Source organism: Prinia subflava, chromosome Z (genome assembly GCF_021018805.1).
Source record: "Prinia subflava isolate CZ2003 ecotype Zambia chromosome Z, Cam_Psub_1.2, whole genome shotgun sequence".
Taxonomy (NCBI): Eukaryota; Metazoa; Chordata; class Aves; order Passeriformes; family Cisticolidae; genus Prinia; species Prinia subflava.
Window position 1 is genome coordinate 98,690,598 of NC_086283.1, and position 288,358 is coordinate 98,978,955.

General features: G+C 42.0%; 5 protein-coding genes across 13 annotated transcripts; 2 read left to right on the top strand and 3 right to left on the bottom strand.

The window, feature by feature from the left end:
* Window positions 1-31,351: 31,351 nt before the first annotated feature.
* On the bottom strand, window positions 31,352-154,595 carry ARHGEF28 (Rho guanine nucleotide exchange factor 28). Of its 4 annotated transcripts, none has more exons than XM_063421465.1 (32): window positions 154,492-154,595; window positions 149,047-149,259; window positions 147,928-147,971; window positions 105,591-105,653; window positions 104,305-104,389; window positions 88,754-88,884; window positions 86,025-86,326; window positions 83,396-83,540; window positions 81,471-81,582; window positions 79,640-79,679; window positions 77,615-77,738; window positions 76,204-76,336; window positions 75,794-75,849; window positions 74,203-74,254; window positions 73,509-73,656; window positions 73,282-73,403; window positions 72,249-72,389; window positions 71,489-71,739; window positions 70,454-70,576; window positions 69,945-70,062; window positions 68,815-69,069; window positions 67,839-67,915; window positions 66,996-67,174; window positions 66,239-66,333; window positions 65,181-65,363; window positions 61,716-61,847; window positions 61,003-61,088; window positions 57,524-57,562; window positions 57,387-57,434; window positions 54,748-55,227; window positions 50,097-50,385; window positions 31,352-32,429 (listed from the first exon to the last, which is right to left on the bottom strand). In XM_063421465.1, exons 3-32 carry the CDS (start codon window positions 147,958-147,960, stop codon window positions 32,269-32,271), a joined length of 4,203 nt encoding a protein of 1,400 aa, XP_063277535.1. In that variant the 5' UTR covers window positions 147,961-147,971; window positions 149,047-149,259; window positions 154,492-154,595; the 3' UTR covers window positions 31,352-32,268. The 4 variants fall into 4 exon arrangements, with proteins under 4 accessions (XP_063277535.1, XP_063277538.1, XP_063277537.1 ...); XM_063421468.1 differs by lacking the exons at window positions 104,305-104,389; window positions 105,591-105,653 and adding exons at window positions 117,830-118,006; window positions 119,279-119,387; XM_063421467.1 differs by lacking the exons at window positions 104,305-104,389; window positions 105,591-105,653.
* Window positions 154,596-156,644: 2,049 nt separating this feature from the next.
* Window positions 156,645-168,040, bottom strand: UTP15 (UTP15 small subunit processome component). Of its 2 annotated transcripts, XM_063422205.1 has the most exons (12): window positions 167,790-168,037; window positions 167,358-167,450; window positions 167,086-167,270; window positions 165,863-166,041; window positions 165,018-165,143; window positions 164,225-164,360; window positions 162,905-162,989; window positions 160,777-160,926; window positions 160,499-160,600; window positions 160,156-160,289; window positions 159,603-159,661; window positions 157,366-159,114 (listed from the first exon to the last, which is right to left on the bottom strand). In XM_063422205.1, the coding sequence occupies exons 1-12, from the start codon at window positions 167,877-167,879 to the stop codon at window positions 158,891-158,893; spliced, it is 1,563 nt and encodes a 520-aa protein (XP_063278275.1). In that variant the 5' UTR covers window positions 167,880-168,037; the 3' UTR covers window positions 157,366-158,890. The 2 variants fall into 2 exon arrangements, with proteins under 2 accessions (XP_063278274.1, XP_063278275.1); XM_063422204.1 differs by having other exon boundaries at window positions 156,645-159,114; window positions 167,086-167,450; window positions 167,790-168,040.
* Window positions 168,041-168,105: 65 nt separating this feature from the next.
* ANKRA2 (ankyrin repeat family A member 2) lies at window positions 168,106-177,821 on the top strand. Of its 4 annotated transcripts, none has more exons than XM_063422207.1 (10): window positions 168,106-168,270; window positions 168,954-169,071; window positions 169,191-169,576; window positions 171,453-171,611; window positions 172,974-173,039; window positions 174,387-174,484; window positions 174,650-174,775; window positions 175,159-175,225; window positions 175,317-175,397; window positions 177,029-177,821. In XM_063422207.1, exons 3-10 carry the CDS (start codon window positions 169,288-169,290, stop codon window positions 177,082-177,084), a joined length of 942 nt encoding a protein of 313 aa, XP_063278277.1. In that variant the 5' UTR covers window positions 168,106-168,270; window positions 168,954-169,071; window positions 169,191-169,287; the 3' UTR covers window positions 177,085-177,821. The 4 variants fall into 4 exon arrangements, with proteins under 4 accessions (XP_063278277.1, XP_063278276.1, XP_063278279.1 ...); XM_063422209.1 differs by having other exon boundaries at window positions 168,114-168,262; XM_063422206.1 differs by lacking the exon at window positions 168,954-169,071 and having other exon boundaries at window positions 168,107-168,270.
* Window positions 177,822-193,427: 15,606 nt separating this feature from the next.
* On the bottom strand, window positions 193,428-200,575 carry BTF3 (basic transcription factor 3). The gene is made up of 6 exons (XM_063423273.1): window positions 200,419-200,575; window positions 200,084-200,152; window positions 196,798-196,911; window positions 196,392-196,593; window positions 194,307-194,363; window positions 193,428-193,784 (listed from the first exon to the last, which is right to left on the bottom strand). Exons 2-6 carry the CDS (start codon window positions 200,150-200,152, stop codon window positions 193,738-193,740), a joined length of 489 nt encoding a protein of 162 aa, XP_063279343.1. The 5' UTR covers window positions 200,419-200,575; the 3' UTR covers window positions 193,428-193,737.
* A 10,429-nt stretch (window positions 200,576-211,004) lies between these two features.
* Window positions 211,005-217,125, top strand: FOXD1 (forkhead box D1). Of its 2 annotated transcripts, XR_010083490.1 has the most exons (3): window positions 216,352-216,468; window positions 216,586-216,960; window positions 217,016-217,125. XR_010083490.1 is itself a non-coding variant. In XM_063422951.1 (2 exons), the coding sequence occupies exon 1, from the start codon at window positions 211,147-211,149 to the stop codon at window positions 212,410-212,412; it is 1,266 nt and encodes a 421-aa protein (XP_063279021.1). In that variant the 5' UTR covers window positions 211,005-211,146; the 3' UTR covers window positions 212,413-212,435; window positions 216,586-216,718. The 2 variants fall into 2 exon arrangements, 1 of the variants encoding a protein (XP_063279021.1); XM_063422951.1 differs by lacking the exons at window positions 216,352-216,468; window positions 217,016-217,125 and adding an exon at window positions 211,005-212,435 and having other exon boundaries at window positions 216,586-216,718.
* The last annotated feature ends 71,233 nt before the right edge of the window (window positions 217,126-288,358 follow it).

Genomic DNA, 288,358 nt, shown 5'->3' on the forward strand with positions numbered 1-288,358 from the left:
AGGGTCAGTGCCTTTTAGCACAGAAAGCCTGAAATTCTCAGCCTGCAGGGTTGCAGCAGGGCACTGCAAAGAAACTGCCTTGAGCAGCAAGGGGCATGTATTTACTGGGAGTGGAACAGCAGGGTGAAACCCTCTGCCCTGAAACCCATTGCCAGATGCCAAGACACAGTCATAGCTCTGGAATTAAATCAGTCACGGGGTAAGTATCACCAGCATCCTTGCACACCTGCCCACATCTGTGTGCATGTACACACACATGTATTTCCTTCTGTACACATGGAACTATGATCCAGTACACAGCTGGAGAACCCCCCTGGATGAATTACACCCCAAAAATGAAATACAGTGTGTATCTTTATATGGGTGTCTTGATCGTGTAGAGAATGAGGGATCTTCTGTGTAACAACACAACAAGACACAGCAAGGACACAGAGCACTTGCAGCCTTTGAAGCAGTGAAATTTAATATTACAGATATTACAGATATGGGTGGCAGATCCCTCCATTGTTAAGATTACCAGACTCTTTACATTGTAAGACCCTCTTTTCAATTCCTTGTACACTAAACATTGACTATCTGGATTGACATTTATGTATGCCAGATGTTTGCATCAGGTTTCTGCATTAATGGTTTCTGCAGTAATGGTTTTTGCAGTTGCATAAATTGCAGAAAGCTGTAGTATGGGCACTTAAAATTACATGACTAGGTGTGCACATTTCAGCTGGGGTAGAGTTAATTTTCTTCACAGTTGCTAGTGCAGGGCTGTGTTTTGGATTTATGCTGAACTCAGGGTTGATAATACAGAGATGTTTTTGTTGCTGCTGAGCAGGGCTTGCACAGAGCCAAGGCCTTTTCTGCTTTTGGTGCTGCCACACTGGGGAGGGGACTGGGGGTGCCTGGGAGGAGACACAGCCAGGACAGGAGACCCCAATGACCAAAGGGATGTTCCAGACCATGGGGCACCAGGCTCAGTGTGTAAAGTGGGGAGAAGAAGGAGTAAGGCAGGGACATTTGGAGCAATGGTGTTTGCCTTCCCAAGTCACCATCATATGTGATGGGGCCCTGCTGTCTTGGCTGAACACCTGCCTGCTCATGGGAAGGAGTGAATTAGTTTTTTGTTTTGCTCTGTGTGTGTGGCCTTTGCTTTCCCTATTAAACTGTCTCTTTCTGAATCCATGAGTTTCCCAGCTTTTACCCTTTCAATTCTCTACCCAGTCCTACTGGTGGGGGAGTGAGCGAGGGACAGTGGGTGCTTGAGCTGAGCTAGCTGGGGTTAAACAATGACACTAGGGAAGATATCTTACTTTGCATTTGTTCAAAAGGTCTTTCTGAGCCTTTTGCTCTGAGCAACCGAGGTGCTGCAAACTTTAGGCAAGATTTGGCAAGTTGAATAAGGTTGCTTTCTTCCTATACATCTACTTTCTTGGGAAATTGTTCCCAAAATTGTCCAGTTTGTAACCTGACAAAAAACTACCCCTACCAAAAGAAGGGCTTAATTTTAATTATTTATTGTGAAATTCTGAAGACTGCTCAGGCAAAAACTGTCCTGCACACACCATGGTGTGTTCACACTTGCAGAGCTCTTGGGTCCCGTGTTCATCCCTCTTCTGTGGCTGACTGACAAAATCCAGTGAGGGAACAAAGCTCTCCTTTTCCCTGCCAAGACCACAGACTCAGAACCCTGAACACTAGATAGAAGAAAAAAAAAAAAATATATATATATATATATATCTACCCAGATGCACATACTTTAGCACCTGCCCTAACCTTACTTGGGATGGAAGGGACATGATGAGACCAAGGAACCCATTCTATGGGTAAAAGAATACTGCATATTTTTCTGATCCTTAACCATCTTTCTTTATAGCCTAAATGTATTAATGCAAAGCTGGTAAATACTTCTTCTCACACCAATGCTGACTTTAAACAGTGCTTTTCTTGCTTAGGTAAGAAGCTACATTTCTTGTAGGCTGCGGAGATATTGGCAGACTGGTGAAAGACAGAGTCACCATGAGGACCTCAAAAAGAGAGACTGGACTTTTAATGTGGGGGAAAAGTGGAGATGAGGTGAGTGGCTCATGATCTAAGCCCTAAGCCCTGGAATTGTTCACTGTTCATCTTCTACTGGCTACAAAAAAAAAATTAAAAATTCATCTTTTGTGTAAGGGGACCAAATAAAAAAAACCTAATGCAAAAAGCAGTGGATTGTAAGAAACACTGTTTTGTCCATCTGGGCAGAAACTACAACACAGTACAAACCTCAGGTACATCGTAACAACACATTTTTTTCCAACAGTATCTAACTCACACATTTCACCCTCAAGGGTAAAACATACATTGTTCCAATAACAACATAGAAAGTCTGTAGTAGATAGTCTAGTAGCCCATATACTCAAAACTAAGTCTTTAAACTTAGGGCATAGTTCTGATTCTACTAATTCTGTACTTCAACATACCCACTCTAAGATGGAGGTAACTCTTACTATTACTCTACAGAGCCAGTGAGAGAATATATTCATTATTGTTTGCAAAACATTCAGTCTTCATAATGGTATGTACCACAGGAAAGCCTATAAAGAAGTTAATAACTTCATTCTCGCAGCAGGATTTATAGGGATGAGTAATAAATAAGGTGCAAAACCTCATAATAAATAGCAAGGCTGGAATAAAACACTGAATAATTGCTCACTACGGGGACTCACCTACCCTGTGCACTTAATGAGGCATAGGCATATGGGAAAATTAATAGGAGGTATTCTTAAAATTGTGCATGCCTCATAAGGTAAAAGAGCAACAGAAATAAGAGCACACAGGCAAATTCATTCTGGCATTTCATACATTTGGGTATACATTGATAGAACAATTTTAATAATGTGCTTTAGCCTGGTTTCTTGTCTGTGTGTGTATTGTGATACAAACATAGAGGAAAAAAGGATAAATTTGTCATATTATTTGTACAGCCTCACCATTGCTGGCCCTGTATTCCTCTGGAAAGCTTTACACAGGGTTGTTCTAGAAGGCAACTCAGGTTTCCAATGCACTGCATAAGTGTTTAGGAGCTTATTGTACAGAAACAAACATGTGACAAACTGGGTCTCAGCTTGATCAGCAAACAATAAGGAAGAGCTGTAAAGCTGTAGGTTTCATTAAAACTGTCTCACAAAAAAAAAAAAAAAAAAAAAAAAAAAAAAAAAAAAAAAAAAAACACAACCAAAAAAACATTTGACCACAATGTATTTTTCAAATGCTTAAAAAAGTATGATCCGTTAAAATTAGCATTTTGTGAGCCAGTAACCTTCCCAACACCAGCCCCTGTCTTTGCTGGCAGTGACATTGGCAGGTGCCTGCCCAGCTTGAAATGACCAATCATTTTCTTTTCTCCTCTCTGATTATGGAACTGACATTGGAAATGGGATTTCTTACCTAGGAAAGAGGTTTTCAACTGCTATCTCTGGGTGAAAAACCCGTGAAGGAGTAAGTGATGGAATTAATTGATCTCTCTGTTCCCAGCTTTGCCCAGGTGTGGAGGCACAGATGGGCATCAGGGATTGATATCTCCTCCAGCCAGCACTAGAACAGACAGGAGAATGGATCAGAACTGCAGGAGAGTATGATCTGATGGCTGCTGAAATTCACAATACCCAGGAAATGTCCTATACCTGTGTGGTGTCTCCTGAGTTTCACTGATTTTAAAAGAGCTATTAAGTCAAAAACTACAGTGGATGATGCAATTTGGTTTTCCATTCATGCAAGCAATGTGCATTAAGCATCAAAAAGCCAAAAAATATAACACTTCATGAATTCATATATGTGAATATATATGCATCCACACAAACACATTTATATATGTCCCTGTATTTCACACATAGCACAAGCATAGCATATATCCTGCTAAGAAGATGGCAAAATGTACCTTTAATCCCACAACAAGCCAAGGATATGCCTGGGAGGGGCAGGCAGCTTCCCTGCTTCCTAGTTCAGCCTTGTCCTCAGGACTACACTTGATAGTATCATGGGAAAACAGCTTGTTAACAATAATGGCAATGCTGTAATTAAATGAAGGCTGTTTCCTCTGCTGCAAAGAAGGGCTGAGGACTTTGGCAGTGCACAGAGAGGAGGATACTGTCCCTCTGCACTGCACAGCCTGGACTGCAGGACCTCAGGAGCAGTGATGTGGACACAATTGCCAGAGCATACAACCCTAGCTCAGGTTTCCAAGGCAATATCCGGAGCTTAATGTGCAAAATAAAGGTTCTGAGCAAACTAGTGTGGTGATATAGATTCAACATTATGTTTAAGGTAATTTGTAGTAGATCTCCTGTATTGTTGTTCTTTCCATTATTCTTTCTCCTTCTGTTCTGGAATAAATATTTCATGTTGCTTCTTTGCTTTCATTCTGGATTTTACAGTCCTGGTTATTTTTTCCCCCCTCTTGTTGTTGATGTCATTGAACTTCCTGCTCTGTTGAAACTTATTAAATTTTCTTTTGTTTTCCTCTCTTTTACAGGGCTGCTTGCATGATTTCCTCTCTCTCTGGAGATCAGGGTTTCAAGTAATACATTTCATGTGGCTCTCACATTGTTTCTCCTTTTTTATTTTATACCCAGGAGATAAAGAAAACTAGATCTGGAAAACAAAGAAAACATCTGAAGTGATAAATAAATGTGGGGAAGGGCCTCATTCCCTCTGGAGCAACAGCATCACTTCCCAGGAACTCCTGGGCAGGTCCTTCAGGACCAACACAGGAGATGAGGCATTTATAGCTAGCATCACTCTCTACTTATTTTATGAGTTGATGGTTGTGGGCTTTTAGTTTATTTCTGAGCTGGTTCTTTCAGCCTTCTCAGTAATTTATGTTGCAGCAATGAAAATTTCCTTTCACGGTATACCCCATAAATTTACTAATGACACTTCAGCTTTTGAAAGCTGAGACCACAAAATCCTCCCAGCGATATAATTTAATGCCAAACTCCTAACTTCCTGACAGTTTTCTGAGACTTACATGGACAATTTTAATTGTTTAGCCTGGCTGACCAAGCCCTGGATGAAGGAAGAAAACTCCCTTTTAGAGATGCTCCAAACTTCAGCTGAGGGGTGCTGGTTGTACCAAGATGCACGACAAAGCTCTGCGCTTTTGTGGGCCTCTACTCAGTCCTTTTTTATCTCTCCATCTTAAGAAGAGCAGGTTATTGTCTATACAACAAAGCCTCCTTGACACAATACATCATCTCTGCAGCACAGAAGATGTGGGGGAAATAAATCTTTGCCCTTACTGACTCAATCAGAGGTGTGAGAGATACATAAAGACATGGCAGGCTTTGTATGAGATCTCCATATTGCATGCAGTGTCTAATAAAATATGAAACATTTAATTATGATGAGTAATTATACTCATTTCTTCAGGACTCCTAAAGCTGTGGTAATTTGATGAGGGAAGATTTGACAAATGGTGCATAAGAGCAGAAATGATGAAACACACTGCATGAAATAAAATCTCTTACCTAAACAAGGGCACTGCAGTACTTTTAAAAGAAACCTCAACGTTTTCATCCCAAAATTAAAGGCATTTTCTTTAAATAGAGTGACATGTCTTTGGACCAAGGTACAACAAATGCCACTGGTTACACTAACAGGCTTCTTAATGGATCTATTATTTTTCAGTATTAAAAATGTGCCAAAACTGCGGGACGTGAACTCTGTGTTTAATCAAAATTATTATTCACTCCAAAATCTTTTACAGACAGCCTCCCTGCATTGTCTCTCCTCAGCCCTGCTCATGCCTTTAAACCATCAGGGTTACAACAAATGTGAGTTGCTGTTCTATCACCCAACACCATATTTTAAAAGGGGCTGAAGGGAATAGGAACTAAACTAACCAGCCTGTCTGGCTCTTTTGCAGAAAAGCTGTCTCCCTTGTCAGGGCTCTGAGAATGATATGGGGGATGTGTAAGACCACCTTACAGTCCTTTTTGAGGATCCACACTGATGTGGCAGCTCTGAGGACATGGCACCAAGGAGAAGGCAGGGAAGGGAGTCATGGAGGATGTTTGCACTGCTTTCACCTCTCCTCTTTGATGAGCTTTGCTTTTTGGCCTCATCTCTTGCAAAAAAATTACTAACTGAGGGCAGCTGCTGCAGTTCCAGGGGCAGCACAGTCTGTTTCTTCATGACTGACTACTAGACTCATGCATATTAGTCTAACATTAGGCACACAGTGGTGTGGCAGGGCAAAAACATAAGCAGCTACAAATTCTTTCAAGTGCCAATTTGTTTATTCAAATGGAGAGCTTTAAATGGGGAGTTGTGCATGCTCCTGAAGCAGGCACTTTTATAAATAAGACCAGTAATAACTCAGTTTGGCAAGTAATGATTCACCTGATGGCATCTGTCCAAATGTCCTTACTGCTCATCACCTAAGTACTGGGAGACCCAATCCCTGTTTCCCTGGTTATCTGATATTATCTGAATCCAGCCATGTCTAGGTACCTTCCTTTTAACCCTGGGGTCTCTGGCATAAAACCTCTGCCCAATACTCAGGTTCCTATTCTCTGTTTCTCAGATGCAGTCCTTGCTCTGGAGCATAAGCTCATCCTCTCACAGTAGGCTGAATCTTCTGTCCTAAAAAGTACCTCTGTGAGGCCTTGGACAGGGAGAAGGAAGCAGACATGCAGATATAAACAGCCCTTCCAGAGACTGTGCAAATATCCTGTTACATTTCCTTATGAAATAAAACACTGGAGGTCAGACACCATTACAAAAACCAGGATACAGATCTCTTAAGAGAAAAATCCCTCAAACCAGCTACCCTCTCCTCTGAGATCCCTGGGACTCCATAAAGGTCTGTATTCTCCAGCTTAGAAGGACAGCCAAAGCCAAGCTGTATTGTCACCAAGCCCATACCTGCTTGTGTCCCTAGCTGTGTCCTTAGCTTCCCCTGTGCTCCTCACAGTTTTATTTGTATTTTTAGTTGTCTCTTGAGGTTGATAATTTTGTATTTTCTCCATTCCTTCAAACAACATGAAGGCCACCTTACCCCAGTTTTTGTAAAACACCATCCCCAAGCCCCTCATCTCCTGTAGGTGACAATTCTCACCTTCACCACCTTTGTCCTGGTGAAGACCTGGTCCAGCTTCTGTGTCTGTGCAGGTTGTTCAAAATGCAGTAAGTGCAAAATACAGCAATTCTGGGTGTAAAAATCTCATTGCACCTGTCAGGATCCAGCAGCTGTACAAAGGGGGTCCCCCAGGTGCCCACAGCAGTGTTGGCATATTAATTTTTTCATAAAAAATCATTGACTCAAGACATGGGTGGGATTTTTCAGCCTGTCTTTTTCATTTGCCTCCAGCATGGGACTTACACAATCCACCTGATACAAATAAAAGGTAAATAAATAACAAAAATTAACCACAGGGAGTTCTATATTCCAGAGACTTGAATTTGTAATCTATTGAAAAACAGTGGATGCCACTGCGATGTTTTCATCAGCTATCTCAATGGAATTTTTTTTTAATTTTTTTTTTTTTTTAACCAGGAACATTCTGAAAGTGTGATTTGTCAGATCATATTGAGTGAATTTTTGATTTGTGAATATATGTTTCATTTTTATGAATGAGAATAAAAAGACATGGAAAAGCAAGAATAAAAATAACTAAAGGGAAAGCTTTTAACTTTTCCTTGGATTAAGGTGAGATATTTTTAACCATATGCCTGTGGGCACAATGTAAGCCTTTCCACAGGCTAGGCTTTTTGGGAATAAGTGTCAGTGAAAAGTGCCTTGCATTTTACCTGAATGTAGATCAACAAACTTTCTCACTATGAGTTTGGCTGACAGATTAGATGCACACACTTCAACTGCAAACTTAATATTACTCTGTGGTCATTTGTCATCTGTGAATATTGCAATCCTCAAATAAGTGCCATGTCGTGGACACAGCTAGCACACACAAGCTTTATGACAAAAACCTGACAATCCAAATACAAAAACAAGAGACAAAAGACATGGAAATAAGTGCTGTCTGCAGAGAAGCAAGAATACACTGTGGATCAGCATCATGTTCAGTTTCAAAGAGCTCTAGACAAAATTTTAGCTTGGACTGAAGGAGGTGATTCTGCAGCACAGACATAGCTCAAACATTGCGGAGCTGACAGGGTTAAATTTTTGATCCTGGCCAGGCATGCTCAGAGATAAGAGGTGCAGAGAAACAAGAAGGCAGCCAACAGCAGAGCTGTACAGATTGCTGCAGAGAGTTGATGAAGCAGCAGGATGTACCTCACTGGGTAATTAGAGAATGACAAATTGCAAGGTAGTCAGAGGAGTATGTTCTAGTTCCATCATTAATGCAGAGATATTTTCTTAAAATTAAAAAGCTTTAGTTTAATGGTTTATGAAGTACCTTGTTTTGAGAGTGACCTACTCCCACAGCTCCATGCCAGAAGGTGGTACCATCAAATTCTCTCACATGAGTTTCACAGCAATTACAAAACAGAGACTAACCTGCAGAGAGTGGCTGTTTTTAACATTACTTCTTAAACCAGTTACAATTGCAGCACAAACTCTCTCAAATGGGTTTTGCTGTGGCTTAATTCTGAAACAGAACATCTGAGGCACACACACCTATTTGCCACCATGAAATTCTTATTCTGAGTCCTATAATGCTCTGCATTCATCCAAACATTCCAAGCTTTGTGCAAGCTTATCAACAGGTTTCAGGGTGTTGTGATTCTGTAATTTGAAAAGTTGGATGCTTGGTATTTGTTAGTCATGGGCTTCACTGAGCTAAATTTGCCTCACCACAAAGAATCCATGTAGCTAGACAATTTCCTTCCTTCTTTCCATCACATGCCTAGGCAGGCACCCAGTTTTGGAAGATGCTGAATTAGTCATGTGACAATGCCTGTGGCTATTAGGAAATAACTCTCACATCTGTTTTCTTGGCATCAGACAAAAAAATGCACTTACACATCAGAAACTTGGCTCTTAGGTGTGCACAGTGTTTAAATCTAACCACTGCTGTTGAGGCAGTTTTTTAATGCTACTCTTCCTTCAGCTTTGTGTTCCAGATGTGTTTTTCTCTAGTGGAAGGAAGCCTCACTCCCAACACCAGTGCCTGCTCTTATTGAAGTCAGAAATGAAGATGCCATTACCTTGGGCTAGAATCTCAAAGGGCATAAATCAGCATAACCTCTGTCTCCACTACATGGGAGAAATGCCAGTGCCCACTGGTTGTAGATCTGCCCATGCAGGTTCACACACCATCTGCTCTGCAGTTTGTAGATGTCCTGGATTCAGAATGGGAAAACCCAAAGGTTCTTTCTGAGGTGATGAGCACCATGTGGCATGGCCATATTTACCTTGCAGTGCTAGACAAGCTGCAAGTTGCTGGAGAGAAAGTGATGTCACCTGGGAGTAAAAATCTGTAGGAACTTGCCAGCTCTCTACTATATCAGAAGGGCTTAGATTTCTCTTTCAAGTTCATTCACTCCATGACAAGCCAACGTTGGAAGACTTCAAAGTCTTCCCTCTTTTTCTTTTTTTGTGGGGATCAGCAGTTTCTCAGCTTGGGGTGGGATGAGTAATCAAAGCTCTTTAAGTATGTCATAGCATTTACAGGGGATATAACTAATACAGAAATAATACATATATATTTATAGTTATATATATATATATATATATATATATCTCCATGGATGTGATTCCTGAGCTTTCTGCAGTCCATATGTAATGAAACAAAAGAATTAATGTAAAATTTCTCCATTTTTTACAGCCAGAGTTTACTCTTCCCAAAAGCATAAATAACTCTGTATGATACAACTAGAGGAATGAATCATATATTAATAACTCAGAATTACTGCATGCCTAAGTCCTAATGAGTGTCCCATGAATGAAGCAAACTACATTTGGCTCCAAAAATCTTCCTGCCTGCTCCAGTAGCATACTTTCAATATCATTTCTAATTTTAAAATACACACAATAGACACTAGGGTGAGTTGATCCAGCACCACAGAGATAAACAGGGTGTTAGAAACACCTTTCCCTCACACCCACTGTTTGGAGTTTTTTCATCCTGCTTACTTCATGCCTGATGTCAGCCTTTGCATTTCCCCCAGAGCAGTTCTTGCTTTTCCATGTCAGTAAGTGCCAGCAGGGGTAAGAGAGAAAATGTTACCCTTTCAAAGCTCTTTTTCCAACATTTCCCCAATCCAAACTGGTCAACCACCATTTTAAGAACCATATTATGTTGTGCATGCAGTAATTAAATGCGAAAAACAGTGAATATTTGCAGACTTGTTTCTTTTTTTTTTTAATTTTCCCTCAAGCATAATACATGTGGTGGAAAGTAATAAATTACTTAAGACTGTCCCTAAGAAAACTAAAGAGAGTTGTGAGAGGTAAGGACTCATGTGCTGGTCCATTATGATGATTAAAAATTGTGCAGAAAACAAGAGACTTTTCCCCCTAATTGTGTCTCTCTCAAATTTTTCAAGAAGGAATTACCATTTTCTCAATCTATATGTGTCCTTTAGGAGTTTTTGTTTGGAAAGAAATGCTGTGATTCAGTCCCAGCTCCAAAGCTGCACAGAGAAGGACACTTCCTCAGGTGGAAAAAAATCTGGCCTGGTTTGAGGGGCTGGAAACCAGCTTGCAAAACCAAGACCTTGAAGACCCAGCTCAAAGCTTGATCACTTCCTTTCAGGCAATGGCAATGGCAGAGGCTTGGTCCCCGTGGAAATGAGTGGCAATTTTTCTGCTGACAATCTGTTTTAGGCCAGAAGAATCACAACTGGCCCTCCATTTTCTAGGCCATCAATCAAATACAAACACTACGCCATTTTGCCATGCTGTCACAAGAGAGGGAAAACATAAATTAATTTTAAAAGTGCTCAGGCATGTGGAAAGAAAGTGCTGAGATGCGGGGCATACATCCCTGCTCTAAGCAGATGGGTCAGAAAATCTTCAAACCCTGCCAAACACCCCAGAACTTTTGACTCAGCTTCTGTGTGTGGAAAACCTTTGTATGGACAGAGGGGAGTTGATTCCTGCAGGAAACCTCTGAAATATCAAGGATCCTTTCTAAGGGTCTCCTCCATCTCAGGAGTACCAGGAATATCATGTATCAGGAAAGCAAGAGCACCAGAAGTGATGCCCTGAAGCTCCCAAGGTCATCAAATTACTGTTAGTATTTTCCAGGATTTTTTAGTCTCTAAAGAGACCTGGTGATGGGGGCAAGCTGGTGCTAGCCTTCCTTCTTTCCATGGCACTTGTTTGTAGGGGTGTGCCAGGCCCTGTTTTAGGAAACTGAGATGATCCCACAGCCAGGTGGTCTCAGCCCCAAGCAGAACCACAGCCTCACATCCTGCTGATCCTGGACCATGAGCTTACTCAGTTTATCCCTGACACTGTGCAGATTTACAGCCCTTGATCTGGGCCTGCCCTGCTGCATTTCAGCAGGGCTGGGAGAGACAAGGACCCATCCACTCGCCCTGAGGACAGGATTTTTAAGCTGCTGTTCACTTTCCTGTGGCAAGGCTGCTGCAACACCCCTGGCACTCCCTCCCCTGGACATTCAGTATGCAGGCACAGCTCTGAGTCTGCAAGGCACAGAAATATCCAGGCTGCAAATCTGCACGAGAAAGGTGTGGGGATGGGACCCAAACAGGGCAGTAATTACCCGTTTGCAGCATCCCATTTTGGAGCTTGGGGATGTGTAGGAGGGGATGTGTGGGCTTATTTTGCACCAAGGAATAGATACACTGATGAAAAGGCACACTCCTGTCCCTCACTCCTGCTCTTCTTGGTATTAGATGGAGGCATGCTGCAACTCTAAAATTAAGCAATTAATCACATTTCTTAAACACTGTCAGCAGGGGCTTGTTTCTCATTAAACCACCTGAAAGCAGATCTCCTGACAGTCTCCAGAGGAAAATAAAGAAGAGAGGTATTTGTTTCCAGAGAGTTCAAAGGCAACAAAAGTAAAAGTTAACAAAAGTTGCTGAAACAGGAGCAATTACATTTTTCTTTCTTTTTCTGAAGCCTGAGATAAATTCACGAAAGGATACCCTATGAAGGGAAAGCACTAGAGCAGAGACACTAGTTGCTATTTCATGTCCTCCACATGAGGTGACAGGAGGCAGCTTGAGAAGTGCCAAATTATTGGAACAAATGTGTCACTCTCCAGAGATGTAGACAGGCAGGAACTCGTGGAGGTCAAAGATAAAGCTACAGGTTTACACCAGCATAAATCAAGACTGGTGCCATATCTGCTCAGTGAAATCTCATGGTCAGACAAGCAAATAAAGAGGTGGAGAGGGAAAGAGAGGGGAGGAGAGAGAGAGAGAGAGAGAAATGAGAAAGGGATAGATGACAGAGACAGAGAGACAGAGAGAGACAGAGAGAGACAGAGAGAGACAGAGAGAGACAGAAAGAAGCACACCTGAATTTTCATACCTCCTCTGTCAGCAGGTCCAGCTGACCAGTACAATGCTGATCTGAATCAGCAGAAGGGAGAACGCTTATAGTCAGAATTATCATCTTTCTTGTGCAAACAGCAAGTTAAAACCCTTGCAGCTAGTGTAAGTACAAGTTCTTTATTGTTGGCTTCGTTTTTTTCTGAGTTTTTGTCTGGTTTTTGTATGTATTCCCTCTCTATTAGTAAAATGCACCTGTTTGTGTGAAAGGACACACCTGCAGGACTTTGAATTAATTGTTTTCCTGAGTGTACCTTATCTCTGTACTTCCCAAAAAACTCCTAGACTGGCATTCTAAAGAGCTAGGTTGTGATCAGGCAGACAGGAGAGTAATGGGAAATCCATGTATAGGATTTCCTGTCTGTTAGCCCTTTGATGGCCTCAAGAACTCCATTACAACTTTCCCAGGCCATTGCTTCTGCAGCTTTCGTGGCCTCCCTGTGGCTCTGTGCTAGGAAGTGTTAGCTGCACTGCTCTGTGATGAGTGGGACCAGACCTTTGATATCAGCCGTGGGTGCTGAAAACCTTGTCACTACTTGCCTTAGTAAATCAGCTCTTCTTGAACTCTCCAGCATACAGTGAAGAGGAGTTTCCCTTGCTCCTGCAGTTCCAGGCAGATTGGTTTTGCAGCAGGACATCCAGGCCTGCAACCTGCAACCCAAGGGAATACTGATCATACACCCCATTTCCCACAGAGACCTGGACTGGTGAGAGAAGGGTCAAACAAGGAATGGCCAGAATGAGGCAGACCCCACCCTCCTGCCTCTCTACAACCACAGAAAGACAGGAAGCAAGATGTCCCATATTTCCCTCTAGCACAAGGGCAGTTGAATGATAGACCATCACTAAAACAGTCCCTATTTTCTCTCTTTCTCATACCCTATTTTCTCTTTCTCACACCTTAGCCCACTTGGGCTTCAAGAGGAGCGGCGTGTAGTTACGTTGGTCAGACTCCCAAGAATTTTTTAAGTTTGTAATTGTTTTTGTTTTCCAAGTAATTTTTCCTGGCTATCAAAAGAGAAAGTCACCCAAATACTGATACTAGAATATCAAAAGAAGTGGGAATATTTAAGAAACTGAACAAATGGCTGAACAAATCACCCTCAGATGTGGCAGAGGCCAGATGTATTCCTGAAGCCTTTGTTCTTTCCTTTAGCAAGGTTGAAGAAACCTCAACTTTCATGATTAATGAGAAAAAGCCATATTGAAAATGCCAAATAATACATCATCTCAGGGCAGTGCAATCTTGACATCCTACTCCTCATACAGAAGAGTAATAGAGGTGACTTGATCTTTAAAAAATGGTTACCAATTGCTCACTGTCTGTCAAAGAGCTCACCATCTCCTCTTTGCTATGATCTGCCAATCTGTTGCATCCATTCCTAAAGCCTATCCTTAAGCCATCAGCTAAGAACAGTGTAGTACCCAAATGTGGGGTCTTTGCTCACAAGCCCTGAGCCTCAGCAGCTATGTGCTAAACCCCAGTGTAGAAGGTGCACAGTGTGGCAGGAGGAGTCTGAAAATTTTCTCCCCACACACAACATGCAGGATCAGACATTCCTTTTGCTAGGTGCTAGGTCCAGCTGTCAAGACCTGTCTTTCTGAGCTGGCTCCAGCAGAACTGGCGAAATTATTTAACCTCCTTGAGGAACTAATTCCTCGTGCACTGGTCAGCTGGTCATTAAATAACACAACTTCGTCCCCTTCTGGCAGCTAGGGATCTCTGTCCTGCTCCTGGGAGGCAGAAACTCATCCCTGAGCTGTGGCTGCAGCCAGCAGTCCCAAGCAGCCCCACTGAGGTCAGTGGAAGAAGAACCACATCCCCCTACTGTCTTGGTTTGGAAAGACAGATATCTGTCAAGGAAAACTGGAGTTTCCCTTGGAATGGAGAATGTAAAAAACGCTCCCTCCAGATTATTATAATTTTGCAACTTGGAGCTTTCAGGCAAAAGATATGGGAATAGGAATAACAGTTTGCATTAAAAATGCAAATGCAGTAATACAAAAAAACAACAAGCGAGCAAATAAACAAAAGTCCTAGAAAACCATGACTGAGTTAGGAATATGACCTGACACCTTATTGGCCAGAGTGTTGGAAGCAGCCCAAATAAATCCTCCTGGAGTGACAGATGTGGTTCTGTTGGAGTAGAGATGATCCTCTAGACAGGTTCAGTGGCAGTGAAATGAATCCAGTCTTCCTCTGAGAATCCAGTGGAAAAGAGGCTGCTTGGTGTTCCTACAGCTCAGTTTTTGTCTTGGTAGGAATGGTTGGCTCCTCCCCACTGGGTGGAGCATCTCACAATGGGATGATGTCATGTGTCACTGGTGAGCCTCAATGGCCCATGAACAGAAGATATCCCCGAGGGTGGGCAGTGGTGACAGAGATCACAAACACTGCCCCACCTGGTTTAACAGCTGGTCTATTGTCAGAAGCCATGCACCCTCCTCCTCCCTGGAGTTAAAAGAGATAAAAGAGAAAAAAAAAACCCATCTCCCTGACCGTTTCAACAGATAAAATAGAATACACTTTTTTTTTTTTTTGTTACATAACCCAGGACACCCTACTGTCTTTGCCACCCCTATGTCACCACTTTATCACATGTATAGTCTGGCAATGGCTTTTGCACCACTAGTGCTCCTGTCCCTGGCAGATAAAGGGACAACTGTGTGTCTGGCTGACACATCCCAAAAGCTCACAAGGGTATTTGTACTGGGCTCGTCAAAGCCAGTGTGACTCTTCCCCTTTGCTTCATTAGATTTCTTAAACATCTTAAAGAAAACCCTGCATAACCTCAAACTACATGTTGATGCAAGTGAACAAACTTGAAATTCAACACTCTGTTTTGAAAATAATTAGTAGGATTTAAATGATAAAAAAGAGACACAAATTACTTTGAGTATATACCACAGCTGGCATGCAAAAATACCTGTTTAGATCACAGGTTTTCAGCAACAAAGTCTATGTTAGCTAAGATTTTATTCTGTGAAACAATGTGGACTGATGTTATCATGTCACAGAAGCTTGGTTGCCTTAGGTATTATTCCTAGATTATTTCTATTATTTCTAGATCATTTCTTAGATATTATTTCTAGATTTCTAGATATTTCTTGATAGCATGTGAAGCCAAAGCTTGAGTTCTTGAGTCCAAAAAGGAGATCTTAAGAGAAAATATTCCAGTCCATCTCCTGAATCTACTGCTCTCAAAAGATTAGCAAAACTGTAGGTGAAACAAAATAAATCATCCAGAGAAGACAATCTCCATTTTGGCATTATATTTAAAGTAACACAATTACATGTGTTCCTCTTTAGAGAACAGTGAGTGCATGAGAAAATCCAGGGTAAAGAATGGTGACCACTAGAATTGCATTGATAGAAAATAATTCTAATTGCAAAGGACGTAATTTGAAATAAGAGTAAAGACTTACCTGTTCTTGGTAGTAAATGTACGTTAAATGCCTTCTAAATCATAATCAGAGTTAGGGAGATGCTAAAACCCCAAAATGGAACCTTAAGGCTGTAATGAAACAATACAGATAATAAACTTTTGATATGATCATACATGGGACAGACTAAATTTAATTCCAATTCCCACAAAATCAGAGAGCAATCTGAGTGGAAGGAGTTCTCTAGAAGCAGTTGATCCAATCTCCTTCTCAAAGTATGGCTCACTCCAGGTTAAGTCCTGGATCTTGGCAACAGACATTTTGAAAATATCTGGTGGTAGAGATGGCACTGCCTCTCTGTACAAGCTGTTCCAGCATGTGCTCCCCACCTTGGTGAAGTTCTTTTAAACGCAGTAGGAATTCCCCTTCCTGCTGTTCCCATCTGCTGCCTCCTGTCCTTCCACTGGGCAGCTCTGAAAGAAGCTTAGCCCCGCCTTGCCGTGGTCAAGTGGGCATGGTGGGCATGGTGGGCATGGTGGGCATGGTGGGCATGGTGGGCATGGTGGGCATGGTGGGCCTTCAGGTGCTGCAGCAGTCCCTGGCAGAAGCACCTTTATCAAGGCACCTGTTGGGGGTTAGATTTGTTTTGGTTTTTTTTCACTTACAGAATTTTTTTCCCGTAAGTTTCCAAGAGGCCTTGATGACTACTAAGTCAGAACAAAAGGGAGTACTTGAGGGATATGGCAGCACAAGGCTACACCTATTGTTTTTGAGTCCTTGGGAGTGTCCCTCAGAAAGGAGAGATGATGAGCTTTGTGAAAGGCAAAAAGACAGATCTGGGGGAGGGGAAGGCACTCTTGCTCTCAGCATCAAGGAGGGCGGTCAGGCTGCCCCCTGCTACAGGAAGAGTTCACGGCCCTCACTCTGCCTCTGTCTCGTCCTGGGAAATCTACCCTCATCTGCTCCTGTACCCAGGAATCCTGAGCTCGCTTTCTCCAGCCTCCCCCCACCGCCGCTGCTTCTTCAGAGCTTTGAGGTTCCCCTGCTGCTCTGTAGCCCTGCACTGCCCAGCCCTGCCGGGACACCCCTGCTGCTCCAGCTGCCAGCGCAGAGCTCCTCATCTCATCCACCAGCCCGGGACTTTCCTCCCTTCCAGCTCAGCCTCTCAGAGTCCTGCAGGGGCACCGAGATCAAACTGCTCTGGGCTTTTTGTGAAAGCCCTCAAGGTTCCTGGTTCTGTTTATTATTGATGCTATAGTTGTTGTTTGTTTGTTGTTTTGTCATATATACTAGTAAAGAACTGTTATTCCTATCCCCATACCTCTGTCTGAAAGCTCCTTTAATTGTTTAAATTAGAATAATTTGGAGGGAGGGGATCTGAATTCTCCGTCTCTAGGGAGGTCCTGTCCCCTTCCTGTCTTTCAAACCAAGACAGCACCCTATGCACCAGGCACACAGGCACTCTCGGGTTGGGGCAGAGTGATTTCAGCTCCTTGTGAGCATCTGCCAAGGCAGCTGTGTCCATTTCGAAAGTACCACACGAGGACACAATGATGATCAAAGCAGGAAAAGGGCCGAGTTTACTTACAAAACTCAATTTCATGCATTTCTAAAGGTGCCTGTGGATTGGAGGATGGAATCCCACCCCTCAAACGATATTGGTCAAGCCAACTGTTAATCAAATTTCTCCTCCTACCTAAAAACAGGTAAACAATGAAGGACAGTTAGCAAAACAAGGCTATTGATTATAGTAGAAAGTGTGAGAAAGTAAGAATTCTGACTCCAATATGAAGGAGAAATCAGAAGGCTTAGAAAAGTCTTCAAAAACAGCGTGACACAGCTGTACTCCAGGGGGAGTCAAGTGGTGCAAGAAGAAACAGCACACAAGGTGGGTTCTTCTTCTTCTCACGGTCTTCTGTATGTGAAGGCTCCCAGGGTCCAAGGAACTCCAAATGCCCCGGGAGAGCTAAATTTATACAGAACTCGGAGGGTGGTTATAGAACTGGGACCAATGCAATTGGGGATTAGGCTAACAGACAGAGGAAAGAACCAACCAGGGGACAAAAATTTGCATGGGCTCGCAAAACCTCATGGGGGTGCTCACATTTCTCACCCTAACTGCTGGGGAGTCTCTCAAAGAGACTGGAACCCTAGGGGTTCTCATTTCAGAGATTAAAACTGTTCTTAAGCTTCAGATCCTCCCTGGGAGAACCAGGTCATCTGTGGTACCTGTAGGGGAACCACACCTCCTCCTCTTTATATCCCATTAGGGAGGGGAGGACAACAGTGAGATCCCAGCCCAGTTCTGCCATCCATGAAACAAGACATTGGGGTTACCTGAGACTCTTCTTCAATGCCACCCTTTCCATCCTCGTCCTGAACTCCAGTTTCCAATAACTGTCTTGTGCTGTTTCCCCTAGCTGAACACAGCCTTAAAACAGCCTCACAAGTATCAAATGGAGCAAAATAATTGCTTTCTTAGACCTACCAGCTCCTCCACATGGGCCCACCACTCGTTTTCTGGGTTTCCAGGTCCCTTGGGTCTAGATCTCTGATTTCTGCTTCTATTCCAGCACAGAAGCAAGGTTTTGAATTTTTCTTTATTGACAAATACTCCATCCATTTTGATTTTAGGAGTAACATGAGAAGTCATGGCAAAAGCCTTGATAAATAACTCCAGTCACAAATTTAGTAGAAAGTGCCAGGGGAAGAAATTAAGGCATAAATACAGAATGTGAATGCCTTCCCCTGCCCTATTTAACAGTTTTAGCACCAAAATTTCCTGAGACACCCCTGGGCTTTTTTTACATGTAAGATGCAAAATGCCTTGCCAATATTCAAGCTCTATTTAAGCCAGTTAGTTTGGATACCACAAACACTGCAGACAGAGCTGTGTCTCACTCACTGCAGCTCATTCTCCCTGCCAAGGCACATAGGGCTCTTGAGGTCCTCACAGTTACAATTTGTGTGACAGCTGGTTCCCAGCTATCTGAGTTATACCCAGCTGAAGGCTTCTAATAATTTTAAAGGTGTTGGTTGGTATAGGTACAGTCCAAGGATCTTCAGATACAGATAATTTCAAGAGTTGTCATTCAATTACTGTTTCATTATGGAAGACAGACAAATAAGGACCTCAGGGAAAATACAGACTAATCTGGAGGCCAGGAAGGAAGAATAGTATGTTAGGGTGATCTAATAATGAACTCCAGGAAGGCTTTCCTGAAAATATTATAAAAATATAACAACATCCCACTGTGTGTTACTAATGGAAGGGAAAAATAATTTTTACAGAAAAGATGGCAAATATCTGTAAGATCAGCCAACAACATACAAAACCCCAGAGACAAGGAGCAGGGACTAGGGCAAAATTTTATTTGGACATTTACCTAAAACTGAGAAAACATCTAAACTGTCATTGAAATCAAGTAGGTGGTAACTAAATACATGTATTTATAAACTAGTCACATAAGGAAAGCCTGGAGCAGGAAAGTACTCTGGACGAAACTGTTCTATGTGTCTACAGAGAAAAGTCTACATGTACTTAAAGAGAGGGTACAGATTTTGTTTTCTCCAAGGTTCAGAGCTGGGTCAGAGACAAGTGTAAATTTACTTGAACTAAATTCACTTGGATTTCATCACAAATCTGGGGATTTTCTTCCTAGATGGTTCATTTATCTTCTTACTTTCCTAATGACACGGTAACTGAATCAATATCACCAGTCTATTCCAGTCCTTTGTATTTAAAAGGATGTCTATGTTTAATTTAAGCATGTTCATTTGATCAAATGCATCCAACCATTTCTGTGGATTTTTCCACTTTCTCTCCAGTATTTTTTTTCACATTGTAGCTTACACTTTATTTTTTGTTTTGGAAAAAAAAAAAAAGTTTTCTAAATCAAAGCAAGAACAAGCAAGCCTCTCATTAGCAAAAAGAAAAACAGAAATAAATCCAGACTCATTCAAAAAGCAGGCTGCAATTTTTTCTAATTACTTCCATAACCCTAAGCAAGCCACATTTCCCAAGAGAGCATATGAGATAATCCTTAAACATTAACAAACGTGAGGAAAATGCAGCAGATTTAGCAGGCAAATTAGAGAGTGAGAGGATTGAGCACCTGGGAAAGAAACATGCTTCAGCATTCATTATACTGACTATTCTTTGTCACAATCTGGAAAAAAACACCCATCACTTTTCATTCCACAGTCACACAAGCAGTTCAGAGAGTTTTACACTACAAATAATTTTATTAAAAAAAAAAAAAAAAAAAAAAAAAAAAAAAAAAAAAAAAAGACAAGAGAGAGAAAGGAAAAAAAAGGATTTCAAGACCCTGACTACTATATAAGCAGAAGCTCAGGTATGAAAGTTTGCCAAGAGTGCCTAGAAAATGATTTTTTAAAGTAGGACCCAGGATGGTAACTGTCCCACAGAAATATTTCATTTAAAAGCACTCAGCAAGTTCATATCCTTGCTTTTGCCCTCTATGTGTTTAGGTGAAAATGCCTAATTTTGTCATATTACTAGGAATGGTAGGAACCCATCTTCTAATCACAAAAGGCTTGTCCTCCTAAAATAGGGAGCTGTTGAGCTTCTGGAAAGTTTCACTAGGAAGCTCTGTAATGACTTTTCTTCCACTGTAAAAATATGTGCAGTTTTGGGAGGTTGATTTCTTTTCAATTGAATACTCATAGAAAACACTGTGAGCACTTTTGCATTTCTTTTTCTAGGAGCTGTGATTCCAGTGCCACCAGGCACACACAACAACTGTGGATCCTCTGAGGTAATGTCTTCCCACTTCTAAAAGCTCAAAAGAAAAAGTTCATATAATACTTTTTCATGGGATGAGTTATGATTTTTTTTTCCTCTCTCATGTTTTTGGATGAAGCTTTGAAAAGCTGGAGATCTCCATGACCCTGTGCAAAGGTGGAGAGGGAATAGGAGTGGCTGTGGAAGGGGAGGTGCCCAGCACCATATTCACCACTCCTTTTGGAAGGTGTTGCTCCTGTGTGAATCCCAAAAACATTCCCTGTGAAGCTCAGGGCATGTCCTGAAGCACTTGTAAAACACTGGGCATTACTCCGTTGTCATCAGGCAAAGCAGAAAATATTTAACATTGTCTTAAAGGTTTCAAGCCCTGCTACAGCAACAGCAAGCGCTTATTGAGCATAGGGAAAGTGATTTGAAATTTTATTTCACCGCTTCCTTTGAGTTCAGCAGCTCAAACAGACTTCTGAAAAACAGAAAGGAGGCCTAACTTTACATATAGATTCCTAAATTAAACTATCCCCTCTCTTAGCGTGCATAAAATTGTGGATGCATAAAGATACCCCTCAAAGCTATGATATGTTTAATCTTTATAGAATAATATTAAAAGATAGTCTTTAATCTTAATCTATTTCAGAGATGAAGTGGCTCTTTTGAATTCCTAAATCTTATACTAACAAGGAGAAAAGTTTGTATCATTGATCCTGGCATTCTCATACTAAACATAGTGACTCAGATAGATGCTGATCTTGATTATCCCTTTTTTCCTTTCTTTTTTAATCTGCATTTTTAGTACACGTAGACTAGCACTGCTTTTCATATACCAATAATTCATTTTACCTGAAAAGCTGTCACACACAAATTAAGGTGGGTATATCTCTCTTCCCTCGTTTCTCACCCTGCACACATGTACATTAATTACAAGCAGAAAGCCCAAATGACACCACACACTCCAGAACATCTGCTCAGGCCTTAATTAATCCAACCTTTACGCAGTCCCCATGGCAACAATGCTCAACAGACTACCCTGATTTGGAATATTCAATAGAGCATTTTGCATTCCATATTTTATTCAAATTGTGGCTGCAGAACTACTCCTGTGCCACGAAAGCAGTGTCAGTGCTGATGTGAACAGAATGAGGCCTTGCTCCACTTGACCCCTCCTCATACATTTCCTCATTAAAATGCATAAAAGCCTTCGAGCTAAGTCCCATGAAAGCAGACACGCTCTTTCAAAGCCTAGAAAGAGCTCCATTACCACTCTTTTTTACATTAGTCCTCGTATCTTATCAGCTTAGGCTCCAAACTCATGTTTTGGCAAGGTGTGATCCCCATCATTTAGATGTTAATAGAGGCATTTAGATGTAAGAGAGGTTGTTTCAGCCAGTGGAAGAGCTGCTTATTTCAGCTATTCTGTGAGCAAGGGGTCCTGTTCTTGGTTTTCTTTTGTACCCAGCTATGTTGAAGGAGGCACTGGATTGGATTTCTCCACTGTGATGGTGCCAGGACTCCCTGACAGGAATTAAAATTTTGTCTCAGCCCCAGCTAGGGAAGGTAGCTCTGATGGGCAGAGGTCAGCTGCAAACCATGGCCCACAAGCCATCTTTTCCCACAGCCAGCACAGCACTGGGAGGCTGTTTAGACAAACCCTCTCAGGCCAGCCCCAAAGCAGGAAGCACTGCTATCTCAGCTGTTTTCCACTTCACACATGCCCCTTCCTCAGGGACAGCTGTGGGAAGGGGCCAGCACACCACCCCTGTGCCTGTAGGCCAGGCTCCCTTGATGGAGCTAGAGGACATTTTAAAAAGCCCCCCAAAAACACTAAAAAATGCTTAGCCAAAACTAAAAACAACAACTAACCAACCAGCAAAAACCTCCAAAAAACCCCATGACAATTGACTCAGGTAGGGATTTTGATAGAACTGTGGATGGAAAAGAGGCAGAAGCAGGGAACTTTGGTGTGTGACTGTGCATGAGTGACAAGTGGATGGATGGAATGTTGGCTTGGAAAACCTCTGAGTGTTTGCATCTCTTACACTGCTGTATCTTTCCTCTGGGTATTAAATTACAACTTTAAACACTGACAGCATACAGAGTTAAAAAGAATTATTTTGCTATTGTATGCAGACAACCATGCTGGTCTGAAACTATGCACAAATTAAATGTTAATCTGAGTCCAGGCATAATCTAATTATTGCTTCCCTTTGAAGTAAGAGGAACAATATTTACTGAGTAAATTATGGACGTCTAAAGGTAAAGCTTGCTTTGAAGATTAAACAACACACATGTTGTTAATTATTATAACCATACTTGACCCTTGTTACTTTGCAAAAATTTGAACACATTTTGAATTTTCACAGAGATGTTGTGTTTTAGAAGGCAGTACAACATATCCTTGGCAATTGCCTTTTATTACACGGCAGCATGAAAGAGAGCACCAATTATATTGAGAGTGTGTGGTATGTGTATATTTTCTCTGAAATACAGGGTGAAATCCCTCTTTTGGCATAGAGGGGCTGCTGGCAGCGTGGGGAAGCCATCCTCACCAGCATGGGGTACATCTGTGGGCTCCCCACACCCCAACATCTCTGCCTCTGTGGAGACAGATGCCTGCTACAAAGAGCCCAGAGCATCCCAGTTGTGTGCTGGAGAGGCAATTGTGACAAAGCCTTAGACTGAGAAAGGTAAGGCTATCTCCAGGAGATTAGACAATGTAATGGCATTAATCTTCTCTGCCCTCTGTGGGTTCTCAATCCATGGAAATAATTCCTGCTACCTGGCTGTAAGATTTTATATCCCAGTCCATCTTATTCAGCTTTGCTTTCATCACTAGAGCTACCCAGTAGTTTAATTATACACTAAACATACATTAACAAAACCCCTAATCAAATAATAAGATGTTATTGTTAATTTAATGAAATTTCACAGAATACCTATACAGGTGTTTTTGTCAGTGACTCCCTGAATGCTGTACAAAAGAAGCAGTTTCCACTGTTGCTTCTGCTGATTAATTACACAGTAACTTATTTGTGAGACACTATCACTTTGTCTGACAGTTCATAATCTAACTTTGTGTGGAAGTGAAGCATTTTGTCTGAATCTGTCAAGCTTGGATCCAGGTCTGCATGTTCCAAATACCTGACATCTCTTTTATGTTCAGGCTCATCTCTATAATTACCCCAGAACTGCTGATGGCACTGGCAGAAATAATAGGTTGGAAACATCTGACTGATGTTTAAAGAAATTTTTCTGCTTATCAGAAGGCAATTGTGAAATGAAGTGGTGAGCACAATTGATGTCCATTTAATTGAAATTATTGACTGAAGAACTGCATCCTGGTGAATTTCAATAGTCCAGGTGTTCTGAACTTCAAATTTCCCAGAAAGAGGAACCAGTTTTGAGTTTAGTGTCTGCAAACCATGCTGTTACACATGATCAGTGTCCTTGAGGATGTTGGAAGTATGCCATTTCATGGGGTTTTTAGAGACTCCAACACAGTGCTGTCTGAAGGACAAGGAGAAGTAACCAACCATTTACCAATGAACTAAACTTCTTCCTCACCTTTCAGTGGTTCCATATCTTGTCCTTGAAAGTTGTTGTCTCAATCCCTTTGAAGAATTAGGCTGTAAATTAAATGAGAACAGCTGGAGTCAGGATTAGAAATCGAACTTCTGCTGTGCAAATTGTGATTTCCAGTAGAACAGCTGATGCACCCTACCTTCTGTCAACAATTACTTTGTGTGAAATATCCTTCAGTGCTCGGAGTTTATTCTAAATGCCAAGAGAGGTTTTCTAAGGCTGCAAGCCATCTCTCACAGCCTGCACACAACCATCCAGCTACAAGATAGGCACTGAATGGATGGGAGCCAGGCGGGGGAGGATCTGAGTGATGCACAGGTTATCCCAGGGCCCCACCACACTCTGCTTTGTGGCAAAGCAGGATGGAACTTGCAGCCATCTCCCAGGCATCAGCTTCAGTGACACCAAATGGGTTGGTCCCACAGCCAGGCTTGGTTTTCCAAGCTGCCAGCACCACAGAACTGATGATACCCACGTACAAACCCCAGAGCTGGAACCCTTCCCTCAGTGCCCAGCACTCCTCTTAGGGGCCATCCAGAGGAATGTCCTTGTAGCTTACCTGGAACATTAACAGGCATCTGTAGTGTCTGAGAGAATCATCCACACACCATCTACAGATCAGCCACCAGCACGCTTTGCCTCCTATACCCTGGGGTTTCACTTCATGGTAACAAGTTTTGCACTGCCAGACTGTCTTGGTTTGGAAAGACAGGTCTTTCCAGACTTTGGAAAGTCAGGGAAAACTGGAGTTTCCCTTGGAATGAAGAATGTAAAAACCCCCTCCCTCCAAATTATTAAAATTTTGTAATTAGGAGCTTTTTTTGCAACTAGGTAAAAATATGGGAATAGGAATAACAGTTCTTTACTAGGAATATTTAAAAAAATACAAATGCAGTAGTATTAAAAAAAAAAAAACATGCAAACAAACAAAAGTCCTAGAAAACCAACAGAGTCAGAGATACCACCTGACACCCTGTTGTCAGGGGCTGGAAGTTCAAATGAGTCTTCCTGGAGTAACAGATGTTGTTCTGTGGAGTAGAGATGATCCTGTAGAAAAAAAGGGCACAGTGCTGGTGAGATGGGTCCGGTCTTCCTCTGAGGATTCATGGAAAACCAGCTGCATTCGTGCTTGGGATTGCAAGTTTTATCCTGGTGGAAAGGCTTTGGCTCCTCCCGCTGTGTGGAGCATCTCCCAATGGAATGAGGTGATGTTATCAGTCCTGTGAGAGCCTTCAATGGCCCATTCACAGGGGATGTCCCTCGGAGGAGGATGGGTGCAGGAAGAGATAAGGAGGCCCTGCCTTATCTGGTGTTATCAGGTGTCCCATTAACAGAAGGTGTCCGCCCTCTTTCCACCCCTAGAGTTACAAGAGATAAACACAATATCTCCCAACCGATTTCAACAGATGAAAATAGGATACACATTTTTGGTTACATTTTTTCAATCCAAGACACAGACACAGAAAAACACCAACCACACCCTCTGGTGTGGAGATACAGATGTTTACTGAGAACTTTAAGGAAAATGGTCTTAATAAATCTTCCTACAGAAAGCCTTGGCATCAACTGGAAGGTAGTCTGATGTATTTAGGACATCTTCCACAGAAATAGAATTTCCTGCAGGTTTCTGACTTACAGACCAGACATTTTGCAAAACTGTACTCTAAACATCAAATGAAGGTCAGCTGAGGCAAGTACCTGATTTCCATGGTAGGAGAGAATTTTCAAGCCATTTGGAAGAAGGAAGGGAACCTTACAGCTCTGTGCCAGCTTTCTCTCTTCATGGGACTGCCAGATCTCAGAGCAAATCATTAATTTGATGTGTGCTTCAAAGGAGATCACACCTTAGCTTAGTATCCTCCAAGTCCTTCCTTTACCTGCAGCATTGTCACTGTCCAGCCTAGACTCAGATACAAACTGTTTTGACACACCACAAAAATATCAGGCAATTATTGGAGATAATTTTATGAGGTCTGTGCCACCTTGTCAGTTTAACCTGGAGTCTGAACTTGAGTCTAAAATCAGATCAAATCTGGTCATGTGGGACTTCGTGAAGCAAAGCAACCTCAGCAGCGAGGCAATTTCACTCTTAATGTTTTCATTTTCACTGACAATTTGAGTATATCGCTGTGGAAACTTGCTCCCTAATTAAAAGCTGGAAAGAAATCCCAGAGGATAAGGATAGTTACCCTCCACCAACTGAAAGCAGAAGAGGCTCAGTCAGTGCTATTAAACCTATTTTTGTCCACTTGGCTGCTTTGTATCTGGAACTGACCTATAATGGCTTGTTTTAGCCTTCATTCAGCAAGGCTAGGGCAGCTGTGTGCATGCAGGAAGTGGGAACAGATTTCACATTACTTACTTTAACCAGGAACAACACCAATTTCTCACCTTTCTTGCACTACTCAAAAGGAGCACAAGTGGGTTCCCAGCTTGGCCTGAGCATCTTCAGTGAGCTGGGCACAGAGAATGCAGACATCCTGTTTGTTCACTCCCACAGGAAGGCCAGGGCTCACATTGACCTTTGCAGGCTGTCTTCAGTTCATGCAACTGTTTATCTGTGTCAGTCTGTGTTATCAGCAGTGGTAACCTGGGTGGGTGGAAGGTTCATGCCTCTGCATAGCTCTGGTAGTATGGTTTGGCAGTTTTACAGGAATCTGATAAGAATTTTCCCTTGGGTCTCTTAAGCCTCCACAGGAGAAATCTTTGTTTGAACTTAGATGCTTCACTGTCCCTGCCATATATACTTGGGCACTTGCTATTTCTGGCACTGGAATTAAAAAATGTGGCATCTAACTGTTCTCAATTTATCAGTCAATCAAGAAGTAGTATGATAAATAGACTTTTTTCTCTGAATAACGAAGTTTGTTCTATGAAGGAGCTTAGAAACACCTACTTAAGAGTGGACACTCTTCCTGCCTTTTCTACACCCAGAGCAGCTTTTTAATGTTTGTTTTCTTTTCTCCTGGTCTTCACCCAGGATATTTCTAGACCCAAACTCAGAATCTGGTGGGTGCTGCAGCCCGCCCTGTGGCAGAACCTTTCCATGTAAGAGGCAGCAACATCCTGATTTGGGCCTGAGATGGAGTGAGGAGAAGAGGAAGAAACTTCAGCACAGATGATCCGTGGAATAAGAAACACAGCTCTCTGGGAATTTGGGAGCCAGCTACTGACCTGAATAAAGCTGCTTCTAACACTGAGGAAATGTCAGGGGAAAACATTGACATTCCCAGGTGAGATACCTGGATCACTTCACTCCCACAGCCTGCAAAAGCCTTGCAAGTGCTTCTACAATCCTTGTGTAGCCTTTGATGAGCTCCTCATAGAAGGCTAGGAGATTATTGTCTGATGCACTTTTTCAGAGCTAAGGGCTGGATTGATGACAACACTTCAGATTAATGCCAGCCTCACTTTAGAATAATGCCTCAAAGGTTATCCTTTGAGGATTTTCCTTTATACTGAAGAAATGAAAAACTTTTTGACATCAGCCTGCCAAAGGGAGCCTTTTTGCAAAATTCAAGCCATTGAATTCAGGCCATCGTCACAGACTTATCTCACTGTTTTCAGCAAGACAGGAAAATCTTTTTGGAGTTTAACATGTAGCTGTCCTTATGACTAAGATTATCAAGAACACTCATGGCTGCCTCTGCAGTGCTTCTACATACAAATCTTTACTAGGGATGAGAAAACAACAAATGCATCCATTTGCCTTGGAAAAATGGCAGAAATCAATGCCATGTTCAGAAGTTCCACAATTCTGTAAAACCAGACAACCAACCTGTTTCAATAGGCTGATGCTCTAGAACCTGTGCTGTTTCTAATCTTGTAACATAAACTGGGCACAGTGAAGGTTTTGGATGGGAAGGATTTGAGGTTGGAACTCTTGTCAAACAGAATATTCATTAGAAGAGGTCTAAAGAGTCACACTATTTCCCCATTTTGTCATCAAATGCACAAGGAAAACTGCCTTATCTGCAACTCTCCATTGCCTTCAAAACAGCCTGAGCAAGTTGCACATTGCTTACCACAACACAATCTCTTTCTTTGAATGAACACCATCACACTGCAGAAATGTTTTCAGCAGCAATATGGCACGTTACAGAATTGGCACCTACTTGATTACGATGCAGAAAAAAAATCTTACTGACTGTTTTGAACTAAGTGGGTGGCATATAAATTAATGCAGCTAACAGGGCTCTCTAAAATTATTTGTATTCCTTACATGGAACATTGACCTACATTTTTTTTTTCAATCATTTCAGTAAACAAACTTTGGGGAGTTTTGCTGATAGCCTAATCTGCATTTTATTTAGTAATTTGAAAATAACATGGATGACCTTTGTGAAAAATCTCTTAGAAATGCAGCTGTGTTGTTTACCTTAACACTCAAACAGCATCCAAATGAAGAATTTGCTCCCTTTTGGCCTCATTCTACAAATGATTGAATGCACAAATCCAGGATCCACGCTGTAAGCTCAAGCTCTTCATGAATTTCATCTCTACCATTACTATAGACTTGATGAAGAAAAGATGTGTTGCAAGTTTCCCTTAAAAGTCTTTTGAAGGTGCTTGATATGCTGACTTTGGTAGCATACAACATTAAGGAGAAAATGTTGGAAAAGTCGAGGCATTACAACAAAGAAATCCCTTCTTTGTTAAAAGGTGAAGAAAAAAATTGAAAAGAAGAAGAAACAAGCAGAAAGCTCATCCTGATGCCATGGATATTTGCAGTTCAGCAACTTCTCCTTTAATTTAAACACTGAAATTAATGACTAAATTAGATTTTGAGCTTTCAGAGGCAAGATACTTGAAGAAGTACAGCAAAAAGAAAACACAATATAGAGGATGAGTGAAAAATAACAGGCTTTGCAAATAAGCTAGCTTCAAAATAACATAAAAAAGGCAAAGAGAATTTCTGAATATATTTTTCTAATTAAAAAAAGAAGATGCAGCATTAATATATACCTTATGATAACTGAAAACACAGACTGCTGAAAGAGCTGAGTCTCACTGGGGCTGTGTTTAAATTCTGCTAAGTATTAAGAAATCCCTAAGTAATGGACAGAGTACAGGGGTGCATAATACATCTTGTTATAAAGAGCACCTGCTGAGACCATACTGGCCTATACTTAAAACACTTTCTACAATTAAAATACCTAAACCTAGGGGCCACCTGTTTCCTGCCTTTGCCTTTCTGAAATGCCAGAAGTTTTACTGTAAACACAGGTGAGCAAAATAAGACGCTGGCTGATTTTAAGGGACTTAAAGGGACTTAAAGAATTTGCACAACGTCTGAAGTCTGGGCCAGCCACTTTTCAGCTCCCAGCCCCCCAATTAAAATTGGTGAGAGAAGCAGTACTGTCTCTTCCTCTCCCAGTGGCAAGACACAATGGGAATTCCTGTGGGAATTCCCACACAATGTGGGAATTCCCACACCAAACTGGGACAGCAGCTATCCATCTAGCAGCTTGGATTTGACAGCAACCAATACCAGATGTTTCAGCCAAGGCAAAATAAAATGCAGAGAGAGTAACTGTGGAGAAAACTGCTCATTTTTTCCCAATTTCACATGGGTCTCTGGGCACATATCCTGGGATGTACAGCATCCCAAGAAATTTGTCTGGCTGCTTAGAAATTTGCCAAGAAGCTGTTCAGGTGGCAACGCTGAACCAATTGCTGACTCTCTGTCCTTACTGCAGGGCCCTTGAGAAAAGTTGGGTCCACATTTTAATGTAGGTCTAATTGCGAAAAGTAAAGAAGCTCTAGAAATTCTAAAAGAGGGGTTTTTTTCTCTTATAAAAAGACATGTTTTAAAGTGCTGTCGTGTTAGCAGGAGTCTTGAAGGCTGGATCTAGACACTGGAAATCACATCTGCAGGCCCAGTCTTTCCCTGATGGCATTTGCACAGCAGTTAATACAGCTGATGTTGACACATCCTGCTCACCACGCCAGGTGCTCTGTTGTTTGCCCAAGACACCAATTGAACAACCACTCTGGAGTCCAGTAAGATGCAGCTCAGAAAGCTCTGCTTTAAGGAATGCTCCATAGCACCCAAGTCCATGGAAGAAAATCCTTCTCAGTCAGGAAATCCTTGTTAGCAAATTGCCATGGGTTGTGTAACAAAAAAATGTTTGGTTTGTTTTTCCATCTGTTGAAACCGGCTGAGGAGGTGTTCTCTTTATCTCTTGTATAACCCATCCCTCGTAACTCCAGGGAGAGGGGGCAGGTGTCTTTGTTAATGGGCCAGCTGTTAAAACCAGGTGGGGCAGTTTATCTCTTTATCTTTATCTCCTCCACCCCCCATCCTCCCTCCAGGGGATATCTTCTGTCCATGGGCCATCGAGGCTCACTGCAGGGCTGATACAATTCCATCATCCATTGGGAGATGCTCTACCCAGGGGAGGAGCCCAGCATTCCCACCTGGATAAAACCTGAGATTCAGAACAGCAGGACAGCCTGTGTGCACTGCATTCCCAGAGGAAGAATGGATTCTTCTCCCCGCCACTGGAACCTTCTGCAGGATCACCTCTACTCCAACAGAACCACATCTGTCACTCCAGGAGGATTTATTTGGACTGCTCCCAACACCCTGACCAACAGGGTGTCAGGTTGTGTTCTGACTCTGTCAGTGCTTCTAGGATTTGTTTGATTGTTTGCTTACAAATTTATAATAAATTTGGAAGGAGAGGAGTTTACATTCTCCATTCCAAGGGAAGCTTCAGCTTTCCCTGGCAGACACCTGTCTTTCCAAACCGAGACACAAATGCACATATCTAAAACTCTGTGCCCTGCAAAAGGTGTTGCACAACACAAGGCTCAGGGTGAAATGGAAACCACTGGCACCCGGGGCTCACCCAGACAAATGGGTGGGAGCAATCCTGCCCTCCTTTGCTCCTTGAGGTGGGCAGGTGTGAGGCAGCCCTGATTCAGGAGCTGTGCAGCTGCATTCCTGCTGCAGCCCTGCCCATGCCATCAGCCATGCCAGGTGGTGATAGGCACATCCTTGGTTTTGCCAGCTGAAATACACAACTTTGGCTACACTGGACCAGAAACACTCATCTGCAGCAGTGCTCTGTGCAAACAAGGCCTGGACACTTTTAAATTTTTTTCCTCCTGTTTTCTGTTTTCTTTGATGGATCTCACAATGAATCAAAGTTACAGTTTTGCAGAAATGCACAGAACATTTATTCAGTTTTACAGAAGTGTACAAATTTTTCAGAAAGACAAAAAGGCACAAAACAGGTCTCTTACTGCCTAACACACAGAGAATCCCATGAATCTGAAAACAGAAAGCTATCTGACTTCTGTACAGGAAAGTAGGGAGTTTCAGAAGAGTTCAGTTAACTGAAGCCTACTATTTATCCCCTTTCTTTTGTTTTGACAAGTGAGGTGGTTTCGTCTGATAAATTTTAATGTGTAAGGACACTTACTGAAATGAGGAACAGTTATAATACAATAACTGATTTAGTGCATTTCTGTACAGAAACTGGCAGTAGTATCAAAATGATAATAGGCTTTGGGACATGGAAAAAAACAATTATGCAATTATGCTCAGACCATTTAAAAAATCCCCTTCTGAGCAGTTCCTGAGCTAGATAAGGAAAATGACCCAACAACTAAGAGTGTATTTAGCACATTTCAGTGAAGACTAGAGCCACCCTTTTTACATTGCTGTCTTCTTGTGTTATATCACAACTATTAGAAGGTTACTGATACACACTCTGAAATCTCAAGTAGCAGACCCATCTCTCTTAGCTCGTCCTTGTAAAAAGAGGACTGGAGAAAATCAACACTGGCTTTCACAGTCCTTGGTGGCATCTTTACAATTTCAAAATGTTAGGTCTCCCCTGCTACTCATTGCTTCTTGCAAAGCATTTGAAATCATGTCATAAATTAAAGACTGCGCAACAAAGGCTTCAAAATAACTTACTTGCTATATTTATCATGGGGAAAATTTTTCATTTACCATTAAATTCTACCCTAAAAGCCAGATGGTCACATAGAGAATGACTACAGAAATTTAGAAAAGCAAACACAGTTACTCTTCCAAAGTGCTACTGAGATTAAAAAACAAGTTATCAGAGGTAAACAATCTTCTCCTCTACTCTGGCTCCACCTTCTGCATCCTGCAGGCTCCCAGGCTGGTGGTTCAGCAGCAGTTCATCTGTCTGTGGTGACTGGATGGATCCCTGGTTTGGAATGCTTGTCTGGGGACCCTGGGTCTGTGGTGCATTCAGATCTGTAACACACAACAGAAGAATGTGTGACAATGCATTTTCTGCCATGCCCATGCCATCAGAAAGAGCAAATTCTGGCTTTTTCATTAGCACCATTTTCTAGTTTGCTGCATCTGTCTAGAAAAGAAAACACTACTCTAGAACAAATTATACTACAGCCTGCTGAGAGGTACCTTACCCAAAGTTAGTGAAATCTATTCAAGTAATAATAATAATAAACGTGTAACTGTACTTTACTAAACAGACACACAATAATTGAAAGACATAAACAAGGTCAGAATTGAGCTGGAGGGAAACTCACAGTATATAATCAGAGCCTTTGTTAGTAATAATAAAGTTGTGACATTAATACAGTTTTCATCATTACAGAGAATTTTATTTGTAAGCTTTCCTTTTAGGGAGGCAAAAGAATTACGTGAACAAAGTTAAAAGTCTACATGGCTGGCACTTGCAAGCAGCTTTTTCTACTAAGTTTACCTGTGTTTATTTGCACAAACTACCTGCTCTATTTTGGTGTGACATGGATAGAAACACTTGCATCCAAACACCAGAGCATTATTTCACAATGATCTTGTTATCTTTCCACAAATGCAGAGAATCTGGTAACTGTTTTTTAGCATTGCACAATGAGCATTTCTATGATGATCCACATACAGTTTGAAAAACCAGAACAATACGACTACAGTTGGGTTTTATCCCTCGTCAGCATTCTGTAGCACTTTGGGCCCTCAAGAGCTGCATCTCAGTAGCTGGTTTTTCTACATCTGTATTTCTTCAAAGCAACTTTGCCATAAAAATGAGCTGCACAACAAAGAATGTGTATCCTTACGCACAGCGATGGAAAAGATGTGTAATGGATATGCTGCAATATTTTTCACTGTAATCTTACCCTGACCAGCTCTTCTATTACATATGTTCCTCCTCCTCAAAAAAGGACTCTGAGGGAAGAAAGGGTCCTTGGAACTCCTTATAGAGCATGGTAATGCTAGAAGCATGCAAACCAAGAACTGGGTTTCTTTGAGCCCTGATCATTCATGCAGAGCTGAAGAGACATTTCATGCTTGCTCTGGTCCCTATTTCTCACATCTGTGTGCAGTGGAAATTTATTCTGAAGGATCTGTTTGGGTTTTTTACACACCATGTCACTTAACTGGTGGCAATTCATAATGACACCTGCCCACATTTAGCATTCCCCAAATATACGTGACTTTCATCAGTGCTGTTCACTGAGACAAGAGTTCAAGGCAAAACAAGGTTTCTGGCACCTTGAAATGGCTTTCTGGCTGCTCCCTGGCATGGGGTGTGTGGAGCAGTGTGGGGTGATTATGCAAAGGGCATGTGGGAACACATTAAATCAAAGCCTTTGCCTTCAGCATCTTCTCCTCTTTGATACTCACACAGCTGGGGGGAACAAACAGGCTGTGGAGCTGCAGCATAAGCCACATGCAACTTATTCCTGCTGCCAAAACTGCAGGGTCAATGGCAGGAGCAAGGTATTTATCAACGAGCTTAGTCATAGTGGGATGACACAGAATGTTACAAAAATCAGTCAGGTGTCTTTCTTTTACTGTTTTATAGTGGATTAAGTTTCAGTCTTGATGGGAATCCAGAGTGAGACTTGATTGCAAGTGATTTATTTGCAGTATGTAACACAGCAGGACTTGACTCCCTAACTTAGTCAGACAGTCCTGATTTTTTGAACGTGATGTCTGCATTTATTCCTTTTTGATGATCATGTTAGAAAAAGATTGCAATTTGCAGTCCACAGAAGAAAGCAAAAATATGTCTGTCTGTCGTTATGAAAACTGGATACATTTGGTTTGTTTATTTGTTAAAAAGAGCCCTACTAGCAGAAGTTCCTCAGCTTCTAAACACTTACATTTTAGGGTAATTTTACCCACATTAATATTCCTTTTAAGTCCTTTGAGTCTATTCACATTACACGAGTCATGTGCATAAGAATACCAGGGAGTAAACACTTATTTGAAAGATCTGTTTCCAAAGTTTATGAAGTACATAATTTGAGAAGCCTAATTACAAATTTGAAAATACACAGAAAAGAAAGAGAAACCCCTTACATGCATTTATTTTCCAGCATCAAAACTAAACAGTAATTGCTTCACCAATTAAACCAGTAGCTGTTTCCAAACCATTTCTCATTAACTGTTATAACTATAAGCACCAGAGCTGAGTAGTGGAAACTGCCAGCGTTCTGAAAAATAAATCAGATCCTGTCACTATCAAAATAAATGATTTATCAGTAGTTTAGCTGCTTTTTTTTTTTATTTTTTTTTTTCCATAAATGCATTGAATCTGGAAAACCTGAACAGCAGGAGAGCACCCAGGAGGTGAGAGCACAGCTGCTGCTGGGGTGGTGAGTGGCTTCAGGATGGAAAGGTTGTGCTTCATCAGACTGAGGAGGGACGGGGCTGGTTTTGGATTCACTTCAGGTGGCACTCAGCACAGACTCTGCCTAATGAAGGCACCATGTGTCCCCAAGGCCAGCACACTCAGCCTGCCACCGGGGAGGGTGGCTTGCTGTCTCTCAGCCCAGTGCTGTGCTGGAAGCAGCTGAGCCAGGAGAGCAGCTGGCATCACAGGCAGCAGCGTGGTGTGCCCTGGGAGCAGATGCACGTCCAGTGTGGAAGAAGGGCTAGAAATGGTAACAACAGTTTCAGGTGAAGGGAGAGTGAGAAAAGTGGACTGAACTGCCCATCAGTCCTGGTTCTTGGAATGCAAAACAGTGACAGCAGCCAAGAAGCCTCCCCTGAGCTCTCTGCTACAGCAGAGAAAACTGAGTTGCCCTTGTCACCAAGCAGGAGAAAGGTGAGAGAAATCTTCCTCTTGAAATGCTCTCCCAAAACCAGGAGGAAACTTCTGAAACCAGGCTTGAGAACATCAGCTGCTGTCTGCTAAAGAACTCTCAGAGCTGAGGGTGCTCAATAAAAATAAAAAAGGAAAACAAACTAATTGTTTATGCAGACAGCAAGGCCAAGGGGCTGCCACCAGAAAGTGACACCTAAGAAGATCTCCCATGCTCCCTGGCCCCTGGGGCACCCAGGGGAGCTCCCCAGCCCATCTGCAGGCCCATTCTCTGCTGCACTGAGGAAAACATCAGAATTCACTGTGGATCAAGAGTCAGGTGAGTACAGACCACTGGCCTTTTATGAGCTTCCTTCAATGCGACTGTAGCTCATCCATCAACATCAGCCGTAGAATGAGTTCTGTGTTACCCCCTTTGTTTAAATTCAGCATTTACTTATCCTTTTTTTCTGCTCCCCTCCGAGCTACTGACAGATGCTCTCTCTGGCAGGCTGTGTCTGGCTCAACAGCACAACCACCAGAGCAGCACCCCCTGCCCATGCCCCTCCTGCCCTGGCTGGGCTCTGCCTGCTGCCTTGCTCCCACATCCTCACAGAGAGGACAAACAAAGGGACCCTACCTGGTCATAGCCACCCACTTGCTCATTTACACTGTTTTTATTTATTCTATGGTTAGATAAATGCAGGGAAAACTCCCTATTTCCAAAGCTTTAGCAAAACTGAGCTGTAGCTCAGGTTCTTCCATAGTCTACTCTTGACAAGGCTTTCTGCTTCCTCCCATTTTTGCACCAGCCAAGAGCTGTCAGCATCCCTCTGTATGCTGTATCCCAAGATTTATGGGCAAACTGAAATCCCCTTTACCCATTTCTCACTTACATGAAATATTTCCCCTACAATACTCCAGGTAATCTTTTCCTTAAGAACAAGATCCACAGCTGCATCATGGATACCCTAGGTAAAAGTGAATAGTAGACCAGAGGAATCCATTCTTTCAAAGCTGGGCTGGTGAAACACCAAGGCAAATAAGGGTATGCAGGGACAGCACTTCAGCCTTTTGGGGACCTGTGCCACACCTCAGGATTAAACACTCCTGAAGTACAGCTTTTTCTCCTTTTAATCTCAGCTGAGACCATTTCATTAAATAAACCCCAGGTATTCCCAGCAGTCTTCCCCACCAATTTTTTTTGCAAAAGAAGTTACGAGGCTGTTTATAACAAATTCTGGATCCGATCACAAATTATCTCGTTCACACAGACACTGAAAAATTCAACACTAAAAACAAATTTGATTTTTTTCCCATTTTCCTTGAGTTTAGTTTACCTTAAGGACGAGGATCAGGAAACTGCAGAGAGGCACTCCACTCTTTCCATACTTTTTTAGAGCACCTTAATATAACAAAAACAGCAGATGGCAGGCCTATCGTGTGTGGAATCAGTTCTCAAGGGAATTCATAATGGGACCTAATTTTTCCAAACAGGGTCTGGTTCCAAACTCTGAAAAACGACAGCTTCTGCCTAAAAACACGGTGCTGTTGTACAGGAAAAGAAAGAAAAAGAAAAAGAAAGAGAGAAAGAGAGAGAAAGAGAGAGAGAAAGAGAGAGAGAAAGAGAGAGAGAAAGAAAGAGAGAAAGAAAGGAAGGAAGGAAGAGAGAAAGAGAGAGAAAGAAAGGAAGGGAGGAAGAGAGAAAGAGAGAAAGAGAGAAAGAGAGAAAGAGAAAGAGAGAAAGAAAGGAAGAGAGAGAGAGAGAAAGAGAGAAAGAGAGAAAGAGAGAAAGAGAGAAAGAAAGAAAGGAAGAAAGGAAGAAAGAGAGAAAGAGAGAAAGAAACAGAAAGAGAGAAAGAGATAAAGAAAGAGATAAAGAAAGAGATAAAGAAAGAGATAAAGGAGATAAAGAAAGAGAGAAAGAAAGAGAGAAAAGAGAGAAAAGAGAGAAAAGAGAGAAAAGAAAGAAAAGAAAGAAAAGAAAGAAAAGAAAGAAAAGAAAGAAAAGAAAGGTAGCATTGTGCATCCTAACTACCTTTTCCACAGCACTAAGAGACAGGATTAGTAGTATCTCTCAAACTGCTGACAAGGTGAAGGACAAATCTGAAATCAATATATATAAAAACAAACACAGCCCATGTACCTGGGGGGGTGGGGGATACAAAAGCCAAGTAAACAACACATTAGTCACACTGATTCTCACCTCCTGTCTGTTGTCATGGGTTGTAAGCACTTCCACATCAAATAAATGCCACAGATTTTCTCCTGCACCCCTTTACCCCTCCTCTCTCTCCCCCAGGATCAGAGCTCTTGATGTTAAGGCTAGAGTGACCACTGTGAAGATTATGGGAAGGACAGGAGAATCAAGGCACTAAGAAACACTCCAAGCAAAAAACCTCTCAGGTCTCTGTGTTTTGAACAGAAAGCCCTTACTGTTCCTCCTTCAGCTCTGACCCTGGTTTCACAGCATCATAGCATAATTCAAGCTGGAAGGAATCTCAGAAGGCCTTGGATTCAAACTCCTCTGCAAAGCTGGGTTAGCTCTGAGGTCAGGCCAGGCTGGACACTTTTTACTTCTTGGTTCTTTCAAAAAAGAAAAAGAAAAAGAAAAAGAAAAAGAAAAAGAAAAAGAAAAAGAAAAAGAAAAAGAAAAAGAAAAAGAAAAAGAAAAAGAAAAAGAAAAAGAAAAAGAAAAAGAAAAAGAAAAAGAAAAAGAAAAAGAAAAAGAAAAAGAAAAAGAAAAAGAAAAAGAAAAAGAAAAAGAAAAAGAAAAAGGAAAAAGAAAAAAAGAAAAAGAAAAAAAGAAAAAGAAAAAGAAAAAGAAAAAGAAAAAGGAAAAAGAAAAAAAGAAAAAGAAAAAGAAAAAGAAAAAGAAAAAGAAAAAGAAAAAGAAAAAGAAAAAGAAAAAGAAAAAGAAAAAGAAAAAGAAAAAGAAAAAGAAAAAGAAAAAGAAAAAGAAAAAGAGAAAAAGAAAAAGAGGGGGGGAGGGTGGAAGGAACACATCGCCTGGATTTTGCAGACAATTTCCTTGCTGTGACTTTCCGAGATCTGTCACATTGACCCTCTTTACAAAATAAAACTGAATTAAATGAAGAGTGATTTATGCCACTTTTAGCAACAAATATGTTGAAGAGTCACAAAAGCACTAACCTTCTGAAATAACAGAGTTAGGTTTCGGTTTTACATGTACTTATAACAACTGGTACCAAGTTCATTTGGACTGACAGCTGACACATCAGCTTCAGGCCACAGCTATTTGAAATGGCAGAGCTGCTCTATTTAATCCCCACGCTGGCACTCATGCATAATGCAAAGCACAGGCAGACACCTAAAAACCAGTGCTAAGTCTGCCGGGTCTGGGATATTCAAAGGAATTCGAGGGTAACAGGCTCTCATTTGCCATCACGGCCTAACTCCCGTGGGCTCCGCTGAAAAACCCACCGGCAAATCCCACGGCACCTCTTTGTCTCTAATGATGCTCCCGGTGGTTTCCATGCAGATTCATTAGCAGCAGAAAGAAAATTCCCCAGGGAATTCCGAGCACCTCAGCCCCTCTCCCTCTCCTCACCATGAAAGGCACCATGACCAGTTTTGATTGCTTTTTTTTTTTTTTAAACGCCTACTAAGACTTTCCCAAACTGCAGTGGGTTTTCCACACTGCAGGTTCAGTTGTTTAAAGTTGGTGGGAGAAAGGGAGCACCATGCAATGGTACTGGACACCTGGAACCCCAGGGCATCACCCTGGAACAACCAAAACACTGCTGCTACCAACTCAGAACAGAACACTTGCTACAGAAAAGTCACTGGTAAACCTTGAAGATTTGAGGACAATTCCCAGCAGTTTCTCTGAGATCCCACACACCATCAACCAAACCAGGCCCTTCACACCTCTATAAAGCTTATTTCACAGCAGGAGCTGAATTTGGTACTGGGTTTCAAAAAAAGCCACTGGAAAAAATATTTTGACCCTGAAGCTACCAAGGAAAGAGGAGCCTAATCCATTTCCCAGCTGACTGAATAAGGCACAAAAAATCAGTCTAGGAACTGTAATGCTATAATTTACTGGTGACCAGCCCAACCCTGTGGAAAACAGCCGCTGCATTTCTTAGGAAAATGAGCACCCTCACGAATAAGAGATCTTTACACAAAAAACAAATGAAGAACTATTTCAGAAGAGATCCTACATTAATTAGTCTTAGCAGCTTTTGGTGCATTTTTTGTTACAAAACAGAGAATAGAAAGAATTCGAAGTCTGTGATGAATAAGGTCTGCAACATAACTCTTCTCTACATCTGTACACTGGATTTTTGATCATGGTAAAATTACTGCAATTGCCATTATTTTGCTTGTTTCTGTTCTTTATGTAGTTACAGGCTTAGGTGAAACCATGCAGTTCTGTTTTCAGGTTTTCTCATAAGTCTTCAGAGAAGTTTGATCTAGACAATTTGGATCTATTTCTTGGCACAAGAAACACACAAGACACATTAATTCCACTGAAAAGGCATTTATCACAAAGTTTCAACTCATACTCCAGGTTTTAGAGTAATATGATGATGCAGTAATTTTTCTTTTATTAAAGAAAACATAGTAAAAGCCCAGTAAACTATTTCTAACACTGGTGTTTACCAAAGACAATATTTTCAGACTAACTGAAGCTCGGATACTGACAGTGTCACTGACATCAAATTCATAGCATGCTGATTAAAATTGATTTGCTTGATTAAAATTGTAACCTAGTTACATGCCTATGTCATCAGTTGTATTGGTTTTTAAAGTACACGGGTTCTAAGCTATTTTTGGCATGCTGTTTTTCTAATGCATACCAATAAGAGAGACTTAAAAATAGGCCTGACTTGAAGTCATAATTTGTCTGTGCATTAAATACCCACAGTCTCACCTTGGCAGGGCAGACTGCCTGACAGCTGTCTGCCTCTGCTTAATATTAATTTATTTAAGCACGAATTCCCCATTAAATTGTCTTTGTGCTACGCTTTGAAGCTCTAGATGGTCAATTGCAGACAAACAGGTATTCTGCTAACAATGAACACGTGTTTTATTGACCTACTTCTTTCCCAGCTCATTAAACACAGCTGCACTCAAACGATCAAGAGGAAAAAGAGCCATAAAACCCCAAGAACGCTCTTCCTACACAGGATCACAAGGAACGTGACCAGCTGCCACCACAGGCACCCACCCAGGGCAGCAGCACACCCACACAGAGCATCTCCCCAGGGGTAGGACAACTGCACTGCCTGCAGTAGTGGGGAAGCACGGGAGATGCCCACAGCCTCCTCTTTCAGGTGTCCAAGGTGGTGTGAGCAAAGTGGGCTCCAAACATTTCCTCCTGGCCCACCATCTGCTGGAGTCATTTGGCCAGCAGGCTGAAGTCACTGCCACCAGCAGGGAACGCTCCTGCTTGGATGTTTGGTGGGGAAACAGAAAGCCCATAAAGTTACAGACCCAAACAGCACTTCCAAGGACTCGGGGGGGAATGAACCAGCTCCCATTTCTGCTGCCAGCCAGCACATCCCCACACTTCCCTCTCCCACTGTCCCAATCCGCACCCTGAAGATAAAACACTGCAGTGAGGCTTTATCTGCTTCCCTCCCGGAAAAAGAGAAACAGCTAGCATTAACCCTGAAAAAACAGCCTCTGGAACATGAAGTCATTCCCTTTGAAACAAAAGGGGACATTTACACATCAAAACTCTTGTTTTGAGCTGTTACCACAGACAGATGTTACTGTGTTGATTAACTCCGCCTCATATTTTATGGATGCTCTTTGGTTGTGGGTTTTTTGTTGGGGTTTTTTTTGGGTTTTTTTTTTTTTCACTTTGAAATAAACATGAAATCAAAGAACTTGGCAAAAAATCAATTTAGTCCCCAGTGTTTGCCCAGTCTTTCAGGTGCAACATAAAGAAGTGTGCTCTGGACTTTGGCAAACATTTTCTTGAAGGGCACAGCTCTGCTACAAAAGCCAAAGGGGGGAGGTAATTTATAAAACACTCAAGTCTCCTCCTAAGCACTTTGGTTTTATGGGGTAATTTCCCAACAACAGACCAGATCCACCACTTCTTACTCATAAAAGCTGACGAGATTAAAACTCAAAGAGACCAGCAAAGGAACACTAAGTCAGTACGTAGAATTGCTGCAGGAAAAAAAATCGGGCAAAGCACCTGTTTCAAATCAATTACATGCTAATCTTAGCCTTTAATAGAAGCTGCTGTTGTTGATTAATACAGGAAAAAATATGGGCATTACTACAAGAGTGAGCATCTGAGAGAAGCCTCTTATCTCACAGTCACAGAGATACTCGTTCTCTCCTGAGCTCAAAACTGAGGGAAATAGTCACTAATTTTTGATTGCATATTGAGTATTATAACAGCCACTTTTATTCATTTTTGGCAGGAAGTATATGCACTCATGTTCTCTTCTTGGAGTCCTTGAAAATAATCAAGAATAAACTGGAAAGTTGCACATTCTCCAAATTTTGCACTGTAAGCATAGGAATTTTCAGTGTGATTGAATATTTTGAAATGAATGCCTTTTTAAACTGTTTGCTAAAAGCTCTGTGAACATGTAACTGCTGTGAAAACAGTTTGCATAAAAGGTAAAGGGAAAACTGTGCATCACAATTATCAATTATCAAATGAGCATGTGTGTCCATCCCTTCAGCCAAGTGCCTTCCATGAGAGCATGGAGAGCACTTGGATCCACTCTCCTCACTTCTGCTCCCACTTCTCCCTTGTATGAGCAACACTGGTCCTACCCTTAAGGCCAAATTTGTTTTCTCCTCCTACCTCACCTTTACCACAAGTTTTAAAACACCTGCCTGTATTCATTTTCACTTTCAGCCCTAAATTGTCTGTGTTTAATGCAGGAGCCTTCCTCAGACCTTCATCTCCTCCCCAGTGGCACTGTGCTTCAATGTCAAGATGCTCTGCACAGAAGACAGCTTCCCTGCAGTCTTTCTGTCAGCCACAATTATCCTTCAATTTTCAAGTTCAATTAATAAAGAAAAAGAAAAAATAAATGTCTTTTCATCCTTGCCAAATACCCCACTTCCCCTGTCTGTCATACATTCTTTATCATGAAATATATTCATGACTTTTAAAGTACACAGGTTCAATTTTCCCACAACAGACCCTAAACAAATACAGAAAAATCCTATCTGGGTTTTTTTTTGTCATTTATGTTTCAGTTCCAGATCAGACTTCCAAGAAACACTCAAGGAATTTCAGCAGGTGACTGTTGGAACTCTTCCTATTTGATTAAACTACAACCAAGGTCCATATCAGCACCAAGGCTCCTTCTCTCTACTGCCCCACTAAAAATTTACACCCCAAATAAAGTTTTCTACAGCATCTGGCAAGTGAGAACAAGATACTCCATGAAATCTCCTCTAGCAGTTTGGGGACAGCCAATTAAATTTATTGGAAGGCAGTTGGGTGCTCCTGTTATGAATACCACACAATCTTCCCCAGTGTCTTAATAAATATTTAACAGCAGATGATGCTGAGGAGGTTTCACACTACTAACACTTCATTATTTTTGCACAACATGCTACAGGCCATTTCTTGGAATATGTGAATTATTATTTTAAATAATTAAAATAAGGTTGTACTTTTCAAAATAAGCCAGACAGATACACTTTGTGATTCAGCTACACAGTTTTACAGTGTGTGTTGACATACTCAGTATCTTGCAAAATTTGATCATCCATAAACAGCTTCTGTCAGCTATTAGGATGAATTATTTATTTACACTGGTGCATCTATTCCAGGCTTTAACTTCATTACAAAATATATACAAAATATTTTAATATTTTATTATTTTTTTTATTTATGCCATAAAGCAGGGCACTGCAGCCAGGTCTCCACCACAGAGAGCATTTCCCAAGGAAAACAAAGACCTCCCAAGGAAACTTTGTGACATCAAACAACCAGCAAGACTGTTGTTTTGTGACCCTTTTCCTGAGAGATCACCTCTTTCCCTGCACACTTGCTATCCAAGTCACATCTCTGCACATCCCTGGGCTGGATTTCAGGATCCCACTCACTACAAACCAGTTGCCAGTAATTCCACAGACTCCACAAACCACTCACTGAAGCTGGTGGAATGACAAGTGTGAGAAAAATGGGAAAGGTTCAGCCATCACCCTGTTGCTGTTTAATAAGTCTGCAGTCAATGAAAGCCTGAATGTGGTCTGCAGATTCACACCACCATCAGTGGTACCTCCAAAGACAGGGGCATCTTTTACTCCATTCACAACCTCAGTGGTGTGCACAATTTTAAACTTCATTCTGCAAATGAATGAACTCTAAGGGAGAAGATAATAGAAGGAATAAAATCAGACAGGCATTACTTACAGTAATGTACAAAATAAAACCAGAATATCATTAGCTTCCTTAATTAAAGGGTTATTTTAGAGTGCTGCTTCTACTGTGGGTATTTTCAGAAATGAGACAAGTGTTTTGAGATGATAAAATCAGCAACAGAACAGCAAAATCTGACTGCTAGAGAGGTGAAAAGCAAGTGTTACTTGAAATATACTAATTGCATATGACACATAATGACATATTTTTCACTTTGGTATCACACAGCCATGTGATTTAATCCCTTTTGCCATTTGCTTTAAACTAACGGCAGCATCATTCCTAAGAGAAAAAACAACCTTCCTCTCTGATTCTCTTCCACCAAGTTTCTCAGAGACACAAAAGTCTTCCAGCAGAGCATGAAAATCAGTGGTTTGTGGTATGGAGCAGAGGCAAATTTGCTGTTTTGTGTTGTAGAGTCGAAAGTAAGACCTTAATTGTTCTAAGAAATTAATGAGATTTTCAACATGGAAGATGCTGGTGATGATGTTGCTCAACTTCACTTTCTTATATATTTCCACTTATTTTTATTCTCATTATAACTTACACTGAGTACTGAATTGGCTCTGTGCTCACCTGTGCAGCCATCCACTCTTAGAGTAGTAGGGATAGGTTGAACACAGAAAAATCAATTTGGAATTGTTCTCAGTGTGGCATCTACCCAATTAAAAATGACAAAAAAATTTAATGTAGCTCAAAATATCACACCTGCTCAGGGGGCTCCCTGACAAACTGGGAGCTCCATGGGTCGTATGATCCTTTGTTTTTTAAAAATTTCCCTCTTTCCCTCTTCCCAAGTGAAGGAAAAACAGAAAGAATTTGCTCACTGTATGGTACAGTGAAAAAAACAGCACTTAAAAAAATATTATTAGACATATCAGAAAAAAAATTAGGTTGAAACATATCTTCACCTGTAATTCTGCAGGTGGTAAGGGGCTGGCCTGTCACTGATTCCAAAGGGTGCTGTTATAAAGTGTGTGCTGTATGGGACACAGTTTTATGTTCCAGCTCAGAAAAATCAGATGTACTCGGAAGGAGTTATTTCAGTAATATAAAAATTAGAATAGAATAGAATAGAATAGACATAATATACTGTATGTAATAGATTTTAAATATTTTATATGGTATAATATATAATGGTATTTATTATTTTTAATGGTATTTATTATACCATATTTTATATGGTATAATATATAATACACATATTATATGTATTATTTTATATAATATGATATAACATAAAAATTAACTCACAACAATCATATACTATAATGTAATGTATTGTATACTATATACTATATACTATATACTATATACTATATAATATATAATATATAATATATAATATATAATATATAATATATAATATATAATATATAATACATAATACATAATGTATTATATCATATATCATATATCATATATCATATATCATATATTATATATCATATATCATATATAATATATTATATATTATATGAGTAGTATATATGCATATTAATTTTTAAATATGATATTATATAATATAAAAATTAACTCACAACAATTACACATGCAGAACAGTGATGGCTTTTTGGGGGGTGCTGCTAATCATTATTTACCAGGTTCCAGGTGATGGAAGCAATCCTGCTCAACAGAGTCCTCAACAGGGGATCCCATCAGCCACCTCCAGCACTGGCAGCAGTAGCTATCCTATCTGAGTAAGGCCCTGAATTACTGAGGTTTACTCCTTGCCAAAATCCAGTCTCGAGTTGAAAGCATAGACAAACAGCCTGCACCACCTCAGATGGGTTTTTAACATTTGCTGTTTGTAGTGCAAAGCACATTTCACCTGTTTTGTATCACACTTGCATCAGTTTTGCATTGTGTATTATATCTCTCCTGGCTGCAGCAAATTCACCTTAACGCAAGTATGAGAAAAGAGCCAGGCCTGTTGTTATCAACCCAGAGATGCAAACACAGATCAGGCACTTTCATGCACTGTCATTATGCCACAATTTATGTTACTTAAGGTAACTTAAGCCTTAGTGGTGGTTTAACCCCAGCCAGAAGCCAAACCCCACACAGCCCCTGCTCATCCCCTACCCAAACAATCAGGGAGAGAATCAGAAGGATGAAAGCTGGAGAGCTCATGGGCTGAGGAAAAGTTTTATATGGGAAGCAAAGGCTGTGCACACAAGCAAAGCAAAACAAGGAATTATTTCAGGGCTTCCCATGAGCAGGCAGGTGCTCAGCTCTTTCCAGGAGAGCTGGGCCCCATCATGCCCAGCCTACCTGGTTACTTGGCTAATGGTTACTTGGGAAGACAAATGTCTTCACCATAAATGTCCCTCCCTTTTCTGTTTCTCTCCCCCACTTTACACACTGAGCCTGGTGCCCCATGGTCTGGAACATCCCTTTGGTCACTTGGGGTCTCCTGTCCTGGCTGTGTCTCCTCCCAGGCACCCCCAGTCCCCTCCCCAGTGTGGCAGCACCAAAAGCAGAAAAGGCCTTGGCTCTGTGCAAGCCCTGCTCAGCAGCAACAAAAACATCTCTGTATTATCAACCCTGGGTTCAGCACAAATCCAAAACACAGCCCCATGGCAGCCACTGAGGAGAAAATTAACCCTACTCCAGCTGAAACCAGCTCATAGACAAAAAATGTACTAAATTACTAAATGTATTAATGTTCTAAATTAACAATGGGAAACCAAAGCAAATGAATCTGATATACAGTTTTAAGAACAGGTTCAACAGAGTAATCACCATTAGCATAACCTGCCTTAAGGAATAGGAAGGAAATTTCATATAAACTATATAGAGTTATAGGATGCTACATCTTGCTTCTGAATTTTTTGCTTTTTCTGTAGCAAATGAAATGTTATACATCTCTAGGAACTATTTACTTTGATGAAAGCCACTATAAATTAATTTTTTCCAAAATCAAACTCTCCAAAATCAAAATCAAACTCTCTTAGGCATCACCATTTTCTTATATGCATATATGTACAAATTCCTGTCCTTTAAAAAAAGATTGGATTTACATTAGTCAAATAGAGTCCTATTTTTGCTCCATAGGTTTGCATTTGGCTGTTTATGAAGATCAGAGGTTTTACTATGCTCCCCACAAGGATTTAAACTATGTTTTCCACTGTGTCACATATGTATGTAGATCCTTCATACTAAATGTCTGAGGTAAAACCTTCCCACTTTCAAGTTTCAGCGGTTTTCCAGATCAATCACTTTTCAATTCTATTTCTGTAGCTACAACGTCTGAATAAATGAAGTTAAGGTAGCAGCAGCAAACAATGCTGTTCACTTCAAAGCTTAGAAGAATTAAAATTGCACTGATTCCTGAAATCAAAGACTTGAATCCATACGTAAATCCTTAGGCATCACTTTGCCTAGTTAACCTGACATGTCAATTACATGCAAGACTAATTTATTCAATTCTCAGTCTAGTCTGACACAAAACCTGTACTTCCCCTCCTTCCTAATTAGCCAAAGCGCTTGCTTCTTTCATGCAGATAATTTCATAACCATTACTGTAGAGCATTAACACATTTTTCTTTCCATCATATTTTCCTCCTGTTGACTGACACACCTTTTCTAGAGAGGTTACTTATGCCAGTTTCAGCTTTGTGGGAACTTGCCTGAAGGTCTTTATTAAAGTTCCCTCCCATACACATAAAACTGATACATAATCATGATGTTAGCTATGTGAAGAGACCTATGTCTTACCTTAGGAAATATGAATGGAAAATTATGCACTGGAGTAATGCAGCCATTTCCATTTCTGTGTACTTATGAAGCTTAACTGAATAGTATTTAACATATGGTAGAATGCAGTGTGATTAACTCCTTGGAAACAAGTTTAGATGGTGCTTCTCTTTAAATAATTTAAGAAGGGTTTTTTTGACAGAGCCGACTTCTTACAAAATGCCCAATAATTCTGGGAAAGCTAATCAAACCCAAGAAATTCCTTTTTGTGTATATATAAGTTTATATATACTTTAAATATATTTAAGTATATATTTCGTGTGGCCATGTATGTATGCATATAGCCATGTATGTGGCTATATGCAATAACCACACTCAGTATTTGTTTCGTAGTTCTATGTTGACTATTTAAGAATGTTTCTTCAAGGATGATTATGAGACTTTATACAAAAAGCTAGTTGGAAAATGCATGAAAATGCCATGAAACATTCATCCACATGAAAATATTGAAGATTTCAGCTAACTATTAAGTTCTTTCCCTTATTGCATTTAAGTTGGTCTTCCTTCAAAGTGATTGGAACTGACTATATCCTGCAGAGGTGTCAGAAAGTGGAAGCACAAAGCTGGAGATTTTCTGACACTCTGCTAAACTCTCTAGGGAAGATGATATGACCAAAAATACTCAAGAAAAAGGAAATCAGTTTCCTTCTATGAAGTGTTTGTATTGTTCGATTTGATTGGCATTGCTTAGGAACAAGAGATTTGCAAAATTCCCATGTGCGGAGTCCCCTGGGGAAGTTCAGCACCCTTCTCATTCCCCAGCCCCTCCCTGTGCAGTGGTCCTGAGGCAAGACAGAAGCAAGTCTGAGTCGTTCAGACTCGTGCACTGCATGATCAGATCATGAAATCCTTGTCACCCCCTGAACAGCACATGCAGCCATGGGATGTGGTGTCACCTCTCTCTGTGGGGCAGGCTTCCAGCCCTGCCTGCTCCAGCAGTGCTTCACAGCACCCCCTGAACCACCAGAATGCTGCAAGGATTTGCTTCTCTCCTTTGCATGAGATGTCCTGTGGCACCACCCAGGCAGTAATTTGCATATTTGGCCCAGCACAGCTTGGTCAGAGGGATTTACACTGGCTCTTGGGCAGGCTCTGTAGCCAGGGCTTGTCCCCAAGAGTGCTGGCACTGTCCTGGTGCCCTGTTACCAGGGCAAGATGAGGACGTCTACACACTTTGACACATTGGCAACAGCTGAACACAAAGCTAGTCCGTTGTGTCTTGAGACACAAAAGCTCCACCAGCTTATCTTAGGATCAGTGCAATTAAACTGGTACCAGCCAGTTTAACAAAAAAGGTGCTCTCATGTGGGCTCAACAGAAAGTATCCTGGTTAGCTTCTATCTGTATGTTTGCCAGTGCAAGCTAAGCCACTTTTGAGAGATTTCAACCCTCATATGTGTTCCTTTTCAAATCTGCACTAGCTTAGCTAACCCATAACTAAAATGACCGCAGTCAAACTAGAATGAGTTTCACCAGGCTACTCATTTAGCCATTTTTAGAAATATTAATCTCTTTTACTGATCAGCTGGGTTTGCTGATTGTGGTGATGTGACCAGCATGCCCTACCTTTGATTATAACATGCTATTTGACAATCCACACACCAATGACTAGTAAGGCTGTACTGGATGTCTGTTTAATATATTATAAGGAGCACTAAGGAGCAAGTTCCTTAATCATGGATGTAAGACAATTCACCATTGTATCTGTCTATGTTTTCAACTCCTAATTCTGCTATCCACTGGTCTTTGCTGTGACTTGACCTGCATGAAGCTGGTGTGAGAAGTTATTCTGCACTGACAGCTGCAGAAAAATGGGAGCTTGGGCACTGCTGCAGCGTTGGCATGCCACATCTCCCAAATTTCACAACTGTGCAGAAAACCCCATCAGATTATTTAATCTGTTACACCAAAAGTGCACAGTTGGCCCCCAAGACATTTAGCTGTCGTGTTTTCACAACCTGCTCTACAGCTCACACTAATGAAAAAAGTTAGATCAAAATTAATGTTGTGCAACTTGAGAAATAAACCCCACACAGTTTGGAGTTTCTTGTAAGTTTTTAAGACCTTCAAGGAATTCTCAGTGCATGTAGTGCTCAGGCAGGCAGCCTCTTCCACTCATTTTGGTAGCCACAATCAGTAACTGCCATGCAGCCTACATATCTTTGGACAATAAAATGCAAGAATAAAGAAAGGGAATGCAGTAAGAGTTACTAATTTAACTTATTTCAAGGATTACATTAGTCCTTAGAAGTGACACAGTTGTCTGTCCACAGATCTTTCAAGATATTTTCATTCTTCAGTGAAGCAAGAAAAGGGTGCTTGAACACTGATTATCTTTCTAACACATTAAATCAAAGCTATTCTAAGCAGAGATCATCAAGTAATGCATATATGTTCTCAAACAATCAATAAAATGCACTTGAAAAAGAGTGATTTCTGCTCATAAAAAAAAAGGTTGAAAAGCAGTGGGAAAAGACTAAGAGAAAAACACATTCTGAGTACTATCATGCAGACAAAAAAAGGAGTTTTGTAGGGGATTTGGTAGATTTCTGTATTTCTGTTCTGCTTGTTTTCTCACCTATCATCAAAAATCTTGCAAAGAAGTATGCAATTGTTTTATCAAAATCTCTTGCTTCCACCACTATCAAGCTGTCTTTGTTCCTAGGACTGTTCAGCCAGAGAGGGGCCAAACTGCCTGTACCACTTCTTAATCAAATAAAGCATTCATTACCATTATCCTTGTTGCTTTTGCAGGAAAAAGACATCTGCTGGTAAGGACTAGTGGATTTCCACAGTGCACTAGTTAATGCTGGCTGACAAGAAGTGTCCATTTTGAGGTCCTGATTTTCACTAGTCTCTGCTACATCAGAATTTGAGATATTCATCCCATACACACCATCCTCATAAACGAGAGAAGAATCTGATCTGTTGATTCTGCTTAGGGACACACACACTACAGCTTCATTGAAGTAGAATGCATTTCCACCATGTAAGCTGTCCAACTGATTATGTCCCATTATCTGCAGAAGGGGAAAAAAACAACAAAAAACAAAACAGAGAATTGTATTTTCACCTTTGTCAAGTAACAGAACCAGACAATCACAGAGTATGCCAGGTTGGAAGGTACTCATAAGAGTCAGAGTCCAACTGCTGCTTCTCTATGTAAAAACAAAGTGTATGACTATGAGCATCATCCTGAAGAATCCTTATACCAAGATGTAGAAAATTATCTGCCAGACAGAATGGGAATTCATAGCAAACAGTCCTCTAATCTGCCAGAAGTTAACCTCACAACACATTCAATTTGATCTGCATTCAGGAACAAACAGCAATAACCTAGCAGATCTGGTCTCAGCTCACCTCAACAGAAGTAATAACTGCAAAGTAACAGATCAAAAAGGATCACTAACTGGGATGCACTGAGATCTGCTGACTACTTCCAGAGGATTGATATTTTGCCTCATGGCTCAAGGTATCACTTCCCATATGTAAATCTGTGTACTCTGCAATGTAAAAATAACCCTGTACCTCACATAGACAGGCAATCACAGAGAACAGGGCTGCAGCAGTCAAACTGGGGATGGCAAACAGCTTTAGCAAGCAAGCCATGGCTCCCAAAGGCAGAAAATGCAACTCCTGCAGACTCTTTGTCTGTAGGTGTTCATTAAGGCCAATCTCACCCCCCAAAAAAAACCAAAAACCAAAACAAAACCAAAAACAAAACAAGAACCAAAAAAAACCCCAAAAACCAAAAAAAAAAACCCACCAAACAAAAGCAGGAGTATTAGAGTGCATTGTTTGGTCACACAGAACTATCTAGGCTGAGTGTAACACAAAAACACTGGGATGGAAATACTAGCTGACTGACAATCACTCAACCTGTCCTGCTGCTACAAGGGGCATGGTAATGGAAACATGGGAGAAAGACAGTCCTAAGGTCTGGATGGATTCAAAGCCATGAAGTCTCCTTGAAAAAAAATACAAGTAGCCTTAGAAATTAAATTTTAGATTACAGAAATTACTGCTATCTGACACTCAGCATTTAATTGTTTTGCCTCTCTATGCAATCTTGATATCCCTGTATCAGACTATTATCCTTCAACTTCCCCTCCTCAAAAGATTACAGAAGTCACACCCATTAAAGCTGATGGGCAACTTCAGTTTTGGTTTTATCATCCGCTTCTCAAGCACTATCAAACAAGTCAGAACTGCAGCACATGCTATGCTAGTAAACAGTGTCTTTGTTGTTTGGGCTAGCAAGCAGATATGGGTAAGTCATGTTCACGTGGTGTTCACAAAGTCATGTTCACGTGGTGTTCACAGAAGCTGGGTGTAAAGGGGGAGGTCAGAGGCCAATCCTTTACCCCCTCACATAGGCACAATCTTAGATGCCAAATGGTCTCTGCCTGTTATGGATGAGTTGCCAAATGAAAAACTATGGAGGTGATGGCTTGAAGAAAGGCTCTGCAGATTTTCTTGTGAAAACCAAAACCTGAGAGGAAAAAAAAAATCTGTTTGGGTCAGTGAGCTTTCCACATGTGGAAAAGCCAGACAGAATGTGTTGATTTTCAGGCGCTTTAGAGAAAGAACAGTTATGGAAATCAAAACCACACCCATCAAGCAGGTATTAGAGATGAGGACAGGTGAGGCAGGTGAGCACCAAGAATCTGAGCTCAGAGACAGACTGCATCCTTCACCCTCAACAAAACTTAATTATTTTTAGTATTAAACACTTAAGCAGCTTTGGGGCTACCTTAAATTGCACGCACAAACAATAAGCATCTCCAAGGATTTCTACTGCCAGGGACTGAGCCACACATCAACCTCTTCCCCTGGTTGTTTCAGGGAAACATGAAAATGAAAGCAGGGCCTGATATGTGGGGTTCACAAGAGCCTGGTGTTTGTTACTCCTGGAGGTGCACCTTTTCCTCCCTGGAGACAGTGGTCCAGGAAAAAGAACAGCAACGAAAAACTTCACTGAGTTCTTTATATGCTTAAACATCACAATAATTTGATTTTCCTACAAGATGCAGAGACACAATGTATTTTACTAACACAGGAGCAAAGCAGAATAAAACACAGATTCTCATATTTATAATTTCTGTCTTCTCGATTTAATGAACACCTGCCAAAGTTCGCATTTTGCAGAGTATCCAGCTTAAAATCACAGAATGGTTGAGGTTGGGAAGGACCTCTAAAAGACATCTGGTCTAAACCCCTGCTTAAGCAGGGCCATATACAGACATTTGCCAAGGACCATGTCCAGGTGGCATTTGAATATCCCCAATGACGGAGACTCAACAACTACCCTGGGCAACCTCTGCCAGGGCTCCATCACCCTCACAAGAAAAAAGTTTCCTGATGTTCAAAACAAATCTTCTGTGTTTCCGTTTGTGCCCATTGCCTCTGGTTCTGTCACTGGGTGCCACTGGAAAGAACTTGGCTCCTTTAGAGTATTGGGCTCCATCTCATTTAGGTATTTTTATACATTAAAAGGAACCCCCATTAATAAGAACCATTTCTGCTCCAGGTGAACAGTCTCTCTCTTTCCTTACTGGAGAGATGTATTTACAGCCTCTCAAACAGGCACCTCACCAGACATTCATCCTCCTGTCTCTACCTCCTCTCCACCCCACAGCTCTGTGCCTTTTTGTACTGGGGGAGCCAGACTGCAGGTGTGTCCAGAGCAGAGAGGAAGGATGCCCTCATTTGGCACTCTCACTGCCAGGCACTCAGGTTTGAACTCCCACACTTCCTCTAAAACACCAAACCTCTACCAAAAAGGCAGCTCTCCATCTTCTACTTAATACTGTTCCTGAGAGGATCTTTTAATTGCTACTGGGAGCATGAGCCCTGTGTTCTACCTGTACAAAACCAGGAAGGGGAACACAACAGAACTGCCAGAACAGAGCTTAAGGACCAAATTCTCCCACTTTCCTACTTGCTCTGTAGGAGCCATGCTACTGCTAGCAAAACCCTGCCCAGTGCAGCCCTGGAGAGTGTGTGCCACCTTCCCAGCAGGGCACGCTGTTTGCTCAAGTTCTATACCAGAATTCCAGGTCCTTTTCACAGAATCATAAAGGCTGGAAAAGCTCTCCAAAAATCATTGAGTTCAACCTTTGATCCAACATACCACCACCACGTCAACTAAATCATACCACTAACCACCATGTCCAGTGGCTTTTTGAACACTTCCAGGGATGGTGACTCCACCATCTCCATAGGCAGCCTGTTTTAATGCCTGACCATCCTTTCAGCAAAGAAATTCTTTCCAAGGTCCAAACCAAACCTTCCCTGTCACAGCTTGAGGCCATTTCTTCTTGTCCTCTCAGTAGCTGCCTGGGAAAAGAGGCTGACTCCCATCTTGCTACAACCTCTTTTCAGGTAGCCGTAGAGCTGATTTCTAGTTGGTGATGCTCAGCATCTACCCATGTGTCTTGGGTTATGTAACCAAAAAAAATGTGTATGCTATTTCATCTGTTAAAAGCTGTTGGGGAGATGTTTTTTCTTTACCTCTTGTAACTCCAGTGGAGAGGAGGGTGGATGCCTTTTGATAACAGCCCAGCTGTTAAATCAGGTGGGGCAGGGTTTGTGATCTCTGTCCCCACTGCCCACCCTCGGGGATATCTTCTGTTCATGGGCCATTGAGGCTCACCAGTGACTGACACATTCCATCATCCACTGGGAGATGCTCCACCCAGTGGGGAGGAGCCAACCATTCCCTATCCAAATAAAAACTGAGCTGTAGGAACACCAGGACAGCCTGTTTTCTACTGGATTCCCAGAGGAAGACAAGACCCATCTCACCACCACTGGACCCCTTCTACAGGATCATCTCTACTCCAACAGAACCACATCTTTTTCACCAGGAGGATTTATTTGGACTGCTTCCAACACTCTGAACAGGGTCCCATATTCTGATTCTGTCAGGGTTTCTAGGGGTTTTTTGTTAGTTTGTTTGTCTGTTTGTTTGTTTTCATACTACTACATTTGTATTTTTAATATTTCTAGTAAAGAGCTGTTATTCTATCTCCCAAAACTTCGCCTGAACTGAACTGAACCCCTTAACTGCAAAATTACAATAATCTGGAGGGAGGGGAGTTTACATTCTCCATTCCAAGGGAAACCCCAGTTTTCCCTGGCAGACACCTGTCTTCTCAAACCAAGACACCATGCATGGGGTTCCTCCTTCCCAGGGCCAGGACTTTGCACGTTTCCTGATTAAACTTCATGAGATTCAAAGAAAACGCTTGCATATGCCTGAATCTCAGCTTCCCACACGCTCACTCACTACCCACAGAACCCAGACATCCTGGTCTATTTGTCAAGGCAGGTCTCTAGGAGTGCAATCAGGGACATAATTACAACGGGGAAACACAAACCTCGTAGCCCCCTGTGCGCGAAACCAGGCTGTTCTGCTGACCGTGCTTCCAGTGCCACACCAGCTTCTTCTGCATTTTCACACTGTCTCTTTCTCTCTCCACCATCTCCTGGCCCTCCTGGAGCCTCTCCAGGCTGTGCTGGTACTCCTGCAGCTGCAGGGCCAGCCGCTGCCGGCCCTGCTCCAGCAGCTCCTCCTGGCTCTCGCAGTCGCGCTCGCGCCGCCCCAGCTGGCACGCCCTGTCCTCCTGCTCCCGCTGCCGCTGCTCGCACTCCCGCAGCCACCGCTGCTGCTCCTGCTGGAACTGCTGCTTCAGCTTGTCTATGCTGGCCAGTTCCACCCTTTGCTTCTCCAGATTCCGGTGTTTCTCCTGCTCCAGGACGAGGTTTAGGCGGGAGCCCAGGCTCCGAGCGGTCTTCTCGTTCTCCTGCAGCAGTAACTTGTGGAGCTCTTTGTGGCTGTCCTGGATAGCCAGTGCTGCCTAGACACCACAACGAAATGAGAAAATGTTTAAGCACCAGCATGGATCCATTTCTGTCTTTTTACATGTAGCAGTGCATTTCCACACCCAGGCAGGTGTTTCTGTATAAGGGAAAGAGTTTCAGCTTACCTTGGAACATGTAAGGAAGTTAAAATAGAATTTTCTATGGCCTTCGCATTGTAACTGGCTCAGTGCCAGCACAGAGACAGTGATTGGACTTTAGACCTGTACCTCAAAGGCTTTGCCAATATTGGGAAAGGTGCCAAATAGCTCACCTAAACAATCAAGTACTAAAGGGACAGCACAAAGGTGCTCAAGAGGCATTTTCGGGATGCTGTAGCAGGTAGATGGACTTTGCTCCTTATACTGTGCACGGCTTTGTTACTTGTTTTTGTATTATTTTCTTTTATTAAAACCTTTTTGCTTTTTCAAGATGTACTCAATCATGCCATCTCGTTATTCATTAAGCCATTTCTCTGCTAGGCTGGACCCTCAGAGGTATTTGGAACTCCAATAACTACATAAAAATGCTTCAACATTTTTTGGGAGGTTATTTTTCAAGCAAATAGAGAAAATTCTGTGATGACGCCTTCACATGGAGGCATTTCTAAAATAAAACTCATAGCTTCGGGCTTACACTTAATATTACAGCTCTAACATGCTTATGGTTAGAGCTGTGCATATGCACTTCAATTACAGCTGGGTCCTGTTCTGTCAGAGGATGTAAAGACACAGGAAAAAAATGGTATTTCACGGTTTAAGAGGGCAGTAAGGCATTGGGAATGCTATGCTCACCCAAGTATTCCTAACACAGCTGTGACTTACCCACGTAAAACTGTATTGTTTCCAGCAGAGTTCACTCTGGCTTGATGGCTCTCCTTGCTAAGACACAACCTTGCAGTCCAGCTAACTTCGGCCCTACAATTTAACTTCAACCTTAACCCTAAGCATAAACCTGCAGCACGGTAGTTTCAGGTTGGATGTTCCTGTTTTACAGCTGAGAGCTCCAAATTCTGTCCTTCACAAGAATGTTGTGACATTGTTTGCACTAAAGGTTGTGACATCCTCCAATAAGGCAAAAAAACCAAAACAGCTGGGATTAAGAAGAAAGAAAAGCAGGTGCTGAGGCACTTATTGCACTGCCTGTGTTCAAGAGCTGACATGGGAAGCTATTTCAGCAGACATTCCCAGAGGATTCATGAAGCCTCACTGCCCTGTGCTGTCCACCCCAGAAAGTTTTTAACTTCATGCAATGTGCCACCTGCACTTTCCTTGGCTCTTCCTCCAATACTGGGTCAGTTCCAGTGATTTGTAAAGAGCACAAGAGCCTCTGCTCTTTTCTCAGCACCTGCCTGCCCATTCATGGTCTGAGGAACCAAGGCACAGTCCTAAACCTTACTTTACTGTCCCTATTTCCTTTTCAATTACTGAAAAAAATTTACCTGAATTACAGGATTCTTATTTTGCTTTTACATTGCTTCAATATGCTTAACACTTTACTTCTAAGCCCAATGTTTCCAGGATTATTATGAAATACACTAAGGTCAACAGGGTCTAAAAATTAAGTATATTCAAATGAAATATTTAAAAATAGAATATGAAACTGCAGCTAAATAAGAAGAAGTAAGTTAAGACATTCAAACTTAGCATAAAAGAGGCAAATTCTTCATACTAAGACCCTATAGAATATACAAAGCAAGTGATGTTTAAGCATCTAAAATGCTGAGTTTGCTATCCTGAGCTACCTGGCGAAGTTACTGCTTACTGCTAGCCAGGAGAACAGTCTAATCAAAATACAATTTCTTTTCCAAACTTTTAACTATAATTTCAGAAATCTGTATGTGGAATGACAGTTCAAGTGGAGCTTCAAGTGGATCATTTTTACTTTCCTGCTAAATTTTTGAACAGTACAGACATCCTCTTTTGGGAGGAGGGACTGACCTCTAAGCAGGTTAGTATTATTCAGTTCTTAAAAGAAACCTAGCACTGATGTAGAATAAAACTGTAGAATAAAACTATATTCTGTGACAACTTATGCAACAGTCAGTAGAGATCAGTACCAATTAACATAATATCCAAAAGCAGGACAACATGAACACAAATCTTTAAAGTAAATTATTAGGACAAATTAATTACAAAGTTAGTAGTGGAGTAGTCACCTGCATGCTGTATAAGAGACGGGTTAAGTTCTGGATTGCTTGTACAATCTAGAAAATAAAAGAGAAGGATTTTCAAAGGTTTGGCCACTGTTAACAAAATAGTTACTATGTTCTGTCTGAGGTTTAAATCTACTCACCTCTGTCCCTGTAGATCCTGAAAAATTGGTATTTCCTCCCTAAAAGAAACACATGTAGCTTTAAAAAGTTGTTTTAAATCTTGAAATTGTATCATCTAGATAATTTTTTTGAAACAAGTGAGGACATATGGCTACGAAATGTGTACTCAGTCAACTCTTTCTGTGGGTATATGAAAAAAGACAGAAGCAACAACCTATAAAGACTAATAATTCATCAATAATGGAGTTTCCATGGAAATTCCTAGAGATTCTGAACACAACTGTACAAATAAAACTATTTCATCCACAATTTTAATTCCTTGTGATTAATGCTACACAAAAAAGACATTTCAATTCATTCTTTGTTTGCCTGACAATTTTGAAACACAGTAACCTCTGTATATACAGCACAGTGGGTTTAGATTACTTGCAGTAGGATGAAACAGCGTAAGGCTCTTCAAAAAGAGAGATTATAAGGTACTAAGAAACCAGCAAGAAATCATGTCAGTGGATCTGAAAAAAGAGCTTTAAGTGCCCTGTGAGATGCTGTGCCCAGTACACCCTACAAAAGGCACCAGCAGGGTCACCACTGTCCTCTGCAGCAAGGAACAGCCACTTCACACTTTCCATCCTGCTCCCTTTTCCTAAGAAGCTCTCTAAATTTATGGGGTGAAGCTACCCATAATCCCTTATAATCCCTTCAGCATGAAAAACAGCTCCTCTGGGAAAGGTAAGGTGAAATGGTGGGGACTGTTTCAAACACAATCCCTTCAATCCCTTCTGAGACTATGCTGAAAAGACTTCCTGTATGATTTTTCTCTTTTTTTTTTTTTAAGAAGCAGAGGAGAGTTTGGGGAATATTTGTTTTCTCTCTGATTCTCTTAAGTTCTCTACTGGGTCTCATTTTCCACCACAGAGAGCAAAGCATCTGCTATATTTAGATGCAATAACTGAAAATGAAAATGAGAAAGCCCAGCCCCCTGAACACAACCCCAAGCAGACACCCATGGGGCAAAGGGAGGACCAGCTGCATCATTTCCTCCACTACTCCTTCTCTCATTATCTCTCTGCAGTATTTCCTTCCATTCCCCCTCCACCTCTTCACCTCCTCCTCCTCCTCACTGCATCCACAAGCCACAGGAAAGCTCAGCTCTGCTGGGAAAGCAGAGGATTTTGCAGGGATGTCTTGTGCAGCACAAGGATGGACTCAAGAAAAGCTCTGCTTTTCCATGGCTGTATGGATGGTGAGCAGAGGGCAAGGAGGCAGCACAGGGCAAGAGAGAGAGAGAAGGAAGGCAATGCTGGAAGGGTGAGGAAGAGTGTACCAAGGAGAGCCTGCACACTGAACAAGAGCAGGGTTTCTTTCAGGGTTTTAAGCCCTTTTTAATTTGAAAACAGATGTGCACAGGGGGTTTATCTGGCATAGGCCTGGCCAAGGAGTTCCTACTGGCCAGTCCCAGTGCCCAAAGTCCTCCCACTGCAGCACCACTTGAGCACTAAGAAATGAGGCAGGTTTAGCTGAGCTGGCACATGCCCTGCAGGTCCAGCTAGGAGTGAGGCAGTAATTGCAGGTGAAGCCGTGCTGGAAGCCACCAACACCTCTCTGCCACTGCTCCTGACCACCTTCAGAGAGATGAGGATGGTCAGATTCCCAGGGCAGGCTGCACTGTGCTGTGGACAATGCCTGCAGAGATATCCTCACAAGGCAGGGGCAGGGGAGACAAGATGGGGATCACCTCTCACAGCTGCCCACTGGAGACCCCTCATGCTGCAGGGACAAGGCTCTTCTTTCCAGTATCTAGTCAGCATCCAACCTCCAGGCTGGGAGCTCTTGCCCCCCTGTCCAGCTCCTGTTTCCCCAAGAGAGCTGGGCTGAGTCCAGAGCTGGCACCCACAACCCTGGGACAGCACACCCACCTCCCTGGAAAGCCCTTGCCTTGCCTCTTTTCTTTGCTCATTCTGCCACCTCCTGGTAAGTCTGATTCTGACATGGTATCAGAGAGTGTGATCTATGCCTTGCACAAATAGCAAGGCCATAAATAATAAGGTAATGCCTCAGGGTGGAAGATTTGGGTGCAGGTCCCTCCAGCTTTATGAGTAGGCATAGCTTCAGAGTTAGAGGAGGTTGCTGAAGGCCTTCTCCACTCCAGGAATCCTCCAAATCCACTCTTCCAAATCCAGAAAATCTCCAAGAGTAGAGACTCCCACAACCTCTTTGGACCTCTTTGCTCATCCTTGCACTGAATTTTTTCCTTGTATACACTCAGAATTTCCCTTGCTGCAGCTTGTTATCTTGAACACTCATCCTTTTGCTGTGCACCTCTGAGAAAAGCCTGGCTCTACCTTCTCTATAACCCCATTGGCAAAGTTTTCATGTGGAGCTACTTCATGTGGGCTACATCTGAGCTCCTCTACCCTCTCTAGGTTCTATTTCTCTTCGTCTAGATTCTCTGCTCCCTCATTTAGACTTTTGTTTTCAAACAATTTTTTCCACTCACATTCTTCCTCCTGCCCCCTTCTACCAGCAATCTGGATAAGTAAGATGATCTAGAGCTAAGCATAAGGTGAGGTTATTAGCAAGAGTATTCCCAATATAGAAAACAAACAAGAAAACACACGGTTTCAGGCACACAAGCCCTTTTTCAGACCTGATGCAAACACAGCATGTTAATGCTGAACTTTCCAGCAAAGTTTTCTTTCCATTTCAAGTTCTGTATGTTCTTATATATCTCTATTCTTATCTTATATTCTTGTCTCTCCCCTTTGTTCCTTTTGTGATTCTTATTCTCCACCTAAAAACTACACTATTACTGTTCACTTTATTTCCACACAGTAATTCACATTGCTTACTCCAACACTGTGCTCCAACACTGCTACATAAAATTTGTCATTCCTAGTTTTCTCCAGAACTGACATTTGGTTCTGCTTTTCTCCCTAGATTTGCTTATCAGGTATAGGACTCTGCAAAATGGGCACTTTCTCTTCTGTTCTAGTTGCTCCATTTTGTTTTAATTTTTAATTTTTTTTTTAAATAGTGAAGCAAGCTGGTGTAAAAACATCCATCCTATCCTAAGTGCTTGTTCTCACAACAAAGTTCCTCCTGTACACAAGTTTTCCTTGCATTACCTGAGGACTCTGTTACTGCAGGAGACTCCCACCATCCTGTGAGCAGGAGGAGGGGGTAGAGGGAATGCTACTGCCAGCTCCATAGGTGTGCATCTATTGAATGCAGAGACCCAGGCTTGTAAGCAGCCCACAGAAGTGGTTTGAAAACACTGCCTGTTATTACAACTCACTGATCTCAAGCCTTGCAGGAAAATCATTTTGTTTATGGATTGTTTACGACTGCTTTTTAAAATTTTGTTATTAATTGCAGAGATCTCTATTAGACTGAATTATCTAGGTCTGAGTGAAATTCCCCATAAAAATCTGGATGGCACGTACAGGCACAGTGCCCAGACTGCTGTGTGCAATGCAGGAAGAAGAACTGGTTACAATACCTTATCCTCGAGATCAGCACCTGCCATTTCCTTTTCAACACTGAGATTGATCTCTGGTGATTCTTCAATTTCTTTTCTTTCTGCATCTAACAAATAAAGCCCCAAGAAAATGCAAAAGAAAGATGTCAAAGCATATCCTGACTAGAAAAATAAAGAGCATGCTTTTTTACTTCTACTCAGGATGATGAGAAAGTGATTTTTTTACTTTGTAGTTACACAATGGATCCTAGGCTGGGGAAAAACAAATTTTCAAGCCAGGATGGTACATGTGCAGAATCTAGTTTGTCTACCTCATAAAACAGCACTATTACATTTATGAAAGGTTGGAGATAAGTGTAACTGTAACACTAAAAGTGCTGTGTACCAATGTTTTTCACACAACTTTATTCGCAATTTTGTTTTGAGAAATTAATGCTACCCTTTGCAGCTGAAATTTTTGGAATGTCAATCCTGGTTTTCAAACCTCCTGACAAGAAGGAAAATGGTCTGTATTGCAATATAGACTTGATGCAGAGCTGAACAACAATGACAAGAAAATGTACTTTCAATGAAGTTATGTAACAATTTACACTACCTAAGCATTTGCCCAAAGACAGCTTTTATTACATTATTTTCTATTGGTTCTGTACTACACCATGGAGGCTTTCCAAAAAAAGATTCAGTATCAATAATTGTAGCACTCTGAAGATGTAAAAGCATCAAATTTTACTCACCGCCTGGAACAGATTCCAATATTTCATTGGCAGTGAACCTCTGCTTCACACTTAATTCCTCAGTACTTTCCTCTGGTGATGTGTCTGTCTCACTCACTTGTGATGATGTCACAGCAACATGGAGACTTTCAACTAAAGAGGAAAACATGCAGGATTACAGAGGGCCCTTGAATTGTTCCTTAGTGCATGAATCAATGACATAGAATTGATTGACCACGGAATAATTTAGCTTGTGAGGGACTTTCAGAGGTCACCTAGTCCTATACTTCACTCAAACCTGATCTATCTAAATTGTGTTGCACACACAAGCCTTTAACACCTCCAAAGATGGAAACTTCAAAGCCTCCCTGAGAAAACTGTTCTGCTTTTTTAACACTCTCATGGCATTTTATAGTTATCTGGAATTGCCTGTGTTTCACCACAGGGCTACTGTCTCTTGTCCATGTGTTCTTTCATCGTCATGTGCCTCTCAAAAAATCTGGCCTCTCTATAGCCTCCCATTAAGCTGCTGTGGACAGTAATGAGATCCCACCAAGCCAGCTACCTCAGCTTCTCTTCAGACATCGTGTCCTCCAGCCCTCTACTCATCCTGGTGTTTTTCACTGGATTTACTCCTCTTTGTCAATGTCTCTTGTCCAGGGGAAACGCAGCATTTGTCATGAGAGTCCAGATAGGACTTACCAGGGTTAAAAGTAGAAGAATAATCACTTCCCTCAACTCGCTGTCAACTCTCCTCCTACTGCAGCAGCCCAGGAATCAGCTGCCCATCTTTGCCACAAGGGCAGCTGCTGCCTCATGGCCAACCTGCTGTCACGTAGGACTCCCAAGTCCACTTCCACAGACGCATTTTCTACCTAATCAGTGTCCAGCCTATACCAACACATGGAGTTACATCCCCTGAGATGCAGGACTTTGCATTTGTCTTTCTCAAATGTCTGGGTGCTCCTCTTAGCCCATTTTCCCAGTCTGTAGAGGTCCGAGTGCTCCACCTCATTCGATGACAGTCATAATCTTGCCAAGAGTGTACTCAATCCCGAGGTTAACTGCATTAATAAATGTGTTGGTTTTAGGATGCACCCCTAAGAGATTCCCCTAATAAAAATCACACCAACTGGACATCAAATGGCTGATCCCTCCAGCCCAGCAGGCCAGCCTGTCTTCCACCCAGTTAAGCAGTTTACATCAATTCAGATGTAAGGACACCACAGCCAGTGCAGTATTGAAGGTCTGGGAGATGTCAAGGTAACCAACATGTGCTACTCTCTCACCATGAAACCAGTCAGGTTAATCAGACACAACTTGCCCTAATTAATCTGTGACAGCTGTTCTGAATCCTCCTCCTGCCTCTCAGGTTCTTGGAAATGCCTTCCAGGAGGATTATCTCAGAGATGCTGGTGAGACTGACTCTCAGTTTTTTAGTTCTCTGTGTATTCCCTCTTGGAGTGTGAGGTTTGCTTTCTTCAAATCATCAGGAACCTCTTCTGATCACCGTGACTTTCAAAGTTGACAGAAAACAGCCCCACAGTGACACTGGTGAGCTTGCTGGCAGCCTTGGATTTATCCCATCCCATCTCACAGATCTGTGTATATGTAATTTGCTTAAGCACTATGTAATTCTGTCCTTCTCTATGATGAGCAACGCTTTATTCCCATAAAGTCTACTGCTAGCTCAGGGACTCAGTATTTCCATTCTGGAAAATAATCCCCACAAATTGTCTACAATGTAAACAACTGTAAGCTCCCACAGAGTGTTGTAGAGTCTTGAAATCAGAGACATCATCAACATCAATAACAGCATAAGAGAAAGTGAAAAATAAAGAAGTGGGCAGAATAAGGTGTATAGTAAGTATAGGCTACCATTTAAAGTATTTTGTTTCACCAGTGACATACAGTACCCTACACAATTTTAATCAATTTTACCAATAAAATGGTCTTTGATTTTATAATGATGATGAAGACCAAGCCCCACTGCCTTATAGGTTCAAATGTTGTTAGTAGCACACAGTTCTCAATTTAGGTGATACTAAAGTCAGGACTCAGTTTACCAGGGCTCTTTTCCACTGAGTGAAGGAGAAGTTTAGTTGAAGTTCCAGCTAGGCAAGGTATCTACAAATTCCCTTCCTTCCTTTGTAGGACAGCACTGTAGATGGTGCAATGTCTTGGGTTGCAATGTAACCAAAAGTATTCTGTTACCATTTGTTGAAACTGGTCGGGAAGGTGGTTTTTTTTTCTTCTATAACTCATAACTCCAGGGGGAGGGGGTGGGTGTCTTCTGTTAATGGCCCAGCTGTTAAAACCAGCTGGGGCAGTGATCTTTATCTCCTCCACTCCCCATCCTCCCTCCAGGGGATCTCTGCTGTTCATGGGCCATCGAGGCTGCAGGGCTGCAGGGCTGATACAATTCCATCATCCATTGGGAGATGCTCCACCCAGGGGGAGGAGCCCAGCATTCCCACCTGGATAAAACCTGAGATTCAGAGCAACAGGACAGCCTGTGTGCACTGCATTCCCAGAGGAAGACCAGGCCCATCTCACCACCACTGGACCCTTCCACAGGGAAACTACACTCTTCATCAGGATCATCTCTGCTCCAACAGAACCACATCTGTCATTCCAGGAAGACTTATTTGGACTGCTACCAACACCCCAACCAACAGGGTGTTAGGCTGTATTCCGACTCTGTCAATGTTTTTTGTTGTTGTTGTTTGTTTACTTTTATTTTTGGTGGGTTTTGTTTGTTTGTTTGTTTGGTTGGTTTTTGGGGTTTTTTTGGGTTGGTTTTTTTTTTAGTACTACATTTTTATTTTTAATATTTCTAGTAAAGCGCTGTTATTCCCATTCCCATATCTTTGCCTGAGAGCCCCTTAATTTCAAAATTATAATAATTCCGAGGGAGGGGGTTTACATTCTCCATTCCAAGGGAAGCTCCCACTTTCCCTGGCAGACACCTGTCTTCCTAAACCAAGACATGCAGCCACCTGCAAACTCCCTGTTAAGATAGCAGGCAGAAAAACCAGGCCTCCTGCAGTAGTTTTGACTGGTGTTTCTTGACAGAAATTTGATTTACTCTGTGCGTGATCAGGCAGGATTCTGATCTGATGTCAAAATCAGGCAAGGTAGGTGAAGGTCGGGTGCAAAATAATACTGCAACCCCTGCTGTACTTCATGAAGCTGTGCTGTAAGGATATCTAACAACCTAACACCATGCCCCTACCAGCTTATCTTTGATGCTATGCCCTAAACATATCCATTATTTTGCAGTCTGGCAGGTACCATCCCCTGTATCTGACAAAAATAATCATGACAGGTTTTTTCTTCCGTGTCCTTTGGCAATTTTTGACACTGCCACTTCCTGAGACTTGACAGAATTGCAGCACAAGGCAACTCAGCTGCACTTGGTTACCTTAAGATACCTGCCCACGTGAGGAGCCACCAATGCCATGCAATCTTCCCATGCAAACTCACCTTCTCTGAGTGCTGCTGCCAGCAGTGGAGCAGCCTGTGGGGTTTCTCCAGAGTCAGGCTTGATAAGCAGGTGAGGTTCTACGTGGACATCATCAAACCCACACAAATCTCCCAGTTCTGCGTAGATACGCAGCTTCCCTTCTAAATAACTGCAGATTTGCTGGTCCTGGTTACTCAGTGATTCTGCCAACCAAAATTGAACAGTGCAAAATTGAAAACTGTATTGAAAATTGAATTTTTATCCTGCAGGGAAAGCATGCTCCCCATTCACCTTTCTAATATTTACGCCATGTAGAAAGTGCTAATTCAAGTTAAGCTTCTTTTAAGTACCCAGGACCCAAATTCATCCAGTTTCATCCCATAGTCTGTCCAAATGAAAGCCAGACACCCTGGCAGAGTCTACACCAAAGCCCTACCCTGATGAGATGGCTTTGGCTGCCCTCCCTGGCCCTCATTGCTCCTGTTGCACTCACAACAGGTCAGTTCTACCTCCTGGAAAAGCACTTGGCTCATGTGTGCTAATAATTCGGGGCCTCAACATCAAAGAACACCTACTTTCAGCAGAGGATGCCCTTCCCTGTGGCTCTCAATAGGACAGACATTGTTGCAATTTCTCTCCTCACAGCAGTATAAAGAGGTGAGAGTTAGGTGTAGGGGCACCAAGGAAGTAGAATTTATCCTCATTAGCTATATTTGTAGATAAAAAATATTAGCAGCAAAGGACAAAGTGCCATGAACAAGCACAAAACCAAAACTTTGAAGATTCAAGGTATTTTCACAATTTCAGAACTACCTGGTCCTGATGCTTGTTTTGGAAACATGTATTTTTATCTTTCTTTTTCAGTTATAGTAATGAAGCAAAAACATTGAAGTGTTTGGAAAAAACATGCTTCTCTTTCACTAGGCTCACATTATACCATCAGGCCACCCCATCTGTCTCTGCTGTGACTCTGCCTGTTGAGCCACCTTGAACACACCAGACAGTGTGGGTGCATCACTAATCCACCCTGAGTTCTGAGGGTGTTGGAGCTCTCAGAGCAACAGGAAAAATACCACACCTTGATATTTCTGAATTCTGTATGCCTTAGCCTCAGCAATACGTCTGTCCTCATCAGATTCACTCATTTTTACCTCTTCTTCTTCCTCTGGGCAACTTCAAAGATAAGAGACAAAGGTGGATAAAACAAAGTTGCACATCATCTGTACATCTTCAATACAATGTTGTGTTCACAATAAACAGAACACAACACCAGCAGCTTTTGCAACAATCCAGAAGCATGCCATTTGTCTGCCTCATTAAGAAGCAGTAAGTGAACATCAGGCAGACCAAAGGATTCCTTTTTCCTCTGGCAGGGCTGCAGTGCACAGCAAGAGAGGGGCTGGGGCACACACACAGATCTGCTGTTCCAAGCACAAGGGCCCATCAGAAGCAATATTTTCCCACCATTCTTAACGAGCTGATGCCAAGATAATAGGCATGATCTGTGATTTCCTCAAAATGGTTGTATGGACACCTGCAGGGCTCTGGAAGGCAGCCAGTGCCAAAGGCAGAGGTGAGGGAAGACTGGCACAATGGCTGGTAAGGATATCTAAGGAGGAACAGAAAGGGCCTGCTGATTCAGTGGGAAACCAGGAGGAATATGGGAAGTGTGGCAGGAGAGATGAGGTTTTGGCACATTGAGCTCAGAGGAAAACCCAAATTCACAGATGGACCCAGTGCAATGCAGAGCAAAGAACATGCTACCATGAATATCCAACAAAACCCCCACCAGTGTTGGACTACCAGTTTGGAAAACCAAACCCCTTTTTCCCTACCTTTCCACTGCCTCTTGAATATGCCTCATCCAGTTGTTTCGTTCCTCTTTGGAGCTGGTGTGGATCTCATACATCTCAGGCCCTGCAGATGAAGCACTGATGAGAAACATCCCCCTTTCTTCGTTGGCCACTTCTCTTACTATGAGCTTCTGAAGGGAGATAACTGAAGGCTTCTGGTCCTGGAGGAAACAATCAAAGCACACACATGGTAAATTACCTTCTTATAAAACACTATGCTCTAGGAAGACCATGATTTTTCAATTCATTGGACTAACACTAGTCCTGGTGTAGGGACTCAAACTGAAGGTTTTGAGTAATCAGACACCCTTTTAAACTCTTCTTTAAAATATGTTACACTTTTCACAAGCAAATTAAGCACTAGATATGTGCTAAAAAGAACCTCAATAACACTGAGAGACCATATTCATGTAATGTTTATATTTCTATAGTTTGTGAACTTCTTTCTATGACCTTTCATATCTTTTATGTGTGTTTACTACTACATTTTCAGTAACAATTTTTCTTCTGTTTGTTTTATGGAACACAGAATTAAAATTTATATTAGACAACTGAAAGAGCCTGCATTACTTCCCACCTTCATAGTCACACGAAGTACAACACTAAAGATACAATTCTGTTATTTTCATCTTTCTCCATAAAAATTATTTATTTTTCAAAACAAACATAATTTTCTATATACTGACATACTGCAGTTCTGACCATGACACCAGGATTTTAGAAAAAAAAAGTTATGTGGGAATAAGCTGCATAAGCACCTAATTTTTGAGAAATATACAAATGAATGTGCAGTGTGTGTATTGAAATATCTGATAATATACTCACAACAGCTGCAAAGATGTATTTTTGATCCTTTTCTTGTAAGAACAGTAGTACATCAGTTAGAAGCAGCGCTAAGGTGTCTTAAAATGAGAAAAGCAAAATAATGGCTTTTAATTAAAATCAGTGCAATGAGTCTTATTATAATTCTTGCTTTACAAAGGGAGAAGCCCCAACAAAGAAATATCTCGTAGAATCCTACAGTAAACTAAACAGGAAATATCTGAATTAGCCCATGGTCTGCATGAAGCATTTGCACATCCCTGCTTTGTATCTCCCAGGAAAGTGCACCATGCTGGAGCACAGGCCCAGGGAAAGCAGAAATCCTTGCACCAATACAGCTTCCCTAAGCTGTTCACCTGGCAAAGATTATTTCACATAACCTTGCTTTGTCTGTGCTGTTACACACGCCCACAGCACAGTATTACACTGGTAAAAGCATTTCTAGAATAATGAACAACACACAGCTTTATAAAGTTGTACAGCAAATACTAATAGGCTCCCAAAAAACCCCAACCCCTAATACACAATTAACACCAAAAACCAAAATCTAAGCTTGCATGTAAAAATTGTGCTCCAGCCAAATGTGTCCTCAGAATTTCTCTTCTACTATGGATGCCTCATTACCACTGAACTGTTATTGAGCTATTTGCAATGGAAAATATTGTGAACAATAAAAATGTACAAGTCAAAATGCTATATTATGAAATAAAATTGAAAAAGAAAAAACTATAAGGAGGAGGCTGGAAGAAGAAATGCAGATGGCATTTTATGTGAGCCTGTGTTCCAAAGCACATTACTCACAAACCACGGCAGCTTTTGGAACAGATCATCCGGAAATTATGAGGGGCACTTGCAATACCATTACCTCAAACATTCTTATTTGCACTATAGCACAAGAAAATATCTTCATTCTTCAACCAGGCTTTGAATGTTATTTGCAAATAAAGAGTTAAAGGACTTTACTGCTCAGATGAAATACCTTTGAACCGCCCAGTTGCTGTCTTCCAATACACTAAACCTTCGTGAAGAAGTATCCTCTCTTTCCTCATCAAGTCTTGCTTCCTAAAAACGTGGCCGTTTTTCATCTTTGTGTATGTTTTGTTTTCAGTTCTACAGAGAATTTCCAACAGCTTTTGCTTTTTCTCATACTCATTCACTTTCAAATCTACCGCTGTTATTACATCCTTAATTAGACAAAGGGCTTTGCACAGGTCTTTATGTTCTTCTGTTCCCTCTGTATGAAATAAGAAATAAACAACATTACACTAGTCAGCATGTTCAAGAGAAGATAGAATTCCTTACTTTCTGGAAACAATCAGCATCGTGCAAAGCTTGAATTGATAAATTTGTTAGTTTAAGTTGAACCTTGCAACCATCTTACTAGAATTATTAAAGGTCTATACCTTTGTTTGACTCACCTATTAAAAGGTGATCTGTACTTTAGATTCACTCATTAGCCAAAGCAATATGTTGAATAGTTTCTGACATATTTATGAGGTGCAAGCACTTAAAAAAAAATTAGCAGCTAAGTAAATCATATAGTATATTATTTTCTTGGCTAAGCCAAAGAGCCCATGAAACAGAGTTGCAAGTACAAAGGATTTGAATTGTATATTTAACTTTCTACAATGCTTATTTACTGCCCTTTTGTGGGGCAATATCTGTAAGTTAATAATAATTGTAAAATGTTCTACTAAGTTCCAGAGAGCATTCAAGCTTTGCCTGAAAAAACAGAGAGTAATTTACAAAACTTTTGCCTAGCCTTACCTAGAAAAGACTTCTCCAGAATTAATTCCAAAGGTACAGATGTGTATCTGAGCTAGTTCACATACTTCAGTCAAGGTCTTTTCCTAAAACAAGTGTTCTCTTCTGGACTTTTATGGCCTACCTGGCTGGAATATCAGAAACCTTCACTATCCAGCCTTGACAAGCCAACAGCCCTGATGTTTAGGTGACAATTGCCTGAACAGCAGGTATTTATACTGCTCTGCTTGGATCTCAACAGAGCAGTGAATTTAATCTTTTTGTGGTATTTTAGCTGTGCAAGTTCCTTACATTAGAAATGTGCTAGGATTTCAGACACGAAGCAACACTTTAGCTTTTACTCACCTTTAGAGTATTGCAATATCCTTTCAACCAGAACAGGGTATTTGGTGATTCGCTGGGTGACGAGCAGAATGCATTCGGGGATTCCTCGGCGTCGTGCCAACAGGTTATTATTTCTCAGCTGCACAGATACAAACATGCACCTTAAGTAGTAAATGCATATTAAACCACCAATTGACTAATAAGACATACGATCTAAAAGCATTAGAGTAAGTTAAAACAAATGCTGGATAATCTGAACCTTCCCCAAGGAGCAGCTGCTGCGCTGAGGGATGAGGCGTACTGTACCAGGAACATGTGTGTAATGCACACTGCATGCCAAAGCTTTCTAAAATTTGAAAGAAAACTGTGATTTATCAGCTCACTAGTTAAGGAGGAAAAACCTTTGCCATTTTTATTAGCCATTAAAAGTGAGTTACTGCATATAATTCCAACCCTAAATCTAAGTAATAGCTATGTACCTTTTTCCTGAGCATTTTGTCAATAGTGCTCATGGTTCCACATTAACTTACTTTAATAAAATTCTGGAACTTCTTGTTTTGTTGCAGCTCTTTGAAGAGATTAACAGCTTCCTTCTGATGGCTACAAAACTCGCCGTATATTTTCTCCATTTTAGTTGCATTTTCCTCTGAAAACTGAAGAAATTAATAAGTGAATTGTGCTCAACATTCCACCTGACAGGAAAATGTATACCTTTAACTAGCAAATTTTGTACAAACAGGGAACTTTTACATTACTGGTTTATTAAGTCCTCTGAATTTCCCTATCAAGGCCTGTCACTACAGAATGAAAATAGGCTAGCTGTTTTTAGGAGCAAGAAGAGAACACAGGCTGGAGAGAGCATGAGCAACTTCCACTGTAACCATGCCCGTAACAGCTAGAACATCACAAGAGCATTTCCTTCACCTCTTTTCAAACACAGCCCTCTGAGGTTCACTTGCTTTTGTCTGATCTCTACATTGCTTCTAGACAAGGTAACAGCTCTTTACTTCAGTGGAGAGAAAACAGACTGACCAAAGGTGAAAAGCTACATCTCCTTTTCACAAGGAACTGAGGTGTGAATGCCAATCCATCAGTTAGCTGTTCTTTGGCCACAGGAAACACCTTGCAACCACCCCTTCACTAGTGAGCAGTATCCTGGGATGTAACATGTCAGATCACTGCAAGAAATTAATGGATAGTGTCTTTTCCATCTTTTCTTCACATCTCTGCTCAGCTGATAAAAAAGTGAATCCATTGCTTCCATTCTTTGCAGTCCACACCATGACAGCAGCCTTCAGCTGCAAACATGACCATGATCATCACTTTCCTTGTCATTCACACCACATAGGGAGAAATCCACCCCAAGTTCATCACATTTACCCAACAATAATCATATTTTTTTGCATTGCTATTTCATCCTGAAATAATCAGCGGAGGACAGGTTTTGAATCTTTTTGAGGCAACTATAACTGTCCTCTTGCCCACAGAAGTTTTGGAGTAAAAACAAAATCATTTTAATTTGGAACCCTCAGCACTTAAAGGATTAACAGAACTGGTGCTCCTACCTGCTGCACAAGGATGTCTCCAATTCTGCTGATGACGAAATTACGCTCGCTCCCTGCCTCACACGATTCCTGCCGTCTGTCCTTCATCCTGCAGAAGAATTGCCTGTGCATCTCCAGCAGCTCGTCTAAGCAGGGGAATATTCTGTCCACCATGCTGTGGTCAAGCTGCAGCTCTTCCTTCATCCCTTTCCTGAATATTTCAGACATAATGAACAGGGTGTGGATGTGATGTACTTCTGTTTGCATCAGCTCTGCGGTATAAAAGAGGAGAGCATGCTGTAGTAGTCAGTGAATATTCTGCACACCTTCTAAGATAGACTTTAATCCATCAAATACATAGTCATAATTCCTTTTTCTGTGTGAGCTTCAAACCTAATAGATTATGTCAGTAAGAAGACTTAATTTTTCTGGCTCTGACACAGTTCTCTCTGTATCCCACTCAACAATCTTTGGTTGCAATTACTTGAGCTGGGGATCAGACTCCTTTCCAATTTCACCCTTCCACACAATTTCACCCTTCCAATTTACACCCTTCCAATTTCAACCATTCTGTGAACAGGCTAGGCATATCTCTGCTAGCCACTACTATCCATTTCCTTAGTTCTAGGAGAGATTGTTATTGTTGATAAAAATGTTCTTTGAACCTTCTTGTTGTTTTGAGTTGAAGCATTCATTCTTCTGGACATAAACCATGTAGGTTTCCTCTCTATCTGATACACCAAACTGCGTTTAAACCTGCACACAGCTTTGAAATACTGACCAAATATGACATCCTGTCTCTTGACCACGTCCTTTTCTTGCTTGCTACAGAACATCGGATCCACAACAAGACTCCAGGACTCTGCCTCAAACTCTTCTGCATCTGTGCAGAGGTCAGTCCACTGAGACAAATCCACATCACCTATGACAAAATTTATATTTCTTTAACAACACACATATAAAGAGTAAGGGAAGTCCCTGGGCACATGCAGATCTATTCATATAATAAGGGGAAAACATCACAGAGATGAAATATAGGTCCATAGGTAAGACTTCTGCAAACACTGGCACTGTCTTTACTACAGTGAAGCTCACCAGATGTCAATATTATTACCAAAGTGTTGAATTGCTTTTCTGACAGAAAGGGAGGAGAATAGGAAAAAAGCACTCTTCTTTCCTCAGATTAAATCCTTTTTATAACTCTTTGCTTGAAGAAACCCTTTAAAATTTAAAAACAGAATTCAACATTTCCAATAGCAGATGTCCAGTGAGTGGTATGTGCACCATCCTATGTAACTGAAAGCCTTTCAGCTTTCAAATTCAGTCTCACACCTAGCTACAGAAAAAAACTATTTTTATTTGCTCCATAAGGCTATGTAGCTACTGTAAGAGCACAGCTCACCAGCAGGAGTTAAGAATTTGGGCTACTGAGGAAATACAAATGTTACAGGTTTACTGTTTGCAATGGACACTGTCAATAGGGTCGACTGGATGAATGCAAAAGAAAAATGTATTACTGTTCTGTTTCTGCAAGGATGCCAAGTACATTTATCCCTGCTACTTTAAAATGGTAACAACATACTAAAATATTCTAAGAGTAATAATTAGTTCACTATAAGGAAGAAAGGAAATGTTCTCTTTTAAGACTAATGTGTTTGATTTCATCATTTTCATGAGGGACACAATTGTAATTATCAAAAACAAGTGGTCTACTTTGAGAAGATGAAGTGTCTTCCTAAACCAGCTAAAGTGTTTTTCTGGTTTCCACTTTCTAATACCAGCTTTAAGATGCAACATTTGTGCAACATTCTCACCTTCCATCATAAAAGCATCCACTGAAGAAAAGGTCCCTAATGCTTGTAACATCTCTTCAGACTGTGACTTTGACTTCCAGGTGCTAGTCTCAGAGTCTTGTTCAGAAAATTGTGTAGCTCTTCTACAGCAGAAATAAAAAAAATACCACATTTATTTCATGGTTTAAATTCCCCCAGAAATGCTGAAGGATATATTTAGCATAGTCCATTGGCAGCTGCCCCTCTACCTTTCCAAACTGGCACTGGGGACACTTTTGGACAGGAGGAAGGGCTGTTGTGAGGCTTCCCTCTTTCCAGGGGACAGTCCAATAGGCATAGAGAAAGAAGGATGCACTGAGGATAGCATCATCTGAGAAATGTCTCCAGGCAGGGAATCTGTGAGGCAAAGCACAACACAACATTTTGAAAAACCATGACTTTGTCATTATTTGACAGAGCATGTCATCAACAGCACATTTATGGTGACAATTCCCATCTGGTGCTCATATTGACCTACACCAGGCATCAAGAATGTCCACTTGCCAAGGTACATGACCACAATGCTCTCTCAGAGAATATAAAAATAAGCCTGTGGGCAGTGCAGAACAGCCCCAGAGTGGCTATCATTTGATAAGAAGATGATAATATCAAATCATACATGCTCTATAGGTGTGCAAATACTTGTGCGCATGATGAATGACATGGACAGAACTGACTACTTTTTCCTTGTTGTTTTCACTGAAAATATAGTAAATTCACACTCATTTTAGTAGAGGGTGAGTTAATTCAACAGTGATCTCTAAAAAATTCCAATCATATTAGAGACACACAACCTTTTTTACAGAACTGAAATGAAAATTAAGAACAGAAACTTCATGCTGTCAGTCCCATGGTTTTTAATCAAGGCCTACCTTAGAAATCCTAAATTTATACCTAACTTACTTGTTACACCAACTTGGAGCTTGTTTTTATTATGGTATCTCTCCTGGGATTTCTGAAAAAAAGAATTTTTTGAAATCACACAGTTGATAATATATTTCACAATCAAATCAGTAACTCATTCACATATACCATCACACAAAGGGCTACAAGAAAGTGGTCCTAAAATATGGTACTAATTCCTTCCAATAACTAATCTTATTAGTTACTGGTAGATAATAATATTCAAAGTAGAATATTATTTGTACTGCAATACAAAACTATTTATTCTAAGCAGACTGAGTTACAACATTCTACTTTCCTATATGAACATTGCCTGCAAAGGCTGCAAGAAAAGTGCACATTTGAGGCTTTATACTCAAGATCAAACTTTATACTTTATAAACTTAAACTTTATAAACTTTATACTTTAGAAACTTTATTCTTTAAGACCAAAGCATTTGTGGTAGTACACTGTCTGAAGCACGGGCACCAGAGGCAGAACTGCTCCCCCTTCCAAGGTGGACTTTTGCAAAGTCTGTAGCAAAAACCTGCTGTGCTTGGGCATGGGTTTCACTTCAGGTGGGTCAGTGAATATTTCTGCACTGCATTCTTGCTGAGATGAATTGGGGGCTCTTGTCACCTCTTGCAAATAACTCACCATCCCAGGAACCAAAGCTGTCAGTTCAGCAGTCCTAATTCTGAATGAAAGTTGCCCAGAAATGTGTGCAAGACCATGATGTGAAAATTATAAACAAAATTAAACCCACTTGATTTATGTAGGGTTTAAGGCTATTTTACACTAAAGAATCAGTATGGAATCATGCTCTCCTTGGAAGCCACCATGATGCAAAACACAGCTACACCAGAAAGACACCCTCCAGCAACAAGAAAAACAACCTGCATCATTGTGGCACATGTCTCTTCAAGCCTCATTTTATTTCTTGAGGGCAGTAGCCTTACACATCTGGTCTTTAAGGTTATGTCTTTGTTGTGGTAACCTCACCATGCATGCATTCCTTGTTAACAGTGAAGGTAGCACCCATCAGCTCCAGTGCTGGTTTTGCCCTCCTCAGAAGCAGCTGAGCACTGGCAGCAGTCACCTAGGGACGGCAGCTGTGGAGTCTCCTCCTCCTGAGACTTTCCAGAATGGGTGGAACAAACATCTGCCCAAATTGTTACCTAGAATGAGCCTGCCCAAGAGCGAGGAGGTGGATGAGGTCACCTGCCAGAGCCCCCTTCATCTCTGCTTTCCATTATCCCAAACATACAAAATGCCCCCCAGTACAGAAGGGTTCCTTCTCTCTGGGGTTTTGAGGAGCCTTTCTTTTCAATCTGTTCTGTAGCCCTCCAGGCACACCATTTCAGTCTGAGATTGCAACCCTTCAAAAATAAAAATACTTCTTGAAACTCATTTTCAACCCCCTACTAAAAATTGTTTATTCAAGCACGGTGTTGGCTCTGTTGCTCACTTTAGCCATTCTGGCACCCTTGCAGCCCTTCACACACAGACACTGGGTCTGGACACTCTCCATGTATTTTCTTTTCTCCTTCACCACGTTTCCAGCCCCTTGGAGAACAAGTATGCTCCAGTTAGATGAGTGTAGGAGGTTACCTTGGTGCACACAGGAACACACTCCTTGCAGCTTTTATGCACAACCACGCTGCAATCTGAAAGAGAAAGTACATTTCAAAGCCTGGCACCAAGCAGGGTCCCAAGTCTGTAGAAAATGTGCTCTGAGGCTTTCAGTTTTCCCTTTTTCAGGTTCACTTACTGTAGGATTGATTCTTTGATGTACAGATCCAGGCTCAAAGGAAGTTTTTTCCTAATGTGCTAGGGCTAGGAGATGGATGAGGTTCTTTCTGAAATCTGTTACCTGCTGTCCTTCCTCCCTCTCCCTTGTCAACCTCAGCTCGTTACATAAAACAGGTACAGCCCAATGTAGACAAGGTTTCACACAACACACTAAACCAGGGTGTCAGACAGCACTGTAAATTCACATGTAAAAGCCAGCAGCTACTTACAAGAGCACTGCAGTGACTCCTTTCCTAGGAGGGCCTTTTCACAGACCATGCATGGGATAACTCCTGGGAAAGTCCCATTTGTAAAATTGTGCCTGGTTGGTTTCTCCTTATCTCTGGTATCTTTATTTTTTGTCTTCGCCCCCAAAAACAGAGGCAGGAAAACAAACAAACAAACAAACAAACAAACAAGATAGTCATTCATCTTAAAAACAACAAATTATTCTCTTGTAAAACCAAACTATTCTAGAATATTTAATCCCTGTCCTGGAAGACTTGCAACAGTATACTGTGCTCTTACACCCAATATTGCTGAAACTCTAAAAATCATATAGGCATTGCTTTTACTGGCACCTGGGCCTGGAAGCACTATCCAGGAAAACTGGCAGAAATACATTTATAAATCTACAAAAAAACGGGGGGGACAGGAAACAAAACTTAAGAAGTGTTGTTGATTCATTGCACACACAGGTATCAATGCCTACATCCTCTAGATAAAGGTGCAGTTATGCAAATTTAGACAAGTCATCTTTAGATCTTAGAAGACATTAGAAACAACCTATTTCTAACGAGTGGTAAAATTTTAATGAATTCTGCCTGTTTTTTCAGCACTCTTGTTGGCATAACTATACATATAGCTTATACTTATAGTTACTGACTGTTACACTTTAGGAGAGCACACAGACACAGGCTGCACTGCCAGACATGCACAGTTCTGACATTTGAAGGTACAGCCTCAGACAGACACCTCCCCATCCATGTGTGATGGGATGTCCTGGGGCACAGGAGGATATACCAGGGAGCCAGCAAAACCATGCCCAGAAAGAGCACGTAGGCCAAGCCTGTCTTCCAGGCTGCTTATGGATGCCATTAATCTAAAATTAAGATGTCTTAGAATTAAACTACAGTGTTGTAACCTACCTTCCCACAGTAGGGCTGTTGGACTGTGCACGCCTCAAATCTCAAACTCTTTAACACTAAGCAGTGTATACTTAAGCAGGAAGTCCCATTAACCTCAAATAAGGCAAATTAAACTAATTACACTCTAATGTAGAAGTTTACACACTCCATTGCTTTTTGAGAGCAATTCCAAGAACAGGCCTGTATCTCCTAATTTTATTTAACAATGAAAATATTTCTTAAATGTAATTCAAACATTTAAATATTGGCTGAATCACCAAATAGAATTACTAAGGACATCAAAGGAAAGCTGTTTTTTAATATGAAGGCCATTTCAGGTAACCTGCATATGTTTTAAATTTAAAAAAAGAAAAGTGAAAGTAGTCTTCCTATGACTTTTGTGGGTTTCTAATAAACAATTTATCTTTACATAAAAAATTAGTGTCCATCTATAATTCATTTAATTACAGTGACATAATCATACATAATAATAGGGACATAAATCCCAAATTACCTTGCATTTATTCCGTGTGCTGGTCATCCTGTTCCTCAGAAAGCTGAAAGTCCGGCTCACTTTGTATTTTTCAGACTCATTTTTTGAGGGCACAACATATTTATTCCATTCCTCTTCCTGAATCCTAAAACAGAGACCAATGAAAAAAATGCTCCTCATTCCAGTGGGAACACCTTTAATTAACACATAGGAGAATGTGGACAGTGCTTGTTTTCACCTAACATTTACAATCACACTGCTTTGTTGTGGGTTTAACACATCGTGAAAAGGATTGCTATCCCTGTATAAAAAGAAGTAACACTTGCCAATGAGCTCTGTATAACAGTGTATAACAATCTTGCCTAGATTACAGCTGGTAGCAAAAGCTTCCCTGTCGGCCTTTTCCCCCACCCAGAGATAGTAAATCAGCATTTTCTACCTTAAGGTTTGCATTCAGACCCATACTATGTGAGCCTTCTGTCTTGAAAATTCCCTACAAATCTATTTCCCACACTCCCCTCTCTCACTGCAGTGGTCTGGAGATTCCTACAGTGGGCAGGAGCCCCAGGAGCAGACAGGATCCCATCCCTGCTTGGAGGGATTGAGCAGACAGGATCCCATCCCTGTCTGAGGGATTGAGCAGACAGGATCCCATCCCTGTTTGAGGGATTGAGCAGACAGGATCCCATCCCTGTTTGAGGGATTGAGCAGACAGGATCCCATCCCTGTTTGAGGGATTGAGCAGACAGGATCCCATCCCTGCTTGGAGGGATTGAGCAGACAGGATCCCATCCCTGTTTGAGGGATTGAGCAGACAGGATCCCATCCCTGTTTGAGGGATTGAGCAGACAGGATCCCATCCCTGTTTGAGGGATTGAGCAGACAGGATCCCACCCCTGCTTGAGGGATTGAGCAGACAGGATCCCATCCCTGTCTGAGGGATTGAGCAGACAGGATCCCACCGCTGCTTGGAGGGATTGAGCAGACATGATCCCATCCCTGTTGGAGGGATTGAGCAGACAGGATCCCATCCCTGTTGGAGGGATTGAGCAGACAGGATCCCATCTCTGCTTGGAGGGATTGAGCAGACAGGATCCCATCTCTGCTTGGAGGGATTGAGCAGACAGGATCCCATCCCTGTTTGAGGGATTGAGCAGACAGGATCCCACCGCTGCTTGGAGGGATTGAGCAGACATGATCCCATCCCTGTTGGAGGGATTGAGCAGACAGGATCCCATCCCTGTTGGAGGGATTGAGCAGACAGGATCCCATCTCTGCTTGGAGGGATTGAGCAGACAGGATCCCATCCCTGTTGGAGCGATTGAGCAGACAGGATCCCACCGCTGCTTGGAGGGATTGAGCAGACAGGATCCCACCGCTGCTTGGAGGGATTGAGCAGACATGATCCCATCCCTGTTGGAGGGATTGAGCAGACAGGATCCCATCCCTGTTGGAGGGATTGAGCAGACATGATCCCATCTCTGCTTGGAGGGATTGAGCAGACAGGATCCCATCCCTGTTTGAGGGATTGAGCAGACAGGATCCCATCCCTGCTTGGAGGGATTGAGCAGACAGGATCCCATCCCTGTTTGGAGGGATTGAGCAGACAGGATCCCATCCCTGTTTGAGGGATTGAGCAGACAGGATCCCATCCCTGTTTGAGGGATTGAGCAGACAGGATCCCATCCCTGTTTGAGGGATTGAGCAGACAGGATCCCATCCCTGTTTGAGGGATTGAGCAGACAGGATCCCATCCCTGTTTGAGGGATTGAGCAGACAGGATCCCATCCCTGTTGGAGGGATTGAGCAGACAGGATCCCATCTCTGCTTGGAGGGATTGAGCAGACAGGATCCCATCCCTGTTGGAGCGATTGAGCAGACTCCCAGTCCCCACTGCAGGATGCGTGTGGTGAGAGCTGGGCTGAGCTTGGCACAGGGTTTAGGCATGAGTTCACAGAAGCCAGGGGCTGGTCACAGCTGCTCCAAGCCCTGCTTGAAGGTCTCCCCCACTCCCTAGATGGCATTCCTGCCCAGAGCTCCCCGTACCTGTGCTCCCGGGACTGCTCGGGCAGGCTGTAGGCTCGCTCTGCAAGACACAAACAGCGCAGGGTTTGTGCCACGGGGCACTCACACTGCAAGGTCACCGTGTTTATTCCAAACTCCCCACCTCCAAAAAGCCACGGGCTTACCCTCATGGGTTTGCAGCTTCATTTGGAAATCAGGAGGGCAAAAACATGCATACATTACAGCTTTTTCTAGGTTAAGACCACCTCCGACCAAGCTTTTAGTTGACAGGATCTGCCAGGACTGGGAAGGGTATCACTGAATACCAGCCTCTGCAAACAGCCTGTTTTTAAGCAAAAAAACTATTTCTTTTGTTCTCCCTAACAACTTGAATGGCTCACACTTCATTTTCCTTTTTACGTAATTTGCTGTGTATTCATATTAATTAATTATTAATATATTATATCTATATTATATATTAATTAGATTAATATCTTAATGACATTCTTCCAACATTTCCAGTTACACATCTTATGCAGCTTTATCTATGAAAATAAATTCTTCTACATAAAGAGGAATGCTGCTACTCCACACACTGCCTAGGGTGTTCAATGTGCTACAAATCTGTGTCTTCTACAATTCTGTGATGCCATAAACAGATGACTCAAGGAGACACTTTTCACAAACTCTCTAAAAAGCAAAATAAAAGACAATCAACTCAGTTGGGTGATTTTGGAAGAAAATAAGCCCAAAACTATAGAGAACACTACTATTTTCAAATTAAAAGCCACTGCCTTTGCAGACATTTCTAGCAAAGCTACCAGAGATAAGGTTCACAAAGATCAGAGCTTGCCTAAGTCAAAGCACCAGATTGGGCTTTGTTTGAAGTTAGACACAGGCTTAAACACTCTTTGCTGAATCAGCATCTCTTCAGACAAATTAGCAAGAGCTGAAATATTTACCGAAGAGGCAGCAAAACAAAAAGGGCATTTCAGCTGGTTGTCAGGCACAACCTGTGCCACAGGATGCTTCTGTAAGAAACCAACACCATGTATCCATGGGAGATGAGGCCAGCCTCATGCAAAACAGCACTGTGGAGCTGAGACAATGACTTAGAGAGTGTGAGGGCCTGGAGGAGGGATGGACCACTGCTCATGAGCACACTATCTGCAGAGCAGGTACAAATCCTTTACTGTCACAGCCTGGTAATAGCCTCTCAAGTAAAGGCAGGTAGTATGTTTTAAACCTGAGCATACTGCAGGTGTCTTTTAAGTGATGTGAGCTGTATGTTTCTCACACTTTGCATGGTTTTCAAATATAACCCCTCTGAGCAAAGGGTGTGTTGTCTTCTGAATATGAAATGATGTGTCTGGAAATAAAGCATGTCAGAAACAAGTCATAAAAATTTACAAGCTTCTTGCAGAGCCATCTCTGACTCCTCTTGATGAAGTGGGCTGATTTTGCTTCCCAACCTGTAGATAACACAGCCCACCTGTGTTTCAGAGATTCCCTAGGATCTGTGGGAAGCTGCAACCATCTGTCCTCTTTGACGCCTCTTCTGTGTCATCCTCAGCTTCCTCCTGGTCTGTGTCAGACACTTAGCAGGAGGCTAGGGTAAGAATCTTCCAAAAAGGGGATTAATGCCCTTGTCTGCATTAATTTTTGTTGCTCTCTCAGTTTGTATGCCCTCTCAAGATCAGTGGCTCTGTCATGGGCATGACGTGGGCATAGCAGGGTGCAGGTGGGTGAAAATTGAGGGGTGATTCAGGTAGGGCTACCTGAAAGCTACCAAACACACACACTGGTAAGCTCTGCCATCAGCACTGGGCCTGGAGCAGGCAGGAGTTGAGTAATGCAAAGCCAGAGAACTGACCTCCATTTGAATCCCCAGCTGCAAATTCCCGAGGAATGCGATGTCTTCCTACCACACCTTTCGGTGAGGAGCAGGAATAGGAGCGCGACCGAACCCCAAATGCCGTGCACTCCTGCAAGAAATTGCAGCAAATGAAACCTCGTGGCATTTTGAAATGCATAAGTGTTGGGAGGGATGAAGTAGAAAGACCTTGTAAATATGATGGTTTAGATTCTGGGAGTATGAGACCAACAGGCGAGATAAAAATGAAGGCAAGCTTTGAGATTTAGGGTGTGGGGTACCAAGCCATCAGCTAGTGAACAATGGTGTGCCTAGCTGAGGGCCATTTCCCTTGATCAAACAATACCCTTCTACTTGCCTTAGGTAATGGGACAGTTCTATTGGCTGTATGTAAATGTTGTGAGATTGGTATCTTGTATTAGATTGGTTGGTCCAACACAGACTATTCAACTTGGAAAGACATTTATTGTACGGTATTCAGAATCTCCTCCTCTTTTCTGCTCTTTCCCTCTTCTCTTTTCCCTCGCTCTTTCCACCCTCTTTTCCCTGCTCTCTTTTCCTGCTCTCCTGGCCTGCTTTAGGTGTGCCTAGGAGCTACAAGCAAGGCTCCCACAATAAACCACCTGCTATCACAGTTGCTTTGTTTATAGAGATACTTCGTCGCCGACTCTGCCCTCACCGAGAAGCTCCTACACATCAGCAGCAGAAACAAGATAGATCTGGAGCAGCTGACCGCTTGTATAAAATTTCTCGACTTCCTGTTGCATTTTTGACAACTTCATGTGAATTCTTAGGAGGTCTGTCATACTTCCACCATCATAATTTTTTTTTTGTGCTGCAGGAAATTAGTTGTGGGTGCAAGTCAGACTAAGAGACTAAAAGAATGCTTACACTCTTCTCCAATTTGGTAACAGGCAACATCCACACAGTATTGTTGACCATTATTTCTGATGACCAAGCTATCTTCATTTAATTAATTAATTTCATTAATCCCAAGGAAGGGATTAATCTTAGTACTTTAATACTTCAACAGCATTTCATGGAGACTTTGGCAATGCCTTGGTAATTACTGATGTCAGAGTTTCCAAAGAAAGGAGTTGACCTCTTTATCTTTTCCCTATCTTCTTTTTTGCTTTTTTCATCAGTATTGTATTTGAAAACATTTTCCAGTTACCAAGTAAGACTTGAAAGGAAATCCCCTAACTTTTGATACATCATTTACACTTCAATAGACACTATTCCTAAAACTCCTGTAAGGTGCTTACCTTATTGTTTTTTTAAAGTAGCCCTACCAGAATTCATGTTTGTGCTGAACTCTTTTTCTCCCTTCATGTAATCATTTGCTGAAGGTCAGATAAAGTTCTACAGTGGCAACAAGTGCATCTAAAAAATCACAAAGAATCTCTGCAAACAAGAAATAACTATGTATGCCTCTGAAAATATCAGAAATTTAATGTAGACAGGATACTTCAGAAAACCATAATCATTTATGGTTTTCTATAATCATCGATCAATGGACACCCCAACTGAATTTCCCCGAGTTTAGAAATTGTTTTAAGATGAGCAGCAGGCCAGTTTTACACTTTGCAAAGCATTAATCTTTCACATAACTAGAGCTGGTTAAACATTTTCCCACTAAATGTATTTCGGTTAAAAAATGCTGATTCACTGGACCTGAAATACTTCCTTTGAAACAGTCCTCATAAGTGGTGTGTTTTTTAAAGCTGGGGCAAATCTCTGATGGACACTTTCTTCTCATGGCTGCTTTCTTCCCAGCCCAGCCACACCCAGCTGTAGCTTCACAGCTCAGTGTGAGTGGGCACTGCCAGCTGGGAGCTCATCTCTCCCCTTCAGGTTCAAATGTTTCATAGCTGCAGTGATTTCCCTAAAAGGAAAACAATTCAAAGCAAGACAGGATCAAATACCTTGGGCTGCAGAGTGGTAGGTGAGTCCAGTCCATCTCTGCTGGAAGCCACAGCCCCTGAGGAGCTGAGGGGAGGGTAGTGAGAGTGGGATCTGTCTGACACACCTCCACCTCCACTGTCCACTTCAAGGTCATCGAGACTCGAACTGAGGAAGACAACAAAGCCTTCAGCTTCCCTGAAATCCTCACAGCAATTTACTTCAACCTTAATGCAACAAGCAAAGACATGGCTGAATCCTTGACAGCCCAAACCACCACGGCTGTGTCAGGTGAACCATGCCCTGAGGCCTCCCTCAGGTCTGCAGTCACCTGCTCAAGGTGCTCATTTCCCCTGTCCAGGACCCCTCTGAGGCAGTGTGGCAGATATCTGCATCACCCATGGTCACACACACTCCCACCACAGCCAGCCACCTCAAGATCATGACTTTTGATCATGACTTTCACACACTTGTCCAGCATCTCCCAAAAAATGAGATTTTTTTGTTACACGCATAAACCTGGCTCACCACAAAGAAGATAAGAAGAACTGAGACAGGGAGTGGAACTGAGAGAACTACCTCAGATTTCAGTACCAAGGTATGTGGGTGCAGGTGGATATTATGTGTGTGTGTGTATTTGGAAGGTATGACATGGCTGTTCACAGACATACTTTTATCTACATCTGTGACTTCATGACAGAAGGTGGAAGAGTAAAACATCACGAAGAGATTAAGGAGGGTCTTCAGATAGTTCAAGAGGTTCAGTTCAAAAGATAAACATTTAGAAACATGGAGAGCAACAAGCAGATGGAAAAATCTCTGGCTAAATCAGTATGTTGAACACATAGAGACTATTTTATTGGCATGGGTTCCTAAGCAGGAGAGAGCACTAAGGTTGCTCAGCAGTATCAGAGTTTCCCAGGATGAGTCCTGTTACCAGCAAGAGCAAGTTCATGGTCTCTTCATCAGAGTGACTGGAAGGAATGGTTGACTGCTTTCAATAACATTCCAGCCTTTCAACATAAAACTTTAAATTATGTGTGGTATTTCTAAATAGCCAGAGTTCCTACCAGGGCTAATAGCACAAAAATTCCTTCACACACCACTACTTTTTTGGAGCACAGATCTATCCCTCCTGTCTGAAATTACTTCCTTATTACAATTCTGGAGACAATATTTTGCAATGTTTCTGAATAACAGTTTGCATGACATCTCAGAAACAAGTTATATAAATGCATTATCAGTTACTGTCACAAGTTAAAATTGAAAAAGCAATACATGTCTATGGCAACAGAAAAGTATCCATGGCTTACTGTGGTAACTTCTCCAGGGAACTTTTCTGACATAAAAAGCCAGTTTAAAAAAAGGATTACATACTACTAGTATGTAGTACTACAGTATGTTACTATTTTACATGTAATATTTGTATCACTTACATATGTCATATGACATATTAAAGCAAATCACACCTCTGCAAATTTATATACACACTTAAAGTTCTCATACAGGTACCTAACCAAGGTCCTAAAAAGGGTGGGACTATCTAAAAATATATAAGATAAAAATGTTTCTGGCTAGAGGCACAGGAAGATTATACTATTTTACATGACATCCCTATAGTTAGCAAGAAAAAACAAAACAAAACAAAACAAACACAAAAAAAAGGATTGTGAAAGAAAAATTCTGTCTGACATTTATTATATTATCTGTGTTAAAGATTCCTCCTAGTGGGACTTCTTAGTTCCATAAGAAACTCAAAATTAAGGAAGAGAAAATTTTATTGCCCACTTTAAATAATAATTGGCTGATCCTTCTCTTCCTTACTGTTTTTACAGGTCTGATGCTTTACGTCCAACAAGCCCTAATACCCTTCAAAGGTGGGAGCAAGATTCAGATTTCCTCCTGAGTAAAAAGGAATCTCCTCTAACTGGAGAAGCAATAAAACCTTTTCATCAAGGAAAGCTATTGATAAATTGTTTAATTTTTAAATTAATTGTTAAAAACCTAACTTTAATGACCAAAATTATAGTTCCATCTTCAAAGCTCTCTGCATTTCTGAAGCCATTTGCAGGAGGGTCTTCAGCAGCAAACCTGGTGTACCAGCAATGGAGAAGAAAACAGTCTGAACCTGTCATAAACAACAGCTACACTCTGCACTGCATTTTTTGAGATGAGAAATGCCTACACAATCAGGAATAACACAGTCCTTCTATAGGCCTCTTTAAAGACTTGAAAGATTCCCAGAGACTTCAACAGATTTTGGGCTATTTTCTTAATGGAAAATACAGCTGAGGAGAACCACTGTGAAATTCTGTTATCTGTCAAAAGTGCCACAATGGCAGTGGCAGTGAAGAGCTGACTCTTAATTTGTAAAGAGTATTTGTATACAAGCAATAAAGGGATAAAAGTACCCACTTGCATTCAAAATACATTTACTAAGAAGACACTTTTATGTGTTAAAAATGTCTTCACAGTTATTTTATGAAAACAGATTATTAGGACAATAAATATTAGTGATGAAAAACAGAGATTTCACCCCAATAATACTATTTATTACTTCAGATTCCTCTTCACCTTTTGTTTAAAATGTGATAAATAAATATGATTATAAATAATCATTATTGTGACCATAGCATCAAGTCAATTCCATACCTTCTTCTTTTCATGTCAGCATAAAGTTGGCCCCGATCCTTGATAAATCCACGGGCCTTGAATGGAAGATATGAATCTGCTACATACAGATGAGAAGGTGAAATGGTGTGTCTTAATCCTGCATTTTCTTGTTTTTCTGCAGGCCTTTGGCTTTCTTCAGTTGGGAGGTACAGGAATTGGGCATTCTCCTCAAGGGAGGGAGATGAGGGGCTCTTAGCCATCGGGGCTGTGTTGGTGGGATTCAGACACATTTCACTGCTATCACCATCTCCATAAATGCAGCCAGTCTTTAAGTCTCCAGCCTGCAGGTAAAAAATGAGAGCTGGTAAGAGCCAACAACAAGACATATTGTCAGGAAACAAGAACCTGAGCAGTTCTGCCATTTTATTTATGGCAATATATTTTGTGGGGTTTTCCCTATTACTTTCTACACCATGTGAATTTAAGGCAATTTATATAAGAGATTCTAGACTTTGCCTTACTTTTTTTCCTGGCTGGAGCAGAAATGAATTGGTATTTCCAAATCTACTGAATTTCTCACTCGTATTTATATCTTTTATTAAATCTACTGATACATATATTTATAGATTTTATTTAAAACTGCTCTTGAGCAAAAAATATGCATAATACATTAGTGTGGGAGACATATGGAAGAGAATTCAAACATTGTGCAACTTAATTTGGAAAACCCAGCCTACACATTATGCACTTTTAATTTTTCAGCACCAGTTTCCTAAGCTTTGATATAAATATACATGACCTGGATCAGAGTTTCTCAAGGGGAGGAAGGGGAAGGACTCTTATTTTTTGCCATTAAGAAATTTGGGGCCTGAAGCACCTTTCCTTTTGCACAAAGACAGGAATGGATTTGGGAATTCTATTTTCTCAGGTACAGGTATGGAGATTTAGACTTTGGTCACAAATAATTCTTTTAATTCCCTGTTGACTCTGCAGAAGTCACTAAAAGACAGCTCACTGTCTTTTAGCTAGAGGCAACAGTCATGCAATTAGATACTGAATCATACTGAAAAGTCACACTGCCAGTTAAAACAGTCCAAAAAGCACCTGTATAAAAGCAAGAATAAAGGAAGGATTGAAAGCACCTCCAAAGCCCTGGTCTTTCTGATTGCAGACTTCCTCTTTTCCAGTTCCTCTTGGGATGTGCTTTCATCCCCATCTTAATTATGTTCCTCTTAGTAAAAGACAGGAAGGACTGCTGGCTTTTTTACAGCAGGCCACATTTGCATTCAAAGACACAGAGCACTCAAGTCTGGAATTACTTCTGTTGCACTGTGCACATGAGACACACCAAGGTGAAATGCTTTTCCCAGGCCTTATGCAGCTGTTCCTCCCTGAAAAGTTATTCCTGTCTGGGCAGTGTTCCTCCTCAGCACCAGAGGGACCCTCTCCAGCAGCCACTCTGGCTCCTGATGAGTGGTGCTTGAGGGAGAATTTGGCCCCAACCAGCAATTTTAACAAGCAGAATATGGCCACATGCTGAGCAAAGGTTAGCAACCCAAGCTGAAGGTCCCCTGAGCAGTACACTTGGGTAACATCTCCATCTGTAATGGGGATGGCAGCTCTGCAGCTCTGTCCTTCCAGCCTTGATGTTGTTCAAATCAAGGGTTCCAAGACTGCTCTTTACAGTCCCCTGACAGCTGCTCACTCATGAGTCATTATTACAGACATTAATCTCTTATATTCGTCTGTAATAAGTATTATATCTCTTCAGTGCATTTTGAACACACTCAGCATCCCACTTAAAATTCCATCTCTGCTGTCACATGAACTGGATCTGCAGTGAATGCAGTGGGTGAAGGATTTCAGGGAATGGGGCAGGGATGGGCAGGAGGTAAAGAAAGGGGGAAAAAATATCACACTTGCAAAATCTCAGACTTCCAACATTATCTGGCCATTTCTGACCCCTATATTCCAACTTTCAGGCAAGGGAGAGCCCAAAGCAGGTTACAAATAAATAAATCATTTAAAGCATCAGTGAAAAATAGCTACATACCACCAGAACCTGACATCTGCTTAGCTAGATCCAGCCACCACACACATGTTGTCACTAGTCAGATTCACACCCCCAGAGCCTAAATTATGGTATCTGAGTGTGACTATGGAAGAAAGATTCCAGGTGCAACACAGTGATTTAAAATATTATTTGGTACGGACACTTTAGGTCATCTCCAGTGTTGGTGACAAATCAGAAATGGGAATACTAGTCAGGATCTCCAACATCAGAATTTTCCATGGCGGTTGTAGGACATGAACTTCACCTTTTCATCAATATTTTGGTTTTGTTCACCCTTTAAGCTTCACTATGAGCTTATAATTAACTTCTGAAATTATCCAGCAAATTCATCTGTACTGCAAGTGCACATAGAATTCAGAAATCTGAAGTGAGCAAGTAATATTATAAATGTTTCACAGAAAGAAGCACATTCTCTTTAGCTCACAAACACAGAAAAGAGACAGTGACACCTGCCTTAGAGTTCTTCCTTCAGGCTAGGAAGAATAATTCCTATAATTGACTGAATCTTTTAAAAAAGATCTCATAAAAATGTTACAAAATATAGCTGAGAAGAGTAAGATATTACTGGTGTTAATTTAGAATTTTTTTAATTGACAGCACACTACTACTGACTGATGCAGAGGATCTTATTGTCATGCAAATAAATTAACAGAAGATGAAGAAAAAATAGCCAGAAGTTAAATTTTAAGCTTACTTGGTCTACTACCATGCAGTTTGCATATACTTCATCACTTCCACCCAGCATGGGAGAAAGTCTGGTTGCAGCAAAGAGAGTAGGGGGAGACTTCAGTTTCCTAAGAACATCAAGGGTAGAGTGTCTGTGCTCTGGAAAAAAAAAAGTATGGGAAATTTTCCATTAAATCTCAGATCATTTCCTTCTTATGCATATAACTAACATAAAAATGGCAAAGTTAAGCATTCAGCACCAAATCTTAGCATCACAATTTGAGTAATATTTGTGCAACCACACCAAAACCTGCTCATTTCATAACTCCCCAACACTTGCCATATGTTCCAGGAAGCCTGTAGCTGACAAGACTCTCAAGAGTACCACAAAATCATTCACATAACTGAAAAATAAGTGTTCCTGTATCTTGGTTAGCAAAAGCTTTTATTTTCCACCTAAGCTGGAACTTTGCAGAGATTTGTGGCTGCAGAAGAACACAGGACAAGATTTATGAACTGGGAAGAATTATGCATGATTCTGCCTACACATTAAATACCTGACATCTGATAAATTAAATAAATGAAATACTGTTCAATTGCAGTCAAATGAGGATTCTCTTAAAGCATTCTACCTACTGCCAGCCACATAAATAATAATCTTAAACCAAGAAATCAGATTACTGTTCTTAAAACAAAACAAAACAAACAAACACATGAAACAAAACAAAACTCAATAAAATTGCAAAAGGGATGAAAATAAAATACCACCAATATTGCCTTTACAGAGTGACAGCCATCAAGCAAGGCTTGATCCATGAACAGGATGTTTAGGATGAATACAGCATATGATCAACTTTTAACAATTTTCACCAGAAATCATTAACAGAAATCCAGAGTTTCATTTTCAAAAGTGTGCTCATGACTACAAATATTTTAAAAAAATGTTGGGTAGGCTGTGTATTTTATGCCTTTAACCAGCAGAAATCCCATCATGCAGGCCCACTTCTCTTAAAGCTGGCTGTAAGAATGAAGGGCACATACCAGTCCAGCATTTGAGCTGGGTTATCTTCTTAATGTAAAACAAACAAAATTCAACAAAGCAGAAACAAGGCTTGTTGTAGACTGCGTGAAAACAGGCTAAAAAAATCACAGTTGTAATGCAGTTTTCCTTAAAATGCTGTAAGTCAAGCATTGTCATTGGAAGTGAATGTAGACACACTAGCATCAAAATGATGTGATAGAGGAAATTATTGCACCTAACAAAATATTCAAAATCAAACCACTCAATTAATTTAATTTGAATTTGTCTGTTATTGAATGTTATTTTTAAAATCTTTTTTATGCTGCATTAGAAATTTGTTTTCTACAGAGGTGTAAAGGAAAAGATAACATTAAAGACTTTGCCCAAATTATATTAATAAAGCAACATAACTGCTTTTGGAAGGTAACAGAGCCATATAGCATGGTTTGGGTTGAAAGAAAAGTTTAAATGCTACCTAGTCCAACACCCCAGCCATGCTCAGGGACATCTTTCATTGAATCAGGTTGCTCAAAGCCCATCCAAGATGCTTATAGGCATTAGATTGCAAGAAAATTCACAATGAAAAATACAACTGGATTAGAAACAACACTTAATAAAGTCTGGTGCATTTGCTGCTTTGAAAAAAAGGTCCCAGACTACTGCCAAATTCGCCATTATAGACCACATCTTTTATTTAATTTTAACATGCTATGTCATAAAGCCTAAGAACAGTAACCTCTATACCTAGAGAAACCTGGAAATTCCCATTTAGAAATGGCACACTATGAATATTTGGTTTCAAGTCCTGGCAGGCCTTGTGGGATCTCATTCCATTAAAACATCCTTACACATCTCATTCTGTTTCTCTGTCCTGGAAGAACTTTAACATGATTTTAGTGACTGTCATATTGAGAACTGCCAAAGCTGCAAACCATTTCCATATGTCTGAGAGGATCCCAAACCCTTTGTTTGTAAATAATATAAAAGCATTGTTTCTACAGCAGCTCATCAAACTCTGGCAGCTCACACCACACGGAAACGTGATTTGGCAAAATTCACAGTACTTTCTTGTGGCAAATAAAGCTTTACAAGGGTAGGTCTTAAACCAACAGCCAGGCAAAAAAGTGTCAGACTCAATATTTCCTCTTGCATGCCTTATTCCCCTCCACAGCCTGCCCTCCCTCTCCTATATAAACAAGGGTACAAAATGAGGGTATATAAACCCACTGGGTACAACAGGCAAGGGTGGGACACACCTCCAGTGCTAGCCTGGCAAAGGTTCAACACACAGCCCCCAAAACAGCCCAGGCACTGGGGATTCCCAGATCACATCAGGTGTAAACCTGAGCCTGAGATGCCAGTTTCTTGACTTCTGCTGGGGTGCAGAAGCCTCAGAGATGAGGGGACTGATGTGTGTGTCTCAAACACTGATAGGCAGCTGTGGAGCCAGACAAGGATTGCCAGTGATGACACGATGTGAGAAGGACTAGGCTCAAGAGGCAGGGCAGCACTCTTCCGAGACAAATGTCCTTCCTCTGGATCCTGGAGATAAGCACAACACCACACAGTTGTGCAATTCAAGTGCAGGAATGAGGTCAAGAAGTAGAAATGGGATATAGGGGAAGGGTCAAGAAAACCCACGAGCCCCAAAGCCCTCTGATCCAGTTCCAGAAAGGCCTAGAAACATGGACTGTGTATGATAACTCATTGGTAAAGAAAGCAAGAAACTTAGCTCCAGGGTGAGAAAAAAGCCATCTAAATAAACATACTCCAAAGCTGAGCCCCAGGACCCTGGACAGCCCACTACTGGATTGATACTGAAGCCAGGACTGGTGATCTCCCACTCTTTTTCTCTCTCCTCTTCTTTAATGCATCTCCCTCTCTCTCTTCCCTTTCAACCCATGTCTTTACCCAGAACTTACTGTTCTGTGCTTACAGGAGGACATGAGGAACTCCCTTATAACAATTTCCATGAGACCTTGAAATTTACTCCTAAAATTTTGTAAACTTTTGTGAATTCTCTGACTTTTGCCATTCATTTGACCATAAGCATCTATGAGCACCCTGGGTGATCTCTTTCCCTTCAGGGTGGGGTGTCACACGGGGTCTTCACAGTCACTTAGTGGACTGCACATCCCAAACCAGAAAGAACACAAATCCTCCTTCTAATTCTAAATAACATGTTACATTATTTTCTGTACAAAATTCTGTACAAGAGCAACAATCTTAGTAACAAATTCTGGGGAAAGACAGCTGAAAAGCTATAGCAGAATACACTACCTGCAGTATCTTCCATCTGTAAACCTTTACTAATTATCCCCATTAAATGGCACAGGTTTTCCTGGAGATGCTTCAGTTAGTCTGTTGTTAAATGTGAGATGACTAAATAAATATTCATTGGGGGTTAAAATGGTAACATCATTGTTGGAAAACATTAAGAATATTAACAAAATCCATTTTCAAATAAAAAGTCTCAAAAATCTCCCCTAGACTTTCAAAAAGGTTATTCACATTGCAGATGCAAACATTCATCATGGTTTGTGAAACAAACAGGACTGCTAGAGCAAACTGGCAAAGGTGTCCCCAGAAGAGTTTAGGTTCTGTAAGGTATTGGAAATGGATTTCAAGATGCTTTCTAAAGTAAGAATGATCTAAATAGCACAGCTCAGCAAGTTGATCTGTCTGCCAGAACTGAACATCCTCTGGCTCTACACTGTGATTACAGAAAAAGAATAAAGACATGCCTCTTCTAGAAGAGCCTGTGGCTCTCTGCCATCTGCCTGATAAACAGTCAAGATAGATATATGTGTCATTTAGATACCATGCTGGAAAGAATAATCTCCAAACATGGGTAAAATAAAAGACCTTGACCAAAGAGTAACTAGGCACAAGTTCTCTACATCTTCTCTAATATTGTAGAGTTACACAGAAAAGGCAGCACATTTTACCAGCCACAAAGCTTATACAAATACTATAACTGTAAAAAAAGCACATTATCATCATAACAGTAATTTAAAACAGGTTTTATGTTAATGTAAGAAAATGTATAGCCTTGAATGGTCTGTGTCAGAAAATGGCAAGAACACAACACTGGGGGTTTTTGTGTTTTGGTGGTGGGTTTTTTTAGTTTGTTGTTGTTTCCACAAAAATCAAAACTTAAGTTGTTTCACAGGAGAACACACAGCAAAAGAGCAGTTAAATACATCAACATGACCAAGCCAAGAGCCAGGAAAATAATTACGAATTCTCTTTTCTAGATACTATGAATAGTTTTCAGATATCTCATCACATTTACCCCCAGCAATCTGAGCAGGGATTAATGTATAATTGGAAGTCAGTGAAAAACAGACAGTTGCTTAGGTCATGTGCATGAGTCATGCAGGACTGCAGATATACTGCTCTAAAGCCAGGTCACCTGAATTTTAAGAAAGAAGTTCCTAGCATGGTTCCAAATGAAATGACAAGCACACTGTAGATATGAAGCACACAACCCATTCCAGGGGAAGGACTGAACCCTTAATTGAGGTGTCTTAGGTCTGCACTCAGACAGTACAACTACTCATGACAACAAAATTAAGCAAGTACTTGAGAATAACCCTGCATGGAGGGTAAATGATGTAGAGGCTTTGAAGTGATAGTGTCATGGATAAACACTTAACTGTTTCAATCTACAAAGTAGAAACTAAAGCACTGTGTCACCTATATACTGAACAAGGGGGATCAGGGATGCTGGAAAACAATGCCAGCATGTTCAAGATGTAGTCCTAAAGTAGCCACTGAGAATAAAAGCACTTGTCAGTCTGACTTTGATCTTGGTCACCTAAATGTGGGCTGTAAGGAAGAACCTGTTTTCAACATGGGATTCACAGTCCTGACTCCCTCCCTGAAGAAGGCACCTTACCTACCACACAAATGAATATACAAACAGAAATAACTTAGTGTCTCATTTTATAGAGCAGTACACCAAAAAAACCCACAGTACTTTCCCAGGATATGGGATATGCCCATATGGGATGCTCACACCTCTGCATGAGTGGATTCAGGGTGTAACTCCCACCTCTCAGTGCAGTAGGACACACTAATCAGACAGATATTCACAGCACCCCTGAAGGTTTTTAAAGCTTCCAAAAGGGCTGAGACAGTTGCTGTCTCTGAGCAGGTAGGACTGTGCAGAGTAAGGACTATGCCTTGTGACAATTTCACATAAAATAACAAAATAAATACGTTTGGCGTCTGGCAGCAAGGAAAAAACCCTAGATCCTCTCCCCAGACTAATAACTAAGACAGAGTCATGTCCACAATCTCTGTGTACCCTAATTATCCTTTAAATACGCCATTCCCAGCAGGAGAGGGCAACCTGCAATGCATGTCCCAAAGCAGTGGAGTCTGCACTTGGCTCCTGACAGACTTCAGGAGTTCAGGGGAAGGGCAGAGGCTGCAAGGCTCTGAAAGGCTCCCGAGCAGCCATGAAAAGTGACTTTCACCTTAAAATGTGGAAACACTGATGTACATAGCAGGAAGTGGTGTGTGATAGCTGGATTTTTTCCATTCTGAAAAGTGTGAGAGTCTGCACAGCTCCCTGGCCTCCCAAGAGGGGCAAGAACAGCCTGATGTTTCAGAGGGGAAGGGTGGCAGTGGAAATTTCAGGGTCCAGGACAGCTGGAGCACCCAGCACACGATTTCATGATTTGTGGAGTGGCTGTAAGAGCCCTGCACTGTTTCCTGCCAGGCACTGCAAGTCTCTTGTTCACTGAGACCTGCAGGAATGAAATGCAGCCACGAGCTAGGTGCCCCACACCTGCAGGCCAGGATCAACTGGTCATGTCCAGGTAGTGGCAGAAAAAAACACAGATCACGAGCTTAGACCACGAGCTTGCCCTGCCCTTGAAGAGGCACTGCTCCCACCACACCAACACGCTGAATTTCAATCCCCCAAGCACAAATGAACCCTTGAACTTTACCACTGAAGCACGTACAGGTACCCAAAAGCACCTCCTTGCTCCAACAGCCCCATATATAAGGTCAGCTGTGTGTACAAGCCACACATGTTGGTGTACTACTAACAGGGATGGAAAACAAGGGAATGCAAACACCACATCTGTATCCAGTGCTTTAAAACTGGTGGAGTACTTAAAAAAAAAATCTGCCTAAACAGCAGTGAATGAAGGACAGGTGCACAGCTACAGCATTTACAGATAAAATGAGTCCTCCTTTGAGATGGAGTGAACATATCCAGTGCAACTTGCAACTCATTTCATCTCTGCAAATTGCACGTGCATCTATACACACTGAAGAAACTCCTCTGCAGCTGGGAAATACTGAAGTTCCTCATGAAAAGAAGGAAGAAGTTGAGGAAGTGTCTTGCACATGCATTCTGTACACATTTTTCACTCCAAACTGGGTCAAAGTCTCAGTCTGTGTAAAAAACATTCTCCTGGCTTATAGAATTTAATGATGCTGAGTATCTTACATGTCTGACTTCTTTTTTTTCTCTTTCTGAAACACAGTCTCCAATTCTATGCAAGGAAGCACAAATCTTTTTTTTTTTTCCTTTTTTTTCTTTTTTTTTTTTTTTTGCCATTCTTTGTCTTTATTCTTTGCTTTTATAAGTAGTAAAATTTTTTCTTCCCTCATTAAAGCTTCCGATCATAATTCTTCCTTACATAAACTTACTGGTCAGTGTCTTTGAGACTCTTTAAAACCCCTCTTTCTCATACTGACAGCACTTGTAGTCCCTACCTCCCAAAGACTTCTCCACAAAGAAGGATAATGTCTAACTGTGCTAAGGCAGTAACAGACCCTTTTCATTTTCTTTTGCAGAAAGCAAAAGGTTTTTCTCTTCATTTTGGTATGATTTTTCTCATAATCTAAAAAAAAAAACAAAACCAAACAAAAAACCAAAAAACAGTTCTCTGTTGAGACATAGTTGAATTACCAAATTCTCCTAAATGAAAATAACAGCAACCAGCAGAACTTTTGCAGCTGCTGCTGTGCCATGCAGCTCCAGGGTGTCAGAGTTGTTCAGTGAGAGCTACACACACATCAAGAAGAAAAGAAAAAGCCTTCAGACATTAGAGAAATAAAAACAATTGTAAAGAACAGAACATAATCTGGAGAAAAAACACCTTCTTTTTACTTGAAAAATTCCAACTCCATTACATAAAAAGGCATAAAAAACCAGTGTAGCAGACTTTTGATAGAAAGAAAATCTACCTCACACAAGCTGTTTAAAGAGCCACCTTCAGAGAAGCAGAAAATGAAAAGGAGGCAGAGCTGTAAAGAGTCCTTTTAAAAGAAAAGTCATTTAAAATAAGATAGCTTTTTCTACCTGGTTTGGATGCCCTTCTTCGAATCCTCATTTTAGGTAAGGAAGGCCAAGAGTAATTAAAAGGTGAATCAGAGTCTGAGTCCATTTTTGTGCTAAACAAACAGAGAGCCGATTCCCAAAGTTGCACTTTGTTGTTCCCAACAGCAAGTCAAGCCTAAGAGTAATGTGGAATAAACGAATGCACAAAGAAGGATCAAATTGCCCACTAAACACAGGGGAGGGAGAAGCTGTAAATGTTTGCTCTCTTCAGGCGTCCAGGCATGTAGACAGATCAGGCTGCAAATATTAAAGCAGAAGCAAGAAGGTTAAAGTATGAGAGCTTCGAGCTGAGCTGCTGCATCGTGGTCCAGAGCTATTTGAAAGGTCACTGTGTGCCAATGAATCATTAACTCACCTTTCAATTTTGATGCAAATGAAAACAATAGGAGCCGGGTAAGGAATGAGAAAATACTTCTCAAAAGCAAATAAACTATTGCAAAGCTTTGTTTCCATGTTAAAAGTCAGAGTTAGAAGATCTCAAATTAAGGTCAGGCAAAATGCTGGAACTAAAGAAGCCAAAGATGAACACCAAGCTATGAGTACTCATCAATCTGCTGGGCTCTATATCACTCCAGAGCAATACCCCTCTTCTCAGCATTTATAATTTTGGCAGACTTTGGGATGTTGCAGCTGGAAAAGTAGCGATAACCCACCCAAAATCTGTCACTCTCATCTTTCTAGCTCAAATGAGCTTAAAGCTTAAGTGTCATGAAGAAAGATTACACTGTCATTAGAGGAGCATTTTTTTCCAATAATATTTAGTCTGCACCGTAATTTCTCCTTCACGCAGTCACCAAGTTAGACAGTGAATCACCAGGATTTTGTAGAGCTGGCACCTTTACAGCTCTGGTCTAACCTCACTGCAATGCACAATGCAGCCAGTGACTAATTTACAACAAATCTTCCATTCTTATACAGTCTCCCTGAACAACTCGTAGGCAATTAGTATTCAGTAGGAACTCATTATCCCTTCCCCCAACATCTTCACGCTACACAAACTACATTTTTTTCAAACAGGCTTATATGTGGCTATACAAGAGCTAACACAAAAATAACATGTTCACTGTTTCTTAACCAACTCCAGCAAACATTTCTTTTAGTTGCCCCACAATGTATGTGGTTTTGTATTCCACATAAAGGAGGAGAGGGAATGTGGATCAGCTTAAATGTCAGGTTTTGGAAGATGATGACATTTGAGCTTGTTAACATTCCTTACTTCACTTCAATTATTTTTCAGGCTGCTAGGGTCTGCAGCGCTACTTCTGTATTATGTTTCAAGTGATTCTTTGATCCACTTTTCAGTCAGAGATAACAATGTATTTGTTGAAGAAAATAAAGTAATTCAAATGCAAATTTAATTCAAAACCTGTTAGAAAAATATCCGCCATATTTTCAGGGATAAAATAATTATACAAGCCCCTCATAAAGTGCACAAATTACATAAAACACAGTTGAAACACATCATTGTTCTGCCCTTCCCTTAACTGAAGTTCTGCCAGCTTTGTTAGGCCTGAAAAGAATAATTCACCCCAGACGCTGGAAGCCTTAGACTTTCACTTTAAATATTAGACACTCACAGAGGTTTTGTTTGATTTATATATATAATTAACAGCCCCAGGGAATTACAGCAGACAATGGAAAATACAGGGAGGATATAAATCCATGCTTTAAGCATCCACTTCAAAATATCTCCGCTCCCTGGAATGTCAGGTTCAAATTGCACTGATAAATCCCCTGGGCACACAGGAATGCAGGCACTGACTTACTCCTTCCCACCTGCACACCACCCAGGCCACCCTCCTGCCTCCCACCATGGCCATGGCTTGAGAAAAGGCTAGCACAGAGCACATCAAGAAAAACCTTCCCAACTGCTCCAACAGAGAAGATTTCCCCTCTACACAGCAATTATCCCTTCACAAGTGTGCTGTCCGGCTCACTGGATATATTTAATGCCGACCAGAATAAAAGTTTTCATTTTCAGACATGCACAAATGGCAGTTTTCCACGGACAAAGGGCAGTTTAAATTCAGAGAGCTGCTTAAAAATGTCTCACCTTTCAATTTGATCAATTATTCTTTTGTTCTATATTATATTCTTATGTTCTATATTATGATAAATAGTAAATTTTGCATATTTCCATGTAATTACTGGAAAATAATATTTTATTAAACTTTATTTCCAAACGGTATCTCCATTTGTGCATCTTTTCTGCAAATCTGGGTTTTTTCACTTACAGATTCGGCTAAAAGAACTCACTCTCACTGGTCTTCCTGGACTTCTGTTTAGTCTGAGGAGGGGTAAGTAGAGACGAACAAAACACTCACCATGAGGAAATGCAGCCAATGTATTTAATGGCATTAAAATATTTTACATGCCGAGACATTTACTTTCCTGAATGACCTCTGTACACTGCACAAACGCTGGCACTGACTGCTCAGTTTCTGCCTGTCCTCCTCCCTTAAACAAGCCACTCTCATTCAACATTCTAACACCAATGAGTAATTAAGATTGTTCAATAATTTTTCAGCAGCAGCCCCATTACATAATTCTTGGAGAATCCAACAACTAAATTTCTGCAGTAATGACCTGAAACCCTGACCATGCACTCCTTCTGTTTATCATCTCTTCTCTGTCCTAGTTCTTAGGCTTTTCACCTGCACACTGCAACCTCTCCTGAACAGGATCGTGCACAGGAATTTGTCAGTCATAGTCTGGAAGTGCAGATAAATTATCAACCTTAACCCCTACTTTTGAAGGGTTAATTGAATATCACTCACGTTACTTACTCTGTTTGGGCCTTGTGAAAGGCTTCTTTTTCCTTATTTGTAAAACCCCTTTATGCAACCATGAAAGATGTCATGCTGCTCTTTGCACAAAGAAGGGTTTTGCCCTACAGTCTTTGACTAAAAATATTTTATTTCTTGCACTTTGTAGGGTGATCCAAACCACTTTTCACCTGCCACTCCCTCTTCCCAAAGTACTGGCATTTGCAGGCAGCTACCACAGAGATCTGGCTGCTTACAAGATAAAAGGTGTTTTTAGCTGGAAAACATTAACCTCGCTTTCCACTGCAAAAAATATTTTCATTATATATACTAAGGTACAGATGTGAAGATAAAGACAACTGTGCGGGGGTTATGTGTATTATCCGAGGCTAATGCTTTCGACAAACAATGCAATGCCTTAAATTCTTTCAACCAGTGCTTACCAAAACACATTCATAAAACCTAAATGTTTTTCAGAGATAGCACAGGGCATTGTCTATTGTCTGGCCGTTCCTGTGGCCCGTGGCAGTGGGGAAGGAAGCACAGGAATGTCACCACATCCGCAGGCTCCACGCAGGAGCGCCGTTCCCTCCCCGTGTGCGCGGTGAGCGGCACCGTGGTACCCTGAGGGTGGGCTGCCTCTGCCCAAACCCTGCCAAACCACTGCTGGCACTTCTCTCTCTCAGGCAGAGCAGAAAGGCACAACCCTGAGCCACCATCCCCTCCCCAGATGGAGAATATGGTGTGGGAAATGTGGCTGATGACCCCACAAGCAGAGATGGAGAGGGTCGCTTGTGGCACAGGTAGGGTGGGAGCTGCCTGAACAAAAGCTCTGCCAAAAGCTCCCTGTTCACTTTGCTCCGGGAAGAGTCTCCCCTGGTATCAGCAATGAAATTGATTTCTCCCAGCTAGGTTCTGTCCCAGGCCCAGCAGAGCCTGCAATCCTTTCCCAAAGTACAATCAGATCATTAGACAAGACAAAATGGTCTAGAAAGGGTTGGGTGATTGATCTTCACCACTGGTCTCTGTGACCCACAGGCACAAGTGGCTTCCCTGCCTTCTTCACTCCATTGTTCTTACTAATTAGAGCATATCTTCCCACAGAGAGGATCAGACAATGCACCTAGACAAACTATCTGCTTTACCCTATGTTAGACTTAACAAGACTCAGCAAGTGTGACTTAAAGACAACTACAAGGAAAACATTACCAACCAGAAGTCAGCCACCAAGTCCCCTCCAACTGCAGCACTCTATTTGCCCACAACAACGATGCAATGTGGCTGTCAACATCCTCATAGGTCTTAAGGACGGCTTGTCACAAACATCAGTTTTACCATTTCTCTTCTCAACTAAAGACCAGAGTCTTTCTAACAGGAATTTATACAGGAGTAATTAGAAAAGCTTTGCCACTTTGCTGTTCTCTCCCTTTCCCAAATCACTGAATCACTGAAGAACAAAGAACCAAGTCCAGATCCTTGAGACCTCAGTTGATAACCTCCTCCACTTGTTCTTACCATCCTCCCCATCACTAAGTTTCTGATGGGAGAATCAGGCATTTGGTTTAAGGAACTGGCCCATTATTTTCCTATTTTGCAAACAGAGGTTTCCCACAGGTAACACATCAGTTTGGGATTTAAATTGTTCAGCAGTGGATTTCAGATGGTCGAGGCAGGCAGCCTCTCTCCTTCATCCCTACACAGTGCTATGGCAGCATTTGGTGGATCCCATCTCCCTCTCCAGCACCCTGTGGCAGCACACCCACACTGCATCACCCAGAGGGGAGCAGGGCTGGGAAGGGCAGGGTGCAGGGCAAGGGAAGGAAGAGCACAGGGTTTCTTGCACTGCATGCTTCCCTTGCAAACAGAATCACAGAGCCCAGGACGGGTCAGGTCAGGAAGGACCACAATGGTCACCTGGTCCAATCCCCCTGCTCAGGCAGAGTCATCCCAGAGCACAGGGCACAGGATTGTGTCCAGATGACTCTGGAATATCCCCTGTGAGGGAGACTCCACACCCACTCTGTTCAATCTGTTCCAGGGCTCAGTCACCCACACAGTAAAGAAGTTCTTCCTCATATTCAGGTGGAATTTCCTGTGCATCAGTGTCTGCCCATTGCCTCTTGTCCTACTGCCTGGCACCACTGAGAAGAGCCTGGTCCATCCTCTTGACACCCACCCTTTCATAATTTATACACATTAATGAGGTGCATGCCTGTTTTCCATGCTTTCAACCCTGATGAAGCCACAGGTTTCGACAGGGTGAAGGATCATAACCATTCAGCATCACAGAGCCTCCTCCTCCCACCACAAGTTTAAACCAGCAAAATTAGCACTCCCAGAAAAGCACGGTGAATTAGGTATCAAAGCTAGCCAAATTTTGACATGACAGTAAATGGTCCTGACCCCTAGCCCACAAACCCCCACTCACATGCCCCCCTCATGCTCTGTTCCTCACTCTTCTATTCAAACAGCTGATGACAAAACTCATCCACATTAGGGACCTCTTTTACCATAACAAGCTGATCTTCTGTAGAACTTGTGTAGACAGACAACAGAAATAATAATGAAAAATGTAAGATGACAATACAGCACTAGAAATTTGGGTCAGTTTTTCATTGACTTATTTGTGCAATTTTTGGACACTAGCCAGGGAAGGAACATGGAGCAGCTGCCGCCTTCACAGACACTCTGCTGAGAGCAGCAGAGCACTCTATCCATCTCCAAAAACACTATTCTAAGGCACAACAAATTTACTGAAACACTCTGCAGTCATGGCAGGCCTCAGGAAAAGCAGAAGCAATTCCTGTGCACTGCTTTCTGGATTGCTTTAAGCTGGGCTGCCAGTCCAAGAGTTTTTAAGTGCTTAACTGCACTCACTTCCAAATGGATCTATCTTTTTATCATTCCCAGACAAGGCATATGGAACCACTGTGTAATAGCAAGCCACCAAGCCTGAGAGAAGACCATGCTGTCTGAATTTGTATCAACTTCCTTGCTATTCCCAATGTCCTGGGGTGGCTTTCCTCCCAAATTTGCCCTAAAGCAGGACACCTCAGCAGATCCATTTCTAATTGTAGTGCAAATTACAAATTTAATTGTTAAGGCTACTTTTTAAATGTTTTCTTTGAAAGCAGGGTGGCAACTACACTTAGAACATCTATAACAAGAATAGCACTGTTATAAATGATAAAAATATGATGTTTGCGATATTCAATGAATGAAGCATTCTCCTACAAAGAGGTCTTAGCCATGGGTATCTCTTTTGAAAAGCTGTTATTAAGTGGTGGTACTTCAGGTTTGTTTCTTTCATAAACTAGAAAATAATGTAACTTCACAAATTTAAAAGAAGCATCTCTGCACAAACTGTATTAGTACGCCAGGATCCTTGGAAAACACTCACCAGATTGGGATATAGAAGGGATTAATATTTTTACAAAACTTGGGCAAGAACATGACCTGTTCCTAATACTGACCCAGCATAGCTCCAAAGAGCCCATGGGGACACACACTGGATCATCTGGGGCTTTGTCTCAAACCCTTCATGTTGCCCAGCTCACAGCATTGCTCCAGCTCAGACCTTTCTGATGTCTGTTTCATAGCTGATGGTAGGTATTTACTTTTTTATCCTTTTTATAAAATACCAAGGTCACCCTAGGGTAACAGGAGAGCTCAGTTTGGGATAGGAAGCTCATTAATACTACTTTCAAGTGGCAGCAGTCAGTGTGCCCTGACTCTTGAAACAACCAGCAAGCAAAGCACATACAGAGATAATCTGCCTAAATTATCTCCTTGTCCAGGATCTATTCAGATCAAAAGACTACCTGGGAAATACAGAATAAATGTGGGTGGAAAGCTCGTCTCCTTTTTGTCCAGTACCTTGATGAAAACTCCCTGATGAAAATAAGAGACTATTTGCAAAAGCCTGAGGACTAAGGGATTATTCTTCCTTATTTCAGCTCTGTGGAGGCCTGTGAGAGCAGGAGCAGAGAGCATGGATATGGACTCTTGTGAAAGCAAATCAAAGTTTGACATGGACCTCCCTTCTACTGAAGCTGTGCCAATGGCTTGGTTATCGAGTTTACACTCACACTGGCAGACTGTGATGCCAAAAAGTTCACCAAAGACACACCTCATTAAAAACTCAATTTTCTATGCTTCAGGGAAGACAGTCTCTTGAGGAGGAGGAAAGCTGAGGAATGCTTTCTTGTGTGCACTCTCAAGACTACAACTGTTTTCCTCACAATGTATTTCTAGGTTATATCTCACATTTAAAGATACACCCCAGATTGCACACTTATGTTAGCATAAAATGAAACTGGGCAGAAGACAGGCTGAAAGAAAGGTTATTTAAACACCATTTTTTAAAAAAGTATATATATATGGAGGGTTGTTTTGTTAAAAACCAAATTTGGTTTGGATTTTAGGCAGAGGAAGAGAACAAGTTCTGGGAAGCCAGAAACCATATATTTGTAGCTTGTTGATTTTTCTTTCCTTCTTTCTTCCTTTTGAGGTTAACATGAATTATAATGCTTTAGACAATCAAGAGTGGAGGAAACTCCAAGCAACAAGAACAAGTTTGTTTCAGTGTGTAATGCGCTTCTTCCAGATTTCTCCCTAGCTTTTTAATTAAACTCAGTTCAGGCTCACACCCCAGGAAAATTTGACTTCCTGTATCTTCTGCAGCTCTTAACTATTCTGCAGTCTTCAATATTGCATTGTCAATAGACACTACAAGCAAATGTGAATATCTTCATCTTCTGAAATAAGTTATTGTCACGTTTAAATGTTGTTTAAAGGTTGTTGCTGGCAGTACCGTGACAGACCAACCCCAAGGTACGTCTCTAGTGCAAGGAACTAGATTTTGCAAAGTGGAAGAAGCAGCACAAGGATGTCAAAGCTGCAGCCCAAAATCCCAGAGTGCAACTGCCACCATCATTAGGTGCAGTGGTAACTGTGCAATTTTCTTCAGTTGCTTCTCCTGCCAATTTTCAAATACCTTTTGACTAAAAATTAGGGGGTTTAAATCTTCCTTTACCACAAACTGAACTTTTTTGGCATGACCAGTCTGAGTATTTGCATATCTCAAATCACCCAAGTACTGAAGTGCTTCTTTATCACCTTGCTGTCTACAGTCTTCTTTCTTTCAGGAAAAAGAGGATTCACAGAGAAAAGATAATTGATATGCCCAAAGCCTTGTTAGAAATCTGTCAAGGAGAGAAACTGAAGCAGAAATCTGCAGACCCTGGATAGAAATGCTCTGCAGGATCACTCTGCCTCTCTCAAGGCATACATAAAGCAAAGATAGGAGGGAAAGCTGCCAGAAAAATATAAAAATTACTACAAACAGAAAAATCTGCACAGCCTGAATCAGAGTACCTGTAACTGTCTCAAACAGGCAACACTTAACATATAACTTTCACTCTTACCTATCAGTAACCATAAAATTATTTCCTGTAGTTCCAGTGTCAAAACAGGCACACTTGACTCCAAACACTTCCAAACGCAAATGTTCTGCCTTAAAAAACCCAGAAGAAAACAAACACAAAAAAGATACGACAACAGTAAGTGCAAAAAATAAATAATTTTACAGACATAACAAAAACTGCACAGCTCCAGACAGCAGGACACTGCTTTTTTCTGTCTTGAAATTAAAAAAAAAATCTACCACTTTTAAGTCTTATCCACCATGGTGAGGAAATCTAACCAAAGGAAAGAACAAAACAGCAACACTGAAACCAGATTTTTCTTCAGATTTCAGTACAGGCCCACTGGTTTACAGAAAAGAAGATCATCATGGCAATTATATTCTGCTCCTTAAACTGATCTGTGGTTAAATGGGGATTTCTGTGGAATCATGAAAATCAAAGGGCAGACTCTACTAAAAATATTTTGTAGCTGCCTGGTCACAGAGTGAACTGCCAAAAAGTTTGGCATCAGTAATTTTATCTGGGGCAAAGCATAGCTTCCATGAGTTTTTCATCACTGGTAGAGCAAACAGAACAGAAGAGACAGATACTGCTAGGTTGCTGGCCATGGAAGGAGGAGATCACAGAAATTATTTTGAAAAATTATCATCATCATCATGGGAAAAAAAAGGCTCTATATCCTTGGAAGAAAAACTGGGTGTTTGGGCCACTTTTCTCAATGGGAAAGAGAAACTTTTGCAGCGTTGAAAATGGCCCTGTGAACATTATCTTTCCCAATCACCTATGCAAAACAGGAAGGAATTATAAATGTTTAAAACCCCATGCCCTGCTCACACTGTTACATGCCCAAGCCATGCAGCTGTCAGCTCCTAGACTTTCTCCCAAAATATTCCGGGTTGCTGATTCTGAGGATAACAATGCCTGGCAATAAAACACATGCATAACATTGAAAGGGGAAAAAATCCTTTTCTTTGTTGCTTTCCATTTATTTCTTGTATTCGTTCTTCCCAACCAGATACTGGTTTTCTCTCAATATTTCCAGCACATTTACCTTCAATGAGAAAAAGGAAAAAGTGCATTGGGTGGTTGGTTGGTTTTGGATTGTGTGTAGCAGGTTTTTCTCTTGTAAACATAAAACAGATCTCTAATAATTTCCAAAGGAGACAGAGAGAGGGGAAAGAACATAGCAGGTGTGACTAGCACTGGAGTGCCTCCTGTTAAGCATCCTGTTGTGCCCTGCTCCTATTCCTTCCATTTTTAGATAGTGCAAACCCAAAACTCATCACTTGCTTGGCTCCTTGTTGGCCCATCACACTCCTTGGACTGACATCCCTGGGGCTCGAGAGATCCTGGAGGATGAGAAACATATTGCAAAAAAAAAAATCAACTACAATTCTTAAAACCAAACTACAGGACTCACTACAAGACCTGGTGCCTAAGGCAGCCAGGTCCCAACCCAAAGATGAAGGAAACAGGGAGCAAAGGGAGTTGGTGCCCTTCCAGCACCGAAAGTTTAAAGCACCTCTGCTAATGGCACTTTGTGGAGAAAGAGCCATAACAATCAACATGCTTGAAAGAGATGTTTGAGGAAGAACACAGAGAGCAGGAACAGGAAAGCCCTCCCAGTAGCCACTGCTACTCCAAAGGTTCCTTCCAATCCAAACCATTCCGTGACAACATTGATTTTTGGTAGAGATTTCTAAAGTAAGAACCACATACACAAAGAAGTGAGAAACAGAAGTGGGGGACTTTCTACCCCCATTCAAAGAGCACTCACATTCTCACTCTTACAAGTCCTCTTTGATTTACACATCCAGCTACTAGTGAGATTCCAGAGTTCGCTTTTCTATTCATTCTTTTTTATTCAATCCCCCTTAGCTGTTTCCCTCTCCTCCACTGACAACTATTTGAATTTATCTTCTTATCCCCCATTGTGTGCTTTTCCTGCCAAAACCACTGCCATTTAACAGGAATGCCAAGCAAACATTTTTTTTTAGAATAGTTTAGAACAATTCAGGGTAAGAAAACTATGATATTTAGCAATATGGTTAAATGAGTCAGGTTAGAACATATGCTGATTTTCACATTCAAGTAAACCAGTAAACCCAGCTTTGGTCAACTGAGAGACTTCTGGCTGTCACCAAACTCTATTTCCATCCTTCTTCATCCCTCCCCACTTCCACTTTTTACTGCACACCCAGCAGTCCACTCAATCCCTAGCCTGCAATTCAAGCCCATCAGATCTCACACACTGTGTTCACTCTTCAGGCCCTGCTGAGGCAAAATCCAACTGGATGTCTGTGTTGTTGCAACCCTGGGCACTGAGAATTTCAGGCTTTCTGTGCTGACAGGCACTGACTCCCAGGCAAACACTGCATTTGAACTGAAGCCTTGGAACAGGCTTCCAAAATTGAGTGATAGAACTGGGATTGTGGGTGTGTAGTTTGAATAGAAGTGTGTGATATCACATGCTGGAAAACTTAGAGTTTAATGTTTTAGAATATAATAATATATATATAAAGCAAGATGGAGTATTTAGGGCAGAGGCCAGTCCTTCTTTTTCACCTTCTTCTTCACAGTTCTGTGTGGTATTTTGTAATTGGATACAGAAGTCCGCATTGTGGGATGTGGGTGGTTGGTTATTGGGTGAAAAGTAAAAATAATTTAGCTGTCATTTCTTAATTGGACAGTTTATCCTTAAAAAGCCTTGTAGAGAGATAGATAGGGGCCATTTTTCTAGTTTGTTAGCTGTAAGTGCTGCAGAACTCACAACCTGTGAGACAGTAACCTAGATAAGAATTAATGAACATCTGAGTCCAAACATGAAACACCGTCTGGCACATTTAATCCTGATTCTGGTAAAAAGAAGATAAAAAGCAACATATGTGATGAGTGTTTCTGCCAGCTTGAGTGCACAACCCAAAGATGGGCCAGGACAGCCCACAGTGTGGCCAGCAGCAAGTCCATGCTCCAGTCCTTACGCAGGGCAACCAAACTCTCAGTGACAGAGACCAACAACAAGTAGAACTGATTTCACTGCAGCTTTTCAACAAACAAGTCAACTTCTTGACAGTACTCCGAAGTAATTAAGATATAGGGGGTGACAAAGGTTTGGTTTTTTCTAATATAGGTGTTACAACAAGCAATTTTTCTTAGTTTAATATAAGATGATCCTCTGCTCTGGACACACTTCACATACACTCATGTATGAACACACACATATACATATACACATATATGTACATCTAGACACTGTAATTTTACTTCATATGCAAATAAGATGCCTGCAAAAATTTATTTAAATCAAATTTTAAGCACCTAAAACTTGTCCAGATGATATGCAAATTAACCATTCTTTTTACCCTTTCAGCCTCTCTAAAAATCTGCACTACCACTCCTAACAGTACAAACCATGGCCAAAGTCACTTGCTTGATCCTTCAAGAGGACTCAGGGTCTGATGCAGCTGCCCAACCAAGCATCAGAGAATGAGCAAGTCTGAACCCAGAGGGCCTGGCTCCTGTTTCAGCTGTCACAAGCAATGCTGTGTGAATGATGCCTTAGAAGGAAAAAGCATTTCAGGAGTAAGAAAAAGAAGTATCAGCTATCATTCCAGGGTGGAGAACTTCTACTTCTTCAGCTTCTAAATTACTTTATGTTCTGTCCAGATGGTATAACTGTAACAAAGACTGGAGAAAATATGGCTTTCATATTAAAAAACCATAATCACTCCCCAGTGGCTCAACACACTCCTACACTGAGATACAGTCCAATACTTTGGTCTTGCTTGACAAAACAGATTTGAACACATGGGCACTAACATCCTTGGCAAATACCTTGCATTTTTGAGCAAGGCAAAGAGTGGTGCAGTGTCCTGTTCTCAAAAGCACTAAAGTTAAAATGACTTTGAACTTTTGCCACTAGTCCAAATTCCCTTGTGGAGCTCTCATACTCCCTGTATGGGACAGTGAGATAAACATCATTAAATAGTTGAAGTACAGGTATTTGGCATAACAGTTACTAAACCAGTAGATAACTAGATGCTGATTTAGTGAGAGGTAATAAAAGAATCTGCCAGCTTCTTATCTTAGAACTCTGAGTTTATGTCAGCTCATTTCCCTTTAACATCTATCCCCTTCCTTTCTGAACACACAAAGTGAATCTTCACTGTGCAGCACCAAAATCTGAGCACAAAATGCCTCTATTTGGGCTGCTCTTTCTGAGCTCAGCACTGGACCACAGGCCAGTGATGTCAGACTGTCAGTCTCTGCCTGGCACAGCAGCTCCCACTTGCAGAGCTTAGTTACTCATCGTATTTCCCAACTGGCTGTGCCTTCCACAAGCCCATGTTTGCATATTGCTCCTGTAGCTTTCCACAAAGCTTGAAAATACCTTTCCAGTGGAGTTTCAGTCTCTAAATGCGCTGTCCAGCACAATTGGCTATATTGTCCTACCAGGCCCACAACTCACTGTAGCATTTAAACAATTCTAGAGACTTCATTCCACTTTTTGTCACATATGTTGGCTCTATCAGATATTATTTTCAAGGCAGTTGTTCCTACAACAGCTAACACATTACTGAAAAGTCCTGGTATCACAATACTCTTGGATACACCACCTACGTGTGCAAGAGACAGAAGAGGTTCCCTCTCTGACATAGATACAACTGGCTGATCTTTCAGCAAGCTACTCTGCAATGTCAATTGCCTCCACCTCTTTTAAAGAAACTGTCTTGTGTGTAACTGACATGACACTATCTGTCAGTGGCTTTTGGGAAGTCAAAATCTTTACTTCTTTCTTATCTACACCCAACAATACATGATCTTCATTTTCTTTAGAAAGAGCCCCAGAGTCTTGGAAAGGCTAGAAGTAGAAAAACTGAGCTTTATCTCTGAAGACAAATAGTTGTATTTATGCTTAGTTGCAAACTGTGTTATAGGCTTTTGTAATTCAGTTCAAACAGTTTGATAAAACAGCAGCCACTTCATTTTAGCCATTCTTATAAATGCAACTGATATGTCATGCTACTTCCATATGCTAATGAATCCTAAAGATCCAAATCCTAACCATAATCGAATAAGAGACCAAACTGTATGTTCCCATGCAAACTTCTATTCTCAGCCTGTTTTCCTCTTACAAAGATTAATTGTGCTCTGACTAGCCAGTATACAGTGCTCTGGAGAAAACAGCAATATTTTCTAAGACTAGAAATATTTCTAACGCCTGAGCTGTTCACAACTGTAGAAGTGTCACAGTTCAGTTCATTCATTGCAGATTCATTATAGACTTTCTACTGGATCAAAACAATCAGTATGGGACCAGAATCTTTTCACCCCAACAAGACTCATGAGCTGCAACACTCTGCTCCAACACACGCTTTCAACATAGACTCCAAAATGTGTGCATACTGCAGATTTAATTCTGAGATGTCATGGATTACAATACCAATACGTGAGTTCCAAACTAATGGTCAATTTCTGCACAGCTGGCAATAATAATTAAAAAAGATCAAGCAACCAACCAAAACAAAACAAAAACAAAACAAAAAAACCACCACAACCTAACATGTCAGCTCAGCAACATTCCACTGCATTCAAATGTTATTAAAAGAACCCAAAACAAACAGCAGTCACTTCATACTGATAGCACTTTTACCAGATGTACCTGGTTTGATCAGATTTTGTTTCTCTCAATCTAAATTACTATTTTAGCTGCATACCCAATCAGATACTAATAAAGCTCCTGTTTTAAAATGTGTTTAAGAAATACCAAGACAAAGATTTTCCAGTTTTGTAAACAAATACATATAAATAAAAACCAGAATATAAGACTAAAGATCAAATACAACTGACAGAAATACAGCTGTAATGGCACTTCTCACATATTTTGGTATCTCCCAAAAGCTGTTTAGATACCTCCAAGTAGATGACAATGGGAACTTGCAGCATTTTTGTTCATCAAGCATTATTCCTATTTACATCCAGTTAAGGATTCACAGTAACCCACAAGGTCTCTCTCAGAGACTGACTTCTCAGATGTAATGAACAATGCTGTCTCAAGGATGAAAGTTATGCTAGACATAAGTCTGGTGCTGACCCCAAACTGGCAGCTGCAAGCTCCCTAAAGGCACTGAGCTTCACCATAAATGCAAGAGCTTTCTGGTCCAAAAGCAGAGCTTGCTTCTGCAATCCAGCTTTCCAGCACACAATTACATAACAGGTTCTTTCAAAAAATAATCATCTATTCCTGCAGCATAGAAATAGCAAGAAATGCTGCCTGCCAGGCTAGAATTTATTTCTTAGCTCTGGTAGGTGCTCAGATAGACATGCAGAGGTTGCTGCTTCTCAGCCTAAATAAAGCTCAGCTATTTGTAAAGGAGAAATCTGTACCTTCGTGTCATCCTGGGACAACTCATCAGATGCCAAGCTCTCAGGACCTGCAAGAGCAAAGATTGCTGCCTTTAATAATAAGGCAGTTCAATTTGTGTCTGCTTTGGTTTCTGCTGCTGGTCTCTCTCCTTTCCCAGATAGGAAAGGGGGCACAAGAAGCAGGCAGGCAAGCCAGAACAATGGGCATGGGCAGCCCATGCATGATCCCGTGGGCAGCACGCAGGCTGGATACACAACAAGGGCTGTGTTACTGTCACAGTTGTGTTTGGGCTGATTAACCCCCACACAGCTCCAGCACTGTGCCTCACTCCAGTGCCACAGGCCAGCTGAACTCTGCTTTCCTTCTGCAGGGATTCACATTTTTAACACAAAAAGTAAAAAAAAAAAAAAAAAAAAAAAAAAAAAAAAAAAAAAAAAAACCAAAAAAAAAACACCCTTTGCTTCTGTCGCTCTTTTTTTTGTTTGTTTGGGTTTTGGTTTATATTTTCTTCCAAGGGTTGTAGAGAAGGACACAGCAAAGCCAGAAAAACACCCAAAGGAAACACCTCCCAAACTTCTTAGGTTTTGCCTAAATGCAGTCTTAAGGAATACCGTGAAACAGCAAAGAAGAGTAATTTGGATACAGGAATGTAAATGAATACAAGCATGATTCATGCTTCCAGGAACATTATTGTTTAGCAAACATATTTTAAAATAAAATGATACTGCAATTATTTAGACAGAGTCATCACAGTAAATATGCTTTGTTTTATATTGAATCTTTCAACTCTAGGTTCATATCTGTTCTCAGATATCCTCTTCATTTCTCCAGCTCCAGTACACAGGTAAACTAAGTATGCTTCAAGAGTCAGCACAGGGTGCCTTGAGGTAGAAGGAGGAGTTTGGGGACCTTTATTGGAGTTGAACAAAGCATACACTCAAGTTTTCTTTTAAAAATAGTTGTATCAGTACATCTTAGGAAAAACAATTCGAAGACAGCTGCCCATTACCTAAATCACACAGTCCTCAGCAGAAGGGAAATCTGCCTGACCCGCAGGTCTCCTGGACATGAATTTCTGGGATGAAGTTATGGGCCCACTGCAACCTGCTGTCCCTGACCTCAGCAGGGCTCCTGGACACTGGCAGGAGTTGGGACTGGGTCCATCCTGATCAGCACCACAGTCATTAATTTTTAATTAATCCACCTTCTTTAACTGATGTCCTGCAGCACTCACACATATATCTCCCCTTGCATTCTAATACAGCCCAATCACAGAGCACAAAATCCCTGCTGCTGTCAAGCTACACATTCTAGACTCCTCCTTTCAGCTAGCAGGAGCAGACTACTTCTGTGAGTGCAGACACCTACTTTAAAGCTTCCATGAGAAGATTTTTTTACAGTACTGACATGCACTTGGCATTATTATTATTTACTTCCACAATTCTCAGAAATGAAAAGCCATTTTCTCTAGACCATATATACTACAGCAACAATTGGCTTATCTTCCAGGTAACAGTATTCAGTCAACTCATGGGCATGGAATTTCAAAGTCAAGAAAACAGAAAAGAAAAGCACAAACTCTAAAATTAGCCAAAATACCACCTAATCCACTTTTTGTTCTGCATCCTGTCGGGATAGTGTATCACTCCTTTTATTTGAATTTAAGTTGCTATGGGAGATCAAGCTAACAGCAGCATCACCTCTCACTGACCTACTGCTTTCATGTGATGGCATTTCACAAGAAGCACACTGCTATAGCAACCTCCTGTTGTTAACAGCTCAGGGCTTCTGATAGCATTGGGTTTTAAAGGTCTGTGGATCTTGACTTTAGAAGTGAGTAGCTACTGCCTCTTGGAATGGCAGTGGTTTTAAAATCTAAGGGGAATACTTTCATGACATGAGTGTGCCAAAAGAACTTAGCAGACACTTTATAAAGGGGTTCAGAGCATGCAGCTCAGAATGCAGTAAAAAGCACAATCATTTCATGTGATTTTTGCTTCCAGCAGCAACAATTGTAACTCAATCTTGAACAAAGTTCTTTGGATCTCCTGAATGCTGGCAAATGGAAATGGTAAGACAAGCCATTAGTCACCAGTAACCACCATTCAGTGATTTTTCATTTTTTTGACTTGCTGGTTAGAAAACAGTCTTCCTTACAGAAATACCGTAAGCAATTAAATATTGAAATAAAAGAAGATGAAAAAGCTTTGTTGCCTAATGCTGTATAAACAGTAGTTACAGACTTCTCATGTCAACAAGTAGATATCACAGAGCATAACACATGCAACTGTGTTTACTACAATCCAGGTTGGTCCAGAAAACCTACAAAATGTGGCATGGTTTTCCACGTGTTGAAATGAAATTAAAAAAAAAAAAAAAAAAAAAAACAGGTGCAAAGTAACTCTGATGCATGAAGGCACAAAGTGTATAGCTTCCATTGAAAATATAAATAGCTATGTGTGCCTATGCCAAATATCTCTGCTGCCCATCAGAACCCAAAATGACAGTAGATGTCCTGAACTGGAGACTCTCTTGCTCTCTCTCTCTCTGGGCTATGAGTACCCACTGATGTTTACACTCTGCTTCTGCAAGTCAGACAAAGTTAAAACTGCTTCTTGCAAAAAATATCAAGGTAATCATCACCTACAAGTCACACTGGCCAAGTGACTGCCACCTATAATGCTGCCAATGAAGGGCATTCACTTTCTATCCCCAAGAGGCAGCATAAAGATCATCCTGATCAGAGTACAGCACTCAGATGAACAGCCAGAGAAAATGCATTTTCACACTGTGTCACTGAGGTCATTCACAACCCCTCTACAATAAATTCTCACTTGCAATTACAATAACTGCTAACAATTTATTATTTCTCTGCAAATTTAACTTCTAATAGCAGAACACTTGTTGCCTGAAGACCAACAGAAAAGCTGGGTTTAAAACCATTTTTTCAGCACTAGCAATGGCAGCATACACATTTAAACACATGACTGTGTCCCTATTTTACCCATTCCCTTGAAGTTACTTTCTGATGCCACTCAAACTAGTCACCACCCTTTCCCTGCATCTGGTCCTGGTCCTGTCAGCAGTTCATGCAGGTGCTCACATTTCTGCTGCCCTCAAGTGAGGTTGTCTCCAGCAGACACTGAAGAGCAATGCCAAGCCTCTCACAGAGCTCTCAGATTCCAGCTGGTTGCTTTATCCAAACATACAATGTCATACAAACTGATAAAAAACTCTAATTAATTCCTAAGAATCACATGTAAGTCCCCAAGCCTCATACTTCTGATGATGAAGAATAATTTTTTTTTGTGGTTTTCTCTTCAGCTCTAAGACATGCTTGCTCTGAGGTACACAGGGGAATATTTTGGTAATGAAAAGGCATTCTCATCCACAAGTGCAGTCCCACAGTCCTTGCACAGGTAAACTGCTCACTTGAAATAGTGAACATCTAACAGAAACAAATGAGGATTTTTGCCACATTAGGAAGTCTAGGCTGGATTCCAAAACTACTCATATAAATCATTACCCTGCTCCTATCATTATTAACTTATTAGGCTGTACTGGGATTTGCAGGAGAGTTCATTCAGTTAAACACTGCCCTCTCCTGGAACCACCTGACATTTTTCTGGCTCTTAAAATGGAATTAGTTAAAGCTTTTCCAGTCACTATAAACGTCATAATGTTTTGTGAGCAGTTTCAGTCTGACATAGGAAAACCGATGCTCTCTAGGGAGTATCATGATTTACAAACCTCCTGTAATGTAAGACTTACCTATTCCACTGTTCTCTACTAACAGGTCTCTAAAACCATATGAAACATGATCCTTCTGAATAAATAAATAGTGTATGAATCTCTGCCAACTTTCTAGAGCTTTGAAAGATTGCAACATTATGGAATAAAGAAACTGTACCTTCTAGAGGTCGTGTTGTACTGCGGGGCATTTTTGGACCTTCCACTGTCTCAACTTCATTTGAATTAATATTCTATTTAAAAATAATCTAAATTACAGTGACTGTATTGGATGCCCATGACCTTTATCTGAAAATTCAAAAACAATATCGAAGACCACCAAACACTTATATTATAAGCAATACTAAAATGACTGTGAGAGTTTCCACAAGGACACAAATCACCTCCTGCCTACAACACACAAAAGATCTAAAGGAACAGATTTACCACTTGCACTTAGCTGCTTACAACCCTCTTCTCTACAAGAAAAGCAGCACAGCAGCTTTGCACAACAGCTCTGTCCAGAAGTCTAGTTTATGTTAAAAGCATCCCTATAAAGCAGGTAATTTTGATGGATAGGTAATACAAAGAGAGCAAACTAGGACTAAACACTAACTACATGATAAACACAGTCTGGAAGCCAAGAGACAGTCCCCATGTCTGTGGCCCCTGGCCAGGCTGCTCCCTCTCTCAGATACACACCAACTATATCACTCCTGCTCAAAAGAAAGAGGGGGCTGGGATACAGTCTCCTATTTTAGAAATTACCCTCAGAAAAGACAAAACAGAGTGGGAGGAAGAAAGAATGGATTCTTTTGTGTCCTTTCATCAACTACTCTGCTTGCTTCTAGTCTTTCCCTCTAGTAGATTGCCTGTGTATTTGCCAGCTACCAAGAGCTGCAAACAGAGAAAAGACATGTAACCTGAACATGAAAGGGAAAGCCAGGGATGACCCCTGGGCTGAATACTGCAGCCAAACTAATGTGAAATCCATTAAGTCCCACATCAGTGGGGCTAGTTGCATTTTTCCCTGCTCATAGAACTGCTGTTCTAGGCAGTTTCCCACTCCAACACCTGTCAGGCAGAATAAGTCAAAAGAAAGTTGGGAAAGTGTTAAATCTGTCCATCACCAGACAAAAAAATTACTTAAATGATCATAAACTGTCTTGGTAATTTTGGATGATTATCCTGGCTTGCCCTTTCTGGTTTCTTTCATTACTCTGACACATTTCAAATGTGTCCATCAGTGCCCAGATCTCTCTTTCTCTCACAGAGGACCTCTGCCCTGTGCTGGCTGTGTGCCTCCAGAGCAGGACAGCCTCGTGGATCACCTTCTCATGTCCATGTCTCTACTGGAGGTGCACAATGAACCAACCACACTGTCCTGCTGGCAGGCACCACTGCCACACAGCAACCTCTGCCCCAAGAAGGTCACACAGAATTTTGGCAATTCCACATTCTTTCTCAGCAGCTTCAGGTGTGTCCCTCATCTCTGCTGCCTAGCATGGCCATAGAACCTGTGGGCTTTCACTTTTTGAAATGCTTCATGAAGGCATGGCTCCCGTACAGAAAGCAACTTTAACCTGCTGACAGCTTGTTTTAAGTTTTCCATTACCTCCCTAAGCTTCTAAGGAATAGAACAGGATCAGAAAGGACCAACACAGCAAAGAGTGAAGAATATACTTCAGAAAGATTATGCCTTTCCTATTACATGAATAGATGTGCTGCTGTCTGAGGAAATAGTTTCACACAAATCCACAAACTCAGCACTACATGCCATCATAACTGAGACAAAGATCCCTTTCTTCAGCTCATGAGTTTCTGACTCAAGTGTGAAGTAGCAGTGTGGTCATTTCTGTCTCAAGACACCAGGTGTTCAGCCTTAGTCTGCTGTAGATGAAAAGAGTACTCCAGGACAGCAGTAAATTCTACCTCTATTTTAAAAAGACTATGTTCTGTGAAATGTTTAATACCTACCAAAAATTTCTAATTGCTTCCCAATGTATTGGATACAACTGAAGAGCTCAAAATTCTTGTTTGCAACAGAAGGAAAATTAATTTTACCTTTCCTTTTGGACATAATATATAGTCTAAACACAACACCTTGTGTATAAGAAATTAACTAAATAAACCAGATGATCTTCACAATTATTCTGGTCTATTTCTGGCTGCAACACTGATCCTGAGCAGGAGGGGAATAAGGTCTCCATGACAGAACCTTGACTGCTGCAACTAGAGAAATGGCAAAAGGGCAACCAACAAATCCAGGGCAGTAGGCTTTTTCCTGAAAGTACCAAATGCAGAATTCTGCATCCTTTCAGAGTCCTTGTCTTTGAGAATACCTAACATCCCACACTTTCTTTTTCCATTTCAAAGACTAAATGAAAAACAAGGACTTTGTGAGTGCAAGAAAAAGCCAATCCTATAAATAACAATGCATTCTTGATCATAGTTTAACTATAGTTTAATAGGATTTACTTTTGAGTTCATTATGGTGTCAGTGGAAAAGCCACACAGAAATTGCAGGGATTCTGCAAGCTACAGAGAGTAACTTTTTTGTATTGAAACAATTCAAGATCTCAGCAATGTAGTTATGTGAGATTATACATAAGGACTACACAGTAAACCACACCTTAAGTTTTTATATTACACATAACATTTAAATAATTTTCTAGGTTAAAAAAAATGCAGCATTCAATAAAGGTAATGCAAGAAAAATCAGTGCACGAATCAGGAAACCTGAAGCTAAGAATGGAAAAGAAAAGCTGAATTTCAAGACCAGAAAAAAAGCCAACTTTTAGTTGGCATCATGGTGCTTTTAGCTCACCAGCTTTATGTGTGTTGTGTAGTCTCAATCTAAAGACAGGTAAGTATCTGCATCTATCAAAAAACTTACACATTCAAGCATTCTCTTATTTTATTGAATCAAGAGGTGTCCTCAAGGACATGAATACAGTGCTCCACACATTTTAAATTAAAATAAGAAAAACTAAACTAAACTCTGTAGAAAAAGTCTTTATTTATGCTGTAAATAATAGACCAAGGCTGGCTCTTGTTAAAGGCTCCCAGGCATTACACTATCAGAAGAATGGAACTAAATTAAATATTTCTAAGTACAGACATTAATACAATGGCAATACAATTGAAGGCACAGAAATTTCAGGGAAAGATACTCCCTTTAGAGTCCACCATGATTAGAAAAACAATTTGGGAGGCAAAAGAGGCTTTGACAAGGTTCTCAACACCTGTTAAACTACAGATTCAGACATACAATGTGCTACACCTACACAAAGTAGAAGCTCACAACAGTAATCACGAAATCACGCTGGTGATCGGTGACACAGCAGCTTAAATTAAAAGGCTACTCAAGGAAAACAAATCCAGCCTGGAAAGCCTATAGCTGGAAATTATGAGGAAAATCTGTGGTACCTGGTAAAGAAGAGATGTGTCCCAGAAGTATTTTCTGAAGGGTTCAATGTCTGACTCCAGTGCTGTGCAGTGTGGCTGAACCTCAGCGCCAGAGCTCCAGATGGACAAACAAACCGCACGCAGGCACCCTCGCTGATCCCTGCTCTTCAAATGTCAAGCCACTGACTGCCCTGGAAGCTGGAATGACACACTCTTTTAGCCAAAGCAGATGCTCTCTGCACAGGCAGAATGAAAGCACAGCCACCGTGGGCTCCCTGCTTGCCTTCAGCCCAACCCGTCAGGACCCCGACGCACCCGCTGCAGAAACCGGGGGCAGAAAATCTGAAACATCCACTGAAAACACAGCTGGGCAAACAAAAACTCCTTTCAGCCTTAAGAATACAGAGATACTTCTAGATACCAGCTGGGAAAAAACAATGTTAGCTCTAGACAGTTACTCACTACTGAAAGAAGCCAGAGTGAGCAAGCTGTGACAATGCCTATTTCTCCTTATTGCTGTAAATGAGCAGTAGTACCTTTTCCTGTCAATGTTGCCATATATAGCAGTAGGACACAACTGGCAGCTAGCAGATTTGTTATCCCACAAGAGTGAAAAACAGAAAGCATCTCAAGGGAATACAGTATTGTTTGGACATAACAAACAAATGAGATGGTCATAACATAATGTACTGTACCCACGTCATATTTTTTTTTTAAGCTGAAGTACGGATAAGTCTCACATAAACTACAGGCTGCACGGAGCCAGAAGTGAAAGAACCACATACCAAAATGAAAATGCAACCCAATTCTTGCATATTTCTATTTGCAAAGAGAAACCAGGAGTAAGAAGGGGTGTCTGATGCTTAGCATTTGGTATCCCAAGACAAATGCATATACCCCATGCAGCTCCTCAGGACTGTACAGAGAGCTCCACATAGCTGAAAGGTGCCAGAAACACTTGTCCTTTAAAGTCATTTGTCAGTGTGGCAGCTCTCTGGCAAAACAGAGTCATAACTGCAGCCCTGTCTTTGTTGCTGATTCTCCTTTTTTTGTTTGTCCAAACTTGAGTTTTAGAGGCGTCACAAAGACTGCTGAGGTTTTTGTGGAAGTCAGGACCTATGGTTCTGTTTATGTACAAATATTTCTTTATATATATTTTTAAGGAATGCCTTTACTTGTTTTTAGTGTGTCAGGATTCAGGTGATGTAGTGTTGGGAGAGGTACCTGATGGTGCAGCTGGTCCTCTATCATTAACTGACTATTAATTGACTTCAAATGTAATGAAGGACACAAATTATAAACTTCCTTCAATTGTAAATGCGAATTTACCATTTAAAATTATAACACTGTCAAAAAGCAGCAGCAACCAGCACAAGACAGGCAACTCTCTCCAGATAAACAATACAGTATTCCCCACATCTCTTAAATGACACAACATTTCCATAGAAAACAGCAAAACATTATACTCACTTTGTAAAGATCTCAACAAGTTTGGAGTGTCCATTTTGAAAAGCCAAATCTAACAGTGTTGCCCCATCCTTATTAGGTAATGTTAATGCTGATGACCCTCCAGGCTGGGCTGCCAAGAACAGGGAAAGTTTAACCAAGCTCAACTTCACCACAAGGTGAAGAAGAGTTTCTTTTTGTTCAGGCTCTTAAAAAAACACAGCAAGCAGACCAAAATCATCAGTAACAAAACCCAGCATTTTGCTTGCTAGGAAGCATCAAAAGACACTCACTATCATCTGCAGAGATAACACAGCTCAGGTTCAGACCTACAAAATTCTTTTGGCAGAAGACTTTAGGTCTTTCACAGTTAAACAGCAGTTACATACTTAATTGCATATGCAGAGCTAAAGGATATCTACATGCTATCTAATTTCTTCCATCAAAGGAAACAGCTGGAATAATCTTATTATTTCTCTCATTCTCTGTGTGTAATATAACTTTCAGCACAACCCCAATGGAGAGGATAGTTAAAAAGCAATTTTCCTGCAATTTGCCTTGCCTCAGCAACACAAAACATCCAGCAGCACAGCCAAGTATCTAAACTAAAAAATTTATAAAGAGAAAAAAGATTTCTCAAGGCAAGCTGATTATCAGGACAGTAAGAGATCCACATAAGATATAAACTTGTAAGCTACAAAATAACATACACATACATGGAATATGCCAGATAATTCCTGCTTCTTTCTTCTCAAAAGGTGACCTCATGTGCCAATCCTTCCTCTCCTCTCCACTTTTTAGCACACAAGCATCAGGTTCAATGGGATGAAGTTTAAAATAAAAGAGTACACAACCATGACTTAGTCACTAGATGCTGAATCATCACTAACACCATTCCCTGGCCTGTCTTCAGGGAAGGATTTATCTGCCTTAATACATACATTCTCAAACAGATGGTCTCTGCAATTTAAAGGCAATAAATAAAATATTCTCAAGTGCCACTCAACCAGTTCCTTACACCAATATTTTGGGATGAAGTTAAACCTAAAAGTTCTTCCACGAGGCTCAGTTTTTTAGGGGCCATTCCTCTGCAGATTTTGGAACAATCGGCTAAAATAAGTTTGGTTTCCAGTGATGTAAGAAATGTCACTGAAATTTTCATTTCTTTCTCATCACAGCTTCCTTTTACATAATTGAAGGCAGCTGTCATGTCTCAGCCAAGTATATCCTCTCTGGACAACAGAAGAGTTGCCTTCTATGAAACTGAATGTATTCTCTGGGGGCAATGAGGGAAAAGTCATTAGCTTCTTTTGAAAATATTTGACTTAGAGTGTTATTATATCCCAAGAATTTTTTTATCTCCACATCTCACAGAGCCAGAATGGCAAGGAACTTAAGGAACTTGTACTACCACTACACGGGGAAAATCACTATAGGATCACGGTTCTTGATCTGAGTATTTGGTATTGAGTATTTGGTGGCAACCCACCCAAATTTTTTACCTTTCCATTTCATGTGGAATCAAAACTTCCAGACAGTCAAATCCCAGAGAAACATGCCATGCTTCCTTCAATAAATGAAAGAAGTTCCAGGCATCAGAGTAAAAAGGAGCTTCAGGACACAGACTCTAGCACTGTAACAGCCAGCACACCTGAATGTAGTGTCTCAAAACTATTTTTCATTGCAGTTCTAACAGAAGTAGACACATTAACTAGATGCAAGGAGAATTCTTTAAACCAGAATATCACTAAACATTGACATAATATGTACCTAAGTATGTGTGGAACACACATATAAAATGTCACACCTTTTTTTTTTAAATTACGTTCAAACTTCATTTCACTGTGGTTAGCCAACTTGTGACCTGGGGCATTAGCCTGCCTATGCAACAATTTTGTCCACAGGTTTCAGGTTAAAATTTTCTCTTGGTCTTCCCATCTCAGATTATAGGAAAATAAATGTCTATCTGGGCACAGGATCTACTGTAAGGCCACAGAGGAAAGTGATGATGTATGGGGATTTTTTTTCCTCCAAGGTCTACAAAGCATTTCCAATTTCAGTCTCTAGAAACAATGATCATTGCCTCATTTTAGTTACCAACATTAATGTGAACTGTAGTGTTTACACATCTATGAAACGACACAGCACCTATGTTTCAAAGTTTTTAAGCACATGCAACCTTTATGCCACTGAATCCAACTCAAGCATTTGCAGACTGCTTTGCTAAATGGAACCATAAGCACCATGGAATGACAGAAAGACCTGGATCAAAGGGAAACTTAAAAGACCACCTAGTCCAAAGACCCTGCCATGGATAGGGACAGCTTCCACTAGAGGAGGTTTCTCAAAGCACCATCTAACCTGGCCTTGAACAACTCTGAACTGACTAAAACTCAAAGTTTCAAAGCCCAATCAAACACTAGTCATCAAACACCTTGGTCTGCCTGGACCTGAGACCTTCTTCCATGGAGGAACATTTAAACAAGCGCAGTTAAGGCTTCCCAAAATCCGTGGCAGAAATGCTATTTCAAAAATGAGAGGCTGCAATACAACTTTCCACTCAGCCAGATGTGATTTGAGCACACACAGCTTCAAATTTCCTGCCAGCACTCCTCTGATGGAAGCATGCCCTGTTTGCAGAGCAATTGAAAATAGGGCAAGGTGCAGAGGGAAATCCAGGGGACGCTGGGCAGAAGACCAAGAAAACAGACTGGGTACAAGGCAGCAATCAGCCAGAAGTCTCTGCTGTTGAGGCATGGATGCCTTTCTCGTCAGACTGTCAACAGCAGAGAAAACAATGCTCAAAGCCCAGACCTTGCACTTGCTCAGAGGATGACCTAACTATTCAGACACAGTACAAAAAATGTGCACTTCTGAATAGAGACTGATAACATCATCTGTGCTTTGCACAGACAGCACTGGCCCCAGGGCTATTTCTGTGCTTCAGAGAGTCTCCCCTGCAAGGACCTCAGCAGAGTCCAGGCTGTGCCATCCGTCTGCACCCCAGCAGAGCACCTTGTCTGGAGTGCTTAGATGCACACCAGGGAGTTTAAATACCCAGGAAATCAAGTGGTCTGAAATGTAGACCCTGAACACACATTATGCATTCACAGGAAAAAAAAAAAAAAAGTTTTCAGAATTGTTCTTTGATCTGGAGTACTGAAACTCCGCCAAAGCCACACTTTAGACATCAAGCTATGTTTTCCCAACCAGACCACACTACACTACGGTGTTAGTAACAAGACAGCAGACAAATTAATCTAATTAAAACACATGCAAATACATCAATCAATATTAAGCACACTAAACATCTGCAGATGAACCCCCAACCCTCAAACTAAATGCATTGAAACAAAAAGCCAAACTTTACTCTGAGCATTGGCCTGTGGCCAGTGGGTTTCAATGTATACTGTAACAATGCAAAAAAAAAAAAGATAAGCTCAGATAAGCTTGATCTGAGGATGATAAGATCAGGACTTTCCCACTCGGCAAAAAGGGAGCCCTTAGGATGCCCTTTCCCTGGTGAGGAATAGCCTTCTCTCTGCTCGGACACTGCAGCAAATACAGTTACTCTTCTGGCAGCCAAATCTTACAAACAATGCAGTACGAATAGGTCTGCTGCAAAAGAACGAGTTTTAAAAATAACAGTAATTAATCTTCGTCTTCTGAAACCACCATTTACAACAATAACTTCTAATATCTCACCACAAATAGTCTAGTAACTGATCTTTATCTGCGTAATCTAACAACCTCCATCTAACCTCATGCTAAATTTGTTCATGGCCAGCTTGAATGCACATGGTGGCTGAACCACCCAGCAGGTTCACTGTCTGCTTTTAGCCCTGATGCACTTAGCCAGAAACAGCACTCCTTCCTGTTGTGTTTGCTGAACTACTCTTCTCTTCCTAGTCCCACATGGCTTCTCCAGGAGTGAACAGAAACTGATGGCATAAAGCAATTGTAATACCTTTGTGACAGCAAAATCTGAATTCTGAACTGTCTGCTCAGAAGGATAAATCGAAAGGTAAGTATGCTCCTCAGTACAAGGATTTTTTTACCACAAGGATGGTGAAACACTGGATCAGGTGGCCCAGAGAGGTTACAAACTGCCTCTGGAGGTGTTCAAAACCTGATCTTTAGCAACCTGATCCAACTCTCAAGATAGCCCCGCTCCAAGTGGAGGGTAGGACCAGATCACCTCCAGAAACACTGGACTGGGTCACCTCCAGGGACACTTAGATCTAAAATCTGCTGTCATTCTATTCCAGAATCAACAATACAAAAACAAAACAAAAAAACAAAACAAAAAAAGACACAATCCCTGATAACATGCTCTTTAAACAGACTTGCCTACAAAGGAAAGATTTTCATTAAAAGTTGGTAATGTTCTGAAACAACAGGAGGTTGGCCATTCTTTCCCTTAAGAACAATTTCTAGTTTCTTCTTTTACCACCTTCTCTTGTACTTCCACACTGTGGCAGAACAAATGGCATTTTCCTACACTTTTCACTTTATTTTCCCACTTCTTTGGGGAAGAATTCAAGTGTGTCGTAAAGGCAGAGAGGCGGGAACCATAAAGAAAACACAACAGAAAGAAAATGATCCAGAAATAAACATACACACACACACAGTGTGGGAAAAACCCCAACATACTCTGCATTCTGTGGCAAGCTGGAACAAAATAAGGAAAAAAAGGAAAACGCCAGGTTTCTTCAACATATTCTTATTTAAATGGTATGTAATACCTTTTAATTTAAATGGTATAAAATGCCATTTTCCACCAAAGCACAAACCAAACAGCTCCTATGATTTGAAGGACACACTGCTGGCTGATTCAGACAGAGTCAGCTACAGCAAGGCAGGTGGTGCTGTAAATAATATGCACTATCAAGACTTTGTTTTGCATTGCATCGCAGTTCTCCAGCCAAAACAATCTGTTTGGGTTACACACAGCTGAGCCAAACAATCTGTTTTAAACATTTAAAAAATTCTTTTGTTCTTCCTTGCACCTGAATCCCTTCCAATGTACAAAAAAAAAACAAACTAAACCCAAATATTCCTCTCCGACAGAAATGACTAAGCCCTTTCTGGGCTCTGAATCTCATTCATTTCCTGGAAGGAGACTAAAAACCTCAAGACTGAAAAGCAGGTGGAGACATCAAAACTGGCTGACAAATTCCTTTTTTTCCTGGCTTCATACTTTAATACACCACTGCTAATTTTTTTCATTTCTCCATTAGGAATGAGACTATTTATACAGCTGTCTTCAGTGCACCCCACTGCTGCAAAGACCCACACAAGGGCCTTGTGAAGGGACATCAGGCTGCAATGCATGAAGTCAGGTATGCGATGACTACCTGAGAGCAGACCTACATGAACCAACTCCCAGGGGCTGGCATCAGTCCTACAGAAGAAAAAGGGATGAGGGAAGGTAAAGGTCCATTGCAAAGGGAGTCCTGCCCCAGCAATTTCAGCAGCAGGAGGGTTGGAAAAGGCTCACCTCCACCAGCCCCATGCATCATGGTGCCACCCCTACGCCTCAGGTGTTCCAGCTGCCTCTGCTCTGTGGGCAGCAGAAGCAGGGGGCTCATTCTGCCCCTGTACTGGGCACTGGTGAGGCTGCAGCTCGAGTGCTGTGTCCAGCTGTGTCCCCTCAGTTTAGATGGGACACTGAATGCTGTGTCCAGCTGTGTCCCCTCAGTTTAGGAAGGACATTGAGTGCTGTGTCCAGCTGTGTCCCTCAGTTTAGGAAGGACATTGAGTGCTGTGTCCAGCTGTGTCCCTCAGTTTAGATGGGACACTGAATGCTGTGTCCAGCTGTGTCCCCTCAGTTTAGGAAGGACACTGAGTGCTGTGTCCAGCTGTGTCCCCTCAGTTTAGGAAGGACATTGAGACTCTTGAGCGTGTCCAGAGGAGGCAGTGAGGCTGGAGAGGGGCTTGGAGCACAAACCCTGTGAGGGGCAGCTGAGGGAGCTGGGGATGTTTAGCCTGGAGAAAAGGAGATTCAGGGGTGACCTCATCACTCTCTACAACCCCCTGGAAGAGGCTGTATCAGGTGGGGTTGGTCTCCTTCTCCAGGCAGCAACTGACAGAACAAGAGGACACAGCCTTAAGCTGCACCAAGGGAAACGTAGGTTGGATATTAGGAAAAGGTTTTTTACAGAAAGGATAATAAAGTCATAAAGGATAATAATGGTCTGTCTTGGGAGGTGGTGGATTCACCATCTCTGGATGTATTTAAGAAAAGACTAGATGTGGCACTCATTGCCAGGGTTTAGTTGAGGTTAGGGTTGGGTTAGACTTGATAATCCTGGAGGTTTCTTCCTACCTGATGGTTCTGTGATTCTGTGATACTGATGGGGTGACCCCAGCTACAACACAAAACACTGCAGGAGATGGTGTTTCCTGCTGGGAGGGATATTTCTCACCCTTTAGTACTGCAGCCAAACACTCCCTCGAGGTGTCTGGTGTAAGACACTCGTTTATTGAGCATCACCCAAGTGCACAATACCAGCTGGGACACCCTTTCAGCCAGGAGAGGAGCAGGGCTGCCCAGCCCAGTGCCGACTGAAGGCTGAGGTCTGGGTCAGACCACAGCTTTGTATCCAGTCTCTTCACCAGCAGAGTGGCTCCAGAGCCCCATTGCTTTCCTACTGCCTTCAACAGGAAACTTCATCCCATGTATCTCTTGCAGTACTCACTCTCCTGTCACTCTGTTTACCTCCAAGTGCTCAGTGCTTTTCCCAAAAAGCCCCTTCGTGGTCAAAGGGATCTCAAATGCTTCCTCTCTGCTGTTACTACCACTGACCAGGAGATGAGAATCATACACTTGCTGGAAACCCACATCTTGAAGTGTGCTTGACAATACCTTACCCCTGCAGGTCTCTGGGTCAAAGACATTAATCTGCTTCACAACCCACATCCTCCTCCCCCTGCCAGGCACAGTTTCCAAAAGAACAAACTCCTACTGGGCCAAAGATTTATCTGTTTCTCTAACTCCCTGAATTCTCTGACCAAAATACCAAATTACCTCACCTCACAAATCTCACCAGACCTAGACATACTTATTCCCTGCTCCCAGTGTTTTTTCTAATTCTGTGGAGAACAGAATTCTAATTCTAATTCTAAAGGACAACAGCCACTTTGCACTCCTCTGTATTTCCTTCCACAGAAAAAAAAGTAATCTAAAATTCCAGCTGAAGAGAAGACAGAGACAGAATTTTCTTTAATTTACATCAAAACCCTGACATGCATTAGTCAGGTTTGAGCTTGTGCACTTTAGAAGGAACATGTGCAATACCAAGTGAAAAGAGTAATGATGATTTCAAAGAAAAGGTTGGGTGAGAGCTATAAAGAAAAAGTGCCACAGAAAATGGAAAAGTGTCCCCCAAAAGGCAGACTATATAAAAGCACTGTTTGGTAGCTCAGTTCATTCCACAAGACCTTTCCCTAGAAAACAATTATAACACATTTATGAAATAAAATGGAGAATCTCCTTGTTCACAGAAGGGAACTGATCACTGTTCCCTTCTCTATGATCCACAATTAGTTTTCTTAATTCAGGCAGTAAAGTTATTGCCTCTATTAATACACAAAACCCTAAAAGAGCAGTCTTCCTCTTTAAAATAAGTGTAAATGATGGCAAAGCTGGCAGCAACTGCTCTTTGTTTAGCACAGTTAAGTAACCCAGACAATGTGAACTCTCTCTCTTGGCAGTGCCCCTAAAACAACCAGAAACTGAGATGCCCTCAGCTTCTTGTGCATAAAGTGCACTGCTTGCAAAGAGCCCTCCTGTGCTCCCATTCACCCTCTGACAGCTCAGAAACGTAAACCTGTGTGTGTCGAGGATAAAAAAGCTCCAGGGAGGATGCTGAACCCACATCTGATGGTTCTTGGGACTGCCAGTACAGGAAGGCTGCCATAACATGATGGTGCTAAGAAACAAAGAGTTACTTGGAAGCATTTTTCCCATTCAGATTAAATTTTTTCTCACTTTTTTCTGTTCTTAGTCTTTCTTTCCTCCCTTCTGTCTTTGCATCATTCTCTTTTTTTTTCTTTTTTTCTTTTTCTTTTTTTGGCAAACGAAAATACTATGGGAAAATTATCTTCTTTTTTCTGGCAACACTAACAATTTATTTATCTTATTATTTAGTACTGATTGTCTCCCAGTTGAACAATCCAGTTCAGAAGGAAAATATGCTTTATCAAGCTGCAATAAGCAAGAAATCAGCTTCTCCCTCTGAGTCCTCCCTACCCCTCCTTCCCCCTTCCTGAAACCCACCAACAAATGTCAAAGCACAGCACCTTTGCTGAATCTCCAGTTTACTCTCCTGGCACAGCTGTCACACAAGCATCTGTTATAAGGGAGGATTACCAAAGGGTTTCTTTAGTTGAACTTTCTATATTGTGGAAAAAACTCCTGACCTGCAATTACACTAAATTCCTGAATTATTTGCAGTGCTCCCTAGACAATCTCTTGGCTCTCTTCATCCAATCCTTCTTCTTATAAAATGAATACAAACATTTTTCCTGAATACCAAAACTCCTAAGAATAAAGAGTTCTTCCGTCAACCCTTATGTTTCTAAATCTTCATAAAAATGAATGAGGTCAAAAAAACACTAGATGGTGCAATAGTTTTCTCCAGCAACATATCACTCAAAAGTGACTTAAAATCTTCAGATTTTAATTATCTGTCATTAAGAATTAGAAATATTTAAGACATGAAAAAAGCCCTTACCCAACGAAATGAGCTTAACTGATGTGTTTTTATTTCCCAAAAGCTTGCATGTATCTCTTCCAGTTTGACTTACATGGAAACTGCCTGTCTTCTAATTTTCTGCAATTTAAAGTTACTAAAACAAGAACAGCCAAAATTACCAAATTTTCAATGAAAAAAAAAGTGAAATCATCAAGTATAACACAGTTTCCAGCCTCAGCTATAAATAAGCTGACTCTGTAAAAAAAAAAATGCTCTTCAGCAAACCCTAAAAACCCTAACTACAGCTTTTTGTTTGCAATGAAACCTGAAACCAGGAAAATCTCACTTGATTTTCCTATGAAGTTATTCAGTAGCATGCCCACGTGTAAAGTGTCACATGTATTCTCATTCCACCCACTCTACAATTAAAAAAAAGCCACTTATAAACTTGTTTAATGATATTTTCCCCAAAGAATGACCATAGTCATAAATGAAAGATAAACACTGACAGAACAGTGGCAAAAATTATGTATACTCTGCACATCAGAATGCCTAGAGTAACATACTCCTCTCTGACTACCACCATTTCCTCCTGAGATAAAAGATCTCACTTGGTTAGAATTCATCTGCAAACCCTCATGAAGCAGTTCTTGTTGTTTTTTTTTTAAACAGACATTTCTATTTACAAATAAAGAACTGCATTCACAGTGAGTCAAGGAAGAAAAATATAGGGAGACAGAGTTACAATAACCATCATTGTCCTTTTTAACTCTCTGGGTACAAACCAAATCTCTGATTAACCCTCTCACACTTGAACAATTTTTCATATCAACCACCAAACAAAGCACAAGAGTAGAGAAAGTGGACAAAACAGTGAGATACTCTGCTCTGAACTGTGCACCAAACCACTGTTAAAAGCTTTTTAAATTCAAAAAGAACTCTACTACCTTCTGGGCAGCTTTCAAGGATGTTCGAGTTTGAGGGCAACTTTTCATAGGCAACAGCCACCGTCAAGTCATTGTCCATTATCCAGATTTTTCATCCTTAGCCCAAACTTATCCAGCAGCAACTTGTGACTAGTGGTGGTGACACATTCTGCGTGATTGAGCAGAAAGGGAGACAACCTGCATGGCAGATCCTCTCTGTAAGTGACAGGACAGCTGCAGAGGACCACAGGTGAGAAACCCACCGTGTACACTAACACAGACACAGAAACTGCTTCTTGGCATCCGTGGCCCATAATTACAATGTAAATTAATCACTAGCATCACCTATGTTTAGAAAATACATTAGCCATTTTTCACTCTCATCTGCCTCTAAGAGCTGTGGTTGCTCATTCAAAATTATTTTATTCTTCCTTTTCATTATATTTATTTGTCTTAGGATATCCACCAAACATTCATACTGATGAACTTGGATTCAACTAGACTTGAACTGACAGTCCTCCCAATTACACCAACTCAATCAATTCTAGAACCAATCTTTTTAGGTTCTTTAACCACAGTGGAAAGAATTGAAGATTCTTGGACAAGCATTAAGAAAAATTAGATGCACAGGAAAAGAGTGGGGTTGTGGCCTGCAAAATGAATTCTGAGTAATACATATATTTATTAACTGATTTTTTTATTATTTTAACCCAGGCCAAACCCCAAAAACTTTTGATTAATGGACCATTCAGGCTCTTTGCAAACTTGATTAAATGCTGTATCAATTCTGTAACTTACAGCTGGGGCCCTCAAAGTCCAAGGGAATTTGTCCCTTTAACCTCTTCAGCACTTTGTCTTTCCCTCCTACTCCCCTGACATCTAAGGGAGGGTGCAAGCTGTACCTCTCACTGTAGAGTTAACCATGATGGACTAAGTGCATAAGTTTAAATTTTCCAATACTCTGAAAAGTATTGGAATTTAAATTTAAGTATTTAAAGTATTAACTATTTAAATTTAAATTATTTAATTGAAATTTAAAGTATCTAAATTTTCCATACTCTGGGAAGCTACAAGTACATGTGCAACCTAGTAACTGCAGAAGGAAGCATGTGCTTACCACATTTGTAGTTGTTTTTAAAGTGCTCTGTGTTCCCCCACGTGTAATTTGGCTACCATAAAATAACACTAACATCAGCAGGGATATAGTTTACCCTTACATTTTATTTTCATCTGTTCATGGCTTTTGTCATGATTAAGTGTTGCTTGTAGCCTTGTGATTTTGTTCTTACCCCAGAAGCAACTGTTTAATAGTGTCAGAGAATATGCTGAGACCTTAAAAACAGAATTAAACCTGACTTGAAACAAGCCTAGCATTGCATTTTCTCCAGCTGTAATCCATGACAATAATTTAACCTTTACAGGTTGAAAGGAGCCCCTATGAACAGCAAAGAACTTCCCTGGTTTTTATACTCTCCACTTGTTTTCAGACTCTAAATCCCCTTTAGAACACAAGAGAAAACAAGGAGATCCCATTGCACAGGTACACCGTGTCTCATGGCCTGCTGCTCACACAAATGAAGAGGTCACAAAGCACACAATAAAGGTGACAAGCAGGGTGTAGGTTACATCCACCAGGGAGACAGGCCCAGGGCAGAGAGCCAGCTGGGAGGCAACACACACATCCCTTGTGTAATAAATGCCAATCACTCGCTTTGTGATTTTTGGAAATTTAATAAAAATAAAAATAGTTATATAAAAAAATTAGTAATGCACGTACAATAATAAAAGTTAAACAATTTAGAGTAGGACAATTTATAGGACAATAAGAGCAAAGAAGGTAGCCCGGGACTACCGTCTCCCCTCCCTTCCAGACAAAGGCTAGGAAGGAGAAGGGCCCAGAACAAAGAGAAGTCTTCCTTTTTAAGCCTTCGGTTATGACTATTCATATCCTACGTAAAACAAGTAATTTTCAGCCGTTTCTTGTCACAAAAGCTTTCTGTTAATTTAAAAAAACGCATGAGAGTATATGTCCTTGAGAAAGTTAGGTTCTGTGGATAAGAGGCCATAAATTCTTCTTCACTAGAAGGTTTAGGGGCCCCTGTGAATGTTATCTCTGTGCTGAGGAATTTTTCTTCTTGAGCAAAAAAAATATCACACACATACACAGCTTCTATTGTACTACAACTTATTGTTAATTACAAAACTACATTCACTATATTATTCAAATGTTAATACAGCATAACTTTTCTACCTAGCATATTACATATAGTAAATATCTGGCCTGTAGAGCCACACAATATGACTTTTTCACACTTGTTTGCAGTGGGGCACCCTGGAACAGTTTCCCAGCACTTCTGCACCTCGTGCAGCTCCAGCAGAGCTCTGAGCATCACACGCTTGCAGGAGGGCCCTGCAAGCCAGGCTGACAGCTGCACCAACAGCAGGCTCAGAGAAAGCAGGACTTCTGCAGGTGCTAGGATTACCAGAGGCAAACAGTTGTGGCATACAGTCACATTAAAAATTATGCTATCCCTGAAGACTGCACTTTAATGCACGCCCAGTGGTGTAAGGCCAGTAAAGTTTAATCTGATATTGCTTTATCCGATTGCTACAAAAGGCAGGATCACCTATGGAGAGCCAAACTCAGCCTGGATCCTAGAGGTGATCATTCAAATCCATGCATTTTCTCCATTACAGAGACATAAAACAGCTGTACCAGTCATGCCCAGCTCTGAAATGGGGTTGGGGTAGAGCAACAAGTGGAAAAATATAAACATGAGCCAAGGCTCACCTGGAACTGTGGACTGAAGAGTGTGGTCACTAACTCGCTCAGCAAACATTATGTGCCTCTCCAGGGACCCATCATAAACAAAGTAAAACTCAGCATCCTCTGGGAGTTAAATGTCTTTGTCTAAATTTGCATGTATGGTCACCTGTCCCTACAAAATGAAAGTGCATTCTGAAACATACAGTAAATTTCTCAACTTCAACAGATCCACTGATGCATAATTCAGGTCCAAGTTCATTGTAATCTTTATAACTACTATACAGAGGCTGTGACACAATGACAAAACTTTAGTTTCCTACTACCACTTAAAAAATAACACCATTTTTTGTCTGCAAAAGCAAAGCTGATTTTTAAAAATGCCTTTTAAATATTGTTTTTCAAGCAATTCCTCTCATTCTACCCCACACAAATATAACTGGCTTTTTGTTTAAAATGCATCAGAATAACCTGAACCCAAATATTTTGTTATTTACAAAAGGAACTTTTGTTTTAAAAATAAAAAATCAGAAGAGATTTAAATTATCTTAGACTTAGTTTTCAAAAAGAAGCACCAATGCAATTCCAGAAATGGTTTCAAAGAACACTGGTTCCCAGATATCTGTCTGTGGGTTTCTTTATGATAAATAGAAAGCAATCAGCCAAGAAAAACCTGTCATACAATAGCTTCAAAAAAGAACAGGAAAGGGATCTAAGAAGCAGCAAACAATAACAAATGTCTGACAAGCCTGAGGGAGGAAATTTAGATCAAGCTGCATTTCCTTGAGGAGCAGGACAGCGTGCTACAGCACAGTTCCTGACTGCCACAGTCGGTCTAAACAAGGCAGAATTGACCCAACATCTGGCAGAAAACATGTCACAGAAGAGTATCTGAGCCGTATTTCCAAAGATGCCTGCCCTGCTCTATTCAAAACAGTTACCACAGCACTGACTCCACCAGCTCCATAAACAAGTCTTGCAAAAAACAGAGCACAGCATGGTAGCAACAGAAAATTCTGTAGCTGAAAACCACACTTATGCCTCTGACTGTCCTTACCCTGTTCATTATAAGCCAAACATTTCCCTGCAGTGTGACTCTTGTCACCCACCACATCACACCTTGGCCTGCCTTCCCCTTCTTGTCATTCATAGAAATTCAAATTCTGCATTCTGTGTTTTCCTCTTAATGCAGACAAGCCTAATGAACTGGGATAAAGAGGCAAAGGCTGGTTTCAAGCACAAAATCTTCCTCAGGCAGGACTGTTCCCATAAGGACATGTGTCAACAACATTTATGAGTTCAGTATCAAGAGCAAACATGCCTGTCATCCCCAAACACTGATAACGCCCCTCTTTTTAGTGGCCTGAAGTGTTGTTATAGCTGTGAAGGGTTTTCTCCTATTTCTCTTTGGGTTTGGCACTACTATAACCAGAATGTATTGTTATGGCTGCAGTTGCTGTTTCTACCATTGTTATTAAAACAATCTTTTAAAAAAAAAAAAAAAAAAAGATATTGTAGTTGAGAATAACAGCTTTTGATCTGTTGAGTAATAATGTGGGTGGCTATTCTGGGGAGACAGGAATAGGGTAAGTCTCTGAAGACCCTGCACACTCTGCTCCAGTGGGTTCTTAGCTGACAGCTGCCTGGTGCACAGGAGCACAGCAGAATTTCTTCCACATGGGCTCTTGGGGCCACAACTCCTAAACCATCTCTATGCCCTCTGGACCCCTGAGTCAAAGGGTGAATTCAGGCACACAGCTTTCATGTTTTCTTTGCCCTTACTATGCAAAACAAGGCAGATATTCTGTGGAAACGTTTCTCACTTTATTAGCACATGTAGGGGGAAAAAAATCAAGCCAAATTGTAGCCATACTGCTTCTCTTTAAACAATGTTAACTTGGGTTCACTAAGGACAGAGAAACACCTCAAACTAAACACATTACACAATGTATAAGGAGGGAGAACTTCACAAATCCTTGTCTAGAGGGAAAAGAGTGGAAAGCTCATGGGCACATAATAAAAAACAAGTTTTATACAGCTTACTCCTTACAACACTCCAGAAAATGAAAGTCATGGTCTTTTATGCAAATATTTTACAAAAGGAAGGCAAACTGGCAGCTAGCTTATATGTGGCCAAACAATTGACTGATTCAATTGGAAAATCTCAAATGATCCAAAAAGAGGGTTAAACCCTGTATTACAGTAGATGATTCAGAGATAACACAGAAAGTAACAGAAAGTATTTTTAATGCTGTAGGGTTATCACACTTGGCATCAGAAACAGTAATTTCATGCAAGCTCCTATCATCATCTCCAGCACTTTCTATCCTGCCTTCAGATATTCTTGTTTCATGTTGCTCCATTCAAACAAATTTCTTCTTGCTGCTGCTGCTACTGACACATACTGAAATGTACCAGTTTACTTTCAAACTGTTTCTGTGTGAAGCCAAATATATTACAGGACCCAAAAAATATCACTTTTTTCCTACAAAAATCATTTGCAGCTCATTCTACAAAACTCCTATGCAGAAAAAAAAAAAAACCTTTGAGATAGTAATTCAAGTTTTATACCAAATCCCTGCAGAATTATTTATATCTTGAGTCCCTAAGGCAAGGTCAGTCCAACTCCAAGAGCAGGAGCTACCTGAACAGATCTTTCCACCACAGACAAATTAACTCAGAGTCACAGGAGTGGGCACAATTCCAGCTCCCATCTCCCACCTCCTTTCCTAAAAAGGCACACAAGCAAGAGGGAAGTGGGCTGGATCTGGCAACAAGATGCAAAAAATTTAGTCTTCCACCAAAGATGTGTCTGTCTGCTTCACAAGGCTTTCCTGGAGTTTTTTGGGAGGTGATACCTCTTTTGTAAAAGCACTGCTTCCTGGCAGAACCAGAGTGCTCAGCCCAGGTTTTCAATCAAAGCATATTCACTTAACTATTTCAGCAATTAAATGGTCTACATAAACAACAATGAAACACTTCTCTGGGAGTTCCATGAGAAATTCACACTTACGAAACTCATTTGCACAGCATCATTCTCATCATATGTCAGAGAAGGGTTTCTCCACAGCTTCACAACACATTCTGCAAGGAGTGACCAAAGCACCTGCTCAAGTCTGCAAAAAAACTCTGGCACTGACTTACTACTAAAGCACAAAGAAACTAAAACTGTAACTACTGGCATTTAAAAGTAAGTAATTAAGCCCTAACTTTGATAAAAGAGCAAAATCAACAGAAACAGATTACAGCATACACACCACCTGAAATGAGAACAGTCTCCTACAGAAGGATGTTTGGTCTGAGTTTGTTCCAGACACCAAAACTGACACATTCCAGCAGTTTTTTCCATATTTCTAAATATAAAATTTAAGCTTATCCTCTAGACACCAAAACCCAAACGAGATAAATCACACTGTTGCCTCATCTTTGGAAAAGTGTCCAAGTACACCAAATAAGAGGCAGCTGTGAGAACATGGATCCAGAAGAGCCAGATTCTTGACAATCCAGTTGCTAGATGTCTTTGACACCGTTTTCACGGGTTTATTCTTTTAACAGACTAACCTCTCTCCCAACTCTTTCCTTGCCTTAATAAGGTTATCTGTCTCCTCACAAACTTGGGGAAATGCAGCAGAAAGAGCTTGATTTCTGTATGTAGGTATGCTTAAGCATGCTTTCAGGGTCCATGTGAGCCTCAGATAGTTCAGTCCCCACTTAAAGCAAGGGGAAGGATGTGCCACTTCACCATCTCAGCAAATAAGCACAGTCCCTGGCCACAGCTCATTTCTCAAGTAGATGCAGAGGAATCAAATCCTTGCCTCAAGCTCACACTCTGTTGACTCTGATGGACTTGTAGAGAAAACAAATTTTAAAGTCAAAGGGACTGAGACAACCAGTCAATCTTACTTAAATTTACACATAAATGGCTAAAAAAAGGTATTCAGCTCTCCAGAACCACCACAGCAACCCATGGAAACTGGAGACCTCTCAAGCACCATTCAGGCCTGTAACAGCAGAGAACTTCAAGCAGCTGCATCAACACCTCTGACTGCAAAAAGATACCAGAAAACAGAAGAAAAGGAACACGGGAGAAGCCCTCAGCCCATTGCAGCCAAGAGGAGTTTTGACATCGATTTAAAGAAAGCCAAGATTGCCACTGTAATCCTTAAAATAAACACCAGAAATGCATAGAGGAGAACTGGGAGAAGACACAGCAGTTAAGGGGACCTTAAGAGAGACATGGGCACAACTCTGAACACATTAAGCCTGTGGATGAGGAGGTGTTAGTTTTCACCTCTCTGGGATCCATAAAGTAAAACCTACCTTTTATTACCAGGGAAAACACTATCCTGGCAGTGGCACCAGGGAGAAGATTAGCAAAGTTTGTATTTTTAACAAGATTTCTAGGTCTATATGCTCTTTCAGTGTCACCAAACAGGTTTTCCAGACATACATTTTCCCTTGGTTTGTCTAGGGTACTTCAGGGCTGACCATGTCAGGCATGCAGGAGCCTGAACCTCATGTCCTGGGCAGAAGTAGCAAAGGCCAGACTTGAGAGAAAAGCTTCCACCTCCTGACACTCATCTGACCCTGTTCTGCATCCCTGCCTTCCACTGTCTCTTTCTTTGGTCTTTCTGTGGAAAGACCACTTTCCCTGGGCTGCTGCAAGACAGTCCATGCCTCAATAAATAACTGGCCATTAACGTGAGCTGTTTCTTCCACTTTGAAACCACCACCTTCCTCACCAGGAACCTGCCCCAGCAAAACAGGTGCAGCACAAAAAGATCTTTAGAGGACTTCCAGATCCAGGCCACCATGCTTAATTTCAACAATTGCTTCCTATCCTTGCATACACAGCCTGGATAAATCTGCTTTCCCAGCAGCTTGTTACCATAAAAATAAACACATTCTAAAGTACACTAAAAATTTCTTTACCAAACTATGCATGTAGCACAATAGCTTAAGATGTTTTATGCAGGGCTTTCAAGGATATCATCTCTACATGTAACAGGACAAACAAATACCAGCTTTGTGATTACATGCTCTAAGAAAAACATTTATGTGCTGGGGTAGAACAGTGGCTTAATTGTTCCCAAAATGCAACTCCCAACACATTCAAATAAATGCAAATCTCCAAGTACTGCCAGCAATAATAGGAATATTTTCCTCTATGTCAGCTGCTACTGGCCACTGCAATTTCACATAAATATTTTTTCACTGTTGAGAAGAATCACTTCAGAAAATGCATATATTTTACTTGTGCTTGGATATATTTTACTTGCTTACATATATTTTACTGTGCTTTACTTGGACAAGAACAGTAGCAGCTATACAGTTTTACTGACCCTTCTGCAACTCAGCTGCCACTGTGAATTTCTACACAAAAAGATGCTAAAATAGGGAAACTTTAGCAGCAGGAAAATTCTAGATTAACACAAATCAATCATATTCAAATCAGGAATAACAAGAAAAAAGTCATAAACATGCCTCTCGAATATTCTGTGATGTTTTTATAGTGTCCACCAGACAGAGCTTCTCTACAGATTACAGTAAATGCAGTTATGGACTTGCTTAAGAAAGCATGCACCCCAACTGAATTGAATTCACTGGGATTCAGCACAAAATGAAACAGCAACACTGCATGCAGGGAAGGAAAGAAGTTACAAAATGAAAAAAATAAGATATAAAAGCTGAACATTTCTTTAGAAGCATTAACTTTCTAACTGTATAGCAAAAAATATCCAAAATGAAAACAGGGTGAATTTTCCCCCCATTTAATAACTTCAGGGAAGAATTAATTGAGTATGATTTTTTTTTCTATCCAGAGTAATGCAATGAGCATAATTCCACATACAAACTTGGAGACAAAATATATGTTGAAAGAGTTATATTTAGCATTACATATTGTCCAAAAGCCCACATATACGCTTTTGTTAAAATCATATATGCATGCAGAGTTGCTCCTAGAAGAACCTATCATCTGCTGATTCATACTGCAAAACCAGCACCCAGAGAACCTCACTCTTTTGCACAAGGCTGGTCTTCAGCCCCTGAACCTGTGGAAAATACACTGCCAACATTTGGGAAAGGCACCACAGCAGGTTCTCCAAATGACACCAGCTTTATGCACCAAATATCTGTAGGTACTTCCTCAGCCTGTGGCAGGTTTCTGAGAAATGCAGAGGATCCATTTTAACAGATACCTCTGTTAAAAGTTTCAGCTTTCCTGTTTTTCAGACTCTGTGCTGCTCAGGGGCGCAGTTCTGAGCCTCACATTCAGTGCTGGGTGAGCTCTCTTCACACAGCAGGGACACAAAACAAATCCTTTTCCTGCTGAGGACCAAGGACAACTTTCAGACCCAACAGCGCAAACAAGGGTGGCTGAAGGGAGGAACAAGAAGGATGGGACCTCACAACCTGGAGCTGTAACTGGAAAATTAAACCCCAATATGCAAATGACCAAAACTTATAAAAGTGTGAGACCACGTGACCAGTCAGCCATTCTGTGACCAGTCCAAGTCCACCTTGGGTGCAGCCCTGGTCAGGCCCTGTCCTGTTTGTGGTATATCCTAAAGACCTTTCAATAAATACCTACTTTATTATTCAGCTCTGTCCAGTCTCTGTGTCAGGTCAGCCTTCCCAAGTATCACAGGCACAAGTAAGAAGCATCACCCCCACAGGTGCTTAAGGCAATACAGCACACAAGAAGTGCACTGACTAGTAGCTGAGGCAGCTCTCTGTACTTCTCAAAGAAGTGAGAAAAGAAAGTGTTCAGTGAGCACCAGAAAAAAAAATCTGAAGAATGCTTCTAGCAAGTACCCAGCACTATCTTGAACAGAAAAGTAATAGAAATTTCCTGATGAAGGCAGATAAGCTTCCTTCTTTTCATGTGAAAAAACATCCTCACTGTGGTTCAGATGCAGTGTCTTTTTAAACTGAAAATTAAGTATTGGTAGAAGCTACAGGCACCCTTTTGAGTAAGTAGCACACATGAACTGGAAAAAAATTAAGCACTCTGTTACATCCAAACTGATAACAAAAGTACACTCCAAGCAAAGAAGGATGGAGGAGATACTGACAAGTTAACTAGCTGACTCCCCTGCCTCACACCAGGATCAAAGCTGCCCAGGTTTACTCCTCAGAGATGGACTTTCCCCACCCTGTTTGAAAAACCACTCACACAGCCCCCTAACACAGAGCACTGTGAACTTCCTCCCACCCAAACAATCCCTGTCTCGCCTCTCCCACCTTCTGCACCTGGTACAGACTTTGTTCTTCTTTAAAGGCTTAACAAGGCCTTGACCTTGATTAGGGGAAGAAAGATAAAGGATTTATTTATGTTGTTGGGGCTTAATAGAAGACCATCCTTAAAGGTTGTGGGTTTTCAATCAAGCTTATTGCAATACTCCCTCCCTTCAGTGATAAATTGAAATACCTCTGCTGTATTGAAGTTTCTGAAATTGCATACTGGCTTTTACCCAAAGCTGATGTCTCAGAATTAGTTACTCCTTCTGCCTCCTCACTAGCCTCAACAAAGGTCCACTCTCTCCAGAGACACAGACAGGAAAACAAGGAATTTGGGGAGAACTGCAAGGTTTGCCTCCAGCAAAAGGAATTAGAATCCAACAGAATTAAATAAATAAACAAATAGAAAATTCCTCTAAAACTAAGAAACAAAATAACAGGTCACGACATACATACGTCTGCAGGTCTCTGTGCTACTGCATGCTGTTAAGTTGCCTTTAACACTACCCACTTTAAAAAGAGACATGCATTAGACATATGCTTTTCATTCAGCACACATGCAATACACCCAGATGCTTTCCAGGTTTTTATTTTCTATGGCATTATCTTACCACAAAAAAATTTTCCTCCTGGGTGCTGTTTCTTCCATTTAACCCTCTAAACCAGCCTTTTACTCAATTTAAGATACAGCTGGCAGCAACACCACTTCCACATCACCATAAGCAACATCCATCCACATCAACCTGACCCGTGTCACACCTGGGAACACAATCTCATTTCTGCTGAATTAGTGATGGCACCTTGTGGGGCCACCTAAAAACAGAGGCCGGACAAAATTAAGGGAATAAAAAGCAGTTGTATTTATTGAAGGGCTTTCAGGTACATTTTGGGCAGAAGAAGCCCCCCCGCCAGGGGCTACTCCCAAATTGGATGACGGGTCTTGGGTTTTCATACTTTTATAAGTTTGGTGCATTTGCATTTTGAGGGTGTCCTAGGGTGACTTTATGATGCTTGTATCCCCAGTCATCTGTTCTGTTTATGTTGGATATTGTGTTCTGTACCTTTAAGACTGTGTGAAAAACAAGGTTTACTTTCTTGGCAAAATTTGAAAAGTTCAATAAAAAGATAATAGGAGACAGAAATAAAGTAAAAGGTTAAAACAGCTGGGTGCTTGGCATTTAGCTAAAAGCACACTCTTTATCTTTGCAGGTGCTTTTAAAATATTTTTCTTATTGTATTAGCTTGTTGTATACTTATAGACTATTATGTATATTTATATTCTTTTAGGAATTGTTTAGTATAGTTTTGTTTGGGTCTGGTTTTTTTGCTTATGTGTGTTTTTTGGTTGTTGTTTTATTATTACTTTTAGTTTGGGCTTAGGTTTATACTTTTAGATGACAGATGTTGACAGCTAGCATATTAAGAGTAGGGTCTTTATTACATGTTTATTGCGTGTTATCTTGATTAGAAAGACTGTTTACTCATAACTGTATTAGTTACTATTACTGCTATGTCTAAGTTTCTGTTAATAGTCGAAATAAAAGCGAAGTTATTTTAACATTATATATATAGCATTCATTTTAATAATTGCAAAAAGCCAACTTTATAATATGTGTTTATAACAACTGGTTCCAAGACCAAAGCAGGGAGAAAGAGAAATGTGCAGAGTTTGTTTTCAGGAGCTGCACTCACTCCTCCACATTCTGCTCCTGGACTGTGTTTGTCTGAAGCATGGACAGACAGCAGGACAGAGATCTTCCTTGATTTTAGTCAGTTTCTAGCTAGCTGAGGCAGAGAGGTTCTCTGGACTTTTTTTTTTCTTTCCTTTTTTTTTTTGGAACTGTTTGAACCTGCTGTGGACCGAAGGCCTAGAGGAGCTCACACCTGTGGCCCACTGGGGCCTGAGCCTCGGCCTTTTCCAGAGCCAGAGGGTCTGGAAAGGACTTTCTGAATTTGCCATCTCTTTGAACAATGAGAGGTTTTGTTGTTTAATATTATTCTCTTTTTTGTGTGCTTGTAGATACTCTTGATTGTTAAATAAATAGTTTTTTCCACTTTTCTCCAGGGAAATCTTGTCCTGAACCAGCTGGGGGAGGGGCTGCTTGAATCTGCTGTTCTGGAGAGACCCCATTAGGAGGTTTTCTCCCAAATTTGCCCTAAACCAGGACAGAGGGTTAATCTTTCAATTACAGCTTCAGGTAATGAAGTAATTTACCTCAAGTTTGTTCCCCTCCACACTCACTTTTCTGTACATTTCTTGGGGCCTGAGACAGTAACACCTCCTTGATTCCCAGGCCTGGAGAGGAATTGTTTGTCTGACCAAAATGGGAAGGCAGTTGCTAACACTCTATATGGAGTTTAGAGTTACACACTGAAGAATTAGCAGGACTTCAAATACATGAAAAATATAAAAGCTAAAATCCTAAGGCATCAGTGAGAGCATATGACAGAGTTTTTGCTGGCTTTGTGCTTTTTATGCCTGCTCTATGTCAGCAGCAGTATCAGAGACAGTCATGGAACTGACCGTTCATGCAGAATTAATCTACCAGTGTTTTTAAACAATCTGAACCACAGAGCAAGTCTACAACAAATCAGCACTTCACATCAAATTGACTTTATTTTCCTTACCTTGCCACTACCAGTCTTAAAGCTGTGTTTGGCTTATCATCAAACTGTAACAACAGCTAAGGTGAAGAAAAATTTTCAGAGTCACATATGGCAAAGAAATAAACAAGTAATAAACAAGTAATAAATAAATAAATGAGATCTGGTTTAATTTTGGAATGACTGGATAGAAATAAAAATATCTGTAATGCTTTTATCAGAAAGGAGAGGGGAGAAGGCAGAAGAAATAGAAAAAAAAAATTAAGCCCAGACTCAAAACATACATTAATGTTCTCGCTTGTCTATCATTGAAAATATCATTCAGTGTTTTGTTGTCAGGGATACAACAACTTATGCTCATGCATAAAGTAATACAGAGGAATTAAAAAGCTTAAGAATGAGCTGTTAATATAGGTCATAAAAATTTTGCAATAAGAAAATTAATATCCGTTCCGACATGCAACTGCTGACTAAAAGAAAAGGAGTAATCTCTTTCAGTTGACTTGATTTAAAATATACAAATCAGACTAGTTATTATTCTCATGTCCTGTGTAATATCAGGGCTCTACTGTTGCAGACACTACACAAAAACATGTAAGCACGAAGTGCCTGCCCAGAAAAATCTCAGTTTAAGGACTGAGGGGAAAACAATATATACAAAACAAAATGGAACAAAAATTATCTGCCTGCTGATGGACACCCTTTGAAACACCCATTATTTTCTTTCATATCTTTTAAAATAGGTCCCATTCTTTCAGAGACATTTTCTCAGTCTCATTCTGGCAGCAAGCCTGCATCTAGAGGCCAGCCTGTGCATACTCTTCTGTGCATCCCCACGCAGGCTTCTCATGATGGACCTGACCAGGCTCCCAGAGCAGAAAACAACAAATTACTCCTGACTCCAGCCAGACCTGGATCAGGCCAACACAGCTCCGTGCATTAGCAAAGACATGCTGAAAGGCCAACACACATTTACATTTTAATCACATTTCTTTTTTGTGTTTTGAAGTCTAAGTAAGGCAGTAATTTCAGCTTTATTGAATACACAGATAGGCCCAGAATTATTGCCAGACCCACTGCAAGAGCAAAGAATGTGAAAGCACAGAATGGACAAGACAGGCTAGAAATCATCTTCTTTGCACAGAAGGCTGGCTAGAAGATACCAAATACCTGGCAAGAGCAGCAAATACAAAAGTTGTATCCAACCGCCAGAAACTATCCCTTTTCACTCCTCCTCAAACATCAACTACAGCATGGAGGAACTGGGAAGGCAAGCAGCTTGGCAAGGGAGACAGCCAGCTACTCACAATCCACACCTGAGTCCTGCTGCCTCTTCCCACTCAAATCATGCAAAAGCATGCTGGAACAGTGTTTGGCACTGTGCAGTCCCAGCCCAGGCAGAGACCATCCCTGAGCTTATCTAAAGCCTGAGAGTCTCCAGGCCCTCAGACACTGTGGCTGCAAGCAGCCACATCTCACCCTCTGCCCTTCCCAACCCAGCCAGAGAAACCCTCCAAAACCTCACTGCTGGAATATTTCCACACATCACTGTTAAGCACATCTCTCTCCTTGGTGCACATGCTTCACCCAGGAAGCTGTAACAGTGTCAGAAACAAAACTGTCCCCAAGTAAAAACATTAGAGCAGAGACGCCCTAAGAGGGAGACTTTGTATAACAGAACACAAGAGCAGTTAATTAAGCTTAGACCTTGAGACTTCTAGCTAGCTCCAGTGGTTGTACACAGGAGCAGGCCATACCTTAGGAGTGTACATTTTGAGAATAGTAAGCACCTTGCAGCACAAGAGCAAGTGGAAGTTTTAATTTCCAGGAGATCTTGAGCCTCAAAGCCAGAAGCCTGTGTTTCCACCTCTTCCCAGAGAATTAACATCCAAAAGTTTCTTTGGAAAGACAGACACAGACCCTTCAGCACCTTCTCCTGGGGAGATGAGGTCCCTTTGGTCTCTCCATGAAACTGCTGGGGATATACTCTGTGTCTCAGCGTTTCTTTATTTATCTCTCCTGCTCCCATGGGAAACATTCATAAGGCTCCCAGCAGAGAATGATTCACAAATGTCTGAGAACACTTATTTACTGCTCTAGGGAGCTCATTACTTCCACAGTATGTTTGCCCCATGGCAGCAAGGTATTTCTGTGCCAATGTCAAAGATCAAAGTTGGTAATCAATAACATTTCTTTAAAAAAACCCAAAAAATAGTTACCTACTATTAAATAAGAAGGAATGATTTTCCATGAGGGAGATTTGTTTCTCTACACCAAAAACTGATTACAATAGGAGGAACAACTGCCATACGTAAGTTCTATAATATCTGAAGAGTGCTTCATTAAATGTTTTGCTTTTTATCATCCATCTTTCATGAACAGTCTTTTTTACATCTACAATGAGACCAGTGTCTGTCTGAAGATAGTGAGGTCTTATTCCACATACTGTTTATAGTACACAATGAAATGAAAAACTCAGCTTGCTGCTCTTCTTACAGAAAGAACTGGCTAAATAGAATTTGATTTGTGTCAGTTTTTAAAAAGCATAATTTAGGAGGGCAAAAGCTACTTACATTCAAGTTCTAAATACTTAAATGATGCATTATTAGAAATGAAAGAAGAGATGTCTATGAACTGTTGGTGTATTCTTGGCTAGTCAATCCTGAAAACTAGACTGGCTTATAGAGAGTAATTTTATAGAGTGGTTAACGGTAATTTGCTGTCTAGAAGCCAGAAACAGGCTCCTCAAATTAACTGAGGAAATGTACTTCCAATATTTGATTTTCTGTGTCATTACCATTTATTTTTTAAATCATGGCATTGATGTGTGTTGTAATTAGATTTCAATGCACTCCACCAAAATTAAATACAGAAGAAGCATATTAAATATTGCATATTCAAAATGGAGTAATTGCATAGAGTATTCTTAAATGATATTTCACAAAAAATCAGCAAGGTCCTTGAGCTTTCAGAAAGCATTCCCTGTTATGTAACACAACAGAACAGCCATCACTAGGCCACCAAGATTACACATACTGTTTTAGATTTGCCAAGAAATTCAGTGCTGAAGTGTGACAGCTTGAAGCAGCCACACTCTATGGACACATCCTCCAGCTGTGTTAACAGCCACTCACATACAGAAAGTAAACAAAGTACCCTGCATATAAACTTTAAACAGGTGTATTATAAACACAAAACTGCAATTATTCTCAGATAATCTGACATGAAATATGAGCCTCTAAAAACAAGCGCTCTTACAATGAAGAAGAGGGTAAAATCCAGTGGATACAGATGTTAAGCAGGTTTAGATACAATGTGAAAAGCATCCTAATCTTGCACCCAGCACACAGCAGATTTCTTCCTCCCTCAATGAACAAAACCTGTGCTTTCACAGAGGCTGGAAAGAAGAGATTACTTCCTACCTTTTGAACCCTTCCATTTTTCTTGTGGAAAATAAAGTGTTAGAACCATGTCTTTGAAGTTGCACGTGAACAGTGTGCAATTGCCATGACATGGTATTCTGCAGTCCCACTGTGGCCCTTCAGAAAGGACTGGAATACATCAGAGGAATACCTAAATTCATGGCAGTGCAAGTATTTGTCATGTTTCCTCAGTTTTCAAGAGAGGTTTTCTCTATTCCTGCTTATGGGACATGAAAGCAGTGTTTAGGAGATGGAGATGGAACAGCATTTAGACAAGCTCAGCTTGTCAGAGAACAGCTTAATGAAAACTGACTAAGGAACTGAATAATCAGAAAGGGCTTTCAGGTTAAATTTAAATGCTGATTTGATTGCGTTTCCAACAAAGTCAAGCAAATAAAGAAGAAGCAGTTGGAAGGAGTTTCCAGAACTGATGAAATAATTGGACTGAAATAACAGAAGTTAACTGCCCAGACTCAAGGACATTTTCAGGAAGGACAGAACTCTTTGATCTCCCCAAACACACTGCAGAGGCACTCAGATTATGAACAATACTGTGGTGGGCAAGATCATGAAGCTGCAGCACTTTCAGGCACCTACTCATTAGATTAACTACATCAACCTCAAATGACCAGTATAAGGTCTGCTAAGATTTCTCCAAGTTTCAGGTGGGCGTTGAAGGACAACTTTCCATCTTTCTCATACATACACACCGAGATAAATATAGGAAGCTGTTAAAAAATTACTACAATCCCATGTTCTGGGAAACCCATCTCAGCTGCTACCACTGCAAGTCCCTGGTAGTCCACGTTTCTCCACTAACCTCAGGCATGTTAGGATAAGGGAACTGACAGTGGTCACATAAGAGATTTTCAGGCTTCAGGCACTATCTTGAGCCTGTGGGCTCAAGTACAGGCATTTCTCAATTTGGTCTGGGAAACCACAGGGAGGAATCCAAACAATCCTTGTAGATATCCCACTTCGGAACCCGATGTTTTTCTAATTTGTTATTTACTTTCAGGAAACGGTCGAGGGGTGTTGTTCCTAACTGTCCAATGATTGTCTTCTGTTGGTGGTTTGCTAACCAATGAAACGTTATTCTTTCAGAACTGTCTACAAAAAAGGATTGAAGAATAAAGATCTCTCTCACTTTGCTAATAAGCTTGGGAGTCGTGTCCTTATTTCCTGCTGTCCTTAATACAATGACAACATTAGGACACTAGAGACCCAGAAGAAAGAAACCATCTCCATCTACTGCCCCCACGAGAAAATGAGCTGGTGATAATCCAAACTACTCTCACAGGGTTTCTAGCAAGTTAGGAGCCCCCCGTGGGGTTTATCCACCTGGGCTGATAAGAGGCTGAAGACTACAGCTGGAAAATTACCAAAGCACAGGACCACAACCAGCAAAGCTTAGATCTGGTACTAGAGCTCATTTGTGCAAAGCTTGGGGTGAATGTTCTCCACTAAAATCACATTCTCCCATCCACTACAAGTCTCCTCCTAGTGAGTCCCTTGTCCATAGGAGATGTACCATTATTAGTCTCCAAATGCACAGTTTTGTACCTTTCATTCCACTTTTTACTGGCATAAATAACAGGTGGGAAAATTCAATCTTCCTACATAATTACTGAATTCTTCTCAGTAGTAACCAGAATCTCCCAAAACTATGATGTCAACAAATTTACATATCTTGTACAAGCCTACATCTAATTCATAGGGTTATAATCAAAATACTGTGGTAGCCTTGAGTATGACACTTAAGGACTATCACTTATAACATCTTTCTCTCTACTTTAACAGTTCTTGCAGTACCTATATATCTGTTTATATTTCTCTTTCCCTTCTTTATCATCCATAAAGATCTCCTGTGAGACACAGTATCAAATGTTTCATTTTCAACAACCTGGATTAAAACCACTGCACTGCCCTTTGCAAAGATGTCAGTTACCTTATTTATGGGAAGCTATCAGGTCAGACAGATCAGATATCATCATGTCCCTGATTACTCTTCCTGTAAAAATTTGTTTTTTAAGCCTTGCACCACACAATAAACATCACATGAGCAGGACTCAAAAATACTTTCTCCTGATACGTTTAAAGATAACTGCATCTAATTTTTGCAAGCCAGAGGTTCCAACTCTGAAGCTGACAAATACAGTGAAAAGTCATACTAGTGCATTACATATGTTCCTTCAATACTTCAAATACTCTGTATCTTCACTACAGATTATTTGTATTCCTCCATTTCCATCCCCATCTCATGACAATAAGCAAATAATTGTTTTGTTTCTGTCTTTGTTTCATCTTTTACCACCCTTTTGAAAACCATTCAGTGTTCTCCCATTTTCTCCCTGGGCAACATCCATGTACCCCTGCTACCCTCATTGCAGAGCTCAACAGGTATAAGAAACACAATTACATTTTTAAAAAAATAACTAGTAGAGTTCCCAAGTTTTAATACTCACAATCACATCCCCTTGAGGGCACGACATAAATTAATTTTATCTAATGTATGTCCTCACTCATGTCACTACTGTTTTACAACTTGGAGTTCATCTATTTTAATCAATTATTACAGGTTTTGCAGGGATAAAATCCATTTGGTTACAAATTTCAACTTTTTCTTTACGTAATACAAAATTTCCTGCTTTGTGGAAACTGAGAGAATGGTAGTTTAAATTTTGTAAGTGAAAAATTACCAAGAATTGTGTGAAAGCAAGTGGGAGGTGTCTCTTCACAGGCAGCAAAGCTGCTTTTGAAAACTGCAATTGAGAATACTGAAGGAGAACAAAATAATGATCACAAAGGGGAAATAATTTAAAACTTCCTTCAGAGCTGAGTTGTACTGCTGAAAATAATCACCTCCACACATGCCCCATCAGACAGCAACATTCAACAGCCTCCAGTCTCAGAAAACCAGAGAATGGTTTTCAGTTTCCTTCACCCTGCTTTTGAATGAGCTGTTACCCAAAAGAAAGCAGCTCTCCAGGCAGAAGCCTGGTGTTGCAGGACTTACATAAAGAGGTACTTCAGAGCAGCTCAACTCCATTGTCACAGCATCTACAAACAGAATAAACCAAGGGAATTATTACACACCCATCATGAGGCATTGATAAAATGTGCGATTCATGTCTGCAAACTAGGCCGGCATCTTCCATAATTTGGAGGGGGGTAAGGATACTAAGCTTATCAGCTCTCCCATTGCCCCAAATCTCCCCAGAATGAGAGAACACTGGTGTAATGATGCCTGTGTGAGGCTGGAGGAGGGGTGGCTGGTATTGGTTCACATGCCACATGCATTTCAGATAATAGAAACAGTGAACAAAACAGGTCAGGCTGAGCCCAGCTGCTGAGACACTCCTGGCTGGAGCCAATTAAGTAGTGGGAATTCCAGCATTTATCTCTAGAAGTAAAAAATTAAACTTGAACTGCATTGTAGCAACTTTTTCCCCCCACCCATATACCAAGTGTCTGGTGTTGAATTTTTTCAGCAACATCATAGAAGTCATCCCCGGGGCAGGTTGCCTTAACTAACGTAAAACAGCAAACTACTGAGACAAGTCATCACCAGGATTAATACAACAGCAGTCATCACAGCAACTCTGATTTCCATAATTGTATTTCAGATTCACTACACCCTCAAAATTCATAGTCTGAAAGCAGTATTCTTTTCAAATGAGCAAAGCATACCAGAAGCAACATTTTTACAGCAGCAAGGTGGGCTCAACAACTATGCACAAGTCCTCTTCAACTTGCTGAAACAGGCTACAGAAGAAGACTCTGTCTTAAGAGAGGTCTGTCTCAGCTCAGATGTGGCCTTGTTTTCACAGCTGAACAGTTTCCAAGAACAACACAGTTGTGCAGTTCATTACATGTTAATGCAGATGTACAGCCTGGTGTGCGTCAGATAGGATTTGAGAAGTTCCCTGCCTACAAATGCAGAAATTAAATGCATGGCTTCGATTGAAGCCAGAAATGACCCACCCACCATCCATGCATGTACTCCTTTTAAACCACAAATTTGTTAATCCTCATCTCCTGGTGCCCACCAATTCACATTCCTGCAGTTCTAAAACAAGACAAAATCCTTTACAAAAACACTGGTGGCAAAGTTCAGCCAAAAAGAAATCCAAACCTTTTCATATGGTAAGAAAACGATCTCAAGGCAAACACTAATCCAGCCAGGCCATTCAGCAGCAAGACTCAGAGGGTTCCTTATTTTCTGTGTAGAAAGGAGGTATCCTCCAGCTGATTCAAAGGCACCTCACTTCAACAGACAAAGCTCTGCAGTTTCCAGCAGCAGCATCCCGATCCCAACCTCAAGAGCAGCAACCCTGGAAGCACAGCCCTGTGGGTACAGAACAAAACAAGGTTACAGGAAAAGTTAAGAACAGTAACATTAGTTCCACAAGCTGTCTGAAACAAGAGACACATCAATCAGCCATCTGACACCATTGCTCTATTCCAATGCATAAAATCTCTCCACCTACGATGGTCCTCAGTCTTTAAAGGAACACATCCAAACTGAAGTCCACCATCTACACTGCAAGAAAATATCAGCACATTCAAATCATTATGCCATGCCAAGAGAGCAAGAACTACTCTTGGGTGCTTCTGTCAAATGATTATCCTGACCTCCAAAGCCTCAAAAGATGTATCTCAACATCTTCCTCCTCTGCAAGGATGAGATAAGCACGTATCCAGTCAAGTCTACCTATACTACAAAGTGTGAGCAAGAAAACATATCTCTTCCTTTGGAGGATAAAAATGGCACCACCAGTACAACAAATTTCTTTACTATTGGCAAATACAAACACAACTGACTGGAGAGATGGTGCCATCCTGGCTTCCCTTTGCCCTTTGCTTGCATCACACTGTGGATCCTCTGGGGGCCTGAACAATCAGAAATACCAAATACCTAGCTCGATATGAATCCTGAGTGGATGAATAAGCTCAGCAGAACCAACAAAGGTTTTTCACACACCAGTGACTAGAATCATGCTGAAAGGTTATCTGTGCTTTCCCTGTGTTCTTGCCTGACAAACCAGGTTATAAAGGTGTTTCCTGGATACAAAGGAGTACCTAAGGGTACTAAGGTTGCTTTCTGCAGAAAAATCAGTAAATGTCAGCACACAGCATTAAGCATCTTCTTTCCTTTTCTCACACTCCGGAGAGTGACTGTTGTTTAGAAAAATATTTCCCATGAATGGCTCACGTCTTTCCTCTGTCTGGGGCTTACAGTAACTCAGCCTGGCTGCTGGAAGTGGCTGGGAGAGGCAGGAAGAAGAGGATGCACGTAGGAAGGAAATACTCAGCTCTGGCTACAGCGCAGCGCTTGTGCAACCTCCATTTCAGATCAGGGGCTGAAAGAGACACCATCACAGGCACCTTACCTCTCACCTCCTCCATGCAGAAAAGAACTGCCCACCTCCACAAAAAGCAGGGCCCCACAAGGTGCAAATCCCACAGCACAGACAAATCCCCTCCATGCTAAGGCCAAGTCCTACCCCACACAGCAAGGGGAGGGTTGAGCTCCTGACATTGTGAAAGCACAAAATTTCACACAGCAACACCTGATCCCTTCCTCTGACATCTGTGCCTCTGACACAGAAACCAGCACGATGGGCACCTAGGAAACAGGTCTGGTTTCAGGCATTGCCCACACTGCCAGTCACAGCAGTAGCAGAATTCATCTATACACACAAAGAAAAAAAACCCTTTTCAGCATCCAGTTTAGCAGTTAATTTAATGGAACCATATATTGTGATGTGGTGCAAACTGGAAAGACTTCCAGTTTCAGTTGGGCAGAGGTAAATATACAAAAATGAGCAAAAAAATCATGGCCATCATTTTAGCTAAGTAAACATTTTTTTAATCTCCTACATACCCTTAAACCTAGTGACAAATGCTATTGCCTAATCTGCTCAAACTAGTAAGAGGAACAGCAACATGCAACTTAAGTTTTATCAAAGATGCAAGGCATTCCAATGCATAGCTGGAATATATAATTCCAATATTCTTCATTCAATATTTTATTTACTGGTTGTCAATTCTGGGACCATCATATATTCAAATTTTCCAACATTACAAATTGTAGCATTTTGGAGCATGAGCTCCCCAATTATCACGATATGTTAGAAGGACCACAGTAACAAAATAAACCAATGGAAAATAAGAACATCCATTATTGACTTAACTGCATTGTAAGATGTCAGTTATCAAACAGTTTTACTCTGTACACACCAAGAAATTAGATAAGGGGAAGCATTATTTAAATATCACAAGAAAGACATTTCTGCCAGTTGACAAGGTGACCCTCCAGGCAACACTTGTGACTACTACTGGCTGTCCCTGCACTTATTGTCTATCATCATCATTTTCCTAAATACAAAGGGGCCCTTCCTGATCTTACAGCAACCTAGCTCACAACCAGCAACTTGACTCTCTCCTCCTCCCTGTAAATAAAGCATATTTATGGAAAACAGAGACAGAGAAGGTGAATTCAGGACTCTGGCTTTGATGCTGCTCTGCAATCCAGCAGTCACTTGTACAAACTTCACAGAAATTTGTGCTCTGTGGCTGCTCCAGCAAGCCTCCATGGCTCATTAAGGTGCACCAGATTACATTTTGTGCAAAAAACTGTGCCTTACAGACAGAGGCAAAGTGTGAGCAGTGGTATAAAACATGAATTTCATACTCCCCTATATCAATTCAAAGGTAACAGAACAAAAGGTCTTTTTTTGTGCTCTGTTGGCTAAATTCTACTTTCATATCACAATCCCACACCTCTGTGCCACAGACCTGCTGCTTCATAAAAGTAAAGCAACTGACTGAATTTCAAAAAATATCATTCAATGTAAATAAACCCTCAATGATGCCTTAGGATTCAATTCCTCCTTTTTAATTACACTTCTTTTTTGTGATGATCACACCAAAACTCGTGGCTATGAAACACTGAGAATTAGTCTTATTACCACTATATGAAGACAGGCACATTAAGTGACCACACTTGTAGTCAACCAAAGCAACAATAAAGCAAGGATGTAATCCCTCCCAGAGGCCACTGGAAGGCAGGCAGGAATCCCCAGAGCATCATTTGTAATGCTTTAAAATCCAACATATGTGTCTTAGCAAAATGTCTTGCAGAAGTCTAGCAGCCCATGCAGATCAAGAAGTCTTCTACTGAGCTCTCTTCTGCTTGTTGACTGTGTAACTAACCATTACCACCATTTCCTTATTTTTGACCATGCAGATAGTCTGTTTTTATTTTGAGATCTCAACACCCTTCAAAACCTGTGAGATTTCAGTATGATACTCACAGACAAACCAGTGTCCACTGATAACACTCCTCCCACATCTCCCACTATAAATGCACAGCAACAGAACTAAACTGTGTTCCTGAATTTATAGACTCCATCTGGGTTACTTTATGTTTTTACACCAAAGCTCACAGCTTCCCCAGCACCAGGAATTACACTGCACAGCCGTCAGGTCAAATGTGGTGAAGAACATTCTTCTAAGTACAGATCTTTTTTCTGACCCTGTCTAAACTACCTTGGACAAAATAAAGGAGAGAGAAAAAACTAGCAAGGTGAAAATACATGCATAATAAATAGTACATTCTCCAGATCAGAGATTTAACTTTACAGCCAAGGGTTTTGACATGATCTTTCATTTTTCCATCTAAAGCATTGGGGGATAGGGAGGGGATAAAGCAGAACCTTCATCTCGTAGCTTCACAAGCACATTCATGTACTGCCTTCTAACACTATTCAAACTGAGAGGTGAAATAAATCTTTGCCTATCACATTTATCGTGAAGCAGTTTGCACTAGTGTTGATTATTTCACCTCTATTAGCTGCCCTTGAAGGGAACTCAACAGAAGAAATGCAGCTAACCACCTTTTAAAATATCACACTTTTCAACAATTTGAGATAAACAGAAGCTTAAATCTTATTACAAAAAAATCACCCCATTCAGGGCTGTTGAAATACCAGAACATATCCAAATTAATTTATTGAAAGCACAGCCATTTTGTGATCCTTCAAAGGGAATTTAGGAGTCTGCAAAAAAAGGATCACAGTTCTTCACCTCTGAGGAACAGTCTTGAGTTTTAAAACACAGAAAAAACTCTAGAAAAAAATGCCTTCTTCTGACAGAAGCCTGCTGTTGAGGTTGGCAAAGTACATTCTTTATGTATTCCTGCATTAACATTCTTAATTTAGCATTTCATTTCAACTAAAAACAAAATGGGGGCTTAGAGTTCAGAAATCTTCAAAACGTGAAATGTGGGTTACACATTACTGAAAGGCAAAAATAGAACCAAATGTATTACTAAGGTTACTGAAACAAATAAAATATGTTTGATAACATTGTGGGACTCCTGTCTTACTCCTTTTAACATGCATTTTGACAGAGACAGTAGCTTTCTAATTATGGATTTTTTAATGGCCCCTTACATTCCTCTTTTAACTAATTCATGTAATTGGTGGTATCTGCTTGTCTTAATAATGTTAAGGCTGAAAGCTACAACTAGTTGGTAGGAAAATTTTATAAGTTTTTGAAAATTCTGTAAATCATTGGTATAAATGTCTAATTTGCAAGTCAATTGAGAAGACCAGATGAGTTGCCTATATCGAGATACACCTACACAATCACTTTTCTTTGTTTTAGTCAATATTCAAACACCATTGTGAAAAAATAAAGGCAATTAAGTAGTCTAATATTTCCACCAGATGTTGTCCTGTCAATTCTTTATACCGAGTTCAGAGAATACAGTTCAATCTTTATTTATGTGGAAAATTCTCTCTTAGTAAAATGCCCCCTGATATCCTATTTCCACAATGTGCAGTAAAGAGCAAATTACCTCTGTAAAATAAAACATCTGCTAAGTTTTCAGTCACATCTGTGTGCTTTATAAGATTTACGAGCAGAACTTCGTCTATTCTTGTACAGGATCAGATGCAGAGGGCAGGAGTTAAGTCCATAAAAATGAAGAAGGATTTCAGAACCTGGCACATCTCTGAGCTGTGCACAGCAGTGCCCCAACAAAACACTACCAAGAACTGCTTTGAAAGATGTTTCTCAGAATTTTACCATTAGAAAAGCTTTCATTTCCTTTACATTTGTGGCTATTAAAGAAGTAAAGAGTAAAGAAGTTAAAAACTTTATTTGTACGAGAAAGGCGAGGACCTTTATGATCAAGACTGAATACCGAGTCCCCTCTGGAACAAAAACTGGGGGGGGGGGGGGGGGGGGGGAAACAGTATGAACTTAAAAAAAAGATGAACTTAAAACAGGAAGACAAACGACAACGCATATTTAAAAGAAATAACAAGAAAACCACAACGCAGCCCTCCTCAATTCCCTCTCCGCCTTTCGGGGAAGGCGAATGGCAGCGCACGGAGGGGCTTTGCGCGGACACCGGCGGAGCCCGCCCGGGCGCACCGGGACGCGGTCCCGCCCGGCGGAACATCTCCGGAGCAGCGCCGGGGATCGTTCGGGGCCATTCCCCGCTCCCGCCCGGCGCAGAGGCCCCGGGGCTGCGGGGCAGCAGGTGCCGCGCTCGCCTCCGCCTTACCTGCGCGCAGAGTCCGGGCAGGCTCCGCCGCCGCCGCCGGGCACGGACGGAGGGAGGGAGGGATGAAGGGAGGGATGGACAGAGGGAGGGATGGAGGCGGCGCTGCCGAGCCCCCGCGGGAGCGCTGCGGGATGCGCCCGGGCCCGCGGTAGCGCCGCCCCTGCCCCGGCGGGACGCGGGAACAAAAGCGCTTTGTGACAGCCCCCGGCGCACGGAGAGCCCTGGGGAGCAGAGCCCGAGGGAGCTCCCCGCAGGCAGCTTGAGGGGACAGGGAGAGGACGGCGGGAGCCCCGCGGGGATTCGTGCGCGGCCCCGGCTGAGGGAGGGGGAGCCGGCGGCGCACTGGGGAAGGGAGCGCTGCCCTCTCCCGGAGGAGCGCAGGACGCTCCGGGCGCGGTGCCCGCTCCGCTCCCGGGCTCCCGCAGTGCCCAGCGCCGCGCCCGGAGCTGCCCGCGGAAGGCGCTGGTTGATCACCCCGCTGCCGGCCCTTCCACGCGTGTTTCGTGTTGCACAGTGCGTGGATGCCAACAAACCACACCGATCTCAGCTTCTCAGCTGCCACGTATACACGACATGTAACTTCAGCTGTTTTTAAAACCATCCTATGCTGTGTACCTAAGGCTTTTCCTCCAACCTGTTTCACTGGTTAAGGACAGTGAAGCACTGAAGATGTGGGGTGATGAGTACCAGACTGGGGGCAGAGACTTAGCAACTTTCCTCTTGCTGCATGGTAACTTAATTCATAATCTGTCTGCTGTAGATGGACAGCACACTTTCCTCATAGTTAGACTAATATTAAACAAATTAAACTACTGTAACAGAGCAGAGGTTAAAAAGATACCATCCTGTGAGAGATGAAATAGGATTTTGCTTCAGCCCGAAAGAACTATGGGATAAACGAAGGAAAAGTATTAATTCTGGTTTCTACTTGTTGTTACCTATGGTTTAGGTATGGTTTATTTTATCTGTTGAGTGCTGTTGGGAACCAATAAAGAAGCAATGTTGAACACTTAACCCAAAAAGGAGAAAGATGAGAGGGGAGAGGAAAGCAGAGTAGGTGGTGGGGAGGGAGTGTTGAGTTCCTAAGTACCCAACCAATGGAAAAGGGGCAGGGATCCTCCCCCAGTCGGCGGGCAAAAGGGTATAAAAAGGTTGCCCTTGAAGCAAAGTGGTTTGTGTTTTCACCTGCTGAAGGGAACATGCCTGACTCAACTGACTCGTTCATATGAATATTTTTGCTTTGTAGACGTTGTACCCTCTCAATTCTATGGAAAAATGAGTTACTTCTCAAATTCCTGAAGGAGAGAAAGAAGCCAGTAAAACCCAATTACCATCCCATGTCTTTCAGCAAGAATTTCGTGGCTTTACATATGTGTGTGTTCATTTCTAAAACCTGAAACTTTTGTTTTTACTTTGTGTGGCTGATCACACAAAAAACCATCTATGCAAGGAAGCAGGGACAAAAGTCCACAACTCCAAAATTACAAAGAGAACCTGCTAGTTATGGTTTGATCAGGACTTCAGAAAGTTAAACTTACCAGAAGGAAAAGAGGTACAGGTTAATGGTGGTGCAGCCAGGTTTAGGGATGGCTTGCAACCATCTTCTAGCACCTTTACTCTACACCCAGCATACTTCACTGGAAGCATACATGAGGATTGCTTTACTTCAGTTGCTGCATTCACTCACCACTGAATACAGCAAGCCATCCACCTGCATGTTATCCTAAAAAAGAACACAAACATAGGTGCATCTGCAGCAGCTGTGGACCTAGGATGTCAATGCCAAATATTGACAACTGGAAAAGACACAAAAATTATCATCTAAAGGTTTTCCTATACTTCTGCTAGCCACACATCAAACTTTAAAGCACTGATATGGATACATACTATAGATATGAATAACTAAGAGTTATCAACTAAGTAACAACTAAGAGTATATTTTATGTCAAGGTTAGTGCTTTTCAACCCATACAGAACTATGAGAAATGAGAAATGTGCTCCTTCAACTCCAAATAATACTGGTTCACAGAATAAAGGAGGCTCCAAGATAAGCCTCCCCACCACCCCCACTCCCAGAAAATTCTGTGTGAAATCTAAGTGATATTGCCTGATTAAGTCACAATTAAAAGAAGTACACTGATTTCCTAAAAGACAAAACAAGGTTCATGTCTATTAACATAAACAAAATAAATAAAAAGTAAGCAGCAATGAAACTTTAAGCTTGAAGTTTGCATGAACATGCTCCTCGTTATTACCTGTTATCATTCCAAGTATTCAAAATCAGTAAATCCCAGTAGTCAGGAACACAGATTGTTCATGTAGGAACTTAAGGGCAGACCAGACAGCACTCCAAGCTTTTCAGTCACAGTTGTTAAGATTTTAGGTAGAACTTGCAAAACTGTTCTAGCTGTCTCTACCACGTGAACACAATCTGCTAGATATCTGATATCTGCCTTTCAATGAGCACACATGGGCAAGTTAATTTTGCAACAAATTCCTGTTACATCTCAAATTCCAGGCCTGGGGGAAAATTCAGGCCATAGAACAGGTTAGGAACAAAGTTCTGCCCTAGAGTCAACAGCCTTTGGCACACCTCTTCCCAGTGTAATCATACTGATCCAGCCCTGCTTGAAGGTAAAATAAACCATTACCCTAGCATTCAAACAACTGATTCAAATTCTATCTACATGTGCACCAAAAGTGACAGAATTACACAAAAATTGAGTTTTCATATTTAATTTGAATATTTTCTCACTGGTGTGCATTTCACTCATTAATTTAATTTGAATTAGTTCTCCTTTAGAAGTATTACCTATTTTATAGAAAACTGTAATTCATAAATGCATATGCATCATTAGAAAAGTAAACTTTTTAATATGCATAAGCATGCACTTCTTGAGTCATTCTGCTGTGTGCTGTGAATTCATGGAAATCTTAAATGGAGATCAAGCAGGAAGAGAAAAAACTATGTAATCAAGTGTTATCAAATGTGTATGCTGTTTTCGTTGTAGTTCCAAGGATGTGATTGGGTATTAACCTTAAATAAGGACAGTGACACATTAAAATTACACAAACATCAATTATTTTCTGGTAAATAAAAACAGAATTGCTGACTGCTCACAGTACTGGACACACAGCTGTAGTGGGCTAGTGCTGGCCAGACACCAGGCAGCCACCAAAGCCCCTCACTCACTCTCCTCTGCACCTGGACACGGGAGAGAAAATATAGTGAAAGATTCGTGGACTGAGATAAAGAGCATGGGAGATCATTCATCAAATACCATGATGGGCAAAACAGGCTCAACCTAGAGATATTAATTACATTTATTACTTTACAAAATTAGAGCAGGACAATGAGAAGCAAAATAAACCCTTAAAAACACCTCCCCCTCACCCCTCCCTCCTTCCCAGCTCCACCTCCTACCCCAAAGCACAAGGAGAGAGGGAAGGGGTCACACATTCTAACCTCATCCAGGGATAGCAAAAGCAGTTTTGACAGTTTTGAGGGCAACTGATGTTCTCAGGTAATGCTGGTTCTTGGTTCATTGGCAGTATTTGGGATCAGTGTCTTTTCAAGCCAGAGGCCCTTGGTATCTAATGGAGCCTCTTGTCTGGTGTCAGTTCATGACCTGTGGTTTCTCCACTGCTCAGAAGAGGAGTCCTTCCCTGCTGCACCCTGGGGTCCCTCCCATGGGACACAGCTCTCCATGAACTCCTCCAGGGTGGGTCCCTCCCAGGGCAGCAGTCCTCCCCAAACTGCTCCTGGGGTGCAGCCCCTCAAGGAGAGCTGCTCCAGCCTGGGGCAGGGCCCCTCTCTCCACGGGGTCACAGCCTCCTCTCAGGCATCCTCTGCTCCAGCCTGGGCTGCTCCAGGGGCTGCAGGTGGATCTCTGCACCTGGAACATCTCCTGCCCCTCCTTCTTCACTGACTTCAGTGTCCACAGGGTTTTTCTTCTCACACGTTCTCACTCTGCTCTTCTCTGGCTGCAATTACAACTGCACAATTTGTTATCACCATTTCTGGTTGGCCCAGCCTTTGCCAGTGGCACATCCATCTCTGGAGCCAACAGGGATTGGTTCTCCCAAACATGAAGGAAGCTTCTCAGAGAAGCCACCCCTGCAGCCCTGATGCTACCAAAAACCAGGCCATGTAAATCCTTAAGAAGTTATGTAACTCTGAAATGAGATTTTAAAATGAAATTGTTTGAAAAATATTGCATGGACAATCCTGAAAATGTCCTCCTTCTCTGTCTTCAGTAATCAAGCCTATTCAGCAAGACAGTTTAAAAGAACTTCAACACAGAGAGGCTTATTTTGAAAGTCACTATTATTAGAAGTTACCAGGAGAACAGGTCATGTCTTCCAATTTCACAACTGTGACAATTTGTTGTGATGGGTGTCAGTAATTCCTATTTGTTGCAATCATCCCTGTAACACCATTACTTTTGTTCTCTTCTAAACAGGTGTCTTTTTTCTTAGTAAAAGTAGCGAACAGTGTATCCATCATTCCCAAAACTTCTAGTAGTTCTTCTTGATAGTCAATTTCTTTTCCGATAGCTTCCTGGAGTTTCAAGAACTGTTTATCAACTATTGCTGACTGCCCGACCACAGGCTGATAAATGTCTGTAAAGAAAAGTATCAGTTAAGAATCCACAGATATATAAAAAGGCAAAAAAATTATCAGCTAGTTAAGAGATACACTTAAGGACTCTAGCACAAGTCAAACATTCTAAAAAAACAAGACAACTTTAATATTGTCTGTTCTGAAAGCAGTGGTTGTATGTACTAACAGCAGCAGCATGTCAAACTAACAGAAACAGAAGTTTTTATGACTTTAAACACCATTTTTACCTCATTGAATAGGAGGAAGGTATTTGTACTATGCAAACATGGATACATGATGTATCAAAGGTACTTAGAGATCACAAGGAGCTTCCAGCAGCCTGTGAAAACTGAATTCTGTCTACGGTAAAGTTATCTGGAAATCTCTCTTTGTTGGATCATTCTCTTGACACTAAGTCCACACATATAAACAAAGCCATAAAGGCTTTGTAGCACTCTCAATCTTATTTGCAAGCTAGCTATACAGTTTTGAGAATGTATTGCCTTACCAGTGAGCATATCAGCAACAGTCACCAGGACAGGAGTAAATCTAGGCTCAATCACACGCCTGCAAAATTAGAAGACATTCCAATTTCACTGGCAATTTCAATTGCCAACTGCACCCCACCACCAACAAGCAGCTTTCTCACACAGGCATACAGACAAATTTTTCTTGAGACATCACACAACAGCAGTCAGAGATGCAAGTCAAAAAAACCCACATATGTGGTATTTACCCTCTTCCTTTCAGGAAGGCAGTGGGGGTTGGAGAAGTGTCAAAAAGCCTTGACTATATAAAAACACAAGTTTCATCAATGAGACAAAAAGTGACAGACGAAGGGTAAAGTGTTTGGCAAAGAAGTAGAATATCTCATACTGTCAGCAAAACTGCTGTGCTAACAGGTAAACTGTTTCAAACCTATCCCAAAACCTTGGAGTCAGAATGGAGAAGGCATGTGAGATGTCAGAGGAGTACCAGTGCTCTACCCTGAAAGCCTGGGGCACATTATTAGGAAACAGAAGTGTCCAAACAGCCAGAGGGAACTCATGTTAAAAGAATACCTTGCCACAAAGGTAAGCAGGAGATTAACTTGCTTCTCATCTCGGCCTGCAAGCGCACTCCTCAGCGTTCCTCTGCGATGCAGCTCCTGCATGACTGCAACCGTGACCTCCGGAGTGTGCAGCATGATGGGTGGCTGGACACACACAAAAAGAGTTCAGAAACAACAGCAAAGATGTTCAGAGCAACATCTTTACACACAACACAGGGCTGGTGTCAGCAAACAGAACCCAACTGAGATTCCTCTCTAGTTATACAGTAAAATATAATCAGGATGACATACAGGAAAAATTAACATCAGGTGACAGCACAAAACCCTGAGGGGAAGAAAAAGCAATGCCTCACCTCCAATACTGCATCAAGAGCCTTGGAAGACTGAAAGCTCCTCAGCAGCTTATCATATTTTCTCAAAACACGTTTCACAGGTTTACTGACACAGAAATCTTCCTAGAATTCAATAAAAGAGTTCAGAGTAAGACAAATGCACAAACACATAATGCATTAGATATATTACCATTAATAATTTTATATATTCCCTCCCTTCCCTTTCTCCAATTTAGCACATTCCAAGAAACCAATTTTTTCAGAAATGTTTCAGCATGTATTTTCTCACCACATCATACCTGTTTTGGCATGTAGGTTCTTCCTTTCACATAGGTTCTATATGCTGGTTGTCTCTTCTTTGGAGAGTTTTCATTCTTTTCTTCTGGTTTTCTGTGTTTAACATTTAGCACTCCGTTGGTCATGCCTACAACTATGGTTTCGTCTTCAGGCTAGCACAAAGAAATCACAGAGTTAGGACACAGTGTTTAATTTTTGCTCTATCATACACATTTTTATATTTTTCTGCCTCAGGATAAGGTTGAAGTCACAGTATCATAGATGACTTAAGGTGGAAAGCACCTCTTTGAGGTTCTGTGATTGAATGCTTTGTTCTAAGCAGGGACAGCTTCATAACGCTCTGCTCATAAAGGAACATCATAGACTGACTAGTGAACCAAGCTCAGTTATGGATTAACACACGTCTGTAACTATAAGGTTTTGTTTTTTTCAATGGCATACAAGTGCCTTTGGCTACTAGGTACCTTACAGCAGGAATGAATCTGTGAGAAAACAGGGAACAGCAGGACTTTGAGAATCAACTGAAAGTTGCTCAAAACACCAGCCACTGGTATATGTAATTTCACTTATACAATGAACTGGGTAAAACATTCACCCAGGAAACTGCGGATGCCCCATCTCTTGAAGTGTTCAAGGCCAGACTGGATGGGGCTTTGAGCAACCTGGTCCAGCATTTTCCTGGCCCAGGGCAGGGGGGCTGAAACTAAATGACCTTTAATATCCCTTCCAACCCAAGCCATTCCACAATTATTCCATTATTCCATGATATGATAGAAGCCTACAGAATTATGACAGGGATAGATGGAGATCAGCTGGTGAATGGCCTATTTAAGGGCATGAATTGATGTTTATGAAGATTCAGGTGGAACGATAGGAAGCAATTCTTCACACTAGTATCAGAAATGTGGAACTCCTTGTCAAGGAATCTAGGCAAAGTTTAAAGTTTAATCAAGCTCAAGAAGAGACTGAACAGGCTCATGCAAAAGAAATTCATTAAATTACACCTGAACTACACTCCGATGAGTTCATTTCTCATCTGAATATGGAATTTGGGAGAATAGCAACACACTTGCCGTGGGTTTAGTTTTCTATGTGCATTTACTTATGGCTGGCTATAGTTGGAAGCAGCATCTGGAATTAGACCCACTTTTGGTTTGACTCAGTAAAGGCATTATAATGTTCTCATATAACCATTTAAAATTCAAAAGGTTTAGTCAACAGGAAACAAGATTATGTTTCAAAAGATGTATTACACACACCCTAGAGATGCTAAACTACAGATATTGCATAATTTGCAGATGCCACAGGGTCTTGAGTCTGTACTCTTTATTTCAAAAGAAAAAAATTCCAGGTTTATTTTAGCTCAGCTCCCTAGGTAATATGGTAGGAAATAAAAACACTCCCCACACACACTTCCCTCTACATTCAAGCAGAGCAGGAAAACAGTGAAGTAGCAAAGGTGGTAAAGATGCCTCACAGGCCCATTCACTCATCCTTCAGAGGCTACATAGGGGGGTACTATATGACAACAGCATTGTTTAAAAACTGGTGTTTGCCTACAAATTCATGGCTAGCAGGTCACTTATCCACTGGAAATCAAGTTACTTCTGAGAAGTAAGAGTCTCTGCTGTCTGCTTCCAAGCCATGCCTTGACAAACAAATTTGTTAATGCTCACACTCTTCTTCTTCCCTCATCAGACCAACCTGACACCACCAACTTTTAAAGCAAGTTCACACCCTGTTCTACATTTCTCAACAAATTAACTACCTTTTTTTTTAATTGCTGCCATGCAAAAGAACTTACAGCATTCCTGAAAGTCAAAAGGTGACTACAATCTTCCTAAAGTCAAAGGACCTCCTTTCTAAAGTGTGTGCTTTCCCTATGGTGTACACTGTCATTCATAAACACAACATTTTGTACTGATCTGGTCAGGTAACATGGTTTTGAATCTATTACGTTTAAAACCTCTTGGTGTTTGCTACTCAGCAGAAACATATTCCATCACTCTACTTTGCATGTACAGCACCCTTCTGGAACACCCAATAGTTGTGAAAACAACAATTATTTACTTTAGTGACTTAAAAGGTATCAGAAATTCCTTTTTTTAGGAAGACTTCTAATGCACTTACTGACAATGCCAGACTGAGGATGGATGTTGCATAGTTGAAGCTGTGGACTACTTTGTAGGATGTAGTGCTGTAAATCTTCACATGCCTACACAAAAGAGTAAAGACAAAAACATTGTTAGTAAAGCTTTACTCTAGTACTTTACAGGAACTTCATCACTCTCATCTTCTACAGATCATTTAAGGAAACTGAATATTCATGCAATAATTGTATTATATAATATATATTATACATATGTATGTGTATTATAATATATATAACAAATAATATATATATATTATATGATATATAATAATAAATAAAAACCTCAGACTACCACTGAGCTTCTCAAGTATTACTCCTGCAACAATAATGTTCTGTTAAAAGGTGTCCACAAGTCAAGTCAGGATTGCTCTTGCCCCAAAAAGAGGTGAAAATGGGTCAAGAACAGAAGAAGAAATTGAAGGCAGTTGTAGTGACTATCTGACTTCAGAAATGCCTATTAGGAAAACACTAAGAAAGCATCTTTTCCAATTTGCTCTTGAATTTTAAATACAAGATCTACTAGCAATTTCTGGGAGTAAATCCACAGATATTCTTGTATCCAGGTGCCCCTCAAGGATTTGGTTGAATGTATTAAATATTTAATGAATGGGAAAACGAAATATTATCTTAGAAGGATAAAATTCAGTGTTATGTAATCATAAAGCCTGAGCTAGCCTAGGAAATACAGGAGGGAGGAGGAAAACAGACCCACTGTCATTTCAGATCACTTGGTATTTCTGATGTCTCAGAGACAAGACACCAAGTGCCAGCACTCATCAACTGAAACCAAACAAAAAAGCAAAGAGGTCATGCTCACAAACACTCTGGGGTACAAGAAGCAACAGCAGAGAGACACAAACCCCAGGCTTTTAAGAAGTGAATACTAATACACTTTTAGCTATTCAAACTGTATTAAAGTAAAGAATAGTTAATTTACACAGACTGGAAAGGTCAATTTAGAGGTTTAGAAAACTGAACACTCATTCAGAAGTTCCCCATATGCACTCCTAAATGACACACACAATCCTTATTGATATTCAGACTGGTGAGAGGAAAAGGTTAAGGTGTTTTATAGAAACCTAGTACAGTTTGAACTGGAAGGAACCTTTCAAAGCTCATTTAGTCCAAGGCCCCTGCAAAAGCAGGGACAGCCTTGCAGTAGGTACCTTGGGCCCAAAACATATTCTCAGATAAAGCCCAAAACCCACACACAGGTTACCAGAGAGGTGAAATAATACCTTTCAAAGAAAAAAGGTCCTAAAGAATGCAAACATAAGGAAGCCACAAAATATACCAACCTGTCCAGGGATCCTGACAATAACCTTTGTCCAGAGCTGTTCAGGCACAAACAAGTTACAGTTTTATGGTGATTTTTAAGTGACACTAGTAACTGTCCACCTTTTAGTACATCCCAAACTTTGACATATCGACCTCCTGTGAAGAGGAAACACACAAAACAGTCTTAAACATGTACACATTTATGCTTCTTTGAAAAAGTGTTCACAGAGTGATGCAGCTCCCTCACAGGTACCTTTACCTCCTAACAGTTTCCTGTACCTACTCACCATCCCCTTCCATCCTATCTCCTGGCACAAGCCTGCTCTTTTTTTAGGCCATTCTGAATGGAGCTGAATGATTCAATCATTTTCCAACCATATTCACTACAAAAAAAAAAGTCTATAAACTATGAAATTACATACTTCTGATGCAATGGCAACAAGAGACTAAAAATGCTTGTCAACACAAACAGGAAGACACAGTTCCATCTTTTCAAAACCTAAGTATATAAATTCCTTCACTTTAGAAGTAGGCCAGTTAGAGTCTGCATTTTGTTATTAAAAATAACTTCGGGAGTGGGGAAGTAGCAACTACAAGAATATCAAAACAAAATGGAAAGATCCTACTTGTATCTGCTCCATAGACACAGGTTCCTACAGAAGATATTTAGTTGGATTCTCTACAGAGAAATCCAACTATTACATCACTTACCAATTCATCATCAAGCTTGAACACCACACAAAAACTAAGCAGCTGAAGTATTTCTCAAATGAGGACCACAGAAAAGACATTTATCTGAGTTTACAGAATTACCTGCAGATACTAGAAGTCCACCAGATGGAAACAGGAGCACGCTCTCCACAGGATGGCCGTGCTCTATTGTCATGACACTGCTCTTGTTTCGTGCATCAAACAGTTTCACAGTGTGATCATAGGAACCTGCAAACACCAGCACAAATCAGCTGCATAATTTCAGCTAGTTCAGGAATTCAAACAGCCATGTCCTACCATCTAAAAGAGTTCCTGCCTCACAGTAACAGTTTAGTTTTAGCCATACATGTAAAAACACCTTGTGATTTACCTTGGTTAATTTACAGCCTTGAGGCAACTAGCCCTAGCTGCATGTCAGTCTGTAAAAGTAATCTGTTTCAATTTCATTTCACTTCCATTAATCAAGTCTATTTATTACAATAAACATCAAGCAGCCTGATAAAACCTAGCCTGTTGTGCCTCTTGAAAAAAGGAATACTAGGGCTTTTTCACAGTTTTCCACAGTTTGATACAAAGCTGCTGCTAGGAAAACCAAAACCAACAAGACCTCATGTTTTTGAGTCTGCCAGTTATGGGCTGTACAGACTGGTGTCCTGCTCCAACATTTCAATCACTTCCAGCCAAAGGATACACTCACAGTACTTTCTTTCAAAAGCTTGTTAACCCTAACAGGCTAAATCAAAAAGATGTTAAAACTCAGCTCCTGCAGTTTCCCCTAAATCAGTGTCAAGCTCAAAAAAGCAAGCAAAAAAAGGAAAGAACACAGTAGGCATTGCACAGGCAGACTGATCCTTCATGATTAAAACACAATAAACATGATCCTACTGTATCGAAAACTATCTTTAATTCAATCCCCAAAAAAGTACAAATAACAAATAAACCCAAACCTGTTATGAAGACATCTGCATTCACTTTACTTGCACAGCCACACCTCACATAGTCAGTATGCTCACTGTAGGAGATGATTTCTGTGGCACTTGGAATATCCCACAAATTCGATGAATAATCATCACCACCAGAAAATATTCGGTATTTATCGGACAGGAAGCCCACCACATGAACTGGTCTACAAAACAAAGTCCCCAACACCCAAGGTTAAAACATACCCATGTTTCAAGAAGAGTTAGTCTGTATGACAAGTTTATTAAGGACTCTAACCTAGAAGTGCAGTGTTTAACATCAGAACTTAAAAGCCTCACTTTGTAACAGCAAATTTCAAGTACGGCTGCTTTGAAGAATCTTCTTGTCCTTTAAAATCACTATTGAAGTCTTCATATCACTCTAATATCCCAACAGATGCTGGCAGAACACACAGGTATGCAAATGCAGGTGTGCACAGGTATGCAGTTAACCACTAGAATGTGACACCCAGTTTGCAAACAGACCTCAAACAGGAACCCTCTCAAGGCCAGTCTGGGTTTTGTTCTACACAGATAAAACACACACTGACCTTTCACAGCACAGAAGACTGTAGAAGCATTGTTTTCTCCTCACTGATACATCATAACTCCTAATTGCTTCCCCACCCTGCCATTATGCCCTTTTTCTGTTTTGTTTTTGGAGCTTTTTCTTAAGGAATTCCTGCTCTTCCTGGCATGTCTTTTCATTGCTTTTGTTTAGACACATTTTAAAACTCTTTTCCTACCAGCATCAGATAAAACATGCTTATCACAAGACTGTATCTACATGTATTAAGAGACACCTACGTGAAACAGAAAATGTATTTACTCCTCTACATACTTGATTTATATTAAGGGGTTTTTTTAAAACTCACTCCCATTTTTAATTTGAAACGTGTTTTCCAGTAAGATCTACAGGAGACAGTCGAAAGCAACGTAAATCAGTATTATTCAGATTTTCAGCAACATGTGAGGAAGACATACAATCACAAGTTAATATAAATACTGTATGCTGCTGAGACACTTGAACAGAGAAGCTGGGGATGCCCTTTCCTTGGCAGCATGCAACGCTGGGCTGAAAACAGGGCGCTGAACAACCTGTTCCAGCAGCAAATGTCCCCGCCCCGTGGCAGGGAACAAGACACCCTTTAAGGTGCACACACAGCAGAGCAGCTGGGGCATGCAGAGGGAGCAGGGCGGCTCTGCCTTACTTGGAATGCCCCTCGAACTGCCTCAGCGGCGCCTTGCCGCCCACGTCGAAGAGGCAGACGCTGCCGTCCTCGCTGCCCGCGGCCAGCAGGCGCCCGTCGTCCCGGTAGGTGGCACCGTAGGCGGCGTCCCGGAACCGCGAGAAGGTCTTGATGGGCTCCTGCGAGTAGCGGCCGTAGATGTGGACCTGACAAAAGAAAAAGGCACAAGAGGGCGTTGCTGTGTAGAACCGACCCAGGAGAGAAAGAGCAGTGGTCTCAGAAAAGGCACTCACCCGCGAGGATGCCGTGACGGCGTAGTTGTACGGCGGGGTCGGGGAGAAGTCAATTTTATTTATTGCGCCGAATTCCTTTATCTGAACAGGTGTCTAGAACAACCGTAACAAAGATCATTAAATCCACACGTGCACACCAGCAAGTATGACAACAGCAAAATAAAAGCCATTCTTTCTGCAAAGAACTCAAGATTCCATTAGGATGGAATGGAATTCCATTTAGATACAATGATAGCGAGTTTCATTCATAACAGGCTACTCCTGCTCTTCTAAATTTTCTCCAATTCACTCATTACAACTGACCCATTAATTACGTGTTTTGAGGTTAAAAACTAACTCATGCGTGTTAAAAAAATAATAATAATTGCACGACAGCAGTAATAACAGGCATTCTGGGGCAGTAACTGCGACTGTGGGGCCGCTGCCTCCTACCTTGTATCCCCGCCAGTACAGCGTGTCCTGCGTGATCCTCTCGCCGAGCTTGGGGCACGCCGGCACCGCCACCGGCTTGTACGCGGCCATGACGCACGGGGCGCTGGCCGGGCCGGGCGGGGGAGAGGCGGGAGAGGCTCAGGACGGGCCGAAGGGCGTGGGAAGGGCCCGGGGCTCGGGAAGGGCTCGGGGCGCACACGGGACACGCCGCGCTACGGCGATGGCGGCACCGCGCCGGCCGTGAGGGGAGCGCGAGCTCTCCGGCAGTGCGTCATCAGAGCGCGCCTTGCGCCGGCCAATGGGCGGGGCGGCCCGGCGCCACTTCCGGCGGCGGCGGCTGAGGGCCGGGGCGAGGCCGGGCCCGGGCGGTGCCGCCCTCGGGGCTCCCCTCACGGACTGACCGCAGCGAGAGCGGACGGCTCCCGGCGTGCCGGGAGCTGCGCGGAGCGCGGCCCCGCCCGAGGCTTTCCGCGGTACTGCTGTGAGCAAGCCATGGCTATTCTGGGGTTACCTTTATCGCTTTGAAAAGGATTTGGGTTTTTTTTGTTTGCTTTTTGGAGTTTGTTTGTTTGTTTGGGTTGGGTTTTTTTTTGGTTTTTGTTGGGTTTTTTTTCTTTTTATGTTTTTTTTTGGGTTTTTTTGTTTGTTTGGGGTTTTGGGGGGTTTTTTGGCGGTTGTGGTTTTTTGTGATTTTTTGGTGGGTTTTTGTTGGTTTTGGGGGGGGGTTTGTTGTGTTTTTGGTTTTGTTTTTCTTTTTGTTTTTTGTGGGGTTTTTTGTGTTTTTTGTTTGGTATTTTTGTTGGGGTTTTTTTGTGGGTTTTGTTTGGGGTTTTTTTTGTTGTTTGTTTTTTGTTTTGGTTTTTTGTGGGTTTTATTGTGTTTTTTGTTTGTTGTTTGTTTTGGCTTGTTTTGTTTTTTCTCCTGCGTACGTGGCAGAATCGATTTATTTTATTCCAGTTGCAAAAGGAGCTTAAAGTCGCTTCAGCTTTTCCCTCAAGTCTAATGCGTCTGGGAAATAAAGTCACTTTCTTTATAGTTTGTTAAAGTCACATCTTCTTATAGTTTGTTCCTGGCTTGTTATAAACCTAGCTGGTTGTTGCGTGGGGTTTTTTGTTGCAAATAGGCAAATATTCTGAAGCGAATATTCAAATATTCATTTCGCAGGGATGAAGCTCCTGCTGGCTTAACAACGGAATTTGGTTTAAACATCCAGGTGCTGCAACATCAGTGGAGATTTTGGTTACTGACTGTGACCAGACTAACTCGGGGTGACAGCAACAAGGTTGATATTTCACCAGTGTTTTTGACTGACAAAACTGAACGGCACAAGCTTAAATAAACGTGGATGTGTTCTTGTGTGTTGTTTTATCAGTGTTCTTAACCTGTGTCACGTCTGCTCAGTTCCAGGTTGTCCAGAACTCTTGGCTGGGCTGGCTGGAATTGCTCCTGGCTGGAAACAATGAAGCAGCATCCTGCCTGAAACTTGGGGAGTGAAATCATGGCATCTTCAGCAAACCTGGATGTGGGGGCCCAGCTGATTGTGGAAGAGTGCACCACCAGCTACAGCCTTCCCCCCATGCCAGATATCAAAGTGGAGCACCAGCTTGACACCAGCACGGAGGAGGGCCCAGCCCAGAGTGTCACCATGGGGATGAAGTTCATCTTGCCCAACAGATTTGATATGAACGTCTGCTCACGATTTGTGAAGTCTTTGAACGAGGAGGACAGTAAAAATATCCAAGATCAAGTCAACTCTGACCTTGAAGTCGCATCTGTCTTATTTAAAGGTTGAATTTATGGTACAAAATGTTGTCTGTGGACTGTTTCATCCTGTTAAATTATTATGTTTTCTAAAAAAAATAGTTTCTGTTTTATATGTGTATTGATAAGTTTTTAAAATGTGTTCCTCTAACGTTTTTAGTATATGCTTAATGGATTATTAATGTAAAAAATTTTCTCCAAGATTAATTTTTCTACATTTTAAATATCTATATGAACTGAAAAATCAGTGGCACAAGTAGATCTCTTAGGTTAGTAAGAGCTGATGCTAATTAGGAAAACAAGCTGCATCTGTGTGGCATGTCCTGCAGCAGTATGCCTCTTCAAAAGAAACACAAAACACTGCTGAAAGCTCTCTGTGATCAGCTTCAGTAGCTTTTAGCAGCTTGTATCTTTGCACGAGGGTGGTGAAAGGTAAGGTGGGCCAGGTGTGTGTTGTCACTGTGGCTCTGCAAAGCCTCTGGTCCTAGCAGTGGCCTTGCCACTGTAGCTCCACCCTGCTTGAAAGCAAAGGCTGCTCAGGGTCTGGATCCCTGCAGCTAATCCAGCCTTGGCTGGGCAGCTTCCTCAGAACTGATCCGTGCTTTTTCACAGCTAAGGATACTCATACAGAGCAAAAACTTCCATCCACCTCCTCTTAACCATTGTGGTGCCCAGCACTGGCTGTGGTATTTCACACTGCTGTGTCTTTTCATGAGGTTCATGTGACCCATTTCCTGTAACAAATGCAAAGGCCTGCTTTGAGTTTTGATGGTTTCACTGGCTCGTGTTGTTTGGCTGCAGTTCAGCCATTGTAGTTTTCCTTTGATTCACCAGCAGAGCCAGAGTGGCAGATTTACACCCATCAGCAATAGGGCTGTTTTCTGAGGTGACATTTGTAAATCCCTTAGAAAATCCAGGGACCACAGGTCACAATCTGTGGTACAGCTCTTAATTCAATAGCCAGTTGTAGCTGTTTGACTGGCAAACAACACATAATTTTGTTTTTTGTTACACTCTACTTCTTTTAATTAGTGCTCTCCCTGAATTTGTGCTTGCATTTATGAACACAGAGTTCTCTGTGGTGTTAATTTAGTGTGTGTGTTAATTAGCTTCTAGTCATTAATTACTGGTGCACACTGGTGTCAAATCAATTAAGCCAATATGGAGTTTAGTCCTGCAATGTGTCTTTCCAGTACTCAATCTCAAAACCAAAAGCTACTTCTGAGCATTAGAAGTCAAGACAACATATAAATATAATCTGTACTAAAATGCCATGAGTTTCTAAGAGAAAGCAGGAAAAGTTAGCATGGAGGAACACACCAGCAGGGAATGACTTCCTGAATTCTAACGCTGTTGCATTTTATGTAAGTTAGTGTGGAACCTGTCTTCCTGCTGGATGAGTGTTCATCAGGCATTCCTAAGGCTGTTAAAATGTTATCCAGGAGTGGGAGGAGCCCTGGGGAAGAAAGCTGTGCACGGATTAGGGGGCAGGCAGAGGCTGAGCAGGTGCCTGAGTGCAGGTCTGACCAGAGCTGCATCACGAGGAGCGTGTCTCTAAGAAGGGGACAAGCAGAACCTTCTTAGTGATAAATCCATGCCAGGCATCTTGAAAAATCTGGACAAAGTCTTTCCTCATTTAGGCACTAACTTGTCTCTGGGCTGTCACCCAATTATGCCATACTGAACGTGTGAAGTAGTGTAACTGTTTCATGCTAGAAATTAATGCAGCTCTTTATTCAGCTTCCACAATGCACAGTGGGAAAAGCACGTCACAAAGCTTTCTTAACATGGATTTTAAAGGTCTTTTGATAACTGGTGCTTTACAGTTTGACTTAGAATCTATGGCTTCCTTTTAATGCTCTTATTAGAACTGAAACACTCTCTGTTTTTTGTTCAATGTAGCTGAATGCAACAGCCACACTTCTCCTTCCCCTGGTATCCAAGTAAGACATGTTTATACTCCATCAACTACTAAACATTTCTCACCAATAAAACAATCAACTACACTAACTAACAAACACAGGGGAAATGAAGTCTCTACAACACCTCTACTTGTAAACTGTAAGTATCATTTTGCCTTACTATTAATAATTATTTTGTGAACTCTGTGCTGGATGCTTCACAGATTTATTCAGGTTTTTTTCTTAGGTGTTGCAATGAACGTTAATGTAGGAAGTAAACACTGAAATTCTCTCATTTCACATTGATCCTACCATAAAATAGTCATCCACCTGATGTATGGAATTCATGACTGAACTTTATTTTCCAGAAAGAAAAAAGAAACAGAAAACCCCTTACCTATACTTTTTAAATCAAGAATTAGATTCTGAGTTGTAAGCTAATGTACTTCATGCCCATGCTTTCAGAACTTGTGCATCTTAAAGTCAGATGATTGGTAAATGCTGCAGGATACTTCAGATGTAATGTAAATACAGAATACTGCAAATGTCATGATTGTCACAGATCTTGAAAACCAAGGAAGCATCATTACTGGTGGGGTTTTTTTCTGAATTGTCAAGCATTTCCTTTATTAATCAATTTGCTGTGATTTTTCAGTAAATTATTTTCTCTATAAATTACAAGTCAATTTTTTTAAAGAAAAATGCTATTTGCATGGAAAAATTAATTGGGAGCTGCATTGTAGGCCACTGGAAAAAATACCCCATCTTTCTGAACAAACTAAACTTTCAAGTGGTGGCTTGGAAGAGGACAGTGAACATTTACAGTTAATGCTATCATTTGCTAATTTTGTTACTACAGCATGTGGATAATTTATTACTATTAGCCTCCTGAGCACCTTTCAGACGTGCTCCAAGTTACAATTATCAAAACCATGCACCCAGCAGTTTTCTGTGGGATCGGAGATTATTTCTTCATAATCTCTGAAATAACAAAAAGAAAATCCCAATAATTTTTGTTTCCCCTCTGTATGTGAAGTTGTGTGTAGTTTTGTAATGTCTGATCTATTCCACATTGTAGTGAGTGAGAGTCACACCGGAGGCTTTCTTTGTTGAGTAGCAGAATGGGTCTTCTGGTGATTCAAGTGTGGTTTTTAAATTAAACATCCTTAATTTTTCAAAATGTGTTTATTTTCATTTGATAAATGGGTCTTAAATTAATCTTGGGTTACTGACCAAACAGCAGTGAGGAGAGCATGTTACTTTGTAAAGAGTCAGTGTGGGAAGTATCCTTGCTTTCAAGAATGGCTGCTTCACTGGTTTAAAGATGACCTAGATATATGAAATTCTTTGGAAAATTTTCAGATTTTAATCATCATTTAAGTTCAGAGCATAAGGTGAAATCACCTACACTCTCGATTCCAAGTTCTGTGCTGCTGAAGCCAATGGACGTGTTGTGCTCAGCTCCAGACAGAGCAGAATGAGAACTGGTGTATGTAACACACGCTTTTGCTTGCTTTTGCAGCTTTATCAGTTCATCAGCTGGCTGCTCAGGGAGAAATGTTATACCTGGCCACACGTATTGAACAAGGTGAGACAGAGGGAGCTTAAATGCCTACTTTTGTCTATGGGCCACTTATATGCTGTTGTGTTTGACCTTTCCCCCAAAGCTATAAAGTCTTTAATTCTGGTACAAATTGGAGGACATTTGAGGTATCTGTTCTTTGTAGATGTGGGCTGTTGTTTTGTATAAGTCTATTACTCACTCACTGTATGATTTGCATTTTAAATTAAAACATAACATTCAAGTAGGTAAATTGCTTCCTCTCCCTGCTCTCCAGCTATATAGACGATCCATAGAACTAAGAAAGGAATATGTTAGTTCTGTCACAGCAGTTTATTTTATTTTATTTTTAATTTATATTTGTCATTTAAAACATACTTGTGTTAATGGTGGTTTTCCAATTCTGTTTAATCAGTCAGCATAAGAACCTGCATGTTGCTAAGTTAAGCCATGGCCCACACCTGCAATGTGACAGTACCACACATTCTGAATAGTGTGGCATTTGTGTGTCCATAATACATGTACAAAACTTCAGCTCTACCTAACATACTTATGAATTTAGTAACATTAATAATGGTAATGTTAATGGTATGTTCTTACTGCACTAACATTAATCACTCATGCTTTCAGTGCATCCTTGTTAAAAGGTTTTCTGTAAAACAATGAGTCACTGAGTCTGAACACTTTGTAGTGAGCCATGTATATGAAAAGCAAATCAATTCTGGAGTGTCTGTAGCAGTTAAAATTTTTTTTTGGTGCTATGATATGCATGGGACCTTTAAAGTACTTAGATTTTAAAAAAAGATCCATCTAAAATATTTGTCAGCTAGTTGTTAAAAGAAGTTCTTTTTTTCTTCTTCCAACTGCACACTATGTAGACCTTAATTGTTTTCACAATTGATTACATGAACCTTATGGGCAGTGGAGTTGTTTTATCTATAGTGCTGTACAAGTTCATTCTTTACAAAACTGTGTGGCTCACTGTATTGAAAAAAACACAGTCTGCAGTCTAATGCAGGATGCACCTATTTTTTCAAACATCCTTTATCTTCTTTACAAAGGTGAAGCCCAGATTACAGACAACTTGTAATATTTCTGAGTAAAACAGAGTTTGATTTACAGAGCTTATAAACTCAAATTTTAAAATATTAAACTAAAGGCTGAAATTTTACTTTGGTCAGTTGTCTGTGTTTTTCTTTTCTTGGACCATAGAGTAGTATCTCCACCACTGGGAAAGAATTTTGTTTTTAAAGTTGAGAATGACTTTTTGGTCACACTGGTTCCTGTTGAATAAATGTTACCATCAACACATTTCACCAGCGATACAGTGCATTGTGAAAAGGATTACTAGGTTATGTATTTCTCTCTGAACAGAAAATTTAATCAATCATAAGGATGAAGAAGGATTTACTCCTCTGATGTGGGCTGCAGCTCATGGGCAGATAGCAGTAGTGGAATTTCTCCTCCAGAATGTAAGGAAAAAATCACAATTGATTTTGAATTCATTCACTCTTTAGTTTCTTTTGCCTTTGTAAGTTTGTCAATGCTGTTACAAGCTTAAAAATTTTAAAGTTCATGTCTATGTAAAACCTCAAATTTACCTTTTTTTTTTTTTTTTAATTGATACTTTATTTCAGGGTGCAGATCCTCAGATTCTGGGAAAGGGCCGAGAAAGTGCCCTCTCACTGGCCTGCAGTAAAGGATACACAGATATTGTCAAAATGCTGCTCGACTGTGGAGTTGATGTCAATGAGTATGACTGGGTAAGACTAGCTTGAATTTTGTCAGAGGGTGCTTTGGGCAGAAAATTGAAGCAGGACATAGCACTGGCCTGAGTTTAAAAATTGTTCTACCTCTTCTGAAATACCTGAGAGTTTCCAAACTTCCATAGGATGGGAGAAGTTGATGCTACCAGTTCTGGCTTCGTGGTAGAAAGAGAATGAGACTAATGCTGACTTTTTGTAGAAATGTGACCTTAGCATTTCGACAGTAGACAAAAGTGATGAAAGTTGTGAAGAAAACAGAACCTCATTTTTGTAAAACCCAGGAAGTCTCTTACTGGTGCATGGAAGCATATTCATGTGTGAAGGAATTACAGTTGTGGACTGCTTAATTAAGTGTCTGGGGCATTTTTCTGCTCTTGCAGAATGGAGGCACACCCTTGCTGTATGCAGTACATGGGAACCATGTGAAATGTGTAAAAGTTCTTCTCGGTAAGCAGACTGTCCAAACCTAATTACCAGTAATAATGTACAATCAGTTCTCATTGTCAGAAATACAAGATTCTGTTCCTGTTTTACCTAGAAAATGGTGCTGATCCAACTATCGAAACAGATGCTGGCTATAATTCCATGGATTTGGCTGTAGCCTTGGGCTATCGGAGTGGTGAGTATTGCAAAAGTAAACCCTTTTAAAAAAATTTAGCTTTTACAGCTCCTCATTTATGTAAAATGGCCTAGTAGAGGTTTTGCTGCTCTTAACATGTTACCTGTCCTGCAAGTCTTAATCGTAAATGCATCAGGCCAAAATGGGTAGGAGCTTCCATTCCTGTTTCAGAAAGTCAGGTATTTATTAAGAAAATGTCACTGACCTGGATCTGTATCACTGGACACAGATAATGATGTTTAGGGCTGATGAAGCCATGACAGGGGCTCAGACAAGGGGAGCTGAGCTGCTCCCTCACCCTGTACAAAGGGGTGTGTTACTGAACAGTGGCCTGCAGCCCTCCTGAACCCCTCCACCCTACTTGACTGGCATGATGTTACGTAGTTTGCAAAGCCTTCTTCAGTGAGATCAGCTCTAACTCTAGTTTGTCTTGGAGGCAGGCAGTAATCAGTGAATTATACTATCTGGCTTGATGATGGAAACCAGAGGCAAAGAAGGGATTCCTGGTTGGTTTTTTCCTTCATTGCTGCTACATTTTGAAAGCTGTGAAATGTCTGTCATTACAGAAATGAATGGAATCAAAAAGTAAGCCCAGCACTGTATGTGCAGCTTCTCTAAGCAGAGCCCTGTGATTATTAATGAGATAATGTCATAGTTTAACCCCAGGCAGCAGCCAAGCCCCACACAGCTGCTCACACACTCCCCCACTAGAGAGATCAGGGAGAGAATCAGGGAGAGAAGGGTGAAAGCTGGAGAACTCATGGGCTGAGGAAAAGACAGTTTAATATGGAAAGCAAAGGCAGTGCACACAAGCAAAGCAAAACAAGGAATTAATTCAGGGCTTCCCATGAGCAGGCAGGTGCTCAGGAGAGCTGGGCATGATGGGGCTTACTTGGCTAATGGTTACTTGGGAAGACAAATGTCTTCACCATAAATGTCCCTGCCTTTCCTGCTTCTTCTCCCCACTTTACACACTGAGCCTGGTGCCCCATGGTCTGGAACATCCCTTTGGTCACTTGGGGTCTCCTGTCCTGGCTGTGTCTCCTCCCAGGCACCTCCAGTCCCCTCCCCAGTGTGGCAGCACCAAAAGCAGAAAAGGCCTTGGCTCTGTGCAAGCCCTGCTCAGCAGCAACAAAAACATCTCTGTGTTATCAACTCTGTGTTCAGCACAAATCCAAAACACAGCCCCATGCCAGCCCCAGTGAAGAAAATTAACCCTACCCCAGCTGAAACCAGCACAGCACAACTTCACAGGAGCCTACATAGAAGACTGCTTCAAGAGCTCAATCTCAAAGTTTCACAGAAGTTTCTAATAAATGTTTTTGCCAACTTCCTCTTCATAGGGTAAAAATTTGCTTTCCATGTGCCATCATCCTATTCAAACCAAAGAACTGATGATGACCCCCAAAAATAGTGTTTGCCTAACAGGGTGTATTGATTTTGCATTATATAAGCCTTTCATTTTCTGAAGGAACGCTGACTTTATTCACAGAGTGAATTTTTACTTGTTTAGTTTTTATTAAATTATTGTATAATATTGGACAAGCAAGTATCTGCCTGAAAAAACAGTATAACCCTAAAAATATCAAAAAAATCAACACTACTTAACCTCATCTCTCTCTCTGCTTTAGTTCAGCAGGTCATTGAGTCTCATTTACTAAAGCTACTTCAGAGTATCAAGGAATAATGGTTGGCTCTTCTGCGGGTGCCACATCTTGGAGATTTGAATTGCTGTTTAGCACTAATCGGTGACGAGAGTTGGTTGTTTTGTAACTTTACCTCAGTGCAATTATCTGCTGGCTTTAGTTAAGCTTTTTTGTGTTCTTCCCCTTCTTTCACTGTTGTTGATACAAATGTGCTGTCATCCTTTTCTTAAATATATTTTATATAATTTTAAAAGAGTCAGTTGTGCATGAAAAGCTTTGTAAATAAACCCAGTTCTGACCATATAAATGTTTACACTGAGTAAAGTGGGTGGCACTATGCCAAGTGTCCTACTTCATCACATCATTGATACTTATCCACAGGAAGAAATGTGTTTAGATATTAAGGGATATCACCACAGAATGCAGATATCTGTATTGTTAATAATGCCAGAATGTGCACTGTGTATGAAGTTTTTGAGATCCCCAGTTAATATTTATCCTGGCTGGAGCCCCAGAACAGGGTTGATTTTTGCAATAGTGAGGAGGGGACTGGGACCCAGAGGTTATTCTGTATCACCTCACCTCATTGCTAAGAGAAGGAAAGGGTCCCTTCCAGGGAGAAGGAGTTCCAGTCAGGGTGGACTGGGTGCAGTGGGGTCGGTAGAGCTCTGCAGTGAGCAATTTTGTATGTGAATCACTCTCTTTTTTTGTACATTGATGCTGTTAATGTTTGTTTTCTTAACCCCATTGCTGTTTTCAGTAAATTTTTCTTACCTCAGCCTGTGATCTTTACCTTTTTTGCCTTGAATTCCCTTTGCATCTCTCCCCAGGTGAAAGCAGAGTGGGAGTGAGCAAGCAAGTGGCAGTGTGGTTGAAGCATCTCAGTGGGAGCACTAAACGGGGCAGTACCATTCCTAAACAACAGCAGTCTTGTTTGGCACCCACTGTGGGGCAGGAAGGATTGAGATTACAGATAAAACCAGAGGGGATTGGAAACAAATTTGATCTAAGCATTTGCTGTATTAGGTAGGAAGCCACTGGTCACAGTGTTGCTTCGTCTATGGGTGTGGGTGTTACACCTAACCTTTTATATTCCTGTATGTGCTCCTCCTTGATGCTGTTTTTCAGAGGAGGGAGAGCAATCAGGATTGTTCTTTAGCTGCACTGTGTGACATCATTTTAAGGCATGATAATAAGGGCAATGAGGGTCATTTGGGGTATGTATTCATCAGTGCTGCTCTGCTAGCCTTACCTCAGGCACTACGTTTGGGGACTCCATTAATAGTCATGTCCTATCTTGCAGGGGAGAACTGGAGAGGACGATTTTCCCCATCTTTTCACTCCTGTTAAAAGAGCTTTGGGAATTTCGAATTCCCTTTGGATGTTAAGAAGAGCATATTCTTGTTGCCAAGTCTGGCAGGTCTCCTGAGTGCATTCTACATCATGTTTAGATATTTCTAGGGAGGTTATTCAGACATCTGCCCTGAGGGTAGATAGTCATGAGTGGCATGGAATGTGGGAGAAAATGAGCCAGCTTTTGAAGGATTATTGTGCATCAGTGGTTTGGAAGTTCACCCGTGTCAGGAAAATCCACAAACGCCAGAGGTTTATGTCCAAAAAGGAAACAGAGGAGTCCTTCAACTTTATTCAATTAAAGGGAGAGAGTCCTCTGGGGCACATACCCACGGGGATTTCTCTTGGGGTTTTGGAGGGTGCAGCATCCTTTTATCCTAAATTCCTGGTCATTTCCCTCTTCATTTCCCCACTGGCTGAGGTACTAGGAAGGTACAGCCTTCCCAAACCACCTTCCCCATATGCTGCCTTGAGCCTGTCATTTTATCCCAAGGATCGGAGGGTTCACACTTGTCTATCCCAGGAACCAAGCTGGGCTCTGCAACAAACCTGCTGCCTTGAAGTTAGTAGAGACAGTGAGACCCATTTCAAAGATGTTATCACTCATATCTTCACTCATACCTTCAAATTATTTGTAAAGACATTAGCACACATCTTTCCTCTCACTCCTGAACAATTACAGGATAAAATGGCAGAATACGTGAAGGAAAACTGGGAGTTCCAGAGAAGTAGGAAGTTACACAGCATAGCCCTGGGTACTGTATCCTGGACACTGAACAGCATGCTTAGGGGAGAGGGAAGAACACAGACCATCAGACACTGTGGTCACTCAAACCAGCTGAACCTGAACCAGAGGAACAACCTCTGCTGGTAGTCTTGCAAAATATACCAAGTTTAAAATTTTTTATAACTTTAGTCAGGTTTGTTTGCCTTTGACCAGGGGAAACTGAAGTTTGTTTTCAGGGCATTGTCCCACTAGGTGAGGCCTGATGAGCTTAACATCTCAACAGACTGGGAGCAGCACAGAAGAGACACAAAAGATAACCAAGGAAAGCCAAGCCATCCAGGGCCTTAGTGGAAGATCAATTCCAAACATGGTCCATGACACCCGGTCTGGGAAAGCAGAGATAAGAATGAGGACCTAATTGGCATGGGAGGCAAAGATACCTGTAACCAATAAGAAACCAAATACTAAGAACTACGTAACTTAGAACCAATGAAAATTGAACCAATTAATCTCTATGGGGCTTGACTGCATAAAGCTTGTGAAAAATCCAGTAAATTTCATATGGCATGAAATGATTACCTCCGCACACCCAGGCTGTGTGTGGATGAGATTACTTCTGTTGCACATCCTGGCCAGAAGTAAAGTAATGCTTTATTATCTAACACTAAAAATTATGTTGGATAGTTTTCATTTTTCCTGCAGTTTCAGTGGCAGTAGTAGTTGCCCCTACACAGAAGAAGAAATCCGAGATATACCAGTTTGCACAGGAAGGAACGAGGAGGAAGCAGGGTCCTCCTAGCAGTAGGAGGAAGACCAGAGACAATCACCCCATTTCTGTCCCTGGCTGAGCTGTGGCATACACAGGAAGATTTCAGCCACCAGTCAGGGGAGCCCCTGGTAACCTGCCTGGCCCAGTGCTGGGACATTGCAGCCCATGATGTGAAACCAGAGGGCAGTCAAGGCAGGCAGCTGGGATCTCAGTCCTGGGATGTGGCACTGACAACAGGATTGGGAAGAGGACAGAAACTCAGACTCCTGTCTGGCATGAAGGAAAGGTGCTGTCAAGGATGATCTAGCAGTGCACCCAGGCAGGTGGAATGCCATAGAAAAAGGTCTCCAGTACCTGAGAGGATTAACTGTCTGAACATAGTCTGTAGTCTACAATGAATAATGAGCAGATAGATCCTTTTGCATGGATTAGAGTGAAAAGACAATGAATGATTGGATTGGTGGTTTTACATATATGTGCGTGTGTAGAGTTTGTTTTAGAACAATTTGGTTGCAATGGAGAGGATGGAGGTAGCCATTTGGTTATTGTTATCTATGGTAATAATGTAAAAGAATAAAAGTTAAGAAAATATATAAGGAAAAGAGCAAGAAAGAAGTTACAAGAGTAGAAAGGTATTACCACAATGAATCCAGTGACGAGTTTTGATTGTTGCAATTTAGATGTCCTTTGGTTAAACTGATGTTCACAGTCTTCTGGCACCCTGACTGACAGTGCTGGGATGGATGCTCAAAGGGGAAGTCCCTCTTACACATCATGCCACCCAACCTGCAGGGAGCAAGTGGGTCTCATTGATTGTACAGCTTGGCATGCCTCCAATTCTCTCTAGTCTGCCACGGTGGGAAATGAGTATTAATGAGCAGTGTGTGGCTTCAGTGGGAACACTGACAGTACCTGACTTTCCACCTGCTTTCTGCCACTAGTCCTGGAACAACTAGGCCAACACATCATAGATTGAAGTTTCCTTGGTACAAGAAAGTCTAATTGCAAGCACAAAACTCCTAGCTCTTAAATATCCTTCATGCAGTGGCTGAAAGCAAATATCAGCTGTATGTGAAGACAAGCCACAGCTTCCTGCACCATAGCCTCCTTCAACCACTGCAGTCCTTTGGATTATAGAATATCTTGAGTTGAAAGGGACCATATGGATCAAGTCACAATTCCCTGCTCCTTGCAGAATGATTCCTATAGGTCCCTTCCAACTTGAGATATTCTATGACTGCCTCAGACTAAACTGTATGACTAAGCATCATCCAGATGCTCCTTGAATGCTGGAGGCTTGGAGACCATTTTCCCTTGAACCTGTTCAGTGACGAACCACCCTCTCAATAAACAGCCTTTCCCTCATGTTCAGTCTGGACTTTTTCCTGATGCATCTCATTCCATCTCCTTATGTCCGAACCCTGGTACCAGAGAGGGGATCACTCCACTTCCTCTCATGAGGAAGCTGTCATGAGGTCACCTCAGTGTCCTCCAGGCTGAACAGACAATGACCTCAGCCTCTCCTCACACAGCTTCCCCTCAAGGCCCTGGCACCATCCTCATGGCCTCCTCTGGACACTCCCCAGTAATTTTATATCTCTCTTTTATTGTGGCACCCAGAGCTGCCCCAGCACTGGAGGTGAGGCTGCCCCAGAGCAGAGCAGAGCAGGACAATGCCCTCCCTTGCCCTGCTGATGCTGTCCCTGATGTCCCCAGGACAGGGGTGGCCCTCCTGGCTGCCAGGGCACTGCTGGCTCGTGTTCAGCTTGTCCCTAATCCAGACCCTCACATCTCTTTTTGCAGGGCTGCTCTCCAGCCTCTTGTCCTCCAGTCTGGGGGATGTCCCAGTGTAGATGTTCAGCCAAAACAGCAATTAAAATTTTGAAATTAGTTGAAAAAATCAGATAATACTAACTGATTTTCTGGGACTTCTGCACTTAGCCAAAGCTACTGTGAATGACGGGACATAATAGTTTTGCACAAATAATAGACAGACTTTTGTAAGAGACTTTTCAGCAATACATAGGGTTTTTCCCGATGTAATGTTGACAGTTCCAAGCATTTCTCCATTGTGTCCACTAGAGGTCTGGCATCTACTGCCATGCATACCCTTCCCCAGTCCACGGGTAGTCAGCCCAACCTCCAAGTTCCTATATTACTTATATATTGTCTCTAGTATGCTATTTTTTTTCTATTTGAAAATAAATCCATATACACACAAAAAAAAAGAGTACTATTTAAAGAACATGCACTGTGATTCTGATGAAAGTGACTGCAAGGCTGGAGAACAATCCAGCCAAGTTCTCTTAGTCAGATCCTGAGAAATAACCAGTTAAAAATGGTTACTTTCAAATAACAAAGTGACTGAATACACACAAGGGGAAAATGTAGAAAAAAATTCCAAACCTCCATGGATTAAACCTGAATTCCTGACTCCTCTGTATGTAGTGAAACATCCATCTGTGGTACACAGAAGGTGTACATTGGGTCAGAATTAACCTCTGAAGCTTTGTGCAAGAGCCAGTGCAGAGATGCATTTCTCTCATGACGTTGAAATCTGAAATGGAACCAGCTTAGGGGAAGTGAAGCAAAAAAAGGTAACTGACCTTGCAGGTGTTGGTGAAATCCTTGCTCCATTATCTGTCTCCCAGGCTTTGACACCTGCATTCTTACACAGCGTTTACACCATTTTATTGCATCATGCATGATTAAATCAGAGAAAAGAAACAGCAAAGCTGAAGTGCCTTGGAAGCGAGAAAAACGTTTCATAATCAAAATCCAGAAAAGTATGTCTCTTGTAAGTAAATTTAAAGTAAAATAAGATGAAGTGGCAATTACTGTAAATTTGCATATTAAAAATACTGAGATGTAATGTCCTTTGTAAAAATAAATCCTGAACTTCCACATTTGTTGAAAAGTAATGCAAACAAAATGTGTGAGAAATGACTGCTCACTTTGAAATTTCAAAGGTTTATTGAACCTTAACAAATACAACAAAATGACTGAATAAGGAAAATCACAGGGCTGCGAGTGTGACACTGAACCGCCCTGTGCTCACCCACAAAATGGCCGCTCCCCCTTTTATACCCCGGTGTTGCATCAGTAACCCCACCCCCATGGCCTGCCAATCAACTCTTCCTCACCGTCCATTGGTGGAGACTGCTCCCCTGCAGTTTGATTGGCAGTCAGGTGTTCCATGCCACGCCCCCTCCTTCACCGTGTCCCCACTGCCGATGGCGCCCCTGGGCAGCCACACAGGGGAAAGGGACAGTGGAGAGAGCAGAGAACATCCAAACAACAAACCACAGTAACTGTACGTAAAAAACATGGAACGTTAATTCATGTTCTTATGGATTATGGTATGTTAGAAATCATAAGTAACCACTGTAAATGTGTTATATGAAAATGTAACCTTAGTTCCAGCCAGCCTTGGAATTTACTAATCCCGAGGCAGGCAGAACCTTAGAATTACCATTTAGGAAAAGACTAAGAATTGTTGGGAAACCCAGGCTCCGTCATTGGCATCAGAAAGGAGGACACATTAAGATAAGCAATCAGTCCTTCCTCCCGTGGACAGCTGAACCATCAGAATATCATCTTCGTTTCAATCTCCACAGAAGAACGCATTTTCATTCACAAACCACGGTTTCCATTCACCCATGGGAAGCCCAAAATTGGCACCTCTCCCTACCACAGGAGGATCTTTTCACCAGACCAACGATGACTATAAATTCGAATAACCGGTCCCAGGAACAAAGAGACTGTGGGGAAAGCTTGTGCCAGGGGCAAAATAAAGTGTATAAAACCTGAGCCCCAAATGAGGCAAATGTGTGAACTTTTGGGGGGGCTGCAGTGCTCTGGAGACTGCATCCCAGTTCATCCTTTGACCATCTCCCAGGTCATCGTCAACGTAACTCCGCTGGGGGTTTTTACCAAAATTCTATAATTTGATTTTTCAATAAACCAAATCATATTTTCAATTGGACTTTCGGATTGGCATTTATAACACTATACATCACTAAAACTTCTCCTAACAGATACATAATATTCATCCCCTAACTGCGAGAGACAATCATCATATTACCTATCTATAACAAAATGCAAATTTCATTTCCTTGTGATACCATTCACCTGAGATGTTTTTTCTTAAACTGCAAGACATCTCATGTATAGACAAAACTACAACAGCATGCTTAAAGAACAGAATATCCTTTTCCTGTATCATTTGTGTTACAGGAAAGTACTTGTTCTAAATAATGAACCTTCAATATCTGCTCTGTATTTTGTCTTGAATTTCACCCAGTGATGAGATAATATATAATAAATAAAACTAATTCTTAGCTATTGCCTCAAACATACCCTAGAAAATGTGGTTTTTTTAATTTTATGTGAAGACATTGGAATAGAGGAATGTAGATTAAGACAACACTATTCAAATTTCTTTCATCTTTTTGCTGCAGAATTTCAAGCAATTGTCAGATTGTCATCACAACATCTCCCACAAGAGTTGAATACAAAGGTGAAAATGGTAATCTTTCAGAAGCTGCTTCCTGCATCATAAGCCCTTTCTACTATGTAACATTAGGCTGCTGAGGGAATATGGAATTGAAATTTTCTGTGGCTCTTCTGAGGACCCTGCAGGGACCAACCAGCACTATTTCATAAGCCATGATTCAGACACCCTGAGGAAAACTTTGTCAAGAGTTAGCGAACTGCAGGAAAAAAATCTATGCAAAGAAAAAACTGTACTCACAGGAAAAAAATCCCTGTGTAAAAAGCACAGACAACTGGTTATTATGCAATATTAACAGCATGCTTCACTCCACATACTTTGTGTTTCTATGAGGCACAACAATGAATTCTTGTTTCTCTTGGTTTAAATACTCCTCAGTATTCATTTTTTTTGTTTATAGTGGCAAAAATTTCAAGTGGTAGGAACTTCAGTAGTGGTTAAGTGTTTTGAAAGGTCAGTTTTCTGACTTTGTTCCAGTGAATGATTTCTATAGCCTCTGATGGCAGTGAGAAGATACTAAGACAGATTTACCTTGAACCACACCCATGGGTCCAAAGGCAGCAGCGTTTCTTTGTCACAAGACCAGAGGAGTTTGAAAATTCTGCAGTTGCTTTTCTCCAAAGTCTTTACCAAAAGCTCTTGCCAACATAATTTCTTACAGTAATTATTCATCTTTTACATTTGAACTTGAATGACAGTATGCACTCTTTTGAAGTATTAAGATCTACATATCTATAATAGGTTGCTTTTCCTGATTAACTAAATTATTTTTTGCCGAATTCAATGTGCAGCATGTAAACACAGATGCCATGAACTCTGCTCACAAAAGCAGATTGCCAGCAGTTTCATGTAGTAGTAACAGCCAAATGCTTCAGAGCTACACAAAGTCTTTGTCTTATTCATTCCCGTTTGACTTTGCAGGGTATTCTGGTTAATCATGTACAATGTTAGCATTACTATTTGCATGTAAATTTGATGAGCACTTTGTAACACTCTTCCCTGTCTGCTCTGGTTTTCCCTGAGGCTGTTACTAGTTCCACTCTGTTGCCTTCTTTGTTCATCTGTCTTGTACTTTGAATTCCCCACTTGTATTTCTGAGACAGTTACAGAAAGCAGCAACCTCCTGCCAGACCTTCCCAGGCTAGAGCATAATCTCCCTTCGGCCCTCCTGTGGGTTCTTCCTTGGTATTCAAAAAAAAAAAAGAAAGTCTGTATCCCACACCTCCTTGTGCCACACATGGAGCAGGTGCCCACAGCAGGGAGCCAAGTGATGGAAGATGGGGCCTCTGCTCTTCACCTTCTCCGTGATCCACGCGAGATGATCTCAGCTCCCCATTGTGGCACTGGAAGCCAACTCTGTCCCAGGGCCACGATGGAAGTGTCCCGTGACACCTTTCCCCCCCCCAAAAAAGAACTCGGCAGTTGTTAACCCAATGGTATTCCTTCAGTAAGAAATTATGCTGCACAACTCCAAGATGAAAATCAGCCACTGAACCTTACTCATAGTCGAGAAACAACATCAGACAAACTTTTACTTACAGCATGCATCAATTTTGCATCTCCAGAGCAACTTCAGTGTGCCTTGGTCCTACAATCTACCTTTAAGCAATCTTGAATCTTGCTTCTTTAAATCCTGAGGATGATATTTAGCTCAGGCTGAGGAAACAGCTGTAAACTAATGCCAGAACTATTTCTCATCTTCCACAACCATTTTGTAACAGTACCTGGAACAAAAAATGTCAGAAGTAGAGCAATCGTGAAAGTTTATCCTAATTCTAGGTGACTTGTTTTGGCTAAGCAATTCACATTCACAGCTCTAGCCTACACCTAGCATCAACCAGATGCAACTCCATATTCTCTGGAAGGAATCAGGAAAAGACTGTATTTACTGAAATGATAGACTCAAATATGTCCCGCATTTTTAACTAGTAAGCTAATGTTAGAGGCATTCCAGTAGATTTTCCTGAACACTGTGGGCCAGACTTTTTTCCTTTACAACAACAGTATAAATCACTGGAGTGCAGACACTGCCCATCGCTGGAATGATCATCATTAGTATTGTTATAGCAGTTCCGCTTGCATGCACCTCCTGCTGTGCAGCACATAATGCTTTCAGGAAGTACACTGCTCCATCTGGCCATGAATGTATAACTGGGTGAATTAGGAATCCAGTCACTTGGAACTTTAAAGATCAAAGATATTGTTAGGGGTTAGTCCTAGGAATGACGTCTGAATAGATCTTTCTGTTGAGGGTTATTTGTCACCAAATTAAGCTAGCAACTCTCCAGGCATACAGGACTGTAAAGCATGTCAGTCCATCTTCTGCAGATGAGCAGTGATGAGGACAACCATGTACGCAGAAATCAGCAGGGAAGGTTGCAGACACCAACAGAAAGGAATATGCAAACTGGACACAGCAACAAGGTGGATTACAGTTTTGGGACTGCACTGTACAGTTCATCCTTCTCTTGCAAGAATAAACATAAGTAATCCCTAAATAATCCCCTGGAAAAAAAAAATCCTGACCTGCATTGTGAGAGATATTGTTTTGATTCATTATGTAAATCAACTGTATGTGCTCTTCTTTTAGCACTGAAATCAAAGCATAGCAAAGACAATCACATCACATGCTTTTCACAGCCTACAAAATTTTCTAGCACATCAGCATTTCCATTTCATAAACAGAAAATGAAGCTTTGCAGAACAGCATCACTTTCACACCAGTTCTAGTATATACCAGTGCCAAGCATTTCAGGAGGACCTGTCATACCATCCAATGGCTGGACTCAACCTGGTGTATTATTGTCAGCTAAAGGACACTGAACGATGTGTAGTCTGTGGGCACATTTGATTTGCAAGAACTTATTCAGGCTTCTAACACCACAGAAATACAGGCAAGCTTTAGCTAAACCCCATAGATCCTTCCACCCCACTTTTGTAGCCCCTAGGTTATACCTAGACTGTCTTAAATGTTAGAGCCTTAGGAACTCAACACAATTGTTTCTGAAAATGCATCACAAAAATAGCTTGCTTATCTACTCTGCAACCGACATATAATGTCTATCCAAAATATGGGGTAAGATCACAGGCATAACAACACTGCCATTGTCTCCAAAAAGGCTTTTGTTCAGAAGCATTATGATCTTCTGTTCACACCAAACAGTTTCTAGAAGGCCCATACCATCCCAGAAAAATGTATCAGTACATCCTTGAAGCCTTGCATCCCCACTGGAATTTAATTTACAGCCTGCTTATATTGTTTGTCTGTCAGATATAGTGTATATCCTGATGAAACCAGAGAACTGCCAAGGTGGGACACAATCAGAAGTAAAAACAATGCCAGTTTTTGAAATAAATAATAATCTATTTTCGAGGCAAAAATTATTAATATAGGACAATGCTAAAATACAAGGAACAAATATAATGTGAGTAAAGGGTCTGTTGTAAAAATGCAGAGGCTGACACACTAAAGCAGGTTGACAATCCATCCAGAATACAGTTCCTGACAGAGGTCAGCCTAGACACCAGTGCATACGTGCACAAGGTCACATCTGAGCAAGTCTGAATTTTGTATGCTGGTGGAAGATGATGACTCAGTGAATCCTGAGACCTGTAAGCTAGACTAGCTTCTACACAGTAAAAAAAACCCCACCCCCAACCCCCCCAAAAATCTTAAAGATCATCACCCCCGGGTAGTAATTACTGGAGCATGAAATGCTGCAGATGTACATGGGAATTGTTTATTCAAATGTTGCCCCCAACATATGCTAAAGGCAAACCCCAGCTACATGAATGAGCTGGCTATGCTGGTTTCACACTGTTTAGGAGCTTCCCTAAATCAGAAAGAACTGTACTGACTACTGATTCCTAACACTAACTGGTGCAAAGCAGCCGGGAGGGAAAAATGAATTGCCAAATTAACTCCCTGGTGCTTTGAATAACAACTGTCCCTGGAATAAAAACTTGTAATGGACATCTCAAATCAATAAACCTGCCACTCTGCTGACACAACTGTTCAATTTTTTTCCCTTCATCTCATTTTTAGTTTAGGTTTGAATCCTACAAACATTTATGTTCATATTACCTTCACTGTATATTTACATAAGGTTCATGCTTGGTGGGGGCAGATGAATGCCACAACTCTAACACAACAAAATGAGTTGACTGACCTGTACAGGTGAAGCCAAACAAAGTTAGAAATCAGCACAAATGCAGAAGTCTTTAAGAAGCAGTTGTTTGTAAGTATTATAAATATGGCTCCGAACCACTTAAGTCTGCTCACCGTGCATCTTATCTGTTACTCACCTATGTGGCTCTAATGAGGCATTATCACTTTCAATTCCTCCTCGTTCTGCAGAGGTAACAATACTGAAGAGACAAGGAAGATACTCATCACCCCATACATTTTAACATCATTCTACTCTACTGTGACTATGTGAGTATATATGTATGTAACACCACAGATGTCATGTTAAACACCAATGTCACACAGACATAAATTTTGACACCTCCTACCATCTTATTATCTTTCTTTTTACAAGCACAAGAGGGGAAGAAGCCCTCCTACATCTCAGTTGGGTTCTTAAAGGTGGCTCTAGTCTTGCTTACACACAGTTGTTAGAAATCCATCACAAAACAGCAGATCACAGGATGCTACTGCTGAGAAATCTGTCCAGTCATATTCAGTTATATTTGAATTTGCCTGATGCAGTTACTGGAAGTAACGGGAAAGAACAGGAGGACTAGTCACAGTCCCTGGAGCTGCAGCTTAAACCCACAGTTCCCTCTGTTTCAATTGATACTTTTCAACAACTTCAAACCTTGCCTAATCTTACTGCATCATTTTATACTCAGAGATAACATGGAGGTGCAAACTTGCCCACAAGTCATATGTCAGTTGTGGAGCAGGATATTGATCAGGTGTGCAGGGCTGAAATTTTTGAGACTCCAGGATAAACCTTACAGACATTATTAATTCGGGTACAACTTACACAGAGAACGTTAAGACTTGTTAACTTCAGGTGTGTCCTAAAAATTCGGAGAAGGATACAACCCATTACTATGTTTTTCCAGGAAAAAAAAAAAAGCACTGTCAAAAAGAATTCCAGAATAAGGATCTCAAGTGCAACAGATACTTCCATGTTTACCTGCTAGTATCCTGCAGTGCACATCAAATCCCTGTGTGAGACACGTTGCAAATCTTGGTTCTTGGGCATCAAAACCAAAAGCTTTTGCATGATCAAACTGACCTTCAACCAATCTGAATAGCAGCTAGATATCCTAGAATTCTGCCTTCCACCCACGTAGGAAGTTCTAGACATAGGCTATAATCATTAGTGCCTGTACCATTACAACACTATTTGGTCAACCATTGTTCTGATTTGTTTGGATTCACTACCAATGCAAAAAATTGAGTTGTAACTCGTTTGTTAAAGTACCACCAATCCCTGCATTACACAAACATTGTTAGAATGGCTCTTTTTTCACTACCAGGATACCTTAGGTGCAATGTAAAGGTAACAAAAGTTACATCTATTAAATCTCTTACAAAAAAACCCAGATTACAGCCAGACAGTATAGTAACAGTATCACATACAGTAACTATGTAATACATTACAGCCCTTGCACATCAAATGTGCCCTCAGTATTACATAAAATGTCTTCCTTCCATTCAATAACATTACTTTATAATGATAATCCATGCATGAAGACAGAGTATAAGTGAGCAGTTAAAACTTTCATGAGAGTGTAGGTACCATGTTACAAAGAAACCACAGCTTAAAGTCAATTAAAATAGACAGAAATACTCATACTCCTTCCATCTTTACAGCTCCCTGTCAAACTAACTCTGGTACTCCCTCATGCTACAGACAGCTCCCCTAGGCTAAGTAAGCTTGGCTGAGCTTGGCTCACAAGCTCCTCTTTTTGCAAAATAAGACTTCCTCTCAGAGTCTGATCTCTGTTACTGGTCAGGATCTTACATCTATCATATCCAGTGGAAAACATTTTCAGCAACTCTCACAGAAGTGGCTGAAATGATAGAAAAGGAAGAAAGAGTAACTCAGAAAAATTAGAAGCCACATTACATGTATTACTGAAGTGCAAGACATGTTGAGTACTTATTAATATTTTAAAATAAGTAGCTTAGAAATTTCTCCTCGTTACATATACCACCATCTTGTCAGTCACTTAAGGCTGTAATCTAGTCATCATCAACATGGACTTCCATATATCTCTCCTGAATATTAACTCTCCAGTTTACTGTTTAACTTGTTCAAATCTATTCCCACATTTAAAGGAGAGAATAGCTTGTTATTCCAACTGTACCATTACACATTCAGTTTTCAGTAGATACAGTAGACAACTTGAAGAAAAGTAAATTGTCTGCATGATGTTTCACCCACAAAACACAGTATCAGCACAAAAATCCCAGAGAGGTGGCAACTACACTGAACTTCTCCCACACTTCAAGCAAATCAATATAAGATACACAAGCACTAATTTTCATCTTTGAAGTATTGAGCTATGAATATTTTAAACCGTATGTTCTTCCTTTGTCATGTATGATAAGTGTGCACTGCGAATTAAGTGAAATTCTCAATTGTTACTTTTCCTAAGAGACACAATCACAGACTCATAAGACTTGAATAATAAGAACAAATATGTAATAATAATGCAAGGTGGCTTCAAGAGCTTTAAAACCAGCGTTAATTTAAAACCATAGTTAGAAGCTTTTCATATGTACCACTAGCTTAATTAAACACACAGCTTCATCATCTCTCAAAAGGATTCTATTGTTTGGGTATTTATATTAGAATATATTAAAACATTGCACAGCCCTTAAAGCATAAGATCAACAATTATGAAAATATTTCAAAAAATCTGTTCCAGACATTATGAAAAAATCTCCCTAGAATCCATCACTGCATTGAATTATTTCAGAGCTTAATGTAACAGAACCTGAACATTCCCTTAGCCTTTTAAAAATAAAAAGCTTGGTAGAAACACAGGCATCTGTTTTCATTTCTCCTCTGTCCAAAATATTTGGAATGGAGACCCATTTTACTTAAGTTACTGATACGAATCTGTAACACCATAATTACAGTTATGGTTACACAGAAGTTCAACCTGACAAGAAATATTAGCACAGCTATTCTCAGTTCCTAGTAATTAATGGCAGTTCAGAAAAACCATAACCAAACTCCTTACCAAGAGAAAAACAATCACACCATTGATGGCAGCATTGAACACTAAGTTAAACATGACAAATACTATAATCTTACAGATAGGTACTTCCATTTAGACTCTGCTATACATAAGAACACATTTTGCTCATACCTTTATCTGCAGTCTGAGTCTGATGATGCAAATTATGCTGGTATTTCCTGATGGGGAGTGTACTGGGAGCATACCCTGCACTAAGACTTCCACAGGATTGTCACATGGATGTTCATCACTGGATTAGCCTTACTTTGCACTTCAAAGACACTGCTTTAATAAGAATCTTATTTTTTAAGTACCAAATCTCTTAGAGGGGAAAAGGGTAACACTGTCTAGAACATCTAAGCAAGGCCTGAAGTTACTTTGTAAGACAGAAACCAGTAGAAAGTATTTCGTAAGGGCTACAATGGCTTAAAGCAAGTATTTATGTGGACTAGCATATCTGCAGCACAGAACAGGTAACAAATTGATAAAAACCCAGCACGTCACTTATTTATTCAACAGGTCATAGAAGTCTGGCAAGCTACTCTGCAGAATTTGGTTTTTCCCTTATACACAGCAATTACATTTGCCATCCTCATTTCAAGTCAAATTTACCTTATTGCCATAATTCAATGATTGCAATTTTTTAGTTAATTCAACGCTACTAGTACAGTTCACTGGTAAAGTACTTGTAAACCAAAACAAGTGCTCTAAAATTGTTACTCAGAAGTTCTTGCACCTGACTTCAGCCATGTCATGCTCACATAAGTCTGCTGTCTTACCTCAGACCACAGGAGTTTTAGGGCTTGAACAGGTTCTTCCACTGTTTCCCAATGTGCACCATGACAAACATGCTTGGCAAGTCAGACACAGACCCACCCTTTTCCGGGCACATGGAGACCTTTTCTACAGCTACAGCAAATCTTACTCCGAAATTTATCCTCGACAAGTCATGGTGAATCTACACTTCATGAAGTATCTGCTCTGGAAACAATCTTACAAGGCCAGTAGCCTTTTTCCTAGCTTACTGTTATGCAAGTGTTCTGATCTATCATCAATACCAGTGATTCACAAACACGAAATTTAGCCCCTACTCCTGGAAACTCCAGCTATAGAGAGGTCAGAATGGAATTTAGGATGTCTTTCTTGTGCCCTAAGAAGTTATATTTTTCTCTGAAACACAACAAAAACCCCAAAAAGCAATAAAAACACATTCCTGAAACATTCAAATTATTAGTTAACAGATCTGAAGCTGGTAAATACAGGCTTAGTTAAGAGCCCCTATCTACTCTATTAATGCTTTTCCCCCTTTTTGTGATTCCTTCCCCCATATAACTGATGGTTTCAGGTAAGTAAAATTAAATGGTATTGTTTAACCCATTAAACAGTTATGCCATTCAAATACCTACTGAACACTCAATAAACATAAAAATTTAACACTCACATGTAGCTCCCCAAGGCCATGAAGAGCAGCAGCAAGCAGCTGACAAGTAGATTCTTCCTTGACTTGCATGTTTTGTGTTACATTAAGCCACCATTAACTGTTGCTAAAGTATAATTCAATTTCCTAAATTCAGTAGGTTACAAAGTGACTTACAGCCTACTTAGCTCTAACCTGCAACAGCAGAAATTCAACAATTAAGTCCAAAAGGTTTCATTATACACATTATACATTATAAAAGATTTTTTTCAGGAGCCAGCTTTTTAACACAGCCAAAGGAAGATGTTCTGCAGAAAAGCAAAACCGTTTGTTTAGTATTTAGGGCCTGTTGTCTAATATTTTTGTCCCTGATTTTCTGACAAAAAGTCACACCACAAATTTTGGTTTATATTTTTATTGTATGCCAAAGTTCATTAAAGATGAGTGTTTGCTTGTATACAAGTTACTCAAAAAATGTGTCTAGGCAGAAATTTGTTAGCAATCTGACTTATTTTAAAGCATAGGTTTGTTCTGTCAGGCCACAAAATAATATTGTGTACAAGCAGTGACTAAGGAGCTGTAGATTCAAGGAGTTTCCAAATATCATAGATCTTGAGATCATCAGGAAAGAAAATCAAGGCAGTCACAATATAAAATAGCAGCTCCGTGTAGCTTTTTCAAGTTTTAATTTTATTCAGGAGGTGACAGTTCAGTTTGCCTCATTCTTCGAAGCTTCATCGAAGTTTTCAACAAGATCTAGAAAAAGATTGTTGGAATTAAAGTTTGACACACTTCCCCTTTACCAAACCAAAACATTTTGGGTTTGATTTTTTTTCCTAAGTCCTACTTCATATCATGTTTTTACACCATAAAAACATTCAGCTCATAAATACAGAGCAAATAATTTTTAAAGCCTTCAAGGTTCATCCTCCTTGCCCAACCAAGGAAATTTTGGATGGTTCATTAAAAAGCACAACTCTAAAAGCATTTAACTTCACTATAACAACTGGGCAGTGATTCTGACAAGGTAGTTTCTTATGGACTATTAAATAATGGTCTTAGTCATAGCTATAGTCCTTCAACGTAAGACCAAAATGCTACCTCAAACTTTGAAGTGTCTCATGGTATCTGAAATTATTTAAATAATCTGCCCATGGAAATTCTGTGACAGTAAGTGACTAACCAATACTCTCACTATCTCTGGTCTGATCTTACACTATGAGTAAGATCTCTTAGCAAAATTCACTTATTTTTCCTCCACTGCATGTTTGCTCTTACCTGGAACTTCATCATCATCATCTTCACCAGTAGCAAGTGGTGCTTTTCCGTCCACAGCTGCAAGAGCAAATAGTTCAGAAGTTTCATTCAAGCTCACCACAAGCATTTTGATTTCTTGTTTAGCTTTGTGTTTTTGAAAACATTATCAAAGACTCTGGGCTAAGCTGCAATGCTTCATCCAGTTCTGTAAATAAAAATCTTAATCTAAAGTAGGGAGTTCACACTCCCTTTGTTACTGATAATGCTCAGAGCATTTCCAGTAATGGAATTAGAAGATGCATGATAACACCACACCAGTCAACATCTTGTATCTAGGTATACTGAGTGCCCTGCACAACAATAATTTCCGAGTGCAAGTGGAGGTGTGATCTACTACCACTCTACTACCTCAGTTCTACTACCTCAGCTTTATTCTAATTAATCTTTCTCAGTTTTTAAGAAAAGTGTGAGGAAGAAGATGGGTTCTTACTAGACCTGTACATAAATTTCTAGAGAAGCAGAACTGATGAATAAACTTTGTTTTGAAAGGGCTTGGGACAAGGACATCACTAACCTTCATTTGCTTTTTAAGCTGCTGAAAGTTGTTACAGCTTAAGTGCATCTTAAAGTTAAAAACAACATTTGAAAAGCAAACATCGTTATTTTGTTCTAAATTACCTGCATTCACTCTCATCCCCAAGACCTGTCCAAGTTTACTTTAGCATCTGCAATCATCAGATGCTTCACTCATTGAGGTTATGCTTCCAAATCTAACTGACAATGCTGAATATAAAGTTTTGTGCAACTAGTCTGGCATCCACTTTTACTGGAAAGAAGTAGCCATCTACTAGAACATAAAAAGTAATTAGTTCAAACAAGCGTCCCTCTTTCTAAAACTCCACAATTTAGCTTAGAATAAAACTTCTCATAATTAGCTTCTCATTGTTATCAGAAAACAGAACATCAGCAATCATTCTAAATCCTTCCAGAACTTTTTTCTTTCAAGACCTGCTACTATCATGAGAAAGGCACACAGGTGACATTTAGAAGAAAGGATTCAAGGATCATGATAAAGAACACTTCATCCCACATCTTGAAGACTACTTCTAGCAAAATTCTTTTCATTGCTAAGTTGACACGAGGGTACCATCAATTTTAGCAATGTAAACAGAGGCTGCTTTGTTGGCAGCAAAGCAGATGAAGAAAAAAAAAAATCAATCAAGTCAGAACTGCCAAAAATGGACACAATGATTATCTTATTTTTTCCACGTTTAGGCTGTTTCATGTCTTTAAAGTAATGGGCTTAAGATATTTCAGAAAGTAAGAAGAGTACATACACAGGACACAGGGAATGTTCCCAGTGTCAGCAAGTCTTCCACTCTGAACTCTCATCCTGTAGCAGCAGCAGCACCTTTTCAAACACTACATAATTAAGGCCCTCCTCTACTCTTCCCAGTTTTAGAAGGAACAAACGTTCATGCTTTTTCACTATTTTAAGTATGGAACAGGAAGTTGGGTGTATCTAGATTAATGCTCATATCAGCCCTGTTCTCTACGTTGTTCTACACATACTGAAATTATAACATATTTATAAACACCCTGTAATTCCTTCCTAGTTATCAAAAAGCCCATGAAGAAATACTTTCACCACACCTGTGAGGGAGAAAAGCAATTGAAAGCTATCTATTATGTCCCTTTCTCCATTATTTACGTTTCCATTCAAAGTGTCAAAAGAAATATATTCAAGCTGATCTTTCTTTAAAACCTAACAGTTACAGAGTAATTAATCCACCCACCTTTAATGAACAAGACACGTCAAAATATGGCAGCCACATCAAGAAGGAAACTAACAGAAAATCAAGTCTGGCTACAGTTTTCCAGTGCTAACCCCACTAAAAGACACATTAACATGTGACTTTGCTTTACTGAGTCATTCTTGCCATCAGATTTGAGCTACAAATAAAATTGATTTTAGTGAATTTGATTTCTTTATAAGCATTTTCCAACATGCTTGCAGACAAGAAGAGTGCACGGAATGTCACCACTGCTACAGAAATAAGCCTCATGTCAGCTGCCAGCACGAAACACATTCAGGTTTCAACCTACATTGCTTGGGTAGGGCTTCTGCCAATCTCCTGAGGCTGGTCAGGCTGTCAGCTCCGAGCTGGTTTAGGATGCTGGGCAGCATTTCTGTCAGCTGCTTCGTCTCAGCATGGCCGGTGATAGTGAAAGTGTTGGCAGCCAGAGAGGCCTGGACTTTCGGGTTATTGAAGTGAATGACTGTTCCTTGATTGGTAAACATGTTCACCTGCAGGGAAAAAAAAATCCAGTGTCTGAAGCAGTCTAACAGGAATTTTCAATTTAACAGGAAATCAAAGTTCTTAAAGCTCCATGAAGACCTATTGATAATTTACAGACAGTTTAGGACCTGTGTTACTTACCAGAACATTGATTTTAATACGTTTTCTATTTATATACAGAACCTTTTTTTTTTTTCCTTTGAAGCAATTACCTCTTCAATTCCAGAAATATTGTTGACTCCCAGTTTCTTCAACGAAAACTGAAGTTTTTTGTCATCTGCTGTAGCTGTTCTGTGAACAACCTTCTTCTTTCTGCGGGCAGTACCCTTTGCAAAAACAAAACAAAAAAACAAGGCGAAACTTAAGCAGTTGTCACAAACTCTAATCCTAAGGGCTGTAACTATTTACAACATCTACAAATCAACATACTGCTTACATACATGTTTCAGTGCATGCAACCCTGCTGCCTAACTGCACTGCAGTAGTATTTCTCTTGCACTAAGGCCAGATTTGCACACGTGGGAAAGGCATGAGATTTTAGGAAGCAATGCCATCAGAAAGTATTTATTTCACAGATTTCATGGTTTACTGCAGCATCTTACAAATTTACCCGTGCAAATTTACCCTTGTTAACCCAAGTAATCACAAGACATAAAACTGAAGAATGAGCAGTTTCAAGCAATTTCCAAAAAGTTACTAGTTTTCCCTTAGATTATCTTTCTTAAATTATAGCCAAATTTTGGTAATAGTCAGAGGGCATAAAGCTATGAACACATCATTAACAAATGAAAACGAGAGAAGTCAAAATACCACATTTTTATTCTAAATAGCCATCTCTCGTCCGATGAACTTACATAATTGAAAAATGCCTACTTTTCCAAAATATTTCATAAATACATTTTTAAAAATACTTTTAGTATTTTAGCCCAATCCTGTTTAGAAACAAGACAAGCAAAGGTTAAGTTGTCCTACAGACTCAGAGCTCTAGATTTCTCCAGGGAAGTAAATGTCCCACATTTGAGGATACCTATTTCTACAAAAAAGCAGAAAGTGTCACTCTCTAATAGCTTGCACAAGGGTTCAGGAAAATCTAACATAAAATGTCTGTGAATAAGTGAAAGTAAGATAATTTTGACATAATGTAACTACTAATCTAAGTACTCCTACTCCAGCTGCTCATCTATGCTAATAATAAGAGGATTTGTTGTTACCTAGCTGTATAAGTAGCTAGAATTCCTTTTCAGTTTACTGTCAGAAGTTTGAAAGTTGACTGGACACTAACAACTCTCACATAATTCTGTTACCAACAATGAGGAACATTTGTGGTGAATTCATATCAAACTCACACTTGGAAGACTACCACTCAAGCATTTAGGTTTTTGTCTGGAAAACCTGATATTCACACCCTGCTACTGTCAGGTTAGCACACACACTGGTTTGGAAACTATTAAAAGTAATAGAAATGCTTTATTTTAGTGCCTTGTCTACCCAAGAATTGAGCTAGACAAGGTATATGCTAAGTCTCTCTGGACAAAAGAATTCTCAGTAAATTTCAGAACATGTTTTGAATCAAGGGGTATGGAGGAATACGTACCTCCTCCAAACCCATCTCAACTTACATGGCAACAATGCCATGAAAATCCCAGGAATAATCTCCCATTACATATAAAAAAATAATATGGCAAGTTCAGGCATTCCAACTATTTCACAGGCCAATTTTAAAACTAAATTCTAAGCTTTGTTTAATGTCTCTAAAAGCCCTATATTGAGCAGCAAGCTGCAGGAACTGTAATCTGAATGCATGTTCTCACATGATAGACATAAAAAGCCTCTATAGTCAATAAACACACACTGGTTAACATGCATACAATCAGGAATATAATGCAGGAGTTCTCTAATTAACCATTACATACCAAGAATAGGCAAAAAATTACCAAGGCAGTGAACTACTACATAAACCCTGTTTTAAGGCTGGCTATATCTCCAGCAATTGGGAAAAAAAATAAAGAAAAAAGAATAACACTGGAATGAAAGCTCCTGGAAACTCTTGTCAGCAAGAGTTCTGTTGAATAATTTGTAATCTAGAACACTGTGTATACTCCCTCAGGTACAAAATCCTGACAAATTCATGAATTAAGACTGACACTGTAATTAAAATGTTTACTGTCATATGACTATATTAAACATTTTTCTCAGATTATAAGTAAACACACAACACAAATACATATAGTCAGATGTAACAAAATAAAAAGTTTTTCTGATTATATTACTTTGCAATTACAGAAATATGACATGTATAGGACTTCCTACTTTATTTAGAAAGGCAAAAAACTGCCTTGAGCACCTTAAGTATTTCTGACAAGTCAGTAACATAATTCTCTATGATTTGTTATAAAAACTATACCAAGCCTCACCTGCTGTAAGGTACACTCACTTCAAATCCCACACGTTTTCTAAAACAGCCCATACACCTATCATGGAATGGCTGGAGGAGGACTACAACAGCCATCCAGTTCCAACCCTCCTGCCATGGGCAGGAACACCTCTTACTTACAGGTTACTCAGAGTCCCATCCAACCTAGCCCTGAACACCCCCAGGGATGTGGCATCCACAGCTTCTCTGGGCAACCTGTTCCAGTGCCTGAGCAGCCTCACAGTAAAGAATTTTTTCCTAATATCCAATCTAAACCTACTTTCAAGTTAAACCCATTCCCCCTTGTCATGCCACTAGGTGCTCTTGTAAATATTCTGGACGCATCTTTCCTGGAGGCTCCCTTCAGGTACTAGGAGGCCACAATAAAGTCATCCTAATGCCTCCTCTTTTGCAGGCGGACCAGTCCCAATTCCCTCAGACTATTCTGACAGGAGTGGAGCTCCAGCCATCTGATCATCTTGCTGTCTCCTCTCTGGATTTGTTCCAACATCTCAATGTCCTTCTCATGCTAGTGACCCCAGAGCTGATGCAGCCCTGCATCTGAGCAGAGCAGGGCTCTGAGCAGAGCAGAGGGGCAGAATCCCCTCCCTGCCCTGCTGCCCACGGGGCTTTGGCTGCAGCCCAGGACACGTTTGGCTCTCTGGGCTGGCAGTGCCCATGGCTGGGTCATGTGCAGCCTTTCATGCCCCAACACCCCCAGGACATTCTGGGCAGGGCTGCTCTGATCTGTCCATCCCCAGCCTGTGTTTATACCAGGGGTTGCCCTGACGCAGCTGCAGTACATTGCACTTGACCTTGCTGATGATGAGAGTCCCATTCGCCCTAATCCAAAATACTAACTCTGCTATAGCATAACATACACAGAGAGAAACGCCGGGAGATTCAGCTACTACATATTGCACCTATAAAAGTGACTTCAGAGGGCTCTGGAGTGACACAGCTTCCCTTGAAGGCAGTCCAGCGAAGCTGAGAGCGCTCAGGGCTGCTCCCCACACCCTTTTCCAGGCCCTACATGCAGACAGGGACACGCAACCCCGACGGCAGCGCAGGGAGGCGGCTCCTACCTTGCCACCGATGCGCACTTGGGCCTGCAGCTTGGCCAGCTTCTCCTGGTTCATGATGGTCTCCTTCATCTGCGGAAACAACAACAGCGCCCGGAGCAGGCGGGTGTGGGAACACAGGTGGGGACAAGCGGGCACAGGGAGCTCCGCAGCCGCCCCTCACCACAAGCCCACACGCGTCCCCCGCGGCAGGCCGGCAGCCCCGCCCCAGCGCCGGGAACGGTCCCGGATCGCGGGCAGAGCCCGGCCGAGCCTCCCTTCAGGCCCGGCCCGTAGCCGTCCCTTCCTCCAACCACCACCGCCGCCCCCGCTGCCCCCCGGGCCGCCCCCCCCGGTACCTCGGCGAGGGCAGGGCGCGGAGTGGAGCCGGAGGCGGCGGGCAGGACGCGGGGCCGGGATCCGCACGCGGGCGCAGCGAGATGGCGGCCGGAAGGAAGGAGCGGCGCGCGGGGGCCGCGCGTGCGCCGCGCCGCGCCCGGCAGGCGGCGCCCCACCGCCCTGAGGGCGGGAACGGCGGGAGCGGCCGGGCGGGGTCTGCCCAACATCGGACCCTGTCAAATAAACCGTTTACCTTAGACGACTTCAGGGGTGGTGACTCTAGCACCTCGCTGGGGAGCCCATTCTAATGTCTTGTCGCCTTTTCTGTGGAGAAACTCCACTTGATGTCGAACCTAAAGCTCTCCTGGTGCAGTTTGAGACCTCTCATCCTGTTGGCTAGTTGCCGACCCTCCCCTTGCTGCACCTTCTTTCAGGGAGTTGTAGAGAGTGATAGGGTCACTTATCGCTCTCTCCTCCAGGCGGAACCACCCCAGTTCCCTCAGCTGTTCCTCATAGAACTTGTGCTCCAGACCCTTGACCAGCTTTCTTGGCCACCTTTGGTCTGCTGCCAACACCTCAATGTCCTCGTCCTAGTGAGGGCCGAGGAGTGGACACAGCACTGGAGGTGCAGCCCCACCAGTGCTGAGCACAGGGGGACAATCCCTGTGTCCTGCTGGCCACACCATTGCTGGCACAGGCCAGGGTGCCCTTGGCCTTCTTGGCCACCTGGGCACTGCTGGCTCCTGTTCAGTCACTGTCACAGCCCCCAGGGCCTTTTCCTGTGGCAGCTTTGCAGCCCCTCTGCCCCAGCCTATGGAGCTGCCAAGGGCAGGAGCTAGCACTAGCCATGCCTCACGTTACCATGCCTTACTCACTTTGCTGCTCTCTTATCCCCCGTGGTACCAGCAGCAGGCATGACTTCCATGGTTTAGCATCACAGAATCATTGGGGTTGGAATGGGCCTCTGGAGATCATCCAGTCCAACCCCCCTCTGCTGGGTCAGGGTCACCCAGAGCAGGTGACACAGGGTCATATCCAGGTGGGTTTTGAATGGTTCCAGAGAGATTCACTCCCCAGCCTCCCTGGGCAGACTGTTCCAGTGCTCGGCTGCCCTCAACATAAAATGTTGTCCCTCATGTTGAGGGGGAATTTCTTGTGTTTTAGCCTATGGCCTTTGCTCCTCATCCTGTGACTGTGCATGACTGAAAAGAGTCTGGCACCATCCTCTTGATATCTCCCTTTGAAATATTTATATGTATTGACAAGATCCCTCCTTAGTCTTCTCTAGACTAAACAGGCCCCACAGTCTCTCATAAGAGAGATGCCCCAGCAATAGTATTTGTGTGGCTGGACCCTCTGCAGTAGTTCTTTGTCTGTCCTGTAATGAGGAGTCCACAACTGGACATGGTACTCCAGATGTGGCCTAATTGTGTGTTTATTATTTTTCATGCTAGAATACATGTAAGCATCGTGGTTTTTTCTCACTTGTGTTGCACAGGCCACATCTCAAAGCTCATGGCCGTGCTTCTCCCTGTGTCCCCAACAAGTCACCTCTGTCCTCCCAGCTGCCCAGTGCAGAGCTCTGTGGTGGGGCCCCTTAAATGAACCAACCCCCAATGTCCCCAGCTGCCCCTGCCCAGCCAAATTACTGAGGCTTTTTGCATCACTGCTGCCTGTGTGTCAGTTCTTGTTCTTTTTATTTCGTCCACCTTGTGTGTTTTTCACTGTGGCTTTTCCTCCTCTGTGATGCTGTTGTAATTTATAAGGTACCCACCTGTGGCTGCTTGCTGCTGTTCACTGGATACCCTCTGTGTGCCCTCGCTGGATCCCTCAGAGATGTTCCTCTGTAGCCGTGTTTTCCCTCACTGAGGCCTTAATATGCCCTTTTTATGTACTGCCAGTTTTTGTATTTTCCAAATCCTATTCTGAGAGCCAAACCCACACCTCCCAGGCCTTAACTCACGCAGTTGCTACTGCCTTGGAGTATATGTCAACCCTGTTCCTCAGTTTGTGTTTCTGAGGCAGAGATCATTCACAGCCTACCATTTCAGTCCCCCACAAGTGTGCCAGTGTGTTTGAGTTTCCTCTGTTCTGAGGAGTGGGACTAATCTCACAGCCACAGGGAGCACAGGTCTGGCTCCCACAGAAGGCGAAGCAGCCATTCCAGGACCTGTGCTGCACAGCAGAGGGCAGATTTTTCTTCAGGGAAGAAGCCTGGCATTCTCATCAGTGCTACACGTGCCCACAGAGTGATGCAAGAGAGGAGAAGCCGTGTTGCTTCATACTCCCAATCACAACCTGATGGGCCTACTGGCACCAGCAGAAATACCACTGACTTTGCCTTCTCACGCTGTGTTTTGATGGCTTTTATGCTGGTTCTTCTCTGGAATATCCTCAGTTAACTATTCTCTTTGGTCTTGTTTCTGTAAGACTATGTTAATAATTCATTTATCCTCCTTTATTGATTAACACTCTCTCCCTTGGTAGTAATCCCCAGAGCCAAGATTTTGCCAAGGCACTACTTTATATGTCTGTAAGTTTTGTTTGCTCTTATGTTATCTTTTCACTACACCTGAGCTGAGTGTTAATTTGTACAAAAGATTTGATCCTGTTAAAATGGAGGCTTTTGTAATTAGTGAAAATTAATGATAATCCCAAGGTTACTCCATCTGGTGGTAATAGAAATTCTCAGGGAGATGGTGATTCAAAAGGTGCTGCTGAAGAGCAGCAGACACTGCGCCTCCCACCATGCGAATCACAGATAAAAATTAGAGGATGATAAAACAACTGTAAAAGATGGTGGAAGACCTCCAAAAATTTGGTCCACCACATATGGAAAATTCGAACAGTCAATCAGTTTAGAGAGAAAAGGTGGTGGGGGAAGCCCTTATTATTTATCTGAACTAACAAATCCAGTATGTAATTCAGAAAAGGGGCAAAAAAAAAACATATTCTGGAGAAGGGAGTGTTTAGGGATAGTTTGGGGAAGACAGCATTTCTTAGGAACTAAAAGGAATGCTTATAAATTTATTGCAGGATGAAATTTCCAATGTACCTACAGCAAAAATGAAGAGAGCTGAGATGAAAAAAACACAAAACAAACCTGAGTCGCTGCAAGCTATTGAAAGTAAAAATCGGTCTGCTTTAGATTTATCAGTCTGCCATCAATACATATGAAATATCCTAGAATTGCCAGGCCAAATGGTGATTACAAACAAGCAAAATATTTTTTTAGACTCAAATACTGAAGGGAAAATGAATCCCAGAAAGATTATTCCAAGACAGGAACTGTAGAAAATGCTGTTCCAGCTGGCATTTTAGGATCAACTGGTCTAGAGATATGATCTCATATGCCCTCTTGTGAGATTTTTGAAGACAAACTATGATGAAAACAAATCACTGAGTTGTATCAGGACTCAGCTAAAGTGATTCAGGAGTGGCAGTTCAAGGGACTCTAAGATTTGGTTACATTTTGTGGATCAAACAGGAGACCTTCAAAGAACAAACCTTACATCTGAGAAAAAGTTTTTTAGCATGCTAAAGTAGTATTGGGTCGTTTTGTTCAGTTGCTGTTTTGTAATTCCATAATGGGAAACATAAACCTAAACCTGGATTAGGTTGCAGCTGATAAACTTCTATTGAGAAATGAAGCAGATCCAAGGGCTGTACCACTGAGAGATACCCTGAGCTCAGTAAGCACCTTTTCAGTTCTGAAAAAGGGTGAAAGTCATGACCTCAAAAACATCAACAGATATAGATTGCTAAAGGAAAGTTCATTAGCTACACAGAAACAGCATAGCTATGGAGAAGATCATTAAAGTGGTTACTTGGAAAAAATTGTTTCCTAAATTATATGGAAGTTTAAAAGCAGAAGAATGACATTTGCTCTCAAAATGCCAGTGGAAAAGCTCTGCTAAAAGTCATGACCAGTGCTCCATAAATAATAACAGGGCATGTTGAGGAGAGGTGTTAGTATTGTATTGAGGGAGCTAACCACAGGTCATAATCATAAGTGATTTCTTCAGATTACTTCATATAATAAAGTAATCCTTGTCCTGATTATCAGAGACAAAAAGGGAAAAAAACCATGTTTTTAGGCAGTTAAGGGAATCTGATAATCAAAATTTCATTTGGAAGCATTTGTTCAGAAGAATACTGTATTTAACTGCAGGACATAAGGGGGGAAGCACTAAGTAATTTTGAAAGTACCCATGTGTGCTAGCAATGTAACGGAGGAAAATAGCAGCATTGTGGAGTAGAGAACCAAAAGTGTTGAGAGGTGACTAGAAAAGAAACCATGTCCAGATATCTAGACATAAAACTCACTGAAGAATTAATAACTTTTTAAGGGATATAAAATATATATAAACATTGATAGGAGCCCAGAAAGACTGAACTTACGTCTGGTGCTGTTTTCATCTCATGTATTACCATGTTGTGTCATGTGTTGCAGAGTTGATCTGTAACAGACTTTAGTGTCAAGGAAGAGAAGCTGCTGCCCAGCAGTGTTGTTTTCTTACGATGCCTGTAGCTTTTAAACTCAGCAACCCAAAATACCTGGGCTTCAAACCATATCACAAGCCTTTCATGACCTCTGGGATGCCTTTCTCTGTACATCCTGCAGAGTCCTACTGGAGAGTAGTTGGAGAAGTGCTGCATCAAGAATCCCCTGCCTTCACTGTACATGGTTCAAACAGGCTTTGCAGGATATTTGGGAGTTCATGTTAACAAAACTCCTGAAAGCTCACCAAGAAAGGCTTGCCTATAAGTCTTAGTCAATAATTAACATTTTGGTAGAAAATAAGTAAGAGGTAGAAGTGATTATACTATATACTATATACTATATACTATATACTATATACTATATACTATATACTATATACTATACACTGTATACTGTATACTATATACTGTATACTGTATACTGTATACTATATACTATATACTATATAACCTTACTGGCTATGTGTGAAAAAGGTGATACCTGAAATTTATACACAGATGTTGAAGATTTAGACAAACAGTTTATTCCTATAGGCATCCTATACACAGAATTCAAGAGGACTTGAATCCTTCAAGCCATGATCACAGAAATGTTTTGACCTCTGCTATCACAGTGGTCTTTGTGTTGTCTTTAAACCATTAACACTTACAAGTCAAAAGATTGTTGAGACAACATGACTGAACATCAACATGTAAATGTGTAATGTATCACATTGAGCCCAGGATGAATCAGAACTAAATTTGGCCCTCTCTAGAAATGTAGGTGCCATCATGCTACTTTTGAGTAATGACTTGGCAGCTGCAAAATTCTTCTTCATTCTGGATTTGACTTCTTTGATTTTTTTTCTAGACGTCCTGGTGCAGCTGGTGCTCGGTGGGAGGTAAGTGGTGAGCATAGGTGGCAAGAGGTGGAAAGGCTGGACAAGACAAGGGCCTTTCTCCTTCTGCAACAGATAGCTGTTATTTGTGTGCAAGTCCTGGCAGGAACCCATTACCCACTAAGTTCTAGATGGAAAAAACGATCTTTTTTGTCTTTGATCACAATATAGCTTATTCCCAAGGATTTCTAAGTGAACAACAAAAATACTTGACAATATTCACTGCATTTGTGAATGAGTTGTACTCCTTTGAGGCTTGCTTCCATCTCTACGGAATGAGATGGAAAATATCTCTAATATTTGAGACACTAATTACGGGATCTCCCTCCTTGTTTGCTAAAGCTTTTCTACAACCAAAAAAAACCAGGGCTTATGTGGAAAGCATTAGAAAGGTTTTCAGTAGTTGGTGATGTTATGAAATTTAAGGTAACCTAAACAAGCATGATTTTTTCATGTGAAAAGTACTCTGCTATATCAGCTGTGGCAGCCAGTGCTTCATTTTGTAAATCTGGTATCCTTCGACCAGCATTGGAAACAGTTACTGGCTTAAAAGAGTAGAGATAATAAATTGAAATTAAAACTGGTAAACCAAGTTTAAGCATCTCATGCTGTTTTGAAAGACTATTATGAAAATAATAGGGGTGAGATGAACAAGGAAAAAGATAGAGAGAATGATAAATATTGTCATAAATACATAGTTACTTCTGTGCTAGTCCAGTGATTCTGAAAGAGAACTCCTCAGCACGTAAAAAAGGTGACAAATGAAAAAAATTTGTGATAGAATCTACAAAGTCATGAACAGTAAAGAGACTGTGTTTAACGACACTTGTTCCTTGTCTCTTTGAGTACAAAAATGGAAGTGCATCACATTTAAATGAGCAGGTGACTTGCATAAAGGAAATGAAAAGAGACACTTCTTACCACTCGTGGTTAGAGCTTAAGAGCATTTCACCACAGAATATGTTTAGTGGTGTAAATGTACATGATTTCAAAAAACGACTGGACAAATAATTGGAATAAATTCTCTCAAAGGCTATTGAATTCAGATATTATCTCTGCTTTAAAACAAACAAACAACTTGAAACCTAGATTCCTGGCAGTTAGGAATCAATTTTACTTGTTTAGTTCCTATATTCTTCCCTAAACATCTGGTCTTAGCTGATATTGATGTCAGTTTATGCTGCTAGGTGGGTCTTGGTCTAACCTGATAAAAATGCTTCCTAAGATCAGAACACCATGAGAACACTAAAACACATTTTACAGAAATCAAAAGCCCAAAGGGCCTTAAACAAATTGGCTTTCAGTTGTCAGAACAAAAGTACATGCCCCGCAAGAATTATAGGACAAGAAGAAAAAAAAAACAAACAAAACAAACCAACCAAACCAACAAACAAAACAAAATCCCAACAAAATCCAACCTAACCAAACAAATGAATGAAACCAACTTGGTCAAGAAGAAAAAATGTTTGACAAGCATAGAGGGGAGATCACATCCAAGGATAGCGAACCCTTTTTCAGCAGAAGACATGGCTCGAATTCTGGTTTTTTCTTCAGTTTTTCAGGTGACTGCTGCCAGCCCTCTGCAAGGCATTGTGATCCCACAGACATTGTAATCCCAGCCTCCACAGAAGGCTTAAAGGAAGTGTTACCTTCCCCAAAACTACACGGCAAGAGTAGAGGAAAATAAACACACAAAAAAGTGGAGATTAAATGGTGGTCTATCTTATACTGGGCAAAGAAGAGAGTTTCACTTTCACTGTTATTGTCTCTGTCATTCACACCACCATCCTTTTGCAAGGTCATTGGTGGAGCATTTATTTGTCCCATGGCACAAACAGCCCAGAATTCAATCCAATCTTTGACCCGAGACACGACATTCACAGAAAATTTAAATTATTCAAGAAATCGTTCTGTTCTGTACATTCAGAAAAAGCCCAGTTCTGCAGCTCGACAAAACTCAGATCACCTCAGCCAGTGTGCCAGTGTCGCTGCTGGAAAATGTCCTGAATAGTGCCCAGGGTAATCTTTGATTTTTAATAAAGGCCTGTGCTGCACTGATAAAATGTAGATGTTCTGTATATGCATGCAGCAATTGTGTGTATAATATATAACAAAAAATTACGATTCATATTAATTTTAAATTTGTGATTAATTTTAATATGCCCAAACAATTAAAAAAATAGTATAACCCGTAGCTGGTAACTGTATTTCTCATCTGGCTTCTGTGCAACTGCGGTTTTAGGTGCATGATACATCAGATCATTCACAGCTGGCAGAAAACCCTAGAAGAGAGCCCCCAGGATCCTGGGTCAAGGGTGGTTGGGCGTGTGGGCAGAGAGCCCCTGGACGGAGGTGGTAAGGTGGTCGAGGAAGTTCCATCCATTTCTTGGAGAGGCTCTTTTCAGGTCCCCTGCAAAACTCTGCTTTTCTTTAGGGTCTCGGGGTCCCTCCGCGACCCTCGGGGGCTGCTTTGGGCAGGGAGGTCACGCCGGGCCCCCTGCCCAGCACACGGCGTCCCACACCGGCCCTCCTTGCCGGTAGATGGCATCCCCCGTCCGCGGAGAGGCGCGGAGCGGCACCGGCCGCCGGGCGGGGGACGGGGCAGAGCCCGCGGGGCCGCCGCCGGCCGGGTTTTACCAAGGGAAATGCCACTCACGGCTGAGCCGCCGCTGATCGCCCTCCTCCTTTTCTTTCTGGCCTTTTTGGAACGGCACCTGCCGGGTTTGGGACAGCAACGATCGGAAGAGACTCAAAAGACACGTCACGATCTCCGGGGATTGAAGTAACATCAGGTCTTAATTGCACCGGAGGCTGACTCGACTGACCCCCCAAAAAGGAATCCCCTCGGCAGCCCACACACACAGCGTGCACACCCTGCAGCGACAGGCGAGAGCTTGTAGTGTTGCCCGAGCCTTCCAGAGGGGTCCCCACCATCGCCCCTCGAGGCCACCCCTATCGGCCACGTCCAGACACACCCGTACCCCAGCCGAGGCTCCCGGGAACGCTTTCGATGCTGTCCAAGAGCCGCCGGTGTCACACGCTCAGTGACACATCCGTGCGTTCCGCTAGCAGAGGATCCAGGGCAGACCCCGGCTCTTTTGGTCTGTCACTATGGTGGTACTTCCCCGTGCATTTTTAAACCTCACTGTTCTTCAAACTTAAGACAGTGATTTTTTTTTTTTTTTTTTTTTTACGTTCAGGCTAGGAGAAGAGAAAGACTAAAAGGGGAAAAGGAAGCAGAAAGCTAAAATGCTAACTCTTTGTAAAGACGAGAAACCTCTTGAAGACGAAAAATCCTGTCTACCTTTCTTTTGGTACCTTGCCCTAGGACCTCAAAATTAATTCGAAGAGAGATTTTATGAACTGTAGGAACTGTAAATCTCGAGTGATATCTATTTTGCTACAGAAAAAAAAATAGTAGTCAGTTGCTGGATCTAGAGGTTTTTTGTTGGTTTTTTTTTTTTAATTTTATTTTTCCCCCCTGTTTTGTAACTTTTGGTGGTATTGTCTTGCAGGCGCCTTAGCAGTGAACAAAATGTAAATAGGATTATTTGGAAATAGTAGAAAGGATTATGTTGTAAATCCATGAAACTGGGTTTAAAACAGGGTGGCTTGTAACTTTGGGTTAGGACAATATATCGAAAACGTATTTCAAGAAATTGGGTGTGTATGTTGTTTGCAAAGCGAGATTTGATCAATAAGACTTTATGCATCAGTCTGCCCTTCTCAGGACGATTTCTGCCTAAGCACGAAATGCTCCCCTACTCCTATCCCGGTCGGATCCTGATTGCGGTTTATCCTGCCAGAACTGGGAACGATGGGATTTTTCAAAGCCTTTCTTTTTAAGACCATGGTAATTGCATTTCTGTCCAAATTTGTGGGGGTTTTATTTTGTTTGGGTTCTTTGGTGGAGTTTTTGTTTCTTTTTTTTTTTTTTTTTCTTTTTTTTTTTCTTTTTTTTTTTTCCTGCCAGCTCTTACATAAAGGGGCCCCGGTCTTCTGTCGTCTCATAGATCACCTGAAAAGGGGAACGGTGCCACTAAATTAGCAAGCAGTCCTCTGTTGCTTTCTCAGGGGTGTTGTTTCTACTTAAAGCGAAAGTCCCGTTCTAAAGGCCAGTGAATTTATCTCCTTTGCGTACAAAGGAAGTAACGCTAATTCTCTATTAGTGTTTCTCATAAAGGAGGGAGATGCTTCTCTCTCTTTAATAACCATAGCCTTACAATTAAACTGAGAATAGTGGTGTGTTTTGGAGGCTGTTCTTTCATGGCTTTGAGGTCGGCATCGAGAGATATTTTATTTCATTCTAAAGTAAATTAAACTCTGGAGGGTGACGGGGGAGAGGCAGGGAAGGATGTCTCTAAACCGTTCCGCGGACAGAAGTCTGAAGTTTATTAACTCACCATCTCACTCTCCGGATCGAGTATTTTTTTCCCCCTTCCTTCCCACGGGAAGCAGCACCCTGTCTCTGAGGGCAGCCCGGGAAGATGCGAAGCTCTTAGACCCTCCGGACGGTTTCTGGGAAGATGCTTCTACACTTTGCCACAGACTTGCACTTTTTTTTTTTTTTTTTTTTTTTTTTTTTTTTTTTTTTTTTCCCCCGGGGGTGTCAAGTGTTATCTTTATTTCCCTCCCCTTTCCACTAAATATGGCACCGGTCTCCCTGCTGCCCTCCCAGAGCCCCTCCTGGACGGGGCGAGGGCGGGGGGGCCGGGACGGTGGCGAGGCGCCCTTCTTGGGGGGAGACACGGCGTCGCTCCCCCCGCCAGGGTCTGACGCTGGGAGCCATGTGATGGCCCCCTCTATAAGGCGGGGAGGAAGGCCGCCCTCCCTAGGACTAAGCCCCAGCCTTTTCGCCGTGTTTCCTAAGGCCCAGCAAGCCATCCCCTACGCCCTCCCTCCTCGCCAGCCTCCTCCCCTCTCCTCCTCCCAGGACTAGGCGCGCTCCCTCCTGCCCCGCATCCATTAATGTCTGGGGGCTGAGGTGAGGAGAAAGAAGGGGAAACCGACTTCCAGGAACGACGGCACAACCTCCCTGCGCCCGCGATAACCGACCCCAACCGCAAAAACACCGAAAAACATCCCCGAGAGGGGAAAAGGGAGGGGAAAAAACAGAAAGACAGGAATCCAAACGGCAGCAAAAAATACCCCGAAACAAAACCCTGACCGGCCGCCGCCTCCGAGCGGGCGGCGGGAGCGCTCCAGAGGCGCTGCAGCGGCGCTGGGGGCCGGCGCGGCTCGGAGCGGCCCGGCTGCCCGCGGCGGCGGCGGGGCGGCTCTCCGCGGAGCGGCGCGGAGGCCTGGCGGCGGCGGAGAGAGCGCCCGCTCGCCCGCCGCGCCGCCACCGATGCGCTGCCCCGCCGCGCCATGACCCTTAGCTCGGAGATGTCCGAGGCGTCGACGCTGGCTGAGGAGACCGACATCGATGTGGTGGGCGAGGAGGACGACGAGGAGGACGACGAAGAGCCGCAGACCCGCCGCCGCCGCCGCTCGTACGCAGAGGACGAGGAGGAGGACGAGGACGACGACGAGGAGGAGGACGAGGAGGATGTGGGCGACCTCCACGCCGCCGCCCTGCTGCCGCGGTCGCCCGTGCGCGGCGGAGGCGTAGGTGACGGCGGCGCCGGGGCGGGCGGCGGGGACGCCGCCGGTGGCTCTCGGCCCCCCTCGCGGGTTGGCCCGCAGAAGGCGGCGGCGGGCGGCGGCGGGGCGGGCGGCGGCGGCGGCGGCGGGGCGGGCGGCGGCGGCGGCAAGAACAGCCTGGTGAAGCCGCCCTACTCCTACATCGCTCTCATCACCATGGCCATCCTGCAGAGCCCCAAGAAGAGGCTGACGCTGAGTGAGATCTGTGAGTTCATCAGCGGGCGCTTCCCCTACTACCGGGAGAAGTTCCCCGCCTGGCAGAACAGTATCCGCCACAACCTCTCCCTCAACGACTGCTTCGTCAAGATCCCCCGGGAACCCGGCAATCCTGGCAAGGGCAACTACTGGACGCTGGACCCCGAATCCGCCGACATGTTCGACAACGGGAGCTTCCTGCGCCGCCGAAAGCGCTTCAAGCGGCAGCAGCTCCCGGCACCCGAGCTTCTGCTGCGCGCCGTGGACCCCGCCGCCTTCCTCCCGCAGCCTCCGCCGCAGCCCCCGCAGCAGCCGCCCTGCGCCTACGGACCCTACGGCTGCGGCTACGGTCTTCAGCTCCAGCCTTACCACCCCCACTCCGCCCTCTTCGCCTTCCACCACCCCTCTCCGCCGCCCCGCCAGCCCCCCGCCGCCCCCGGCAGCGCCCCCGGTGCGGCGCTGCCCTCCGCCGCCGCCGCCCCGCCGGGCCCCTTGCTGCCGGCGGCGGAGCTGGCACGGACGCCCTTCGGCTACGCGCACCCGCTGGGCCCGGCGCTGGCGGCCTCGCTGCACTCCGCCAAGCCCGGCAGCGGCGCGGCTCTGGCTCGCTCGCCCTTCTCCATCGAGAGCATCATCGGGGGAAGCCCCGGCCCCGGCGCGGGCAGCAGCTGCGCCTCGCAGTCGAGCGCGGCGCCGGGGCTGGCCCGCTCGCTGGGGAGCGCCGGGAGCGGCCTGGCCCCCGCCGCCGCCCTGCCCGCCACCCCCGGCTTCGCGGCACGGATCTCTAACTGTTAAAGTGTTTGGGAGTCTTTCCGAAGGTAGGATCTGGGGTATGTCCTTTCTCCGCCGCTCGGACGCCCGGCGGACGCTGCCCGCAGGGGCTCTGCCTGTCTTTGCGTGGGGATAATTGTGACGGGGCTCGGGGGCCGCCAGCCACGGACCTCCCGCCGCCTTCACTAGTGCAAAGCCAGGTGTAGATGTAGGTACTGCACGGGCAGGCGGTCGCTGCATCGGAAAGTTACTCGCTACTCCTTAAAAAGAAACAAAAAATGGTGATAAATAATGTCTCTAAACCGTTAAAGTTCAGAGATTCTCAGGTCTAGGAGCTTGAAAACAGTAATGTACAGGAGGAAAAAAAAAAGAAAAAGGCTTGAGGGAGGACAGCAGAGCAATACTTTTTCATTTAGTACACTTGTCTCATGTACTTTTATAAAAGAAAAGATTAACGTGTTTACACAGAAGAAAGTCAAGATTATCATTTCTTATTTTAACCTGTGTTTTGTATTATAATAGACTTACGGAGTTTTTTTATTTTGTACTTTATGCGTATTCTTTACAAGGAATATTGTTAAAATTACTGGCAAGTATTATTGTACCATTTTAATGTAAAATTTTTACACATTTTCGAAAATAAAATTTTTAATTTTCAAAAAAAAAAAAAAAAAGAAAAAATCAGAACCCAACCCAAAGACCAGAGGAGCCCAGCCAAACAAATGGCTTTGGATCCTTCCCTCCTTAGCACTTCTCCTTTCTTTGGGACACTGATATATTTTTTCTTTGGGATTAATAGCACAATAGTCAAAGAATATTCTAGCTTGAAATTTATTATGTGCAGATTTGACTGCGAAGAAGAAAATAAAAATATGATCTTTGCAGTCAATGCATTGTTAACCCCAGCAGATAGAGACAGAAAAAAACAAACCCAAAACAAACCAAACAATCCAAAAACAAAACAAACCCCACAACACCACCACCACCATCAACAACAACAACAAAAAAAAAGCCAACAAAACAAACAAAAAAACCCATTCTACAAAAAACAGCAGGAACGAAAGAGGGGATAAATAGAAATAGGTCTCTCTAGAGGGAGTAAAGCCCAGTTCTGTAAGGCACCAATCAGGGGATTGATTAAAAAGCCGGTTTAAAACTATTTTTGTACTTTTGGGTGTGTTTTAAATCACAACTGCATCATAGTTTGGTTTCCAAGAGGCCCAAAGGAAAATTCTGCTAATAAAGGGCATGCATTGAACTTAAGAGAGATTTGTTCTAGACACTTATGTTTCTGTGACGATAATAGTGGCATGTGTTTCTACTTTTCAATACATAAAGTATAAAATGCGCTTTGTAATATCCTCGTGTGACGAGTTGATTAAGTGTATAAGCTGTCGAAGTAAGGATATTTAAATGTGCAAAACAAACCATGAAAGCAGTTTTTCTGATTCCAAACACTCGTTTTTAATAGCATAAGATCGATAGATATCTATTTTATAGACTTCAAAAAATTTTTAACCAAAAAACCGGCCTCAAGTATTCAGAGCTTATATATGGAAAAGAGAATCGCATGTTTTAAGAGTAGGCGTGTGAATGCTTGTTGTGGGCTAGGAACACGCGTTTTTCAAACCAGGGAGGCGCTTTTCAACTACGACTGTATTTATAACAATTTAGGAGACTCGGGGATCAATTATGTAAATTTTCATAATAAAAAAATTAAAAAGGGAGGGACGCTTTTTAGTGCTCTTTGGAGTGAGGAGGGGTTTTAGATATAGAATTAGTTGGTTCAAAATATTCTCGTAGGTAGAAAAGCGGTGCCTCTCCGTTTTGTTTGCAGAAATGCTGTGTTAAAACAGTGGGTTTCAAAAAGCAGAAAGACTGGACACGAGGTCTCTGCTGAGCTTCATTAGCAGTCTGGAGCTGGAAGGCCTCTTTGGGCGTCCCGGTTTCTTTAGCAGAAAAGGAAGTAAAGTCCGTTCTAACTTCTAAAACAAAAGGGAAAATACCCCAGAGGCACCGTGTACGTATCCTCGGGGGAGAGCGCGTCTTTTCACCAGAGACCGATTGATTCACTTTCCCCGGCACTGGCCGGGGGATGCGCCGGCCGAGGGGCCGGGGCAGCGCGGGCTGCCGAGCCAAGCAGAGGCCCGCCTCGAAGAGGCAGATAAAATCAAGCAGGGAATGGTTTTGCGGGGAAGAAGGCAGCTGCGGCCGTGCGGCGGTGCGAGGGTCCCCGAGGAGGGATGCTGCTGGCCCTCAGTCTGGGCTCTCTGTCTGCTCGAGTCCTAGCGATCTCCGCGAGCAGTTACACGACAAGGGCAGCAGATTCCGGCGATCCATCCTGTTTGTTTCTCTTGGCTTCTCCGCAGTGGTCCCTGGGGAGCCCGGCGACCTCGCTCACTCAGAGCCCGGCCCAGGCCGGTGGGCAGCGGGGTCCGGGTGTGCCCACCGCCCGTCCTTCAGGTCTCCTCAGAGCTGTATGGCAAGCAAACCGCTTGGCCACTTGCTCCTTCCACGCTTTTCCTCGGTTGCCTGCATCCCGTGCGGACAGGACCTTCCCTCGGGAGTTGGTAGGGGAGCTGACAGAAGCAAATTGCAGTAGGTGGTATAGATTTTTTTGCTTTTTTCTTTTTTTTTTCCTCTTTTTTTTTTTTTTTTTTTTTTTTTTTTCCCTGTAAGGAAAAAGGGAGCCGAGGAGGAGGTCTGGGGCGCTGCCGAAGGGCCCTTTTGCCTTTTCTGCTCGAGCCGGCGGGGAAGCCGCCTAGCCCCGGTCCCGAGGGTCCCTGTTTCCGCGCTGCTGCCCCGGAGCAGGTGCTGGCAGAAAAGGCGCCGGCCCCACGGCCCTTTGATGAGCTCGCAGCACCGTCGGGCCGCAGCGCCCCATTCGCATGCTAATGGCCAGCCGTGCTCTCCGCGGCTTTCAAGACCAACAGAGAGGCTGACGGTGCAGACCTCGCAAGGACCGAGGCCAGGCGAACAATTCCTCCAAAGCAGTCTGGGCCCTAACAAACAATCTGGTAGGACGTGCAGTATAGTGTCGCCTCCTTCTCCTCCCAGAGACAAAAGTGTGGATTCATTAACCCGTCTCCTTGCTCATCATATCCCCGTAGGGCTGAGAGACGAATTACTGGGTCTGAATTGGGAGGGGATTGCTCTATGAGGGGGCTAATGTTTCAATCAGTTCATCCTGAAGGACCACACAAAAAGAAACTTTTTAGTTTATGGTGCTATTATGCAGAGTTTTAATCTAGGGATGGATTTAGCCAAATGTTATCTATTGGGAATTTAATGAAGCCCTTATGTATTCAATCGTCTTTTATGCCACACACAGTGTCTCTATCCAGAAACGTTTCCTTCCACATAGTTCTTTGTCTCTGATGGGTGATTTATATATTTTTAATTAGGTTTTTTAAAAGTTATTTCTTTTCAAGTATCTTGTATAACATTTCTCTTAAGCAGGACTGTGTTAGGTCCCTTCCCACATCCCCTATAAAAGAGGTTTCCCCTTCCCTCCCTGATTCCGAAGACGATTAGTTTGCACGTCCACACACTGCGCCCTTCCCGCTGGAGCGTTCCCGCTGCCTTGTGCGGAGGGGCCGGACATCGTGCCCACTCTGTCGACACCGCCGCGGGCTGGGACGGGGCAGGGCAGCCCGGGGCTCCGGCCGAGCCCCGCAGCTCCCGTGCACGGCTCCCCGGCCCTGTAGCTGCTCTCAGCCCAAACCTTCCCCACCCGCACCTCCCTTGGACCTCATCTTCCGTCTGGTTTGCGTTTTAGGTGGGGTGAGAAGCGCTCCTGGGGCCAGCGGGGTGCGCATCCCGTGCTTGCGGGCTGGTTTCAAACACCCAAGGCCGGCCCCATCATGAGGTCCGGAAGATGAAAGGAGGGGGCGAGGCCCTCACCTGCTCTCAGCTGCTCCCGTTCTTGCAGCGCTGGTGGCCAGGGCAGAGCGCACGGTGGCTCCCGTAGGGAATGAGGCCTGTTCGGGGGATCTGTGGGAAAGCGGGTCTGGTTTAGGTGTCGCTTGGCACGGACCGGAGGCACCACTCCGCATGCAATACTTTCCCTCAGTAGTTACAGTAAGTACTGCTGTAATCTCTGATAATATTGTATTTGACAGAAACGGTGGAAATTGTGATCGTGGCCAAACCCCCTCTGCTCTGGAGCTTGCTAACCAATGCAGATCCCTTTTTCAGCTTGCTCGCGGTGGCTCCCCCACCTGCAGCGGTATTTCCCCTGCTTCCCTCGGCGACGGGCCGCACGCACCATCGGAACCCGAGCACCGGCGGGGACCGCCTGCCCTGTGCCCGCAGCTGGGCGCATCCCAACCAGGTAAGGCGTCCGCCTCCTCCGTTCCTCACCGTCAAGCCGCAGTAATCCGCTGCAGGTGACTGCAAGGCCTCTCCACCCTTCTTCAAAAGTCCTTTCTCACTTGCGACCCTCACCGTGAGAGTCACGTCGAGCGGGGCCGGTGGGTCCCTGCTCGCTGCCCCTTCCTCGCTGCAAAGCACGGCCAAGATGCGGAGGAGACCCTCAGGCAGGAGTGTGTGCAGGAGAGCGGCCCTTCGGAGGTAACAGCCTGCCTGCTGCCCAAAGGAGTGTGTGCAGGAGAGCGGCCCTTCGGAGGTAACAGCCTGCCTGCTGCCCATCCCCGCTGCGGCGACAGCCGTGCTCCGAGCCTCATCGCGCAGATGGGTGCGCGTCGATTTTTGGGGAGAGACGGAGACACGAACGCGAGTTCCAAGTCGGTAAACCTCTGGCTCTTGTTTGTCACTTGCGGAAGAACTCTCTTCCCCGCCTGGAGGTGTACTGCGGACAGCCGGCCCTGGAAACACACGCGGCCCCTTCCCAGCCGCCTGGCTCGGCTCTCCGCACGACCGAAAACAGCAGAGGCAAAGGCTGCGGGGTTGGGGAGGCACCGGGAGCCCTCCGGGCAAACCCCACCAGCCCGGCGGGTGGCACCGAGGGCTGTGCGGGGCTGCGCGGCGGGGCAGAGCCGAGCCCGGCCCGGGGAGCGGGAGGGCGGCCGGCGGCGCTGGGCTGGAGGCACCGCGGGACGCGCACGGAAGGTGCACAGTGTACCGAGAAGCGCTTTGCGCCACGGAGAGACCCATCAGCCAGGCATCGTAATGCCCGAGATGTACAAAAACAGATGGACTGGACGAAAGGCACCTTCTCTCTCTCTCTTCTTTTTTTTTTTTTTTTTCTTTTTTTTTTTTTTTCCCCTTCAATTTTTTAAATATGTATTTTTGGCGCGGTGTCTCGTCAGTTTCAGAAATTCCACCGCTGAGCTGAATTCAGAAGGAAATTTCTGTCTGTGGGTTTTTAATTTTTCCAATCAAAATAATTAAACTTGCCCTTCCACCAAGCCACAGGAGACCTGTTTAGTTGATTCTGTTTCCCTTCCGCTGATACAGTAAAACGGCGTGCAGAAATCTACAGGGCCCCCTATTTAAATGATAGATTATGCAATTTATGTTAAGAGCAAAGGGATAATTAGATAATTCAGTTGTTGCATTCATTCGTTTCTTAAGACAGGGAAAGCCTTATCTACGGTCAGTCCGATGGTATTTCTGTGCGTGCAACAGAAAAACATGTGAGTGCATCAAAACGCGTGTGAACATTCAGGAGTGTGTCTCGCAGCCGGCGATATCACCATCCAGTGCCCGCACTGTGGTCAGCACTCCTGCCAATTCCCAGGCTTTGGCAAGTCCTTTTAAAACCCGTGAATGTCTCTTCGCACCACAGTGGTGGTAGGACTGCTTCTCTAGTTTCGTTGCAGCAGAGTACGTGCACACCTGTATACACGAGACACTTTAAATACGCACAATCAAGATTAATGATGTGACTTCCCTGGGTTTTCTTTTGGTAAAATAAACACTGTCACGTCTGCTTATTCAGCAACAACCAGACGAAACAGATAGCTTTCTAATATTCGGGTATACAGTGAAATTCCACCTGTGTGCTGCACAAGCAGGGGGGAGGGGTGTGTGCCGAGGAGAACAGCCTCTTCGAATAAATACACGATTAAAAGAACCATTAGTGAGGAAAAAAATAGGAGAAAAGATGTCCAGTGCCGAGCGAGGAGGGACAGATATATCAGGTGACTTTGCTCGAAAGTGGACAGGGTCGGAAATTACTGACGATGGAAAAAATAATTCATATTTTCTTTCCAGCCTGTTTCTGCACAGAATGCCTTCTGGGGCTGCTCGGTGGGCTCTGTCAAACATCCCTCCCTCCCTCATGGAACTCCTTAACCTGTCGTTCTTCGTGCAGGCGGCGCTGCCTGTGGGGCGGCGCACGCAAGTGTGTTATCCTCGCACTGTCCCGCAAGCGCTCCGCAGCCGGAGGCCCCGAGCAGATCTCTCCTCTACTTCTCACTTCTGTTTGAGAAGCCAAAAGGTGGCCCTTCTCTGAAAATTAACCGCTTTAGATCGCTTTCAGCACTACCTCCACCCCGACGTCTCTCCTCCTGGTGCTCACATATCTGCCGCTCGGCCGGGACGTGATTTTCGGTGGGATCCCCAGTCCCTCCCGGCAGCCTCTAAGGCAGATTCCCCCATCCCGAGCACCGGAGCGGGGCTACCGACAAGAGGTGCGGAGTGGCCGTTCTTGCTTTTGAAAAGATTATCCTCCCCTCCAGCCTCTCCCCACCCAGAAGGAGTCCGCGACAACTCGGTAACACACACGGGCAAGCCAAACCCAGCGCGTCCAACAAGAGATTTTGAAAGCGATCCCGAAGATGCTGCTGCGGCTGCGAGACGGCGCGGCTGGCCCGGGTGAGCGGCACAAACCCCCGCGGCCGTGCCGGGGCGGAGCCGGGGGCGCTGCCGGCAGGAGGGACCGCGCTCGGTGCCTCCTCCCGGCCCCAGGTACCGAACCGGGCTGTCTCGGCCGCCCTCCGGCAGAGCGGGCCGCTGCTGCCGTGGACGGAGCCCTCTGGGTTCGTGATCCCCCCCGACGAGGACAACCCTCGGCCCAGCCCTGTCCTGCCGTCGGCACCCACCATGGGGCGTGTGGGGTGAGGGGAGCCCGGTGCCGGCGCTATAAATCCCTCGGCAATTGAGTTCTGCACCTTTGATTTGGAAAATCGGATTCTTTGAGTGGAAACAGTTGACAGGAACTTAAAAGGATTAGCTGCATTCCACACAGGATCATTTTTACTCGTAACATTTTGAAACGATTGATCCCTTCCAGACCATAAACAATGTCCAGAAAAATGATCTAACGAGACTTCCATTGTTTCCTTTTGTCTACGAATCCCCTTTCGCCAGCAGTTTGATTAGGGACTTTGACAGGCTGTATTGTAACCACAGACACATACACACACCCTTTTCCCGAGATAAGTATTGAATTTGAAATAGTTCGTAATTTGGTCCGTAATCTCAATCTGCCAGAAATCGAGTTAACGCGGAGTAAGGCAGGTAGAAGAAGGACAAGGAGAGCGGGACGGAGAGAAATGGGAGCTCAACTATCACAGAATGCCGAAATTAGAAGTAGGAGCATTTCCCAAGCTTCTCTTGCTGGCTTTTCTACGGCCTGGCAGAAGAAAGAGAAAGAGAAGGCCCACAGGTGCACAAGCTTGCTCCGAACATGGAGGGTAGAATACAAAACGCGCGGCTCCGTTCCCCACCGTGGCCCGAGATGACTCGAGATCCGCGGGCTCTGCTTTGTCCCTCTCCCCTCCTCTCCCCTCCCCGTCCGAGGGCAGGAGAGTTAACGCGGAGACATTAACGGGGGAGGAAGCGAGGAGGCCCTGCCCTGTCACGCTGACTGTCCCACTTTTCCTCTGTTTTGACACCTGCGCGCACTGCCCCATACTCCTCTCCCTGATTCATCGCCCAGTTAAAGGTCCAGCCTTCCTCCAGCCACCCGCGCTGCCTCCCCTGGACGGCTCTCCGCGGGTGACGCCTCCCCGGCCACAGCACGGGAGGTGATGGGTCTAGGTGCCCGCACTTCGGCCCCTTCTGTTTCTCTTCCTTCCCCTCCTTGTCTGTGTGCACCCAGGGCCCCGTGTCCAAGGAAAGGGCCGGCGGGGCCGATGTCCAGCGGCGTGTCCCGGCCCGGGGCTGTGCCGTGCAGGGAGGAGCGCTTCCAACCCGGATCGGGGGAAAACTCAGCCAGGAAAAGCACCTCAGTTACGTCTCCAGTGAAGAGACAGCAGCTTCTTCCCGTCGAATTTCTCTGGACTTGTTCTTCCTGTCAGGCTCCGGGATTCTATTCTTTTCTTTTCTTTCTTTTCTTTCTTTTCTTTTTCTTTTTCTTTTTCTTTTTCTTTTTCTTTTTCTTTTTCTTTTTCTTTTTCTTTTTCTTTTTCTTTTTCTTTTTCTTTTTCTTTTTCTTTTTCTTTTTCTTTTTCTTTTTCTTTTTCTTTTTCTTTTTCTTTTTCTTTTTCTTTTTCTTTTTCCCTCTCGTTTCCCCCCCGCTTCTTTTTTTTCCCCCTTTATCTCTTTTCTCCTCTGAGAACAAGCCGCTCCCCAGCACAGACTGGTAGCATTGAGCATCTTCCTAACTTAACTGTGTCTTCCTTCTATCTATCAATCCACCTTTCTAATTAGACTAATTAGAAGATATGTGGAGTGTTGCTGGGTCCATAGACTAAACTGCTTAGGGCTTCTGAAAGGAAAGCTGAATGCCCGCCATGGGAGGTGGCCATTCAGGGGTGCGGTAACAGTTGCTACATTTATCTCCTGCTATTGAAAAGAGCTCTGCTTAAAGCTCGATTAAAATGTTTGGAAACTAATGCCACCCTGGATCCCTCTCTAATTAGAGGGCCTGGATAGATCACCCTGAGCAGTCAAAAGGAACTCCTTCCCGGGCTTCGCTTTTCTGTTCAGCAGAATTTCTTCTTTCCCCACAACCCCGCCCCCACCTCCAAAAGAGAAAGAAGGGGGAGAAGGGGGTTGGAAAGGAGAGGAGAAGATAACGGAGCTATAAAAACGGGGGCAGAGAAATGGCGCCAGGCCAAAGTCTTTCTCCCCAAGCTTTATATTTGCTCCCGGTGTTCCTGACGACGGGCACAGGCTCTTCCTCCTGGATTCCTTTCCAGCGGTGGGGATAGGTTAAGGTTGGGCAGCTCCTTCCCCGCTGCCAGGAGGAGAGCCAGTCAGGAGCTCGGGAAAGGGGAAAGGCCGTCACCTGCACAGGTGTGCAGCCCGCCTCCCTTCCTGCCCCGCTGCCATCCCCTCCGTGCCTCGCTCAGAAAGAGCAGAGCAGTAAAAAAGGGGAGGACGGAGGGTGGGGAAAAGTCACCCGCGGAAGTGACGGCTCCTGCCCCCCAAACATCGCCCGCAGGAAGCCCGGCGCGGAGCAGCACTTTCCAACAGGCTGAGTGAAGGGAGGCCGGGTGGAAATCCCTCTCCAGGGCACCCTGTGCCTCCACCTCAGTAGGCACACACGCGTTTTTGTGCCCCGCGGGGTGTGCGGACAGCCCTCGGGTGGCCCCGCTCCCGGGAAAGGCGGCCTCAGCCGAGCACTTCGGCGTCTGGCACGCCGCTAATTTGCGGCGCTGTTTCTTCCCTGCACGACAGAGATGCATTTTGTTCTCATGAAGGCGAGTCAACGATTGGTGCTGACGGCGGAGAGGACGGGGAAAATGTTCTCTTCATTAACACAAGCCTGTTACACAGATTACTTAATTTACGGCGCAGATATGACCAAAAGTGCCTGAAAAGAGCTCACGCTCATGACTTGGCAGGCGGCTCCGACCCGGGGGAGCGCACAGCTCCGTCCGTGCGCCGGCAAACCGGGGCACAGCGCCGGCCCCGCCGGTACCGAAGGGGGTTTGGCGGTGCGGATTTCACCCCTGGCCTTTGGTGATTACAGCGCACCAAGCATCGGCAGAGCAGAACAAAGTTGGGGTTTAATTTAGTGTTGTTGGTGGTGTTGTTGTTGAGAACGATGCGGTGGGCGCTCTAGATAAACTGTCCACATATATCTCTAGATATATATATCTCAGATATATATCTACCAGGGAAACATATCCACGTCTCGTTGTCCCCGCACTGCCCCAGGAGAGGCCCCTCTGAGCCTCTAACAGGTGGGATGTCCCGAGAGAAAGACGCACGGGGGTGGCGGGCACGGAAATCCAGTTGACATCTTCGCTTTCATTCCAGCCTCCAGAGTCACCTTATCCTGAAACCCTCTGCAGGGGAGGGAAACAGGAGAGAGTTGAGAGGATCTGCTCCTCTTCTCTTCGTCCCAGTAGTCAGGCGACGTTTCCAGCGGGGGAAGGACGAGGTGGAGACCCGGATCACCCGGCAGGTGGGGAGCGGGGGAGCTCCCGCGGGGCCCCGGCTCGGCCGCGCTCCTCCTCGGCCAGGCCGGGGGGCTGCTCCCGCTGCATCGTTTCGAATCCCAGTGAATTCAACAGGACGAGTCCCAAGGACAAAACCGATCAAACATTTCCCTTGGGAACATACGGGGAACTGCTCACGCTGTATCATGTCTAATTCCAGTGAACTCAACAGGACGAGACACAAGGACAAAACTGATCAGATACTCCCCTTAGGGACATAGAATCTACTTTATTTTTTTCTTTTTTCTTTCTCTCTCTCTCATTATTATTATTATTATTATTATTATTATTATTATTATTATTATTATTATTATTATTATTATTTCCCCTCCAAAAGCAGGTCCAGCTCAGAGGACAGATTTTTTTTTTTCGGCTGCAGAGAGTGTATCTCTTCATAAAACATTCTCAGAGGATCTCACCCCTGCTCCACAGGGGACGGTGGGTTGAGGGAGTCATTTAGGACCCACCTGCGGGATTGAGACAGGAGAACCCCTCGATCATAGGGAGGGATTTGCCCCCGGGGGGACGAGCTCGAGAGTTTTCCATGGCTGCTGGGCTGCGCTGGGTTACTGAGGATGTGAGAGAGTGCACACACAAACTCCAAAAGGCAGGATTGTTTCCTGCCCCTGCTCCAGGGCTGTGCCCCGGCCTACACCCCTCCAGCACGCACAGCATCGAGGGAATTTCATCACGAAATGCAGGTCCAGAGATGCCCAAGGTCCAGCCGGGAAGACTGCCCGCACTTCAAGGATCAAGGAACTGCATGACAGGTAGTCGAGAGTTTGATGAGTTTTACTGACTTTCTTAATTTTAGCGTACAGGATCTTCCCAGGACCACAGTCTGCATTTCCAGAACCCAAGGGCAGACCCTGATGCTGCTGACCTTTCTTTTGGAAAACAAGCGGATGAGGACAGAGCTTCGTGTCCAGACCCAGGGTAGCTGCAGCTGTGTGCCTGGTAGTCCACCGCGATCAGCAGGTGGCTGAGCTGTTTGTCTACACTTTAGATGTTTCACATTACTTTCCTCGTGGGCGTTATGCAGCAAGTTTCCTTGTTAGCATTCGAACTTTTTTCTCTTTTTTCTTGTTCTTTTTCCTTGTGGGTTTTGTTTGGTTTGGTTTTGGTTTTGTTTTTTAATAAATTCACTTGTGGGATTCCTGCAAGCAGGAGAGAGCTCCGGGATGAGAGGTTTAGCTGAAACCTGTGCCCTGACACTGATCCACTCCTCTGTACCTTCCAGTCTGGGCTATGCCTTTGGCTCGGGTGTCTTTTGTGCAGTTGTGCCATTCACCCCAGGCTGGTCAGGAAGGCAAGTGGTGGGAGATTAGATGTTTTTGAGGGGGGATTGGGGAAAAGAGAGGGGAAGGCTGAGAGGAGAAGATGGGTTAGGCCTCTCTGAAATCCAGATCTCAGTGAAAATTGCGTGCAGGAAGGGGTACAGAGTCAGAGCTGCTCCGCGGGGCGGATGTATGGAGCTGTGGACATTTCTCTCTTCGTTGATATTTTGTTGTTTTGTGGGGTTTTTTACCTTGTTTTGTTTTTCCAGCGGGTGTTTTGGATAGAAGCAGGTTGATACAGGAGGCCTCACACCACCTCACCCCACTGGAGGACGGCCTTTCCCAGGGCCCTGCTGGTGGAGTGCGGGGGATCAGGGGTTTTACTGAGGGGGATTTCAGAGGGACAGCAATCTGCACGTCTGAAAACACGCACTCCTCGCCGCCTCCCTCCAAAGTACCCTTGTGATCTGGCCACCTCAACCAGTCAGGACAACACCTTTCCCCAAATGCTGATGGCAGAAAGAGATAAAAAGAGAACTGAGATAACTATTTGTCCTTCAGGAATAGAAGTTACTAAATTAACACCAAACAGTTTGCGCTATCTGATGAGTTTTGTCAAACATTATTTTTTAAAAAGACAGAACAGAGTATGTGAAGTTTTGCCTTTGGCCGGTGCAGTGGAGCATAAGAAAAACATATTAACTTGCATCATGGAGCCACGCAAGCCACTGCTGGACACGTACAGCGGAAGGTAAATAGATTATTTTGTTTAACAATGCTGACAGCTTGTATGGAGCAGAACTGGAGAGATCTAAATATTAATAGACTCATTCAAGTGGAGCAAAAGTTACAAATCATTAGCTGAAGAAAGTTGGCTTCTAGCCCACATTCTATAGGGGCATGAGGGAAGCGTGGTAACTGTGCTGTTGCCGGCTACATAAGGGCAATTTTTGTATATAATTTATTTAGATGAAGTGTGCAGAATGTTTTTATTTGTTCTACTTCTAGCTGTCTCACCTCTGTGTGAACTCCTCAAACCCAGATCTACTCCAAATACTTCTGCTCCCCCTTCTGCACACTTCCCTCCAACGTGTTTGCTTTGGCAACTTTCATGTTCTTGCAAACAATTCTTCCAAAGATATCAATCACTCTTGCACCCAAAGAGAAATACTGTACACTCGATGCGATGACAAAATGAAACATGTTTGAAGCAAACCATGTGTTCTAGTGTGCCAGGGATTATGTTATTTGTTCAGGGAATATGTTCGGAATTTTTTAGGCTTCTGTTACTCCTGTGATAGTAAATTTTATTGTCTGCTGTTAGGATTTATTATTTCGGAGACAACCCAAAATACCTCCTTACACGTGGAGAGCTTCCAAAGGGGGAAGCCTGCTCTGCACCGAGCTGGGGGAATTTATTGGCCCGCGGTCCTGCCTGTTGTAACGCTGGGAGGTGCAGAATCCGTGGGGAGTGGGCCCGGTGCCGCCGGGGCAGGGCATGGCCCGCTCCCACGCGTGTCCTCCTGGCCCAGGGAACGGAACCTGCCGCGGAAATGCTCTGCCCGCGGCGGGTAGAGCCGAGGAGGAGGGACCCGTGTGCTGCGGAGCCGGCCGGAGAGCAGGAGCCCCGCGGGCGGCGGCTTTCCAGCGGCTCGGGAAGGTTGCATCGACCCCCGGCCTATGAGTGGACACTGACGTGTGCCTGCCCTGCCTCTGTGAAATCCTAATTTCACATTTTGAGTTTTGAGGGAGGTGGGTTATTTGGCGGGGCGCTTTTTTTTTTTTTTTTTTTTTTTTTTTGTGTGTGTGTGTGTGCGTGCGTTTTTTGGTTTTGGGGTTTTTGTTTGTTTGTTTGTTTTTGTTTGTTTGTTTTTTAAATGTTTGTTTTATTGCTGTTTCTTTGGAGGTTTTTTTGGTTTTGTTGCTGTTTCTCTGGTTTTTTTGTGGTTTTTTTTCTTCAGCCTTGTTGGCCAGGGAGTGTAGCGTCCCAGCGGGATGGATGGTCACGGTGCGGGTGCTCCCACTATAATTTCGGTGTTGTCCGGCAGCTCCGAGAGCCCGGGATCTGGGTATCCCCGCCGCTTTGGCCCTTCCATGTGAGCCAGGCTCCCGTTCTCTCCTCTCGGCACGGGCGGAGAGGGATCTCCCAGCACGGGCACCCGGCCTGGTCTCTGAAATGCATCAGCGCTCCCCGCCGCATCCTCAGCCGCGGAATTTCTCCTCCCCGCGCTCAGCGGCTCCGCGCCGCTCTCCCCTCGCTGTCCTCCCGTGGGTGGCTGTGCCACGGCCCCTTCCCGTCGGCGGGAGGGATGGATGATGGATGCTCCGGGCCTCCCTGCATCGCGCCCGGGGAGCTCCCGACCCCGCACCCGCTCTGCAACATCCGGAGAAGCCGCCGTCACCTTTTGCGTGTCCCTTCTGTGCGGGCTGGCTCTGAGTTGGCTTTTTGGACCTTCCCCGTCCAGCCCCGACTGCGCCAGGGCAGGCTCGAAGGCGCCTGAGCTTTCCTTATTCCTGGAAAGCCAACCTGGTATCTGCACACAACTGTGCCGTGCTTCTGGTCTCTGAAAAGGCCCGCTTTGGATGCCCTTACTGGGTGTAACGGGCTGCGATTAAATTAAATTATCGCGATTATCCAGGAGCCACTGCGGGCTCATTTTCCTGATTCGGCGCTGCTGACCGAAGTGAAAGTGGTTGTCCCTTCTCCAAAAGAAGCAGAGATGACCGGGAGCAGACCTGCCCGTGAGGAATGCCCAGGTTTCTGAGCAGGAGCACGTTTCAAGAGCAGAATACACACATTTCCCTGAAACTCATCGTTAAGCTTCCTCTGACTCTTACTTGGCCTGCGATCATGATGGGCAGCGACTGCTTCAAACAGAACAGGTCTTACTGTATCCTTGGAAGAAAGAAAACAGGCTGCGGATCATTAGAGCAATAAGGAGGATTTTAGTGGCGTGGAATGACAATGTCATCTCCCCACGTGCTCCGTGCCCGGTTGGAACAGGCTTGCTCGGGACAAGGAGCAGTGGTTGAGCTGAGAGTTCTCTGCTTCCCCTCGAGGAGGACAAGGCTTCAGAGCATTAAAGGCCCTAAGCAGAGAAGCTCCTCTCACGTTAATCGACGGTACTAATCCAGGGGTACTACCTCTCCTCCTCCCCCATCCCCCCTCCCCGAGGCTCCTCAAGGAAATAAATAAATTTTGTAAAATATTCCAGTGGAGAAAACAGAGAACCTTGCCCCCCTCCCCCCAGAAAAAATTTAAAACATCTCTGTGCGTGCGTGTGTTGACTCTGCAAGCATTAACTGTGAGGGATATCCTGTTGTGAAAGAGTTGACGCCTTCTCCTGTACACCCCGGCCCAAGGATGCTCGGTGCCAGTGTCAGTGAGTTTTACTGACATGTCAGGTTGGTTTCAGAAGCAACGTCAAGCATGGAGCTGCCGTCCATGTGACCATAAAGTGACCCTAAGTGTCTTCTGTCAGTACAGGGAACAGCGAGGGAAAGGAGTGCCAGCATAAAAGACAGATCACAATTCAGGTTTCGACCCGTTCTTTCAGAATTAATAAAAATCCTAAACGAGACAAGTGCGTGCAAACAACATACAACAAATAATACCCACGTACCAACAAACAAACCCGCCAAAATATTAAAGAAAAAAAAAACCCCAAACCAAAACCAAAAAAACCCCACAAACAAACAAAAAACCAACAAACAAACGAACATACCCCCCAAAACCCCAGCTTTGCTGGGCAAAGTAAACTACTGAAGATGTCATGAAACCTAACAGGGTTTAGGGGAACCTAACAGGGTTTTTTTGGCGCTGAACTTCGTCTCTGGGAGGGAGTTGGATCTGCTGAGAGGAGCCCGACCCCAACTCGATGACGAGCCAGAGGGTGACCACTGCCACTGCTCCCCGCAAGCGAGGAAGAGACAAGGGGAACAGCGCCCGTGGGTATTACTGGTGGAAGAACGGCTGGGAGCCGGTCTGCCAGGCAGCAGGAGAGCGGGCAGAAGCTCACACAAATGCATTTGTGTCGCGGCTGCTTCTGCCTCTGTCCCCGTCCTTGTGATCTTATCGCCGTCAACGCATTAAGCAACAGAAAGCGCCCAAGGCCTGGAGACACAGAACCGCCTTGGCGGGTGGAAATTGTCCGACCTGGGGCTTCCTTCCCGGGGTTGGGCTCCGAGAGCCCAGCAGTGGAAGGGCACTGTCCGGAACTCCTCCGGGCTGGAGCAGTTCGGATCCGGATTCCTGACCCCGTCCCAGCTCGTGGCTTCTTCTGATCTTCGACGTGCAGCGCCCGCTTGTCCCCTCTAAACACGGCGAGGACAGGGACACCTGGGACACCACGGCACTGCCCGTGAATGTCCTTGTTCCCCTGTTTCCACGCTATCTATCTGTTCGCGGGGTATTTCTCCTCTTGATCCGTGCCCAGCTTCCTCTGGCTCCGAAGAACACGTGGCAAAGCACGCTGGAAAACGCAGCGAGATCTATTTGCGACTGTTCATTTCATCTGCTAGAAAAACTCCTCCCGAATGACTGAAATCCAGCGTCGAGGCAGGGTAATCTCAACCACATTTGGTTTCATAGTAAATTAATGCTGCAGTGTATAGAGTTGGACGGAAAGTCGAAAGCCAGCCCAAAACCCTTGTCAAAATAAATACTCATCAGCAAATATTTTGATTATTTAAAAATGCTTTAATAAGTGTCTAGAATTTCAAAGGGGAAAAAAGAAATGATGAGGGAGAAGTGGCGTGTCAGCCCGAGCGCCACATGTCTCGCAGCTCATCCCCGAGCGAGAGACGAGGCGTTGATTAGTCTGCATTGTGGGGGGCTGTAGGAATAACCCCACGGAGTTTTATTCGCTATTATCTCATCCAGCGGCTCGTACGGCTCCCCAAGCCTCCAGATGGGAGTGAGGATCTGCCTCGGGAAGGGTGCAGGTTAAAACAGGGGTTCCAAAACCATCTCTGTCTACCCAGAGCAGTGAGGATTCACTTGTGTGCGGGGCTGCGGGGGCTCGGGGAGCCCCTCGAGTGTTGGGGAGACTCAGATGATGCCCCCTTTTCACGGGGAGAGGTAGCACTACGGCCCTTCCCGCTCTTCCCCCGGCTGCACAGGTAAATAATAATAAATAAATAGCCCGGGGAGTTCTCAGTTTTCTGGTCCTTGGGGCTGGGAGCCTGAAATGTCCAAAGCTGGCACGGTGCACGAACTGAAACCTTTACAAACTTGTTTCCCTTTAAGTCTTTATTAACTACCCCAAAGGACCGTGGTTGCTGCTGCTTTTGCTCTTGCGCGGCGGTGGTCTGGCACCTCCACGAAGCACACATGCTAAACAGATTAACATGCTTCGGCTGACCCATACTTCACAAACCGGGGATAGAATTTCTCCAGCTCCATGTGGAAATTAACCTACATGTAGCAGTGGTCAGCTGCAGAGAGGGAGTTCCCCAGCAATCTAAACAACCTACAGTTCTTTGTTACTTTTGGCCTTTCCCCTCCCTTTCCATGATTAAATATTTATTAGAATAGGAAACGATTTTTTTTTTTTTTTTGTAAAGAAAAATAAAAGGAAGAAAATCCCAACCCAACAACCTTCTTCCTCCCCCTTGGCCTCTCTTCGCCTTTCGCTGGGTTTGTGCACATACTTGCAAGAGCTTTTTGTGCCGGTGCTTTTTTATTTGTTGTTTTAAAAACGCAGGATTTTTTAAATTTTTTTTTTTTTAATCTGAGTTGCGTGACTTATTAAATACTCTTGAAAGGCAGGTTAAATGCACAGGTTCGAGAGTGTCATCAGTGTTTGAAACACTTCGGTCTTTGATGCCTCCTCCCGTCATTTGCATTCAAAAACATCCAGATGCAGAGCAGCTTGCAGGTAGTTGAGCAAGGAGTTTCCAGCAGGCTAAATCCACTTTCCCCGTGACAGCCTCTTCGCCTTGAGACTTTTCGAGATCAGTCTGGCACCTCCGCCCCACCGCTGCACGCTCCAGGTTTTCAGAGGGGAAGAACAGCTACAAATAACTGTTGGCTTGTGTCACACGGGGCTGTCAGGGTAATAAACACACGGCTTCTCCCCCAGGAATTCCTAATCCTCCCTGTGTGGCTCTAGCCCTGTGGATAATATCATTACAGGACTAAACAAATAAACAGTCTATCCGAATCAAGCGGGAGGCACTGGGGACCGCAGTTCCTCTCTGCAGAGATGATACAAGAAAAATCTACGCTCACGGCTTGGAGAGGATCCAGTGGCTATGAATAGCTGCTCAGTTCTAAAGCACTGGCTCTGGGCTGGGAAATGGTTCTGACCCTCCTGCTCTGTATTTGCTGCAATCAATGTGAGCTATTCAGGGCTGTGTTTTCCTTGCTGTCCTCTGCTGGGAACATCAAGGACCACTAACACGTTTATGAACCCGGGCTCAGGGAAGAAGCTTTTACAGCGAGGTTGGAGTACTAAACCCAGTGACATGAAGGAGAGGTCAATGTGCTTCTGCCAACCAGGAGTTGGGCTTTCTTATGCTATTTCCTGTTGTTCTGGCTGCTGTCTTGTACTTGATAAACTCGCTCACATGCTGGGATGCACAGCCACATTCTTCTTCATCCTATAAAATATATAAAAATTAGGCTAATCATGCTGCCTTCAAGGTCTAACACATACAACCAAGACATTTTAATAGCACTCTATAAATTCTGGTTTCAAGTTGCTATAAAAAACTTGACCAGCATATTGTGAACATTAGCACTTATATATTTTGTACACTCCCCCCCCACCTACACATATCAAACTTTTCTTATGAATTTGAGTCCATGTCATAAAAATTCCAAATCCCAAGACAGTTGGCATCCTCACCCCCCCCGACCTGTTGATTAATAAATTGTATTTCAACGTAGGTTTTATTTTCTATGCACTTTTAAGAAGATTTAATTATCCAAAGCTGTACACTTTCGGGGAGAGAGATGTCTTATTAGTTATCAGACAAAGAGAGGAATAAATTGTTGTATACTTATCCGCAACATCTCTTAGCAAGGATTGTTCTGATAACTGTATTCTGCAACTACAAATGTTGGAGATGTTTAGCTCAAATTAAATACTTCCTTTTTCTTTTTTTTTTTTCCTACAAACAAATAAAATCATCACACCCAAAGTATGCCCTAAAGCATGGGCTCTCATGGAGTTCTTCTCTTTCAGAATTTTATCTGAAATTCTGAAAGTTCTTCTCTTTCAGTTATCTTAGACTGTGCTGCAAAATTCTTCTCCCAAGAGCTTCACATCCTCTATGGCTGTTGCTTCCCTGGAGGTGTGTTCAGGAGCTTCTGCTCAGGATGCAATTTATGTGCTTGGCTCCCTGTTGGTGCCCAGCAAAGGTCCACGAGTAACCATCCAGACTGGGTGACTTCTGACTGCACTGAGAGTGCTTTGCAGCACAAAGTGGAGAGGGAAGGACTAAAACTTCTGTGCTGCAACTTGTTTTGTGATGTGGTTGGTGAAGAAAGAAAGAGGCATTTAGGTCCCCTACCAGCTTCTTTCCCAGTGAAGTGGCATTTCCCCCTCTTTCTTACCTTCCAGCCAAGCTCTGGCCTGTCTTGTTCCTTACTTTGATTTTGGTCCTCCCTAAAGCTGACTTGGCCAATAAAGTCCCCCTATCTCTGTTGTTCTTCAGTGGTCTATGGAATGGGGATTGTTCTTGCTTTGGAGGACAAGTTCCAGGAATGTGCTGGCAAATTTAGTGGCAGAGCAGGGAAGGGGGGAAAAGCAATGCCCATCTGCCCTTTCCACAGTTTGGGATTTAGAGACAAAATCCCTTTCCTCAGCACACAACCATGCTGGAGCTGGGAAAATTGAGCCCTTGATAAGCTAATTGTCAGCCCCATCTTTTGTTAGTGCAGTGACGGACAGAAGCATTCTGAAACAGTTCTGAGGAGAGATCACAATTCATTTTCTTGGGATATGCTGAAAATAGGACTAAAATTTTTGTGTCATTGTCCAGGGACATAACTCATCTATTAAAACCAAGGGGTTAGCAGTTCAGACCACAGGGGAGGAGAGCTCAAAGAAGAAATCAGATTTATTCCCTTAATAAGATGAGTTCAGAGTACAGGGATATTTTCTTAGCATGGTTCCTTGCAGCCATCAAATCACATGGGTGGTTTTAAGATCTGCTTTGCCCTTCCCAAGCTGTGCAAGTTCCTAATGTTAGTCCAGGCCTTCTTACTGGGGAGATTATTAGCATGGGAAAGCTATCCCTGAAGAGGAGAGCATGCAGTTTTCCATCCATCAAGTGCAAGGCAGGGGGACAGTAGTCAAAGGAACAAAGTTGCCAGAGAGTTACTGGCTCCCACTGCCCTTTTCCATTAATAAACCCCACCACAGCATGATTGGCCCTGGCCTCCCTTCCATTGTCATAAAGTTGGAATCAAAGGACTTGACTGCTTTTACTGGCAAAACTTTTGCTCCATCAGTGATGTCAGAATGCAGGAGGCGGCTGAGGCTCAGAGTGGGCTTTCTGGGTGAAAGGAGCCCTCTGTCAATGCCCCTCCTGAGACACTTAGGTTTAAGGAAATGTTTGTACTGCTCTAGAAAAAGAACTGGCCGGGTGTTTTTCTTTTGTGCTTAGGTACTCTGAAAGGAATTCCCGTGGGCACAATTATCTCGCATATGGTGAGTCAGAAACAAAACAAAAAAAAAGGCGCCAAAGGGGAAAAAAAAAAAAAAAGGGAAGAAGAAGAGGAAAAAAATCAAAGGTCACTTAGATGTGTTGGCCCAGCACAGGAAAGGAGAAAATCCACCTTGGAGGATACAGCTTACATGAGGAGAGCTGGAAAACCATGATCAAAGCAACAGGAAGCTGGGAACAAGCAGTGGCCCAGTTAAACCCATTGAAACAAATCCCAGTCTCTGCAGCTGTAGGAACAGGGTGTCAGCGTTGCAAATGAAACAGAAAGGGTATGTGTGTGCCTGTGGTGAACTCCACAGGGCTGCACCTACTGCACCCAACAGCTCATCTGAAACACAACAGGAATTTGATGGGAAAGAGCTTGCTCACTACTGCCTGCACTGCTCACTGCCAGCTCCTTAGTGGGATTCTATTTACATCTTACAGGTGATGCTGCACTTAGTCCTTGCAGCATCTCTGTGGCAAAGGTTAGAGCAAATTAAAGCCCATGCACAGAAGGTAAAGTAAAGATTTATCCCCATCTAGACAATGACAAGAAGAAAAGCTAATGACTTTGCTAAGCCTCCTCTGGTAAGAGGCAAAGCAGAATCAAGGAGAGATGTTACCTCAGATGCAGGGCAGTGGTACCTGCTTGAGTCCAGCCACCAGCAGGAATTTGTTTTTCTCCCATCCCAGAAGAAGTTTCTACCCTTTTTTAAAAACCTAAACATTGCACAGTGCCAGGAAAATCTAAAACTTTTTAAAAATAATTTTAACCTGAATTTTAAAATCCATTGTAATTTTGTGATTAAGTAATTGTTTATTATGCCATGATTTAATTTATTAGATGCTTTCACTAATACTTGTGTTCATTGCTGGAGGATGGCCACTTCACTATTTCTAGCTTGTTATATGAATGCTATCCTCTTCCTGCTCTTGAATTCAAATCTGCCTCATGTCCAAAGTGTTTTATTACCCCTTCATATATAAGCATCAGTACAAACTACAGAACTGGGGAATATGGGAGTAAAGCCTCAATTTCTACAGTGTGTCTGTGCTGGTCACTGTATCTCATCCTCCATATGGGCAACATCATCAGGGTTTTTCCCAGAGCATGTTGGCTGTCCTGCTGGAACACATCTGCAAATCTGGTATCAATGCCTGCATGGATGGGTCAGGGACCATGTCTGTCTGCGTTTGGAAAGACAGGTATCTGTCAGGGAAAACTGGAGTTTCCCTTGGAATGGAGAATGTAAAAACCCCTCCCTCCAAATTATTACAATTTTGCAATTAGGAGCTTTCAGGCAAAAAATATGGGAATAGGAATAACAGTTCTTTACTAGGAATATTAAAAATACAAATGCAGTAATAAAACAAAAACAAACCCACCCTCCCCCCCAAAAAAACCCCAAAACAACAAAAACAGTAAAAAAATGAAAAACAAACAAACAAAAGTCCTAGAAAACCCTGACGGAGTCAGGAATACAACCTGACACTCTGTTGGCCAGGGTGTTGGAAGCAGCCCAAATAAATCCTCCTGGAGTGACAGATGTGGTTCTGTTTGAGTAGAGATGATCCTGCAGACAGGTTCAGTGGTGGTGAGATGAGTCCAGTCTTCCTCTGGGAATCCAGTGGAAAAGAGGAATGTCTGGGGTCCCTGTGTCCCCATTTTTATCTGGTAGGGAATGGTTGGCTCCTCCCCACTGGGTGCAGCATCTCCCAATGGATGATGGAATGTGTCAGGCACTGGTGAGCCTCAATGGCCCATGAACAGAAGATATCCCCGAGGGTGGGCAGTGGTGACAGAGATCACAAACACTGCCCCACCTGGTTTAACAGCTGGGCTGTTATCAGAAGGCATCCGCCCTCCTCCCCCTGGAGTTATAAGAGATAAAGAGAAAACAAACCATCCCCCAACTGCTTTCAACAGATGAAATAGAATACACTTTTTTTTTTTGGTTACATAACCCAAGACAAAGTCTGCGCCAATTTCCTAGGCTGTGTTATTTAATGGGGATGGGTGGAGCCCTCCAATCAGATCATCAGCAGGTGCATAATATTCTGTCAGGACAGCTGGCCTCGGTGGGATCACACCCAGGAGGAGGTGGTGTAAGGCTGGCAGCAGGGAACCATGGTGCCTCACATGCCTTCCTTGTCACTAACCCTGCAAAGGACCCAGCAGCATCTTCGAGTTTCTGCTCAGAGCAATAGGGTGTGAGCCAGACCACCATCTCCTAAGGCTTCCAGCAGAGATTATTAGATTTGGTGGTGGGGTATCCAGTCCCTGGCAGATTATCAGTTTCTCTGGCATGGTTTTCCCCTGATCTGACCCTGGCATTGAGGGCAAATCAATAGATATAGTTGATATTTAGGTTGTCCACATTTTTAAGAACTGTTTGTTTTGTGCTTTTCATTATAAGTAACAGAAAATCACAGATGTTTTTATTCCTAGGAAATACGAAACAAGGTGCTGACTCGCTATTTCAAGTTTTAAAAGTGTCCCCCTTAAAATAAAAATCTGCCCCCCACCCCCCAACTGAAAAAAAAATCCAGCAACCCCACCACAGCTTGTGATTTCTAAAAGCTTGGTGAAGGGACCAAATGATGACCTGGGCCATATGTTTGTGTGGGTTTCCCCAGTTGCCTGTGTCCCCTCACCTCAGGGTCACACTCCTGGGGTTTTGTTCACTGCTGCATGTGTCCCAGCAGAGTAAGGAGCTCAGCCTTCCTCCACTGCATGCCAGTTACTGCAGCTGGGTGAGCAAAACTGCAGGGAGAAGCAAAGCTGCCTTACTGCCAGTTTCCCAGGAGATCCAATGAGCTGCATAATGGTGTGCTGCTTGGGCTGTCAGGTGGGATGTCAGTAATTATTCATAATTCAGCTATGCCATCACAAAGCCCTGTGAAAATATATTCCTTAGGTCTACCTTATCTAATGTGAACATCCTGTCACCAAGGCAAAAAATCAGCTCTGCTGTAACTGCACAGACCTTAGGATGTGTATGGTCAGCCACTTGTCACTGGGCTTGGAAGTGAGATAAAACCATATATCTTTCTTTTGTCTGACAGTGATGGAGTTCTTGTTTTGTTTGATCCATTTCAGGAGGGTGATTAGCTTTGTATCTCTGATCTACTTAGGAGAGAAGACCAGAGAAGACATGCCTGTTGTTATTTTTAGTAATAATTACCTATTTTTACTCCAATCAATTAGTTTCACACCAGAGGGGAAAAAACCTTCTGTGAGGAACTAAGCTGTGTAAAAAGAGTACTTATAGTGAAGTTTGTGTGAAGCACAGTTTGTGCATTAATTCTTCTTCACTAAGGAGCACCAATTTGAAAGGCATGTTTTCTCTCTGTTATGATTACTAAACCTGTGTAGATCCACTGGAAATGAATTGACTATAATGTACACAGATGTAATTGGACCCAAAATTTGCCTAATACTTCTGTAGCTGTGATTCTGATACAAATATTAATTCCTGGCTATCAAGAGCTGCCTCACAGAAATCATAAGATTGTCCTGCATGTAACTGCTGAGTGTGTATAGAAAAGTTGCACTGTTTATTTTTCTGGCATGGAACTCTCTTTTAAGTATGAGATTACTTAATTGAAGAAAACATTTCTTGACATGTTGCAAATCAACATTTGAGCCAAATCTTCTCCTTTTGCACAAGGAGAGCATGAGTGCACTCTAGCCTGTTTAATCCATGAAGAGCTCAATGAATTAACTACTGAGGCATTTGATTGGTAAAGCATAATGCAGCACAGTGTGAAGCAGCTTGCCATCCGTTAAACAGTTTTGCTCAGCCAGATTGCTTTGATAATTATTTGTATTACGGGGGTCTTCCATAATTCCTTCAGACAGTCTCCAGCTCCACAGGCAGAGAAACAGCAATGTAGAGGGAGAGAGATTAGTTCAGGCAGTACAGGTCTTTATAAACACCTATTGCTGAGTGTTGCTGCATATTGTCCTTTGGGTATATGCTATATGGGCTTATGCCAACTTGAAGTATTTTTTAAATACATGAATTAAAAGTATATAACTGCATGTATAAATACAAATATATATTTGCTAGAATATCTTGGTAATAATACTTACAAATTTGGAACTGTGATGGGTCAGCTTCCTGGCAACAGGAGATATCAAAAGGAACCCAATTTATAGCGATCAGAAGACTACATAATATTAATGCCACCAAAGTTAGAGCTCATTTTCTATGAAATTACTGCCAGCAAGCTAGCTACTTTCCAATTTGAGCTGCAAACTGATAAAAATATGTGACAATTTAGAAAATAACCTGAGAGAGGAGGTGATGCAAAGTGGGTCATTAAAGTGGATTTCAGGGTCCTGGGAGCACCCCTTGCACAGTGCATCACCAAGATGTTCCCTGGGGAGTGTTTCTGCCCCATGTTCACATTTTTCTGAAGGCTATCCCCAGTGCCATCCATCCTTGTCATTCAGTGGTCCTCTGAGTATGGCAAACTTGAGAGTTTTCTGGCTCTGAGAAGCCTTGCTCAGAGGGAGAGGTCACTGTCCACAACCTGCTGTGGTCCAGAAAATCTCAAAGGTTCTCATTTTGGACCTCTGTTTATAGGGTTGCAGGAGAGTGGGCTTTAGTCAGAGTAATTTTCCACCCTGGCCACAATTCAGGTTGGTAACTTTGAAAGTTTGATAACAAAAACATTATCCGCTTGGGTTGTTATTTAGGCAAGAAAAAAATAAGTCTCCAAGATTATTCATTTAAAAAAAAAATAAGCTTGTTAGAAAACACGAGTTTCTGGGAGCAGACAGTGTTTCTAATAAGCTCAAGAGAACCTGAGCCCAGGCACTGTTCATCAAGGCTAAAGTCCAATGAGGATTTCTCAGATCATAATGTGGCCTTGGGATGGGCTGTGGGCTATGGGGGGAAAATGCAACATCACAACATGTTTTCTTGCAATTTATTTTTCTTTGTTTCTTAATTTGCTGATTTAGGATTGGCTAATTTGTTTACTGTGTATATGTCTCATGCCTACCTTGTGGAATTCCCATTCTCCCCGTGCCAGGCCTGCCTTTGTGGTATTTAGCCACTCTGGTGACTCCACTTCTAAAAGCTCATTCTGCTTCCAAGTGTTAGCAATGCCCAAGAGACAGGATTCTGTAGAGCTCCAAATTTATCTCTGCAATGATGACAATCCAAAACACAAAAGGCAGCAAGAACTGCATATTGACCAGCCCAGCAGCAGCTCCTGGCAGGTGGCTGGGAGTCACACACTTGGAATTTGTTGGACTGCTGCTTGATGTCATGTTCTAGCCATCAAATTACAAGAAAAATAATTGTTTCTCAAGTGCAAGGCTTTTTCTTTCTACTTCCGCTGATTTTGTAATATGGGGACAGCATTTGTCTTTCTGATTACTTTTGGAGAGTCATTAGTTGGTTAGGAATTGAAAATAGTAATTGGTAGCAGTAACAGTAATAGTAACCCTTTAACATTTAGAGAGGCTTAAGGTACTTCTGCCAATAAGGATACTTTTAGTTCCCAGCTGTGCCAAAAGCAAAAAAAATTACCATACCATTGGGAATCCTCTAATTACAGATTCAGTTCTACTCAGTTTTTTTGTGAAACCTATTTTGAAGTGCAATCCTTATGTGTAGCATAATATCAAAAAACCCCATGAACAAATTAACTAAATCCAGCCATTCATTGCTGTATGTTGACCAGCAAAGCACAAGCTCAACACACAATGCCATATGGTGCCCACACAGTCAATATATTATTGTTTCTCATACCTATGATAATCAGCACTAGAAAATATTTTCTATAGTTGTTTTATTATCTTATAAAATGTAAAAGCTTGATCTATCTCCTTATACATAATCTCCCAAGAAGCTCCTTTTGTTTTCCAAATCTTTATGAAATAAAGAATTATGCTTGCTTATTCAGTTTTATCTCTTTGTTTCTTGAGAATTTTTTTTCCCTTTCCAGATTTAACGCACAGAAAAAGCCTGAATATTTCACCAGCAGTTCTTGGCTATCTGCAGTGTTCTGAGACCTCTCAAGTATCTAAATGGGAGCTTAGAGCTTTCATCCTTTTGTTCTACACAGGCAAATGTTTGTAAAAATACCACAGGGTTTAATTTCTGCCTAAAGTGTGATGCAACTGCACTTTTTATATGAGCTTCATAGCTATTCCTCCCTCTTTTCCTTTACTGTCTGCAACCATTCATCCTAATCAGTTAGCCATAATCTTTAGGGCAATACAGGAGATGCCATCCAGCTGACTACTGTTTTTTTTTCTAGCAGGCAAAATGGATCTTACCTCTCCAATCTCTTCTGTGTTTCAAGGCTTGAGTTCTAATCCAATTTCAGTGACTGCAAGAGCGATCATGCTAAGTTTTGGAAAACCTTGCTCATACCTCAGTAATGCTTTACACGAGGTTTTTGCTGTGTGAAGCTCTAGCTGCAGGGTAAATAACAACCTTGACAACATTAATGAAACAAAAAGACACTTGTCCAGGTGTCTGGATGAGCACATGTAAAAGGCAGAAACAAGGACAGTCTACACCTGTGGCAGCATGCTGCAGAGCAGATGGGCAGTCACAGAGGCAGTGGCACATGTCACTGCTGAGGGTCTGGGCTCTGAAGACAAAGGTCCCTCTCTGGCTTGGGCAGGTTCTTCCACTCCTCATGCTGTTCATGAAAGACCCATCTATTTTAAAGTGACACAGCCAAAGTAGGCACTTGGTGTGCACCAATATGCACATAAGCTGCGTACTGCAATTTAGAAGTGCAGACTTCTTGTTGGATAGACTCTGTTGGATTTTCAAAGAAAAAAAAAAAAAGGAAAAAATAGCACTCCTTTAGAGTTACACCCAAGAGGAGGTCTAGCATATTAGCAGCTAACCAAAGCAAGGAGTTATGCCAGTGTTCCTACAGACAGTTGCCAAATTTAGTCCTGCTAAGTTAAACAACTTTGTAAGCAGCTTGTCCAAGTGGCTCAGTAATGAGACTGGAGACCTTGGTGCCCAGTAGAAAACTCACAGTTCATGAGGATATTGGTATTACCTTATCAGAAGTTTGTCTTTATGGCTTTCTCATTTTAACTCAAGCTATAAACATGATAATCATTAACTTTTCTCTGCTCGGAATACACTGACTGCCTTATTTGTGCATTGTGCATTTGTGCAAGTTGGAGATACCAATCAGTTATTTCAGATCTGTAACTAGGACTTATTACTACTAGATACAGAGAAGGAGTGCAGAAAAAAGGGATATTTTTTTCATGTTTATAGAACACAAATTTCTAACAACTCCCTTCGGCTGTTTTTCATTAATCCATGAAATTAAAGAAAAAAAGACCTTTGTAAAAGAGGGAAAGAGGACTTACTCTTTCTCCCTCTCTCTCCACCTGCCCTCTCTTTTTCTCTGTATTTCCTATAGGCTCTTACTCCAACAGTTTCACTTCCAGTCTCACAGTTAGCAGAGAAGGTTGCGGGGAAAAGGCAAAACACATTTTTATGCATTCACATGCACCTTTAACTTGCTTTGAAGTGTATTTTTGGCTTTGGCTATACTTCGAGAGGCATTGATGTACAGGAGGCACTGCTCCAGTTCTAGAGCTACATGATTTGAAATAAAATTAACATGGTGAAAGTAACTTCCAAGTTCTTTTGTCTTCAGAGCCAAATAATGCTTGTAACTGAATACAGAAGCAGAACACAGTGCAGAATAAATTCACAGAGGCTGCTGTGCCTAAACCATGTTCAAAGTGGTTGCTTGGGCTTCCCACTGAAAGACAGCTACAGGCCATTCCGAAGGTCAATGCAGCTGAAAGCTGAGACTTCCAGTGGAGTAGAGGGAGGGAGAGGGAGCTCAGGCTGAGAGGTACTTGTTGGCTCTTCCATTTGTTGGAGTGCTGACAGTATTGGTTATCAAGAGCACTTCAACTTTGGGCCAATCTAGAGGAAAGATCAATAAAATAAATTCATCATTCATGAATATGAACTTGGTTTCCAAGTTACGTGGGATATATGGTATGAAAATAGAATGTAAAGAGCAGAAGAGCCACAGTGTCAGAGACAGGAGGATGGATTTAGCTGTTTTGCTTTCACTGCCTGGAAGAACATGTCTGCTATAGCTTGTCTTTCCTGGTGCTCCTGTTATACTTGAAGAAAGTTAGGCTCCAGCCCCTCTGTCTGATAAAGTCACAAGGACATAAAACACAAGGCTTACCCAGTCAGACTAAGGTGTCCACAGTTTCATATCTTACAACACATCCTAAGAGAAGGACACAGGAACTCCCATGTGAAGCTCCAGCCACTGGGTTATTGGTGGAGGACTTACTGTGATCCAGGCTCACCTGGGAGGCACCTCACTAGATAACTCACCTGCCAGGCTACACAGGTTGCCCTGTGTCCAAAAGGTCCTCCAGTCTCTGTGGTCTTTGCAAACAGTCCAACTAGTTCTGAGTTTTCATGGTTGTTCTAGAACTTTCCAGTGCTGTCCAGTGGGTGCTTTGGTTACTGGGAGCTTCAGGATGCTGTTGAGGAACCTCTGCTGCTCCCTGAGCTGGTCCCTTCAGGCTGCTCACCTTTACATGAGCCCAAGGTGTCAGTTTGTAAGGGTCACCTACAGGGCCCCACATCCTGGTTTATTTTGGCTTTAATCAAGTTTTAATTCATTAATGAACATGCTCCATGACAGAATTAATAAGCAGGGAATTAGGGGCTTTCTCACAATATATTCAAGGGGCTGTGGCCATTTCACAACTTGGAATCCTAGCATTAGAAACATTATTTTAACATGACTATGTTATTCATCACTGCTGGGTCTCTTCCCTTGTTTAACTATATGAGACACCACAGTGTCCATTGTCTTTAATCCTAAGAAAGCTGAAAAAAAGAGGCTTCGTCATAATATTTTTCCCTCCGTTTTGCAGAATTGCTTTCCCAAAACTATGATTGAAAGAATGGAATTTGTTTCTTGTGGGATTCCAAAAACAAGCGGAGGCACAGTGAGGAAGGCATGGAAAAAAGCCTGCCTCCAGCACAACCATCTTCAGCTGTTCAGTGTTTTGCTCAGTACAGCTTCCAGAGCGTTTGAAGAGCCAACACAAATGAGACAACCCCTGCACAAGAGCTAATAATCTCATATATGACTTTTGACTGAACTTGTCTGACTAATGTGCTTTAAAGGAAAACCCCGTGCTTACCAAATCCAACTTGGAACGGTTTCTTTGGCCTGTAGTTCCCTGGCATTCAAACACTGGTATTTAAATATCACACCAAAGAACTTGAGTAATTCTAACTTGCATCAGTTCCAGGCTTTCCAATGACAACAGTGTTTTGCATTGATTATTTTTCTGAAAAACTGTTTCTCTAGGATATATTGAGGCCAAATGCTTCAATGGATTCAATCAGCACAGCATCACTGAGACCAGTGATGCAGAGTTAGTTTGTCTCATTTGATAATCTGGCACAGTCGTATTCCTGCCTACTTTTTATGGGATTAAAGCAAATCTAGCTGCTCAGGTTATGGCTAAATGTCTGTAGATGCCAAGCCACTGGACCATGTCAGCCTATGTTCTAAGTAACTAATTGGAGCAGCTTCAGAACTGCTGTGCAGAGTGCTCAAGGTCAGAAGGTGAGGGGTAAAATACCCACAAAATGAGAGATTAGAATATAATAAACAGCTCTTCAGTGACTTTGAGTATGAGCTTTTGCCATTAGAAATACATTTGCCTTTCAAATACTTCATCTATAACTGTCTAAGCCAAGATTTGCATCCTACTGGATATGTGCATAGTCTAAAAGTCCATCTGCACAGAAAGAAGTGTTCGGTCAGGGTTACAAGCCTGTCTTGTGAATTATGTCTTCCGTGGCATTGTGGTCTTTGGCTTCAAATGAAGAAAATGTCAGTCTTCCACTAAGGATTTTGTAACTTAGATCTGGTGGTATTTTGGGGTTTGTGCTTTTCTTTTTTTTTTTCTTCTGGAAACTCTAGCTGTATAAGGAGTTGCAGCTCTCTGCTGCTCATTCTGCTGTGGTGCAGGAAGAGCCAACACAACACGTGCCCACCCCTCTGGCAAGTTAAGCCACTCAAGAGAGAGGGTTTCTCTGCAGGACACAAGAGCAGCAGCACTACACAGAAAGCTGGTATGTCAGTAGTGATCTATATTTCTCTGCTGCCAAAAAAAATCAAAATTATTTTGTGTAGATACTACTGCAGTAACTCAGTATCTCTTTTGTTGGTCCTGGACACTTCTCTAAAGCCAGATGGTCAGTTTTCTGAGCAGCCCAACTCTGATCTTCCTTGCCCCCATTTCTCCCCACGGATTATGATATGTTTGGAGAAATAATTGTTGTGAAGGGTTCAAGTGAGACCACTATTCCATGCACCTCACCAGAGAGGTTAACTAAAACCAGTGCCAGCATTTTCCTGTAGTGACTTTGGACTGGTATCTTGCAGCAAGCAGCAGAGCAGTACCTTACACCTCCATGACTTCAGAATGAAGCATTCTGAAGAGATGGTGTTCTCAGATGCTTTCTAGCAGCTGTTGGGAAATCCAGGGAACGGTAATAATGATGGAGAAATGTGGAGATGGCAGAGAAATGAAGACAGAAAGAAGAAGAAAGAAATGTAAAGAGAAAGAGAGAGAAAGACTTTTTGCACACTAGAGTGAGCAACTTTAAGTATAGTTTTATTCATGCCAATTATTTATTTGTCTCTCCTCCTCTCTCAGGATATAGCTCATGCACCCAATCTAATTTGTTTCAAGTTTGTCCACTGATCATGATATATTTTGAAGGGATGCATTGAATGAAGATTGTGATTGTCTTCACAGTCGTACAGTGGGGTTAATTCAGCAGAGCTCTTCTTCCTTGAAGAGCATCTGCTTGCAGGCGTTATGCTTTACTTTACCAGAGTGTTTGAAAAGTTTGGAAAAGCCAGGAAGATGAGGAGGTGGTGCCTGGTCACAGGTATTGGGACACGTTTTGTTGGATGAGGTTGGCACATTGTGCTCAGGTCCTTTACAAGATCTAAAGAGGCAATGAGGAGGCAAGTACCAGCACCAGAAGTACAGGGGTGGATACTGAGGTCAAAGACAAGCACATGCAAAAGGAAGTGAAAGAGGAGTAAGGAAGGTGAGGAAGAAAAAAAAGATGATCATGTATTGCTGAAGAGTAAGGGGAATGGATCTTCCACATACTCAAAGGGGTCTGAGAAGCTGTGAATTTTCCCTCCCTCTCTGTAGGACCTTGTTCTTGACAGGGTAACAGGGCAAACAATTAAGAATGAGGGAACAGGCATGGAAATTTGCAGCCTCTGAGAAGGAACATGATATAGAGAGCACAGTGTTTGGGAAGGGATAACTCTTTCCTGACTCCTTAACAAACTGAAGTTAAGGAATTGCCCACTAGCTCCCAACAACACAGCGAGAGTGGCTGTTCCCAGATGCCAAGGGATCTGAGGAGCAGTGGAGCAGGGCTTGATCTCTACAGCAAATATTCCTGCTAGTGGTGTGCTGTGGGCTTTATATTTTTGGGCCTTAGAGATTTCAGCCTGCTGGTAGCTTCTAACTCATTTCCCAAGGGAAAAGTTTCTTAGGAAAGCTTCTTCCCAAAGCAATCTTGGCAAAACAACTATCCTTTCCCAACAACTATCCTTTCCCAAAAGTGCCTTCTCCAGGTGGTGTTTGCTTTTCTGATTCTCAGAGGAACTGAACTTGGGTTGATCGTGTAGTAGGCAGAGACTTTAGCTACTCCACTGCTGGGGAAGGTCATTTGGAAAAGGATATTTGTTTTGCCAAGACTGCTTTGGGAAGAAGCTTTCCTAAGAAACTTTTCCCTTGGGAAAGGAGTTAGCAGCTACCAGCAGGCTAAAATCTCTAAGGCCCAAAAATATAAAGCCCACAGTGTGCTGAAGTGCTGAAGGCAGACATAAGAACAAGGGAGAGATCTTCTGTTTGGATTTCAAGGTGGTTTATTACCAAGCAGGGTCCAGGGACAAAAAATCTTGAGCCCTCCTGTGCAGGGACTTTTATACAGGGGATGATCTAGGGGCGGGTACAAATCTTTGCCCAACAGGGAAAGGACTGGGGAGGAGCACAAGGCGGGGTTTACGAAGCTTCAGCCAGTGAGGATGCACAGGGGAGGGGAACACTTTGAACAAACCAAACCAGGGCTTCCAAGAATAGGGGATTTCCAGGGGGATTTCCAAAGCAAGGGGCTGGCACAAGGCAGGATTGACAGCTCAGCAGGAGGAGGGGCAGGGAACAATCTGGATCAAGGGGCAGGTTTAGGACAAGATGGACAACCAGGTGGGAGGATACAACTTGAATTGAACCAACAATACATGGGGGAAGCGGAACAAACATTTAGGGATAAAACCACACCGCAGCGGAAGATAAGACTGCAATTTGTGGTGATGGGATCCTGAATAAATGAGTTAAATCAAATCTGGTAGCATTTGTTTAGAGGAAGGCAAATGTTGTACATACTGCTTTAGGGAATGGGAAACTGGCAAACTACTCCTTTTAGTCTGACCTCAGTGGTATGCCAGTTCTAAGACAAGGATAGTGACACACACAAAAGTCAGTGAAAAATAGTATTTGAGTTAGAACAAGGTGAAATAAGCAAGACTAAAAGAATGGCATTTCCCTTATTAACTACAGTGTTACAAGGAAATAAGAATGATCTCTTTTATCTCAGCCTTGGTAAAACATATTCACTTCGTTTTACACAAGAAATCAATAATTTATGTAAGAAAGATACCAGAACTTGTGGAAGATCAACAAGACAACCAAAGGAGCATCTCACTGGCCAAGGGTTACTGAGAGAGCTCTTCAAAGATTAATCTGGAGCTAAACTTCTTAAAGGATTTAATTAATGGGAGAGAAAATGCTTCATAGAAAGCATAGAAATGTTTTAATGATATTTGTTTTCAACACAAAAGGAGGGAATATGGTGGTGAGCCAGATTTTATAACACGAAAACCTGAATTACACTGGGTTTGAAGTAATGGAAATAGGATAACAGTCAGTGCAAATTTTAAGATCGTACATTTACTGCTAGGTAGCATTGATTTTGCTATAAAAATTAAGATTTTCATTTGAATATAACAGGAATACAAAAGAGATATGGGCATGATATAGCAGTGAATAAGTCAAGTGTGGCTGCAGTGTATGCCAAAAGAGGCATTTCCACTAGATAAAAAGAGACTGATGCTGATCTCCCAGATACCAGTGGGAGCCTTGAAATACAATGTGCCTTCCTGAGCACTCATATTTCAGAAAGAAGGATTCAAATAGGAGCAGAGGCCAAGAAGGGCTGACTTGGAACACATTTAGGGAAACAAGCACTAATCTTACAAGAGAAAACTAAAATTGAGCAACAGCATTTAGCCCAGTGAAACAGTCTGAGACAGTATCTGCTTGCTGCTTAAGCAGCCACATGGGCTGGCATTTAATCAGGAAAAAATAGCTTAATGACAGCTTAATGGTGTTCTTATCAGAAACACACAAGTGTCTGAAATAGCTAGAACAAGGCAAGGCTGGGAACTGGAATAGATTTCCTTATATTTAGATGAGTGTGGTGCTGGAATAGGCTTCTGGCTGGAGCAGAACAGGACCATACCTGCTTTTGGGAGAAGCTTGCTTGGGTTGAGAGAAGGGTGACCTGAAGTGTACCCCAAGAAAACCAGGGGTATTCTGAGGACTGAGTTCTAAATATACCTAAATATTTTTTTTCCTACCAGCTTCACCTCCACACATAGGGGGCAACCCTGGGGAGGAATTATTTCTTAGACAGGCGCAATCTCTTTGGCTCTTCCTGTGTGGCCTTGAACTGCTCTCTATTTAGGGCATGTGGTGCAGCACCACAATCTAACCAAGGGTCTGTAAATGGTTTGGAAGAGGTTCCGTGAGAAAACTCTGTCTTTACAATGTAAAATGTGTTTCACATTTTGGATGGGCACAGAGGTCATGTGACAATCGCTCTGCTTCCCAATTGGAAGAACATACCTCCTAGAGCTGACTTTCTTTGCAAATACTTTTATTCATATTCCAAGAATATTCTGACCTATATTCTTCAGATTCGCTGCGTCTGCAAATATTCTTGCTAGCAAATTCACCCTCTATACTCGAGCCAAAAGGGTGTGAATGCAGCATGAAACAAAACCATTTTTTGTTCAATTGAACAGGACTAGTAAAAGTTTCAAGGAATACACATAGCTCCTGAAGGGACACAGGAAACCAAGTGCAAGACAATCAGGAAGAGCAAGAAGAGGAACAGAGGGAGACAAATTGTATGAGAGAGCCTGAGGCATGTCTGAGGCAGGCTTTAAAAACAACAAGGACAAATTTGAGTTGAATAGGGAACCATGGAGGCTGCCTGAGGATAATGTGAACGTTGATCCCTGACAATTGCAAAGGAGAGAATCCTGTGCATCCAGGCGAGGCCACATACAAGAAAATCCAACAGTTGAGCTTTGAGAAGCTGAGGCATTTCCAAGGTAGAAGCCCAGGCTGTGGAATAGAAGAATGAGGTCCACAGCTGGTGAGAAACAGGGACAGAAGGTATGGAAGAAGATGGATTAAGAATGTGGAAATATGCCAGTACAGCTGTCAGGAGGAGGTAAACCACAGGTGGGAGCTGAGTGAGACAGGGAAGAGCAGAGCTGCTCAAAATTCCAGAGTCAGACTGCAAAGCTGGCAAGATTTGGGTGGTTTCAGGTTGAAAGCATGTAAAACCACTTGTACAACATATGCATCCTGGTAGTGTTGAAGCAGAAAGCTTTGCAACTCTGAACTGAATTTTGGGTTTTTGATTAAGCCACAGACCAAGAGAAGAGTTCTAAAGTGCAGATGGGTTGCCAGGTTTCATTGATTTAAATTTTCCTGCCTGTAAATAATGTAAGACCATAGAAAATGATGGGTTTTTCTTTTCTCCAAGCATTTTTCTGGACACGATTCCCTTTAAAACAACCCCTTTTAATGTGAAAGCTTCCTTTTGCTTCGGTCCCTTCCAGCTATTAAACATTTCTGCTCTGCATAACTAGGCAACACTCATGCACGTATCTTCCCAGTGGGAGCTGGGGAATTCAGGTGACCACTCAGATTTCTTAAACTTTTGTGCAAATCATGAGTGCAGGTTGCATTTTACTCCTCCTCAACTCTCCTGCACTGAGTCACCAGTACCTAGTTTCTCTGACCAGCCTCTTTTGCTCAGTGAGGGGGATCTTTAGAGGATCTGAAGAAATCAAGGGGAGGAAAGTGAACAATGATTAGAGACTTCTGAAAGGGGCAGTGAGGAATTAGGGACTATACCCTTTGAAAATTTGCGTGACACTCCTTAACGGTCCCTGCCTCATTTTCCACTTGGCTGCTTTATGACTGAACTGTAAACTAAAAATGACATGGGCTCATTAATTTGGCAGCAACTGGCAAGATGTGGCCATTTAGCATATCCACAAAGCTATTGTTTAAGCCTGGGTCATGTCAAAGGGCAAGCTAAATATGACCGAACCTCTGAAAGGCTGAGTCTAGGAGTCCTAGAGCCTAAACCTTCTCCCTAACCTTTGCTTGTCTTCAACAGTGTGATCAGCTTGGGTTTTCAGGGGAAGGCTTTACATAAAGCTGTCAAGTTACTAGCAATATTATGTCAGTTTGATTTTTTTTTAAAGCAGACTCAATTATATCATCCTCTTTTCACATCTGACAAGCGGTGCAAAAAGTGTTTGCAGTGGCAGCTTTGAGGGAACAGAAATGCTTTGGTTGTGGGTTACTGGTACAAGTCCAGAATACGAAGGAAATATAAACCCAAACACTTTTAAATGTCAGATGACACGGAATGACTGAAAAACCCTCTGGGACATTAGTCTGGCTGCATTTATTTGGTTTAGAGAGTAAGTGGTTAATCCCTACACTATCAAGGATTTAAAGTGCAGGGCAAATGGGCAGTTCTTATTTGCACAGGCTGAAGGAGCCCATCTAATTCAGCATCACAAAGCCACAATGAAAACTGCAGGTTGAATATTCAATATGTCTTATTCAGGGCAAAAAAGTGAGTAAGAATGAAAACAAATGCAACTACAAAAACAGGTTCTCTCATTTCTTTCTGCCATTTGTACTGCTCCTCAGGTATAGTTGAAGAGATTTTCTTTGTGTCTTTGGTGTGAGGTTTGCTCCTATTTTTTCTTGAGCTGACAGTGATAGAAAAGGATGACATCCCAGCTCACACTCTCCCTCACCAAAAACTGCCATTTATTCAGGGGTCTTGGAAGGAAACCTTTCCCCAGCTGGTCCATTCCTGTTTGGAACATCTACATCTGAAAATAATACCTCTGCTATTTATGCACGTGGTCCTGTCATGACCTCGTCTACTAGGATAGATTAACTGAATTTCTCCAGTGTTTTCTTTATGTCCTGATGGCCACTATTGACTTTGCTGTGTGATGAAGGCTCTCCCTTCGAAGGAGCTAAATATATATCAGTGCTGGAAACTTGGGATGCCTGAACTGTGGGATGGTTTGCTATTTGGAGGACTTCAAATGTGATTTCTTCCCTTTTAAAATCAAGTCCCACTAGAGTACAAGGGGCAAACAATTTAAACTGGCATTTTCTCCTTGTAACTAGTCATCTTAATGAATTTTACAGAAGACAAATTATAGTTCTCAGGTGTGAAAATTTAAGTTTGCTTTGTAAACAAACAAACAAACCAACCAACAAACAAACCCAACCAAAAAGATTTGAAAATGTAAATGTTGCACACTGGCTTTGTCATGAAAAAATATCTCAGCCTGGCTTCTCATGACTGTATTTAAGCTTAAAAGAGTATAGTAATAATAAAACAGTTCTTTTTATCCTCAACTTCACATTCTGCTAAGCATAAAATGCAAATGTTTTTCCATGCTGATTGGTTAAGTCATCTTGAGAAAAAGCTCTTACTAATGTAAATACCACATAACTCAAAGTCTCTTTTGTTCCACTTCCGTTTTCTGATACTCCCCTATATATTTCTATTTTTTTGTGTGTTGTTTTGTTTTGGTTAAAAGTTCACACGGGGTTGATTAATTTTAGCAAGTTTCCAAAAATGAACTGTGTTTCTATGCCCCAAGGAAATATATTTTTTTTGACATTTAACAGCAAAGAAAACTATTTCCTCTCCCATTCAAAGCTAACCATATTTAATTGGCCTAGAAGTCTGTTGTAGTTTGGAAAATGGTTGTGATATTCCATCTGTTTTTTCATCCAGTCACTTGAGTGGACCTGTGTTTACCTTCTCATTGGGTTTACAACGATGTTGACATGACAAGGTATTCCCTTGAACCAATTCAGATATTACGGGCTGTGTGGCTTGATAAACCTTTGTTATGCACGTAAAAACAGCTCTGAACTTTTAGAGTTTGTTTTAACTGCTTTGACACATCAGCTACATGATAATACAGCACAGAGACACACAGTGACACGCTGCTGTGCACTGGGGACCATTTGAAGTACTTAATGGGAATATATTTTTCTGCTTCAGTGGACTCAAATGAATAGTTTTCTATCTTTTGACCTTTGGTTGAAATTAAACAGTTTAATACAACAAACAACCTCTAAATTCATAGGCTACCATTTACATCTCCTCCTGAAGATCATTAACAGGCTTTAGACTTCAGGGTGACAAGCAATATATTTTGTAAAACAACAGGGATTTAAGATGCGGACATGTACAGATGTTGTGTTTTCCATACATTTTTGTGGTCAGATAGCAATGTTTGAAGATGTATGTGTGAGGTCATTTGAATTCACTTGGAGATGGGAGCTTCATAGGCAAAAAGACCATCTGGCAATCAGATGTGGACTGCAGGTAGACCTATTTGTTTTTAACTGAAGTCACTGGGGAATGAAAATGTCAAGTACCCTAACACTGCAGAAAAATGATAATCACTAACCACCCAGCACAGCGTCTGCTTAACCAGTCTCAAACATTAATTCAGTCAATAAAGTAGGAAATTGCAGGCATTATAGTCCTTTTTCTCTTGTGTGTGTGTGTGCTTGCTCATATATATATTTCTGCAAGTGTGTATATTTTGCCAAGGCCTTACTGGAGTCGCGAGATCTCTGGGTGTCTGCTCATGGTGGTCCACACAAACAAAAAGACTGGTAATTGAAGAAATTGCTCTAAAATCACTTAGCCTGGAGTGTCTGACAAGCTGCAATCAGCCTCTGACATGTGTGTAAATCCTACTTTTTTGGATGTTATTTGACTCTGGTGGTAAAGATTCCTGGTTAACTGCTGTGCTGTTGGTTTCAGAACTGGACGCCAGGATGTGCAGGAATGTAATTGAGCTTGTCCCTCACACTCCTCTGCCTCTTCCCCAGCCCCAGCCTTCAGCTGTAGGTACTGAGATGGTGGCTGGAGGTATTGGAAATGCTGGCACATGAGGGCTGAAATGGGCTTACTTGCTTTTCAGGTGCCAGAGACCACATCAAAGAGGAAAGACTGAACCACTGTGGAAAATGGGAAAGAAGACAACAATATATTGCCTGAAGACAGGGACTTCCTTCACAAGATTTGGGTACATTTTTAGATACGAAAATGAGCCTTTCAGGCTTCCTTTGAAAGACAGGAAGAAAATTAACCACGCAAATTTGTAAAAAAATATTTCAAATTATGAATAATATATGGCTTGGTATTAGAACTTTCTGCTTAAATTATAATTCAAAGCACAACATCTGGCAGCTGGTCTTACATCTACAGTTTAAGCACCTCAATATCTTGAGAGCTGCTGCTTGTATCATTGACTGCATAATTTCGAACCCTCAGATTTTTTGTCACTCAGTGTGATAGAATTTTAGTGTATCTGGGCAAAGATTTTGTGCACACCAGCTGCTCATGGAACAATACCTATAAGGCATAACCTGCAAGTGGCACCCCAGTGATTAGCCTGGGCAAAGTTCAAAGTTTAGACAAGCCCAGAGAACAAACAGAATTCTCATATTTTAGAAGCGTCTTCAGGACATTGTGGGGGTTGCTGTAAGTGCTGAGCAAAATGCTATGCAAAATCTAAAGCATGTTTCCTGTCCCCTTGGACAATACATTCCTTTAAAATTTATTTTGTTCCCTGGGAGAAAAACCTTACTCATCTCTTTTTCTGTCTCCCAGATATTTGAAATCCTATAGACACACCTCTCTCTCTCCCTCTTTTTCTCTTTCATTCTCCTCTTCTTTCTTTTCTATTTCTTCTTTTCTTCTTTCCATCCTCTTTATGTCTTCTTTCTGAACATATTGTTCAGATTTATCCATATGTTTATGTGGTCTTTGCCCCTTGCTTTCTTTCCCTTAGTCTTGTTCCCTAGTTCAGATGAGCTTTGTATCTATTGTGGATTATTTTTGGTTTCAGGAAGAGACAAGGCCCTGTACTTGTCCTTTTCTTTAAAGCACTTCTAATCAATGTTGTTGCAGCTCCATGTTGCTCCTCTGTCTTGGTGATGCCAGTGAGATTCATCTGTTAATTTCTGATTTTTTAATTCAATTTGAACAGCATGAGTTTATCTTGAACCTAAATTAGGATTTTAACCCCATGGCACCTCTATGCCCTTTGGTGCACGAGCTGTCTTGATGGCATTCTGAAATGCCTGACACTTGCAGCAAAATGTATTATGACTTATATAATCACTTGGTGATAAATCACCAGGTGGATTATCAACAAACAAAATCTGTGATATTTCTCCTCAGAAAAGCAGTCTAGGATATCAGGGCTCTTTTAGGAAACTCCAAAACAGTTTTACCATCAAATTATGGATACAAACCAACTTAATTATCTGCAAATAGCTTGTGGGACATGCTTTAAAAATTACTATGAAGCCAAACAAAAAATATGGAGTTGATAAGGATTTAGGTGCTTTGTTATGTGGCTGTAATACTAACAAAAAGTCCATCAAAACTCCAAATTCTTAACAAATACTTTTCTTCTCAGAAGTTTTGCAAGTAATCTTATTAATAGTTTTAAATAATCTACTTTTTTGGTGTGTAGTTGACTAGTTACTACTTTTTATCAGGAACAGACAGTGAATAGATGAGGACTCTGTCCCCATAGAACAGAGCTGAGCTTACTTTCCAGAGATGAGCTAACTTTTTAGGCTGTCCCACTAACACAGCAATCCCCAGTGGAGTTATTCGAGATTTGTATCAGCATGACCACAAATGGAATAAAGCCTGAAAACCACAGCCAGCAGGATGTCAGGCAGCCATCTCCATGACCTGGGGACTGTGCCCTTGAGGGCTCCTTTCAGCACAGGGTGATGAGCACTGTGATGGAGCTGGCAGGGTCTCCTGCAGACTGCCTGACTTCCTCATCTCTGGCTTGAGCCTGTCTGCTCATCTCTCAGCCTAACCCTGTCTATCTAATCTGTGTCAAATAAAGCTGCTAGGAGAAATGAAAGTTTGTCATGAACATCAAGACCTCTTTCAAGAGGATCAAGAATTGAAAGAGATGAAGAATTCCTTGGGCTTGGTTCTGTGTCCTTTGTAGAAAGAGCATATTGCAGAAATTCAGCTCCTGAGAACACATTTTAGGAGACAACTCCATCTAGATGAATGGAAATTCTGTATGGATCTCCCATAACACACTGACAACAGTAGCAGTATGCACAAACATGTTCTTCTCACAGAAAAACAAGATTATTATTCCTTTGGGATGATTTCTATCTTACTGAGGTTCAAACTTGTGTTAGTGTCTCAAGCTGACTGGTGAAGGCAATATAATTTACTGGAGATCTTCCCTTTGCTTTTGTGATGGTCTGTGTTGGTGTTTTCGGCTGGAAGCAGGATTTATCTCTGAATTTGTCTTCTAGATCCATCCATGTATAGAAGTGCTCTCATCTGGCACACTTATTTGTACAGTATGTCTCTTTATGGCTTTTTAATAAATAACAAGTTTCCTGGAATTTTCTTTGTTGCCCTTAGGGTAGGAACAATGAACTGATCCTGAGTTTTCTCTCTCATAATCTTTTTTTCCTGTGGAAGACTCCTTTAGTTGAGTTGATGTCTGGTTTTCACTGGAATATGTCAACTGGGACTACAGTCAGAATATTTTTATCTCCTTACACATTTAAGATCACTTCTAGAGCTTTCTTTTAAGTGCTTACTGTTTTACTTATGACACAGAGGTCTTGAATATGCTAATCTGAAAGAAAATATTGGTTTAAATAAACTGTGAATTAACAGCAAACAACACACACATTTTTTGAGGCTTTTTGCAGTAATGAACTTTAGGACTAGCTAGTAAAGCAATGATCCTTGACTGCAATAAGTGTGTCAATGCTCATGGAAAGATGATCAATGTATTTGCAGCTGAAGTTGTGTCTCATTAAAAATCATTTGATGAATAGTATGGAAAACCAGGAGAAACAGCAGAAGTATAATTTTCATTAACTGAGAACAGAAACTCATTAACACGGTCCCCCTTTTTTACTTCCTTTGAAAATGGTATACATCTAAGCAAATTTAAGCCATTATTGAAACATTTCCTCTAGGTATATTCCACTCTTCTTGATGTGTTTTGGGACTCTACCAGCATCCACTATTATTTTAGCATACTGCTTTTCCTCACTTTCACAGAGTCTGTGCACTGGGCTTCCTTTTCTTTTTGGATGAAGCGAGATGGACAGCCTCTTTTGAAGACTGTCAGCTCTTCTCTCTGGGTCTGTCAGTGGAGGTTTACAGCTCTGTTTCCAGGTTAGTCAGAAGGTGCCATCTGGTCCTTCCTGTGTCTGGTCTGGGACTCGGTTTTTCTGCTGTTGCTAATCAGACATGGATGTGGACACTGCCCTGCTCCTCTCTGATGGTGTTTTTGCCTTCCAGCCCACAGGGAAGCTCCAGTCCAATCCTGAGTCTCTGGGGCAGCTGGTAGGAGAGCACTGGATGTGTTTCAGGGCATGAGTGGGGACTCAGGCTGAGGGCAGTGCAGCCTGTATCTCTTCTTCCTCGGGAATTTCACCAAACATCAGCTATTACAGGAAAGGCAGAGGGCAAATTTTGCTTTTAGGCAGATTAAGGGCATTCAAAGTGGAGGTTTTTGGCACTGTATGAGCAGAGCTCACAAGGTCTGTGCTACATGGCTGCTCCATTTATAGATGTCTATAAGAGCTGCTTAAGAGCAAAGCAGTTGGGTATGCTACAGTGGCTTGTTCATTTTAGTGCCTAATTTCCACCTAAACTACCCTCTCAGGGCTTTTTTAGGAACCTCATTGTGAATTCCAAGTTTGGCCCAAGATTTGGGTGAGCATTTGCTGAGAGAAATAACACACTGTAACATGGTATTTTTTTTCAACCATTTATCAGTCCCCTCTAGGTAAGTGGATTGCTCTACAGATGCCCATGAACTCCAGAATTCATTGTCTACAAGACACTCATAGAAGATTATATCTCATGGAAGGCCTTGTATATTCATCAGAGCTCCAGCCTAATTGCTAGGAAAAACAAGATATTCAAAGCCATTTTTACTAAAGGATGTATATATGGAGTTTTGTATACATGGAAAGCTGCAAAAGGTAAAATGTGAAATACACTGCAACAGCAGGAGAGCCTTGTTGGCTGCTCCAATGTCTCAGCATCACCATCTGGAAGGTGAATTCACTTCTGCTGATATAGGAGAGCCAACATCTGCTCCAGCTGTTAGAGGTTACCACCAGATAACCTGTTCTTCATTGCCATGTCCCTTCCTTGTCCACCTGGAATGATCCAACCTTGCTCTTGCCTTTATCAGATTTTCTTTTATTGTCATGGCTGTGCACTGCAACATCACACAGGACTGCACAGGCTCAGGTCATTTCCTCCTCCTTCCACACTGAAGTCTCTTGATTAATATTTCAGTTGTGTATCTCAATGGGAACATCCCCTGCTGTGCTCCTTTGTTGTAGTCCCCTTAAAACGTGGTAATGTAACCCTGTAAATTATGCATCACAAAAGACTGATAATATTCAGCTTGCTCCAAGCTCTCTGTAATGTCTACATGTGTCTTGAACAACAAAAGAGAGTTTTGAGCATGTGCTTGTCAAAACTGCACGTTTCTATCCTTCCCCTCTTGCACACACTCACACGTGCAAATACACACTTCACTGGATTAGGAGAAGCCCTGGGGGATGCTGTCACAGCTACCTACCTTGTTTTCTTGTAACTAGCCTTCAGTCCTAAATATGATAATACTTTGCACAAGCCCTGTCATAGTTAGAAAGCCTCAGACTGAAATTTTTGTTTTCTCCCATACAAGCCTTGCTGAAGATGCTGGGATTACATGGAAATCAGAATTGGGCCCAAACTTCCAAGGTTTGCTCTGAATTTCCTGGGGTTTGTGGTTAGAATCCAGACCCTTAACATTATCTTAACATAGGTTTTGCATTTGTATTTATAAACACAGTGTACTGCTGCCTATTTGAGTTTAGAATAGATTGTGGTATAAACATATTTCCTCTTTACACATTATAATCAGTGCACAATGGCCTGCTTTATGTAAAACATATCACAGTCTTTGCTTCTCTGCATGTGCTTGCATGCACATATAGCTTAAATTAACTAACTTAATATTCTCATGATGTGTTCAAAGAGGAGATCTGTGAATGAGGTAGGGAAAGACAGTCTTGCAGTTCCTATTTTGGAGTTTGATATTAAACACTGTATTTAGAGAAACATTTAATGATGATTCATTTTAACAGGCTTTTGGTTGATGACTTATTTATAATTTCATCAACCAAACACTTCCCTTGGCAGAATGTGTTTTGGCTCACTGTCATTCCTGACAGCGATGTAGAACAATCCATAGTAAACGTGTCCTTTGGAAAATTAGCCAAACATCATTCCAATGCAATGACTCTGTAGGCCATAACATGAAAATGATTAGTTACAGTTCATTGAATATTGCCCCAAACCTGTTCAAAACTACTGCTCGGCATAACCCCTGAAAGGTGTTTTGGCTTTTCTCACAGCGTTGCTGAAAACCAGTTGAAATCAAAATTGAGTTTTGCTTAAAGGGTGAATTAATAAAAATTAGGGCCTGAATTTCACAAGTGTTGTCTGAGGAGTCTGACTTAATTCTGTGAGGTATTTTGCTCAACTGAGAGTGTGTGAATTTTCTTTATGGTGTTTATTCGCACATTTTTGTTTTTGTAGTAAGATTTTTTTGGTTAATGTCCTTGTGCAGTAAGTGTACTTTCAGAGCAAATGCATGAACAACAGCAGTAATACTACCAATAAAAATACCCAAGCTCCATATAGCATTTTCACTTGTTGATTTAAAGCATTTACCAAGGGAAGTATGTATCATTATACACATTTTATGGAGAAAAAACAGACACAGAAAATTTTTCAAGACATTAGGAGGTGTATTGGTCCAAGAGCTCCCTTCCAACTGGAGAGAGAAAATTGAAATCCTTTTAACTTCAGACCATTTCTAGATACTTTTACTCCAGTCCTACTTTGCTTGATGTTCCTGTAAGATGTAATAAGTCTTGCAGGATTTGCTGAGCGCCAGCAAGGTTGGTGAAATAGTGAAGTCTGTAGCTGAGGTGTTAACCCATAACACAGAAATTACAGCAGGATTGGGCAGTGCTTGTGTACATTGTGGTACTCTGGCAGAGTACTGGAAGATTAAAAATGCAATATCCTGTTGCCCTCTTCCAAAAATCATCACAAACTCAGAGTTTCGGGACAAAGTGTTTATCTATGATCTCTGCTGGGTGCCTGTTTCCCAGCCTCATTTATCCATGGACTATTCATAAGCTGAAAAAAGAACTGCATGGTCTTTCCTCTTTGTTGAGAACCAAACAGAGAACTGCAGTGGCTAAAACTGCTCACAGAGTCAACTTTCCCTTCAGCTGCATCTTTCCCCAAGCCCACACCACTACCTGTGGCAGCTCAGCATGATCACAAGGTTTTGTGCTTTTGTGTTTTTGACCTGGCTGCTTTCCCACCCAGAGGTTCCAAGTGGTCCCAGGAACACAGCAGAGCATGAAGGGGAAAAGATGAAGCCACAAGGACATCACTCTTATTCTAATCTTTATCCAGCAGGACTATCCTGCACTGTTCTGCCTGCATGCATAACATTGTGAGGATATAAAATTAATTTTTTTTTGGTAGTGCAGGAAATGTATGATTTCTCAAGCAGTTTTTGGCATGAAATTTTGCATTATTGTACTGGCTTACATGTGTCTTTGAAAAGCATTTAGTTTGTTAAAAACAGCAGTATATATTCTTTACAAAATGCTTCACTTTTTTAAGAGCTGCAGACAGTTTCCCAGAGTATAAAACTTACAGAATAGATTAGGTCTATGAAGGTCCATCTGCTCATATTCTTACTCATTAGACAAGAGAAATTAGTTCACTTACAATACTCTTGTTCCTTCACAGACTTTCTTAAAGACATGTCAGGCTACTTTGGAGAGAGATATGTGCTATTAAGTTTACTTTTTGTGTTCCAAACTGATGGAAATTGTCTGAAATCACTGCTTAAGTCAGCTGAAGAGCTGGGGTGAAACCTCTGTCTTCTCATTCCTGATATGAAAAATTATCCTCAAGTCAGCTTTCAGACTCAAACTGGTTTTAATGAAGATAAATGGAAGCCTTAAACCCTATTAATATATTTCAATGTTAGCTGTAAGTCTCAATAGCAAACTTCCACCAGGGAAATTGCCGTGTATGAAAAATTTGTCTCTGTCCTCACTCTATGCCTGGAAATAAAGAGGTAGATGTACTAAAATGCAATGCTAAATGCTTCAGCTAAAACCTTTCATTAGCAAAAGATATATCTTTGTTTCTCTTAGAAACTGACAAATGCAGTAAACACCTCATATTTTACTACTTTCTTTTTCTAAGTCTAGTTGCAAAACAAAATATGAAAAATTTATCATTTTAGGGTTTTGTTTACTTTCACACCCAGTGAGATAAACTCTCTGAGCTGAGTGCCATACTAGTCCTGACCAGAGCAGAGAACAGGATTTGACTTCCCTTGCACTCCTAAACTTGATTAAGTTTAGTTGATTAAGGGATTTTAGCCTTGCATGTAGATCTGCAAAGTTTTATCCCTGCTGAAAAGTTTAATTAGCTACTGCTCCCCTCCTTGGAGCCCCTGGGTTCCCTACATTTGCATGCTGCATGTGGGGGCCAGATCCATTACAGTGTCCTGGAAGACTCAAAGTGAAACCTCTTGGTCTGTCTGACAGAGAAGGGCATGGGATGAGTGTGAATTTTCTAGGGATGTTAAAAGGGGCTTGCCTCCTCCTCCTCCTCAGATGCACAGGGTATCTCACTGTATCAAACAGCTGTGGTTGTGCAGACTCTTTAATCAGACTGGGGCAGAAAAAGCGGGAAGCTTTGAAAATTGCAACCCCCACCACTCCCTTTCCATTAGGGAAATTATGCATATGTAGCACATGCATCATGTATACCTGTGTCTGTTTCCTGTCCCTTCCCTGAGCAGTGATTAATTTAAATCAGGCATGAAAGCTGAGTGAAATACAGATTCCCTGAACAGTGCCAAAGATGCTCTGAACAGATGCCTGCTGTATTTGTGTAACCATTTTGAACAAAATATCGTAAAACATGAAATTAATGTCAGATTGATTCCTCCAGTGCTTAATGCAATCTGCTTGGATGCTGAAGGCAATAGAATTTATTACATTCAGCAATTCACTAGTCATTGATGCATATAATAAATTGTATCTAATATTGTAAGAGGAGGCCGTACCTCTGCCACTTGATGACAACAGAACTTTTTCACAAAGGTAAAAAGTAACAAATTTGAGAGTCCTTAATTTGGTGAAATGCACTCATTATTCTCAGTCAGATTCTTGAACACTCAATTGCATGGAAATAACTAGTCTGAAGGAGTAGAGACCAATGTTTCCACCCCATCTAGATTTTCCCCAGCTTATCCCTGAAAGGCAGAGTGACACTTCTTGTAATGTAGGCAGGATTGAGGCCACAGATGAAGGGCTGGACTTGAGAGAGAGCATTTTTTCCTGAAGGAGTCATCTGTGCTGGGTAACTGCCTTGTTACCTGTGCTGGCTCAGACCCATAATGAAATACCAATTCTTTAATGATTTTTTTTTTTGACAGAGAACAAGTTGTGACAGACTCCTCTTTAGTTTCTGTGCGTGTTACTCTTGTGTCATTCCTTTGCTGGTAAAATATTTCAAGACCTGCTATTGAATATAGCCTTTCAAAGGGATACAAGGACAGAAGGCTTGATTATTTCATTAGCCATAGAATGGGTTACATGAAGATGTTATTCCATCAATGAATTAAAGCCTTGCCACTATATATCAAAGAGCCATTATGGGTAAAATAAGGACCATATGCATCATTAAAATCTTGTTTTGTGAGCCTTGAAAAACAGAGTGTTTCACATTTTATTTTGGGTCATTGTAGTTTATTTACTTAGCTGTAGATCTGTGGGGGTTTGTGTTTTTTTGGACAGGCATCCATCTGGAGGGCTAGCCCTGTGCTGGATGTGGCTGATTTGTATAGAAACATTTAAGCTGGTTCTTGTAGAGAAATTGACCTCTCATTTGTGTTGGCTTTTTGTACAATGATTTAGCAAAGGCTGGTCTTTACTTTGTTTTCTGCAAAGTCCTAGGCTCTTTTTTTTTTATTTGCCTTATCTTTGCATACTTGTCTTCTCGAGCTGCAAGCTCCTTGGGGCAGGGGTTGCATTCACAGTGTTTAATGTGCCTTGCACAAACGAAGTCCTGAGTTCAGGCTCATAAGTATCAGCTGAAAGCTAATAAGAAGAATGAATTCCATCTGATCCAGCTCATTGCAGAGGCTGATCCTTAAAGTCTAATGTAGTCCACTTTGCCTACAGACTTGCATGTTTAGTGACCACTATGGAATGAAAGGAGGAACATGATGTGAGGAAAACAAAATGTGAATAGGTAGTATTTGGTCTTCTCTGAAGAATATGTTCTGCTTAAGGCAATCTTTCTTTTTTTATTATAGTTCTACAATAGGTGCTAGTGTTTGTTAGGACAATAAACTTGTCACATTGAATTATGGTAGTAAAAGAGCACAGATGCACACAGAGCCAAAACCAAACCTCAGAGTGTTTTAATTCATTAGCTCAACAACTCATGTTTTAAGAAATAAAAAAGATGGAAAATTAGGAAATGGAACGGAGTCTTACGTGAGGGGAAGCTACAAGAATCTGAATGAATCCAAATATCATTAATAGGGCAAGAAAAAAACAACTCATGTTCGTTGCCAGATATTAAATCTTGTTTATCCTTCCTTAAACTAACCAGAAACACATTTTGCCTGAGCACTGTTTAACAGCTGAGATGCTGCGGTTGTGCTGTAACTCTCCTCTGCTGCTTTTATCTTCTCTGGAAAGGGAGTGTGACTGCCAGGCTTGGAGCCTGGCTCCCCCTGCTTCGAGCACTTCGATGTGGGAAGCCCAGGGCAGTTCTGCCTGTGGCCCCCCACTCAGGAGAGCATCAGCCTTCAGGCTGAAAGACATCCTAATGTGCAACCAGTGGCATCTGAACAGATGTGTAATGGGGGCGTCTCTGAGCTGGGTGTAGATAGCCCTTTTTTTATCTTGTCTACATGAGCTGAGCACTTCTGTTCATGCTGTAATATCTAGATTACAAATAAAGATTACACTTTTATGAGGAAGGAGTTGCAGGGTTTTTTCCTTGCTGTACAGGGCTATCTGTTTATATTTTCTTTTATTTCATTAGGAAATTTTAGGTGTACTTCTGCTTTTTGGTGCCAGCTGATGAGTAGATAGCTCAGTAGATGAAAATATTTGAAATTAATGCATTTGGATTAATATATTACAATAAATGTTTTATCTGAGGTATTGCTAGCTGCATAAGAGACACTTATCTCCTTGATTGCCTTTGGATTGTCCATAAACAAAACGTGAAACGATGACAGATAACCAATCTGTGGCTAGGAAAGCAGATGGATGACTGTAAACAATGAAAGTCTGGGTTGGTCTCTGCACCTGGAGGTCTCTAGGAAGGCATCCCCTTTAATATTTAGATGAAAATCTAGAGGTTCCAAGAGGGAAGTGAGCAGAATTCACAGCTACAAAGATGCGGACTCAAGAGGCATAAAGCTTGCTTTTTATCCCCTTGGCTTCGAAGGGGGCTTGTACTTCTACAGCTCCCATAAATCAGGGCAGCTGGTGGGAGACTGTTTTATACCAGTGGATGCAGTGTCTACCTCTCCTCCAGCGCCAGCTTGCACCCTGCACCTTTGGAAAGGCTGTGACCTTCTGGCCTTTTTGTTGGCCATGTGCCAGAACCATTAAACTAGCACTTTCCATGACAGTTTTGGTCTCCTTGCCATGATACAGATAGAAATGCCCCTGTTTACATAGCTCATATCTGTAAAGTGGATGAATTCTTCATGCTGCATCAAAGGTATTTTCTCACATTCCCCAGGCATTTCCTCATTAGCAGGCTGCTGTCAGCCCATGGGCAGGTCCCAATGGCAGTGGTTTCATCTGGAAAAACTTGATGGGACACAAACTGCCTGATTAGAGGAGGGCTTCCCATCTCTTATTTCTTCTCCTTCAAGCCACAAACAAATTTCCTTAAAGAGTTGGGGGGAGAAAAATATCTTCATACAATCACATAAAGTTTTTGATCAGGCTAAGGGAAAGGAAAAAATACACTGATAGCTTGAGATGGAAGGCTTAATATCTGAAAACTTATTTGAAAAAACCTCCTCTCCAAAAGTTCATTTTGGATTTTCAGATCCCAGCCAAAATTACTCAGTGCTTACCTGTTCTCTTTTGTTCAACCTCTGTATTATTCTAGTAAACTGTATGTTAGAAAAAGAAATTTCATTTCATCAGAATAAGTCTTATCTTTTCAGTCTAAAGTTTTTAAGCTCTCCTTGACTGCAAATGTGCAAAAGATTTTAGATCACTAGCTCACATCTACTGGATATATCAAATGGGCAGACCTGCATTCCTTTCGTGCTAGCTTAGCAAGCTTGGGAGCCCTACTGAGCCACTGAGAGACAAGTCACTGGGATTTGACTAAGAAACAGAAATTGAAATAGGTGCAGAGAACAGTAGGTTCACAGCTCAGCAGTGGGCAGCCTCTGTGGTCACGTTTGAACATTTACATTCCTGCCTAAGGGGAATGGTGCTATCATTCTAAAGAGCAAAGATATTAAGAGTAGACAAATGTGAATAGTCATTGTACAAACATTCTCGCCCACTAGAACAGTGAAATAGTTTGAAATAACTGTGCAAACAAGTTTTGCAGTGTGGGTGCTCCTTGTATACTTCAACAACTAGTTCAATGATTTTTGAAATGCATCCAGTGGTAGGGTGGAACATGGCAGCTTTCTCAACGAAATGCAGCAATACTACATAAGCTCAGGGCAGGAAATGAAGAAACGCATCACCTTTATGTTTAATTTTCTCTAAAACTGTTCATGAGCAAGTAGTATTTTCTTTAACAGGGAAATTGAGTGAACAGCCAAGTTTTGGGACACTGTGTTGCAAGGAGTTAAATGATCACAAGCAGTTTGTGTTTCGTGTTCATGGTTTGTCAGGCTGACAGTCCATTCTAATCACCATCATGAATATCCCTTTTAAACCTATCGAAGTATTAACTCAGTACTGTTTCTGAAGGATTATATTTTCTGAAGAATTAGACCAGGTTGGAGTAAAGTTTTGAGGGGTATTTAGAACTGTGAAGTTCTAAGAATGATGTTGAAATCATTAGAAGTGGAGACTGGTACTCTCAGGCTAGACTGGCTGAGCTGTAATTCAGTTACTGCAGTACTTTACAAATGGATGATTGATAATCTAAATATGCTTGCTTGTAACAGTTCTAAATACCAAAACACTTGGCTGTAGCAGCTGCAAAGTTTTGTGAACACTTTAAAAAACTCAATATATTTATACATTTTCATGACTATGTCATATGAAAGTGGTGAGATTTCAGCATGTTCCTTGCAACATATAAATTTTAAGTCAAAAACTTATTGAAAAATCCACATTTTTGGATTTCTTCTTCCAACTTCCACCACCAACAACCACTGTCTGACCTGTGACAAAAAAACTTTTAGTGAATTTTATTCCCTAGTTACTACTCTGAAGCCTTTTTTAAAGGAAGGGTTATTTTTGTTGAACTCTTTCAAACAGAATTGTAACTCTCTCAGTGCCATAGTTTAGAGAGAGGAGTGTTGCAGACTGAATTGCCATTACCATCAGTTTCTGCCAGGCACTGTTCTTTTATAGGTAGACTCCAAACAGTAACCAAAACTACTCCTACTGAGTGTGCCAATGCATCAGTACTACACCAAGACATTCTAACACAAGACTGGGGGAGCATATTGTCATTTTTACCACCTTTCTGTCTGACATTGCAACTCACAACCATGATTCTGATTGATATAAAACTTCCTGCACACTCGTGTTCCTACTGCCTGCTCTTTGCAGTTTCTACGAAGAGTTGTTCTATTCCATTAAACAGGAAACTGTGCACTTCCTCCTTCCAAAATCCAGAAATTTGGTCAAGTGCTAAGAAAACAATGGGAGCTGGGACAGGTGAAGTTGCTACAGGGAGTTGCTAGGACTTTGATATAAGTGCAGTACCCAAGTACCTACAAAAAGACTATTTATGGGGAAGTAATTAATACTGAAGCACAAAGGTTTACAGACAATTTTTAGATTCAGCTTCTCATTCAGATGAAAAAAGTTGATCCATATCTCCGATCTGTTCTTTCAGCACTGTACTTACCAGTTCAGGGAGCTGAACTAATAAGTTCTGTCAAGACTGTGTGCAACATACCAATTTTTAAGGCTTTCTCAACAATAATGGTTCCCAAAAATCACTTTGCCTCCTACAGCCTACCTAAACAGCTATTTGCTGGGACAGACAATTGCACTGGCAATTGTAAATGGCACTCCAAAATACAGTCTGATGTTGCTTGTGCTAACTCACCTTTCACTTAAAGGCACAAATGTGAAGAACCCATGAAAAGGGGAAAAAAACCCATAAAAACTCCAAGCAGGAAATGCCAAGCAATATATGAACCCTTTACCTGCTCTCAAGAGTTATTGCAAATTCCTGATTATTTGTTGATTTTGTGATATCCCATGAAATTTTTCAACCCCCAGATGCTGGAATTGGGCGATTCACAAAAATCTCTAATTTCTTTCTCCTCTTAAGGAGTGAATGCTCCCCCATCATTGATCCCCTTTTCAACCACTTTCTGCATCAGCATGTTACATCTTGTCTTAATTAGATTGCAAGCAGCTTTGACTGCAACTATGATCTTACCCTGTGCAATGTACTGGGGCCCAACTCTGAGTGGGGCTGCTGAGGGCTTCTATAACACAAACAAATACAATTATTTTTCTTTTTTCATAGGTGTCTTTTCTCTCTAGCTCTTATATAAACACTGCTCTGTGGAGCTGAAACTGTAACTTGGCTGTCAGTGTGGGGAGCCAAGGACTGACTGAGCATCCCACGAGATGAACAAATCTCTACCTTATGTGGAGGAAGAGAAAACAGCAGGGCTAACTGGTTCAGAGGTACTCAGAGTAGTAAAATAGCTCAGTATGGGTTGCAGACTTGACTAGGGATCAGGCATGTTTTAAAAGTGTTTATTGACAGAAAATCGGTGTGCAGCTAAATGAACTATTTGTTTAAGTATAGGTTTTCTGTGAACAGTATCAGTTTTTCAACAAGCTTTTTCCATCCCATACTCTACCCTCTAATGTCTGAAAATTTCCACACTGAAATGCTGCCACAGAGTTTCATGGGAGCTGTGGTTGGAAACTGAATGCAGCAGCTCTCCTGATCTCAGTCAGGATGTCTGGTTATGCTCAATCTGACAAAATGTGCTGCTCGACTGACCTCCAACCCACAGAGCAGGATGAGGTGGGACATCTCCCAATCTCACTGGGAGGAGTGGGAGAAGTGGTCTCTGAAGCTCTGCCAGAGGCTGCAGCGACAGCATTTCCTGGTACAAAGAAATACCTGCCAATATTTTGATTTTCAGCTCATAGTTTTCAGGGTAGGGGGAGGGAGGGGTAGGAATAAAACATCACTCCCCAGCCAGTGCTAACATCTGCCCACAGAACTGGGGAATGTGGTGGTGTCAGTGTTCAGCCCTTGGGGAAAAAGTGTGCCAACCCTCTGGCAGCCCTTGTGCTAAAGAACTTTATCACCTGAACAGGAGCAAATAGCACTTAGATTTCAGTCACAGTGCTAAATGTCACACTTATACAGACTTTCACCTAGTAACAGGCTGTTCTTTTCAACTCAAGCTGTACCATGTAATATAACTTCCATTTTACCTTTCAGGTCCTGCCATCTCACTCATATTTTTCTTCATCCATGATTTGTTTCCTACGAAGCCTGGGCCAGGTATTTGTTAACTGTGGTCAAGACACAGAGACTGGGTAGTACCTCACTCCATAAGCAACCTCAGTGCTTGCATTGGGCTTTTCAGACAGCAGCATCATTTAAAACATGCTCTACAGCTCCAATGTCAGAATCTAGCCTTCTTTCAGGAAAATTGAGGACAGGTTGTCCTGTCCATTGTCTTCAGTATTATGAGACAGACAGCTGCATTTACTGCTTGTATTGCTAAGTTATTGCTAAGTTACAGCTAATGAAATAATTAGCAAGCACATTATGAGCATTTTGTTTTATGTGCTCAACACATTAAACAGTTCATATCTGTTTGAGTGTTTGGGTTGTTGATGAGTGTTTGTGAAAACTGCACTAAAAAGGAAAAGACAAAATGATAAATATAAATGATCAGAGCTCCAGATGCTAGTTGAAGAAATGTGCAGCTTTGTGCTAGGACTAAACATATCTCCTGAATCTACAAGAGATCAACAAAACTTTTTTTGGCATCCCCTCATAGTACACTGGAGCAAACTGTCATTGAAGTGATACAGATTCAGATTTCAATCCTTGCAGGGGACCTTAGAAGGTCTGATTTTTCTCTCAGTGGCATACAGGCTATCCATCAGAGAAGATGAAGATCTGTGGAAGAGCAGAGGACCACAGTGGGGAGGAATGGGGAGAGAACCAAGTGAAGAGCAGGCATAATTTCATAGCACTGCTTGTTCGTGTCTTGTACCTCACAGCAGAGTCTGAACTGTGCTGTCTGCTCTTCATGCTGGTGCCACAGCCTTTGTGGTTCAGCTCAGAATGGAACAGGTCATTAAATATTGGTGCCAATCCCACTAATCAGCTGAGCTTAGTGGAAGCTTGAGGCCCATTGCATTGCCTGATGGGATAAGATGCCTGACTTAAGAGAGAAGGGAAAACTCAGATCTGATGTAATTCAATCACTCTTGCTCAGGAGGATACTACCTGGAAAAAGTGAATGAAAGAAAAGGGACTGGAGAGTACAGACTTTCTGATACTTGGTTTCCCACTGGAAATTAAAACAAGTCATTAAGCTACAGGGGTTTGTGCCCCTCAGTTGACTTAGAACAGCTGCTCACCAATTTCTGCAGCACACAGAGGAAAAGCAGAACTTTTCCTTGGGTCTGAGCAATTTTTCAGAAGCAATCCAAGTCAAACTTCCACTCAATGACTTCATTCAAAGCTGGTTTACATCATGAAGAGAAATTTCGTTTATTTATTTGTAATAACTTCAGGGTTTTACGGACCCACAAGAGGATGTAATTTAAGAAAACATCAGCAAGCTGTTTCAAATACCAAGGCTATGTCAAAAACCCATCAATGGAAAGAGTCCATTATTAAAAATTAAAAATAAAAAGAAGGAAAATGTCTTTTCTAGATGGCTTTGAACTGAAAGTTCCAAATCTTTATTTTTATTCTGCAGTAATACATCTTTTTTATGTTCCTGAAGTCATATAGAGGAATGAACAGGCTTCCTCAAGGAGCACTAAACCAGCCATTGAACAAAGTTGGTAACTATTATAAATCTATTGTCTCAAAGAAATGTCACAGCAACAATGTTCTAAAACATGCCATGTCACACAAACAAAGCAATTAAATCCAAACATTAGAGATGTAACTAAATAACTTTGAACACGGAAAGCAGCAGGGTCCAGCCTCGTAATGCTTAGGAGCAATGGAAATTTTCTGCTGAGTGACCCAGAACAAATCACTTGGATTGTAGTCCATGTCAGGACTACAAAGCAGGCCAAGTAATGTTTTCTAATCTGTGGGAGGGTTAAGAGACCCTCTAGACCTCTGCAGATGTTCCATAACTCAGGCATGACTGGAGGCTCCTGACTAGAATAAGGTCACTGGTTTGGTTTCTAACCTGGCTCTTAATTTACCAGATGAATTATGGCAATAATTACATCAATGGCTTTGTCTCCTGCTCTCTCCCACTGCTGGAAAAAATCCACAATGCCTTTTGAGGTCTTCAGGCAGAGGACAGACAGACAAGTGGATAGGCTGTGACAGCCTTCCATAGGGGAGCAGAGCATGGCAAGGGGACACAGGAGCACGACAGCTGAGCCATGAGAACCCTTGGCCAAGGAGCATCCAGTGCAAAGGGAGCATCCAGGAGCACCTCAGGAGGCTCCTGCACGTGTGCACAGCAGAGGAACTGCAGGAGTGGGCCATGCTGGCTCAGAGGAGGAAGACAGCTTGGAATAACCCAGAACCAGAGCAGCTGGAGGATGGGGGAGGGAAGGCTTTGGTTGATTTACTGGATCCACGTGACCAGCAGCTGCACAGCTCTGGCAGGTTGAGAACAGAGGGTCTGAATGCGATCCCAGAGATTATAAAAGTCAGGGATAAAGGAGAATACTTGGCTGCACAGGGTGCTGACAGAAGGATTTTGGCTTCCTTAGGCACCAGACAGTATGTTGCAAAGGAGAATTAGTCAGAAATAGGATCACTAGGGAAAAACTTTCTGTGCAGCCTGGGCTTCCACTGGCTTCGAAGAAAACTGAGAGGACCTTCAAATGAACAAAACCCAGAAATAGAGATCCAGAAAAAATCTCAGAACTAGATAACAAATGGAGAGGAAGAAACATGAGAAAAAAAAATGAAATACCAGAGCAAAATAATTTGCTGATACATCTTCAGACAAATGCCAAGAATTTGAGGACCATGTCAAAGCATGTTTCACCACCAGTTTTATAACAACTGGGTTCTCTACTTTTATTTTAAATTTGTAGATTTATTTATACTGTTTTGTAGGTTTATTTTAAAAATGCTAGTGTGAGTCCTATTATGTATTGACATAGGAACCTAAATAGTGGTTATGTAATTATTTAGAAATTTCAGAGACATGCATGAGGCAGCACTGTTGGCTATGTCTGGGGCTTGCAACACTTATCAGGGTTGGATTACAAATCAACCTATCAGATGGTGAGGTAGAAGTTGTAAAATATATAAACCCCAGACCCTTCAAGATAGAAGTATCCAAAGGACAGTTTCAGCAGAGCTTGCTTATCTGTTGCAAAAATGAAAAATTGTCCATTGTCTTCCCAGAATGTGTTGAAAATGTCAAGTTGTCCTCAGAAAATGGTTCAAGGAAAATGACCATTGTGGAGGGAGATACACTGGTTCTTGAAAAATATGAGTAGAATCTGAGGCAGAGGAAAATTGACCACAGGATGAAAAAGGAAGGCTAAACAGGTGGAGAGAAGTAAGAACAGACGAGTAATAACAATATTACATTTCAAAAAACTAAAGTATTAAACTGAAAGAACAAGTGCATCAGATTTCAGAAGACAAAGTATGAGGCAAAGCAGTCCAAACTTATGAAGTCACCCTAAAAGCAGACTATTCTACTTCAAAGAAAATATATATGTAGGGTACATTTGATTTGTACTTGGTGTCATACAGGATGGACTCCAGCAGGAGAGCTCTGTTCTCAGAGGGTTTCCCTGGCTAGAGGAACTGAGGCTGAAGTTCCTCCATTGTTTGAAGTGGGCAAAACTCTTTTCTCTGTATGTTTGGTGAGTTACTGGGACTGGAAGCTGGCACATATGTCATTGCAACTAAAGACATTACATGGCCATACTGATGCCTTAAGTCTTAGATTTTTCAGATTCTGTGCTGCCTTGGGGTGCAGTTCTGAGCCTCATATTCAGTGCTGGTAACTCTCCTCAGAGAGTACATAGACAAAGACTTCCCTGCTGAAGACCAAGGACCACTTTTAGGCCCAAAAGCACAAACAGTGGTGGCTGAAGGGAGGAACAAGAAAGATGGGACCTCATAACCTGAGCTGTAATTAGACAATTAAATCCCAGTATGTAAGTGGACCAAAAGTGATAAAAGTATAAGACCTCGTGACCAGTCATCCATTCTGTGACCATTTTGAGTCCACCTTGGGTGTAACCCTGGTCAAGCCCTGTCCTGCCCAAGGTGTATCCTAAAGACCTTTGAATAAATACCTGCTTTATTCTCTGGTTCTGTCCAATCTCTGTTTCAGGTCAGCCCTCCCAAGGCATCAATACAGTCCTGGGACAGTGACAGGTCACAGACCACAGCATGCCACAGCCTGTATGAGCTCTGCCAGTTGGTGTCATACAGGCACTCCTTGCAGGATATGATCAGAATAAAAAATAGTCTTGGTGAATAAAAGAGTCTCTCTCCTTTTTCTCTCCTTTATTTCATCTTGAAGTCTGAAGTATTCAAGATGAAATAAAGGAGAGAGAAATACATTAGATGGGTTAAGAAGAATCTAAATAATCGGAAACAAGATAAGGAAGATTATGAGTGCAGCAGTATTGTAGAAAGTGATCTGGAGGTCATAGGCAATCACAATACCATGACTTGCTGGTGCAGTGTTAGGACAAAAGCAAATATTATTCTTTGGTGGTTCACCTGGAATGTCTAACCGTGAAAAAAGTAGTAAGTGTTCTGTGTTAGGCCACATGGGTGAGGCCTCAGCTGATGTGCTTTGTACAGCTTTGGGAACCACACTTCAAGAAAGATGTAGACAAATTGAAGAGAGTGCAAAGGAGAGCAGCAAGAATGATCAGAGGTTTAGAAAACATGACCTACGAGAAAAGGTTGAAAGAACTGGGTTTGTTTAGTCTAGAAAAGAGAAGACTAAGCATGAGGCTCAAGGGGAGGGGGAGGAAGGGATAACAATTTCCCAATATGTAAAAAGTTGTTATGAAGAGGACAGTGATCAATCATTTTCCATGTCCACTGGGGACAGAATGTGAAAAAGTGCACTAACTTGAGCAAAAAAGATAGATGAGACAATTAATTAACTCCAAGGCTAGTGAACAGCCTACCCAGAGAAGTTCACAGAAGAATCTTAATTTTTAAAAGAGGTTATCTAAACACCTGTAAGATATGGTCTTTAGAGGTGATTTGCCTGCTAATCTTCCTGATCTGTTTGAACAGTGTGTGCTGAACACCATTCACATGGAAAGAAGAGCTGTCCCTAGCATTGTCACTATACAAACCTTAGACCTTTATCATCAAAAATACATGTACTAACCACAATAAACATCTTCTTGTTTGAAGCTGAAGGCTGTAGAAGTTGTGTATCATGGTACACCACTGCTAAAACTTCATGAGGCAATGCTTCAGGATATTTTACTTGTCATTCTGTGTAGTTTTGTTTTTCAGGAATACCAGCATAAATTCTAATTTCTTTTGAAAATATTTGGACATAATTTAAGGATACTCCCACATTTAGTGTTTTGAAGTCTTGATGTAACCTGGACAAACGTTTTCTTCCTCCAACCCAACTTTGTATCAATCATACACGGGGATATTTTACATACTGCTATCTGATCAGGCCTTTGTCTTTCAAATTCATCACCTCAATTTTCATGTTCGTGCCATTTTTGGTATCTCTGATATGGTTGCCATTAGCGCCACGAGTTCAGTGGATATCTCCTGTCTAGAAAAGAATAAGATGAAGACAGTAATTTCACATAACCCCTAAGTTCAGTAAAAATTAGCACTTGATAACAAATGACTTGACTTGTTTTGCAACCAAGTACCCAAACCTGGATAGATTTGTGACAGCTTTCTAGTCCATCCTGTCGATGAAAGAGTCCTACCCTTATGTAAACTCAAAATAATAGCTGCTAGTGCAACCCAGTAAACTCACACCAGGTACTCAGCTTGTTTCCTCTTCAGACCAAGCCAATTTTGTGTATCCAAATAAGGTTTTTTTGGTAATAAAGAATAAATAAAGGGGAATTTGGATGTAAAATCAAAATAGCCACATTTGTACGTGGAAAGACTGTATGTGACATAACCACTACACAGAGCAAATTCTTAATAAATCTTATCCATTGCACAAAAGGTTTTTATCCATTGCACAAAAGGTTTTGACAGTAAGTAACTCTAAGACAACAGAGGTTAGAACTCCAGGCAGAGAGCTTGTGGAATGAGATATACATAGTTAAATTTCTAAAGACAAAACAGATTTTTAAAATCTTGCTTTACCATTCTAAATCCACTGCAAATAACTTCTTTTTTTTTCTTTCTATTATGGTTTTTGTAGACATCTTTCCATCCTTTATGCTTACTGGCCAATTAAATTAGCTGAAATTCTATTTGTCACCATCACTAGTTACCGTGACTCTTAAGACTGCACCTTTTCAAAAACTTGTTTGAATTTCACCATTTTTGTGACAAAAATTATTGAAACAACATATTTATTTATTTTAGACAAACATTTTTCTTTCGGTTATTAACATAGCTCTGAAATCAGCTTAGTGAGCTTACTGACTGCATGGTATGTGACCTACATATGATAAATATTTCAGTAATAAAGATATGATACAGATTAAGAAAAAGGTAATATTGTTAATTTCATGTTTGTTTTAGAATTGCTTCTAAAGCTGGCCTGAGGCTAAGCTGTGGAAGCTGCATCTCTTCTTGATGCTCTGCACAGCTTTGCACGACAAGGTAAATGTAAGTAGAATCCTGTCAGCTGCAATTACATCCAATGACTATTGGACACCAAAATCTTTCCTCTCCTGGATCACTGAAGTTAGAGAATTGATCCTCCTTCATCTCTTGAATGGTGTGTTTGACTGTTCTCTTCCTAATGTAAACAAGTTTTAAGCAGTCTGGGTATTTTTTTCCCCCCTGTGATGACAGCCAGAGGAATATGTGCAGGTTGGGCAAAGCCAGCTGAGGGGCTTGGTACATCCCGTGCTGAGCAGGGGTCTCACAGCCTGTCTGCCTGCTTCTACCCCTGCCCAAAACAGGACCCAAAGTGACACTGGGGACATCCTAGTTTCCTGGCTACAGCATTTCTGATGTATTTCAGATACTCTGGCTGTAAATGACAGGAGATAAATTGTTTTATACAGCTTATTAGGGTTAGTTAAGGGGGCAGGCAACAACAGATGCAAAATGAATAGGTTCAGAAGCAGTGGGAGAGTTGGGTGCCACTACAGGCAAGAAGGCAGGCAATAGAAAATAAACACCAATAAACATCAGACTATTTTTACTTCTGCTTTATGATAGGAGAGAAAACCCCAGGACCAGCAAAAGGCTGATTGCTTTCTTGCAAATTACTGCCTTAAATCCAGTCAAAAGCTTTACCACAGTAATTTCCACAGCAGCATCAGACTGTCAAATGCTTGTGCAGAAAATCTCTTCAGTCCCTCTCCCTGGGGCTGCTTGCAGAGCTGTCTTCTTCCACATGATGATGGTGGTGCCTGCTCTGCACCATCTTGCCTGCTTTGTCCAGCTTTGAGTAGATGTTCCCGCACTTGCCTTCCAAAGTATCCCTCCTGCTGCTTTAAGGCACAGTGCCTCCTTCTCTCTGGGGTTTGCAAAGAAGCTATCTCATTTGGGTTCACAGGCAGAATAGTTTCCACAGCAATGCCTCAGCTTGGATAGGGCACTCACATTTCTCTCAGCTTCTCTGAGACTCTTATTTTTCCACACAAGCACCTCCTGCCCTTGAGGAGCACCTCATCTAGTGTCTGCGAGGCTTCTGCTTCTTGTTTGACATCCCTTATTTACAAAGCAAACAAAATGTTCCTTTTAACACACATCATGCAAAGTTTATTAATGAAGAAAACAATCCCAGGGGGTCAACCCAGGGGACCCTTGAAACCTGCCAGCAACAACTCTTCAAACGCTCAACGCGACAGATCCTCCAAAACGATATTTCACACAATGAAGTAAAAATAATATTTTTCTTTCAGCCTTTCCAGCCGCTTTTGTGGAGAGCAGACAGAAATTATTTTCTTATTCGACTCCCAGAGCAGAGATCTGTATGAAGCTGCGTTTATTTGTTTAACACGATGATTTCATCCTAAATGTCTTGACAGCAAATAGTTGGTGGTTTAATAAAGGCTCTTTGAAAAAAGGGCCTGAGCAGTTGTTTGTACAGGGAAAATGTGAAGTATGTGGCTCTCAGGAGGAGAGAGAGAAATGCCTGTTGTGATTAGGGGGTGCAGGGAAGACCCTAAAATCCCCTCTGTCTGCTGGAGTAAGAGCAGTGACTCTTATGGCTCTTTTTCCTCATGGTCACCAAGCTGAGCTGCTGCAGCAGACCGTGGGATTGGAAGTGGTCTGACCTTGTTATTAACAAGTGACTGATATGCCCTTCGCCCTCCGAAGCAAATGCTCTTACACAAGATGAAAGGTCTGCTCTTCGGGAAGAACAGTTTGATTTTGAAAGAAATAAATTAATGATAAACAGGCTCGGGAGTATCTGGCGAGCCCTCTATGATGGGTCAGCAGGGAAAAATGCATGCTAAAGTTATAGGGGACCATTTCTTCCTTAGCTGGAATTCCTAGCAATCAGAGTTCCTGAAAGCTCCACATGCACCTGTTATCTTTGCAGAGGCATCTCTCAGGAAAAGTTTTGAACAAAACAGATCTCACATACACCTCATCTCAGTGTATGTACACAAATATATGTACCAACTGTAGGGAAACAGTCAACACAGTCTGGAAATCAGTGGTGTAAGGTACCAAATAAGGAGTTTCTTTCCAAAGGGTGTACCAATATTAAATCTCAGATGTGTGTGATCTGGGTTAATTTCCAAAGCTGTAATATGTTTCACATTTGTTGTTTGATTTACAACTGAAAGCAACATTATTCAATTGCTTCTCAATTTAGCATCTCTGTGGCTGAGCAAACGTGTCTAGCCACAGCAACTGGGGTAAAATCTAGATTTTATTTACATATGCAGTTTTATAGTGACAGATTCAGTGCCATTTGATCTCAGTCAATACTGCTAAATTCTGTTATGATTTACTAACAGATTAGACTAAGGAATATAGGCCATACCACATACAGGCTAAGATTGTACACACCATTCTCTAGTATTAGCAGGTTTTAAAAATAAGCTAATTGCTTTGTATAATATTTCATGTGCTGCATCTATAGTTTCTAATAGCAGTTGGTAACACTTATAGGGTTCTACAACGGTGCTCTGTTACAAATGTGCAAGCATGTAGTAATTCTGATGAAGGTGAAGTTAATTAGTCCCAGTGAGACCGGGATTAATTAATCAGATGTGGGAACAGAGTTGACCAACAGGTACCACTATTCCAACATGATGTTGTAGTGAGTACAAGTCTTTTTATAGCACAAAAGAAGACATCTTGTGTCCACAAAGCCATTTGTGAATATTTTAATTGCCTTTTCTCATTCCACTAAAGATATTACTTACACTAACTCACTGATTTTTGAAATAAAATTAATTGGGGACTTCAGTGGATTCAGGCTTTTACCCAAGGATCATTGAAGCACTTTGAAGTGAAAAATAGTTTTGGGCTATTATTTATCTGCTCAATATGGTCACATTGTGCAAGGTAGTACAGCAGGATGAATGCAGTCAGTGAGGTTGCAAAATTCAATATTGGCTATGTAATATTCATCAAAACATATTACTACTTATAATTACTAGTTATGATCTTTGCAACAGCAGAAAGCCAGATAATTAAAAGAGGATACTCAAACAGCCTGATTGTATTTAGCTTTTAAAATACTTGGTACATGAAATAAAACTGGAAATAGGTGGAGGAAAAGAGTTTAAAAGATGAGACAGCTAGAGTGTAAAACTAGTGCCTGTCCTTTGAGAAATGTTCTGTGGGCTACCTTCATGCATTGCTCAAAAGCAGTGAAGCAGGACTCGAAATCTGGTTTCTTAATCTACATTTTTTGCAGTATGAGCTATGTACTCCTTCCTCTGCAGAGGCAAAGTAAAATCAGTGTTTGCTGAAAGTTACTTGTTGAGCAGTCAGACAAGCAAGTACTGGGTAGGTGAACAGACTTGAAGACACATTCAGCAATGTCTGCCTGGTGTTGACAAATTCAGGCAAAAGCAGAACGGAGACGACTCCAGGTATTTACAATACAAGCACTGCAACCACTTTGGAAAAAAAAAATCTGTGCTCAATGATTTCTATAACTTTATTACTATTTTTAGAGTTAACATCCATGGATAACTGGCAAAAATCATAGGGAAAAATAACATTTTCTTTTTGTACGCACAAACCAAGAAAATCTCCTTTGGAATATCTCGCTTGGTGACAGCTGTGGCTGCTGTGGTCACAATATTGAGGAATTTGGGACTCATTTGAGGACACTGAAGGTTAGTACTGAGGGAAAGGTTTTAGATTTGATGAGGTTTTAGAATAGCAATTTTGAGCTCACTCAGAGCTCTGTTGATAGGGATTCCATGGTAAACTTTCACGGAGGACAGAGAAGCTATCAAGTGCTATTTTTTCAAGAATGCACTCCCTGATGACCCTCTATAGCAAAGTAACCTGCTTGCCTGATGTGTGATGAGTGGTGGACATTGTCTACCTGCTTTGGGCAAGGCTTTTGATACCACTTACCACAACCTCCTCCTAGAGAAACTGTTGTATTACGGTCTGGAATTGTGGTTCAGGTAGTGTAGGAGCAACTGGTTGGCAGGAGGCACCCAGGGGTGTTGGTAAATATCTCCTTTTCAAACTGGCAACAATTGAGGTTCCTCAGGGTTAACATTGTGCCCAGTGCTGTTTAGTACCTCTGTAGGTTATCTGGAAGATGGGATCATGTGTGATCCTGATGTTTTAAGTTTCAGCTTTCCTGTTTTTCAGATTCTGTGCTGCCTAGAGATGCAGTTCTGAGCCTCACATTCAGTGCTGGTGAGCTCTCTTCACAGAGCAGGGAGACAAAATAAATCCTTTTCTTGCTGAGGACCAAGGACAACTTTCAGGCCCAAAAGCACAAACAAGGGAGGAACAAGAAGGATGGGACCTCACAACGTGAAGCTGTAATTGGACAATTAAACCCCAATATGCAAATGGACTAAAACTTATAAAAGTGTGAGACCTCATGACCTGCCAGCCATTTTGTGGCCTCGGATGTAGCCCTGGTCAGGTCCTGTCCTGCCCAAGGGGTAACCTAAAGGCCTTTCAATAAACACCTACTTTTTTCTCTATCTCTGTCCAGTCTCTGTTTCAGATCAGCCTTCTCAAGGCATCAACCCAATGAAATTAGCTGAAGATAGCAAACTCCAAGAGGAAGTGGACACTTTGTGACACACCCTGCAGGAAGACCGGGATAGACTGGAAGAGTGGATTAGTGAGGCCTTCACAAAGATCAGCAGGGATGAGTATAAGATATTCCCTGTTGAACACCAGAGAAGCGTGCTCCAGAAGTGCACCATGGACTGGGATTTGCCCATCTGGGGATGGCAGCTCTGAGGGAAAGGCCCTGGTGGACAAAGCTCAGTATGAGAGGCCGGTGGGCTGCTGTGGTACAGAAAGGTGATGAGAGACTGGGTGGTATCAAAGGCATCACCAGCAGAGATGACCAGGCTGTTATCCCCTCTCTGTTCAGTGCTTGTCCAGCCTCACCTCAAACCTTGTGTTCAGTTTTGGCACCCCATTGTACAAAATAGATGTGTACAAAATAGAGGCCCCAGAGAGACCACAGAGATGATCAAAGGCCTGGGAGTCCTGTGAGAGAACTGGATTTGTTCAGCCTTGAGACAAGGAGGACTTTGGGGATGCCTTATCACCATGTTCCAGTATTTGAAGCCTAGGTACAGAGAACATGGAGTTCCTTTTTTATAAAGAGTCACATGGAAAATACAAGGGTTATTTGGTACAAATTATGCCTGGGGGTCTTCTGATTAGATGCAAGAGAAAAAATTTTCACGAAAAGAACAATCAGCCTCCCACATGACCTCTGCATGGCAGTGGTGGATTCTGCAGCATAGAACACTTCTAAGATCAAGCTGGACAGGGCCATGTGGCAGAGAATGTGCTTTTGTAAGAAAGATTAAACTAGATGATCCTTGAGGTCCCATTCCAACCTGGCATTCTATGATTTTAGGCACACAATCCCTTTATCAGAGGGCAGTTTAAGTTATGATATATATGACCTATACATGGCCAAATCAGCCTTTTTTTTTAGGCTGGTACCATGCTATAAAAACAAATTCTGAAAAGCAAGGCTGAGTGATAGGAAGGTGAGGTCACATAACCATGAAAGCTAACCTGACCGGCAGCATGTGCTCCATGTCCATAATGGACCTGCAGCTGATCTGAGGAGCAGCTGAGAAACACCATTGTCTTCATTGTTGTCATCATATCAAACACAAAAGCATGGGCACAAAATTTGGACCATTCAAAAATGGTAAATTTTTAAGCCTTTGCTATTTCCCAGTAACAAGCCCAGCTGACATCAAAGTTGTTTCAGACAGGAGTGTTTTAAACATCTGAAATTATTTTATCTGCAGATATATATTGCATTAAAATAGGTTTTAATGTGAGACCTTGCAAGCCCTGGTATATTGGTGGAGCCTTAGCACACTATAATGTTTCCTTAAAACCTGCATGATTTGTCCTTTGCAATTGCAAACTCTGTAGTGATTTCCACCACTGGCTTCTCTGTTCACAGCTTGCTTTATATCCAAGGACCAGAAGACTTCCTTTTCTGCCCATTTTTGTTTAACTGAAACTTTTTATGGCATGCTGAAAGGGATAAAGGCAAAAAATATCCACAGATCTGCCCTCTGTGATTGTTTAAGAAGATACACCCTTTGCTAGGAGAAGATATTTTCAGCTTGCACGAAGAAAAGCTGTCCTACATACTACTTCAGATACCTCCTGATCAGCGCATGGACTGATGATTATATTGAAATAGCAACCAGAAAATTAGGATCTTAACCTGGAAAATTTCGTAATTCCTCATTTCTGTTGCAGTCATGCAATTGCTGAGATCTTTTGCTCAGAACACTGGGATTTAGTTTTGATATATATGTTCCATCTGTGACATAGGAATGAATAAACCAGTGCTAGTGGTTGAAAAGCTGTAAAATGTCACTAATATGCGTGACACATTTCTTCATATGTTGATTGCACAGCCCTACCTAAGAATAGTATGTCTTTCTCAGTAAAACCACAGAAGGATAAGTACTTACAGCACCATCTAGTTTTTTTTATTGTAATCAACACATTTAATTATTTACAGAGTTTTATGCTGAAGCAGATCCTGAAGGACCCAGAAATCTGTTAAAAAGACTGAAGAAAACTGGAGCACAGAGAGTATTTCCAATAAGTAATGTAGACTATATTTAACTGAAGTAGGTTGCCTGACTTCTTAAATTTGCTCTGCACCACCCTGAAATTAGTGGGATACCTCATGGCCTGAGGACAAGGGAGTCAGGGAGCTGCTGTGATTCTCATTCCACCATCAGGTTAGTCCTGAAAATCTGACATCCAAAAGTAAAGAACAGGAGACTGCCTCAATAATGAATGGTAAATATCTGCCTGCATAGTGATGTCCTACTGTCAGTCATGGCTCAAGGCCCCAACATTTCATAGAATAAGAATGTATCTCCAGCAGAGCAGATATGAAGACTGTGTCTAGTTCATGGCAGCTTAGATGAATTTCAGTAGGTTGCAATATTTTCTGATGAAGTCAGAATGTCTACTTTTTAATAATTATTTGAGTTACTACATCTGATGAATCTTGATGAGTGTTAGACCTACACAAAGTCCAGTTAATTGCTCTTCAGAAAGCAGCTCTGACTACAAAAATTATCTAAAATTATCCATGTTGTTTGACAACTGCTGCTGAGAAACTATTAAGCAATTGATAAATCAACACTGGCCTTTCCAAATCTCATGCTACATACAGCAACATTCCATCCACACTCAAAAAGGTGAGGTTTGCAAACACAATGGAGTTACTGTCTTTGGGGCAAGATATCTATATAGCAAAAGAAATGGGATTCATAACAAAAATCAGCTCTATGTCAAATGAATGGGCAGACTGGATGGGAAAAACAATCTTCCCTTTAACAAACAGACAAAATTATGGCTGCCTAACTTTTGCCATTGATGTTTGAGATAGTCTTGGTCTAATTATTCTCTTCAAGGTCACCAAGGTAGTGTTAGGCAAATTTCAGTTGTAGGGAACCTTGGCTTACATTTCTTAACTGACACGATCAGACTCTGTCACATTTTGGAAAAATTAAAATAATAAAATAAATAAAATCTAATGAAAAAGTACAGTTTTAAAGTGCAACAGCTGAAACAAGTGTATGGCAGTGTATATGGCAACTATTAATATGATCTTAAAAGGCAGTCAAAATGTTTACTTTTGGCTGATTGTGTAACATTCTCTATTAGATACATGAAAACATCATTGTTTTACAACATGCTTTTCATTGAGGTTTGTATTGTCAGTTACCCCAGTTTTTTTGGCACTCATATAATAATAATAACAGTATTTCAGAAGCAGTTTCACTGCTCTAGCAAAGACCATAATATAATAGAATAATATCTGAAAAGAAATAGATATGCTAGTCTAAATCAAAGAAAAAATAGTAATTCAGCCTTTTGCAATTAATTTTGATGCATTAGTGCAATGAAAGATATAAGAAAGTTGAACTCTTTGCAGTACCTCAACATGGTGGGAGATGAGCTCATATACTGTGACTTACCTTGCATAACTCTTGATTTCACAAGTTCTCTGATTTAACCAGAGTACATAATAAAAAGAAAGGATCAGTGTCCTGCAAATCATTGCACAGCAGTGGTTTTAAGAGCATTTTTTGCACCAAAATGACTCTACTGTTTGCAGAAACTTCCCTTCAGCGGTGAGCACATATATTAAACACCTTGATATAAATGATGGCACCCTCTGGAGAGAGAAGTGACCATCCACACAGGTGTTTTCAGTAAGGAAGCATGTGAATACAGATGGCTGTGCAGAGAGAGAGCAGGCTGCCATCTCATTGGAAAATAAACCTTCAAAGCATCCACTAACCAATCATATGAGAATCAGTGGTTTATTCCAGCAAGGATGCCTGTCTTATTGCACGTGGATTGAACTCTGGTAAATAAAGGTTTTCTCATTTAGATTGCAATTTTATACAATAACAAACTTCTGTGCCTTCTTCTATCAGTGCTTAACTCCTACAAACTTCGTGGACAAAGAGCATTCTAAATGCTCTCATTTTGCTGGCTTAGAGAACAGACAAACCAAAGATATGCTGTTTTTGAAAATAGAGATGTCAAGAAAGTGTTTATGTGTTCCAGACATCATCTCAAGGATGTAGTGAATACTGTTCCTATTTTTGGGCTGCATAGGACTAAAGAAATCTTAAAGAACTACTGCCCTGACACAAACAAAATCTTCTTATTTTTGCAGATTTCAGCTAATGTTAGCTTATTTCCCCTGTCAGCCTGATCCTGACAGTGTCATTTTGGGATCTGGGCAAGGTGTTGAAGTCATGCAGTGATTCAAACATGATATATGCCAGTTGGATCCTGGAAACTGGACCTTGTGCCCCACATGTAAGTGATGCTCAGGGCATCCTTCTGTACAGCAGAGCTTTGCCCACTCTGCTCCTCCATGATGCCAGTGCATCTCACCCCATTGCCCTGAGGGCACAACAAACCTACAGTAGTTTTTTTGTTTATTGTGAAAATTAACACAAAACTCTCTATTATTTAAATGATCAAATACTCTGTTAAATCCATGATACTATTTACTGTTTAATGTTACTATTTACTGTTATTACTGCTATGGTTGGTGCTGTGGTATTGCTGAGAAATGAAAGAGAGGAATGTGTGGGTGACTGAATCAAGCAATGAAAATAAAGGGGAAAAAATGTGTGATTTGCAAAAGGCCAGGAGTATCTAGTGTTTAGAAAAACTTAAAAATCCAAGACAAAATTAAACACCTAAGTTTGCTTTGCATGTGTAACCCGTCAATAGAAATCCTTTATGTACTGCTGAATATAACAGAATCTGTTATACTGCTGAACTAACAGATCTGTTTAATATTCTTAACTTTTATGAATCTGTGATTGCTACAGTTTCAAACATCATAGGAAAAAAACACCTCATAGTATTTATTTGCAATGATGTGAATTCCTCCTCACTAGATGCACCTGTAATCCTTGCTCCCTTCTCTTTTGTTTCATTGCATTTTTTTCTATAGTAGAGCCACTGATTAGAATTTTTTTTTTTCTTTGTATTTTCTCAGAAGGAAAGACTAAGCATCAGCTGTTCAGAGGGTTCAACACTTAGAAAGGTAAAAAAAAAGAATAGAGGAACAGGTGAAAAAAGGAGCAGGAGTACCTTTTGATACTGTGTCTAAAAATATCCTTGTGGACAAGATGCCCAGCTGAATAACCATGTTAAATAATGGGAAAGCAACTGGCTCACAGGGTGAGTGTAAAGGGTTACAGTGAATGGAGGGGCATAAGGCTGGCAACCTGTCACTACTGGGGTTCCACAGAGCTCTGTCCTCAGCCCTGTGCTCTTCAACAACTTCATTAATTACATGGATGAAGGACTGGAAAGAATATTTATCTGAGATGAGTTGCTGACTGCCTGGAGGGCAGGGAGGATCTTCAGAGATGCCCTGACTAACTAGACACGCACAACTACCAACAACATGAGGCATAGCAAGGGCAGGTGTGAGATTCTGCACATGGGATGAGGCAGCTCTGGTTGTGGGCTTAGACTGGGGGATTAGAAGATGGAGAGACATGCTGTGGAAGGGGCCAATGGGTCCTGATGGCAAGTGGAACATGAGCCAGCAGTGCCCTGGCAGCCAGGAGGGCCAACCAGGTCCTGGGAGCATCAGGGACAGCATCAGCAGGGCAAGGGAGGGCATTGTCCTGCTCTGCTCTGGGACAGCCTCACCTCGAGTGTTGGGGACAGTTCTGGGTGCCACTGTACAAGAGAGAAGGGGGCAAAGGGGAAGCCATTGATGGCTCTGGAGGGAAAGCCTTAAAAGGTGCTGCTGAGGACACTTGGTCTGTTCAGCCTGGAGAAAAGGAGCCTGGGGGGAGACTTCACTGTGGTCTTCAACATCCTCAAAAGGATAAGTGGAGTGGCACTCCAGGTGCAGTGGCAGGTAGCAAGTTCTTCATGCTCATGACCAGGGATAGGAATTGAGGAGACGGCACAAAGCTGAGTCAGGGGAGGTTTAGGCTTGATATCAGCAAAAGGAGGCTGTCTAGTGCTGGAAGGGGCTCCCCAGGGTAGTGGTCACAACACCAGTGTGACAGAGTTCAAGAAGCCTTTAGACAACCCTCTCAGGCTGTCAGGCACATGGTGTGATTCTTGGGGTGTCCTGTGCAGGGTCACAAGTTGGACAAGATGAGCCTTGTGGGTCCCTTCCAACTCAGTTTATTCTGTGACTCTATGATTCTAAATAAAACTGTAAAATAGCATTCCTTTCTCTAAGATCAATCAATTGCCACAATTAGTATGTGGCAAAATGTTGCAGAAGTAGGGGGAAAAAAAAGTGGTTTCTTAGGACTGAAGTCTTGTCATGTAGTACCGTAGGCCTGGCTCTGTTTAATTACATGTTTTCTCACTTTGGGATGTTTGAAAAGCATTCCAGCTATTTTTTCTTGGTGTTTCTGTGGTTTTTTAATCATTAGGGACTTTCTGACTTCTTTTTTCTAGGTTTATGGCATTTTGTGGGAGTAATACACACTGTTTTCCTCGCTGGTTTTTCTGTTAGGCAACTCCGAAGGGCCTCTTTGGTTTGGCAGCTTAGCACTGATTTTGTGGCCTGTAAATGATTGCTTGTTTGCACAGTTCAGACTTCCCTGCTTCTCCGAGCTTCTTTTCTTAGCATGTAGTTGTTGTTTCTCTTTCCCTGGTGCAGGCAGTAGGGCTGTTGCTTCAGGAGCTGAGCAAGCCAGACAGATCTAACCTGCTGTAGGGTGGTACCCAGCTCCACACGTGTGCCCAGTAAGGGGAACCTGACAGTGCTGTGAGCACCAGTGACTGCCTGGCTGGGATGCCCCACCCTGCAGGCAGCAGATCCTGACTCAAACAGAGCCCTAGAGCCAGCTGCCTGAAGCCAAAACCATGATAGTGTGAGAGGTTCCCTCTGGACAGGCAGGCTGCCTTCAGTCCTGTTCTCTGCTCTGGATCCTGCTCTCATTACTGTGAGCTGGCTCTCTGCTTCTGGCTTGCTGTACAAACCACAGGTTCATATCACTTCATTTTAAGTCACTGTTTCAGTATAATAGAGGAATTTTGGGGGAACAGAGACGAATAGTAGTGTTACAAGGATTTCAGCTACCTTAGCCTTGAGATCATGTCTTTATAACTTATTCCTTGCATGCCTTGTAACTTCAATAAATGGGGCAAAAGTCTTCCAGAGGGCAGATTTCTTCTATAATTAAATTTATTTTACTCTCCAAGTATCACATCCCATGCTCTGACTGCTAAAATAATCCTGTACAGAAAAAAAACCAGCACATAAATATGCAATTGGGCTACCTCATAATGCCAGCATATAAGGTAGGGTGTGTGTGTATGAAATAAGTTGTACAAATTTCTTTCTCTCTTAGATTTTGAGTTCTTGTCACAGTCTTCATGTTTTACCAAAAATGTATTGCTTCTCTTTCTGAAATTAAGCTAACTCCCTCCAGTAAATTCCAGATTAAAACCCTGCAGCTTTACACTGAGGAAGCCCAATCATAAAACCATCCCTTTTTACATCTTGGCATTTTTAACCTGTATAGCTCAGCTGCTGTTGTTGTTTTTTTCCAAGTGGCAGTGAATGAAAAGAAAGATTAAGAAACATATAAGCATATAACTGTCTATCTCAGCATCTGTATGGCACAAAAATCAATGTATGTCTACCTAGAAGATTTCTGTTTCACTTGTTGATTCATTAAGAGCCTTTAAAATTTTACGAGGTGAATGCATTATTTTAGGACCAATGACAACTGATAGATCATTTTATAGGACAGGAATTGTAAAGTCCTTTTACATCCTCATGGCAGAAAAAGGGAAGATAAGTAAGCAGGTAGGAAAAATCCACTTTCCAGAATCAATATCATTGCTATGTCACTAAAATGTCTGACACATTACTAAGTGTCTGAAAAATATTTCCTTGGAAATATAAAAGATTTATAATTATTACTTGCTAGAGAAAATCCTGGCAACAAGGTCGGGTCAGAAGAAAGCTGCTCAGCCACTGCACTGTCTTCTGAAGGTGTGGGACAAATGTGACAGAGCTGCAAGGTGTCCTGTCCCCCTTACACCTTCCTGCTCACAGCTTGGTCCCTTCTCTGACCTTGCAATTTCAGTATCCTGCAGGAAAATTCTGACTGGATTTGGTCAAAGGGCCTGTTTTCAAAAGCAACTGAGATGTTGAGAAACCCAGAGTTCCTGTTGAAATCAGTGTCTGGTGGCAGGCAAGGGTCCAGCACTGAGCATGTGTCAATAGATATTGCCCTAAATGAACATCCCTATAGTACATAGGTTCTTGTAAGCTCTCCACAAAAATTTATCTGTTTGTCTTACCAGTGAGTACAGCAATTAAGGGGATATTTTTAGCATAGCTGCCTTTTTCCATATGATGGGCAGGTACAAGGAAACCTACAGTCAGCACTGTTCAACAAGTGGGCCCTGCAGCTCACCAGCAAGCTCTCCATGGGTCACCTGTGGCCATGACCAGTTTGGCAAAATGTGGTTCCAGCTGCTCAGGCAAGTGTCAGCTCAAAGGAGGAAGGAAGACAGACCCAACCACAGACTTGGCAGAGCATCAGCTTGGCACAGATCATCCAGGCTTAAAGACACTTAAAGACAAGAGCCTTGGTCACTGTCAGATCCCTTGCTTATTTCTTGCTGCAGACTCCCTCTTTTGTGGCAGTAGGAAATTATTTAACAGCCTGTCTTCCTGCTTGAAACTGCTAGCACTCATCACTTCTTCCTTGCTTCTCCTCTGTTTCCTCACTACTCTTACAGGCAGTCACATACCTTTTCCTTCCTCAGATGTTTCCTGTGTGGATCCCTCCTGATTCTGTGTGTTTCACTGGTATCCAAGCTAATTTTCTCCATCCCAGGCTCCTTTATTTGTTCTTCTCTTGAATGATTTTACATAACATTCCAAATGACATTTTTATTGCAGTATTTTCATGGTCCAGCAAAATTTGCCAAGGGAGGTGTTTTACAAATAATATTATTACTTTGAAGACGTAGTCCTGTGGAATCACAGAACATGTGGTTATGTTTAAATACATTTGTTTTCACTGTGTGTCCTCTATTATGATTTTGCTTCACTGTGTGATATTGGTGCAGTAAGTGGTATTTATCTGTAAGACACCAACAACATGATCTGATTCAAGTGCAACATGTTGGATTGTCTCCCTCTGGGACATGCAGGTGATATTTCAACACAACCTTGCCTGACCTTCCAGGAGAGTCTTCTAAATATAAGGCAGAACTGGTGATTGTACTGATCCAGGACAGTAGCCTGAGAAGGTTCTCATTATAATTTCAGAACCATCACTGATCAGGTCAGTTGGTCCAAATCCTATTTAAAGACCTGGTTTTTGAAGTTTCTAAAATTTCTGAGCCATGTGAGCACAGATACCTTGTATGTGCAATACAAGAGCAAGTCATGGCAAAGTGAACAAGGTGGCTGGCATATCTCTCCTCAAGTGTTCTCTGCAAGCTCTTTTCTAGATCAACAGGTTTGGGGCTGGCAGTGTAGGGAAAATCGTGATGCAGTTCACACACTGCTGAGACTCAGGGTTTCTGTCTTCATCGGTCTGATTCCACCTTGTCACATAGAAGAACCATTACAGAGATAATTAGATTTAAATAAGGCACAGAAGATGGGATTGGCAATGGGCTACCTGCAGCTGAGAGCCCAGGCCAGACAGCAGGAAGGAGGAGGATATAGAAGCAGCCTGACAGAAGCTCAGCTGGGAAATAGTGAGTAACTTGTCTTCAGATTATGGTAGGAGACATTTTCTCTGAGAAGGTTTCAAAGGCAGAAGGCTGTCTCTCACAAGGTTTATTCCTCATGAAACAAATTATCCCATAAAGAAAAATCTAAAAGGGATGTTTCAGCATGATCTCTATTGCCTGATTGAGTGTGCTTTGTGCTTTCATCTGGAATTTTGGAAACATATTTGTACCAACTAATTAATTTTTTTGGTCTGTTTGTAATCCACAGACCAAATCCACAGGGTTTATGTATTATTTCAAAGGCTCTGGGAAAATTGACTAAGAAAGGCACCTGTGCAAGTTGCAAGGCTACACGTGAGGTTCAGTTATCAATAGCTTTCCAGTGGAAGTTTGTTTTTGGCATCACAGACTCAAAGAGGTCAAAAACTGTATGTTGAATGTAAAAATAACTATTTAATTGGTTATGTGCCTGTCCTAGGGATGTGGTGGTGACCAGAGCAAGAGCAACATTCCAGCCAGGAGCTCCAAGATTTCTTTTCAAAACACTTCTACCACCTTATGTTTAAAACTTCATAGCATGCATAGTGTTTTAAATTTATTCAGTGTTGTTAGAAACGACCACGCTTCATAGAGGTAGGCTTTCAGCCATACAGAACTCTAGATCCACTGAGATGCTGGAAAGAAAAAAGCTGATGCCTGGATATAATTTACAATTCTCTCCTATAAGAAATCTAGGCCTCACAAAATGCTTTCTTCTAGTGGATAATTATTTCTACCATGTTTGGGTAAAGTTTCATCCTGTTCCAATCTTATGAGTACTTAAACAATTCCTACTTAAATATCTCAAGCTCAGATAAAATTAGGTTTCTCTACTAAAGTGAAATGTTCAAGGTAATTTTCATTGTCCATTGTATCTAAAGGCAAAGAAGTAATTAAGTATGTGTCTGGAGTTTAAGGAAGGCCTAAATTCAGTGAAAACACAATCAGCTTTCGTTCCCCTTCTTTGTATTTATCATGGGCAGAAAATTGCCTGCTCCCAAAACAGAGAGGAACAGTTTCTAAGCCTCATCTACTTAGAAAAGGATGCTCACTGTTTCCAGTGGCATAACTGAAGCAAAAACTACAGAAAATCCTTCTCGTGCATATTCTCATGGCAGAGAAAAATGGTTCTTTCAGTTTTTCTTAAGCCATTTCCTACATACTATAGGTTAAAGACGTCAGAACTCAAGTATCTACATAAGGCCTAATACTGATTCCCAGCACCAGCTTACATCTGGATAACTTCTATTTAAACAAGCACTCAATCTCAGGAGTTGCCTGCTTTCTTTTACACCAAAAACCTGACAAATGGATAGACTTATCTCTGGTGAAAGACCAGTAATAAAAAGGAAACAAATGCTCTTCTGGCAGATTTTATTCACAGATATTCTGGGGACACTGAGGAAGTTGCAGACCTGCTTCCCTGGGCTTTGTGAAACCTGGGAAGCATTTCTTCATATTTGTAATTAATGGATATCTGTGATTATCAAGAAGATATTTTTAAACATACTGTCTTTTGAGAAGGAATTTTTTTTTTTCTTCCTTCTACTTTTCTTTTCTGGTTGATTCTTTTACATCAATCAACAGCCTTGAAAGGGTAGATATTGTTAAATCAAAT

Excerpts from the sequence above, each read along its gene's own strand:
- UTP15 (XM_063422204.1), bottom strand. The coding sequence starts at position 167,879 with ATGGCCGCGTACAAGCCGGTGGCGGTGCCGGCGTGCCCCAAGCTCGGC. Across the intron at positions 164,361-165,017 it reads TGGACTTCTAGTATCTGCAG|GAGGTCGATATGTCAAAGTT; the intron begins GTAATTCTGTAA and ends TCCTCTTCACAG. Across the intron at positions 162,990-164,224 it reads TTGTCAGGATCCCTGGACAG|GCATGTGAAGATTTACAGCA; the intron begins GTTGGTATATTT and ends TCTTTTGTGTAG.
- ARHGEF28 (XM_063421465.1), bottom strand. The coding sequence starts at position 147,960 with ATGGAGTTGAGCTGCTCTGAAGTACCTCTTTAT. Across the intron at positions 104,390-105,590 it reads GCCAACAAGGAGCCAAGCAA|AACATTTGCGTTTGGAAGTG; the intron begins GTGATGAGTTTT and ends TTTTTAAGGCAG. Across the intron at positions 83,541-86,024 it reads GCTGACATGAAAAGAAGAAG|TTCGAGTCTCGATGACCTTG; the intron begins GTATGGAATTGA and ends TGTCTTCCTCAG.
- ANKRA2 (XM_063422207.1), top strand. The coding sequence starts at position 169,288 with ATGGCATCTTCAGCAAACCTGGATGTGGGGGCCCAGCTGATTGTGGAA. Across the intron at positions 171,612-172,973 it reads AACACCTCTACTTGTAAACT|CTTTATCAGTTCATCAGCTG; the intron begins GTAAGTATCATT and ends TTGCTTTTGCAG. Across the intron at positions 173,040-174,386 it reads GGCCACACGTATTGAACAAG|AAAATTTAATCAATCATAAG; the intron begins GTGAGACAGAGG and ends CTCTCTGAACAG.
- BTF3 (XM_063423273.1), bottom strand. The coding sequence starts at position 200,152 with ATGAAGGAGACCATCATGAACCAGGAGAAGCTGGCCAAGCTGCAGGCC. Across the intron at positions 196,912-200,083 it reads AAGTGCGCATCGGTGGCAAG|GGTACTGCCCGCAGAAAGAA; the intron begins GTAGGAGCCGCC and ends GTTTTTGCAAAG. Across the intron at positions 196,594-196,797 it reads ATATTTCTGGAATTGAAGAG|GTGAACATGTTTACCAATCA; the intron begins GTAATTGCTTCA and ends TTTTCCCTGCAG.
- FOXD1 (XM_063422951.1), top strand. The coding sequence starts at position 211,147 with ATGACCCTTAGCTCGGAGATGTCCGAGGCGTCGACGCTGGCTGAGGAG.